This window comes from Camelus bactrianus, chromosome 20 (genome assembly GCF_048773025.1).
Source record: "Camelus bactrianus isolate YW-2024 breed Bactrian camel chromosome 20, ASM4877302v1, whole genome shotgun sequence".
NCBI lineage: Eukaryota > Metazoa > Chordata > Mammalia > Artiodactyla > Camelidae > Camelus > Camelus bactrianus.
Window position 1 is genome coordinate 30,609,515 of NC_133558.1, and position 207,951 is coordinate 30,817,465.

Here is a 207,951-nt window from a genome sequence, read left to right on the forward strand (position 1 = left end):
ATCACTGACACTGTGATAAGCGATTTTGCTCAAGGGAGGTGTGCGACGGGCGAGAATGTGGTGGAGACAAAAGGAAAGACTGAAGACCACCATTTCCCCAAAGTCCTGTGATTCCAGGTGAATGTCAAGTGTCTTTTCCCTATTAATGAATCTAGGATTTAAGACCAAAAGCCTGTCTCTTGGGGTTGATTTTAGAGGTCACAGCACTTTAGAGACCATTTCCCTAGAAATACAGATTTGGATTTCAGGTTCTCTCTCTACACTCTCCCATCACACTCTCACAAATCCCCAAGCTGGACCAGCCCACTTGCCATTTTTCTCTATTTTCACTTTATCCATATTCATCTTCCCTAAGGACAGGACTGACCTTACTCCGAAGGCCAAAAGATCAGTCAACAGTGAGCATTTCTGGTGGAAATTTCTAGTAGAAAATAGCACTTCACAAGTCCAATACTAATGTTTCCAAAGCTGTAAGTCAGAGAGGCGCCCCTGTCCTCCCCCGCCACCAACACGCTCACATACCTTCTTATATCGTGTTCCCAATACCTTACAGGGTATGTAAGTTTAGGTTTAATTTTTTGTGGCCCAAAGAAAACTTTTTTTTCATTTTTTAGTTTTCTTGTGTTTTATTTAAAGGAGGAATTCTACATTTCTTCCTTCTACTTAAAAATATACCACGAAGTCCAAAGGCGAACAACATCTTCCTCAAAAACCAGCTTATCCTCAACTCTTTCCACGACGTGGCAGCTGCGTGGATAGGCAGTAGTTACACGCAGAGGAGGAAATGAACACCTCGCCCTCCAGGAGAGAGAAAACCTTAGGTCAGTGAAGAAAGTGGAACTGTGCACTCAGGAGAGATCTTCAACAAGTGGATAAATAGATAGCAGGCAGGTATATTTCACTTATCAAATTGAGAAGAATTGAAAAATGCTACAACCCAGTACTGTCAACGATGTAAAAATATAAGCATTTATCTTCTTCTGGTGAGAGAGCAAGTTGGAACAATCTGGAGGCAAACTTAGCAACGGTACATATCAGGGGACTTAAAATAAGCCATGCCTTTTAATTTAGCAATTTCACCCCCGGAAATCTCTTCTAAGGGGAAAATAGAGATAACAAAGAATCTAGCCTGTTGCAACTTCATTATAGCATTGATTATAAGAGCAAATTCGTTATACCCTACAGACCAAATAATAGGGAACCGGTTAAATGGATTATGATATATAAGAACGATGTTATAGATGAAAAGGGGCTTGGGAAAGTGTTCATGATATACGAGTGAAAAAACAAACACATTTAAAAAAAAAGCTGCATGTAGAGTGTTAGCTGGCAATTACCACAACCCAAAACAAAGCTAAACTAAACTTAAAAAAAAAAAAAACTAGAAAAACTTGTTGATCAAGAAAACCTAAGTTTATTAAATTTATTTCAATAAAGAAGACTAAAGAGTCTTAGCAGCATAGCAGAAAGAGGAAGCCGGGGGCGGACATTTATAGGGTTTTAGAGCCAGAGCTGAGTGACTGATTACAAGGTGGGTCCCACCAGGTCGGGAACTGGTGGGGACTGAACTGCTGATGACATAATAGCTTTGAATTGATGGGCACAGTAAGGTAAGGTCTTGAAGCAAACACTGTTGAGCAAGCTGTTGATCTTGATAAGTAAGCAAGTATCTTCTGGAGTAAATAGCAGGGTGCTTTTGCTTAGCCCCAGTATTGTTTGGCACAGAAACAGGAAAACACGTTTTTCCCAGAACTGTTTATCATAGAGACAGGAAAGCGCACTGGTTTCAGTTGTCAGTAACATCTCCCTTTTTGTTAATAATTACTCGTACTTATTTTTTTCAATCTCACTAGAAAAAATCTAGTAAGATAATTACGTAGAAATTAAAGGTGATTATCTCTGGATGGAAGGATCACAGGTGTTCTTTTAGTTTCTTCTTTTTTTTGCTTATCTGCATTTTCTAAATTTTCTCTCATGAGCATATATTCAGAAAAACAGAGGCATTTGTTTGACTCGCATTGAAACAGGGAGTTCCAGGACTGTTATATCTAGAGTTGCCCTCACTTCAAAGCTTCTAATCCATTTCTAAATTGAGGCAGAATTTTGTGGCCAATTTGGGGAACTGGCTAAATCATTACCTAATCACAACCATGCGATTCAGTATGCATTAGACAGCTTTTCATCTTTTCAGACAGACAGATCAATGCCATACAGACAGTTTCAGAAGGAGCCATTCCTCAGATGTATATTGGAAGCACATTTAAGGGACACAGACAACCATTTCTCTCCTGGACTCTCCGTTACTGCTCCATTCTCAGAACGATGATACAGTGAGTGTCAGGGACTCCAGAGTAAGAACCCAAGGTGAACTCAAAAGTTCAGAACACGGTCTCAAGAACTCTCCAGTCAACCACTAAAAAATGTTTTTGAATATCTTTTTTTTTTTTCTTTTGCTGAGCCCTGAACAAAGGGAGGCCTGGCACAGTAATTGGATAACCTACACTCCGTCCATTAAAGGAGCTTAGTTTCTAATTGAGGAAAGGGTGATGAAGAGTGACTGACACACAGGGAACAATTCCAGGTGGATACAAACTGGCATATAACCAAGCCACAGGTGGAACAGGGCTTGATTCTATGCTGGTCTCTATTACGATATTTGCATTATGCATTCTGTGTGGTCTAGACTCCAAATCCTATATACATTCACAGGTTTGAAGGTTTGGGGCACTGAGATAGTCTAGTTAAATAGGGGTTAAATTCAAATTTTAAACATTTCCATACTTTTTACTGGAAACCTTTTCAAACCTTGAGTCTGCTTTACTTTCTACATAAATAACTACAGCTCGATGAACCCAACTGCCTGGCCCCAGGGTCATTTTCTTTGCATCCAGGTGGAGATATTGAATGTGGATGAGAAAGATAAGAGATTGACATGGATGTGAATTGACTCCAAGATATTCTGAAATTTACTTTAAAAGAAATTCTCTCTACACAAATTTCTAGCATTTGTATATTTTCTGGTGATCATCTTCCTTCCATTAAAGACCACAGAGAGATCTTCTGATAGACTGAAGGTCCCAGGTGGCTGAAATGTCATTCTGCTTGAAATAACCCTTTGTTACCCATAAATACTCTTCATCAGGGATTTCATCATTTCATAGGCAAGAGGCCCCCTGGGGGAAACTGAGGCCCAGAAAGGGGCTTGGTCAAGGTCACGTAGTAACTTAGTGATGGACTTGTGATTAGAATTCTGATCTCCTTGTTTTTAATCCTGAACTTCCTGCTTCTCCAGTGTGATACCCCATGCTTTTCCCCACCAAGGCAAAATTACGGGGGACTCTGGGGATCTTAGCTACTAGACATAAAAATAAAAGAGACAGCTCACACCTTTGAGTGTAATGAGATGCTCTCACCTCCAAGTCCACCTTGGAAGCTTCTCTGGAGGGCTCAGCACTCCTCAATGCCAAGCCCAGTGATTGCCACTCGCCTGCCCCTTGGTTTCATCATAGCACAGGCAGGGACACAAGATTCAGAGGAATGAAGACCCCTGTTTCCTTGGCCAGCCTACAGGTCTACAGAGCAGACCCTCTGCATTCAAACAGTGGAAACACGGAACACCTCCCGGGTGAGCCAGCAGATGATCTAACTGGCTATTAACAACAACAACAAAATTGGCTAATATACCACTTAGGACACTTTGGGGCACTTGTAATAATAAACAAACAAACAAACAATAAAACGCCCTCAAATAGCCTACGATGTATTACAGGACAGGAAATGCAGGGTCAGCACCAGTTTTAGGATTTGACAACTCAAAGTCAGCAGCTCGGGGCCCCCTCCAGGACCCAGGCCCTCTCCACTCAGGCTGATTTTGTTGGCCCCTGCCTGGGACTTGCCCCTCATCGTCACGAGAGAGCGCAGCACTTTCAAGCTCACACACACATCCCAAGGCAGTGCCAGAGGCAGTGACTTTGAGTCACTCTTGAAAGAACAAGGAAATCCTTCTTAGAAGCTCCTGAACAGGCCTCCCCTCACAATACTGGGTGAAACTTGGTCAGGAGCCTGCTCTGAAACCAGCCACAGCCAGGAGGGCAGGCTCAGGCCATGCGTGATTCACCCCCGGAAGGGGGCTGGAATCATTCTCACCTGAGTCACAGGAGGGTGGGGAGGCAGTGGGGAAGTGGACTCCTGACCCCATCAGAGCTCCGCCAGAGAAGATGGGGGTGGTCCCGATGGAGAGAGGACCACCAGCGGCATCTGCTCTGAGCTCTGGGCTGCCCCTCCCACAAGGACTCACTCCCTGCGTCAGGAATTTAATGTCTTCCAAGGCGATGAGAAGCTGTCCCGACAGAGCATGGGGGACACACACAGGGCTGCCAAGAGTTCGTACCTTCCAGCAACGTGAACACTCATAAACACACTTTCATCCTCAGGTGCTATGTTGACTTCAGGTAAATCTAACTGAAGGTTCTGGGGACCTTAATCCAGAGTCAATGACATGGCGCCTAAGGGTGGGAGTTTCAGGCCAGGAGTACTGATAGGGCGAGGCCACTGAGGGCCAAGAGAGAGCTCTGGGGTCCAGGAAGAGCAGTATTTTAAGGTATCCTTTAAATCACACCTGCACTGTCACTGGTGCCCTCCCCGCAGGTACAATGCAGACAGGAAACTGAAATGAGACCCATGAAGGAACATCAGTGTGTTTTTTCACCTAGCCCTTGTACAATGGTCCATTTCTAGCCTTGCTAAAATAAAAATCAGGGTTTGGATGTCTGGTCACAAGCTCTCTGCTTTTCCTTCTGTTCTTCTTCCCCTTTTTCTTTTCATTTGCTTTTGATTTTTAAAACGAATGAACATCTTTTCTTTTGTAATGGGAAAATAAAATAGCATTAAAAGAGGTATTTCACATGTGTCATAGAAAGCAGCATAGGGAATCTCCACCTCAAATAAGAAGCTTGATGAATCGCTTTTGTAATATTTGAAAATAAACCAACTTTATTTGAATCAGTTAATACCAATCAAGGTTGGGAAACAAATTTATAACTGGTTCAGATTCATGGGGAAAACACTCAGCAATATCTTCATTAAAAGGCATCTTACATTATTAAGGCTTGAAGGCAAGTCCTGTTACTTGTTCGCCACAGTTGAAGGTCTTGAGAAAATCAAGTTACCATCCTTCGGAGCGTCTTTATAAAATGAAATGCTTGATCTTTTATAAAAGCTAAGGCTTCTTTTGCCAAATTAGGTAGCTCCCCAGTTTATAAAATGGGACAGCCAGGTGGTCAGGAAAGCTAAGACAAATTCAAACATCAGCTGGATATTTTGTATTGTAAATATAGGCATAGTCAGTGTTGCAAAATCTCTAATGATGCATAAAATACCCTAGATGATTGGATCCTTAAAATTTTATTTTGCCAAAAAAAAGACAGCTTTTATAGAGACACTGATTAGCCCAACCCTATAATGAGGCAATTTAAAATTTTGTTTTTGGTTGGGGAGGGGAACATTGGATCCATTTCCTTAAGTAACATTAAGATGATGCACACTTTGGCTCATACCTAATTATGAAATCAAAGTGCCCTGAAACTGAGCTGGGAGGAGAGTATTGACACAGGGAGAGGAATGTGCACTCACGGGAGGGCACGTGTCGTCTAGGTTAAAGGCAAAGACCAGTGGACAGAAGACAGTGGCCCTGGTGTGCCAGAAAGGCCCCACGGCCAATGAAGTGACCGCTTCTGTCCTAAAACCAGAACCAGGATACTTCACACACACACTTCTTTCTCTAATGCTTCTGATTCTTTTTAATGTTATATGTATATTTTAAAAAGTCTCACTGTTGTCTTCTGATGGAAAACTCTCACTCAGTAGGCCTACACCTTCCTGACTCTGCCTCCCTTTTAATTCTATTTGTCTAGGTCTTGCTGATTCCTAGGACTCTCAGATCTTCAGGGTTCATTCCAGACATGATCCATTTTGCAACCAATCTAAGATGCGTGGTATCGTCCTACTGAAGAGGGGCCAGTGGGCACAGGTGCCGTGATAAGCTTCTGTTGTTTCACTTGACCAAATGCTAGAAAGTTCAGCACAGGAGCCCTCACTCTTGGTATGGCCTTTCTCTAACGAAAAAAAAAAATCAAGATCTTCAACGGCCCCACTAGCATGAGAAGTGATCCCTGAAGACAGTGCCATTTCTTGGGAAGCTGAAACTGGTTTGAGATCCTCTGGCCAAATAACCTGATGCAGTGTGTGTTTCACTTTTCAACTCAGCAGCTTGGTGCCAGGGAGCCGTACCCCTTGTTGAAAACAAGATGGCCTGTGATTCTGAATTGTCAGGCAATGAAGGCACGCAACAGGAGGAACTATTTCTGAGGCCTCAATATTCATTCCAGACCAATGACAAGCATGACCTCTTGTCTTCACCCTCTGGGGTGTGGGGTCAAATTGCAGACCTTCAATATTCCCTGAGTTGGTTCTGGGGACACTGAAGGACCTCTCCACACTGTTATCTGGAGATGATCTGCTGTGTACATGACAAGGTTAATGGCCGAAACCCAGGGAGGCTGAAGAATCTGGAGAAAAATCTCTTTTAAAAAATCAGAAGGCAATATTATAATTATTTTTAAGTGCTCTGATATATCTGGTCATAGACATTACAGCTCTAAGTTAACAGTCAGTTGCATCATATGATAGTTTGTTGAAATGAAAAGATATTCCGGTAAGTACCCAGAAGGGCCTTCCATCTGTCTCCTCTCCCTCTTTTAAATGGTTGTAACTAATCATATAACTGCCCCAGCCCCACTCCAGTGTCTTAGTATTGTTATTTATGTAAAGGTATGTCAACCACAGAAGGAATGTGTAGAACCAACAACATTGCTTCGATTTGGCTTGTTTTTAAAGGCTGTGTTAAAGACTCACCAATTGCTGAATTCTGAACATCAAGTCAGCATCATTAGTGTCCAAATGATGGGGGAGCCACTCCACCTGGGCATCCTCCTGTTCTCTCTGCAGTTGGCTGGCTGTGCTTCTCAGATCAGCACCTCCGGGGGATCTCAGGAAATTAAACTGACCCTTAGATCATCATGTCGGTGCTGTTAAGTTCAGGGAAGAATTTCCTGGGACAATGGATTTCCCACTAATTAAAAGGCCTTTGGGATCATTCGAGATTTCGTCTCCCAGGAGGCCAGTTTGGGGCTTTTCCCTACAGTTTAAAAGGTTTGTTTCCTCACCAGTTGCCCTTTTCCAACACTGGCAGGGACAAAGCTTCCAGGGAGCCCATGGAAAGGTCCCCTTAGAGGTGGAAATGAATTGCCTCCGTTTCAAAGGTCTCAGGCTTACAGAATGTCCTACTGACAAATGTCCTCTTTCTCCCTGGGCTGAAGGAGATCTGCTCCCTCCTCTCTGTTCTCATCAGTGGGTCTCTTTCCTCCAGAGATCCCAGGACGGAGGCAAGTCCAGGGATTTCTTGGGTTAGAAACCGATGATGTCTCTATGGAAAAGCTCCGTGCCGTCCTGCCCTCGCTGACCAGTAAGTCAAGTCCTGAGGCTTCTGGGCACTTGAGAGCCTCACCTTCCACCAACAGACAACACAGAAGGAAGGACTGCTGAAGGTGAGGGCCTGTGGCGGTGGGTGCAGGGGTGGATGTCCTCAGGGGGTGTTCACTGCAACAAGGAACTAATGACTAATTCACTTTTCTTCGTTCGTCTGCCCAGGTCCCATGCTCCAGCTGGGTAAGCTTTTAAGGAGGTGAAACTCAAGGAGAATGGCTAAAGAGTGAAAGATTAGCTGAAAAGAAGTGTCCTCTTTTTCATCTGGCAGTTGAGTCAGACGGTAGGAAAACTAACGCAGATGCACATATATTTTTTCCTTCAAGTTCAAACCACATGGTTTCCCAGTCAGAAAGGCCCCGTGGACTTTCTTCCTAAGGTGTCCCATGATCTTGCCACCTCCCAAATGTATTTCTTGCCCGTCAGAGGCTGAATCAGGGTGTACCCAGCTAACAGACTGACATCCAGGAACAACTTGAAGAGCCTGGAAAGTCATTTTTGGCCAATTCTTGAGTTTTTGCTATAAGGTTAGTAGTCACATGACATCACCAGTTCAAGACTTAGACCATGAGAGAGAAGACGTGTCTAAAAGATTCCCAGGGAACACAGAGCCTCGGAAAGAACTTATATAATCCTCACCCATCCCTCCACCTCCCACTCCCGTCTGCTTTCTCACAGACCAAAATTCACTCGTGGATAAACAGGATCAAACGCAGGCATGAAGCCTCCCCTGAAATGACTACCCATAAGCAAGCAAACCCTGTGGCTGGCAGACCCTCGTGGGCCTTTTGGCATCAACACCACTCTCCTCCCCTTCTGAGTCACCCCAGTTTGGAATTACAAGCCAATTTCCTTTCCAGGCAAAGTCAGGACAGATACAAGTGGAGGTCAGCGTCGACCAGGTACGTGATAGCATCTCCCCGTGCCCAGCACTGCAGCCAACTGAGCCTGCGTCTGAAGTGGTTTTCAGTCTGGCCTTCAGTGTGCAAAGTGACAGGAATGTCAGGAAGTAGCAAGTGACTGAAGGAGCGTCTGCCCGACGCCCAGATCCACAGCCTGCCCCCTCCTTCAGGTCCGCCCGCCGCCTGCCCTAACACAGCACTGCACCGCTTTCTCACAAGAACTAAGACGGCGTTTGGCCTTGACCTTGGAGATACTGACGACGAGCAGGGTGGACCAGGACACGGGTGTTGCATGTTTCTAATGCATCGGGGGAGATATTCTGACATTGGCAAAAGGGGCCCGTGACAGTCCCAGAGATGGGTTCTCCCACGCTGACCCCAAAGACACTGAACCCAGCCCAGCTCTGGAGGCTGAGAGCTTGACCGTTTCTGTCATATCCGCTTGCAGATTCCTGCCTGATCAGACGGGGATGGCGCAGACCTTCGTCAAAGACGGCAAGCTGGGGTTCCAATGATGCTAGCAAGATGCGGCCTGATTTAAAAAAAAAAAAAAAAAAAAAGTTTTCCCGAGGCGACGTGGAAGAGGAGTCCGTGCAGCCGGCGTCCTGGGGGAGGCGTGGAGGCCTTCTGCAGCAGTGCCGGGCGAGCGGGCCGCGCTCAGGACCGGCTCAGGCGCTTGGCCACGTCGGCGTAGGCCAGCTCGATCTCGCTGTCGGCCGCGCACGTGTTGGTGAACTCGTCCCGGGCGTAGGCGTTCCTCAGGTACCGCCACAGCCCCGTCATCTCGGCCGGGAAGTCGTAGTTGCGGTACTTCTTGGCCACAATCTACGACAGAGATGGCAGGACGGAGATGGTGTTAACAACGCAAGAAACGAACCTCTGGGAAGGCGCCCGGGCCCGACCCAATGTGTGCACGGCACGAAGGCCCTCGTGCATCACAAGGGGCCCTCAGCAAAACGCGCGGTAACGCCGGGTGGCCGCCGGGTGGCCGTGGAAGCTTTTGCATTGTATTGATCTTACTTTATGTCATTTTATATATGTCATGTTATATGTATTTTTATTTTATTTTCTGAAGCAAATATACTTTGCCCTTTGACACAGTGATTCTGCTTCTAGGGATTCCCAACCCCCCACCCCCGTAGGAAATATCACGGATGCACAGGAAGGTTTAGCTCCACCAGTAGGATGGTGGGACTATTTGGAATAACAGGAAATGGTACACAACACACTTGCCCTGTAACACACGGATGGATAAATACACGATGGCACATAAATACAAAGGCACACTGGAGAGCCATTAAAAATGATGCTGCAGAGGAAATTCCAGTGATCTGGAAAACGCTTCGAGACTGTTAAGTTTGAAGTGCAGTAGAACACATTTGGAGAAATAAGTGTGATGACTAGCAGTAAATGTATCAATCTGTTCAGTGGTCATGTCTGATAGAGTTAGAGACAACTTTTTCTTTCTTTTTTTTCCTATCCATTTTGTTTTAGGTAAGCACCCTTATTTACAAAAGTGAATTTACAAAGTATGAAATGTAAGTTAGATGCTGGAAGGTCTCTGTAGCTTCAGGGTCTGTGGGAGTAAACAAGTAATGATTTCTGTTCTCTCCCTAGTTTGCCACGCTTGGGGCTGTGGGCTTGGGTGTTCCGGGAAAGTGCTGTTGTGTTGAGAGACACAGTAACATAGTGGTTAAAAGCATGGGCTCTGGGTCCCAACTGCCTGGTTCTGAAATCCTGACCCCACTACTTAACAGCTATGTGACCTTGGACTCATTACTTAACCTCTCTGAGCCCCAATTTCTTTATCTCTAAAATGGAGGTAAGAAGAGGACCTACCTTGGAGTGACGAATTAGTTAATAAACATAAAATGATCAGAGGGATGGCTGGCTCCTAAGAAACATCACCTATTGTTATAATTCACTGGGACCCACCTTTTGCCCATTGCATGCATTCCTTCGTAGGTAGGGGCTGGGTGGTCACTTTAATAAGATCTCTCTAGCCAGGGAGGGCTTCAGACATGTGACCTGTGCAGTCACATGGAGCCTCGCACTTAGAAGGGCCCTGCTCTTGGTTTAACGCTCTGCTGTCCACATCTGGAAATTCTGAATACTTCTTTTTTTTTTTTTTTTAATACTTTTGCTATGCGCTGGGGCCTGCACATTGGCTAGTCATGCCTCTAGCTCTTGGGGACTGGGATGGGAAGAGCAAAAAGCAGCCTCTCTCCTACAGGACTGACTTCTGACTCCTCTCCTTACTCTCTTTTTAGAGAGGTCTCCAGACCTCTGACCCAGGGATCCCCCCATGCAGAGAGGACCCCAGACCAGCTGCCTTGGTTTGATTATTTACATCTTCATCTGGGTGCCAGTGATGTGCGGGGTTCCCCGGAAAGCAGTGCTGAGTGAGGGACCAGATGACCTATCGCTCGGTCATCTAGAAAATCTTGGTCTCCTAGACACAACATTGCCAAGGAGGACACGTCCCCCTCTCTGTTCTACATCAGTTCTGAACTTCCCTGACAACTCTGAGCGCTCTTCTGTTCTGAATCACAGTTACCATTTTCGTATCATCTCTCTCTTCCCTAATTTGTATAAGGACAGGAACCACAGCTTTTACCTTTCTGTCCCCTTGATAACCTCAATGATGCTGCTAAGAGTAACAACAGTAGCAAACATTTATTTACTCCGTGCACTGCTCCAGGTGCTGCATTAAGCACTTGGCAAGCTCCTGAAATCCCTAAATCACTCTATAAGGAAGACTGTACTGTATTCCCATTTTACAGATGAGAAAAATGCGACCAAGGGAGGTTAAGTAAGTAGGGATTCAATACACACTTGTATTTAATCTTTACCATCCTCGGTTATCCTAACATTAAACAGTGCAGCTGGCCTCAAATGGATATAACCACTTCATTTTAAAGCCTGAAGAGCCTTAGCAATGAGCAAACCGGTCACAAGAGATTTAGTGGTGTACACAATGTCACACAGGAAAATAATTAATTCAACCAATATCTGTTATCTATTATTATCTATTAATCACTAGTATCTATTACAGTCCCGATTAGTTGCTTCCTAATCTGAGTCTCTCCACTTTGCCTCTCAGCCCTATGATAACAGGATAAATGGTAAAGGAACAGCTCTATTCAGAATCCTTTCTGGGCCAGTTATTCAGCAGCTGTTGCTTTATCTCCAGACCCACTCGTGTGCTGGAGTCTTTGGGGCTGGGGCAGGGGCTGCAGACCACACCTCTGCTTTGTCAGCGACGGCCGGCGAGGTTCTGCCAACAGGGGGCGCTAGAGAGCAACTGCGTGACAGGAGGAGGGAGACCGGACAGGTCCCCGTCCGTGGGATTCCTGTTCCTGTTGGGGTCTCCTCTGCTCCAGGAGCAGCAGCTGAATCCAGTTGGCCCTTTCACAAGCACAGAACCAGTGTGCTCACGCCGGCTCAGAGAGGCTGGCCCACATCAATGACCCCACCCCTGCCGAGCCTGTCCCCGCCCCAGGGGAGCAGCGCCCCACCCCGGAGGTCCACGGTGCAGCGCTGCGGGGCCTCGCACCTAGTTCCTGAGTTTTAATCTTGCCAGCCTCCTCCCTTTGCCCCCCGCCGCAGGGCAGGAGGAACCTCAAAGTACATTTTGCTTCCTAGTTCTTAGGTACTTAGAACTTTTTATATTACATTCTCTCCGTTAAAATAACTGCTTTGGGGCGGTCACTACAGAAGCCATCCAGCAATGTCTGTCCAGCAGACATGTGGCTGGTAACACAGGTGATGGAATTGGAGTCCTTCCACAGAGCCCCCTCTGTTCACTGCAAGATGAAGGGCCCTTGGGTTTGCCTGAAAGTCTTTAGAAGAGGCTGTCTCGGCTAACGAGCAAATCCACAGAGATGTGGAGGCTTCACAGGGGGAAGCAGCTGGAAATTGCCAGAGCGGATAGAAAAGGCCCACAGAATGTAAACTAGTGCAGTCACTGTGGAAAACAGTAGGAGGTGTCTCAAAAAACTAACACTAGACCTACCATATGATCCAGCAATTTCACTCCTGAGTATTTATCCAAAAAAAGGCAAACATTAATTCAAAAAGATACATGCACTTCAATATTCATAGCAGGATTATTTACAATTGCCAAGATAGGGAAGCAACTTAAGTGTCCATCAACAGATTAATGGATAAATATGATGTGGTGAATACACACACACACCATACACACACACACACACACACACACACACACATTCATGGAATACTACTTAGCCATAAAAAAGAACGCAATTTTGCCATCTGCAACAACATGGATGGACTTGGAGGGTATTACATTAAGTGAAATAAGTCAGGCAGAGAAAGACAAATACTGTATGATATCATTTATACGTGGAAACTAAAAAATAAAACAAACATAATAACAAACTATAATATCAAGAATAAAATAAAACAAAAAAGAAGCAGACTCACAGATACAGAGAACAGACTAAGTGGGCACCAGTGGGAAGAGGAAAGGGGGGAGGGGCAAGATAGGGGCAGAGGATTAAGAGGCACAAACTATTATGTATAAAATAAATAAACTACAAGGATGTCTTATTGTACAAACAGAATATAGCTAGTATTTTGTAGTAACTATATGTGGAGTATAACCTTTAAAAACTGTGAATCACTATGTTGTACACCTGTAACTTATGTAACATTGTACATCAACTCTACTTCAATTTTTTAAAAAATGAAAAAAAAAAAAGTAAGCAAAAGGCCCACAATGAGGCCAAGGCACTGATAATATATTTTTCAAAATTACAAATTGATCCACTGGGACAGCCTCAAGTCTCTCAGCACTGGAATTTATTTCCAAGTTTTTAAAGGATATAATTTGAACTGGAAAACAGCAGAGATGCAATTTATGAATACGTATTTGTGTCTATACATGGAGCTCCCTTCCTGTTTGCTTCAAAGGACTGAACAGGTTCCTGTGCCAGGTGAGGGTCCCCGGGGGCCAGGGTCCCACAGGCCATAACAAGAGGCCCCTGTGCCCCACTCCCGGCCTGGATCTGAGGCCCTGAGCTTGACCCGAGCTGGTTCTCTCCTCTCGTGTTGTCGCGTGTGAGAGAACAAGGCAGCCAGACAACGGAAGTTCAAACCAGGCTCTCAGTGAGCGTCCAGCCAGAGCAACTCAGCCTCCAAGGATGCAGACAGACCTGAAGGGGAGCCAGTGAGAGAGACAGAATGTGCACGGGGGAAGCTCTGACGTCTGCAGGAACCTCCGCGCTCATGTTCTGAACCCGCTCTCTCATATGAAAACAGTTAGCCCCCCCAGCCCAGAGTAAGTCCTGGCGTCAGAAGTCAAACTGGAGGCCTGACTTGGCTTCCTCTTTGTGCTTTCTGCACTTGAGAGGCTTGCCAGGGCTCTGGGACCTGATGAGCAGGATCAGCAGAAATCCAAGGAGACAGGAGGCAAGGCCCAGCTCCTGTCCCTTCTCGGGACATCCACCCTCTGGTCCCGGCTTGTCCAAGTGACAGACTTGCTGGACATCATACAAGGACAGGGGCGTCACCTACTGTTTAGGGCTGGAAGGGACTGAAGAAATCAGAGGATGAAACCCGGGGCCTGGGAGATCCCTTTGTTCGCCTCACTGGACACACGATTCTTGATTCATGGTCAGTCCATGCGTGAGTGAGAGAGGAGGAGGGAGGGAAGGGACGGAGAGGCGCGAGAAGGAACGTGATCCACGTGTCTCCTCTTAGGCATAAGGAAAATGATTTCCAAAAAGAGTAAGTGGCTTGCCCCAGCTCCTGCTGCTAGTTGGTGGCAGTCACAGGACTAGAACTTGGATCTCCTGACTTCTAGAACGGAGGTGTTTCCACTACCTCTCCCTGACACAGTGTGACAGAGATAGAATCATATGGTCCCTAATGGTGGCACTTGTTCAGGAAAGAGAATAAAGGATGTTTTAGGGGGTGGGGTGGGGCGTGCAGTAATTAATAATTTCAAAGAAATATAGCTTGGCTGGACCTACAAGTGACCATTGGCTTGGCCCTGAAGGCAAAGTGTCTTCCTCTTCGTAGATTGCATTCACTGCACCCATCAGCCCTGGCAGAAATGAGTCCCTCCAAGCCTCCAGCCCTGCCGAGTCCCTGGGAGCCTCCGTGCAGGCACAGCTGACATTTCAACTCAAGCCAGCATGTGCTTTGATGGGAGGAAAGCCTGCCTTTCTAGCTCAGGACATCAGCCAAAAAATGGTAGGCAGATATCCAGCTGATAAATGATGGAATCTGACTCTTGTGTCGGGTAGAAAGAAACTGAGGTGATCGAATAGTCAATCAAGGAGTACTTATTAAAGGGCCACCACGTGCCCACCATCACGCCTGGAGAAGACCTGTCCTCACAGAGCTTTGTGTCAGACTGAGACAGTAAGATAGTAACACGTATAAAAGTAGAGAACAGTCGGGCTATGCGACCCCACTGTGTCCTTCTCTGGGCTGGGGCGGGTCAGGAAAGGGTGTGAGGAGTGTTGGTTTTGAGAAATGTGGGGGACACCACTGCTGCCTTCAAACGATGAAACAGGGCAGCCCATTCCCACATTGCTCTGAGAACAGAGTGAGCAGGGAGGCCTGACTGGGCTCCACGTCAGGGGGGGATGTTTTAATCACCAGAGCCATCCAAAAAGGTAGGGCTGGCTCCATAGTCAGGGGGCTCTTGGTCGTCAGAAATGCGCAGTCCCAGCCGCACAGAAGCCCGTCACAGACACACGGTAAGTGGTCCACTTTGGGGTGGGAGACTGGGGAGGACCTCAGAATTCCCTTCTTTCCGACTCTCAGAGGCTAAGGCTGGCAGAGAAGAGGATTCAGGATCAGTAAGTGCAACGCGAGTGAGAAAATGACGTCACTTCTCACAGCCTCCAGCTCTTGGGCTGTCGGGGAGGAAGGGGATGCCCGCCAGCCCAACGGAGTTGCTACAGGGAGTCCGAGGGTGGGTCTGTGCACAAAGGAAACATGCAAATGAGCGCACACGAAGCAGAGATGGGGGGGGTGGGGGAGGCCAGGGAAAAACTATGAGGAAGAGTTAAGGAAGAAGCCTTTAGAGTGACAGGACTACATAGAACTACAAGCAATAGGACAATTACAGCAACTATTAGGTAGCGAGCCCTTACTATACGGCAGGCACTTTCGGGGTGCATGTACATCCCAACGACCCTAGTGAAGCAGCATATGTCTATGTGACAGGTGCAAACAGAAGCTCGGGGAGGCTAGACAGGCGGCACGCAGTGGGGGCTGGCTCTGGGTCCCGGTTCCTGTGGCTTCAGAGCTCCGAATCTCCATCAGCAGGTGGTACTTCCTATCCTTGCCTCAGCTCCACGGGTGACCTGGGCCTTGATGGAGGTGCATCTGGGGAGCCACTGCGGGGAAAGCGCTCTTACCTTGACCACGTGGAGCTTGGGCAGCAGGTTGCAGTCGGCCAGGGTCAGCTCGTCTCCGTCCAGGAACTTGCGCCGGGAGCCCTTGTCATCGTCCCCGCGGGTGTCGGCGTCAATCTCCTCTGGCAGAGGCGTGTTCAGGTAGTCATCCAGTTTTTTCAGCGCCTTGGTGAGGCCTCTCTCAAGGGCTGGCATGAAACAGCAAAAGAAGTGTCTTTAGTCAACCTTCTTGCCAACGGATATAGCCACGGGGTCTTCAGAGGAAAGTAGCTTATCCGGAATCCTGCCCCTTCATCACACCAGCTCCCCACACACCACAGAGTCCCTCGCAGCCGTGAACACGATGCTGCAGAAGAGTATTAAATAGCCTGAAAAAACAGACTTTAACCCAACGATAAACATAAGCTAATCCAATCCTTTTTTCGAAAAGATTATATAAATATAGAAATACAACCATCAGGGTATTTATCCAAGTTTCCACGGAGCTCATCTCCAGCAGATGCCATAGTAATAGTCAACTTTCGTTTCCTTATTTTGCTTACCTAAATTTTGCCAGCATTGCACAATTAACCTGTCTAATAAATTTGTAGAAAGAAAGGGATATTAAATAAGTAAATAACAACTGAATGGACATCCTGGGAGAGAGATTTTGCACCAGATTTGGAGGAAGCATTCATTATGGCTAACTCAAGCTGAGAAGGAGAGGAGACAAGGCTTCCAGGAAAACATGACACAGGAAAAGTGGGTGCCCATGTTTGGGGTTGCCCCCCCAGACAACCAATGGGTATCAGGGAGGCATCCTTGACTTTAATCTACAAAGGTTGTCCTAAAACTCAGAGCTGTCCAAAATGGACGGGCCAATGCACCATGCAGTGGGTTGCACCAGAAACGTGCACATTACAGCTGCATGGAAACCTGTCATGGATACAGCTCAGCGTGAACATCCAAGCGAAGATAACGTGGCAGAAGACCTCCCCAGTCCTGATGGTTGTGTACGAAGTAGTTCATTTAGATGCAGAACAAAATACGCAAAAGAGCAGCTGTAGGAACCCGTGATGACTCAAGAGTCATTCCAACCAGAGTCTCGCAGACCATTCTAGTCACAGAACCCTCGCACAGAAACCATCCACCTGAGCTCCAAGGACAGAGGAGGAGATGTCTGGCCGAGTCACCGGCCACTCCACCTGCGTCGTCAGCCCCTCCCCCAGTGGCTGTCTTTTCCAGACTCTGCTTTAGAGCGTGACACTGAGATGCCGGGAATTGGTCCTGGTGTTAATTCCAGCAGAGAAAAGCGGAGAGTTGCCCCTGGAGGAAGAGCCCAGAGGACCGTGCTCTTATTCCCATTTTCCCAAACGTGCCTTCTGCCAGCCCCTCCTCACAGAACCCGTGACTGTCTTTTCATAGAAAGCCTTTGTTTGAGACAATGAAATGACACTTGTCCAAGATAAATCAATGGAAACGCTCACTGGAACGCTTGGAAACAGGCTGGAGGTCGGACGTGGTTTCTCAACACTTCCTTCTCCCTGGTGTGGCATTTGAACTTGCACGTAACCATGTGCTTTGTGTTTCCAGTTTGGGAGAATTGAGAGCGCAGGGCTGGGGGAAAACAAAGCTTGTATCCCCCTTATTAATTGTCTAGACTGGGACGGGATGGCCATCCTATTCAAAAGCCACAGCAGAGGGAGGGTACCACACAACACACAATGCTTCTTACGTGCCCCGCCCTACCTCACCCTCCACCGGAGCATTGCGATTTATATTGGGCTTGTTTGCTTCCACAAATCCCACTGCCTCTTTCCCTTACAGAGATGATTCTAATGGAGAAAGGAAAAATCAAACAGAATGCCTGTTGAAATTTGATGACCGAATATCATCTGAGGGAAAGAGACAGATGATGGGACATGAGTCACTGCAGGTACTTTAACTCCAAATGCTCCCTGGACCCCTGAGCAAGTCACTGCCCGAGTCCGTGCCCAAGGACCTAGTCTGGGAACCATCATGAGACTTGGTAAGAGAGGCGAGGACAGCAACTGAAGCTCCTTGGGAGGATGGTCCTGGAGACCTCTCAACTCTCTCCAGTGATGTCTCGAGGTGGAAGGTAATGTTTGGCAATGGGAAGGATTGTTGTCTTATGTCCCAACCATGACACGCCAATAACATACCAGGTCCTCCGCATGGCAGTCGCATCCCTTGTGTCTATGTGTTTTTGATCAGAATGTGAAGGCCAGCATTGGCAATAATCATGGTAGAGAGGAGACCAGGCAGCAGGGATGGGGCCAAGGGACAGAGCTAACGCTGTGTTTAAATGTCGACCCCGCCCGGGGTGAATTTACTGCGTTGCCACTGAGGCTTCAGCTCCAAGGCCTTGAACTTGATTTTTCAAATTCCTTTTTCAGATTGATTGTATTGGCTTCCCACCCCACACATCATGGAAACGTCCCTGATCCTGGAACTTTTGAAGTGTGACCTCAGGCAAGTTCCTCAACCTCTCTGAGCTTTGCTTCCCTCATCTCAACAGCAGTTCTGAAGGTCCTTAACTCTCCTCAGGCCTGTGTGAGCCTGAGCTCAGTCAGCGCAGGGAGCGGGCGTCACGCGGTGCCTGGCTTGGGGTAGGACATCATGTAATGAGAGCTGCTGCTGTTGCATTACCGAATGTGGCAGGCATCCTGCTCTCTGCCCCTCACCCCGCACTCTTGGTCAGGATATTCCTCAAAAATCCAAGGCACCGCAGAGAAGGAGAGATGCTGGGCTCCAGCTCTGAAGCCCAGTCCCTAGAGGAGGAAAATAAAGGCCTGCAACTTGGCTTCTCTTACTGACTGAACGTCCTGCCGTGGCCCTGGCCCTGGCTCCCTCTCGGATCCGTCTCGGTGACCAGCCGTGTGGAGACGCAGGGCCGGAGGGAGACCGTCTCCACGTGCCTGTGTGCTCACACACACACAGCTGCATTATCGAACGACAAAGGCCAGCCCCGTTCGTTCTCTGCCAGTGCTTTTCCTTCAGTCCTCGGACCCAGGCTCAAAACCTGGCACCCGTAGAATTTAACGATCTCTTTTGGCTGACGGCAGCGCAGGTTGTGAACCTGTTCGTGTTGAACTTTCTGCTCTGGTGATGGGGAGGGGGTTGTGAAAGAAACCAGAGCGACAAGAAGATGGTAATTCCTTCCGTGTTGGCATTTGAGACCCTCCCTCCGAAAGACTTCCTCTGAGTAGCGGGACGGGGGAAACCTCAGACCACAGCAAGCCAACCTGAGGCCAGGGGACCCCGAGGCCCGAGACCTCCAGGAACTTGAAGGACCCCCAGTCCTTGGCCTGCTTTCTTCCCCTCTCAGCCCCGCCCTGCCCGTAAAGCCTGATTCTGTACCACACACAAGCGCGCCCAGTAAAATATGGGAGGAGGAAACGAGGGGAGTAGTTCATAAACATTCTCGGCCATAAGCGAACAATCTCAAATTTATTTTTCTCCTTTTTAAGGGGGGTGGAAAAAAAGCCACCCATTCCCTGATCACTTCCAGATTCATTGAGGTTGATATTACATAAGACCCAATATTGTTTTCTTGTCGTAGAGAAATAATGACTTGGAAACGGCAATTTGAGCTAAGAAAATAATACGCTCTTACCCGGGCATGGAGGCTGAGCGGGGACCAGGGAGCCAGGGCTCCTGCTCAGCCTCCACAAGCCCTTGCAAGCACGTGCAGCCTCGGTTTGCTGGTGCGCTTTGTGCAGTGGGGGCACCGAGGGGCAAAGGGCCACACGGACCCCCCAGGGCTCAAAAGTCACTCGGAGCCGAGGAGATGTCCCAGGTGGTCTTTGAAAGGACAGGAGCAGCTCTGCGAACCCAGGGGGCTGTGCTCTCAGTTTCTCATGCGTGGTTTTTCTCTGGCACTTGAACTTGCAGACAGGTAAGAACCAGGGGTCCACCTCTGACCATTGTCCGCAGCCTGGATGGGGGTCTGTTCAACTCTCCCGTGGAGACGGAGATCATGGTCACTGGGAGGTGGACCCAGGCAGACCACAGGTGCTTGAATCCTGCTCCCCAGCACCGGCCAGGAATGCCCTTACAGAAGTTCTGAAGTGGCCCGGGGGTGTTTATGCCACCTGTCATTTAAATACACAGTGAATCTGTTGAGATGTGAGCTGTGATGCATCAGCACGTCACAGAGAAAGAAACTGAGTCTCAGTCTCATCCGAGGCACACGGGCACGTGCGAGCAGGCTGTTCAAACGACTCCTGGGATGTACTGTGGAAAATGGACCCTGTTTTGTTTTTAACCTCTTTGGTCTTCCTGACAAGCTCCCGATCCCTAGGGAATCCCTGGGTGATGGGGAAATGACGACTTTAATTTAGTCCATTCTGGATTACAAGCTAGTTGATGTAATAATCTAAACAGTCCCTCTAGACAATTCTGTCTCTTTTGCATAAAGAATGCTCAGTTTGTCAGAGAGCGTCCCTCTCCCCTGCTCTTCTCTCCGAGTAAAGGGGTGGGGTGGGGGAGGAGGCTCCTGGGAGCTCCAGGGAGATGGGAGTCCCAGGGAATGCCTGGTGGGAGGCCTGGGGAAGCTTCTGCAGGTGCTGTGTCTCGTCTCAGTGCTGCCGACCCTCTACTTCCTTCCAGGGTAACCATGGGGATGTGACCCTAGGGTGGTGGTTAGAGGCAGGCCACTTGCCTTCCTCCGAAACTTTCCTCGGGAAGGACACCCAAGCAGAGCGTCATGGGGGGCTCCCCAGACATCTCCCTGCCTGTCTCTCCTCCTCCATCCCCAAAGCCCCTGTCTCAGTTTCCTATGTCAAATATCCCATCAACCACGGAGCAGCAAGACTTCCTGTGAGCTGAGGCCTCCGGGCATGGTTCTTGGTGTGCTAAAATTGGGAGATAAAAGAATTCAGAACTTTTTAAGACAACAGCTTGGTTTGTAAGGCTACTGTCTGGTTGAAAATGCTATTTTGAGTGTCAGAAGCTAAGTATTGGATTCCTTTTTCTTCCTCAGAATTCCTTCTATAGAAACCCTCATCTCTCCTGGGGCAGATGGATGCCTAGGGCAGATCAGAATCATGGACTCAGGAAAGCACAGAGAAAAACATTTTCAAAATAGTCATCTTATTATACAAGTTAGGAGCAAAACTAGAATTTAACCTCTGGGCTGTTGGATTCCAAAACTTACATTTCTTCTACTCTGCAAGGCCATCTTTGGGTGCCGAGGACTGGCCCACTGCTCCTTGCGGGCGCACCCGGCTTGCCATCTTCCTTCCGTGCTGCAGAACTCTCTCACCTACCCTTATCCCCCGACCAGGGTGTGGCTGTCAGAATACCACTCCTCGAGTCTGTTCTTCCAGCTAGTTTGATAACACATCTGTGCTCTGCTATTAATGGCTTGATTTTAGCTACAATCCTGGGTGCTCTCAGTGACCATGACTGGCTCCAGATGGTGTCATCTCTGAAGAGAGACCTACCAGGACCCCTCACATCATCTCTCAGTAACAAGTACCAACTCTGCCTGTACTCAGGGCCAGTGCTGTCCCATTGCCCAAGAGACAGCAAACAATCTGGGTGAAAAGAGAAATCCACTTGGGTTTTGCCTCCAAAAGAACTATCTAGATACTGAGAAACCTTGGAGGACTGAGTGAAGTTCTTACTTTTCATCATCTCACTGGAGACCATGTCGATATAAAGGACCCCCCCCCCAAAAAAAAGAGAAAAAGAAAAAATGCAGCTGTGGTTTGAGGGAGACCACAGCAGAGATTTTTCTGGCCATCACATATTCTTGGAGAGAAAAATACAAAGATGGCTACACCTTGTTGATATTCAATAGCTTTAAGCGTGAATGAAAATGTGATGGCAACAAAAAATCTAGAATAGTCAGATTTTACTATCACTTCTCCCTCACCTTTTGGAGGGAGAAGTCTTTCTTTAGAAACCGAGAGAGGTCAAATTGCATTGTGTGGGTGCCCAGGGCCAAAGATCCAGGAGAGAGGAGGGGGCTGGAGCAGCAGAGAGGCCCAGGAGAGGTACAAGGCGGAGGTGAGGGTTGGGGGACAGGGGGTGCAGGCCAGGCGGGCAGAGACATAGATGCTGGCGTAGGGTCTAGTTGTGAGGAGAGACAAAGATGTCCTAAGGGGGTATTTAGGACTTTCACCTTTGCGATGGGCAATCTCATTTCCTCCCACTAAAAAGTCTTCTGTCAAGATCCACATTCATCTTCCAGGTTTTGGGATTAGAATCATGTCACTTTTCTCTGTCACAAAAGTCCTTAGAGAGTAAGGTGGGCCAGTTACAGCTGGGTTACCTGGGCATGGATGACCCCATCGAGGTAAAATTATAAAGCAGGTAGGAACAGGGGGCCACACCCTCTGAGTCACAGGGACCTTCCAGAATATGCAGCAGGTAAGGGGTGGCTGACCCCCACAGTCCCTCGTCTCCTAAAGTGGCATCTCTGCCTGGTCCTCGGGCCACACCGAGGCGGAAATGGCAGCAGGGCTGCAGAAGATGAGCGGCTTTCTTCCGGGTTCGGTGAGCCCTTCTCTGCTGCGGTTGGGGCCCCTGGCTACGTTGGCGTGTCACTGGTCCCATCAGGGACAGGACAGAGAGAGCCTGGGTCATGGTCAGTGGGGTGAGGGAACCCCAGAACAGGCTCCCCTGCCAGGGCTTGTGATAACAGACCCTGGAGCAGAGCAGCCCCATCGCTCTGGCATTCAGGAGACGGGGGTTTGAATCCTGCCACTGGTCATGGTGGTTCACAGGTTGCTGGGAAAGCATCTTCTACAGAGTCCATTGCACAGCAGGACTTAATGAAAGCTCATTATTACTACAATCATTATCATTATTATGGCCGTAGAACATAAGTTTATGAAAGGATGGGAGCAAGGAGAGACTGAGGGAAAGACTGGGAGCAAGAGATCAACCTGAGGCGGAAACCAGTGTCAGAGTGAAGCTTATCGGATCACCCCAGAGCTTCCCAGGTCCAAGGAGAAATGTGCAAGAGCTCAGAGGGTGAAGTGCGTGCCCACATTCACTCAACACACTCGGGCGCCCAAGTGGTCTGGAATCATCTCTTTGGGTTCACCCTGGTTCTCTCCAGGCTACTTGGGTGTGTGAAATTTTCTCAGTCTGACAGTTTGCAGAATTCCTGTCCACTTCGGCATCATACCAGGAATGGTGGACTTGGCCTCACAGAGAGGAGGATGTCATCAAATTGGCTGTGGCTGTGACGGGCTTATATGTGGGAAGCAATTCCTGGGCCCCCGTTTCTAGGCACTGGGGGAAACAGGAAAGGTGCTTTATGAGAAAGCAAGATGCAATGGCAACTCCAGCAGACCCCTGCTGTTCCCTCGTGTGCGGTCAGCTGGCCTTGAGAAGAGTCTGCAGTTCATGCTGCCATGAGGATTATTTCTCGGTTCTAGAAGGGATTTTGGCCTTGAATGGGAGGGCAAATTAAATGGCCACCTCCTATGGTTCTTCCAATAAGAGGCCAGTAAATAATTCTCTACTTCCAAGGCAGGATTCAAGTCTTACAACTGCAGTGGGTTGGGATTTGGACACTGTTGGGTGCCCTCTGACTCCTTTTCATGGAGAGAATCACCCAGTGAACGGGGCACTCTCTGAAATATTTCCAAAGGATTCCAAAGGATTCTCCTTGAGGAAGAGACAGATTCTCTGCATGGCTTCCTCCCCAAGCCCTGTAGGGAATCGTTGTGAATAACCATCCTATTGACGCAGCTCTGCAAATCAGCTTTATATTTGCCCTTTGTTCGGAAGCATTATTCCCAACGAGAACAAATAACAACAAAAATATGTGTTTTAAAGAAAGACGAGTCTTCGGTAATTATTAGGCTGTGTTTAAACCACGAGCTTGGTAAAGAATTGAGGACCATCCAGCATGACTTTCATAAGACATCATTTGAAAGTTGAAAGTATGAAGGGAGGTATGGATAACACAGGCGGTTCCAGATTCAAATAGTTTTCTAAATCTCCTAAGAGCCACAGTAAATTTGAAGAGAAAGATTATCACTGAGTTCTTCACAGGTAGATTTCCTGTTGTGCACACAGTCTGTCCCATGTAAGGGCTCCAAATGCTTATTTATCAACAGGAGGAGAAAGAGAGACGGAGAAACCCTGATTCTGAGTGGAGCCAGGCCAAGAGGAAACTGCAGAAACTCACCAGGGAGGGTGAAAAGGAGCTGGAGCCGCCAGGAGAGAATGTGTTCCCCATTAGGGAGCCCGGCCCGGCTTCTAGCCACGGGGAGGTGGCGCCCCCTTCTGGCCTCAGCAAAGAACACGCTTCTGCAACTTCCACAGCGAACAAGGATGTGTGTTTTCTATTAGGCTCCCCAGAAACTCATAAATGGTTGTAAAACCCATCGTGCTAATAGGAAGACCAGCATAAATACTGACTGGAGCTATTAATGCTGGTTGTAGTTTATGCAGCGGACTGAATCAGGCTGAAAACTGGGAGTTTTTTTTTTCAATGGTTATGTTACAACAGGTTATTTTTAAGTATCAGGCCATAGATTAGGCTGAGTGCTGATGTTCAGACATTTGGAATGAGCTGGTCAAGGGAGAGTCTCAGTTCCTCAGTCATCTGTGCCCGTGTTGAGACCTGGAGACTGTCTTTAGCCACGCTCAGCCCCGCCCAACAGGCTGAGATGATTTAACCACATTCTGTCTTCATCCTCAAATGCCCACACCTTTTTATGCCAGAGCACTAACAAATTTTAAAATGGCCACCCTGCCATCACAAGTCTATATTTAAATGATTACCGGTTTTAGTCGTTTTGGGACTGTCTATGAATTCTTTTCCAGTCTTTGATTGGTGAAACAGGTATATCTGGAGCGCCCTCTGTGGGCCAGGTTTGGAACTCCTCATCCCCCGTGGACTGCTGAGCTAGGACTCCATTGGTGAAGCTAGGATTGTTGTGTACACGTAGCAAAACATACATGGGAGCTTTTCCATCAGTATTTCTTGTTTTATGAGCTAATTTGATCACAGTTTCCCAAATGACCTTCTTTTACTGTTGTTCAAAGACTGAGCACCACATGCATGTTAAATAATGGACTGTATTAAATGTGTAACGTGCACATGTCAATTGTACAGACCGCAGGGCAAGCTGCTTGGGTTGGGATCCTGGCTCTGCAACCTACTAGCTTAACCTCTTGTGTCTCAGTTTCCTCGTCTGTAAAATAAGGGCTCCTAGCCCAGCACACCTGATAGTACTGCCGTGGGTAAAACCCGCAGGGGGCTCAGAATGGTGCCTGGCATGCAGTAAGTGGTCGTTAGGTGCAGTGTGTGATTGTGTGATGACGCTGATGCATAAGGATCAAAGCTACAAAACAGCTAATAAATTCTTAGAGTTGCAAGGAAAAAGACTGCTTAACAAATACTCTGCTGGACTCGTCCTCTGCCCCAAGGAAGTCACCCCAGATGAATTACAGTCTTTTTTTTTTTTTTTTTTTTTTTGCGTATTCAGCTGGTCCTTTCACTCTGACTCTGCCTCAGTAACCGCAGTCCCACCAGAGCGAGCCTTCTTGCTAATAGTCATGCAATGAGGCAAACTTAGAGGTTAAGTAGAGCAGGGGTTGGGGGTAACCAATACTTTTGCAGAATTTCCCAGATATGCCACAATTGGACCTGCCCCCTCTCTTGCTCAGAGCAGATCTCTGGGCGCCTGCTCTTGCTTCCACGTGGATTACAGTTTGCAGGGAGAAACTGTATCCACTGGGTGTTTTTGTTTTTACTACACAGCTCTTACTACATGAGTCTTGTGTCTTCTAAAGTTTGGAGAAAGAGTGTCACAGATTAAGTGTGCAATTTTATACTTCTGTTTCCTAAAATTTAGGTGGGGCAATGATTCAGACCTGGTCAACCCCAAGGGAGAATCTGAGATAGTATTTCTTTTTTTGGCATGGCCAGATCAGATATTTTCACTGCGGTAAAAAAAAAAAAATCATCTTAAGTTGAAAGTGAATTATATGCAAGAATTCACTCTTACCTTCTTTGCTACCAAGAGAATCCAGATTTTTTTTTTTTTCAGAGTAGCAAAACATGCTGGGTCACAAATACCTATTTTCCCAGACTCCCAGACTGCAGGAGGCCAAATGATCAAGTTCTTGCCAACAGTATGTAAGTGTAAATTGATGGCTATGCTTCTGGGAAAGAAAAGACAAGACACAACTGGTACTGCCTGGAACTCAGATGTAATGTCTGGAAGTGGAGAAACTATTTTGTGACATGAGGATAAGAGTCACATACTAAGAATCAGGTGCTCCAAGGATATGGATCCGTGATTCTTTAAGCAGCTACAACAGCCTGAAACTCTCTACTCTCCAGACTTCTTGTGATGTGAGAAAAGCAAACTCCTGCTCAGAAGTAAACATTTACAAAGAGCGCTTAGAGCAGGGCACGGCACATGGTAAAATGCCATATAGGTTTTTGCTAAGGAAAATGTAATAAATATTTGCTTTAGCCTCTGTGATTAGGTTTCTGTTATATGCAGCCAAACACAATCTTTGCCAACACACACAGATATTGCCAATATTTCATTATTACATTATTCTAGCATGTTGGGCAGTGCCTGGTATTGAATACGTGTTTGCTGAAAGAATGAGCTTTTCAGTGGGGCCTGAGGAAAGGCAAGAGACCCTAAAATGTGACCTTGTATGTCTCCCTGTGCTCCTGTAACTGGTTTCCTCTCCTCAGAGGACCTCCGATGGTGCTTTTCTTTGTGGGATGAGATGTAGTTCCTTGGGGGCAGATGCAGGGTTTCTATCTGTTTGGCCTGGCGTGCCCTCCTGCAGGGTCATCAGAGCCAAACAAGGAGGGAATGCCACTGCCGATCTGGTGTTGTCACAAGACCCCCAGGGGATTCAAACATCCATTCAAATTGGAAAATGGTCTAGATAACAAGGCAAACAAAATAAAGTGTTCCCTGACACTTAAGTCCTAAACATAGGACCCTCTTTATCTGATGAGGCTTCTCAGGCTAAACTCATGAATAGGCTTGAGGTGGGCTGGGGTGCCTTCTGGAAAGACCCCTCGAGAGCAGGGTTTTAAAGAAGGCTAGAGGTTTTAAGGTCAAGGTTCTGTGTAGCAATTTTATTTTTCAATGAAGTGTCCTCTCTAAAGCTGCTGATAAATACCAGATTGGATTTAACCCCTGGTTTCAATTCTTATGTTTAGTGTTACTGGTTTGCAGCAGGAGAGTTTAAAAGCTGAGAAATGCCTGGTTCGTCCCGCACCCATCACGGGCTCCCCAGTGTGTCTTTATCCAAGCTTCAGCTTTTCCTCTGTGAGATGGAGAGAATGTTGCCCATCCTGCCTGGACAAGACGGCCACACAGTTGACAAGGAGAGTTCCTAACCGGGGCGTCTGAAGTTCCTGCTAGAAGGTTCCACACTCCACCTGGGGTTCATATCTTGTCACTTTCAGCCCCGGCTCTACCACAAATGAAGACGCTCTTCTGAAAGCTGATTTCCCCAGAGCCATTCTCCACCGAGAGTCAACAGATCAGAGGCAGAATTTTCCCTCAAAGCTATGTTCTGATGACAGTGGAGGAACTGAGTGCAGTCATGTATAAACCAACTGCAACACTCCTGACTGGCAGGCACACGGCGAAACACGGCCGGGAGACATGCAGACGCACGCGCACACTCTCACACTTCTGCGGCTACACGCCATCAGGCTTGACCGTAAAGCCGAGAGACCCGATCGTGTCCTGTCTCTAATGCAGCTTCACGTGCAAAGGCATTTTTTTTCCAGATTAATTGACCTATGACCCTGTTTATTTAAGGAGATGTGTAATGGCCTCTGCTGGTGCACAGAAATACCGGAACACATGCACGCTGTGTATGTGTGTATGTGGAGGGAGGGAGAGGGAGAGAGATGCTGGGCGCCCACGTGCAGACTGCACAGGAGGGATCAGAGGCACGGGATAAAGTAATGGTAGCCAGAGGTGAAAGCGCATTTAACTCGTGTTCAAATTAGTCATTTAATGTTCCTTTATTCCCCAGGGCTTGATCCGAGGCCAGGCCAGGCCAGGCGAGCCCCGTTCTGGTCAGACGGCGGGAAATTCTGCCACATGGAATGGTGTTGGTGGTCTCGGCTCCGCTGCCGGGAGCCCACACAGCTCACAGGGCTCCCTCCACTAATGAATGTGCCCACCCACGCAGGACCCTCCCTCCCCTCCCCCCTGCCTCCCCCACTGCCCTCCCCGGGCCTGCCCCCTTCAGCAGCCACCACGCCACCAACTGCCTTCTTTACGACTGCCCAAGGATTCATTTCAGGAGCAAAATCTGTTAAATTATACACTGCCAGCCTCTGCCTCGATAATGAACCAAATCAAAGACCCTCTGAGGGCTCCCCTGGGCAACCGCTCGTAGGTTCCAGAAGGAACTGTTCGCCCCTTCCCCTCCCTCCTGCCTGGGACAGCATCTCTGCAGGGCTCACCCCACCTTGGTGGTGGGTCCCACCAAGCCTAGGTTGTTTTTCTGGGTAAGAATGTGAATCAAAGCAAAAAAAATGTTAACCCAACAAACAAACAAACACCCTGAGCTGGTGATGTGCGCGCAGGGGTGGCCAAGAAAGGCAGCCTGAAGGCTTCCTTTATGACCAGAGGCGTTTTGAAAACGAGACAGCGGTGGTGGCTGCTTTATGAGGAAGTGGGAAGACAGTTACCTCGTTATCCTCAGCGCGGGGGTGGTCCTGGGACCACCCCAGAGCCTCCCTCATGATAACGGTCTGGGCTCAGGCCTCCTTCCAAGGAACCCGCTGTCCCGAGTGGAACCTAGCTACCTTCCTCCAAAAGAACAGGTCAGGGTTTCCTACAGAAGAGACCTGGGGCCCCACCTCAGTGACCTCTGTCTGGGAGCAGGGTGATTACAACTCACTTCCCGACCACTTTTTACATACAGCCTTAGCTTTCGCCTCTGAGCCCCAGGCTGAATGCGGGGCGTGGGGGGCCCAGCCCCTCCTCAGAAAGGCCTTGCCTCTTGGCCCACCGGGGGGCTGGGGGGAGGGGGGAGGTAGAGAAGGAGGAAGGGAGGAAGGAAGGAAGGAAGGCAGGCAGGCAGGCCTGTGATGGAAAAGGCTTGAAATAATAAAGGCACACACTCCCTCCTCCTGAATGTGGCTCCCCACATCCTGGGGAATCTGGAAAAAACCTCCGCTTCACCTCCCACCACCTCCTCGCGCCCCCTGCCCCCACCCCCCAGGGCAGTGGGCTTTCACGAGGCTTTGGGAGAAAGCAAGGCGGTTTGATAGTAAGGAGCTTGTTAGTTCTGGGCTAACAGCCCTCCCAGGCTGCTCTGACTGTTTTCAAACACTTTCCTATTTTAGGTCAAGGAAGTTCATAAAGGCAGCAAAAACTGGGGGTGGCGGAAGGGGGAGGAGGAAGGGAGAGAGAAGCAGCTGACGGAGCACAGCTTATCACCAGGCAGTCGGCAACCCCTGGAGTGTCCATCCGGCCTGATGCACACGCCCCGTCCTGGGCGCAGAGGACAGGTAAAGGAAGGTGGCTTCGACCTCTGCCCCTTCCCCAAAGGAGACCTTCTGGAACCCCCAGCTAAAGCTTAGGCACAGCTGAGTTCCTGCCGGCGGAAGATGAGTTCAAGTCCGCAAGCCTCCCTACCCTTAAAATCGGCGCTGTCCCTAGCACCGATTCATCCACCTGCCAGAAGAGGGCAGCACACACTTCTGCATTGTAGGGAGAGCCGAGCTGCCCAGTCCAAAGGGTGGGCACCAGAGAATTTGGGGGAGGATCCGTGACAGTAACAGGGCAGCAGTTAACAGTCATCACACATTGGTGCCTACTGTACGCTGGGAACTGTCCCAAGCACTTTAATGCATTCATCACTTGATTAACATGACCGTGCAAGAAATGGCACGATTATAATCTCCATTTTAGAGAAGAGGAAATGAAGAAGGAAATCTTGCATTAATATAAGGTAAGATGGTCTTGTTTAATATAAGTAACTCAAGGGGGTCTGACAGATCTTGTTAAAAAGGAGTGAGGGGCGTGTGCTGGGGAGAAGGCATCTTGATGCTAGGGATAGAGGGGAGCGGAGCCAGATGGAGGAGGAGTCTGTGTGCTGGTCTGATTGAGCCAGGCAGGCTGCGAGGTGGACGGGCAGGGGTGAGCTCGTGCGAGCACGAGCCCCTGGGAGCACAGCAGGGAAAGAAGGACCACTGGTGCTACACACAGAGTCTTTCTCCAGCATCAGCCAGGAGCATGGCCCCTGCTGGGGGCACCTCTTAGAAGAGAAGACAGGAGGGGTTTGAAGATTTGGGCCTGAATTCAGGAAGAAGGAAGGACGAAGGAATGTGGCAGCGGCTTCGCTAAAGATGCCTTTCCCTAGGGTTCCGGGAGATGATGAGGGGGAACGAGAGGCTGGACCAGGGTAACTGGCATTGTGATGACAACCACAATGTGGTCCTTCAGTCACATTTCCATCCTGCAGGAATAGCAGCCCAGTGCAGGGATGAGCTCACCGAGGGTTTTACATGCCCTGAGAGTCTTCTCCAGGGTATGTGCCTGTGACAATCCACTTTCTCAGGGGCAACCCAGGGAGCCCGCAGCCCACTTCCAGGTCCCGGGAAGTGAAGCTGCTGACACCTGTCTCAGGAAGGAGGAAACCTTGGCTCCTGTTTGGAAACAGAACCATGACTCCCCAGAGAAGGTCATGGCTAATGAGGACTCATTTGCTCTGGCCAAGGACCTGGGGCCAGGAGGTGGCCAGAACCGTGATGCACTTGCCTTACCCCCACAGTGGCAGCCAGGTGTGGATGTGGACTGGGGACAGTACCGATTTCTTATAGTTCGATTGTTTTCAATGAAGGCAGGTTGTTAGACGTCTGATTCTTCAGTTTGGAAAGTACGGCCACTACACTTACAACGAACGAAGGCCAGAAGCTGGGGAGACGACTCAACCGCATCGTGGGACTCCAAACACAAGCACTGGGTCCCACAAAGGGGTTCTAGGACTTTATTTAGGAAGTTGGAAGTATCTTATTAGGGCAGATGTTTTAGCAGGAGGATGTTAGGATGTCACAGGCCCTTCCACAGTGGAAAGGAGTACATCTTTGTAAACACAGCACAGGGGCCCATCAGTCTTGATAAAAACAGACAGGCCTGATCCAGCAGCCCCACTCCTGCAAACTTATCCCAAGGAAACAAAAACACTAACTCAAAAAGACATCTGTGCCCCGCCCCCAGTGTTCACTGAAGCAGGATGTACAATAGCCAAGACATGGACACAGCCTGGGTCCAGCCCATCGATGGATGATCATATATATATGTGTGTGTGTGTATACATACACACAATGGAATGTTATTCAGCCATAGAAAGAAGGACATCTTGTCATTTGCAACAACACGGATGGATGGACCTGGAGGGTATTATGCTAAGTCACATAAGTCAGACAGAGAAAGACAGGTATGATCTCACCTGTCTGTGGAATCTAAAAACAAAACCAACAAACACAAACCAGAGCTCTTAGACACAGAGGACAGATGCGCGGTGGCCTCAGGCGGAGCGGGTAGGGAGGGTGAGCAAAATGGATGAAGGGGGTCAAAAGCTACAATCTTTCGGTTATAAAATAAATTAAGTCCTGGGGATGTCATGGAGCACAGGACTACTATAGTGAATAATACTGTATTGCATATTTGAAAGCCACCAAAAGAGTAAATCTTAAAAGTTCTCATGACAAGAAAAAAAAAAATTTGTAACCGTGTACAGTGATGGATGCTAATGACAGTGGTGATCATTTTGCAATGTACACAAATATTGAATGATTAGGTTGTGCACCTGAAACTGACATAACCTTATTTGTCAATTATGCCTCAAATTAATACATAAATACATTCATTAATAAATAAAATGCCTGTTGGGTTTTGTATGACGTGCGTCACTGGTGACATTTACAAAGGTTGGTCCAGGCAATGCTTGATGGAGTTGCGTGGAAACTAAGTATAGACTCAGAGTGTAGATAATTATTTTAAGAGTTAGTCTATGAAGGGGGTTAACAAAAGAGAGACCGGCGTGGGCAGCCTGCTCTCGAGAAGATGACGAGGATGTCAGGTGTGTGGAGGGCAGGGTGCAGCCCAAACGGCGGGCAGGGTAAAGACAGACAAGTCACACTGGGATGCAGTCAGTGGGCCCGGACGCTACAGAGAGCAGGAGGGGAAGTCATAGAAGGGAAAGGACAAAAAAATGACAACAATGGCTCTTCTGTGATGATGGCTCAAGCCCCAAACTAGGACTATGTCCTTCTTCTGCAAGGTTGCTTTGCTTTTTGTCTTCTGGGAGAACCAGACCCAGACTGTGGCCGCCCAGGGGTCCGAGCCCCGTTCGGGGTCAGCATCAGGGCTCTGGGAGCTGCCTTTCCTGTTTTGCTCGCCCTGAGCACGTTTTATGCCCTCCTTGTTTCTCACCTCCTTCTGGTGTACGCTGCTTTGCTGTGATTCACGTGTCCCTGTGAGTGGCTATAAAGTCCTTCTGGTACAAGTGGAGTGCACGTTTTAAAATAGAAAGCCCCCAACGCAGACACATACTGAGGCAGAAATAACAGAGAAAGCAAGGCGGAGTGAGGCGAGGGAATTCCAAGGAAGCCTTGAAAAACTAAAATCATCCAGTTTAGGGGAAACACCATTCAGCACAGAAATATGCGGTACAGGCAGCCTGTGTTCCATGCGTTAAAAAGGAATATGCCAATGTGGGTAGGAAGAGCTGCGAGGTTGCATGTGACATACAGCTAAGATACAAACAGGTTGAGTTTGGGACTTTTTAGACTTCTTAGCCAGAGGACGAGAGTCCCGTGGAAGTGGGTTTACACACAAGGAAGGAAGATATAAATGTGAACAGAACAGGAGAAACACTGATTCTTGTCATCAGTCCACATGTGTCCACTTTCTCTCCAACCAAAAAGGAAACAGGGAAAAGTACAGCAGAACGTGACATGTGCCAAACAGGAGACGGTCAGCCGGGCAGAGATACTAAGATAGGGCTGGAGGAATGAAAAGGGGACTTTAAAAATAGGGAATAAGAAGAGAGAACTTAAAATGCACCTCAGATCCATTTGTTAGTTGCCTGGAACAGGCAATATGCACAGAAAGTGAAATGAACCGGTAGAGCAGATAGGACGCGGGCAGCAGGAAAAAGAGAAATTGGGAAAAATAAAATAAAATCTAGTATTTATGCCTGGATTAGAAGAAGTAGCCAAAATGAATTTCTTGAAAGCCAAGGGGTTTGGCAGCGGTTTTTAGAATCTATTCAAACAGCAGTTGGAGGGTAGGCGCTGCAGAATGCAAGACGGATATTCAGAGAGAGAAGCCTAGATCGTCTTACGAGACAAATTAAAGGTGTAAAAGAAATCCCTCGAAGGAAGGGGTATGCTCGAGGAGCCAAACTGGTGTCAAACCGGTGTCCCAGTGGCAGAGAGCAGAGCAAGTCTGGGAGCGAGGGGACCCATCGCTGCTGAGTTTGGGGCCTGCTGCCCGATCTTGGGTCGCCTGGGGTCTGTGTACCATGGTGGCATCTCAGAGGAAGGGGAACGGAGAAGTGCCAGGAGGTGAGGGGTGCTTGTGGAGAGAGATGGAGGACATCAGAGACGGAGGCCACCAGCATGGCTGAGAGTGAGCCCTGCCAGGCGGATGTGGGATCCGGGGTGGGGACAGAGCTGACTGCAGCCAACTCCAGGCTTGTTACCGGACATGCCAAAGGTGGGATGGATGACGCCTGCCCCCTCCCCAGAACACTTCTGCTTCAAAACTCAATAAACCTTCAAGACAAATGACATAGCTTTTCCCTGCAAGATTGAAAAACTAGTGTGTGGGGCCCAGAGCTGGGACTCCCAGAGCCAAATCAAAACACAGGCTGCTCTCTCCCATGTCAAAGACATGCTTCCTCAGGCCATGTGAGTTCTTGGTCCCATTCCCTACAGCCTCCCTCTGCACCCCCGCGTCCCCAGGGAGGAGGGACCGCTCTCCCTGGTCAGCCTGACTCTCCTGTTGTGCAGGATCTGAGTACAGGGCTGACGCAGGTGAGAGAAACAGTCAGAGAAGGATGCCTGTGGACACTTCCAGAAAGCTGAACACAGCAGGCAACTCTCCCACGACCTCCTGTGCGGTGTTTTATACCACAGGTCAGCCTTTCCCGGCAAGCCTTCCTTCCTCATCGTCATGATCCCCCCTCCTCACTGGTGAGTCCTTAATCTTCCTCCCTGGTTCCCTCCTCTCCCTCTGACCCCAGACACGTGGGTGATCCTTGGGTGCTGTCTGCAGAGCTCTCCTCTTCTCACGCACGGACTCCCTTGGATACCAAAGAACCCACGGATGCTCAAGTCCCTTCCATAAAGTGGCATCAGACAATGGGCCCTCGGAACTGAAGGCTCCACGTGTGTGGATAAGGGGAGGGACTGCGTACCTTGGAGAGGAGGGAAGCGCACCGAGAAAGTGGGCAACAAACAAGCAGAAAATAGACTAAATGGGTGGGAGGTTTGGAAGTGCTGGTTAGGGGTCAAAAAGTAAGAGCTGAAGCAGCCGTTTCTGACGCCAACATCCGTATTCGTCTCATTTTTGTTCTAGTGATAATAATCAAAGTTAGCGTTTAAAGAGCATTTACGACACGCCAGGCACTGCACTGAAGGATTCACAAGCATGGACTTACAAATAAGTGAATCTGTGTTACAAACTTTGGAATATACTCTTAACTGCCCTGTTTGGCCGATGAGGCAGTTGGAAGTATTATTAAGAATATTTTACAGAGGTGGGCACAGAGGCTCAGAGGGAAGTCTCTCAGGCAAAGCTGGGCAGCTGGAAGTGGCAGATCTGGGACTCAGACCCAGGCCACTAACTGCGTGCTCCTGGGTTTCACGGTCCCCTGTAGAAGGTTAGTTCATCCAGGGGAATGACTGTGTCTCTTCTGTCTTGGCAACTCCAGTACCTAGCCCGGTGCCCAGCACACAAGAATCGCCCTTTAAACATCAGCTTAGACTTGGATCTACTCCATGAAATGTGTTTGTTGATTGAATAAGGGAGTGACCTAAGGAACAAACTAACATACAATGTTCTTGCAGGCTCGCTCCTCCAGGTTGGGGTCAGGGTTCCAGTGGCTGCGGGGTCTTTTGAGGATTTGTGAACAACCAGGAAATTCTGAATGGTGGTTTCTGTCTTCACCACGGGAGTGGAGAATTGACACACCACGTAGAACCAGGTCACAGTGTGGGGTTTTTTCACGCTTTGATGCTGAGAGAGCAGGGAAGAACCAAGAACCCAGCCAGTGGCGGGGGGTGGGGAGGGGCGGTGATTGGACACTAATGTGGAGGGAGGGCTCTGCTCAAGAAAAAAATTGAAAACACAACACAGACAATCTGAAGACAGGACACTGGGGAAACACATGCAGAGCTGAAGATGCGCACGGTCTGGCAAAGGGAGCCTGGGGCTGAGGCTGATGGGGCTTGCAGTGGGAGTACAGAGCTCAGACAAAGCAGAGACACAGTGCAGACCGTCTCACCAGCGAGCAGCTGTGAGGGGTGGGGCCCTGGTGCTGGCTCTGGAAGCCCAGCACAGGAGGGATGGTCCTCTCCGCACAAGGATGCCCCGGCAGGGGCCCCGGCCGCTGGTATACTGAGCCCAAGAGCTTGAGGACCCCGTTGACCATAACTGGGAGGTATGGGTGGGGAAGGAAAAATGAAGGGAACAGGAGGGGAGTAGACAAGCTACAGTCCCCATGAAGGAAGAACGTGGTATCTTGTTAAAAGGCAGGAGGGAACAGCACAGAGGATGTGACCTAGGGGACAGGCAATTAGGGACAACAGAAATGCCAGAGCTTTGACATGTGCTCATGAGCTGGGGGAGAGGGGGTCGCAGGGGGAAAACCCGTCCCAGAGGGAAACAGGGTGAGGCAGAAGAAGTGGAAACAATGAAAACTGGAGAGTGTGGCGTTTGTAAGACGCTGGTACACGCTGCTCGGTGGAAAGGGCTGCCTTGGCTTTGGCGACAGGAGAACGGTGAACGCGGGTCATGTGTGAATACCACTCACACCCTGAAGAACCTGCGGAGAAGATAACCTGCAGCTGAGAGGAGAGGATGCCGGGTGTGGAATCTGAAAGACTGTAACTGAGCACCAGCTCAGCCCCTGGGGGCGAGGACCAGCCACTGTCCTCTCACTGCATCGGGGTCCTCACCGGGCAAGCGTGGTGACGGCCCGTTCCCACGATGGCCGTGAGCGCTGCATTAGGTCCCAGGGCGGCCACAACAAAGTACCACTAACTGGGGGGCTTAAAACAACAGAAATCGATCCTCACAGTTCTGGAGCCCAGAAATCCAAAATCAAGGTGTCACAGAGCCGCACTCCCTCCCAAGGCTCCTCTGTGCCCCCTTCAGCCTCTGGAGGCCCCAACTGGTCCTTGGTTTGTTCACGGCTGAAGCACTGCAATCCCCGCCCCGCCTTCATGTGTCCCCCCACCCCGTCTCTGTGCGTCCTCTCTTCTTCTTGTAAGGACACCAGTCATTGGATTTAGGGACCACTCTAAACCAGGATGCTCCCATCTCGAGACCCTTAACCAATTACATCTGCAAAGAACCTATTTCCAAATAAGGCCACATCCTGAGGTCCGTGGCGGCGGAGGAAGAGACTGTGGGGATAACGCTCAACCCGTCACAGGGGCCAAACAGCAGTGAAGCAAGATCACCAAGTAAATTCAAAGTATTTCCCATGCGCCTCTCCGTCTCCTCGTCCCTAAAAGGCCACTCTCCCAACAGGGCCTCTTCATGCACCTCTAGTGACTGCCTTGCCCACAGATAAAACCCAGCCCTCAGCCGGCACTGCAGGCTCCGGACGCTCTTCCCGGTCTCCGTGGCTGGAGTTTCCTCCCCCCTCCGCACGCCCCCCGTCCTGTGTTCCCAGCCAACCGACTCCCCTGAATCTTTACCACCCAGTTGAAACCCCTTCAGGGAACACTCTCAGATGACTCGAAGGTGGAGGGAGCCACTCACCAGCGTTGCTCTGCTGCTTTGTGTTTTTGATGTAGGCGGAGAACTTGGAGAAGATGTCGATGCCCGCTGTGTTGGACTCCCGGTGCTTCGCGGCCAGTCTGGGGTACCTGGAATGGAAGACCAGTGTTCTAGGGTCAGCGAGAACCTGGAGGTCCTTTAAGGGAGAGCCTGTTTCCATCCCAGCAAGCTACACTCCTGCTTCTAGCTGCATCTACAAATCTTTGGGGGTTTTTTCCAACCCATTCTATGGGGAGGGTGGGCACTCGCAGCCCAAGTTCAATAACAGAGGAAAACAGAGTCCAGTGAGGTGAGACCTGCCTGGGGGACACAGTCTATGAGCAGAGAATCAGAACACCACTCGGAGGGCCCAGGGTGTGTCCTCTTCCTGGGACCCCCGACAACGATGCAGCCGTGCACAGACCTCAGTCAAAATTCTGAGTGAGTTTGCTCTGTACCAGGTGGGGTCCCTGATGTTTCCCCAACCCACGCTGAAATAACTCTCCCCTGCCACGCCTGCGATTGTCATCCTAGCTGCGTGGAGCTAATTCTGTGAGCAAGGAGGTGCTAGGCACCTTGTCACTGAGACCTCAAAACCATTTCTCTGAAGGAAGAGTACCCACAGTCCTCTTTTGAAATATTCTTATTTGTGTGCAGGAGTAAAATGTGGAAGCTACCAGGCTCCATCGGCAGGATGAGTGTTTTCAATGGTTTTATTTCCAGGCATGGAGATAGATTTGCCATGACCCAGCCCCTCCCTCTCACACATTCTTCCATTTTGAAGCCAGAAGAATATAACAAGCAAACAGGGGTTAAGACTGTTTCCTACTGGCCTTGAGACTGAACCAGGTACCCTGGCTTGTGTGAGAATCTTTGTTTTTGGTCCCACTGGCACCATCAAAACGAGCCATTCTAATTTAAAAAAAAATTATTTCGTAAGCATTTTATGTAGATGACCAGGCAAGGGAGGGAGGAGATGAGGGACAATTGTTTGGTTGTATTATCATCAAGTACGTGGACCTTTGTGGTCCTTGGGTGAAGAGCTGTGGACTGCAAGTCATTTGGCTGCTTTATGTTTACATAGTTTAAAAAAAATTTTTTTTGCTTTAATGTTTTAAATAACTTGACCCAAAAAGCCTTTAACAATTATTTGTTGCTCTTTTTTTTTTTTTTTTTTTTTTTTTTTGCTCCCCCACTGACCCATTAGCTAGGACTGCCCACTTTTGGGCCATGTGAGCTTTCATTCATTCTGTTTAATTTCAGATATTGCCTCGGACGAGTCCTCAGAAGGTCACTAGGCCCAGCCCTCTGCCCTCAGAGGCATTATCATCCTCATTTTGCAAGGAAGCGATTGGACACCAGAGAGGTTAAATGACTATCTGAGGCCCCATATAATGAACAGTGGAAGGACCTGGAGAACCCGGTTTCTGGGTGCTGGAGCAGTGGTCTTCCCACACCATCACTTCTCCCGTATCAGCAAAAGCTAACTTGTACTGAGTCCCTATTCTGTGCCAGACACTTGCTCTGACCCCTTTACGTGGATTCATCGTTTATTCCTCACAATTCCACTGGTGCTGTCATTAGTCTTATTTCCCACCAGAGACAAAAGAGGCACAGAGAATTTAAGCATTTTGTCTCTGCTCAAGCAGCCACGTGGCAGAGCCTGAAGTCCAACCCAGGCAGTTTTCACTCTGGAAGCCTAGCTCTTAAGTTCCATGTCCTGTGGCCTCCCGTGGACTCCACAGTTCCCTCAAAGCCCCCACACACTCCCCAGGGCGGTGCTGAGCACCATGGAGGAACGATCTCCGTCCACCAGGAGGGGGCGCTCTGCACAGGTCTGCACACATCTTTTTCCTGAATATACTGGGGATCCAATCACCAATTCATCTGCTCTGACTGTGGACACAAAGCAAGGGTTCCTGTAAGACGCCTGGTAGTCTTCCAAGACACGAGATTTTAGGATCATCCTTCCCTATTTTGGCCTTCTCCCACAGAATCTGACATGCTCTCAGGGTTGAATGCCTAAAATTATTATTAACATATACCCAGTACTCCTTGTTTTTGCTCAATAAGGTAATAATGTAAAGAGAGAGGGCCCTAGAAAGTGCATTTTTCATTTGGGTTTGTTGGGATTTTTCTTTTTTAATTTATGCCATCATTTGATCAGACTTGCAGTTAATCTGACCATTTCTTCATGATCTGCGTGGGTCAAACACGAGCAGGCGGTTATCAAATCCAAGAAGGGCGACAAAGGGCCATGTATTCAGGGGAACCATGGTAGTACCATCCTGTTTTCTAAGCACTATGAGTCATTGAGACTTGACTTTAGCATAACATCCCATTTGAAGGTTGTCCTTGTGGAACATGCGTCTTCAAATATCAGTTTCAGGGATCCTGGTACCTAGACTTGGGGCAGGTACTGTATAGGATGCTAATAAGTGCACTCATTTTAGCTCCATATGTACACTATATTTTTAAACATGCAAATAAGTGGGCTCCAGGGTACATTTTGTTTCTCTAAAAGGTTAGCAAATAATGTTCCATTTATAGAAACATCTTTGAAATAATATTGCGATGTGACCTGGTGACAAATCAAAGAGATGGGGAATTTCTCTAACTCAGGGGTGAGCAAGCTATGGCCTGGGGGCTAAATCCAGCCCATTGGTTTATATACGTCATGTGAGCCACCAATAGTTTTTCCACTTTTAAATGATTGAAAAGATCTAAAAAGGATGTTATCTTGTGACATGTGAAAATGATATGAAATTTGAATTTCTGTATTCACAAATAAAATTTTATTGCAACACAGCCACATCCACCTACTTACGGATTGTCTATGTCTGCTTTGACTCTACAAGAACGGAGTTGTGACTGAGGCTCTACCACCCACGATGTCAAAAATGCTATGTGGCTCTTTCCAGAAAAGTGTGCCAACCCCTGTTCTAATGAAAAAATTTCTCCACTCTGTTTTAAGATATCATATTTCAAATGCATTCATCCTAGATATGGACTTAAGCTTCATTCTGGGAAGTAAAACAGTTGGTTTCTCATCAAAATATTTTTTTATTTTTTTGTAAATAGTATAGCAAAAGAAGTAAGGTATGGTTGCAGATGGAAGTGCTCTGACTGGCTCAAAGTCCCAACCGACGTCTCACTGACTAGCCACAGGCCACCATGCCACCCAACAAAAGGACCCCATGCAATTAAACTACCGTGCAGTAAGCACCTAAGAGGGGCCAAGACCTGTCCCCTGCATTGCGGACACATCAGAGAAAAAGAGAGATGGTCCTCCCATCCCCACGGAGTGACCTCTGCTGATTCCAGGGGCTCTCCTATCAGCTTGAGTGTTGACCCTCTGTTTTCTAATGATCTGAAAAGTGGAAGGACATCGTCCCCTCTGTCCCTTCTCCATTATTCCTGCTTCCTCCCCTCATAAACCCTCCCTGGAGAAGCAGAGTAATGCTTCTGACTCTTCTGATCCTGTGTGCTTGCCTCGTCTTGCCCCTGCTACGTAAACACATGATCCTTGGAGGTGGGTGAGGGCTGGCTTATTCATTAAAAAGACACCCACTGGGATCTGTGGATTTAAGGCCTAAGATCACCAACTGGCCTTATGATTGCACTTGGGAGACAGTCACAAAAGAGGCATTGACCTGTCCTAACTCTCCAAGCTGCTATTTAAGGAGCTCTGACTCTGTCATGCACTAAGGTAAGTCGTATTATCTTCGACAATGTCCCTCAAGATCAACATGATGGTCATCATTTTATAGATGTGGGAATTAAAGTTCAGAGAGGTTTTGAGTAATTTACCTGCAGCAGAGACCACTCATGCTCATTAAATATCCAGGTGCTTCCCTGTATTTCCCAGCCCCTCCCTCTCAGTTAGATCAGGGTCATGTGACTGGGTTCTGGCCAATAGGATGGGAGTGAAGTGATGTAACCACCCAGAGCCTTGGGCCCTAAAAACATTTTGTATCATCTCTCTCCTTCTTTCCCTGATGAATGAGTCTTGGAGGAAATGTATTTCAAAAGCTACAAGATGGAAGAGGGCCACACTACCCACTCAGACTTGCCCGAGTGAGAAATAAATTCGTATTCTGTTAAAATACTGCGATTTTTGCGGCCAGTTTGTTACTACAGTGTAGCGCCACCTAGTGGTACAGATTAGAACCAAAACATTCTGACTCCAAAGCCCAGACTGTCAGCTACCATGTCTTCCTGTCACTGATGCCAAGGCTGCTTCTCCACCTCCCACATGGTTAGAAGAACCTTCATGCCTTCTACTATTGTGACATATCTATAGACATTTTTTTAAATAATGAGTTCAAAGTGGCTTCCAATCTGGCAGAGTTCAGAACCCTGTTAACACTTGCTTAATAGCTGGCTGACTAAATGACATGCCATGTAATTAGACTTTCTCAGTTCACCTCCCCTCTCCCTCCGAAATTTTTGTAACTGTTTATTTTATTTTATTTTTAAATTAGAGGCTATTTTTTAATCAGAAATGCTCACCAACCAGCTCTGAGGAAAGCAGTTTTAAAAACTCATGGAGTCACTGAACTTCTGCAGAAAGGCATCTTAGAGACCATGTGGTTGCAGAGATGAGGACATGGGGAGGGTCTGAGGGGGAGAGAGGCTTGGCCAACGTCACCCAACAAGCGCTGGGTAGAAAGGTGACCAGACTTCGGCTTCATGACTCTCAGTTCTGAATTCGACTAACTCTGGCCAGTCCACGAGGAAGAAAGGGAAAGGCCGGCGTGTGGATGAAAATTCTGACGCTTCCCTGTGGAGCATTAGCTGGGCCAGTCGGAGGAGAGGAAGTTAGTCTCATTTAGAAACTCCGTGAGACTTTCTGGATTCCTCGTTTTGACACCAAATGCTTTGTGCGACCAAAAGTGATCTTTAAAAAAAAAATTGTCGGAGCATTTGTATGTGTTTTTTCTTTTTCCTTTGAAAAATAAAGCTAAGGGGAAAAAGGCTCCCACAATTTCTTGGCTGTCTGGCAGCTTTTACAAACAGCGGCGTGATGAGAAACATATGCAGACCAGCGTCCGGTGAACAGTTACGGGGGTTTTGCTGCCCCCTAGAGAACCCGAAGGCCAGCCTGCACTCCTCCGGGGGCCTGGGGACACGGGCCACCCCACCGACCTCCCAGCTAGAGTCAGTGGGAAGCCAGCCGAGGCTGGTGGCTTGCTGTAGGCAGAACAGCAGGTGTCCCTTTGTGGGGCTGAGACACTGGCTTGCTGACCTTTCCTGGGAGGTAACTGTGGTAGCTGCCCCAGTCTGACCCACACTGAAGCATCTAAGGGACACTCCCGGGGGCTCCACAATGGTCGTGGTCCACCACCAGGGCCCCACCTCGGTAGCCCTCTGGAGTTGTGCATTTTCACAGTTTTGAGGTTCTGCTACCCGGGCATGGCAGATCCTAGGGTCACTGGCTCGGCAGGAGTGCACTTAATAAAACGTCCTACACACAACTGCAGTCCAGAGGGAGCTGGGCCAGACCAAGCAGAGCTCGGACAGGCGATGTGGGTGGAGAGGGCGAGAGGAGGCGGTGTCTCTGCTCAGCCCGATTTGGGTCATGGCAAGTTTCCAGAATCTGATGAAACGGTGATGAATCTGATGACGGCCCTCCTCCGGAAAAATCTACCTGTGCACGTGGATATACGTATACAGTTCCGGGGTCTCACGGACCCCCTTGGTCCTGCTGTGGGTGTAGATTGGAGAGCCTTGAGTTAAAGAAACAGCCCCCAAAGAGCACAGCTGGGTGGGGGTGGAGGGAGCCCGGCTAAGATGGGCGTGAAGGGTCAGCCTCTCACGGGGGAGGGAAGTGAGGCCAAGACCAGAGAAGGAGCTGGTTCAAAGCAGCACAGAGCATCGCTGGCAGAGCCCGGAGTGGACCCCAGGCCTCCATCCACTGGACTGGCTCTGCACTGTTTCAGTCCCCCATTTCCTGTGGCCTCGACGGAGGCAGGCACTCCTGAGGGGAGATATCACTTCTAGAAGGGAAAATGTTAACTTCACTGTGGACTTGCCCTTCGGGGTCTCCCAGGCAAAGTCGAAACTCTATTTAGTTCTTGAAAACAGCATTCATTTTCTGCTGTGGGATTTCAAACTTAGAGTCAGCAATGAGGTTGTGTATTAGCAGGTACCAACTCTTGGAGTTGGACTTGGTGGAGCAGCCTTGAGACTGGCAGCCCTTTGGGGGTGGGGAGGGGGCTCTGAGACTCTCTCTTCAGAAAGAGGGTCCTGTGCTCTGGATGGATAAGGCTCCTTTGGAAACCTGCCCCCCTGAACACAAATGCTGGGCTTTTGCAGACCCGACACAGACCCCTCCCTGACATTAGCCCCGGAAACAAGCAGCTCCTTACTTTTTGGGAGTCAAAGTCTCCTCCAGGAACTCCTCGATCTTATTGACGTCTGTCTTCACATCCCCGTTGAAGGTCAGGAAGGGCGGATGGGTGCCCGGGGCGAGGTTGTGCAGGTCAGCTGGTTTTCTGTGGAGAGAGCAAGGTTCAGGGGGTGGCTGACGCCGGGGTACTTCGCGGTCAGGCAGACCTGGGATGGGCGGTCCTTTAGGCTCCCTGTGCTGCCCTACAAGCCTGTCAGCAAGAGCAGACCCAGTGCGAGGTGCGGGGCAGGGGAGGCTGGAGAAGGTTCTGGAAGGATGTGGTGTGACACAGGAAATCCATCCAGTGGAAGTCAGTGAGAAGAGCAAGCCAAGACGACAGAGTTGAGTGAGACTGAAAAGGCAGATAGTGATCACAGGTGACCATCTAAACCAGTGCCAAGCTTCCCTCCGAGATACCCAGGGCAGAGGTTGGGGTTTGCTTTCAAAGTTCCCTTCACCAATTAGCTTAACAAAAACGCACCAGGCAGCACCCCAAACTTTAAATGTTAATGAATCCAGTCACACTCTTCCATTAAGAACTAGCTTCTGTGGTCGTGCAACTGAAGGAAAGTGACCTTGTATTTGACGTGGGACCCTGTCCACGTCCAAGGGTGGGCTGATGTGCTTATCAGCAGGTGAGAAGTCAGGGGCAAGGAAGGGGCAGAGGGAGGGAAGACGGGTGGGGGCGGGAGGGCGGGGGTCAGGGGGAGGGCCGCCCTGAGGAGAGGGAGGAGGAGGAGTGATGGAGACTCCCGAGGCTGGGCTGGAACATCAGAGTCACCTTAAACGCTCTCTCTGAGAATGCAACACGCCTTGTGGGAGGCAGGCATGGAGAACATGGGATGGAGGAACCGAAAAAGTGTAAACAACGGGGAGGGGAAGAGGAGTCTGTAATGCAACAAATTCCTGGCATAATCGGCTTGGGAGGGGAAGAGAGGAATTTCAATGAAGGTGCCACTCCCACGCTCCCACGTCCTTGCCCAAACACACGCACTCTCCAGCTGTCTTCTGCAGCACTTGGAACTCCTCAGACCATCGACTCCGAAAGCATTTCTGAAATCTCATTTCCTTAGTCCCTGTGTTTACTCTGTGTGTGTCTCTCCTTTCAGGCAATGAGAGGACATTCTTCACCTTCTTCTGGTTTTCAGAGCTGACACGAGGCAGCAACACTTGGCTTCTCAGCGGGGAGGGAAAATCTGTACTGATTTTGTTTTTCAGCAATTAGCTCTCTGTGGCTTAAAGATCCAGAAGTGATGATTTCTTTCTATGATTCGACGGAACCGTGGCCTCCGGAGCCTGGCATCCATGGGAAGGATGCGTCTGGTCGCCGAAGCCCAGCTGGTGTGGCTGATGGAACTGGTCAGGGGTGGCCCTCTCTCTCTCTGTTGACCCTCATCAGCATTTACGACGTTATACAACGAGAGCTTAATTCCATCTTGCCAGGTCTACCGTACAGATCATGTCATGCGTATCAGTCCCCTTTCCCTGGCTGCACGGTCCCTGGCTGCACGGCCAGCTCCGTCAGGGCACCAGGATGCTGAGAAGAGCTCTAGCGAGGCGTCTGCAAGTGCGGCCCCTGCCCGCCTCCCCGGGTCCCCACACTAACTCTATAAACACGGCACCAAGCCCATCTCCACACTCCAGATGAGGAAACCGGTTCAGCAAAGAGAAGTACCTTGTTTGAGGCCCCTCAGCCAGTCAACGGAGGTGCCAGGGTAAGAAATCAGTTTTCCTAGGAACTGCTAAACTTCACGGTCGTACATTTTTAAAAATTCCTTAAATATATATACATCTGTATATAATTTTTCTTTCAGGAAGAACGTCTCCTTATGCATAAAAGTGGAGTCGTGATGCTTGCCTAGTCTACCTGGACGGGTGCTGGCAGGCTCGGCCGTGATGACGGACAGGAAAGGGAATCGTAAGCATCTGGGGGCTGCTGGGGTGGCTCCCTCTCCCAGTCTGATCTCCAGCCAAACACGGGAGCACACCTGCACCCACACTCCTCCAAAACCCACCCTTCTCCACGGAAAAAGGCCAGTCTGTCCAACCGTGTGAAAGTCTGCTTGCCGTGCGGGTCACAGACAATGACTGTGTGTTCATTCATTTGACGGAGATTAGCTGGGCCCCCCGAGTGAATGAACGAGCTGCTAGGGAGGAGACAAAGAAACTTAAAACCCAATCTTACCACACGCCCATGAGGGATTCAAGGTCTCACCTGTACGACAAAATAAACTTCATCACTGATGTGTCTTGAAGGGCATGGCATTTGAACCGAGGAGACCAACCGGGTTTTTTTTGCGGCAGCCTCTCCCTAAGTGGGCACCTTGAACAAGTCATTTAAATGTGTCCATCTCGGTTTCCTTGTATAGAACGAAGAAATAAGAGCTCCTTCACAGGGTGATATGCTCTGTGATCTTTTATGGGAAAGCGCTCACCAGTTGTAAAGCACTCGGCTTGTAGATCCCGTAACTTGATGAGATGTGAAGTGGTGAAGCCGGGCAGCGTGGACCACAGGGGCCGGGTGAGTGTGGAGGGCAGGTGGAGTGATGGATGCACCTGAGAGTGGTGGGGTGGGAAGGGGGGCTTCACTGGGGAGAGGGCTGGAGCAGCAGCTGGGGGCTGGGCACCCTCTCTCCATTTAGGAAAGACCAAGAGCCTCCCTGAAGCAGAAGCAGCCTCCCAGGGAACAGGAGACCAGAGGCACCAGAGCAGCAGAGAGAAGTCCAACCTGACAGAGGCGGGTGAGTCCTGGTGAGAAGTGTCAGGACATAATGTTGGGAAGAAGCAAGCAAAAGACAAGGAGGGCTGCTGGTGCACTCTGCCCTGAGTGATGAGAAGTGTCAGAAGGTTTTCTGAGCAGGGGAAGTCACATGATTAAAGGATTATTTTAGGAAAAATACCCTTATGATAATATAAAGGATGGATGTGAGAGAGACAGACAGACAGACAGACAGACAGACATAGAGAAAGAGAGAGGACCTGGAAGGCTGAACAGTAGTAACTCTCTACCCTGGCCTCGAATCCAGAGCTCTCACACTAAAGTTCTAAAGATGGGAACAGCCTGGATCCCAACTCCCTGGAAACTTGGACTTTCACACCTGAAGTCCCCCTGGGGTCGCCCAGGATGGGGGCACAAGTATGACCAGGACAGCTCACTCCTGGATCTTCAGGTGTCCGTCCCAGACACTCTCAGCTGCAACATCCACTGCCCGTTGCCTCCTCTTCCCTTGCGAATCGGGACTTGCTCCTCGGGACAGTGAAATGCTCTGTCCCAAGTGTGATCCTCGCTTTCGAAGCCCCCCTTGTAACTGGGGGTCTGGCCAGCGAGGGGTGTGTGAGCGGGTAGCTGCTGGGAGCCACGGAAAGGTTGTCGCCCTCCCTCATGGAAGATCCTCTGTTCCTGCAGCAGCACGTATCCCTCAAGAACGCAGCACCCTTTACCTTTTCAGATCCACGGTGGTGACGTTGAACACAACTCCTTTCAGCCAGAGGATCATGAAGAGGCGCTGAGAGAAGGGGCAGTTGCCGATGCTCTCTCCATCGACGCCAGCCTAGAAAGAAAAGCGGCAGAGTCCCGGGTCGGCTTGGGCACGTCAGCAGGAAGGAATGCAGGATTACTAACACCCAGACCCCGATCCGACAAGAACAGACTAAATCCATGCCCCAGCCTTACCTGAAAGGGCAGTGGCCCTCTGTGATTTGTCGTTGTCCTCCTAATGTTCGTGCAGGGCGATGCCTGGCACAGGGTAAGGGCTCAGTAAATAGGTGCTGAACTGAACGTGAACCTCCAGCATGGTGATTATGGGGAATCTGAAACCATGGAACCCCAGCATCCCAAGGTGGAAAGAAACCTTTGACATCACATCGTCTAACACAAATGATGTCAGACCACCAACTTCTATACCCCCAAGGGATCGTCTAGTCTATGCTTAAATAGCCCCACTCACCAGCAATTTAAAGCCCTCAAACAGTCCATTCTGAGGACAATTCTAACCATGAGAAATGCTTTTCTTTGGCTATACCTTGCCAAAGTACATTCCTCTGGAGTTTACCTTCTTCTACACTTTGCTCTTTGCTCCATGAGGATGTCATGAGTACAGATCCTCAGACTTTAATCCTACCACTTTATATCTAGACCCTTCATCAGGCTCAAGATGTCAATCAATACCCCACTTCATTCTGACTACTACTTCACCTTCAGTGTCAATAAACTAGTCATTTGTAAAAGTATCCTTTTACACAACAAATATATATTGACCATCAATTCATTGTGTGCAAGGCACTGGAGTTAATTACACAGGGGATTAAAAAAAATGCATTTACTCAGGAGCTTGCAGTCTTCTGCAGGGGTGATAAGCAGGAACACAGGTGACCATGACAGACAGCATTACTGAGGGGCTGCATCCTGCTACCCCCACTGCCTTCCCCTTTTCAGCACCCTCCTCAAAGAGCGTGTGTGTGTGTGTGTGTGTGTGTGTGTGTGTGTGTGTGTGTGTGTGTGTCTGAAAGGCAAGCCTCTCTTTACCTCGGAGTGGGCTAGAGACCTGCATTTTATAAAGAATACATTTTCAGCAAACACATGAATGAACAAAATGATTAGAGAACTGATCTCTGTATAATTTACTCCCACTGAGTGGTATCCTGGCCCTGAAATGGGATTTGGAGGGAGAAACCACCCACTCGCTCTCGTTTGCTGTTGGCTCCCCTGGAAACCAAGGCCCCATCAGGACGGGCTCCACTGCCAGGGAGGGGACGGGAAGGGAAGACACCCCCAGTCTTGCTCGCGAAGCTGCTAACAATGCAGCCAACATCCTGGAATGGGGGCTTACTAAGATTTCTCTCTTTCGCTTTTTTCTCTTTTATTGAAAGAGAAGGAGAAAAATACTACACTCCAAGCTGCACAAAGTGTTTTTCCCCTTGGGGTTTGTGTGCCGAGGGGTTCGGGTGGGGAGGCAGTGATGCCTTCTTTCTGTCATACACGAGCGCCTCATGGTGTGCTCATTTCTGCCTTGCCACGCGCTCCCCGCAGTGGCTCAGGTTTATAGTGGAGAACTGGCGCCTTTGGCGGCATCGCTTGTGGGTGATTGCTGTGAAATTACAGTTATTTTACCTCTCTCTTAACTACACGGAAAGCGCCATCCCTATTCAGTTCTCCCTTTTCCTCAGGGCTGGAAACAGACGCAGCCTGAGTGCCTGAGACACCACGGGCTCCGTTACGTAAAATCAGAAAGGTGGAGGGCACGGTGCGGCCACACCTGCCCACAGAGCTAAGGTTACGGATAAAGCCACACTCGGACAGGTGACTATTAATTTAATAACAGCTTGGTGCTAACTTGAGTGGATGCCGTCAGTTCCCTAAGACTTTCTTTTCCAAGCACCACTCACTTCACAGGCAGCTGGTTCTTGGTTCTTCAAGACATCCGGACAAAGGGACTTTTCCCCAGGGCCGGTAGTGAGTGGGGTTGGGGGTGGGTCATAGGGAACTGAAGGAGGAATTCATAAAATATTGAAATTCTTACTAGTTGGACAAAATATTCATATAATAATAATGTTAATAAAAAACCAATGAATGTCAGGCATTGTTCTAAGTGCTTCCCATAAGTGCGTTTATTCCTCATGTGAACCTGTGTAGAGAGATAATGTTAACCTTTTACAGAGGTGGCCACTGGGGAGAAATTACAGGCAGGGGAATAACTGGCCTGAGGGTCCCAGGATGGACCCAGAGCCAGATGGAGAGCTTTTTTTTTTTTTTTTTAACTTAACAGAGGTACAGGGGATTGAACCCAGGACCTCACGCATGCTATGCTAAGCATGTGCTCTACCACTGAGCTATTTCCCCTCCCCGCCAGATCGAAAGCTCTTAACTGCTTGGCTGGAGACCATGATCTAGACCCACCTCTGACTCTGATTCACCATGTGACCTTGAGTAAGTCACCTCCCTCTCTTGGCTTCAAGCACTTATAACTTCCTGCCATTTTGTGGATTCAAGTAGCTAACGGAAATCTATTTAAGACAGCAGTTCTCAAACTTTTTGGTCCTCAACGCCTTTCAAGATTGCTGAGGGCTCCCAGAGAGCTTCTGTTGATGTGAATTAGAGCTATCAATATGTACTGTATTACAATTAGAGCTAAAACTATTTCACACATTTACTTACATATTCATTAAAATATAATAATGATAAACATATTCCATGTTAACCTAAATAACACATTTTAATATAAAGAAACCATGTATTTAAAAAAAATAATTTAGTAAGTAGAGTTGTTTTACTTTTTTACAAAATCTTTGATATCTGACTTAATGAAAGTCAGCTCTACATTCCATCCTTTGCTCTTTGTTTGCAGTATAGGAAGAAATCCTGGCCTTAGCCAGATACCTCGCTGGAAAAGGCAGGAGTAATTTAACAGCCTTTTCAGATTCTTGTGGGTATTTCTCTTCTCCACCATATCGAAACTCAGCAAGTGGTAGCTTCTTCAACGTGAGTTGATGGGTGGAATCTGAAGCCCTATCAGTGAAGTCCTTCTGTTCCACTCAAACCCATTCATCTCGCTCGCACTTTGAATGGATCTCTTTACCCATGAATGATTTTGTAACATCACAAATTTGTCATTTGGAAAACAGCATTTCACTGACTTAAATAGATCTTCCAAAGGGTGATACATTCCTTATTTACTTTTTAAAAAATGTTTAAATTTCTTTTTATTGAAGTATAGCGGATTTACAATGTATTAGTTTCTGGTGTCCAGCAAAGTGATTCAATTATATATATACACGTATATATATAATTATATATATATATATAATACACACACGTATATTTATAAATATATATATATATATATATACAGATTCTTTTTCATATTCTTTTGAACTTGACTGCTTCTCTTTGCTTGAACTTTTCTAATGAGCTTGGTGGTGATACTACTGCATGTGATATGTACTCAAGGGCTGAGATTTAATTACATTAGACCATTTCACTGCTTCATCAAGATCATTCATAAATGAAACTGGCTCCTTTTTTTTCTCTCTGGGCATGACTCCTCCATTCCACCACTGCCTCAATTTGTGCTCAAACACCAGCAGATTTTGCCCACAGAACAGCAATCCCAGGGAGAAGTGATGACCTCCCAGAACTCCCAGTAGGGTATCAGGAACCCACGAACATTTGAGAACTGTTGGTATAAGATATCCTGTGAATAGACCCGGTACCTAGTGCTTCTCCTCCAGACAATAATGTGAAGCTGATAACTGCCCCCAAAGTCATTCCTGGGCACCAAGATCCAGAAAAGAGAAGAAATCAGCCTGCCTCAGCCCCAGCCCATCTGGCACCCGGCAGCCTCATGCTGGTGATAACCTTTCTGCAGCCCTCTGGCCACAGAAGTCAAAGCCCCCACATAGCTTGCATACAGCCTGACCACGGCCAGAGTGCCCACACGGATCTCCCACTTACTCTGCAAGCCCTTTGTGGCCAAGGCCTCCTGTCCCACTGGCCCTGGATCCCCCTGTACCCCTACACCCCCACTGCTGATCATCTGGCCCCCTCCTGACCTCTGGAGGTTGGCCTACTGCCTGCCTGTCATCTCCAAACCAGCTCTGGCCTCGCCAGACCAGTGAACTTCTGTGCTTTCTGCTGGGCTGACCACACCTTCTCCGGTGAGATTTGAACCCCTTCCAAGTCTGTCATCCTTGGTTATTCCTCTTCAGGTCTAGAGTACCCCAAAGACTATCCTCATATGTAATAGTTACTCCTTTATCATAGTTAATACTTCTTTACATTAAACTTCTGCTAAAACCACTGTGTGGTTTCTCTCTCCTGATTGCACCCAGACTATGACAGATGCTCAAATGTCTGGCATTGCAAAATAGATTTTTAGGCTATTTCTCTGGTTCCCTTAAAAATCTCACAAGGTTAAGGCCTAAGTGAGGTACTGGAAGAAGGAAACCTGAATTTTCTCCAGAAAGCTAATTAAATCACCATTTATACCACATTTCAACTTTTCATTGCTTCGGCCCCTAAAAACTGTCCCTGCGGACTTAAGTGATTAAACATTTTTTTCAAGTTACACTTAAAGAATTCTGCAACCGTGGGGCTGGAGCTGACCTCAGGGATGCTGCAATCCAGCTCTTTCCTTTTACTAGTGAGGAAGCAGGTCCAGAAAGGTTAGACGTCTTGCCCATGGTTTCACAGGTCCCACGGCAGAATCAGGGATTCTGGGTCCTGAGCCCCAGCCTTCCCCTGTGCTAGGCTGGCTGTCATCGTACAGGAAAGAGTGCTGAAGAGACAAAGACCACAGGAAGAGGACTTTCTCTGGCTTTACGATGACTCATCTCTATCGCACTAAACTGATTTCTATCAAGGTGGAAGAGGAAGGATTTTCCTTTATCATAACAATATCTGGGTCTGCCCACTTTCTCTCATGTGTATAAGCCAGATAGTGTTCCTTATTATGACAGTTCTTTTAAAATATCAAAGGACAATTCCCCTAATTTGGTTGGTCAGCCTCCCATGAACAGAGAATGGACTTGGGGTTTGTGGTCCACTTGACGATGGGGAGTTCCACCCTTGAAGAAACAACATGCTTTTTCTCAGCGGCCACAAAAAAAAACCAGTTGCACTCTCTGGGGTCACTCAGGCACTTTCCGTTCAATAAATAGTCAGGTGCCAAGTATACATTTGAGGCCTCAGAGATTCCCAGCATTTATCTAAGGTTGATGATAAAGGCTGAACTGGCTCTATGCAGATGGCAAATGGCTGCCTGTACAGTGTGATGTGAAGAATTCTAGGTGTCTTTGTCAGGGTTCTCCAGAGAAATAGAACCAGCAGGATTTGTGTGTCTGTCTAGATGGAGACAGAGACAGAGACAGGAACTTGGCTCCACCAGACTGCGGATGCTCGGTAAGCCTAAAACCTCATGGGATATGTCATCAAGTTGGAGATTCGGGAAAGAGTCGCAGTTCAAGTCCAAAGGAGGTCTTCCCTCTTCCTCAGAAGCTGTCAGTTATTTCTCTATTAAGGCCTTCAACTGATTGGGCGAGGCTCACACACAGGATAGAGGGTCATCTGCTTTATTCAAAGTCCGCTGATTTAAATGTGAATCTCACCCCAAAACACCTGCTGGATACATTCAGCATAATGTTTGACCAACTATCTGAGCACCACAGTCTAGCCAAGTTGACACCTAAAAATTAAGTTGACACCTAAAAATTAAACATCACACCAGGTGATTCAAAAATATCACCTGAGATGGCTAAACCCATCAATTCCGTATCTGTCATCAACACTTCAGCTCACCAGATGGTTTTATAAACAACTGAATATACCCCTTCCCAAAGGAACTTGTAGGCTCCAAACCTAGAAAGCTATTTGCTTTAAGTGTCTGACTCAGAGAGCAGTGTCCAGTGGTACCCTGACCCCAAGTAACCGGCCTGGTCTGAGAGTGGCCTTGGGCCCAAGGCTGCCTACGACTTGATGTGTAGCATAATACTACTGGGCTTGAGGCCTCTTGGGAGTGACCTTCAGCCTGCCTTGAGATTTATGGCAACCTGCACTGAGTTTGTACTCACCCTCCTGTTTGTCCACACACCCTCCGAGAAAAACTGCCCTTTCCAGCCCAACACCACACCAGTGACCCTTCTTCCAGCCCCTTCTCTCCACTCCTACATGTCCCCCTACCCATTCCTTCATGTCCAAACTATTTGAATAAGTGACTGGATCTCTCTTAAAATTCTTGCCAATCCTGCTTCTACTTAACACCCTCTTCTGAAATAATTCTCTTTTAATCACTTTCTGGGAGTAAGCAATTTCTCTTTTCTCTTTTCTTTTCTCTTTTCTTTTCTTTTCTTCCTTCCTTCCTTCCTTCCCTCCCTCTTTCTTCCTTCCTTCCCTTTCTTTCCTTCTTTCTCTCTCTCTCTTCCTTCCTTCCTGACCTACCCCTACCTGACCTTTCTCTTGCAGCTAGAACTTTGGATTATCTTTTCCTCTTAACACTCAGCCCTCTGCAGTCTGCCTTGTCACCTGGTGCCTCTCGTGTGGCCGGGCCGGCTTCACAGACACGCCATCTGTGCAGATACATAAATCTCAGAGCTCAGAAGGGCCCCACAACTTGGCTTAACATGCGACTGTCGTGGTCTCGAAATTCTTCATTGTTTCTCAATGAAGGACCCCTCATTTTCACTTGGCAGTGGGCCCCAGAAGTTAGGCAGCGGTCCTGCAAGTGACTGTCCTGGTCCTCTGCTGACATCCTCCTCTTCCCGACCTTTGCCCTCTCAGCTCACTGCTCTCCCTCCTCCATGCTCGGTGCCCTTTGGAGAACTCATCTACTCCCGAGAACACGCTTCTCCTTCCCAAGTCAGAAATCACTCTGGCTTTTAGACCTATAAAGATGCTGTCTACCCTGAGCTTGAAAAAAAAAAAAAAAAAGGAAAAGGAAAGAAAAGAAAATAAGAAAAGGAAAAAAAATGCTGAAATGCTGCAGGGCTTGCTTGGTTTAAGTCTTCCTTGTTAGTTCTGTCTCCTGTCTCACTCCAGTGGTATATATTTTTCTAGAATTTGCCTCCTTTCAATTAAACAGTTTTCCAGTTATTAGATAGATACCTGAGGTTTTCTTATTAGTAAGCCAGACAATATTCCTTGTCATTATTATTATTTAATACCAAGGACCTGTCCATCCAACATGCCTTCTGTTAGCATGCATATGATTTGGTGACTTATTTTATTTTGGTGTTTTATTTTATGAAACCCAGGAAAGGCTCAAGAAATGCAAGATTGGTTTCCCTGGCACATCTATCAAGTGACTCCACCCTGCTCCGGAAGGCAGAATGGCTCTCATTCATATCATAAGCCTGCACCAAGCCCTCCGAGGTCCCAAAGTCCAAGGCCTCTGCTTCTAAGTCTGGCTCTTTCTGCTGCACTAGCCCAGGTGTAAGATTTAACCACTCAGTTCTGCTGCACTAGGAGCAGGCTTGTGCCCCTGACGTCACAGAGTTCTGGGGTACAGGGTAACGGGCATGGGGGTACCTGCAGCCCTGGGTTCAAGCTCCAGCCCTGGTATCCCCCAGCTGTACGTGGCCGACTTGGTTTTCCCAGAGAGGCTACCGCACTATTTTCAGTTCCATACGCTCTCCAGTGGTGAAGTCTATATTTTCCTTCCTCTTAAAACTGGGTGGGCGTTTGCGGCTGCCTTCGTGAATAAAGGAACGTCACAGTGTGTGACTTCTGAGACCAGGACATAAAAAATGATGCAGATTCTGCCCAGCTCTCTCTCTCTCCTTTGTGATGCTCACCCTCGGAACCCGCCATGTTGTGAGGAAGCCCAGAGCCCAAGAAGAGGGCACTGGGTAGTGTTCCAGCTGACACCCCCAGCTACGTTCTCAGCTGACACCCCCAGCTACGTTCTCAGCTGACAGTTGGCGTCGACCACCAGACACGTGAATGAGTGAGACTTCAGACGATTCTAGCCTCCCAGCCAAATGACACCTAGTGAAGTAAAATGAGTCATCGCCACTAAGCTCTGGCCAAACTGCAGGTTCACGAGCAAAATAAATGTTGTCACTGTTGAAAGCCACTAAGTCTGGGGTTGGCTTATTATCCATCAGATAACTCACACTTAGCCTCAGGTTTCTTATCTGCAAATTAGAGGCAAGAAATATCCACCTTGCAGGGTTGTCCTATGACTAGATGCTAATACATGTAAAACATACAGTGTTCGCTTTATAAATTTAGAGCTGTTGTCATTATGACCACGGAAGACAAACATTTAGGAAGAGCTAATTAAACAGCCCTGTTTGTGAAATGCTATGCCTTAGTAAAGAGTCAGTAGATCTCTCTTTGATGACACAAAAATTCAACAACACACCTGTGTTTGCTTTCTCCATTGAATGGATGGCTCCACACACAAAACCCATGAACACGGAGGTACTGTCCACTGGCTGGAGACGAGTGTTCCTAAACTAGACAGTCTCACGTGGACGGAGAAGGGAGAAAGGAAGAGTGACTCACATTTGGTTAGCTGTTGCTACAATGATGCATGCATGGACGTCTGTCCTCTCCAAGGCCATTGAGTTTCTGTGCGGAGCAATATTTCCCAACCAAACAACGTCTTCAAGTAGTTCAAGAACCAAAGACTCAAAGGTCTGGAACTCCAGGAAGATGGGTGGATGGGACTGAGGGATGCGGCTTGTGACAGTTTCCTGGTGGCTTTCTATCCAAGCCCCGTGGAAGCCTTTGTGTTCTCTGAATGTCTGGGAACCTCTGTCACAAATATTTACGGGGCCGTCATGCTATTCTTTAGGCCTGATTGTGGCTGTCAGTGCTTGGATCAGAAGAACTGAAAGCTGGAATTCTTCCACTTCAGAAACGCACCAAAGCACAGGAAACCAAAGAGCGATAAAAATCTTACAGCCCCAAATAAACAGAACGCCTTCCCACATGGGTTTAACTGAAAGGAGACGTCTTCTCATTAAGCCTCCCCCGGAGAATACCAGTCCTAATGGAGGAAACACGCCTTCCACTTAATTAGGCCACTGTCAAAAGTTTTGTTTTCCTCCCTTCACATTTTTTTCATTATTCAAGATGCTACAGAAATTAGTTCCAGCTTTTGATCATGAATCCATCCCCCTCCATTCAGGGAATGAGCCTTCAATCCCTTGAATTTTTCTCGAGGAAATTCCTCAAATACTAAAACAAGGGTATCTTGACATCAGCTCTGACAAAGGTTGATGTCTGGGGCCCTGTGATAGGGGAGATTCCTCAACTGTTATTCATCCTGCCCTTTGCCCCGGTGGTCTGAATGTGGAGTTTTTTAATTCAGCATTTTAACAAAACAAGCTGGTCTGGGAAGACTTTAGAGAAATCACAGAATCGGTCACCCAGCCCCTCAGTTGGGTTCAGGAAGCTCTCATTTAAACAAACCTCCCAAATATGACAGATTAAAAGCTTGTGGCACTAAAATCAAATCTGATATAGGAGAGTTACTAAATAGGGTCATGTGACTCCAGGACCCTCTGGAACACTCTGCAAAATTAGTGTTTTATCATATGTCAGTGAAGTTTGGTTTATAGAGCTTGAAAAGTCCAGGCTCACACTGCCGTTCCTGAGCCCCCACGGGGAGGACAGAAGGGCAGCTGGGCAACCTCCTCTCCACACTCCTCCCCTAGAGCTGATGGGGAAGATAAGGAGACAATGGAAGTAAAATGGGAGCTCAGGGCCTGGTGCAGAGTGCGTACTCAATATATTGGCTGTCCTCACGGTCACTGCCTTCTGGACCACCCCTCCTTCCTCCCTCTCACACCCCCAACCAGTTCACTAAACGTCTGGTGGGGGGGGGGGTCTCCTCTGCCACCATGCAATGGAAAAATGTTCTACCAACCAAATGCCCTCTGTCCCATGAGCCCACCCTGCTCAGGTCTTTCAAGCTCCTGCAGCGTTTCCTGGGAAGACTGTGGGTCTAGATCTTTCTGTTCTCTGCTTCAAAGGGGCCTTCTTATAAACAGCCTCCCAGCTGCAGACGAAGCAACGGAGCCAGGTTTTGTGTCAAGGAGACCTCACTCTCATTTTCTCTCCCTTGAAGACTCAGGCTGAGTTCATCCATTCAAGCTCAAGCCAGTCTATAATTGGACAGAAGTCTGCCTTTTGTAATCCCCTAGGCCCAAAGGGGAAATGAAAAGCCTTTCCAAATGGCAGACGAAGGCAGGAAATGTTCTATTTATTGTACTCCTATTTAAAAAAAATAAAATAAACTGACCCCAGTAATTATACCACACACACAACAGTCCGGGTCATCACCCTGGAAGCCACAACCTGAGATGGAGCCTGTGTTTCTCTTCAAAAAGGGAATTCTCCCAAGACCTGCCATATTTCTTTTTATAAGGACTACAACAGTGCCAAGTGACAGACTGCCCCCTTCACATTCTGCCTGGTCAGTGGGGGTCAGAGAGCTTCGGGCTGGCCCCAGATTTTCTGCAAGATAAATGTGCCTTTGAGCCAATCAGACTGTGGCCTTCTGCATTCTCACCTGTAAAAGGAAGGAATGACCGGACAATGTCTGGCTTTGACTTCTCTGCTTCTCTCCATGCTCACTTTTTCAGCATTGTTAACTGGCCACCAAGAAGTTAGAAATGACCCTTGATTGTGCAGAGCTGTAATGCAAATTCCTCACTTCATGCCTAGGAGAGAACACTGGAAGTGCCCATTATAAAGATACCAAACGGCCCCCAAATAACTCCAGAGTAAATGAGGTGCACAAGTGTTTCTTCTCCTCTACTGGATCTTGTCTGTACATCTCAGAACTTGGTGTGATGCTTCTGGGGGTAAGCTCGAGTTCACAAGCACCAAAAAGACCTTGTTTTGGCTTCCGCATTCTAATACTGGGATCCACAGAGGGGAGCCTTCCCGTCGGCCACTTGGAGCAGATGTAAAGACGTGTTTCCCACTCCAGCAGAAACTGCTCCATCCATGGAAGTATATGCCACTGTAGACAGTCACCAAAGCGTGTCATTTGTATTTCCATTTAGTTTGAAGGCGCCAAATAGCATAATGTTTAGGATCAACCCCTTCAAATTATCTTTTGATGAAGGCTCAGGAATGACAAAGACTTTTCAACTTTGCACCATATGATCCAACAATCCCATTCCTGGGTATATATCTGGAGAAAACTCTAATTCAAAAAGACACATGCAGCCCAATGTTCAGAGCAGCAGATGTGGAAGCAACCTAATGTCCATCGACAGATGACTGAATAAAGAAGATGTGGTTATGGAATGAAATGTTACTCAGCCATAAAAAAAAGAATGAAATAATGCCACTTGCAGCAGCATGGATGGACCCAGAGATTATTACCACGCTAAGTAAAGTCAGAGAAAGACAAATATCACATGATATCACTTATACACAGAATCTAAAAAATGACATAAATGAACTTATTTACAAAACAGAAACAGACTCACAGATGTAGAAAACAAACTTACGGTCACCAAAGAAGAAAAAGGGGGAAGGATAAATTAGGAGTTTGGAATTATCAGGTAAAAACTACTATATATGAAGTAGATAAACAACAAGGTCCCACTGTATAGCACAGGGAACTATATTCAATATCTCATAATAGCCTATAATGAAAAAGAATATGAAAAAATATGTATAACTGAATCTCTATGCTGTACACCAGAAACTAACACAACACTGGAAATCAACTATACTATACTTCAGTTTAAAAAAAAAAAGTACTTTTCAACTTTGCTTCATCTCCCAACTATTGGAGGAGGCTGCTGGAAGCCTGATGCAGAAAATTCGGAGGTCTCAGCTAGGATCCATGGGCAAGAATGTCAGTAATTCATCTGGTGATTATGTATTTTATGCATAATGCTAACCTTAGATGGAATTCTGCAGACACTTCCACATGGAAAGCAGAGACTTGCTGAAGAGAAGAAGACATGGGGCAAAGCTAAAATGAGAAGCATAATTTCCCTCTGTGTTCTCCCCAATTGGCTCTTATCACCTCTTTCTTTAACAGGGTTTCTTTCTACTAAGTCCTAAAACAGACCCTGTTTGATTTTTCTCTTCTCAGTCTTGTGGGTCAGATACAACATCCCAGTTGTTCAAAATATAGCCTGGATGCAAAGATCACAGCCTCAGAGACATACCGTGGGACTGAAGAGAGACAAGACCTTGGAAACAAACGTAACGTAAGTAGTGACTGTGACCCTCCAGGACTTTTACTCTATAGTATCTGCAGCTATCAAACTAGCTTTGAGCACCGCATCACTCTCTCAATCTTTTCACCCAAGGGGGAATTAAAGACGGCTTGAACTGGCCTTGAAGCTCTCTCCTTCATCTGTAGCTGGGGGTAATAACACCCTGCCCATCTGCTTCAAGTTGTCTGTGAAGTTCAAATGAGATGAGGGACATGTAAGTGATCTAAAAGGACAGGGCACAATAATAACACTACAGACCCAGTCTGTACCTAGGAATCTGGCCCTCCTGGGTTCTAACACTGAGTGAATCTCAGCCAAATTTCCATACACTGTGCGGGGGGGGGGGGGGGGTGCGCTGCCTGCAAATAACAGGGGCAGCCTGGTGCTGAAAGTGAACACGGCTGCTGAAACCGGAGCCAGGGTTACATTATTTATTGAAATTCCATGATGTGGCCTGTCCGTCAGGAGCCGGCAGAGCCTAGAGTCACGGCTGAACACATGCATCCCTGACGGGCCGATCCCCCTGACGTCCCCTGCCTCTTTGCCTGTGGGACCAGCCAGATGCTGGACCCTCTCCTAAGAGGTGACGCTATGGAAACCTGTCAGGGCGTGGTTAGTGACTTGGGCTTTCTGAAGGTGCCACATCGGTGCCCATCTCTGTGCAGTGCAGGCTACCCACCTGTCTGCATCCCCCGGGGTATAGAAAGTCTGTGGAGAGAGTTGCAGAAAAAACAAGGAAGCCAATACACTGCAGCCAACCCCTAAAAAAAATTCTCTGCTCAGGGTTTCTACCTGTATCATGGAGAGAAAAGGTTTCTTGGCTGACCAACATGCCAATGCGTAGAGAATGAATTAAATTCTGTGGATAAGTTGTCCTTTCATAATCACAGATCCTCAAAAGCATAGTACTGTTGACAGCAGAATGGTTGACTATAGGACAATACGGCCGTACTGAATGCAAGAGCATCCAGCTAGTAAGGACACTGGTTTGGATTCTTCTGTCTTATCCTGGAGGGAAGGTCATGATGGGGGAAAAAAGAATACAAGTCACAAAGTAATGTGAATCGTATGTTCCCTTCTTATTTAGAAACAAAACCCTGTGTTATACATGAACACACATACAGGGCTTTGTTTTCAAATTAAAAACGTGTGTGTGTGTGCGCGCGCGCGCACGCACGCGACCATGGCGAGCAGGGAGTAGAGGGCGGTGCTTAACACCGGTAACTTCAGCTTCTCCAGTAGGAGGTACTGGAAGGCTGTGTGAAGGGAGAATTTTCATATTTTCTTTATGTGGTTTCAGGCAAGGAAGCATCCCAACCCTCAGGGCCGGATATGTTTCAAAATTTAAAATACGTGGGCATGTAGAAAGGTGGCAAGATCCGTGTAAGCCCACCCCAGCCTCGCAGGCTCTGGCCACCACCCTGGAATCTGGGTGGTGACATGGCTGCAGCACTGTACGGGACAGGCAGCGGCCACGTTCAGCCCCCCACATCCAGGTCAGCGTTGCCTCCACATGAGTCAGCCACACATTTACAAAAGAACATTCAGGTTTCAGAGCTTTTCTGAATTTCAGGGTTCTGGATAAAGGATTCTGGGTCTCTACACCTCTTTAAGGTCTGACTTGTCACACTGATGATATATTTGTAATTTAAAACGGAGTAAAACGAAAGGGGAAGGAAAAAAGGAAGGGGAATCCACTCTGATGCACCCTTGGATCTTGCACGTGTGCCTCCAAAGACTGACTTAGAACTTGAGAGTGACTGTGGACGCAGCTTTGCGACACCTGAGACATTAGCAAATTCAAGTCCACTGCTGTGAACTGGAGCAGATACAGGAGAACACAAAATAAGATGAAAGAAACCATTTTAACAAACCAGGAAGTAACTTAGGTGCCAGGGAGTAACCAGCTCCTAAGATGTGGTTCCTGTTAATTCAACGTGCAACTTGAAACCAAAGCATTTGTGTCAAAGCTAAAATGCATATTGTGTGAGGGCAACAGGGAATGGCCAACTTACATATCCAGCGCAGCCCCAGTGTGCCTCCAGCTTGTTCAGTGATGGTCTCAGAGTCTCACTGGGACAGGTAAGCTTTAGCTTTTGGTTGAGTTTCTATCAATCTAGACATTTCTTTTCTTTTTTTAAACTTTTAACTGCAAGATTCTTACTTTTTTTGGTAAACTGGTTCAATGTGAGCTTTTTTTTTAACTTTTTTTTATTGAGTTATAGTCATTTTACAATGTTGTGTCAAATTCCAGTGTAGAGCACAATTTTTCAGTTACACATGAACATACATATATTCATTGTCACATTTTTTTTCACTGTGAGCTACCACAAGATCTTGTATACATTTCCCCGTGCTATACAGTATAATTAGACATTTCTTTAAAAAATATATATATATAGTTATGCTGTCTTCAGAGGTGCCAACGGTGCAAGGACGCCCAATCACAAAGAACAAGACACTGTGTAACCGCCAGTCTCCAAGCTGTAAGTGCTGTGTAACCTGAGCGCCGGCCGTTGGAGCCTTCATTTCATGTACCATGAAAGGGGGGCCAGTGCCACTCACTACTCTCACCTGGAAGGTAATCAATAAAACTAAAAAGTGCCTAGAAGCCTTGGGATTAATCCGTGTTGTAAGTTATAAATGACCTCTTTCGCTATGCTTTGTAGGTGAAGGATCTGGGCCTGAATGTCACCAACAGAATGTAAATGATTTGTGGTGGAGGAAACCCCTGGACTGGGAATCAGAAACCCTAGGTTCCGGTCCAGATGCTCCCCTGAAAGTGAGGGGTGCTGTCATACCTGGGCGTCTGACACCTGCCCTGCCCATCTTTAAGTGTGACAGCGGGGGTCAAATGAGACTATGTGCGTGGGAAGGGCTCTGACCACTGCAGGTGGGCCCAGCTTTCAGTTACCTATGACAAGAATGAAAAGACGAGTGTAATTAGCATAGTACCACGACTACTACTAATATATGTAAGGCAGGACGGAATAAATGTTAAATACACGTTCTACGCGTCCGGGGAGCAGTGTTCACTTCGGGGTGGGACATTAGGGAAGTGCCCTTTCAGTTTCCCAGTCTCCTATCTGGGTTTATTTTTTGTCTGCTTGTTCGCGTGTAGGGTTACCGGCCATCCCAGCTGGCCCAGGGCTGAGGGGATTCCAGAACTTTCAGGGCTTAAAACTGGGAAGGTCCCTGGCAAACTGGGGTGAGTTGGTAACACTAGATACACACATTTCTACTTTCAAAATAGGATTTAAAGGGACATTTGAACCTAGCTGCTTCCATCTGATAAACTCATTCACACAACACCTCGGTGTGGACGGCGTTCATTCACTTCAAAGCGGCTCGGGAATTTCAAATAACCCCTTCTTCATACTTTTGGCTCATCGCCCTACAGTCTTATCCTTCCTTGGATCAGATCTAGTGATTCTCAGTATTAATAATCACTTCAGACTCTGTTTCAATGGGTGGTGGACATGGCAGCGGCTCAGACCTATGAGGTTCCCTAAAATAACCAGAAGAGATGAACGGCAGCTAGTCAGGAAAACAGCAATAATTGTTGATTCTCTCTGGGGTGGATTTTACAAGTACACCATGTGAGTGTGACGGGTTATATTCACTTGACTTTTTTTATTCTTATTTTTTATGAAGGTGTAGTCAATTTACAATGTTAGTTTCACGTGTACAGCAAAGTGATTCAGCTATACATATCCAGACATATATATTTTTTCCAGATTCCTTTCCATTACAGCTCATTACAAGAAATTGAAGTATAGTTCCCTCTGCTGCACGGTAGGCCCTTGTTTATCTGTTTTATATAGAGTAGTGTGTGTCATTTGACTTTTGACTACTAAGTGGACAGTGTCGTTCAGATAGATCTGCCCACACATCAAAAGAGGAAATTACTTCCTTTCAGAGCTTTGTCTTTTGCAAGGAAACTGTGTTTGAGCTACATGAAGACTGATAGTAAATATGTGTAATAAATATTTATTTTAAATAAATAGATTAGGGGGGTGGTATAGCTCAAGCGGTAGAGCGCGTGCTTAGCATGCAGGAAGTCTTAGGTTCAATTCCTGGTACCTCCTCTAAAAAGAAAGAAAGAAAGAACCCTAATTACCTCCCCCCACCAAAAAAAATTGTTAAATAAATAGATTGGGTGATTGCTTTTATTCTACCCTTGAATAACAGGGACTGTTGCAACTTCTCCATCCCTCATTTTTGGCCCCTTGGCCTTTTGGATTTTGCATCCCTCTTTCCTATGACAGCCTTCAGTCTTCTCCGGTGAACTGTAATCATTTTTATCCACCACCACCACCACCACCACCACCACAAGCTTTACAGACAGGCATATTGTGACTGGTATCTCTGCATGCAAATTGTGATCAATCAAAATGGCTCTGCAACTTTTGGGGAAAGACTATTTTCTGGCTGCCATGCCAGTGAACTGCCCCAGATCTGTAGCCCAGTTGACTTTCCTCTGTCATCTGTAAAATTAAAAAAAATGGACAGATCTAGTGGAATGCCCTAAGTTGCTTCCTTGGCTCTTTGGAACCCGCACTCAAGCCTCCGATGGCCTAGACCTTTCACTGATAACAGGATAAAAATCTAGCTCTGTGGACTGCCTCTCTGTGGTCCCAATCTCTCTTCCCAGTTTTATCAGTATTGCTATTCAGGACCTCTTCCCTTCCCTCCCCACTCCTCCAGGCAAACCGCTGGCCTGCCTCATCTTTGTATGATAAAATACTCCACTCTCCGACTGGGGATTGGTTAATAGGGGGTGATTCTTCAAAAGTCATTTCCAAATAAAAATATAAATAGGAGTTCTTAAATATCTTAAACATGTTCATGAAAGTCTGTGAGAATTCTTAAAAAGTATTCATTCAACAAAATTTATCGAGAACTCCTCGAACAGAAGTTCTCAAACCTTAGCATCCCTCAGAGCCACCTGGAAGGCTTGTTAAAACACAGTACATTTGGGGCAAAGCTCAAGAATTTGCATTTCTAACAAATTCCCAGGAGGTGCTTCTGGTCTAAGATCCACACTTTGAGAGGGCAGTGAGTCAGCCTTCCCAAAAAAGCCAACAGCCAAGGTCTGAGGAAAACACACCGCAGCATGGGACAAACCCTGGACTTGGACAACTCAAATCCTAGCCTGGTTCCATCCTTCACTGAAGTATGACCGTGGACAAATCATTTACCTCCTCTGAGCCTTGGGCTCCTTATTCAAGGATTAGAATGTTCCCTTGATACCTCATGGTGCTGTCAGGACCCAGGACAAATGTAAAGCATTATATATACTGATTGGAGGTCAACTTAAGAGTCAGGGGAAACACAAATAACAAATGTTGGTGAGGATGTGGAGAAAAAGGAACCCTTGTACACTAAGGGTGGGAATGTAAACTCGTGTGACCACTATAGAAAACAACATGGAAGTTTCTCAAAAAACTTAAGCTAGAACTACCATATGATTCAGCAATTCCATTCCTGGATATATATCCAAGAAATACAAAAACACTAATTCAAAAAGATATATGCACCCCAATGTTCATAACAGTATTATTTACAATAGCCAAGACATGGAAGTTACCTAAATGTCCATCAACAGATGACTGAATAAAGAAGATGTAGTGTGTGTGTGTGCGTGTGCGTGTGCGTGTGTGTATATATATATATATATGTATTTTCAATGGAATACTACTCAGCCATAAAAAAGAATGAAATTTTGCCATTTGCAGCAACATGGATGAACTTGGAGGGCATTATGCTAAGTGAAATAAGTCAGACAGAAAAAGACAAATGCTGTATGATCTCACTCATATGTGGAATCTAAAAAATACAGCAAACTAGTGAATATAACAAAAAAGAAGCAGACTTACAGATACAAGAACAAATCAGTGGTTACCAGTAGGGAGGGCAGTATACAGGTGGAGGAGTGGGAGGTATCAACTACTGGGTGTAGGACAGGCTACAAAGACGTACTGAACAACATGGGGAATATAGCCAACATTTTGTAATCACCATAAATGGAGTGTAACCTTTAAAAAGTGTACAAAAAATGAAAAAAAAATTAAAATCAGAAAAGGGGGGAGGGGCCATATCCTCCCCCTTTCCCAGGCCAAAGTGACCTCTTGAATGGAAGAGATACCCTCTAAGCAAGTCACATCCTTTCCCAGTTCACTGAAGTATTGTTTCGTATCTTAAAGACCCAACTACCTGAATAGATTCCCTGGTAACTCAAAACCTAAAAGTAGCTTTGAGTTTACAGCCCCCTGGAAAGTGACATTTAGGGAAGGTGCACTCAGGGCTCCATGCACTCCGTCTGCCCTTCCGGACTTCTGCCTTCTCTGGAATCACCCTGAGCTGCCAACAGTTAATTAAATACTTCTACTGCGTAAGAGTAGCACCTGTGAAAAATCACCCTCCCTGAATTACATTTTAACGTCCTGACCTCAGTGTTTGCCAGCTGTCACTACAAGAAATCATCACACAAAGTCTTCTACTGCATTAACTATTTTTAAAAAGTTGATGACATTATTCTATTCTTCAGCATCCCCCACCATACACCACATAAAACGTCATTTGAGAAATGGACTTAGGACCCAGTGCCACATATAAAAGGAGATACTTAATGGTCAGGGGAGATGCAAGTGATGTAATGCTGTGAATACAGCACACCGATACAGGCCATATACCTAATAAAACTGAAAACTGAAAAACAAAACCCAAAAAACCATAGGCCGTATGATCCCAATATTTTTTTTTAAGACTGAAAGAAAGAAAGAAATCAAAATGTTATCAGAAATTATCTTTGGGTAGTGGATTATGGGTGACCTCCTATATTTTTATCCATTTCAAATTTTCTACAAAGAGAATGAATTACTTTTACAAGAAAAAAAAATAACATTATTTTTCAAAGCAATTTAGTGGTGGGGAATTTTATTTCCTCCAAGAAATTAAATGGCTTCTTCCACTCTCAAAAAGAGAATTCCATAACTTAGTTTTCCTTTTTCCCCCTGCCTTCCAAGAAACTCAAAATCTAATCGAAACCCAGTCTCAATAGCTTTGTTGACCTTGATCACAGGTTCTTACACCCCTTATTTTCACTTTCTATTTTATTGCAATTTCCTACTAGAAGCTTTTACTTGTTAGACAAGAGGAGGCTTCTTGTCTTAGATAATTTCTGAAATTTCTGAACACTCTGGGCTTTTAAAGAAACTCAGTAGGGAGCCACAAGCAAGTGACAATTTTAATTTAACAAATTAAATAAGGTAGCTTCTAAACACCTGCAAAAGCAGTGTCGTTTCTTAAAGGCTTATGTTTACCACCAGGGAGAAGTTTAAGCCATGGGCAAATCTGAGTTGATGTTTTTGTTTGTCAAAGACCACACAGCGCGTAACATTCCTCTTCTGTCTGCAGTTGATACTCAGATGCGGTGCAATGAATGAACGAGGCTCCTCTGACCCTGGACTCTGTGGGGGTCAGGTCTAGATGGGAGGAAAACTCTGCACCTCCCTGTGGCTTTTCAACTTTGATGGGCCTCAGCCAAGGGGACCAGCCTGAAGGAAGACTCGGTGCCTGATGGAACACAGGGAGCGGTCAAGGATGACACTGAGGCTTTGCTCTAGGACCCTGGAAGATGGCGAAGCCAATGTGAGAAATGGGACATACAGAGGGTCCTGGCTTTGCGGAAAGTTTTGATGTGTGATGAGTTGGCCACAACCAGCAGCTTGGAACAGTGAAAGAATGTCAGACCACAAACAGTACGAGGGTCTTGTTCTCGTCCCAGCCCCACTGTAGGCATTTGGGTGACTTGGGGGAAGCCCCTCTTGCCCCTGCCCAGGGCTCAGTTTCCTTCTGAGTTGAACAGGTTCACCTCTAAGGCTTCTCTAAGTCTTTTGGTGGATGAGTCTGTGACGTTACATACGTATAAGCTTGTGCAAGATTTCACACGCGGAGCTAAAGACTTGGGTCAATGCTATCTCAGATTGCCTGGCTGCCTAGATGAGTGCCTTTACTAAGGGACAGTTGAGAAGTCAATGATTAGCTTTTCATGCTGACGGACACTTTTATCTCTTGCCTGGGAGTCAGTCTAAGTGACATGTGACTGGAGTTGGTAAGAACTGAAAGGAATAATGATAAACCCAGAGGCAGAATAAGTCTTGGGAAAAGGTGAGAAGTAATTTGAGTATAAGGTGAATTACTGAGGCTGGATGCCTAGTTTTAGGGGCTGTACCAGGAAAAGCCTGCACGTTCTGGGACCTGGAGAAACAGAATATCAATAAAACAGAGGAGCTCAGTGTCCTGATGCCATATATTCAGCAAGGGCCCAGAATTCTCAACAAATCTGTTACATCCTCAAACCTCTACCCAGGGACCCCCGCACAGCCTGATTCCCCCGAAATAAAGTTCCTGCAGCAGCGCAGGGAGGGAGGGGCATGGGGGATCACTGGGTGGGGCTTTACTGGCATTCTGCCTAGGAAGCCATAAAAATCCATGCCTTCTGGGAAAGGGTGTGGGCGTTCATGCACAGAGCCACCAAAATGTCACTGAAAGAGTAATGCCCCTCCTGCACTGCTGAGTGGGGGTTGGGGTTTGGGTTGGGTACGTGACATCGAGACAGGAATCATTCTTGCACAGCACGTAGGACAGTCATGGGGAGCTGTCATCACAGCCTGCGGGCAGGGTGACAGTGGCACTCCACAGAGCCAGCTGGACCCACACTGCTCCCCTACTCAGCTCACAGCAGGGAGTTACGGGCGTCAGGGGAGGAGGTGGGGGAAGACCCACAAGGAAGAGTTAGGTATGAACCCACTGGTACTGAGGGGCAACAGGTAGGTCAAGGGAGGTTGAGGGGCAGTCTGATTTAAAAGAGAATACAAATGGCCATCCATTCATTCATTCATTGTAATTTATGCACACAATCATTCATCCACCAATTGTTTCCTCAGCACCTAATAGCAGTGAAGCCCTGCGTTAGGGGCTCAAATACAGTGCCTTTCCCGGATGGCTCCTTTATCCCTTTCCCCCTCTAGATCAGCCCCGTTTATTTCCTTCATAGCATTTTATATTTTTTTTATTTTAATTGAAGTATAGTTGATGTATAATATCACACACATTACAGATGTACAACAGAGTGATTTGCAGTTTGTAGAGGTTATTCTCTATATATAGGAGGAAGAGGGGAGGAGGAATACAGGGGTGGGGGACGGAGAGGTACAAACTATTAGGTATAAAATAAGCTACAAGGATATATTGCACAACACAAGGAACATAGGAAAAAATTTGTAACTATAAATGGAGTATAACTTTTTATATATTTCTTCATGTCTTGTCTCATCCGCTAGAATACAAGCCTCGTGAAGGCAGGACGCTGTCTGCTCTGTTCACAGCTGGACCCTAGCACATAGTAGACTCTCAAAAAACTGTTCTTTGAATGAATAACTCACAGACATGAACAGAACCTGGTCCTCTGAGAAGAGATCCTAAGAGTGGGGACAAGCACCTCGTGGGGCAGTCAAGGAAAGGGAAGACTGGCCCCAAAAGGGAACTGCACCCCCCCAAGTTTAAGCAGGGACTTGGCATCAAGCAACCAATAAAACATCAAAGGGATCTTCGGTGTGTTGGCTCCTTGTGTTCAAGATGAGAGGGTTGAGCAGAAGTAAGTCTGCAGTGCTTTCCAGGCCTCTTGGTCTGTGACTCCACCGTCTTCAGCTCGATGATGCCAACAGACTTTCACGGGGCCCAGGCTGTCCCTAGACTCACCGTTCTCAAGGGGAAGGGATGCTGGGCAGAAATCGGGGGCCCCACCCCACAGCCACCTGTGACTGGCTGTGTGACTTCAGGCGAGACACGTGACTTTGGAGTTTTGTTCTACCAGTAAAATGGGGATAATGGCATTTGGACTAACTGTCCCCACCTCCACAGGTTTGTCCTGAGAGACAAATTAGGTAATGCAGCACGTGTGCCCCATAAACCGTGACACCACGTGTAGCCAATCACAATTCCACTGCCACTGGATGCCTCCTCCTGGGACTTACCACAGGGGGAGAACTTCAGGGGCTTCTTGCCTTCACTGAGGCTGGTTATGCACAAAATGTGATTCTAAGAGTCAACTTTTAAGGAAAAAATAAATCAGGAGGTGACTGCCTTGGTTTACAGCCATCACTCAAAACCACTCATGAAGCATTCATTGAGTTTCCCACGATACTTTGTTTTCAAGGATGAGAAGACTGGGGCACAGGAAGTCCTTTCCCTCCACAGACATTCACTGAGCAGCTCTGCATCGGGCACTGTCCTAACACAATGGCGGTAAGGTCAGTGATCACCATCCTTGACCCCACGACTCCCTTGGGGGCAGACACAAAGCTCAGCGTGCTCTTAGAAGGTGATGGGGTGGACCAGTGGCAGAGCCACACTCAGGGTATTGGAGGAAAACCCAAGGGAGATCTACTCTGGCTTGGCTGGGTGGGAAGGAGGGGCTGAAAAGATTTCTAAGAGCTAAGTCCAGGCAAAAGGGGGAGGAACTTCTGAGGTAGGGGAGACGCCCACGCAGTGTCTGGGAGGGACAAGAACCCGGCCCTGGGATGCTTGTTCAGTGGGATTGTCACTGGACAGTGGGGTAGGGATGGTGAGGGATGGGTCCACAGGGACAGACAGGGGTCAGATCATGATGCAAAAACTGGGGATGCTGACAGTGGGGACAGTATGAAGGGGCCCCTGTCCCACGGCTGCTAAGGACACGGTAGACCAATGATACACCAGAGGAAGATGGGTGTTAAGGAGCGTGAAGTCGGGGTACTTACTGTGCAGGCTCCATGTCTATTGGGGTACTGTGGGTTGGTGCATTCCTCCACTGAAAGCCACAACCTTCCAGCAACTCTCTGGGTTTGGGTAAATGTCCAGGCTTGGCGGGGATAAAGGTCCTTGCTGTTTTTCCCAGATGTATTTCTCTACAATCTCCTGATGGAGCCTCTAAACCCTGCTTAGATCTTTGCAAGTAACCCCTTTACTAAACTCTCTTCCAAGTGCCCAAGTTAGGGTGCAGTAGCTTCCAGTGAGCTCCTGACTGACACACCACCATTGTCTTCCCAGTGCCACTGGGTCCTTTGGTGTAACGGAAATGCGGGGTTGTCAGAATCCTTAGTGCCATTGGACAGAGCCACCCAGAGGATGGAGAGCACTGGCTGAGTCAGGAACCCCACGCTCCAGTCCCATCTTGGCCCATGAGTAGCTGTGTGACCTCTGGCGAGCACAAATCCTGCTCGGCATCCATTCGGATGAAAGGACTCTGTTGCCTTGGAGGGCAGTGGTACCTACAGCTGGAAAGGGCAGGCATGAATGGAGGGTTTGGGACCACGACCCCTGAGGTTCTAGTATTCTGTGGGGGTACCTCAGGGCCCCTTGGGGTCAGGGGGAGGCTGAGTCGGAGCCCACTGTTCTATCTTTTTTATATAGTGAGGTCCCACATAGGATTTAGTGGAATCCAAAAAAGGATTCCTTGCCACCAAGAAATACTTGAAAAATACATGAAGCTGCGAGTGCCTTTTTAGAGCTATTTCCCCTCTGCTCATTCATTGGGGAGAAACCCTGGTGAGGATGCAATGTCCTCTGCAATCCACAGGTACGGGGCCAATAGCTCAAGCCCGTGTAGAATCACTCAACTGCTTAGATTAAAAAGAGACAGGAATTGTGACCTTGCCCATCACAAGGAGGCTTGGGCAAGGACAGACAACCTGGAGCCATATTGCTTGCATACACTTCCAGAACAGCATCACCCTGAGTCATTTTCCATGAACTACTCCCTATGTATCAATGGCGGCTGTGTCTCACTTGAAAGTCACTGCGGCTCCAGTGATGCCATGAAACTGGAGACCTGATACTCTTCCACTGGCAGCCAGTGGAAGACGCTGAGAATAGCAACATGAGTGGTACTGTGGACTTCACCCAAGCACCTGACCCCATTAACTTAGCTGGTATGTGGGAAGCTCTGCAAAAAGCTTGCTTCCTAAAGACGTTTATTAACACATCACTTCTTATTCTGCAAAACCTGTCTTGATAACACCCTGGCCAGACAGAAGTCATTGTTCTTCAACATGTAGCGCTATCGTCTGCTGTCCTTTGGAGTTAGATACCTGTTGGTGTGTGTATCCATACTTACCTCTTTGGCTGAACTGTAGTCTCCATTGGAGAAAGAAACATCTTGTACATATCTCTATATTTTCTGTAATGTTTATTGATTTGTTAGCTGATGGTAAAAGCTGGCCAGAGAGGGACGTATAGAATGCTTTTTCAGGGGGCAATACAATATTAAGGTTTTAAAGGGATGTCTTGGTCTGTTTGAGCTGCTACACAAAGTACCATAGACTTTGTGGCTTAAACAAAAGAAACTTCTTTCTCATAGTTCTGGAGGTTAAGAAGCCCAGGAGTAAGATGCTAGCTGACTCGGTTCCTGGTGAGGGCTCTTTTCCTGGCTTGGAGACAGCTGCCTTCTGACCGTGTTCTTTTAGTGTAGAGAGCTCTCTCTCTTTTTCATTTTGTAAGGCCACCAATCCTGTTGGACTTGGGACCCACCTTTATGACCTCACTTCACCTCACTTGTTTCCTGACAGCCCTATCTCCAAATACAGTCACTTTGGGGGTTAGGGCTTCAACATATGAATCTGAGCAGGGCACAATTCAGTCCACAGCATTCCGCCCCTGCCCCCCGCCCTCTGCCCCACAAACTCATGTCTTTCTCACACCCAAAATGCATTCATTCCACCCCAGTAGCTCCAAAGTCTTCACTCATTGCAACATCAACTCTGAAGTCTAAAGTCCAAAGTCTCATCTAAGTATCATCTAAATCAGATGTGGGTGAGACTCCAGGTATGATTCACCCTAAAGCAAAATTCTCCCGCTGTGAATCTGTGAAGCCAGACAAGTTACGTGCTCCCAAAATACGACAGGGGGACAGGCGTGGGATGCACGCTCCTTTTCTCCAAAAGGGAGAAATACAAAAGAAGAAAGGATGATGGGTCCCAAGCCAGTCCCAAGCCCAGCAAAGCAAATTCAGTTAGATCCAAAATCTCTAGAGTAATCCTCTAGCTCCATGTCCTGCTTCCAAACCTACTGGGGCAGCAGTCTTGCCCCCCACCGCTCTGGGAAGCCTCCCTCCCAGGCTCTGCAGGGCGATTCCCCCCCTCAGCTCTTGGTCGGAGGCTGTCTGGCCTGTTGAAACCAAGGCAATGGCTCCACTCTTTAAAACTAAGGAAGCAGCCCTGGTGATCTCTGAATTGGCTTCAGCATCATGTTCCCTTTTTGAAGAATAATGCGTGGTAGCTCAGTGAGCTCTTCCTAATACGCACTGGGTGACCTTGGCCAAGACACAGAGACTCTCTCTGAAACTTTCCCTCATCTGTAAAGTAGCGACAAGCAAACAGGGTAGTTAGGACAATTCGATCATATAATTATGCAAATATTATTTATAGGCTGCGGTCTGTTTTACAACAAAAGTTTATTTTTAAGATCAAGCAAAGCCAGGTAGATTCTCTGCACTCCTCCAAAAACCTCACCCTCTGTGTCACCGCAGGCGGCACCAGTGTTGGGCTATTATTTTTTAAAGTGGTTTCCATTCATGTTTAAGTTACTGGTTTCCATTCATGTTTAAGTTACTAGTTTCCATTCCAGCAAATGGGTCAGCGAGTTAAAGAGATGGCTAAAAATAAAACTGTCTAAAGCAAACAAAAAGAAATCTTCATCCTAGCTTTTATTTTTGTTTCCTTCTTGTTTTAGAAAACCCACAAGCATCCAACAAAGTGCGATGCAAAGATGGTTGTCACATTTCCATCCCAACAGCTACGAGTAGTGTCACATGACCTCCCTGAGCATGCGGGGAGTTTCCTCCTAGGGAAAATTTGGATAATAGCATTCACACTGCAGAATGGCTACAAGAGAACTTATGCGGAAAAAGAAATCCTGTTACATAGTAAGGGTCTCCTTCCTCTCTCAGGAAATATACTCAGGCCAAGTTCAAGGTAATAGATGTGACCTAATCTAAGCTTGGGAAGAAACATAAATAAAGTTGGTGTGCATGTAGGCAGGTCAGAGTAAAGCCTTAGTTTCCAGTGAGCAGTGTCCTCTGGGTCCTTAAGACCATCAACTCCCTTAAGTGACACATAGGTTTTAGGGGTGATTGGTTTGATGGCTGACAAACCTGAATTCAAGCCCACGTTCCACCCCTTTGAGCCGTGTGGCCTAGAGAAAGGGACTGGATCTCTAAACCTCAGTCTCCTTTCCTGTGAAATGGGCCTTTATCAATTCCTTCCTTGTGCAGTCATGGTGATAAGAGAAGATGGTGTATATGAGGTGCCGGCTAATGTAATTATATGTGGAGGAAAGTTAGCGCGACCTACCTGCGACAAACAGACCCTAAAGTGACCGCCCCGTGACCCCTGTCTTCTGGCATTTATGCTCTTGTAGAGCCCCCTCCCTGAGTGTGGATGGGAGCTAGGACTTGTTTCTAGCCCACAGAATCTAGTAAAGGTGAAGGAATTTTGCAAAAGTAATCAAGGCCCAAATCAGTTGAATTTAAGTCAATCAAAAGAGATTCCAGTGGGTAGGGCATAGCTCAGAGCGAAGTAGAAAGAATAGCGTAAATTTTCCAGGAGATTTTTTTTTTTAAGTCTTGCATTCCACATTATTGATTTTACATATTCCACCAGCTCCCCCTAAAAAGTTTTAAGGGCACTCAAAATCAAAACAAGCTATGATCATAACAAAAATAATTAATGACAATAGCAAGTCCAAACTCCTCTCCCTTAGAATCAAGAAGCATCATGACTTGGTCACAGACTGAGCGGATGTTCAGGCCATGTTCCAGGACTGAAGTATCCGCACTGGCCGGTCAGCAGCTGTTCCAGAGCATCTCCCCACCACCCCGGCCACCCGCCTCGGGACCCTCTGGATTCGCCAGCATCCAGCAGGAAAGGACTAACAGCAGACACGGCGTGGGACAATCCAGACCTTGCCCCGGCGCTTAAACTGATGCTAGACGTTAGATCACCCGAGTATTACCCAGACAACCAACTTTTCTAAGTGTAGATCTTACCCATCCCCTGGGCATAACCTCACTGGACACCCCTACCCCGACCCCATGCCCTGCACTCTCATGCTCTGTCGCATTTCCCACTGCTCCCTCTGCCTGGAATGTCTTCTCCAACCTACCCCTCCCCTCACTGCTCCTCATAGACCATATAGGAATATAGCTCTGAGATACTGAGAGTCGGTGACCACCTCTCTAAGCCTCAGTGTCCCCATCTGTAAAGTGGGAATTCGAAGAGGACCTACAGTGCAGGTGATGATAAAGTGATAGAGTGTGGCCTGTTTGTATCACCAGCCCTGCTCTTCTCAAGGCTTCTCCTCAAACACAGGCATCTGTGAAGCCTTCCCCACCCCGTCAGCTTGAAGTGGCAGCTCCCCCTCTGAACCCCTGCTGTCCTTTCCATCAGCCTTCCTCCTGGCTCCGGCTCCCTGCATCTCCCCACACCAGGCAGGTGTGGAGGTGGTCTCCCCCGTCCAGTCCGATCGAGGGCAGACACCCTGATTCATTGTGGTCATGTCTGTGCCCAGCCTGGGGGCCACCTGGGCAGCTGAAAGCGTGCTGTGAACCTTTGTTGACACAAGATGAAATGCTGAGATAAGGGTTTGGTGAAGGAGTAAAAGCCAGAAGCTTTAAATAAGAAATGCTGCAGAGCCCTGTAGACAAGGGAGGGGCACGGGGTCGCCGACAAAGCCAAACACTAACGGTGGTGGAGCTCTCTTGAGAACTTACCACGTGCCAGGCACCGTTTGAAGCACTCTGCATACTTTGACTCATGTAATCTTCCCAACAGCCCTGTGAGGGAGGCACTGAAATTGTGCATCGTTTGTGTGGACACCTCACAGGGCACAAGCTCACTGTGGGCAGGGACCGTGTCCTTCATCTCCTATCCTGCCCTGACACAGGGCTGCAGCTCACCAACCAAACACAGGCGCATCCGTTTCACCTTTCTGGGCGCCTGCCTCACCCCGCCTCAGGGATCCTGTCTCCTTAGGCACCTCCCCCATCCCCTGCCCCACATCTGACTTCAGATGCTTCACTCACACTAAAGCACAATGGCCATTTAAGTCTTGTAGGGGCAGCAGCACCATTTGAAAAAATGCGGCGTTTTTCTCTATGTCCTGCCAGAAATCACACCGATTTTAATCACCTATAAAGCTAGTGCTGCAAATCCATATCCTATTAACTGAGAAAGCAGATACAAGAGCCAGTGGGATGCAGGGGAATCTGTGTGTCAATCAGAAGGGGGTTTCTTTAAAACAACAAAATCCTGGGTTCTAAGAAGGCAAAGGGGAAAGGAGAGGGAGAAACGCATTTCAAGCAAGAAAAGGGCATATGGAGGTTGGTGGGGACGAGCCTGCAATGGGAAAGTCTGGCATTCAGGCAACAGTAAATACAGATCTGCTCCCACACCAGAAGTCCTGGGTGGAGCCTAGGGGCTCGTATTTCTTAGACACTCTGATGTGCAGTCATTTGGGGACCCCAGGGATTAAACCAGGGATGCTCAATTCTGGCTGAACTTGGAGTCAGCAGGGGAGCTTGTAGGAAATGCAGAAGCCGGAGCCCCACCCGCAGAGATTCTGGTTTAAAGGGTCCAGACTAGGCGCTGGCATTTGCGGAGGCCGCCCAAGTGCTTTCTAAGGAGGGTTGGGGATAGCAGCATGACGGCAACAGGAGGGATGAGCGCCAGCAGAGGGTCAGGATCATAGCAAAGGAGGTTAATGAGATGGAGTGTGAGGAATTCGACCCTGACACTGGACAGCCTAGTCAAATGTAGGTATTAACTGAAGCTGTGTGAATTTCTAATAATACGTCTTAAATGGCATTACCCAGTGAGTGGCATGTCTGACATTAAACTGGCGCCTTCTTACACAGCACCATGGCTAGTGGGAGGTGAAAGAGCAGATGAATTTGGGCAAGGAAAAGGGGGAAACCGTGGGGGTGCCCTGGGGACCGCCCATCCCCCCACCTCCCTGGGGGCGCTGCTGAGCCCCCGAACGCTTGGTCACAACTGCGTCTGCTCTGGGCTTCACCCGTCCGCTCCTGCACTCAGCAGGTAACTGCAGAGCACTCCTATATGTATAAATACCAACCACTCTCCTTTCTTACTGTTTTTGTTTGAGCTTGGGGTATGTATAGTGAACAGGTTCTGGGAGTCTATTATCAACATTCAAGCCTACCACAGCATGCAGGGAGGGCCATGGGAAGAGGTATTAAGAAAGCCCAAAGTGGAGGAGGGTATGGCTCAGTGGTAGAGGGCGTGCTTAGCATGTACGAGGTCCCGGGTTCAATCCCCAGTACTGCCATTAATTTTTTTTAATTAAAAAAAAAATTAAGAAAGGCCAAAGGTGGTCAGGGAAGGCTGTCCCTTCACCCCCAAATGACACACAGACTGTGCTGGCCCCTTAGGGCACTCCTTCAGGGAGGTGGTAGGTGAGAAACACTTACAAGCTCTGTGACCTTGGACAAGCCACCTCACCATTGGTGCCTCAGTCTCCTGTTCCGTGCAATGGGGATACTAATAATCACATTTAGTACAGAGTTGTTGCAGGGATTAAATGACAAACACATACAAAGCAGTGAGAAAGTGCACAGTGAGCACATGATAAATGTTGGTTATCATTCCCGTTATTCCTCACTCTTGGAGGAGGCTCTCGAGAATCACTGTAACTGTGTCCGCTCAGCGAAAAGGATTCGCTCTGGTGGTACGAAAGGGGAGGAGAAGGGCGAAGACACTCACAGTGTGATCTGCCTGACCCGTCTCCCCCAGGGAGTCAGATGATTCCACGTTCATCACAAGAACTACTTAGGAGCCTGGATCCACTTTTTGTCCGTCTCCATGAAAATCACCCCAAAGAATTTACTGAAGTTATAAAGTAAATATTTGGCGTTAAAAATCCTAGGAGGACATACTAACCCCTTGAACTCGGTATTATAATTAATGGCATCAATAAGGCTTAAAAGAAGATTCTGAGATACAAATTTTTTCTAAGGAAATCCCAATAAGGGCCCTGTGTAGCCACCACACCACTCACGCCGGCTACCTTCAGCACAAAAAGAAATGGATTTGAAAGCCAATTCCTGGCTTCTGCCTTGAAGAAGCAGGGCCCATGAGAAGTGTGCTTAAATGAGGCTGGGGCACAGCAGGACAGACGTCCCCTAAGTGTGTCAATGTTGAAATCAGTTGAAAATACACTTCAAAATAGAAATGTATAAATTGTGAGCAAAAGCACCCTTTATTATTACTTTGCTAGCCTTTGAAAGAATGAATTTCCTGCCAGATCATGGTATCTGAGGCAGTTGAAAAAGACCCTGAATGTAAGGAAATTAGCCCTAAACACACACACACACACACATTGAAACTGTCTAATGTGAAAGTTAATCAAAATAAGTCAACAGTAGCCAGAGACCATAAGTGGATTCCATGAATTTACCCAGTTTGAATTGAGGCCAGGATCCAACAGGCCCAGGAATGTGGTTCTATCTATTTCATGATTGAAAAATTCCCCAGAGAGGCCAAGTGTCTTGGTCAAGGGCCCAGGGGGTCAAGGGCATAAACCTCTCCACGTGTTTGCCAATGGGAACGTTCTCCTTGTAAGACAGCATTCTCCTGTCTCAGGACCTACCTCCTGGGGCCTTCCTATGAGGACTCATGGATGGACTTGCCTGTTTGAACCGCTTACCTGTCTCCCTTGGTGTGCAAAATTGGTTTGGAAGTGCGGTCATGACTGTATTTTTACCCGGTGACGTTCCCGGGCAGACCCGGTAGCACCTCCTCACTGCCAGGTGGCCGTGTCCCAGCACACAGACGTCAGGGCACTGCCCAGGGAAGCAGCATGTGTCAGCAGCGCGTGGCGCGGTGGAAAGCCAGCCAGGCAGTGACTGTCAAGGGAAATTTGACAGAACAACCCCCCAAGCGCAGGGCATGAGAGAAAAAGCACGTTGGTGGAAGAGGGGAATGACTTCTGTTCACATGCAACTTCCCCGGGACCGCAGAAACATTTTCCTGGGTCTGGCGATAAAGCCTCAGCTTCTGTGACCATTCCATCACACGCAGAACAGGAAGGTTACTAATCTGGATTCACACGGGAACATTCTCCAAGAAATTCAGAATGCTTCACCTTACAACCCAATCCTGGGATTACTAGATCCCAATGCTTGGTGGAAGGACAGAGACAGGTGAGTATGGCCACCTCTACCGGAGGCGACCCCCAACCTCAGCACACGACCACGAAGGGCAAGCCCCGAGCTCTGGGCATCACCCAGAAGTCAGCTCAGTTCCTTGACAAGCGGGCACCTAGGTCGGGGGTCAATGCACCACCTGCTTTTGTAAGTAAAGCTTTCTTAGAACACAGGCATGCCCGTCATTTACATATTGTCTCTGCCTGCTTTCTTGCTATGATGACAGAGTTGGGGTAGCTGTGATGGACACTGCTCAGACTTCAGGGCCAAAAATATTTACTCTGTGACCCTTTACAGAACAAGTTTGCTGACCTCAATCTAGGTAATGGGAGCTCGAAGACCCTCCCCAAGTAGGTAGTAAACTGCCTGAGAGGGTCCTTTTAGAATCTCCCACAGTGCTCGGTACACAGTAGAATCCACCCAGGAACCAACTTTTGAGCTGAAAGTGTCAGATAGCGTTTTCTCCAGTTCTCTTATTTTAGATAAAGACACCCAAATGACCAGTCCAGAGTCATATAATGGCAGGGAGCAGAGCAAAATTCAAATTTCCTGAATTCCATTGTATTGCTCTGTTACTCAGTAAAATATTCAGTAAATATGGAATAAATGCAAAGATACATCTGGATCTACATAGCAATCTCATTAGTTGAGCATATGGTATATGCCAAACACCATATGGATACAGGCATTTCAGTCTGGGACCTCAAACCTCATGAGAAAAGTGTATATATAAAACATCTATATGCATATTACATATGATGGATAATCCATGTATATATTAAGAAAATCTATGTGTGTGTGTGTGTGTGTGTGTGTGTGTGTGTGTGTGTGTATGTGTATAAACCAGTAATAAAATGATGGGGCCCACGCTCCCTTGCAGGAAGCAGCACATGAGGACAGACTCCACCTGATCTGGGACTTCAAGGTAACCATGTCAGTTAGATACTGTCCTACTTGCTGGAACCTACCTGAAGGAAACCAGCCCAGCCCAGGGGGCAGAACCACAGCATGGGTGACAGTTGTCTTCCATCCCTGGCCTCTTGTCCCAGCTCCTGGTAGAGCATCCTCCCCCACGTCACAAGCCCTTCGTCCACGAGGAGCATCTGATCACCGCTTCTCTGCCCTCCCCCACTGATGTCTGACCACATGCTGGGAAGTGCTCCTTCACCCCAAAGTGTTAACCAGCCAGGCGTTCCCACCGAGGACCCTTTATCTCCCGCTCTGGAATGAAAGGTGCCTCACCCTTGATAAAGTAGTTCTTGGCACACAAGTTGAAACGTGTTTTCTGAAGAGCATTAGGCCTAGATAAGCTTGAATCGCCCTTTATGGTGACCTAAAGTGGGAGAGGGGCCAGAAGGGAGAGGCCTTGGTCTTTCTGTAGTGGTTTCCTTGCTCTCTTGGTCAAGAAAAGCTCTCGGAGTCCTGATGGGGTGGAGAACAAGGGGCCACCTATCACCACGTCCTCCAGAATCTGCCCTGGCAACAGGTCTGTTGCAGGGAGAGGTGGCTGGCTTCCTCCCCCTTCTCTGCCTCAGCTTAGCTGAGACTCTCCCCTCATGTCCTGTCCCTGAAATGAACCCCAAGTCCTTACTGGCCACTGCCTATGCTGCAAAACTCAGCTCAGTGCCTTCCTAATACCAGGTCCCCTTGCTTCGAGCTCCCATCGTCTTATACTCGCCCTTGGGTCCCAGTCCTTCTGCACGTCCAGTGGCTGCCCCCACCCGCCCATGCCTCCAGCCCAGACTTCAAGCTCTGCCAGGGCCGGACTGTGTCTGCCTTGTGCACCTTGTTCCTGTCCAGACCCAGGGCCGGCCACCTGGTCGACCTCAATCTACAGCTGCCAGATGGAAAAGTGTATTGTAAGCACATTCGGCTTTAATTTTGCTATTTTTAATTATGAACACACATCACAAGATGTGGTTTTGTAGGCAGTCAGACATGGGTTTGAATCCCAACTCCACCACTTCCCACGGGTTCCCGAGTTAAGCTTTAACTTTTCCAAGCCCTAGATTTCCCCTCTGTAAAGCAGTCACAATCCACCTACCCCGTGGCATTGTTGCATCTCAGGTACTGCATTACCCAGAGTGGCTAGCACAATGTTTAGTGCATCGTAGATGCTCAAAAACTTGTTTTCATTACAAAGCCTCCAACCGTCTCACCACCTTTGACCACGTCACGTGTCTTGGAGTGATTCAGAAAGGGCTTAGCATTGGTGAGGCTGGGCCCCCATGGAATGAACTGCCACCAGTGGTTCTATTCTCCACCCCTGACTTCAGTCTGCTATGTGGTAATACGACAGCCTCCCCTCTCTGGGGATGAACGGCTATGCAAAAAAAAAAAAAAAAGGCCGTGACTGTTTCTATAATTCCAGAGGCCATGGAGCAGCTTCTAAAGTCAAGGGTCAATATTTAAGATGACCAGAATGTTACGTACATTGGGGTGACCTGGGAGCAGCTGGAAGGCCCTCTGCCCCTCAAATTTCCCCGGTGCTTGCATGTCACAGTACTTCACATTCCCACCATTAGACTCTGGGTCCAGGGTATCCACATGGGCCCTGTTAGGTTCCGGGCAGTGTTTCCATAATGGACTGTGCACCAGTATCACTGGGGCACTAGTTAATTACAGGAGCCTGGGACCTCCCTCCCTGAAGACTCTGATTCACGAGGGTGTGCTGGAATTTGGAAAGTGTCCCAGGTGGACGGTGCGATCGTGCAAGACTGGGAAACCATGTTCTGGTAGAGACTGACCAGGTCTGGGGTCAGGACCTCCGGGTTTCTCCCTCAGTTTGTGCGGGAGAACACAGGGTACAGGTCCCAGAAAGTCACCTTGTCTGTGATGAGGATTGTATCTCTTCCTTCTTCAAATGGACTGTGTGGGGATAAAATCAGAGAAGAGACTCAAAAATGCTTCCGAAACTATGCAGACACAGAAGGGACATTTTAAGGGAGTGTGGGAAACCACTTTGGGAAAGGGAGTGCAGGCTTGGCTGGAGGGTCGTCAGCGTCAGGTGGAAGAGGCTGACCTTGATCCAGCAGGTAGAGGCGTGGCGGGGTGGAGTATTCCAGGAAGGTTAAGCTAGTGGTGTCAAGCATGGTGCACAGGAAGAGGGAGAGGCTGTCGGCAGGATGCCGTCTTAGGGGGTGAAGAGATAATGCAGATGATATAATGGTAGGAAATAAATCATTTCTATGGCAGAGACTGCCCTGTGGTTTATCAAACCTGCCTCCCCTTTCCCTGAAAATACGGCCGGATGACACTTGAGTTCTGGGCCGTGGAAAGTGGTGCAAGTGATTTGGCCACTTCCAGGCAGGGACCCATGCAAACTCTCCCTGTGGCCCTCCATCCCTCCCACTGCATGGTCGAATGCAGAGTCCAACAGAGGAGCTGGCAGCCCTAGGGGGTGGCAGGACCACAGAGTATAAGGATCCTAAGCAGGGAAGACCATTCACCAAAGCCCACATTAAGCTATTGTATGAACAGGTGATGGGCACACATTGACCAGTACAATGCCTTACATTTAAACAATGAAAACTCTAGTTCACAAAAGGAGTTTATGATTCTTATTTTTTTTTTACCCTTATAATAATGGGTCAGATCATATCTCTGTTGTACTCCTACAGTACTCCAATGAGGAGAGGTCATGTGACCTTCCCCACGAGGCATCCCTCTCTCCCCAGAGTCCTGTGATCAAACCCTGCCCAGAACCCTCTAACCCTAGAGGACAAATCTGAGGCCTTCGTGATAAAGGACCACAGACATCTGGTTCCTTTGATTTCCAAGGCAAAAAACAGACACAGTGGATGCTAGATTTTATGATGCGACTATAAAATGCCCCAGAACTCAAACATGAAAATGGATGAAAGACAGGTGAAGTCGCGCCTCCCGGCAACCACCTACCTGCTCTGTTTACTGGGCCTCTGCTCACTGCCAGCCTTGGGAAGCGAGGATGGGCAGTGAGTGGAGGGAGCCTTGGGCTGAGGCAAGCCATCTCTACCTGTTGCCATGCCGACCTCCCAGATTGAGTTTTTAAGAGATAGCAACCCGGACAAGGTTTTTACTTTCTCTTCATCCTAGGTAATGAGTTCCCAGTTAGACTCCATTCATTACACATGCCCTCCCCTCCTTCACCTTTTGTGTTATCTCTGCCATCTGGAGCTCCATTCTCTTCTCGCCTCCCCCACAACCCGTACTGTAGAATAATGATCAACAGAAGTGGAAAACATTACCTTAAGCTCCGCAGAGGTTGAGACAGGGCGCAGGGTAACCAGCACCAAACTTGTGCACACCACAGCCTGGGGCTGACTCAGGACACACTGTGATGAACCCCCACTTCAACGTACCTCTTCTCAGATGCACTGGGGCCAGGCATGCCATCTTCAGATAATTAAGCGCTTCCCTCTCTTTTAAAATATCATTGCCCCACACGCAGGAGGTAACACATGCCGTCTTCTGCATTATAAATAAAAGCCCCAGTCGCCCAGTTGGCTATCGGAGGTGCCTCATGATCCGACCCAATCTTATACTCCTGTCCACCTTCCCCACATCTCTTCACGCTCTTAGCCATAGCCCAGCAGAACGCTTAATTCTTCCAGACACTTCCTGACACTTCTTGCCTCTGCGTGAGCCATTGTTCACGTAGCTTCCTTCCTCTTGGATGGGATGCTTGCTACCTACCTCTCTGCTTCTTCCTCACTTCTGCTAGGTCCTCCAGTGCCCTCATGCCTCGCTCTCAAATGGACATTTCTTAAAGCACGGTCCTCATCCCCTCACCCCTTCTCCACGCTCCCTCCTCCAGGGAACCCATCCCTTCAACGGCAGGAAAGAGGCACAAATTCAAATCCACCCCCTAGCCCGGCCTTTACCTCACTCTTAGCTCTGTTTTCCAGCACTCCGATAGACACCTGCCCTTGATTGGCTGGCTGTCACCTCAAACAGAACAGCCCTAAAACCAGAAGCTCATTCTCATGACCAACAAATCCCATCCCCTCAGCTCCATTTCTGCCACCGATCCACAGGGTTTCTGGCTTAAAAGGACCCACGAAGCTCAAGCTCAGTTATTTTATCTGCACTCAATCCACTTACAACAACTTGGACAATCATGGTTGAGCCCATCAGTGGTACCATCATTCCAGACATGGAAACCCGTCTCTCCTGAGATGAACGGACCAGGAAACAACTGAATCCAAAGCTTGGGCCCCAACTCCTATGTTTGCACAGTCTTCTCCCAAGGCATGTCCAGTGTGAACCCACGCCACTCCCCCACAGCACGCCCATCCTTGCAACCCTAGCTCCAGCTCAAGTCACCTCCTGGCTTGACCACTTGAGAAGCCCCAGGCCCTCATATTCATAATCGCTGTGAGCATAGTCAGAAGAGCAAAGGCAAAACCAGCCACAGCTCACGTCATCTCACCGCTCCTCCTTAAATCCATGTAGCGCGTGTCCCACAATGTTGGCTATGACTTTATCTGACGAGACGGGGTCAGGCCAGATGACTTCTAAGAGGTCTTTCCTGATCAGAAATTCTATGATTTTATGATTGCTGATCCCATGTTATAGAAAAGGAAGGCTGGCCTTCAAGAAAGTCACACAACCAATGTGTGGCAGAGCCAGACCTGGAATCCAGGGCTTTCTCCTTTGAGTGCCTTTATCTTCCCACCACGTGGGGCAACATGGCACAGGAACCATTCCAATGAAGCAGGGACCAAATCAAGCTCCTCCCCTGGGTAGAACCCTCTGGTGACCCCCGTGACTTACAAGGGGGTGAAAACCACTTACTTGTCATTCAAAATTCCTTCCCACTATTGTTTATGTATCTTATTCCCAATGGTGCCCCTCCATATACCAGTCTCTTCAGCCAACCTTGCATAGCCCCTGGGCCCTGAGCATCCCCACCTCCACACTGCTGTGGACCTGACATGCATGCCCACTCCTAGCCACTCAGCGAATCCTGGTCACACTTCACAGCACAACTGAGGTCCCACCTGCCCCTAGGCTCATTCAAGCCATACCACTCCCTTTACTGGTGCCCCTTACTTCACTTCCTGCCACTCCCGAGGCATGATGCTGGCATTTTTACTGCTCAGCTGCAAGCCCATGGACTGCTGGGACCCCATCTTCTCTGACCTCCCCTCCCCTCTTTGAGCTCTCACAGAGCCCAGCACAGAGTAGGTGGCGTCTCATAAACATGCTTGTTAATTGGCTCATTGATTGATGGATGGTTTCCAAGCTCTTAACTCCCTACATTCTTTATCTTACTAATATTTCCTTCATGCCCAGATTTGAAAATTACTTGTCACTCTTACATCATTTAAAAAAAAATTACAAAGGAAGAAAAGGAAGTTTAAAAGAAAGGTCAAAAGCATTCCCTTCCCCTCCCTTTTCTGGTGTATTTGGGGTCAGTCTGGGGTGAATCATGCTAATAAGCATATTTGCCTCGCCCTCCTCCATCCTCTGAGAGAGATCCTTCCAGTGGGGACTTGACTTCAACCTGCCCTTTGGATTCTCCATCAATCCTATTTACCCATGGCCTGGGCCAGGGGTTCTCAGTCTCCAATGAATCCCAGAATCAGATGCCTGGGACTCACTCCAACCTCCCAAATCTGAATCTCTGGGGACAGGGCTGGGCCAATCCTTGTGAAAAGGCTTTGCCATGACTTTTCCATGTCCCCAAGGTTGAGCACCCCTGGCCTCGCCATTGTTCACCATGAGCGCTGCAATGAACATAACTCAAAGACACTTCCCGTGCTAGCAGAACTAAAGACGACTTCTTTCTAGAGGTTAACAACTCGATTTCTTTTTTACCGGAAAGAATTCATTTTCTTTCTGACAGCAAATTATCTATCTTATTTATCCCTAAAGAATTTCACATCTCAGAACTAAGACACTCCTTGAATAAATACATGAGTTTCCAAAGTAGTTTCTCACTCAGGGAGCTGGCAGAGAAACCCCCCCGGGAGGTGGAGCTGACCCCTCTGAACGCAAGCAGGGTCAGATCTAAGATGCCTGGGTGGAGACTCACGCCTTCAGGAAACCCGCACGTAGCCACTTTGCATCTTCACTGTTTCTGGTCTTCCAGGCTTGATGAAAAGGACAACCAAGGATGCCTCCTGGGTAACAGTTTTTAAAAGGTCCCAGGTATCAAGTCTATGATGTTTTTCCTATAGTCCTGCTAGATAATACACTTAAACGTGTGTGTGTGTGTGTGTGTGTGTGTGTGTGTGTGTGTGTTTCCATGAGAGTAACCATGGCTAGGCAGAGCAAGAAGGTTGCAAGAGAGCAGGAAAATCTGCATAGAGATCCCCGGAATCCTGTTGAAACTAAAGGATCTAGACTCCAGAGCCTCCTTTCTCATTGAAGAGCACCTTCAGGTGAGCCTGGGAGGCCCCGCCAAGAACCCAATGATAGGAAAGGGATGAAGCCCCTGAAATAGCATCCCTATGGAGCTGAAAGGGGAGGGGCCAGCGCAGCACCCCAGTGGTTTGATGCATCCTGATCCAGCACCCCCCTCCCCGAGCTATGCAGGAGCTCCCTTGGAAGAGGAAGCAGTTACAAGAGGAACTCCCTTGAGCTGGAAGAATCCAACCGCTGGTCCGAGATCTACACTCTCCCTGTGGCTACACTACTACAGACAGTGGCCTCTGGGGGCCTCCAACCCCTGGAGCACCAGCCCCATGGAGGCGATCAGATAGTCTGTGTCCTGGCTCCAACGACGAGACAGGAGCAGATAAAATTGCATCTCTGACTTCTTGAATATATCATGGGAGGAGAGTACAAGGGCTTGGCTTCTCACTTTTGAGGCTAGACTGGGCCTGAAGAGGAGCCTTTACTTAGACCCCAATTCATACACAGAATAATCAGTGCTCGCACCAACCCCAGGAAATACATATTGGCATTATCAGCATTGCACTGGTAAGAAAACTGTGGCCCAGAGAGACCAAGTAACCTGTCCTAGCTCACACAGCAGGCGACCCAGAGCCTGACTCCTAAAGCCACACTCTTCTACTGCACTGCTTGTTACCCACTGACATGGGCCCAGCATCTGGAATCACAAAGGAATCAGGAATGAAAAGCTCTAGACTTGACCGTCTACACTGATGGACGCGTTGACCTGGATGGAGAGAACCACCAAACACCCAGAGAAACAGCACAAGTCGGCAGGGAGGCAGGACCTGACACCACTAGCAGTGGCCTTCAGCATTTGTAGACCCCAGTCCTCACTCCCACCACCTGCCAGGGCACCTGAGATGGGTCTTAGTCGACCTTTGACACCAGCACTCCCACGGATGTGCTGCCAGGTATGGACGCTCTTACTGGCACAGCAGGGCAGATGAATTTGTGTATCGAGTTACTGACCGCAGATCAAAACCAGGAGGTAGTGGGAACGAAAAATAGTGGCTTAATGTGATAAAAGGAATGTCGACATCTGCTAAGCCCGTGCTTAGGCCAGCGAGCTGCCCGAGGTGATCACGCAGCCAGTGGGCAGCTGGGGTCTGAGAGGGAACATCACCAGATTTGATCTTGTCTGTTCTGGAAGTCAGGTGACCACACCACGGGTCACTATGACTTGACTTCCGCCCTGCTCCACAGTCAGACCCTTCCAGATCACTCAGTAAATGAAATGACTAGTCATTTCCATCAGACAATCAGCAGGGCTCCATTCTGTTTCCCTCGGGCTGCATTGATGATTATTTACTAGACCGACCCCATGCACTGATTGTTCTGGAGTCCTGCAGATGGGGCTTTATTGTCCGTCAGCATCTGATAACTGCATACCGGTTGGCTGCAAGCTCTCTATCAACAAATGGATCACGGTGCCCTGAGGCTCTGAGAAGTTCTAGACACTTATCTGCATAAGCAAGGCCACCTTGTTCAGCTGTGGACAAAGCTGCCTGCCCGGGGACCCGCCTCTGACGATGACTCAGTGGCTCTCCACCAGAGCCACCCTCTACAGTCACTTAGGTGTGGGGGTAAAAATGCCACTTCTGGGTCCCACCCATAGAAACTTTGATGTAATTGGCCTGGGAGGAAGCCTGCTATCAGTTTTTAAATTTCCCCAAACAATTTGAATATGTAGCCAAAGTTGAGAACCACCAGTTTCTGTTGAAACCCACGCCCTTGGTCCCAAGAGACATCTGTTGCAAAATTGGCCCACAGTCATCACCTTGCTTTGGTGGATTTCTGTATCTAGGGTCCAGGGGTGGGACTGGGGGTGGCAGAGCCCACGGAGGTGGGAGGTATGTCTTGATCTAACTATGCAGCACATCCTGCGTTTGTCTTCCCAAATCACTTTCTGTTTTGCTTTCACTTCCTTGCTCTTTTTTTTTTTCTTTCAATAAACCATACTCACGGCCCCTCTCAATTCTCTAACCTGTTGTCCTCCCTTTGTGATCAAAGTCTCAGCTGCTTATGATCTCATTTACTCTCAAAATAGCCCTGAGAGTGAGGAAGCAGCCAGGCTGTTGTTAGACTAAGGCAAATCAGGGACCCGCAGATCCTAGTAGAATGCTTCTACCTGCCCTGGAATTTACAGCATTACCAAAGCCAGTGCGTTCACAGCAATTTTCAATTTACAAAGTGCTTTCATCTGTTTGTTCCTGTGGCCTCCTCACAGCCAGTCTGTGGGGACAGTATTTTCATAACTAGGGTGGTTACATGTCCTGAACAACCCCAGGTAACCCCTGTTGTCCCAGGCTCTTTGTTGGTAACACCTCCTTTCACTCTCAGAAGTGTCTTGGTTTGGACACTAAATGATACGGTCACGTTATTTATAACTACCCTCTTGTCTTAAGAGGCGGGTCTTGAGACTCATAGAAGTTACGGAACTTGTTCCAAGTCACCCTACTAACTAGAGGCAGAGACCAGACTCGAACCCAGCTCCTCTCTCTCCTCTGCCCCATCCACATTTGTTACGGGGAATTAGAATCAGAGCTGCCTACTCAAACCTTTCTAATTACAGATGAAGAAATGAAAAACTTGGGGTAAATGATCTCTTAAACGTCCCTACTAGAGCGTTCCCTGGAAGGGAGAGGCGTGGAGTGCAGGGCAGGGATGGGCAGGCATCTGGACAGTGTTGCATGACCACATTAGGATGGGTTAGTAAGTTGCTAATAAATGTCATCTTGGAAGCACTCAAGAACCTAACTTGGAAAAAGAAGGTACAAGACCTTATGAAAAGATGCTCAAACATCGCTAATTATTACAGAAATGCAAATCAAAACTACAGTGAGGTACCACCTCATACCAGTCATAACAGCCATCCTTAAAAAGTCTACAAATAACAAATGCTAGAGAGGGTGTGGGAAAAAGGGAACTCTCCTACACCATTGGTGAGAATGTAATTTGGTACAGCCACTATGGAAGACAGTATGGAGTTTCCTCAAAAAAACTAAAAATAGAGTTGTCATATGATCCAGCAATCCCTGGGCATATATCCAGAAAAAAAAAAATACCTATACTTTGAAAAGATACATGCACCCCGATGTTCAGAGCAGCACTATTTAAAACAGCCAAGACATGGAAGCAACCTAAATGTCCATCAACAGACATCTTTATAGAAGATATGGTATATATATGATGGAATATTACTCAGTCATAAAAAAGAATGAAATAATGCCATCTGTGACAACATGGGTGGACCTAGAGATGATCATACTAAGTGAAGTAAGTCAGAGAAAGACAAATACCATGTGAAATCACTTATATGTGGGATCTAAAAATGATACAAATGAACTTATTTATAAAACAGAAACAGACTCACAGACATATAAAACAAACTTACCAAAAGGTCACCAAACGGGAAAGGGTGGGGAGAGGTAAATTAGGAGTTTGGGATTAGCAGATACAAACTACAATATATAAAACAGATAAACTACAAGGTCCTACTGTGTAACACAGGAAACTATATTCAATATCCTGTATTAAACCACAATGGAAAAGGGGGAGGAAAAAGGTGCAAGACCTGACATATAGGTGTTTGGAAAAGAGTGAGAAATTTAGAGTCTGAGCTGCTAGTTGAGGACCAGCTCACAATGTTATTCACTGTCAACTTTGGGGCATTTCATGTACACTCTCTGAGCACACATGTGTTGCTCAGCCATAAAACGAGACAAGTCATCATCCTTAGCCCCCGAGGTTGTTAGAGGGAGAGCAAACTGCAGCTGGCCAAGTGCTCTGACAGCATGATGTCTCACGAGGTCCCTGGGAGCTACCTTTATTTGTTTTCATCACTTTTTGTGAGTGAATCAAGGCTCATGAACAAGGATGCTGGGGACTCAATGAGATAAGGTATTTAAATGTGCTTCGTAAGTCCTAAAATGCCACCATTTTAAAAATTATTATTATTATTATTATCAGCAGCAGCGGTAGTAACAGACACTGATTATTAATTGATGTGGCACAGAATCATACATCCTTGAAACTCGCTGGATGATGGAGGGTTTGAATGACACATCCAGAGGACAGGCTGGGTTGGCAGTCCTTTCATGGGAGTGTCGAAGATGACCACATCACAACTCTTCCTGGGTGAGGCCGGCCTGCCTAGGAGGCTTCCTGGAAACCTCCCTGCTGGGCCCTGCAGAAAGCACCTCTGATACCTGACACTTTCAACAAGAAGGCCCTTCTTTTCATGAGAATCGTGCAGCAAAGAGAAACGTCAAACTGCGGGAATGCCCGATTCTGTAAATCAGTACACTGCTTCTTTAAAATGAAACCGTTCAAAGCCTGGGGAGCATCTTTATTTCGCAATTATGTTCAGCCTTCACCTGTAAATGACAGCTACTAACCAGAAGCTCAAAAGGGAGGGGGGGAATCAAAAGAACTTTCCTATCTGATTTTTTTTGTTGTTCCCCCCTCTATCTGGTTTGTGCACCGACCGAGAAGCCTGCTTGCCTTTCAGGGGTTGCATTCCTTTAGGGAAAAGACAAATGACAACACGGGTACTTTAGAATTCTTGGAGGCACTGGGGGCTGCAAAGTGAGCTTTTAATATAAATGGAGAAAAGCTCCAAGCTGCCAGCATGAAATTCAGAAGGCGCAGGTAGAATGGCCTTCTCACCTAAGAGCAGGGCAAAGGGCTCCTTTGGCTCTAAAAGAGTCAATTTGTGTTTCAGATACCTTTCAGGAACTCGACACCGTGAAACTACCTGCTCCCAGGGAATCTGAGAAAGTCCTAGAATAGCTTTCTTCAAGAAGAGCAGCAAGTCTCCCTGCTTTGTAAAAGCTCTCCCTATTCGCTCCGCAGACCACAGGCCTGGACGCTGGGGGCCAGGGCAGCCCTGTCCGGCCCTGGGTCCAACACTGCCCAGCCTCTGAGAAGACATGACCTCTTCCATCCCGGCTCTGCCAGAGCGCCTGGAAGTCCTGCCCAGAGGGGTCCCAGAAACCAAATGACACAGAAGCCACAAAAGCCACATTTGGGGGGAGAGAAACAGGTTGGGGAAAGTTAAGTCTCACTAAAAGACAAATGCAATGTCTATGGACAATTCTGAAAAAATTACTCTAAAGAATGTAAAACCCAGTTGGAAAAAGTTAACAAACCTTCATGAAAGGCTGGGTCAACAGAGACAGACCATTGCCCAGATGTAAAATAAATCACAGCTGATTTATTAGTTTTTAGGCATTAAAAGGTAACAAAGACCAAAAAGCTATTATCAAGGTTCATACAGATCTTATACTTTCTGCCAAAATCTGTTTAATTAGCTTGTCAATAAGGATCCATTGGCCAAAACACATTTAAAAGGCATATATATTCACCATATTCCCCATTCCTGGGATATATATATATATATATATATATATATATATATATATATATATATATATATATATTATATTTTATTATATATATATTTATTTCCCCCCATTCCACCGAATATATATACCTTCTAAATTGAGCCAGGAGGCCCCTGACAGACACCACGTTCTCTTTCCTTCTCAGTTACCTGCATATTTCTAGAGAAACAGCATTCTAAGGTTTTTGCCCTTTGTGAAAGATCTCAGCGCTCAGGCAGCCTGCCGCCTCCCCCTCCCCCAGGTCCTGGCGGCTGTCTCTGCACTGCCCTGGAGGCAACTCTCCTATGGCTTCAGGTTTCCCCGTTTCTGTGGTGTGGGCACCAAGGACCTATCAAATGTTTATTACATTCGCGGGCGGGGAAACTGCCTCAGCGGCATCCTTCCTCCTACAGGTTGCAAAGGAAGTGTAGCAGCTTTTGACGTTAGACTGTTTCTGTCCAGGGAGCAAGGCGACTGAATTTAATTTTTTCACTGTGCTCCTTCCTCCCAGTCTGCCCCAGGTTACCCTGGGCATTTCCTGACACTATCCTGCAGAAGCGCGATTTTGACAATAACAATATTGTGGGCAAGTGGAGCGTTGGTTTTCTGATTTGCAGGTCACAGAGCAAGAAAACATCTTTGTTCCTTTTGCTTTCATTTAATAGCTCTGAGTGAAAGAGGAAAGGGGGATTTTAAGAAACGTTACTTGCTTTGCCAAAGATAATTATATCCCTACTGTTTTCTTTTCTCTCTCTTCCTTCCCCTCACCCTCAGTTTTAGAAGGAAGGTTCAGGGCTCCAGGCAGGATCTCCCTGATCCTGGAGATGCCCTTCAGGACAAGCCAAAATTACACCGGAGCAGGGCAACCGCAGGTCCCGCGGTGGGTTTGACAAACTGCTGGGGCCGACTCTCCAGGAAAACAGCCACCTGTCAGATTGCACCTGACTCCCTCCCTCCCGGGACCCCCGAAACGAGGCTCGGGCTCGAAGAAAGGCCACCCAGGGGACCGCCAGGGCTGGGCTGCGCTCCCTGGGGAGGGTCCGGTGTCCCAGCGCGTTAGGCGCACGGCCACGTGAGCCGCGAGTCGGGCTGGAGGAGCCGCAGGTGCGGCGGCGCGGGGACGCCGACCTACCTTCACGAAGAGCTCGATCTCGGGGTCCCTGTCGTCCCCGTTAGCCGTCGCCGCGTCCGTCATGCCGTCGGCGCCCGGGGCCAGTGTCCCGGGCCGGGGAGGCGCCACCTCTACGGCGCCTGGGTCAGCGCTCCTGCTCCTGCTGCTGCTGACAGCGGGGCCCCCTGCGGAGCGGCGTTTATTTATCGATTTTTAATGTACGTCTCAAGCCGGTGACAGCAGTGCCTGAGAGATCTGGGGCCCCCGGCGATCACCCGGAAAGGAGACAAGCCAGGAGGGGACAGGGGACCTGAGGGAAAGGTGGGCTCAGGGATGGGCAGCAGGTCCTGGGAGCAACAAGTGCCGCGCACTGGGAGGTGTCACAGGATCCGCGGCCGGCAGCGATCCAGCGGTCGCAGCCAGCGCCCAAAATAGCCGGCGCCGCGGGGCGGGGTCAGCCTGGGCGGGCGGGAGGGGCTCCCCGCGAATGCGGCCCCCGCCCCGCACCCCACACCCCGCACCCGGCGGACCCGCAGCAGCCAGGCGGGCGGAGGATGTCCTGGCAGAGGTGAAGCCGGGAGGGAGTGGAGGGGAGAGGAGGAGAGCGGAGAGAAGAGAGATGGGTTTAAGCCTTACGTTTCATTAATGAAGCATCAGCTCTTCCAAGTTACTCTTCTACCGGCGTTACCCACTTGGAAAGCCCCTTCCTGCCTTAGCGATGCTCAGAGTGGGATGGGGCTGTGGAGAGCGGGGAAGGGAACGCAAGGACCCTGAAAAATGTGCGTTTGCCCGCCTCGTGCTCGTGCTCGTGCTCCACCAACAGAGTAGGGTTAGCGGGGAGAGGGACGCAGGGACGGGCTGCGGGTGGTGGGGTGTAAGATAGAGAGGTGAGCCAACCCGGTCAGGTGCAGCCCGAGCCCAGATCCATGTTCTTTAACCGTCTGGGCTGTTGCTCTTCCCTTTTCTTTTCTTTTGCTTACTCTTTTCTTTCTTTTCTGTTCTTATTTATTTCTGTCCTCTTTTTAAACGTTTTTTAGTAAAGTATAATATGCATTGGAAAATGCATATATGGTTAAGTGCACAGTTCAATAAATTTTCACAACTGAACCTTTCCGTGAAACCAGCACCAGATGAAGAAGTAAAACGTTAGCTACACCCCCAGAAGCTCCTCCTGGTCTCTCCTCTCTAGCTGCTCTACACTGCTCACATCCACCTGGAGTAACTATTATCTGGACTTGTAACAGCACAGGTTAGTGTGGCCTGGAATTTTACAATAAACACAGTATAAACTCCTTGGCGTCTGGCTTCCTTGGCTTGCCTTTAAATTGGTGAGGTTCACCCATTCTGCTGTGTGTAGTTGGAAATCATCCATTTTTATTGCCACAATTTATTTATCCATTCTTCCATTGATGGACATTTGCATAGTTTCCAGTTAATGATTACCAGGGGGCTGCTATCAACATTCTAGCAAACATCCTTTCACACAACTGTTGGCTATATACACTCAGGAGTGGAATTGCTTGGTTCTAGAATTTAAGAATGTTCTTCTCAAGTAAACACTGCCAGACAGTTTTCCAAAGTGGTTGTACCACTTTATATTCCCACCCTCTATTTCTTTTAAAAACAGGTGCTAAGTCTTTTGCATCTGGAATCTAGTCAACTTCTGTTTGTGTTCTTTGCCTTCTCTTTAGTCAGTCCTTTTTGTGCTCTATCTTGCTTTACTTACAAATACATATTTGTTCCACAGCTTTCTAAGAAAAAAATTAATCACTTAATAGTAAGTAACAGTACTTATTAGTTTCCAGGCAAAAAATACTAAGCTCTCTACATGTCTTAACTTATTTAATCTTTATGGATAGGGCTATTATCCCAATTTTACAAGTGGGGAAACTGAGGCATAGAGTCTTTAAGTAACTTGCCCCTAGTCATTTGGTTAGGAATCAGCAGAATCAGGATTTGAACCCAGACAGACTGAGCCTATGCTCTTAACGACTCTACTAACTGCCTCTCTCAAACTTAGTGCACACTGGGTAAGTCACTCTAGGCGAAAAAAAAAAGACACTGCCCTGGTCTTAATGGAGATTAAAATCTATTTCAGGATAACAGTCACATAAAAGGAAAACTAAGGCTGCCACATGAATTGGGCAGATGGAGGGGCTACATAAGTCAGCACATAGACAGATTATTCACCACGGATAGAGTGGCCAGAGAGAAAGGCCTCAGAGAGCAGAAGGCACTACAGCTGAACCTTCCAGAATGGTCAGGCACCTGACTGGCAGAGAAGATGACCACCCTTTACGACAGGCTGTTTCCCCATAAAATCCAAGTGCAATGTCTCCTCACCGTACACTGTACACGATAGCTTTGTCAAGGTGAGGTTTGACTGCTCTCCTCCTCCTTGGTTTCGGGCTTACATCACCAAAGGCCTTTAGAGAAACAGTCACCTTCCCAGCTGTACATTCCCAGCCAGTGACTGCATACTCTGGGAAGGACAAGGTTACAGAGGGAGACAGCCACCTTCGCTGCGCTGCATGCACTACAGACTCATCACTTTCCCGCATGGGGCCACGGACAATATTTGCAATAGCAGTGTGGAAGAGGTATAACATTATATGCTAAAATGTCTTTGAGGGTTTTTTTTTTTTCTGAGAGAGAAAGATGCCTTACCCATGTGATTATTTTCTTGGCTATGAGCTAAACAATATGTGACATGACCTCCACTTTCCTTAATCCCACACCTGGCAGAGTTGGCTTTTACTTCATTTTCTCCAAATATCTCCCACTTACCGAAAAATGAAGCAGTTCCCTTTTAATTTCCAGATAATACCTCCCATCTGAACATCTTTGCAGGTAACTGCTTATTTTAATATTATAAACTTTTATTTTGAAAAATATTCTGCTTTGGTCATAAAATATTTCTGTGCATATTTCTAGTTTTTAATTTCATATTCTGCTTTATAAGTTCCAGATTTAAAAGGCTTCATTTTATGCCCTTTAATGTCAAAGCAAAATTGGTTAGTCAGTTCCAGCTTTCTTCAGAGAAAAACACCTCCTTGATCATAGACTGTATTTCTGATAATCATAGTTTCATAAACTTGGTGCAAGTTTTGATTAAATCCTTATCAGGAAAGCACTTCAAAAACATATTAAATGCTCACTTTGGCAGCACTTACACTAAAACTGGAATAATATAGAGCAGATTAGCATGGCCCCAAGGGAAGGATAACATGCAAATCTGTGTAACACCCATATTTTTGTATGATTGTTGAAATCAAAAATTATAACATATCTGATGGGGTTTTCAATATATTCAGATTCAATTATATGACATAAAGGGTGAAGGTAAAGGACCTTATTTGTTGTAATGTTTCTCTACTTCACTTCAAGTGGTAAGCTATGGACTCTAAGCAGATTGAGAAAAGTTATGCAAAGAGATATAGTAAAAAACCCAATAGAAAAATTTAAATGTAATGGCAAGAAATATTCAAATCATCTAAAAGGCGGGGAAAGGGAAAACAGAAAACTAGTAATAAAATGGCACACATAAATCCAACAATTTCAATACTTACACTAAATATAAATAGTCTAAACACATCAATTAAAAGCTGGAGATTGTTGGACTGGATTAAAAAAAAACAATCCAAAATCCAACTCTATGCTGTTACAGAGTCTCACTTCAAACATAATGATATAGATAAATTAAAGTAAAAATATGAAGAAAGATACCATGCAAACATTAATCAAGAGAAAGTTAGTCACCGTATTAATACCAAACAAAACAGACTCCAGAACAAGGAGATCATCATGGATAAAGAGGGAGATTATGTAATGATAAAAGAGTCAGCTCATCAGGAAGACACAACAACCCTAAATGTGTATGTCCTTAATAACTGAGCTTCAAAATATATAAGGCAAAAGTGATAGAACTGAAAGGAGGAAAAGAAAAATATGCAGCTAATGCAGTACCTAGAAAGAAATGTATAGGTATAATACATACAAGTATTATTTATAAATATATTACATATATGTGTATAACACACATAAGTATAAGTATAACATATATAAATTTTATATGTGAAATATTCTCTTTAGAAAAGAAGAAAGGTCTCAAATCAAGAGTCTAAGCTTCCACCTTAAAAAATTAGAAAAAGAATAGCCAACGAAACACAAAGCAAGAAGAAGAAGTAAATAATAAATATAAGAACAGAAATTAATAGAACTTTAAAAAGATAAAACAGTGGAGAAAATTAATGAGACCAGAAGCTGGTTCTTGGAAAAGACCAATAGAATTAATAAACTTCTAGCTATATTTACAAGAGAAAAAGAATGTGTATATATGATGATGATGATGAAGAAACCATGATGATCCTTAAAAGATTTTCCCAAAACGTTCACCTTACCCAGCACCAGAGTGTAAGCATATCATTTACGACAAGCTCCTACTCTTGTGTACTTAACGATATTTAGTCGAACCCACTCATTCTGCCCAGGGTAGCAGCTATTTCTATAGCAGTAGGTCATTCCACCCTTACATTCTCTACAGAGGATCTCTTGGACAATCCCAAGGGTTTCAGCTTCCAGCTGAGGGGACTGACTGATTTTGATGACACCGGTGGAAGCACCGGTCATATCATGTCTCTGTGGGAGGACCTAGTGGGTGTAGACAAAGGAAGATGGGTTCTTCCACCTGCATGAGGTCACAGGTTGGGCTGTGAGGCAGATTGGGCTGGGTCGCTGGTTCTGTTCCTTTATAAACTAACGTGCTCTCGGGTGTGTCCAACATTGCCAGTGATCTTTGTCCTCACAGCAATCTGCCTGCTTGTGCTCAGCACAGGGAGAGGCCAGGGAGTAGGCTGGACTGAAGCCCAGAGTCCATGTCAACAACTGTCACTCATCCCGCTGATTCACTTATTACTTATTCCTTTCCCTTGTGTTTTGGGGGTGACATGCTCTTTCTAGAACCCTCTGAGAACACGCTGTGTACAGATCCCCTCCTGAAACTGAGCAGTCTTACCTCCTATTATTATTCCTTCCTGGAATTCCTTCATGGGTCAAGTCATGTCTTTTTCATAAGAGTGGAAGGTCCTTGAGGACAGGAATCCAGTTTGGTGTCCCTTCAGCATAACCCACAGAATGCAATTGCCCCTTTCTATCAGCTTGCAAGCAAGCTGATAATACTCCCAGGACAGTGTACATGCTCGTTAAATAATGGCTGATGGAATCAGTTAATGAATAACTGGCACCTCTTTTATTCACAGCCTCCTCCTCCACTTGGAATTCTGTGCTTATATCACTCCAAGGCTGATGTTAGTGAAATAGACTTTACAGTGCGGAGTTTTTATAAATATTCTAATTTTGAACTGAAACATAGGAGAGGGTTATACAACAATAATGATAGTTAACATTTCCAAAAGTCCACTGTGTGTGGGAACTCTGAAACCCTTATTAGCTCACTTCATCTTCATAATAACCCAACGAGACAGGTGCTATTAGTCTCATTTCACAAACGAGGAAGCAAAGACTCAAAGAGGTTAAGTAACTTGTCCAAGGCCACACAGATAATTATAATCATTTATCTGGCACTCTGGCCCAGGTCTCCCCATCTTCTTAACCACCAGTGCTTTACTGTGTATGTGAAATAGGATGTGGTTGGATGAGATTTGGGTGCTGACAGACATTTAGAAATTGCTTATTGAATTGGTGGGATCAGTGAATGGCCAGTCTTAGAAAAGAAATGACTAGACTTGAGGATTCTGGAACCCTCCTTTGCTCTGCTAAACTTAAGAGACACCCAGAGATGAGCTGAAAAAAAGAAACAGGGACTAAGAAGTGGCACACACAAAATAAAAAAATGCCCAGCCCCTAGAGAAAGCAAAACCATGGGAGACAAAAGGCAGGATAAAAGTGATCCCAGGTCATGTTCTGTTGCATCACTGTGCATTTTTGGTAGGGTTTACTGCTTCAGTGATGGTCCTCCCTTAATGGCAAAATTCATACGTTAGTCACAGCAAGATCACATAAAAATACTAATCCATGTTTTAAAAACTTGGATAGCATCCAAGATAAATATATGTAACAAAATTCCAAAACAATTGTTGACCCATATTGCTCTTACCCACACATCTGATTCTATTTCGACCAACAGGTTCACTTTGCCAATTGAGCAGAGACAGCCTTTAATAACTCAAAAAAAGGCATGCTGTTAAAGAGGACCAGGGTGGAGGAGAAGCGAGGTGAGGGGCAGTGGGGATGGAAAGTCAGCATCTATACAAGTGGGAGCAGAATGCAGAATGTTTTGAGGAAAGTGGGCAGATGCCCATGACCCAACAGAATAAAGTTCTGAAAGGAAAAGGGAAAGGTTGTTATGATGTTTGACAGCTAGAATCCATTCACCTTTTTGTTAGAGGGGACCCCTATTTTCCTTAAGATTCTACATCCTCTCCATTCACAGCCCGTCAGGCTCAAGTGGAGTTTCAGGGGTGGGCAGATGACTCTTGTTGGCCAATGGGAGCACCGAATTCCTCTGAGCACAGTGATTGGTTCAAAATGGACACATGACCAACTTGGATCCAATGAGATTCAATTCTGAGACTTTGGTCAGAAATGTGTTTAAGAGAAAATTCTTCCTTTCTTTACAGAGAAACTAGGATATGATCCTGGAGCTGCCTACACTATCTTGCCACTGCTGAGACAAGAGTCTGACTGAGAGCAAAGCCAACAGAGAGGGAAAGAAAAGGGCCAAGAGATGGAGAAAGGAAGACTGTGCTCTGGTGCATTGTTTGAGTGACTGGACCTCTGCGTGCCTAGAATTTCCTATCCTGATGGTCAGTAAAAATCCCTTTTTGGCTCAGACCATCCTGAGTTGGGTTTTCTGATGTTTGCAACTAGAGATTTATATCCACAACAGTTAGAACCTGCACAGAATAAAGAAAGAGGGCTATGGGCAAGAGCTGTTCCATATGATAGAAAAAAGGTCTCAACAACACGGTGATGCACTTTAGAAAGGTGACTGCATCCTGAGATGAATACAAAGTATATTTTTTAGGTTCTAGTCCTCATAAAAACACGATATAGTCTTTTCAGGCTCATGAGCTAAGATACAAGGTGAAAATAAAAATATGTTCAGGAATTGACAAAGTTACAGAGAAAGGTCCTGTGTGTAGATGTAAGGTGATCACATAGAGCTACAGAATAAAATGATAAAATCATAAAACAATGTCTCCAGGAATTGATTGTTGTTTTTTTTTTTTAGCAGAGAAAAAAATTCCGGGAACATATGTGTATTTGAGTCTTTTCTTTCTTTCCATATATTTCCTTGTATCTTTCTCCTTTTCTCTCTACTTTAGGAACTCAGAGAAATAGAATAAAACATTTCTGTGCATTATTACCTGGTCAGAGCTAAGCCAACACAGAAGAAATTTATTTCTGCAGCACAGTAATAAGGGATTCCCTTTAACCTATACTCAGGGAGGAAGGTTTGATTCTATTTTTGTCATATATTTCCCCAACTGTGCAATCTTTTATGATCTGCCAGGAAGATTAACCCTACACCCACAAAGCTTGGACAGAAAAATCACAGAGTATTACCTTGAATTGTTTCAATTTCCTTCTTCCAGGGAGAAGGCAGAAAGCACTTCAAATATCTCATTTTGGTTAAATGCAGCAAGCACACCTTGGTTGGCTGTTCTGTACCAGGCACTGTGCTCAATGCTGGGGATAAATTTATGGTAAGTCCCAGCCCCCTTCCCAAGGAGCTCACAGTGCCTAAAACACGCATGGGGTGCTCCCAGTCCTCAGCCCTTCTAGCTGAGGAGATATAATGTGTTTTAGGAAAACACAGAATTGACATAGACCTGACATTGAAAAAGATGCTCATTGCCCACATTTTTATGACCATATAGCACTTTGATCTACACCAGTTGCCTCACAAATGAGTCCTCCTCCACTGAGACATTCATGGCCAGAGTTACTTCATCATTTTCACATTCATTGCTCTATTGACTACCTATTTTACACCAAATACACCTGGGAACACTGGGTCTACCTCGGGGAATAAACCAGGTGCATAACCCCTGCCTGGTGGGTCTCGCAGTTCATTGTGGGAGACGGAACAAACAAGCAAACAAAGAAATGGATGTATAATTATAAAATGGGAAAAATATTATCTGGGAATCTGGGTTGCAATGCTAAAGAATCGCGGAGGAGAATGCGGGAACCTCCTTTGTGCAGTGTCCATGGGGAAGGCCTCTCTGAGGAGGGGAGGGTTAAGCCCAGACCTGAATGATAAAAAGGAGCCTGTCATGTAAAGACCGAAGGGAAGAGAGAAAGGAACAGCATGTGTGAGGGCCCTGAGGTAGACAGAACAAAGCATTTTATGATGAGGAACTGAGGGTCTAGGGTCTACATCGTGGAATCATACTTTCACCTTTTCCTATGTGATTACATTTTGCCGCCTTTGTGACGTCAATACACTGTTGGAGAAAATCTGCCCAGAGGCTTTCATTCAGTGAAAGAGTTCTAGCACGAAGAAATAAAGACGGCTCCACTGAAGGTATATTGAGTTTGCAGCCAGTCACTCTCTGTACTTCTCTGTAACGATGCATAATTTCCTCAGTTAAATACACTTTGGAAAGGTTCTCATTGCACCCCTGTACAAAAGACACACATTAGTCTAAGACTCCTTTGCAAGTAAAGTTTTTCATCTCAAGGTCCCTCCCACTTGGTTTTTCTCACTGGCTGCGTCTCCACCAGGCTAGGGCATGTGGGGAGCAGCAAGCCCGCTTCCAAAGGCTGATATTTTATCCAAGTGATTTTATGTTTTTAAAAAATGCCTTGAAGTTCATTCAATTGCAGTAAAACGAATTCTTTTTTACCTTGCTCTTTTGGAATCTCATAGAGCCAACCATTGTCACTTTTTCCTCTCATAAAATTAAGTCCCCGGATGAATAGAACTGAATGTGGAACAGTCACTAATGCCCCATCCACACAGCACAGGGTAATTGCATCAGTAAACACCAGACTTAATGCCCTTAATGGAGCCTCTCAATCTTAAGGCCCAGAGGGACAACTGTTGACCTAAGCTGTGCCTTCCTCACCGCACCCGGCTCCCCACGGGACGTCATCAAATTAAAAGGCAGAGGGATGCAAAACAGCCACGCCAAAGTGGTCTGGCCAAGTTCACTAGTCAAGGCCAACTCCTCTGCTCCCTCCCCCTCATCGTAAGGATGCTGTGCACCCAGCAATGTGGATGCTGGCTGCACAGCATACCTCGTCCCTGTCCTGGGAGGTTACGGGCAGTCAAGAGCCACTCACTGCGGGGTGACCATTTACCCTGCAGTAAATAAGGCTGAAGGGGGTCCTGTCTGAACAATAAACAGTACTGACCCTCTGCATGTGCTTGTCACAAATGAAGACAAAATATCAGGACAATAAAAAGGGAAGGAGCCTGCTCATCCTGGACGCAAGCATAACGACACCTCCCACTGATGGATGTTTGAAGGTCTGCTTGTGTTCCTCTCTTCTCCAGTAAGCTGTAGTGACCTAGAAGGCATACACAATCCATTCTCTCTCTCTCTCTCTCTCTCTCTCTCTCTCTCTCTCTCTCTCTCCTTATTTTTTAAATAGACTTTCTAAAAATGGTTTTAGATTCACTAAAAAATCGAGCAGTCAGGACAGAGTTACGTGTACCCCCTACCCCGCATCATGCACAGCCTCCCTCCCCACCAGCATCCTTCACCAGAGCCCACATGGGCTACAGTCGTGAAGCTGCACTGACCGTCCTCATCACCCAGAGCCCAAGGTTGACACTGGGTGCGCTCTTGGTCTTGTACATTCCATTGGTTTTGACAAGTGTCTAACGGCGTGTCCCCACCACTGTAGTGTCACACCGAGCAGTCGCACCGCCCTGAACACCCTCTGTGCTCCACCTCCTCATCGCCCCCTCCTCCCTAGCCTCTGGGAACCACTCCGGGGTCTTTAACTGTCTCCACAGTTGTGTCGTTTCCAGAATGTCATCCAGCTGGAGTCATATGATATGTAGCCTTTTCAGACGGGCTTCCTTCACTGAGCATTATGCGTTTAACAGTCCACATGTCTTTTCATGACGTCCGTGGTCCTCTCATTACCAGCAATGAGCCTCACACAGAGCAGGCGCTTGATGGGCATTTGCTGAGGAAATGGGTTGAATAACCAAGCAAATGAGTGAGTGTATTTCAGGTAGTTCATATGATGACTGTTGACCTACTAAGCGTAGGCTCTCTGCCAGGCATCTTTGAACAATGACAGCATTTGCATGGGACCTCCAAAAAGACTTCTTATTTTATCATGCCAGCAGCCGTGAAAAGCAGAACAGGTATATTTCTTGTTATTTCCATGTTAACAAGATCAGAAAAGTTGGATTCGGGGAGGTAAAATAACTTGCCCAGATTCCCTGGGCCTGGGAGTGGCAGAGCCAGCACTGGCCTCTGGAACTCTCTGATGTACTTTGATGTCTTGACCCTGTACCACATCTCCCTGAAAGTCAGGCTCTGGGTCATTCAAACTAACAAATATTAAACGAGAAACTGATGCATGCTGATACAGTGACAGATGAGGGCTAAAGCCACCTGCTCCCAACCTTGTGGCTCAGGGGAGAACATCTCCCCTGAGAACAAAGGACCTTCAAGGATCTAGGCCCAAATTCATTTCAGATCTGCAGTGTGATGGGCCGTCAGAGGGACAATGAACTTCTGGGAGTGATGCCTGGTTACGAGTGAGTTATGGGTGAGGTTCATGAGGTCCCTGTCTGGAAATCAGTGCCATCCGGAGATCACTCATTCATTCCCAGATCTTAACTCTCAACCTTTGTCTCTCCCCCAAGAGCCTCATGCTAATATGAAACTACGTGCTGATTAAATACCTTGGGCGTCCCAGTTTCCTCAAAGTCAACATTCCCAAATGATCGCACAAATAATCTTCTTCCCCAAATTATCTCCTTATCCTGTGTTTTCTTTCCCAGTCAGTGACACCGTCATCTTTCCCGTCACCCAAACCAGAAACCAAACCCATATTTTGGTTTAATTCCTCCGTCATCCCTAATCCAATTAGTCACCAAGTCCCTACTCTCAAATCTCTTTGCTTTTTACCCCTGTTGCCGCAGCTGCATTGCCTCCTGCCTGAATGGTCATTCCTAACTGCACTCTGTCTGGGCCCCTCACCTTGCCCCTCAAATCCATTCTCTGCCCAGTGGCCAGAGCGAGCTATCCACAATACCCATTGGGTCACACCAGCCCTTGCTCAAAAGCCTTCAGTGGCTCAGTGTGGACCATAATGTGATGGCTTGTGACCTGTCTGCCCATCTGAACTCATCTGGCCTCAGGCCATAAAGATTCTGGGAAGCTTAAGATGATTGATTTCCTACACACACACACCCTGCTGTTTCCTGCCTCCATGTCTCTGCTCCCATTACTTGAAACACTTTCACACCTTTCCTCAGCCAGCAAACTCTTTCTCATCCTTTAAAACTCATGCCTCCATTACACATTATGCAAATCTCTATTCTTGTTCTATTACATTGAAGTTATTTGTTTCTGTGTCTGTTGCCCTCTAGAGCTAAGATCTTCAAGTACAGGAGGAACTGACTCATCCCTCAATTAAGCGCTTCCTGTATCATAATCATCACTTTACATGCCCACGGCCCCAACAAACTTTTAGAAAGCAGCGTGGTGTTTCTTATCTTTGTTTCCTCCTGCCCAAGCTCATGGTAGACGTCTGGATCTACCTGTCCACATTCACTCATTTGTTCAACAAATCCGTATTAAGACCCTATTTTCTTCCAACACGGTGCTTTGCAGAGTATGTTTCTCCAGTTCTTAAAGGTCTGATGCACTAAAAAATAAAAGCAGTGCTTTTTAATGCTAAGTTGCTGGTTCTGATATCTTGATTAAGTGGGAAATGGCTCTCCTGCCCCTCACCCTCTCCACGACATTTACTCTTTTCAATGTATGACTGTCACTCTTTGCCAACAGATGCCACAGTAAAAATGAGAAAATAAGATGTGCGAAAACACAAAGGTAAGCCTTGACTCTGGGCAAAAGATATGAACGGTTCACGAAAACAGGAACACAGAAACTAATAAATATATAAAAAGTCATACCACTTGGCTAAGACACTGAAATTGTACCAATGAGAGATTTTCTCATTGAGTTAGTAGAAATCTTTAGAGATTCATGATAAAAATGGTGGGTATACATGCAGTATGGGTGCAGAGTGTAAATCGGTACCGTCTTTTGGATGGGGCTGTTACCCATCAAATTTGAAGACAAAGTTTGGTCGTATGAAGACCCAACAGGTCCACTGACAGGAAACTCTTAAGTGAGCAAAGAACGTATGTTCAAAGATGTTCATGGCATCCTTGTTTGAAATACGAAAAAATTAGAAGCAAATTAAATGTCTACCAGTAGGAGACTGGGTACATTTTGTGCATCCACATAAAGAAGGATGTCACAGAAAGGACACTGATGGAGTGACGAGAAAAGATGTCCAGGACATATTGTTAATGGAAAAAGAATAAATTGTGGAAGAATGCATGCATTTCTTTCATTTTTGTCAAATATATGTCATTTTCTATTATACATATTGCCTGGAAGGCTACACACTAAACTATAAACAGTGGTTATTTCAGAATGGTGGGATGAGGTAGAGAGAAAATTTTCACTTTCACTTTTTACAACTTTTGATTTGTACCTTGCTTGAAATTTGTTTCTTCAGGCGTGACAGCTAGACTGTGCCCATCCCTGTCAGAGCCTCCTCGGGCTACGTGGACCCCCATTCTTGCGAAGTCAATCACGTTTGTCTTTGGGAAGCCAATTCTCTCTTCTTCTACAGACTTGCCCTGGATTCAGGACCCTCGTGCCCCGCATACACGCTCACACTAGCAGGTCCTACTTTCCTCTGGTCACTCCACAAGCACATATGGAGGAACCCACCCCCACCCCCCAACCGCCCTCCACTGCCCCTGTTGGCACATCGGCCCGCAGCACAGAGGAGCCAGGTGAGCTCTCAGTCCTGGTACATCTGCATTTTCATAAATAGCACAGAGGCCAGCCTTCCAAGAAGGGCGTGGGACCAGCAGAGTTTCCTAGGACAGTCTGTTTCAGAAGCACTCAGGAAGCATCTCAAAAACGGGTTCCTCTGAGCCCCTCCCACAAACACCGAAGGGGAGGGTGGAACCTGGCAATCTGCCTTTTATAAGCTCCGCCCCCTTCCCCGTGGTTCTCTTGCCCGAGTCCCGGCAGCAGAGCGCGAGCAGCGGGGAGGAGAGCGCGGGCGCTGGACCCTTCCCTGCGTCTCTCCACAGACTTCCTATCCGTCTTCTGCACACGCAGGAAGACCCATCCGGTTTCCTGATGATATCAGCCCAGGAAGCTTTTAAGGCTTGATTCTGAAAGCTGCACAGACCCTGTCTGGAGAAGAGCAAACAAATGCCAAAGGAGCAGCACTTGGTAACATGACATCTCTATCCACAGATGACTTTAATCTGTAGGTTTATCCGTATCTGGGGAGCATCTTTCCCTTATCATCCTTCCTGTGCTGACTTCCTTCATTATAACCAGAGGACTGATCACCACCAATATACTTCTCTATTTAATAAGAAGTTTAAAAAAAAATCTACACTTGATCATTCAATGGTATCTTAAGAACAAGCCAAGCAGATGGCCATAAAATGCTACATTAACAAAAAAGGTAATTGGGTGGGTCTAGCTCAGTAGTAGAGCACATGCTTAGCATGCAGGAGGTTCCATCCTCAGTACCTCCATTAAAAATAAAAAAAGAAAAGGGGTTATTAGTTTCTGAAGGCAACAATGGCTTCTTAGAGCAAGACGACCAAGGGTAGAGACCTGGGACTCCTGGTCACCACTTGCTAATTTAACAGAAATAAAACAAACAACAAACAAAGGTACCCACCCAGATGGTGCCAGAGTAGTTTCTCCCTGTTACTGAAGAGTCTGGATCTTAAAATACAGGATGCTCAGATTTGCCCTTGGGGAGATGCTCTCTTTGTTCTTTAGGTCAGTGCTTCTGAAACTTGACTGCTTTGGGGGCTATCGGAGTATTTACTCCCATCTCCATCATCAGAGATTCTGATGTACTTGGCCTGGGCACTGGGCTTATTTTTAAAGCTCCCCAGCTGTTGTCCTGTGCAGCCAAAGTTGAGGCAACTGCTTGTTAAGAGTCTTTTTAGTTCCACACAAGGAAGGTGAGAGGTACTCTCCAGGTAGCCCACACAGGAGCTTCAGGCGGAGAAGGTGAACACATTGGGGAAGGCTAAAAAGGTCTTGGCAGTGGGCACCCCACGTCACGTCCCAGCAAGCACCCCTGTTTTCTGTCGTAGCTTCATTGGACAATTTGGTGTAAACTCGACCAGGTAGACAGGACGACATCCCTCTGCCTCAGACCTCGGAGTCAACAGAGCCCCCCGCCAATGGAGGACAGAGCAGGCAGGCAGGGCTCGGGCTCAGACTATGTCCTTTGGGCATTAAATGGAAGAGTTGTAACCGAGTAGGACCCCTACGGGGGCTTCCGGGGACAGACCCCTCTGTCAGATCCTCTGCTGTAGCTCCTCTCTGAAGTACCCAGATAATAGAATCTCATGCATATTTCCTGACTTTTTCAGATGCTAAAAACCACCACCAAATGGAAGAAATTAGCTACTTGATGATTATGAGCCCCTAGACCTCCTGGTGCCTAAGGATTGTGATGGTGACCGCCCTGTTACCTTGATGTCACAGAATTGTGCACAGCTGATCACATACCGGCCCCCATTCCTCACTTGGCCTTTAAAAATGCTTTGCTGAAATCCTTTGCGGGGTTTGGAGGTTTGAGGGGCATAAGCCTGCTCAACCCTGCAGTAAACCTTTCTCTGCTCCAAACTCCAACGTTAGGTATCACTTGGCCTCACTCTGCATCAGGCCTTCGGTAACAGAATTTGGAGAACTGGGGTTGCAATAGCTGTGTGGCTTTGAGCAAGTCCTTTTGTAACCTCTCCAAGTCATCTGTAGTTTCTTTATGGATGAATGTGGACTATTGTCGTCAGCATTAAATGACATAAAGAATTTGGAAAAAAAAATACGAAAATACTTGATTAAAAGTAGGTGCTCAACACATTAAAAAAAATGTTTCTTACTTCATATGCAAATAACTCTGTAAGATAATGAAGGCAGTCAATGTTGCCATCCTCTTGTGGTGGTGGGAGAAGCAGATCTAGAAAGTTTAAGTGACAGGTCTCAAATTGCAAAGGGTATCAATGGCAAAACCAGGTCAGGAACTCAGATCTCTTGGCTTCTACCAGTCAATTCCTTTTTCCTATTTTATATTGTGCCTTGATCTTTTCCTCAAAAGGCAACAGAAAATTTCAAGTCATTGACTAATATTGGAAGAAGAAGAAAAAAAGCTAATGGAGCAGAAAACATTTCCCTTCAAGGTAAAGGCACTTTGACTGAGTGACACATACAGTCATTTGTTCTAGAATACATTGTTAAACAAATGGGCTGTTTAGGGACACCCGGCCATCCCTGGATGCTTCCATTCCTTTTAAATGACAAAACTCAAACCCCCTCCCACCCCAGTCAGTGCCTCCACGTCTACCATTCTCTGGGTCTGTTTGCCTCTGGACATTGAATTGCTCAGAATTGTGTTTGCAAACTAGTAATTGACTCACATCAAGCCTGTGAGCTGTCTGCATCTATCCTGGGCTCTCCCTTTGGTCGTTTGGGCTGAAGTAACTGGTCAGTTTGCACAATTAGTCAGGTCGCTCTAATGGCCACTTGTCTGACAGAGGAGGGGCTCACCAGCATACCTGGTGTCTGTGTCACAGCCAGGGTGGGCTCTTAATCAACCCTCTCCACTCAATAGCCTGGCCGATGTCCTCCCTGTATTCAGATGCTCAAGTCCCACTTTGCCAGGATGCTCCTCTGACCCCCTCCGCCTACAGCAGTTTATGCCTCTGGAAACTCAGGGTCACTTCCATTGTTTCCTTTGGCATTGCTTTATCATTTGGTGATTTATTTATCTTTACCCTGGTTGTTGAATCCTAAACTGTGTTCTGTTGTTAGTTTTCCTTCCACTCTGTAAATCGTGTCTCCCCCACGAGATAACTGAGCTTGGGGACTGGGCGATGTCTTTCTTACACTTCTGTTTCTCCACGGAGCACCTACAGTGCTAGAATCATGCTCAGAAAGTACTTGTTGAATAAATGAATGCATGTGGGTGAAATTCAGCGGCATTCCAGAACATCAAGTATTTTATTAGTGGATTCCCAAGAGTTCAAGATTGATAAGCCTTATGTGTTTTGCAATATAAGTGTTATGATAGCTTGTTTTGAAAAATCATACAGGAGGTTTTATTCTTGGGAATCCCTGAGCTCCAGATTTTCTGTCCACCCTTACTTCCAAATTAAAAATAAGACAACAATGAAAGTCTCCATAGTATATTCCATAAAAGCTGAAAAACTGATTTTAAGATTCTCCTGCAGAAGAACAAGAGGAGGAAAAAATGCCCCCCAAAAAGTCTTTTTCCATCCTTAGTTTAGCAACTCTTATTTAACTAACCTCAGGTCTTAACATCAGAAGTTACTGAGATAGAACCGACACGCAACACTACATTGTATTAACTTCAGGAGCACAACATCAGGGTTCAGTATTTGTTTATCCTGAGAAGGTCTTAATATTTTTTGCAGGTGTTATATTTTACCTCCTTTGCCTCCCTCATGAATAGTCAAGCACCTCCTGCATAAAAAGAACACCCCTGTCACTCTGGTTGGTGACTGACTATCGATTATTTCCCCTTTTACTCACAGCAGCGCCAAGAAGCCCTTTTGCAAATGGACTTCCAAACCTCAGTTTGGTTCAAAAATCAAAACTACAAGCTTTTGATCACAATTTATCGACTGAATGGCATGCTTGGCCAGTTTCAAAGGACAAATTACTTCAGTTGTGACACCGAGCAGAAAGGCCCAACAGTGTGGACGGCTGGGCTGTGCTCACAAAGAAATCAGTGAAAGCGCGAGGAACGGACCAGCTACAGAATTGTCAGAGGCCTCCACTGGTTCACTGTGGAGGTCTTGCCCATCTTAGGTGTATCCTGGGGATGCGGTCATCGCTGGGCGGCTGACAGCACAGGGGGCATATAACTGGAGAATCACAGGAAGCACTGGTATTTGGTTCCAGACAGGGATTCACCAAAACACAGACTGCTGAGTGAGTGGAAGGTGCTGAAATTGTACTGACGAGATTAAGCCATGACAATGAACCTCAGAGCGTTGGTCTAACTATTTAAGATCAATATTCAGCTTTCCTTCAAAATGAGGTCACAGGGAATAAATGGAGGGTTTGCACACAAGGAAATGCAGACAATAAACCGCCACATGGAAAAATGTTCAGTCTCAATAGCAACCAAAGAAATGCAAACAAAAGAACTTTGAAACACGACAGTCCGTTGACTAAAGGAAGTGCAGGTACTGGCTGCACTTTGGGCTTTGGAGTTAGACAGAGACCCGGATCCTGGTCTTGCCACTTTTTAATCTGTGTCTTTGATCAAGGGTCTTAAATGCCCAACATCAGTTTTCTATTCAATAACATGAGGCTATTATATACACACAGGAGTTACTATGAGGACAAAATCACTAATGTAAATAAACATTAAGTACAGTATTTGGCACATATTGAATGATTCCATTAATAGCACATAGTAGTGATGGAATATAATGATGGAGACATTGGTGCTGGCGCTAGTGGTGGTGAAGGGGATGGTAACAGTGGTGGATGAGGACTGGTGATGTTAATGGTGGTAGTAATGGCAGTAGATCATGGTGATGGCAGTGGTGGTGGTGAAAGTAATGGAGGTGGTGGTGCTGGCGGTGTTGGTGGATTTGATGCTGGTGATAGTAATGAATGATGATGGTTTTGTTGGTGAAGGCGATTGTGATGATGGTGCTATTGGTGGTGTGGTGGTTGCTGTGAAGATGATGGTAATGGTGGTGGTGAATGATGATGTTGGTGGTGGTACTGATGGTGATGGTAGCTGATGCATGGTAATGGTTCTGTTTTTGGTTGTGTTGGTGAAGGTGACGATGACGGTAGTGGTCGTGATGGTGGTGTGGTTAAAAAAAAGAGTTAAAATGACACCTATCATTCTCGGTGGATAAACCAGGAAAATGAAGTGTCAAAAATTCAATGCTATTGGCCTTGTAATTTATTTTTCAGTCTTTCTGGAAAGCAATCAAGCGATATGCAGTAGAAAATATAATACATCGGACACTCTGACACAGAAATTAAACTCTTGGGACTATACATCAGAAAAATATTTCCAAAATTAAAATTGGTCTGGAAATGGTATAGCAGTGCTATTTATAACTGGGAACAATCCAAAGCCTCAACAATAGGGAAATGACTAAGCAAATCAGAATAATCAGGGTGATGGAATAATATCATGCAATTATTCAAAATGAAACACGAGGAAATACACATATGAAAAAAACGGTGTTAGGCCAACACAAAACCATGTGTTTAGGCATTGTGGGTATTGTTTTTTTTTAACCAAAGAACAAAAGAAAATATAAACGCATGTGCATAGAGCTTAAAAAAGGTTTAATATGAATTCAGTTTTTCCTTTTATTTATACTTGCTCAACAGATTCAATATATGAAGGGTCACAACTGAGCTCAAGTTACACCTCACTCCAAATAACTGGTCCCTAACAGGCTGATTCTGGGGTGAGCCACCTCCCAACCTCTCCCTGGAGATCATTTACTGTCTATCTTTTAGTCCCCATCCCAATTCTCTGTGCCTCACGATGGTTAGAAAGAGCTTTCAAAACCAAATAAATTTTGTTGTTGTTGTTTCAAAACAAAACAAAAGAGGTCATTAAAAAAAAAAAAACCTAGTGGTATCCATCTAAATATGTCTCTATTGATTTGAATGTGAGTTAGGTTTGCAGTTGACTAGAGAAAGCCCACAAGTATTGCTAAGTTGTGAAACTGGGGGTAGTCACTTGCTTTCTCTGCACCTCCATTTCTCCAGTCGGAAAACGGGAATAACAAGAGTAACAAATTCATGGATCTGTTGCAAATATTACATGAGGTGCTCCCTGTAAACCACGGCAGAGTGCCAGGCACAGAGTAAGTTAACGTTTATTACTATTTGTGTTGAGTACAATCATTGCTGTTTCAATTATACGCACTTTTCCAGAAAGTACCGAGAGCTTTAGATCAGAAACAAAAGCACTGGGTTACCAGCTTCTCTTTACAATGGGAGGGTTAGTCCAGGTGATTTGTGACGTTCTATGACTCTGTTGTTTAGGAGAGAATAATGTTTGCTTTTATTTCTTTTTGCCTCATCTCAGGAAAAATAATAAACTCAAAAAATATAAACTAAAATTGTCTTCCAAAAAAACCCCTTATTTTCAAAAAATTAAAATATTACATTAATAAAATATTGAAGTTTACATTGCTTAAATATTCTGAACATTTTCTTAACTATCTCAATGGAAACACTAAAGACTTCATCAAATGTTACTTATCTTTGAAAGAAATAATGGCTGCTTTCTCCAGGTTGGACTTAATTTTTTTTCAATAGCTTCCTGCTTAACTTGGGTTTCTGTACCTCCAAGTTTTCCCTAGGGTTCTTGTTTTTGGTTTTGGTGGAATCCTTTAATTTTTCAAAGCAAATTTAATCACAGTTCCCATCAAGAAAGAAACAAGGATGCAAGGCCCACTTAAGAAGCAGGCAGGTAACGTGGGCCTTAGGAAGTCCAGCGCCCCCAGGTGCTCACCCAGGGGTTTCTCATACCCTCGCATCCTCAATACAGACATGCCTCTGAAAAACTCTAGAGGGCGCTGTTTTCCTGCTTGTTATCACCTCTGCCTTTTTTCTTTTCTTTTTTTTCTTTGTTTTCCCCCCTCAATTGGTAAATGGAAAGACAAAAAGAATGAAATAGATACATCACAAACAAAACACAGAGGGTGAGGATATAGCTCAGGGGTAAAGCACCTGCTTAGCGTGTGTAAGGTCCTGGGCTCAATCCCCATTAGGGGAAAAAAAAAATCACAGAGGCTGTCCCCCAAGAGGAACGAAAGTATGGAGTCTAAATTTCTATTTGCCAGGTGAGGGTGCAGAAGCCCAGAAAGGTGAGTGCTTGGCCAAGGTCTCTCTGCTCCTCATTAGAGGCAGAGACAAAGCCAGAATCCAGACCTCAGACCCAGACCTTCTCTGCTCCACCACCCACCTCTTCCAGTGGGTAAAACACAATGTCCACCAAGCTGGAAGGGCTGGGGCTGAGCCCACACTTCTGGATACACATTCTCCCTTGCTTAATAGGTTTTTCGTTTTTTGTTTTCCCAAGGAGCACGGTTGCTGACTGACAGGCAGGAATATATTTTAAAGTGTATAATTCACAGGAATTTTCTACCTTGTGACTCTGCCAAGCCCACCCACGAATCACACCCATGATTTTGCCTCAGCAGCACTAACCAAGTTGGCTGTGATGGTGATGAGGATGAGGATGATGGCTTCTGTGGGCCACGTACTGTGCGAGGGGCTTTATACGCCTCTCTAGAAATTTACATACATCTGGAAATTTCATACTGTGATTCTGAATCCTTTCGCTTTGATTATTGTCATGAACCTTCAGGGCACATGTAAAATGTAAATGAAGACTTGCTGCACACCTGGAGAGCAGACCGATTTGTCAGAGCTGGGAATTGAGACTCCTTCAGGTGAGCCTGAATGAGGATGTTCTCGGGAACTGGAGTCTCCTGTTAAAATAGTCACCTATTTCTCTCCCAGGGTTTGTCTTTTGGGGGCCTTAGAGTTACTGAAGGTGTAAAAATGCATATCCAGTCATTCCTAGGATTACAACACCATGAACAAAAGCTACAATCTAAATTTTATCTTACTGAAGCCAAAGAAAGTGAGCAATCCACAGCTTAGATTCAAAATGGATCTGGAAATATCATCGAACAATGAAAATCAAATTCAGAACTCTCCCCTAAATCATCAAGGCTGGGGGAGAGTCATCTGGTCTGTTTGAAGACTTCATTCTTGGACACTCAGCTTCCCCAGAACCCCGCTGGCCCCTAGCACACTTTCCATAAATAAATAATTCTGAGTTTGCTGACCTGGAGCAGGAAGGAGGCAGCCACCCCCTCTCCATCCCCGCCCTCCCCTGAGAGTTAAAATGCCCTCTTACATTTTTTATGCCACTCCCAAGACTCTGTGTCAAGTTTCCACAAAGTTGGCCAGAGTAATTAGCTGCCTCTTTTTAATAGGCAGCTCCAAGAGGTCAGAAAATAAATGCATTTGACAACACTTTTTTAAATATTAAAAAAATCTTGATTCAACACACTCCATTTTACATTTTCAGAAAGACTGGCTTCTATCATTTTGCCACCTGGCTGGACACTGTGAAACTTACTTTATTGAATACAATAACCACCAAGTTATGATTATTTTTCTTGCTTCCGTCCCTTCCTTCCGCTCACAGATGTGGGAGGGATGACTCACCCTGGACTGACTCAGAGCAAGTGTGACCTCATGAAACCCTCACAGAGTCGGGGTCTCTGTGGGGGCGGCTGAGGGGGGCATTCTCCATGACGCTGGGCTCCAAGAAACCATCGGCCTCTGGGCGACAAGACAGTCTACCTCTCAATTTTAGGAACTTTTTTGTAAACTGACTTAACGCCATTGAGTCCATGGGGTCCCTGTTTATCAGACAAGATGAGACCCAAGTCAAAATCACTAAGCCAGATAAAATGTACTCCATTGTTATTCCCATTCAAAGTAATTTTATTTTCCTTTTTAAAAAATATGTCTATTTTAAAAATTTAGTAAGTGATCTATACATTGGAAGTAATCTAAAAATTATAGAGAGATACAAAAAAGAAAAAAATGGCAGGACCTTGGAAGGTGACCATGCACACAGAACCCCTGTTAACAGTTTTCCTCCTTCTCTGTGTTCTACACAAGGTTTTTTATTTTTTATATATTGTGAAATTGAGATCATCTGTATTACCAGTCAGTATATATCAAGTTCCCACTAACTTCCACATCTTCTTATTTCCAATTAAACAGTATAAAAGTATCCATAATTTTTTTTTTTACCATTCCCTAGTCATTGGAAGCCCTAAATAACTGTGCAATGACTATAAATATCTGGTACTATTACCTTTCAAATGCAAGTTTCAACCATCACCTTAACTGTGAACAGACAGGTGTAGACAGTTTGGGGTCGGTAGGCAGGAAGGGTTGGGGAGACAGGGCTGTGGAGAGGATGCCAGCATGACCCCTCGGCTTCCTGAGTTAGCTTCTCTACAAAGACTTTGCGTGAACATCAGTTTGCACAGAAGGTAAAGAAACAAAGTGGACTTGACTGCCAGAGAGGACTCCTGCCTCACTTACCAGTGAGTACCCATTTCCTTAACTCTGACCCATCATTTTGCCTGCTGGGACTTCCCCCCACTGAGCCATGAAGATGGTCTTGAAGGCTCCTTTCTCCTCCGATAGCCATGGATGCTATCTTGTCTGCCTCACTTAGAGACCCTCTTAGTTAATGTAAAAGTATCAGCAAGACAGGCTCATAAATTCTACCTCAATGGAAACAAAAGAAACAAGATGAAGGATTAACACAGTTTCCCCCAAACCACCTGTGAGCCTTGCCTGTGTTCTATATTCATCATTCAGATCTGCTTGGGCTCCTTGAGTGCACACACTTCAGGTCCCACGACACCAGGATCTGCCCTCGCGCTTAACCTAACCCTTGGGCTGGGAATATTTTCAAGCTCAGCTATTCCTCCATCCTCCCAATTTCAAATGCTCATTCTGCCTGCTCCTTGGCCTCCTGTCCACCTTACATCGCTCTCGTCCCAGCCTCTCTGCCTCCGTACTCCAATTCTGACTTCTCCTGCCTGCATCACGCCGCCCAGCAGGGACTCCCGGCCCACGCTCCTGCCTGCATCACGCCGCCCAGCAGGGACTCCCGGCTCCCCAGCTCTGCGGTTCCAGTCCAGTTCCTGGAAACCACACCCTGGTCAGAGCCCAGGACTTCCTCCTTGCCTGGGAGAGGAGCTCAGGCTGGCAGTGAGGACAGTTCAGGTGCGTTTAGCCAATGAGAATCTGACAACTTGATCCAGTGCACCTGTCTCCAAGGGGATGAAAGGACAGAAAGCCTGACCATCAGCGTGGTCATCATGCCGTGGTGGCTTAGCCATCAGAATCTGGGGTCAGACCGTGGCAACAGCAGGGAAAATGGACTCTTGTTGGTTGGCAAGTGATGCTCAAGTTTATACAACATTTAATTTGAGAATTCAAATTTGAGAATTTAAAACTAGGGTGGGTAGGAGCGAGGGAAACAGAGGAGCTTATTGTTCAAAAGCACTTTCCTAAAGGCCTCGGGTAGTGTCAGCTTGGGGAAGATAAGAGGCTGATCACGTTCATGCTGTCTGGCTCTGCAAATGAAGGCTGAGAAGAATGGCTTAGGCGCTGCTCTACAGGACAGTCCGTCGGGAGGCGCCCTCGCCCATCTCACTCACAACCATCCTTGCCATCCTCTCCCGTTCCTGAGAAGACAGGCGTTTTCCTTCCTTTAAATAATGATGCTTTTAACCTGTGTCCAAGCATATGATCTCCCCGGGAGTTATGAGAGCCACTAGAGAGGGTGATAAAGAAACAAATGTTCCGAGCGCTCAGAAGTATTCCTGTGGCAAGGTCCAACCTGCGCTTCTACAAGAACCCCACCCTCCCTTCATCCATCCTTCTTTCCTCCCTCCCCCACCTCCTCCCTCTCTTCCTCTCTCTTCTTTCGTTTCATTTCTAGCAGGGAAGTGGGATAATACAGGAGAAATCAAAGTGCCCAACCGTTACATGGCCTTCAGAGAGAAGGGGTTTACACATGCTCACGTATCAAGTAGAACGACACAGAGTTAAAAAATATGGGCTTTGGAAGCAGACCCACGTGTGAGACCCAATTTCCACTGAGCCTTCAGATCCACACAAGAGCCATCACACTGGCTGTAGGAAGAGGAAGAGGAAGTTCAACAAGTGACAAAACACTGGGTTGGCTAAATCATCTCAAATAGGCTAAATTCTCTCTTTTTTTGTCATCAATTCATTTTTTTTTCATATTCTTTTTAAAGTTTTTGTTGTTGTTGGGGGGAGGTAATTAGGTTTATTTATTATATTTACTTGCTTCTTAGTGGAGGCACTGGGGATTGAACCCAGGACCTTGATGCATGCTAAGCAGGCACTCTACCACTGAGCTATTCCCTTCCCCCATCAATTTGTTTTTGATGTGCTGTATACATAGCTTTAATCAAAAAGATTAGGATGTATCAATTCCACTGTATGGGATGTTATCATTACTATTTCCAGAATGTGGGGAAGTGCTGGGTTAAACAAGGTTCAAGTTTTCTTGACTGGTTATTCTGCTCCTTTTATCAGCTAGTGTCTACACAGTGAATTTGCACAAGGAGGAAGTAGGAGGTCAAGTTTCTTAAATTTCTTTAGCCGTAAGATCCATTTTTTGGTGGAGTATGTCAAGGACATGCGTTCTGTGAGATGTACCTTCAGAAATCATCACCAGTCTTAGCAGATCGCGTTATGACTACTGCCCAAACGTATCCTCAATAGGAAACCATTGTTGAGCCATAAAGATGTCAGTGGGCTGTTTATTGAGTGGCTCATTGATCCTTCTCTATGCTTCTCTGGATCCCTATGGGTCCCTGTACCACACCCCAAGGCAGAGTCCCAAAAGCCAATTTGCTCAGTCTCCTGTCCTTGCCTGGTGCACAGAATACTGCAGGCTGGTACACCCAGCCTTCTCACTGCTGAACACCCTGCTCTGGTTCTGGCTCTTGGGTTGAATTGAATTTTCCAACATACATAAAAAAGGAGAGGCATTTTAAAAAGATTTTTAAAGAAATGCAAACCAAGACAATATGCCATTTATCCAAACACAAAATAAACCTGGCATCCTGAGATGCTCAATCACATAATTTCATCACACCTCCATATGGGAGAGCGTGCCCCCTGACGGCCAAGACTGAATCGTCCTGTCTTAGGGCAGAGTTACCAGCAGATGCCAAACCAACGTGCTGCTCTGTAAACGTTAGAAATTAAAGCACTAACACAGGCATTGGCCTTCCTCACACATGGGTCATATTTCAACACGAAGTAAACACTGTTGCCAGGGACATGGGTGTTTTCTACTTCTTTGCCACAAAGGGCACATGGGTTCCGAGTCACTTTGGCTCAAGTGGAAACAAATATATTTCAGGCAGAATGGGCTCCATCAGCAGGTCCCTTTCTCTCTTAGAGTTTTTAAGGTCAAGAAACTGCCTTTGATGTTTACCACAGATCCTCCAACTTGCATCTGTATACACCTCAAGTCATTCTAAAGAGAACCAAGAAAGAAGAACTGAGAGTAACAACCTCCCCAGATCATATATATTATATATAAGTATATAAAATTTAAAAGCATATGTACATTTTATATGCATGTAAAATAAAAAATATACATGTATGTGTATATGTTATCTATATAGACATATATAATAAATAATACATAGTCTTATTAAGAAATCTTTAAGGTAAGGGGTAGAATTTCCACAAGTGGAAAATACCAATTACAAAAAGCTTTCTATCTCAGCCATCAACAACGGCCCTTTCTCCAAACTCCTGGACCACTTAACTGAAGAGCCCGGTCTTGAATGATCAGCTCTGCTCCAGTATTTGCTGTTATTCTCTCCTCTGAGCACCTGTGAGCTCCTTCAGGGTGGAAACCACGCTCCTGCTGGTGTCCCCCAAGCCTGCGCTAGAGGCTTGGCAAACGTTTGTGAATGTTTGTCAGGTTAAGTTGTGTTGAACTTGGAGACCTGCTTCCTAGCACTGCCATTGGAGGCAAGTCGTTCACCTTCTCGGGGCCAGAGTTTCTATGCATGTAAAACAAGCAAGTTGGATCAGATGACATCCGTGAGCATCTCTAGATCTAAAAATCCCTGAATCTGTTTCTCAGCCTCAAGGTCTTCCCTACCAGAGGGGGGATGAAGTCTTGATTCAGCTCTGGGTGCAGACATATCAGTGGTTTTCTCTCCTCTCTCCCTCAGTGCTCCTCCCTGCGACGTGTGACTCGGGCCAGGTAAACGGCCATGTGATATGTTCAGAGAATGTTCAGATGTTCTTTCATGTTCTAACCCCTGAGACATGGTAACTGAATTTCACAACAATAATAATAATTCCTTGTATTTGTTTAGTATCGTATACTCTATAAAACACTGTCTCGTTTAGTTTATCTGTTGATACTCACAACTGCCTGGCACAGTAGGAAGAGTACATATTATTTATCACAGATATGGAAATCGGGGCTCAGAGAAGTTAATTTGCCTAAAGGCACCCAGTAGTTCTGCTAGTCTGAACTCAGCCTGAGGGTTCTTTCCACTGTACTTACCCTCTGAGCTTAGGCATCGCAGCCAGGAAGTAAATCTATTAACGGTGGCGGGGTGGGGTACCACCCCTCAACCTCTTTTTGCACAGGCATCAGCAAATGTTGTTAGTGTCTTATGTATTTCAGTCCCAGGGCCAGTATAATGCCAGTAAATTAATCCAGTATTTCCCACAGTGTATTTCATGAAGCCTGGCAAGAGCTCCCTGAAAAACCAGAAAACCTTAGTCAAATAACTGGGAAATACTCCGCGCAGACCCTCTCTTCGAGCTTGGCAGTACATATTTGCAAATGAAAGGGCTGAGAAGTTCTGCAGTAAAGAGCCCTATCTAAACACTAGTCAATTTAAGAATTCAAAAACTATGCTTGGAACCCTTGTGCATGAAATATTATTGACAGGTTTGAGTGCCCAGAGCCATCTGAGATCCAGCTGAAACAACAGCAGAGAGGCGTGAAAAGGAATAATTTCACATGAATAAAGAAAATGAGACAGGGTCACCGATGCATGAGGGATTGAGACAAACTTCTGGAGGAGAGAAGGCAGCTTGGAGCACATTGAGTCATGAAAGAGGACAGAGATAATTATAGCGCAGAGTAAACCCCAGGGGGGCTGCACTGGAAGTGGGGGCCATGTTTCCTGCCGGGACCCCAGAGAAGCTGTGAGCCTGAACTTGGCCAAATCTGCAATGGGTCACGTGGGGCTCAAGGGGAGTGACTCCCCGGAAGTCTCGCTCAGAGCAGCTGTCCCAGCTGGAAGTGGCATTTACCTCCAAGCTCTAAATGGAAGGTTCTTCTCCACAGGAAGTGCCCTGAGGAGCTGGGGAGAGCGCATGCTCCCTTCCTGGCATTTGGAGATCCACTCCCTTCCTGCTCACCCTGAAGTAAGGACGGTTGATTTGGCCTCCTCTGTCTCTCTTCCCTGGTAGGGCAGCAGGAAGCTTTGAAAAGGGAACAAGTGGAGAACAAAACCTGGGTTATTAGGAATTAAGAATGCTGCTATCAAAAGTGATAAGAATAATGGAAGAGCTGGAAAACAAAGAAAATCTTTCAAATATAGAAAAAAAAACAAGAGAAAGAGAGAAGATGAGAGAAGTAACAAGAAGCAGAGGAAAACCTAGAAGAACAACACCCAACTAATACAAGTCACAGAGAAAACAGGGGGCAGGGCCCCGCCCGACACCCCATACACTCAGCACGACCATTGTGAGTCAGACCCCAAACAGGCAAAGTCCTCGCCTAGGGAGCTGGGCAACACCCTAGCAGGGCAGGGAGACTACAGCAGAGACCTGCAAGGCAGGGGTATAAAGCCAACAGGGGATGTGGGAAGAGCAGAAGGGCTCGGCCTGGGTGGTGAGGAGGGGATATTTGAGCAGAGATGCTGAATGAAGGGAGGGATCGAGCCTCAGTCAGTCAATATCTGCTGAATGAAGGAAAAGAATGAAAGTATGTGGCTGGCGTGTGCTAGGGCACTGGGGAAGGCAGGCCTCACTGTTCTCATGTATAAGAGCAGTTCCACTAGCTAATCTCCTCAGAGGCCTGGCATCACTAGAAAGCAGCCTTCAACCTCACCCAGGAGACCCACTTTAATTGTTGAGGTCGGCACCAGTGACTTCAGGGAACACATCACGTCTGTTGCTGTCTTAGGAAAAACGAGGCAATGCTTTATCACAGTCTGGGCTGCTTCTCTCAGCAAATTATTTCCCCAGCGGTCCTGGGAGCTGAGGTTTTTATACTGGGGCTATTTTTAGTTGCCCGCAGTGCCTGATGGGACTATTGCCTCAGGAGGGGCTGATGAGGACTTCACCCGGGGCAGAGGCATTCCATTCTGGAATCTTGCCCTGAAGAGCTATCTAATGAGAGCTGAGGATTTACAGCCTCCCATAACTGGATACCTTCATGAAATGCAAGATCAGGTAGATGTTCTGTGTACCCAGCAGTCAGCAAGAAACCATGCAAAGTTATTTTGGTCAGTGAATCTACAGTTCCCATTCAAAACCCTTTGCTGAGATCAAGGGCACTGTTTCACTTTGGGATTGATTGATGCTTGGAAAGTCTCAGTTGAGGGCAGGTCCAGGGAAGATGCCTCCTCTTCCACATTAATTTTCCCAAGGGCATCTCAGGTTCTGTGTCCCAAACCATGTGTTCTTACTTACTGGTCAAACAAGGCATGGACTGGCATTCAGGAAAGCATCTTGGAAGGTCTGTTGGGTGATTCTGAACCAGGTATTTGATCTGCCTCCTTCTCTGCCCCCAAAACTGAATAAGGGCAAGACTGGCTGTAAAACCCACCACTGCCAAAATCATCTTCCCAAAGCATAATTCTGACCTTGCAACTTGCTAATTTAAAATCCTCAGATACTCCCTGCTGCAGATGAAATGCCCTCTAAAAGTCTTATCTGTCAATCCATGCATTCTGTAATCCAGGGCAAACCCAAGGTGTAATTGTGTTTCTCCCATGCCTCCACCTTCAGCTTCCTTATGCTCCATCCAAACAGTATCATGGAATCCTCCCTATAAAGGTATTTTCAACCTCCATGTCTGTTATGACTGAATGTATCCTCCCAAAATTCATATGTTGAAGTCCTAAGTCCCATTGTAGCTGTATTTAGAGATGAGGCCACTAAGGAAGTAATTAAGGTTAAATGAAGTCATAAAGGTGGGGTCCTGATCTGATAGGATTAGTGTCCTTATATGAAGAGACACCAGAGAGCTCTCTCTCCTCCCTGTGATGGCACAGTGAGAAGGTTGCCAACCCAAGAAGAGAGCTATTGCCAGATCTACCATGCTTGCACCTTGATCTTAGATTTCTAGCCCCAAGAATGGTGAGAACATAAATGTCTGTTGTTAAGCCTCCCAGTCTGTGGTGTTCTGTTACACAGCCTGAGCTGACTGATACAATATCCATGCACATGCACTACTTCTTCACAGAGTGTCCCTTTTGCTATTTCCGTTGGACTAAATCCTTCTAAGAAATGTTTTCTTTTCTGTGAAGTTGTCACTGATCTTCTTATCCAGTAATAATATCTTCCTTGTCTAAATTCCCAAATAATATTGTCAGTACTTTTCTTTCGAAAATGTTCACTTTTTGACTTAGGAATAGTTACTTGTAAATATGAAATCTTTCCTAGTGAGCTGAAGGTCCTTGAAGGCAGGGACTGTGTCTCATTCATCTTTGTGGCTCCTACAGTACCTAACACAGCATCTTTGACGTGTTAAAATTGATAGCTGTCCTTTATTGAGTGCCTGCTCTGTGCATGTGTGAAATGCTTTCCATGTCTAGTTGGAATCCTCACAATCAGCTTACAAGGAAGATACTGTTATCCTCATTTTAAAAGTGGTGAAACTTACTGTATAATTCTGCTATATGAAGTATCTAACTCATACAGGGGGGTTAAAATTCATAGGAAATATAAATGCCATGATGAGGTCACAATAAGAAGCAAACAGGAGCCAGATTAGAAGGCGAGGCTTGGAAATTCTATTCCTCCCTCATGTCATACTGCAAAACCCCTGAGACCTTGGGCAAACCAGAGTCACCCCATCATCACATCCTAGTCCACATGCCCTCCAGCATCTTTAAAGGGCACAGCTCAGCCACTCCTGGGAATGGGAACATGTCAGGCCAATCATAATCCAGGTTGAATTCAATGTTGACTTTCCTTGCCAGAGGTGCTGTGTCCTGAGTTGTAAGGACAGTGAAATGCTCCCCAAGTTTCCTCTGCATTTCCCAGAGTAACTCTCCCTTAGGAGAAGCAAGGAGATGATAGACTGTTCTCATTAAATCCACGATGGGAGGGACTGTGCCTGACTTGTTCACAGCTGGATCCCAGCATCTGGCACGAAGCCAGGCACAGAGGGGACATTCATTAAATGTGTTGAAATGAATGGAATTGAATTATGTCACCCTGTAGGAGCCAGTGGGAGTTAAGCATCACTGGCCTGTTTTACAAAAAGAAGTCAGTTTAATTCAGGTGCCATGGACCAACTAGGAGACGGCATGCACCATTCAAGATGCGGGCTGGGCATCCAAGGATAAACAAGGCCCAGTTTTTGTCCTCACGGAGTTTGGAGTCTGGTAGGGAAGAACACTGACACTGACACAGTCTTCCTAAACCAAATAGTTTCTCGTATATTTTAGGTATGACCCTGGGAAACACATTCAGACCCAACCTCAAATTTGGTGATTAGGTGGCTCCAACCCAGGGCTCTGATGACATGAGTTTTTTGATAAGAAAAACTGAGGCATTCACCAGGACAATTCTGTGGGTTGGTTTTACCTAAATAAGGTATATTTATTTATTACAAAAATTAAAACTCAGGGAAACCAAATGGACTGAATGATGAAAGTATCAAGTAAATACAAATTATTGAGGCTGCTATTAAAAGAAGAGATGTTCAATGTACTTATGAGTGAAAACACATAAGCCCTGAGAAAAAGAGACTGGAGTGGGGGTGGGCGCGCTAACGGTTACAGGACGCTCCTTTCATACGTAAGACTTGTAGCTGTACGGACTTGTTTCATCCTCATCATAATCCAGTGAAAGTTTAAATAAATTGCCCAAGACTGCACAGCTAATAAGAGACAGGACCAGGATGAGACTCACATAGTCTCTAGCACCAGGCTGTCTACTGTAAGCCACGATGCTGAAGCCATGCGACAGAGCGCGGAGAAGGATGACATGATTGCTGAGCCTTGGCGTCTCGTCCTTGGTCCCATCTGCCACTCCTGTGCCTACATTTTCTTCAGAGTTTAAGGTCTGCTTCTTCCATGAAGCCCTCTCTGATAAGTCCAGTCCTCTTCCAACTCCGAACACCTTCAGTACTTATTTGATACCGTGCTTCCTGTGTCCTGGCAACTGATTCTTCCTCAACTCTTGTATTAACGTCTCAATGCTTCACGGTGGGTGTTAATCCTTCCTCCTGAAGGAATCCAGCCGGTCAGAGCCTCACAGAAAAGGCCCCCATCTTACACTGCTTTTCTCTCTCTCCCAGTGTCTGCACACCAAGTGCAGTGCACAGGCTCAATAAAAACTCATCAGCCTGTTTATTGGAGATGGATTAAAGGGACACACTCGAAGGAGCAGGCAATCGACCTGAGCTCATTCTTCTAGCAATAAAATGTTTATTGTGGAATAAGAAATCCCCACACTCACCAGGGAATTGCTCAATCTTCACCCCCATACTTTCTGAATAAGCAGTTCCCTCCCTCCACCCCAGATAACCCTCCCGGCTTTAACACGGCAAGTTGTTTTGACTGAGGAGAAGGACCCTGCTCTCTGTATCTGGGTTCCAGGCTTGATGCTCCATTCGGCCCAAGTGACTGGTGGGGCAGCATCTTCAATCCTCACGGTCACTGCAGCTTTATACACAGACAGACCCTCAACGGACCTGAGCGTGGCCAATGGGTATTGACAGCTTTCCTGAGATTCCCAAGGGCTGGTTTTGAGTTGCAGAGCTTTGCCTAAACAGTTAGCACTTTAAACTGATTGATTATTATGAACTTGTAGCACAGATACTATGTTTTGATCTGAATCATGTTCACTGGTGATTTCTTTATTTTGTGGGCATGACCGATCTTCCACATCAGTAAGCCCAATCACTCAACCTCTTATTTTCAGACAAGAGACTAAAGACCCAGAGAGGGGCCTCTGACCACATAGCTGGCTGGTCTTCATGCCACGGCTGAGGCCAGGTCACCCTACAGGAGCACAGTCCTGTAGAACCTTCTATGATGCTAGAAATGTTCTGAAGCTGCACTTTCCAATACAATAACCAGCAGCCACATATGACTGTTGGGCACTTGAAATGCGGATAGCATGAATAAGAAACTGAATTTTCAATATTTTTTTCACTTAATTTAAATTTAAATAGCCACATGGGGCTAATACCTAGAGTTTGGGGTTTTTAAAATATAACTTTAGAGCTTTTTATAGACTGGACTATTAAATTTTTAATGAATTCTTCTCTTATTTATTTTTTCATTTTAGTGCTATTTATTTATTTATTTATTGAAATACAGTCAGTTTACAATCTTGTGTTGATTTCTGGTGTACAGCACAGTGATTCAGTTACATATATATGTATATATTCCTCTTCATATTCTTTTAATGCCTAGTGTTTTGAAAAGCACAGTTCTAGAAGAACCAAGCCAGTTTATAGAGGGTTGCTATTGTAAATATAAAAAGACTATCCACCAATTTCTTTCCTTCCTTGCCACTGCAGGAGAACAGAACAAAAATATTTATGTAGAGGGGGAAAAGAATTCAGTTGTGTTCCAACTAACAGAAGGCCTTCATGTCAGTTACTCATTACCACCCTACATATTTATTGTGCAATTGTTATCACTGAAACCTCAGAACACTAGTGGTTTCCCAAACAATGCAGTCTCTTGTTTGTTTCGGCTGTTGCCATGTTACTGTTGTGCACCAAGCCCTGGCAATGATGGACGGCTGACAGCTCCTGATAGGCCTGGCACTCTTGCAAACCCACAGGCTCAGGAAAGGATGCGGAAGGCTCTGCTTATAAAGCATAAAAATGGGGTATGGCTTAAAGCCCAGGTTTCTAATCTTTGTCCTCACAAGATCACACAAAACACTTGATTTCAGAGCTGAAATTCATCTCATATTTTTAAGGGCGTGTCATCTGGGAAGCAGAGCTGCCAGTCACTGCATTTTCCTATGTAGACAATACACTTTATACACAAATCCATTCTGGACACTTTGGGCCTGGGTATTGGAAGGTAGCTTAAAAATAGGATTCCCTTTTTCATAGCAGTAAGGTCCACTTTTCCAAGGGAACTCATGGAACCGCTAGATGCTTGAACGGTAAGAGGTCGAAAGATGAGACAATACCATTGCATTTTGACTTATGTTGGTGAATGATTAGCCGGGACATCTGTTTTCCTGTTGCCTCATTACTCAGAACTTAGGGTACAAAATAAAGACTTTGCAAAAGACAACATAGTCTTCAAAGAAAATGGAAAGGAGGCAGGTCAGCAAGCAACCTTTGCCTGAAGGTCAAAACATTAGGGATGGCGTCTCCCACAATATCACTTCAATGTAATCATCACTGGACTTCAGTCCAGTATAGCTTTATGACTGTATTCCAAACTGCAACTCAGACTCGACTTCAAAGGGCCACCATTTGGGGGAAAAAAAGAGAAGCAACTCAAGAGAAATGGGGATCTTAGAGTTAATTCTGAAAACCTCTACTTCTGGTCAGGATGGAGTCTTTAGGCAGCTAGAATTCACAGATCTAAATACCAGAAAGGATGGAGCTATAGAAGGATACAATCCATATTTTGCACCCTGTGGAAAATTAACCCAAAATGGATCATAGAACTAAATATAAAACCTAAAGCTGAAAAAGTTCTGGAAGAAAATATAGGAGAAATCTATGTGACCTTGGGTTAAACATTTCTTAGATAAAAACACAAAAAACACGAATCCTAGAAGAAAAAAATTGGCAAATGGACTTCACCAAAATCAAAACCTTTGGTTTTCAAAAGACACACGTAAAGTCAAGCCACTTTGTAAACTATCTGCAGAATACTTGTCTGATAAGGAAATTGTATCTTGACTATGTAAGGAACTCTTAAAATTCAGTAATACAGCAATGCTAAAATAATAATGAGCAAAATATTTGAATAGATACTTCATCAAAGAAGAGCTAATGATGGCTAGTAAGTACATGAAAAGACGCTTAACATCCTTAGTGGTTAGAAAAATGTAAATTAAAGCTGCAGTGAAAAACTGTACATTTATCAATACACCAAAAACTTAAAAGATTGACAATACCAAGTGCAGGAGAAGAAGCAACTAGAAATCTCATTTAAATTCTGACAGCCACTTTGAAAATAATTTGAAATTTTTTAAAATAAGGTTAAACATTCACTTACCACGTGACCCAATAATTCCACCCCCAGGTATTCGCCCAAGAGAAATAAAAACGTAATCAACACAAAAGCTTACATGTGAATGTTTATAGCCACTTTATTAATAACAGCCCAAAACTGGGAAAGAGCCCAAGTGTCCATCAACCGCTGAATGCACGACCAAATTGCGGTAGTTTCACACAATGGAATACGACTCAGTAGTAAAAAGAAACCTCCTGCTGATGTACGTACCCGCATGGATGAATTCAAATGCTTTATGCTAAGTGAAAGAAACCACACACCAGAGGTTACACAGAGCTTACTTCTATTTATATGATACTTCTGAAAAGGCAAAACTACAGTGATAGAAAGAAGTGTGGTTTCCGGGATTCGGAGGTGGGTGGGAGGTGAAGGGCCAAGAGGGAACTTTCTGAGGTGACAGAAATGTTCCGTATCACAATTGTGATGGCTGTTACACAACTGTACACGTTTGTTCAAAACTCACTGACGTGTACAATTAAAATTGCTGAGTTTAGTGTATGGAAATGATGCCCCAACAAAACTGACTTCCAAAAAAAGGAGCTACAGGATATGCTGTGTAGTAGAATACCACCTGTATTAAATAAAAGGGAAAAAAAGGTCATCTCAAGTACACAGACATACAAACACATGTATATTTGCACAAACATACTTGTATTTGTAACATGTCTCAGGAAGCAAATACGTGACATTTTTAGAATCAATCACCATTAGAAAATGGTGACGAATTCCTTGAAAAAATGGAAACGGGACATCTGATGGGGCTCGGCAGGGGAGACACTATCTTTTGCACCTTTCAAATTTTGAACCGTGCAAATGGTAAACCTATTCAAAAAGGGACCAGAGTCAACCGGGCTTCGAAACCTGCTGCTATTCAACATGACCTGAGTCAAAATCTTGTTTCTGAGTGAAAACCTCTTTTTCTTTATGACTCACTATCTCCATTTCCCCTCATTTACCAAGTCACAGGGCTGCAATATACAGTTCAGAGAGCCTGTGATAATATACATTTAAGCTGAGAGAAAGGCGGTCCCCTGGGAGGAAGATGATTTTTTACCACAGGGGACAGTGAAGCTTCCGCACTCGAAAGGTTAGAACCAACAGGGGCTCTTGGGCGCCACTCCTACAACTGTTTACTTTAAAGTTAAGACATTTAAGGCTCAGAGAAGGCAAATGACTTCCCCAACATGGCATGATTAGTCGGTGTCAGAATCCAGATGGGGACCTACCTCTGAAGTCCTATTACAGACAGAATTTCAGTAAAGCAGGTGACTTTAACACAGAATGAGATTTAAAGAAAACATTCAGTATATATGACTGTCCCCTTCTCTTTTTCCCCCAAATCAGCTGACTTCTCACCATGACTGGCCGTCCACCCATCCCTACCTCAAAGTCAAATATCAGGGGTGCAGGGACACGTGAGCTCTTTGCTTGAATGCTGACCTCATTTCCCAGAATACACTTAATAAGCATTTCCTTCAAAAAAGAACTTCACGATTCTTCCCATAACCAGCTCAGTTTAATTCAACTTGACAAGTACTTGTGAGCCTCGACTATGGGCCAACCTCCACACGAATGGCGGGAGTACAAACGTAATAGGGAAAAACAAATCTGACTCCATATTGGATCTGTCCCTTTGGCTCTAACCCTGTGCTGTTTCCAGGGCTTCTTCGTGCTGGTTCTGCCCTTTCTGTAAAACAATGTTGCCTAGACCCTGCAATATACAGGACAGCCCATTCTCAAGGTTCTGTCCCTCAAGGATGTAACAGTTTTCCATTCATATAGAGATAAAAAGTTGCAGAACAGAGAATAACACTTGTCTTGTTGGAGGTTTGCAGGAACATTGTCACCTGACCTACGTGGACAGCTGCAAAGACAAACAGTTCCGACACCACGATGTTTGCAACAACCAACCACACCGTCTCCCCTTTTTAGTATAAAAGGAACCTTAACTCTGACTTGAGGAAAATGGTTCTCTAGGGTGTTAGTCCCCCGTCTTCTCAATCTGCTGGCTTTCCAAATAAAATGGTTATTCCTCGCCCTAAACCTCGTCTCCTGATCTATTGGCCTGTCGTGTGGCAAGCAGAATGAGTTTAGACTCTCTAACACAAACAGAGGTGAGTAAGACGGGGCTAGAGAACACACTCCCTCTGGGCGTTCAGTCTAGTGAGGACTAGGGGTTTGTAATACTAGGTGACAAGTGCTAAGACGGAGGTACGCACTGAGGGAGTATCACCCAGGACCACCTGGAGGTTCAGAGATGGCATCCCAGAAAATATGAGGCCAGAGAGGTGAGGAGCTGCTCAGAAAACAGAGGGGAGATGTTATAGGCGAGGAATTAGTGTGGGCAAGGCCAGATGAGACAGAACAGCATCTGACTTCCGGGGAGCCCAGCACTCCTGGGGCGTAGTGAGTGAGCAGGGTGTGGTGGGAGACAGGACCAGAGAGGCTGTTAGGTGATCAGTCTCAGGACAGAGGCCAGGTATGAGATGTGCAACGGTGGACTTGATCGTGTCGGCAATGGGCAAGGCTCAAAGCAGAGGCACTAAGTATCTGATTTGCAATTTTGTTCCAAGGTCAGTCTTCCCTCCATCAGGTAGGTGAAGGCTACCTGAGGGCTCAACATTCATGGAGCCTGGGACCACGAGCCCAGCACCCCACAGGACACCGCGTCGCGGAGCTCAGCAAGACATCATCCCTGCCCTCGAGGGGCTGGCAGTCTGCTGGTTATCCTTCAAAACATGGGAGTCAGGATTCTGATTGGCAGCCTCATCCCAGTCAATTGATGTTCTGTCTCCCCGTGTTGACACTACTCACCTTCTCCTGGTCACTGTGTTTGCTTTGGTTTCTATGTCTATTGACAGAACAGTGTTTGGTCAATTATGTTCGATGCAGAAACACAAAGGCAGGCCCAGGAACGGGGACACGTTGACTTAGCTCTGGCGACTCTGTTTCCACAGGCTGTTCCTTCCACTGCTCTACACCAGCTGCCCTGAGAATCCTTAAGTCCTTTGGCTCGAACATCCCTTCTGACCGCAGTAAATGAAATTAGTTCGGACAGTTGGTGATACTGTCACCAAGTGGGTGGGATGAGTTGTGGGTAAATCGTCATTAAGTTTGCAGTCCCTTAGGGGGAAAAACGTTCGAAATGTCCCTTGGAAAACAGGTGACTCTAATTTGGGGTGTTTATTTCAGAATATCGCACCGCCTTCCTTTTCAGAGCTGACATAATCCCCCCATGATGAATCAGGTCAAGCATCCTTATTACTGTTTGGGGAGGGTCTCTTCCCATGGTTTCTCGAGATGCTAAAAGGCACAGAGCAAGCGGCTGACTCCACGGAAAGGAAGGGAGAAGCTGAGCGGCTCTGAGTCCCTCTCCCTGCTCCCATACAGAGACATAAGGGGTGAGAACCCAGGAAAAGCAGCAGGATGCATCACAGAGACAGACAGCACTGAAGGATCCTCCTGAGATCATCTTCCACCCAAAAAGATTTGCAAAGAGTTTTAGAATGAGTCTCCTATAGCATGTTCACGAACGTCCAGCTCCCCAGGCCAGGAATGCCAATATGGAGAAAAGTGTCCTGGATGGGGTGGCAGGGTTGGGGCTTGGTCAAAGCCCTGGCTTTGCTACTAATTTGCAGTCACCCTTGGGCAAGTTTCTTAACTATCTAGTTTCCAATCTTTCTGTCGTAGCACTGGGCTTCGACATCTTTGAATGATGACATTGATTCACAGAGCAAACTAGTTCACATGGGCACCTAGAAATGGATTTTGAATAAAATTGGGACTTGACTGTGTTCCCAGCACCCTAATTAAGTAGACATTATAACAAGAACAGAAATCTTTGTTCAAACCTGCCCATTGTTCCGCTGTAATATGCTTCATTGGTTCCATGAAAGGACAGACAATTGGGTATATGCAACAGGCTCTGACTCGCACTTTGTTACAAACGTTTCCAGGGATTTATTTGACATGTCCTTATTACTGACATCGGGACATCCTAGGGGTCGTGAACAGGAAGCCCCTTGCAGGGCTCCAGCTATTTCTAGACATCTAAATGTAGAACTTTTGTGTAGTCCATCCAGGCTAAGCAGACCACACAAATACTTTTTTTTTAAATTGTGAACTATACTAAAACAACATCAATCAAAAAACGTTGTGCTAAACCCACATTATCCTTCCTCCCCACCAAATACAAAGTAACTAGGTACACATATAGATAATAATGTACGCATCAAGGTCACACTGGCTAGCTTCTTCCAGAAATTTGTCTGTATGAAGTCAAGGATCTAAATACTCAGACATATCCAGACAGTCAGTTGAATGAATAAATAAGTGAAAAAAAGATAGTCATTATACAAAATGTATTTACATTTTGGATAAAAATTAGGTTAAATTAATAGAAATAATGCTTAATATTTTTTATTCTAATTACAGTATTCTAGCACCCCATGGATTATGTTGGATACTCTATTTTGGAGACCATGACCCCTAGAACAGCATTAGGTTTCTGTGATACAGCAATAATAACAATTTCTACTAACAATTCTGTGACTTTCCATTATACTGAACCAAATTATAGGGAGTTACTCTTTTAGAAAAAAGTACTCCAGGCTATGAGTCTAAAAAGATCCACCAGGGCTCTTTTGTTGCCTGACTTCAGAAGGACACCATTTACATTTTCTGTGAATGGTGCCCCCTAATTTTACTCAGTGCACAACCTGTGCAACTCTGCATGGAGACCCTGTGAGCCCCGTATCGGAGGCAGACTCTGAGGATGCTTTTCAATGAACATGTCTCACGTGAGCTGAGGGTGAAAAGGAATGTTGGTCTCCTGTTGGCCCTTCCAATCACACCCAAATCTGGAGATCCTAATCACTATCAAGCAGTCACCTGGAGTGGATACTAGATGGTGCCAGACTCATAACACTGAGAAAGAGCTGGAGCCACGTACCCTGGTCAAAGCCTGTAAGAGCTGGAAGGGACTGCATTTCAGACAGGAGGAAACTGGGATCCAGGCACATTTCATAGTAAATTATTGACCAAGCTGTGTCAGACATTCCTGACCAGCGGTCCTTCCACAATGTTACACCGTCACGTTAAGATCAGCTAACGGAACATCTGTAATGTCTACTAACTCTAAGGCACAGTGCTTAAAATAAAAGTGATTACTTTATGGATGGTTCAAATTCATCACAATAAATAATAATAATTTAGGCTCCTACATATTGGGCATTTACTATATGTCAGGTGCCCTATTAAGCAATTCACATGGAGTCTCTTATTTAATCTTTGTAACCACACCGGGAGGAACGTATCATTATGACATCTGTTGTACCAATGAGGAAACTGCTAAACAGTTTAACAGGAATTAAGTTGTTAAGCCAGGCTTCAAACCACACAACCTGACTTCAAAACCTGCTCTACAACCTATGGATATATACTGCCTTCCATAATGAGGGATGTCAACAATGTGCAGGACAGAGGGTGTTCATCTGTGCCATTTCTCTTTGCAGCAGTCATCATCAGAATACTTTCTTTCCTCTGCATTAAATAAAACACCAGAATGCTTTCCTCTCCCATTTCCACTTCTGTCTCTTCTTTTCTCCATCAGCCTCTCTGTCCCCCTCCCCTCTCTCTCGTACACACACACAAACACAACTAGGAAAATGTCTACAGGTCCTTCAATTTTAGCAGAAAGCAGCAAGACAGTTCTCATAATCCTATCAGCAACTTCTGAACCGACAACCCCTCTTGGTTGCCTTGTAGTGTGGATTGCAGCTCTTACGAGAGACCTTTCCTTCACTGGATCTCAGGCAATGCTCCAGAAGCAAGGATTTCATTCCTCTTATCATCTTCAAGAATTGTGTTTATCTGTCTTCCCCACAGGACCGTTGGACTTAAGCTGTTTGTATCTTATATCTAGTACCTGGCATTGGTACATTGTAAAAGTAGGAAGGAAGAAGGAAGGATGGAAGGAGGAAGGAGGGAGGGAGGGAGGGAGGAAGAGAGGGGTCTGTGAATGACCGTATGAGCACATTTTCTCGATCGTATGTTCCCAGGGAAGAGGTCCACAGGGGAAATGGAAAGAACATGTCCATTCACCCAGCAGCACCCCTTTCTCTGTACTACACACCAGACCCACCGGCAAAACCTCTGGGCTCCCTCTTCCCAACAATCCCAACCCCACTTCGCACCACCACTGCTGTCAGCATCGTCCAATCCACCATCCTCCCTTGCCTCGTTTTTCAGTTGCCTCCCACCTGTTCTGCTGGCCTCGACCCTTTCTCTGCTACAGTCTTGTTACCCAAAAGGCAGCCAGAATGTTCCTTCCAAAGCCCCAGATGACTCCCCCCATCACTCAGAGTTCAAGTGGAAGCTCTTTCCAAGGCTCATCAGGCCGAGCCCAGAGCTGCGCCCACCTCACTCTCTCTACCACCCCTCAGTCGGCATAATTACACCAGCAAGGATGTAAACTTAAAGAGCGAAATAGATTCCATATTTGTTTTAGGGAACCACGGGTCTTAAGTGACTCAGGGACCACACGTGACGGTCAGGTAGCTGTTCCTGCGGCTGGCACCAGCTGGAGACGCCAACCCTTCTATTTCCTCCTGCTCCGGTTTGGTTCAATACCAGCGGCAGCTGAATTTCTTACAAAAGCAACACTTTGCCAAATACACACGTAATGGTTTGATGTGCCCACAATGCTGATGATGAATCTTGTCTGCTGCAGGAAGTTGCAGGGACACCTCTGCTCTGGGGAAAAGATATACCTAGTCCTCACTTTAAAAAGCGGCGGGGGGGGGGGGGCTTGGGGGGTTGTGGTTTGAGGTTTGAGAAACTAACACAATGGCCATATGGATACAAAGGCTGGAAGGCTGCTTGAATGCACTTGTCTGAACATCAGCTCCTCCATGCCGCCTCTCCTGCTCCTTCGTGCCCGCTTGGGCACTCCAGAACCCCCACAGCACTCCGCTCGCTCCTCCATTTCACCAAAGTTCACAACTTGCAAGTCTGTCTCCTGCACCACATTGTTTATTGAGAGCAAGGGCCCTGCCTTACACACCCAGCTCCCTTCAGATGCTCAACACAATCCCAGGCAAGGCTTGCCTGGTACCCAATTATGAACCAAACACTCTGCTGGGTGCCCTTGAGAAGGACCTTGTAGTAGAATAAAGGAGACGCAAAACAACCAGGGAAAAACACAAAGTAGAAAATAATTATGTATTAAATTAGCAACTAAAGTGCATTTCATTCATTAGAGGAGTTAACTGGAAACCAGAAAGGGAAGAAATGAGTGTGGACAGGGGTTTTTATAGGTTCCTAGAGTAATCATATTTATTAGCAAGAAGCGTCAGTATTTACTAAAATGTTGTCTTCACAGTAAAAAAAAAAAATGTAAATATGAATTTCAGGGGTTGTTGGGGAAAATGCTCTGCCATCTTGATTCATAAAGATGATTCGTTTAGCCCAGAAATGCTTTTTATGTTTTTTGGGGTGGGGGGGAGGTAATTAGATTTATTTCTTTATCTACAGAGGTACTGGGGATTAAACTCAGGACTTTGTGCATGCTAAGCATGCACTTTACCACTGAGCTATACCCTCCCCCTGCTTTTTATGTTTCGATAGTATTTACGACCATAATCTTCATTAGAATACCAATCTAATATAAAGATCACCGAAGTTCTTTGTCTAAATAATCATATGTGTTAAACATTAACACTGTCAATAAGTGTCTTACTACTAGTGAAATCATGTTACCTTATCAGATATGTTAGTTATATTGGTGCCAAAGGACAAGCTGAGTGACAGAAGTAGCATTTATTGACCAGATATACGGAGGACTCTCTGTGAACTTAGAGATGCTCAGAAGGAAACTCTGGTGCCAAACTGCCGATCTGACCCTCTCTCACAACCCTTGGTTTCATTTTTCAAAATCATGTTGACGAAGGAAATTTAACCAGACAGGAAAACGTACTTAACGACTGACTGTCACCAAGGAGAGGATGTGAGCACCCATTTCTGCACACTCATAAGTGAACTCTTACAAAACGCTTTGCCCGTGGTGTGTAAACGCCAACGCCGAGACTCGCACTTCAAATGCACTCTCCACTGCCTGTCATTCTGAGCCGTCCCGGGGGAACCGTGGGGCGACTCGTCCCACCAGCCCTACTCCTGAATGTGTACTGAGACCCAACAAGGTCCATGGTACCATGCATCTGAGTGAATCCATTCACTCAGAGCAAAATAAAACCCCAGTCTCACCCTCTGCGTGTGCGGCTGTGCCTGTCAGAGGTAGCCCTTACCTTCACGAAGAGGTTAATCTTGGGGCTCGTGGAAGCTGATTTGTTTTCTTCCGCATCAGCAGCAGAAGAGCTGGTCAGGGAATCCCCGCTGGTGGAGAAGGCTCTGCTCCGCTGGATGGTGTAGCTTGAGGGAGAAGGCAGGTCTTCCTCCATCCTACCTCCGTTCTCCTGGGGCTCCTCTGGGTCAGACTCCTGCTCCTGGATTGGTGAGTATAACTCTTCCACTGAGATGCCCCTGTCCTCCTGGGGCTCACCTGGTTCAAGATCCTGGACCTCAGGACGGACATCATCAGGCAGAAGGTATTCTCCTGTTTCTGGTTGCAAAGAGGCCAAGCTATCCTTCTCCTCCACAACTGCAAGAGCTGACACCAAGTCATATTCATGGGTTTCCAGCTCATTGACATATAAATTGTCTTCTGACCTCAAATCTTCAAGGACGTCATCATATAGGGCGCCTCCATGCTCTGCTGGCTGCTCTGAATCCTCATACACCCCATCCTTCTGGACGGTGTCATAGATGGTGCTGTAGTCTTCGTCATTCATGTTGATGGACCCGACAGATCCTTTGGCAGGCAGACCTCGGCAGACTGAGATGGGTACAGGGACAGGGAATGTGGCACCGCCTCGCCGAGGAGTCAGCGGGCTTGTGGAACGCGGCAGCTAGCCACAGCTATCAATGACAGGTCTCTAACAATCATTGACCGGAGTCTTTAATCAGCAAACCACAAGTCCACTGGACATAAGATAAAGCTTACACAGTCAGTTAACCCCTTCAGTCCCAAGGATATTTTCAAGCAGACTCTGTGGTTTTCCTCCTTGGCAGTAACTCCAAGATTCTTTGGATCAACGAGAGGTTGGACTGAATTATCTTCCCAGCATACGTAGAAATTCTGAACAATGAGCCATTTGTCGCTAAATCGAGCTCCTCCCTTCAGTTGCCTCCAAATGCTGACAACATTCAAGGAGTCCCTGCAATTCAGTGGAGAACAGTTCTTCCCAGCTGTAATTCATCTGTTAATGGCTGAATTCTTCACACAGAACAAAATGTCTGCGTATCGATACCCCATGATAAATGAGCTAGACATGCTCTAGGTCGGTGATGAACGTCGTTTACACTTCTTATCTGGGGCCACCACTCGGTGATGAAATGGCAGAAGGAAAAGAAGATAAATGCTCTGGTCTATGGTTACATCCATACCGATCGCCCGACCTGAGAGACTCAAAGATTTATGGCTTTGAGGTTTTGGTTTTGGTTTTTGTTTTTGTTTTGCTCTTAACCCTGTGTGATCATCACCGTCCAGTCATCTTCACTAAGACTCTCTCATGTACAGGATACTGAATTGAGCACTCAGCGCTTGAGTTAGAAGACACATTCCCTGTCCTCCACGGGCTTCTACAGCAAAGAACCCTACGCACAAGTTGCCTCCTTGATGTCACCTGCAGATGCCGTGACTACGCGGGCTCTTTGTGTGTTAACCGGGTACTCTGTCCTCATAATTCCTGCTTCCCTCACCACACCACGCACATCGTTCTCTCTGAAGTGACACCGCAGGTGGACTGTTAAAGGACTCTAATGTCTAGAAATCATGTGAAAATTGGGAAGCAATGCAACTCTGGTTGACAGGTCTCACAGCGTTTGAGGAGCGTCTTACTCACAGAAGCTCCTAGGTACTCCTGCCTCCAGTGTTGCATCCAGGACTTCTGGAGCAAGGCAGAGCAGTATTTCTAGAATTCTAGCTTTGGGGATCACTTAAAGAATAGACGAAAGGAGAGGCCAGGGACAGGCTTTAAAGGCTACTGATGCTAACCCTTTATTTTACTGAAAAGTGAGGCATGTATTAGGCATTGAATTTAAGCATTCTTATGTAAGACCAGTAAAGTCTTTCTCAGAGAGTAAACTTAAATACTAGCTGGTGTGATTTGTCAGTTTAGAAGAGTCAAAGCAATTTTTCTTTATTCTCGAGCCAAATGACATTTTAAAAGGCAAAGGATTTTGTCGCAATAAGTAATTGGCCCAACTAACCGGACAATCAAATGGGAAACTCTCTTATTGTTCTCGCCTCTGTGTGCTTCCCAGGTTGTGACACCGTGACTCCGCTGTTAACACAGGGTGAGCTGCCAGGGCAGGGTTCACGGAATACTTTGCAAGGGATCTCAAGATTGCCTCTGTCTTTCCTTTAAATTTCCCTATCTGCAGATAACGTACTCCATTTATCTACACACATTTAAATTTTGTTTTGATTTTGATTTCCACTTGGGTGCAGAGTGGGCAGATGTGAGGAGCAGAGAAGAGAAGTTATGAAATTGTGGGGGGAAAAAAAACCTTGAGATTTGTTGAAGCATTTCTTGTTTACAAAGTCTATGAAGATGAAGGAGGGATGTTTCAGCCACATGGTGGTGGGGGGAACTCTGGTGCCAAACAGACCTGGGTGCAAATGCTGACTCTGCCACTTACCTTTTCTGAGGCTTAGTTTCCTTACTTGTAAAAATGGAAGTAACATCTTCCTCCAAGTGTTGGTGGAAAGGTTAAATGACAAAAATATGTGTGAAACCTCAGAGTCCGGCAGATGAGAGCAGCTTGTTCAGCGTTAGTTTCCAATCCTCCTACCCCTAAGCTGCACTGGTTTGAGAGCTCAGAATGAAGAGATTCTGGAGGGAAGAAATAAGTGTTAAGTAATGTAAGTAATAACGGCATGTTAGTATGTTAATGGAGCTTAGCTCCACTGTGGATGGCATTTATCATTATGCATTTTTGAAGCTGCTTTCTTTCCCAATACCTACTGTAAGTCATGACCATTACATTTTGCATTGTGCCATCATTGCAACCTTCAAACACATGTACAGACGTTTTGCATGCTTTGCCCAAGAATGCAGTAAGCCATGTATCATGAACTCCGTTTTACAGATGTGAAAGCCATGGCTCAGGCTGCTTTCCTGGTGAGTAGTTATAACACTAAGATTAGGGCTCAGTTTCCCTAACAGCTGACACTGCTGTGATCATTAAAAGAAAAAGTTTAAAATGTATGCTCTGCAAAAGCAGCTCTGTAGAGTCAGGGAAAATATCAGACGTCTAGAACTGAACCGGAATGATAGACCAGGCAATACAAATAAACATGTTTTTACCAAAGGCAAACAGTGTGCAAGAAGAATCAGGTACAAAAACACCCTGAGGATGTGAAGGAGTGTTTTCTTTCATGCAAAGTCCACCAGGGGGCACTGTTACTCACACTCAGCTCCAATCCCACCCCACCTTTTGAGCTGTTTCTTCTTCCAGGCTAAAACGCTATGTAACTGTTGCAGTTTACAGATTCCCCAGCCTGATGGCTTTTCCCCATTTCCCAATTATTTTGCCGTAAGAATAAGGTGCCTCAAATTCCAAACATACTTTTAAAATGTTTTATCTAGATGTGTCACGTTAGAGCTCAATCCCCCAACCCCTTTTTAAAATTCCTTACAGTTCACTTAACGAGTATTAAATTTTAAAATAAAGGAGAAAGGAGCTCGTGAGGAACACTTGATCCTCACAACAGCTCTATAGGGCAGTTCGTTTTTCTGTTTTACACCTGAGGAGACAACTTCAGAGAAAGTAATTTGTCCAAGATCAGGCAGACAGAGTAAACAGAGAAGCCAAATCCAAATTCTTTTCACTATCCCTTAGTAACTAACAGTAACTAAACTTCCTAGGGGAGAGAGTAAATTCAAATGATGTCTTCCTAGACTTGGCAGGCAAACGAAGACAAGTGGGATCGCATCTTTAGAGAACACCAATCACAAAAGTCCTTTGCGGCCCTTTTAAAGTATTTCTCTCTTAAACGATTCCTGTCCTAGAGTCAATCTACAAATTCATTTTGGATGTGTTTTGCTCCGACCCTGGTTCATTTTATTACATAAAACTCTACCGCAAGTCTTAGCTTGTAACGTTCAAACCAAACAGAAAATAAGCAGTCATATCTATCTAAATTCTGTATTCTCTCCCCCCTCCCCAAATCCAAACGGTTCCATTTTGTGTATGTGTATACACATGGGTCTACATATACATAAAATTAGATTTGTACTCAATTTCCATACCAACATTGTGGGGCACTTTTGGTGTCCTGGGTCTTGAGGTTTGCGGTTTCTTTATTATCACTCAAGAAACTCCACTGTCACTGCTAATAATCATGGCACATAGTGTCTGTCCCATTAGTTCTAAGTCCTGAAGTCTCAAACTGAAGGCTAAGACGTCCCCTTGAATGAATGAGCATATCTGTGTATGTGTACACACACACACACACTGTTGTATGCATACAGTGTACAAGATTGGGGATCATGAGGTCACTGTGGTTTTCATCTTTCTTATTTATTTAGATGGTCACTCTAGTCCAAAAACTGCTCTCTCTCTCTCTCCCTCTTTCTCTCTCTCTCTCCTACCACCACCTCTCAATCAAACTCCTGCTTTTTACCAGGTTAAGCATCCTACAACGCGGCTGAGAATACATGTCTTCCTCCCCTTTCCTATCTATTGCCCGTGACCTGGACACTGACTTCTATCACTGATGAGCCAAAGGAGAGACCAGCTATGGTCCCGCCTGACTCCAAGCTGCTGCCAGACCTGTCTTGAAGATTTCTTGGTCAATGTTGGGCCAAAGTCTAATGAAAAGGCACGGAGAACTGATATACACAACAACATGGGTGAATCTCGAATGTGTCATGTTGAGTGAAACAACCAGATATGAAACAGTACTTACTATATGGTCTTATTCCTTTTTTTTTTAACATTTTTTATTGACTTATAATCATTTTACAATGTTGTGTCAAATTCCAGGATAGAGCACAATTTTTCAGTTATACATGAACATATATATATAGTCACATTTTTTTCTCTGTGAGCTACCATAAGATCTTGTGTATATTTCCCTGTGCTATACAGTATAATCTTGTTTATCTATTCTACAATTTTGAAATCCCATCTATCCCTTCCCACCCCCCGCCCCCTTGGCAAACACAAGTTTGTATTCTATGTCTATGAGTCTATTTCTGTTTTGTATTTATGCTTTGTTTTTTGTTTTTGTTTTTGTTTTTTTGTTTTTAGATTCCACATATGAGCAATCTCATATGGTATTTTTCTTTCTCTTTCTGGCTTACTTCACTTAGAATGACATTCTCCAGGAGCATCCATGTTGCTGCAAATGGCGTTATGTTGTTGATTTTTATGGAAAAATATGGAACGCTTCACAAATTTGTGTGTCATCCTTGCGCAGGGGCCATGCTGATCTTCTCTGTATCGTTCCAATTTTAGTATATGTGCTGCCGAAGCAAGAACGGTCTTACTCCTTTTATATGATGTGACAGAAGGCAAAACAAATCTGGAACTTTTTTAAAGGTCAGAACAGTGATTGCCTGGAGACGGGGCAGGCAGGAAGGGTTCTAAGGGAACTTTCTTGGGGGATGAAACGTTGTCTATTTTGACAGAACTTTGAATTACACAGGTGTGTGCACTTGTCAAAATTCAGAAGAGTAAGCTTAAGATTTGTACATTTCAGTCTTTTGTAAATTTTATTCAAAAAGAAAAAGAACTAAATAAATTCAGAACTACCACCATTGATATGCTGCTGAAATGTTTCTAGGTAAAGCATACCGATGTCTGCAACTGACGTTGAAATTCATCAAAATATAAGATGAACTGATGGGTGGACAGATGACTAGATATATGCGTAAAACAGACACGGAAACATGACAGCTGACTCTTGAACAGTGCCGGGGTTGGGCTCAATCAACACAGGAGGGCAGATAGGATGGAGGTCTGGACATCTGTACTTTTTAAATGCTCTCCTGGTGAGTTTCGTATTTGTCACATAAGTAGACCTTAAACTTTTAAAGTTAAAGAAATCTTCAAAAAGACTGCAAAGAAAATATAATTTGTCTTTAAAGAATGCTGTTTAGGGTAAAGCTTCTTAGGGTTTGTGGGTATCTTTTCCTTCCAGCTCTTAGAACTAGATACCAAAGTGTGATACGTCAATGAGTTCACATCAAAATAGAACAAACTCCAGTTTTAGATTCCCAGAATTAATAAGATCTCATTAACAGAAATTATTTTTAATACTACAGAAACTGACATCCGTGGGAACGCTATTAGTTTTGTAACAGGGAAGAACAAGTCCGACTCCACAGTGGGTCTGTTTAACTTTTGTGTTCTATTGCTTTTGCTGCAAGTCAATCACTCAAGAGATGTTGCCTGTAAGCTTAAATTATACATAGTGGCCCATCTCTAGGAACCTTGCCTCCCAGGTAATGAGCATTAAGCTAAAACACCTTGGTTTTGCTCGCAGGAAACACCCCGACCAAGCCCACCTGGGAATGGCTGCAGAAGGAAGGTGTTAACACCTCCCCTCCGGAGTCTGACCGGAACCAGGAAATGTTTGATGTTACTCCCTCCCCTTTCAGTGTAAAGGAAGCCTGAATTCTGACTCAGGCAAGGTGGTTCTTTGGGACAGTAGTGCATCATCTTCCCAGTCTGCTGGCTTTCTGAATAAAGTCGTCATTCCTCACCCCAACAACTAGTCCCTCGATTTACCGGCCTGTCGTGCAGCGAGCAGTATGAGCTTAAACTTGGTAAGTTTCCCAAATTCCAACATCTGTATACCTGGTCAGCATAGCTGGATTACCTTATAGGTGGGCTAAGCATGTGTTTAGAGCAGAAAACAAAATATAAGTTTGGAAAAAAATCTTATCTTTGCTTTTTCAAAAGCAGCATAGCAGGAATCATTATGGTAGAAAAGGAAAAATTAGACTGTATTGGCATGTGTGACATGATTCTTTCTGTGGGAAGCAGGGAGGAACCGTGGCCCTTGCCAGGACTATGGACATGCAAGCTGCCACCAGCCTGGCCAAGGGAGTGGAAGGGGCTTCTGCACTGAAGACAGAACCTTGCTCCCCGTTCTCTGTCCACCATCTCTCCCCAGCCAGGAGTCAACACCAATTAGAAAGTCAAAGCAGCCGAGGAGAGGGGAGCGGAGCAAGCTTGTGCCTGGCCCAGGTTTTACACTGTGAACTTGATGGGGAACAACATACTAATTGTTCTTTGCCTGCTGAGCAGGGCCTGGTGCCAGTGCAGAGCTGGCCCAGAGAAGCTTCCAGAGCCTGGTGACCTGGTGTGGGGACCGGACCGAGCACTGGCTGCTGGCCACCCTGCTGCTTGCCCGTCGGGGTCAGGGTTGGGGTGGGCAGGCACAGCAGGTGCACCATAGACGGATTAGGAACTTACAGGTTTCAGAGTTGCTCTTTTCAGGGAAAGGGACAGGAAATGGCTCAAACATCAGGCCAGTAACAATCAAATCAGAACACTAAACTCCAGGAAGAAGGGGAGGGTTCATCCCTCTGGACTAAATGTGCAGACACTCCCCCATGTAGGGGTCTTATCCTCCGCAAATGTCAAAACACTCCTTGGCCTCCAGGATGTTTGTCCTGCAGCGTGTTGGAGGGACAGAAAAGTGACCTGACCGAGTTCTCCCTCCAGGACCCTGTGAAATAGTCCTTTCAATTGCAGGGCAGCCCCCTGGGTTGTGAATAAGACGGAGTGAATAAAGCAACCTCCCTTGGAAGCAGGACTTTCTGGAAAGGAGAGCACAAGGCTTTTCTCCGTTATCTCCACACACTGAACAGGTGAAAACTGTATAGTTATCATCTTGCTATCGGTCTTCCTGATGTATTGACACAGGAAAAAATTTAAATGTATGCAAAAGAAAATGTATTTTTGAAAAATACACACACATAAAACTGTCAAAAGCAGTTATCCCTGGGTGGTGGGATTGTAGAAGAATTGCTCTCTCTTTTATCCACATTTCTAGACTGCCTTACTTTATGTGTATATATATGTATATGTATATGTGTGTTTATTTATTTATACAAAGACCATGCACATCTAAAACTCAGGAAAATACGAAGGTAGTTCTATAGGAAAATCAGTTTAAAAATTGCAGATGTATTTACAATAGCCAAGACATGGAAGCAACCTAAGTGTCCATCCACAGATGAATAAAGATATGGTGTATACATACACATGTATACACAATGGAATATTACTCAGCCATAAAAAAGAATGAAATAACACCATTTGCAGCAACATGGATGGACCTAGAGATGATCATACTAAGTGAAGTTAAGTCAACAGAGAAAGACAAATGATATATCACTGATAATGTGGAATCTAAAAAAAAAAATGAACATATTTACAAAACAGAAACAGACACACAGACATAGAAAGCAGACTTATGGTTACCAAAGGGGAAAGGGGACGGGAAGGGATAAGTTAGGAGTTTGGGATTAACAGGTACAAACTACTATATATAAAGTAGGTAAACAACAAGGTCCTGCTGTACAGCACGGGGAAATATATTCAATACTCTGTAATAACCTATAATGGAAAAGAACCTAAAAAAGAATCACACAGATATACATCATGTTGCTGTACACCTAAAACTAACACAATATTGTAAATCGACTATACTTCAATTAAAAAAAAAACTGCAGGTGTCGGCTCTTGGCCGCACATTTAACGATGGGTGCACGAGTGGACACGCTGGCCTTTGGGCCGGCACTCTCCGGGCCTCTCTCTGCGAGGAGAGGGAAGGGGAGGTTTCCTCAACGCACATTCCCTCACTGCGGGGACAGGCAGAGCAGTGATCGTGCTGACAGGGCTTTGTTTATGGAGTTTTCTCGAAGGACAGTGGAGCAGATTTCTATCTCAGGAACGTCTCCAGGGCTTTCCTGGGGTTATTTCAAACGCCTAAGACCATAAAATACAGGGCTGAGACCTCCCTTCCGCCACTCTGACAAAATGCCACTGGCTTCCTTTTCTTGGAAATGATTCTATTTTAGGTCCTGCTCTCAGCTCTCCAGAGACGCCAGGCAGAAGCAGGTCACGGCGACCTGTCTTAACTCGTCCCAACTTAGCTCCAGCCATTTTGTCAGCCTTTGACCCTTCACCTGTCACACCTGTCGCTACGTCACAGCTATAAGGCACAGAAATATCAAGTCGCTAGGAAAGAGCAAAACTAAAGGGAAAAGACAAAACCCCAATCCTGTGTGTTAGCTGGGACAGATATCACTGCCCCTACACCCATTTTAGAGATGAGGAAACTGAGGTGCAGGAAGGGTCACCCTGGGGTTTGCCCTGAGCTATAACGTATAGCTCCCTGGCTGTGCTCTAGTGCTGCCTGCACCATGGTGGTGCCAACGCCTGGCCAAGGTGCCATCTGCGTGGGCACAGGCTGCAGAGGCATACCACCCTCGCCTGACCTGCCCGTCCTTGGTACTGCGGCTCCACACGGCTAGGACCACTGTGGCAGCCATGAACGGGGACCCAGGCAGACTGGCACCATTCATGAACTCCATCCTATTCTAGTTTTTTAAATTTTTACTTTATTTTATTTTAAATGTTAAAAAGTTATTTTAAATGGAGGTACCTGGGGATTGAACCCAGGACCTCATGTATGCCAAGCATGCATACTACCACTGAGCTACACCCATGCCCCCTAATTTTTATAAGACATTTTACACACTTTTTATTTAAATAATGAAAATAGACAACGTAAGGAATTCACAGGGTATCAAAGAATAAAAAATAAAATGTGAAAATTCTACTTAACCATCTCCTACACCTCCTGCCTCAAGACACACATTCGAAGTCCCCCCACCTCCCCGGAGGCAACCACACGATCGCTGGTGCACGTCGTCCTGCAAAACAACAGTCAGAGTGCTTGCTGTGGACCAGTGATTGCTATGTGCTTCCTGTTCTTCTAGTTCTTTCTGGTTTCAGGTTCCCTAAGCATGAGACCTTGGCTAGGAGAGTTTGTAAGGATGACAGTCTGAGGTCCGGGAGCAGCAATGCGGGTTCTGACCAAGAGCAGCTGCGGTGAAAACAGCCCAGAGAGCTCAGGTGTGGGCGGACTTTCCTCAAGCCCGTACGTCTGGGATCACCTCGTGATCCCATCCCTTCTTTGAACACAGATGGGCCCTGGAACACCTCCCTTCTCATTCTCTAGACCCAAGCTGGCTGAAGAAGGGGGGCTCTTTCCCAGCACTCTAAAACTCAGTGGCAACTTTGCTCTGGATCTGGGTCTAACCGTCTCCTTGGTTTTCAGGCTGTGTCTCCAGGGCCCCATCCTGAGTATGCATCCCACATCTGATCGATGGCTCCATGATATGTCACTGTGTTGGTAACACGCCCAGCCCATGAGGTCCGCTTCGTCTGATGACCTCTTGCAGGTCCCCTGCCCTTAAATCCTGCCGCAGGGCAGAGCCTGCTAGCCTGCAGTGGACCCCCCCACCAACCCCCTGCCAATACAGGGCTCTGTGTGCTAGAAAGAACTTCCTCCTGGCATCTGTGACCTGCCTCATCTCCTTAGCACCTGCCTCCCTGTTGTGGACGGCTCCGGGTAACTAGTCATGTCCTAAGGTGTGGCAGGTCACAAAAGCAGGGGAAAGATAGGTGGCAAAGGTGTGTGCTTCCGGGTACCTCGGCTACCTCAACTGACATCATAGGCAGGGATGGCCGGGAAGAACTGTCCAGAACACTTGTTTGAAAGCTGAGGAAGGAGCATAAGTCACTGGCAACCTCTGAGTTTTTCTGTGCACAAGCCGTGGAGCCATTGGGCACCAGCACAGAGGCAGCTGACTTCGCTGTTGCTGGTGGCGACTTTCTTCTCCATGTGCCTGAATCCACCTGTGGTCCAGGCACAGTGCTGCGGGACAAGCAGAGCATGGTATGCTAGGACCAGGGTGAGCTCTGAGCTGGGGAGCAACTTCAGAGTGCTTCCATCCTAAATTCTGCCGTAAGCTGAAGACTACCACCCAGAACATGAATAAAATAAGCCACGTGCCCTCTGCTCTCCTGTGATGCCTGAACGTTGGTGAGACGCCCCCACACGACTGCTCTCTGGACCTCGACGTTGGCTGCATCAGCATCATTGCCTCAGAGCACTCATCTACTGCTGAAAGGCAGAGCTGGTCCTGATGAAGTGAAGAGAGAAGAGGGCTCGGGATAATGCAGTGGGAATCCAGGTGGAGGTTGAGTCAGATGGTAATGAGCTGTGATCTTGAACATGCCACCTTCTGTGGGTCTCAGCCTCCTCACCTGGACAGCAAGCAAGATGGACCCATGTATCTTCTGAGGTACTTACCAGCTTTCACATTTGATGAATCTGGGTTTTCCTCCATTACTGATACAGGAGAAGCCACTTAGTTTCATCCTCATCCAGACCACCCAGCCATGTTATTAAGACCAGGAAACAGCCGTTTACACGTTTAATCAAGACAGTGCACCTGACCACCACCCAGGCATTTGCTTGGTGATGTTCTCATTAGATTGATGGATCACTAGATTACAAAGTCCCTGGAGAAGCAAACTTGACTGCGTTCTTACCTGGGTTTCACAGAGCCATAGCAGACCCCAATAATGAATTGAATGAAAAGAGTTGAATTGAGACATCCTATGTTTCCCATCTAATACACCATAAAACAAAAATGCCTGTGGAGGCGGTGAGGGTTGGAAATGCATCTTATAAAGGAGAAACATCTCTGTGCTCAACTAACTGACCTGGGGTCATCATGCACCCTATGCCAATCTGCTAAATGAACAGACCCAGACACGTGAATCTGCCCAAATGCGGGATACTTGGGTGACAAGACCACTCCAAGGCTCAGAGAGTTTCTGAAGTGCCCAAGAAGCAGGTACAAGCATGCCTCAGAAGGCTGTTTCAAGGAGCCCAATATAATCTGACAGCTTTATAATGTCCTCAGGGAAGGCATGTGTGTTTCAAATTTGCTATTTCAAACTAAGTAGGTAATTAAATCTTCTTACGTGTAAGACGCAGGCTTGAATCCAATCCTCTCTGAGGTCCTTTTCTGACTTTCACTTTCTGTCGTCATTCATAAACTTAAATACCCCAGAAATAATCACTGCATACATTACATACGATGCTGCAGGAAGAAATATTTTTAGGTTCATTCCAGGTGTGTTCTGGACCTATTGAGGCAACAAAAAGAAAATAAAGTGTATGAAGTGAGCGTGAAGAATAAGGTAGCAAAAGGATAAAACTCACAACCTAGGTGATTTCCGTGTTTCTGCTTCCTGATTTGCAAAATGACCCCAGCCATATTCAAATTATTAAAGTTGAAAATAGAGGCTGATAAAACACCGATCACAGAGCTCAAAGTAGAGCTGAATTTTCAAATTAATTTTTTAAAGCATGATTCATGAATACAGAGGATGAGTTGCTGTTTTAAAAACGTCTTTATATGTAACTTCACCTTGTTCCAGAAAGGACTTAAGATGGTATACAATAAATGAAAAGTGAAAGTCAGAGAAAAGAAAAACAAGGTTGGGACAAACTCCAACAAACCTGCCATATAAAGGATTGGTGATAATATTCTTCATCACTTCCTTAGTTACTACCCAGAGGAGTCACAAGTTTTATCTGCTGTCTCTAACTCGCTCAGTACCCGAAGTATCTTCTCAGTTGAGCTTGCCCCGTGCGTCTGTCAATCACAGCTTCCTGATGCTGGCGAACAGAAGTGTTTCCATTTGACAAAGGACTTGGAGAGATGAACTGACTGGCCTGTAGTCACATAGCTAGTTTTGGCAGAACATGTAATTAAGAACTTAAAGAAGAGAACGGGCTTCTGAAAAATTGTATAGAATCTCCCTTTGTGTGAGAAATGAGACAAATAACTGTCTACCTAGGTAGGGTGCCTTAAATGTAGTTCTTCCTGAAAAAATCATTAATTGTATAGGTTTCACCCCTGTAATTTCAAGTTTTTACAAAATTTCAGTTTTCAAAACATTTGAATGATGAACAATTGTATAAGCTCTGTTTAAAAGAATCTGTATTTAGGCAGAAGTGTCATACGTATGGGGAGTGAGACACGCAAAGCTTGAGTGGAGGGTGATTCGGGAGGGCAGTGGAAATGAGGAGAAAGTTCCAAGGTGGGAACGAGATTTGTGTCTTTGGGAAGGAGCAAGGTCAGCAGATTAGGAATGATGTGCATGAAGCAGTGAGTTGCAGGGAACCAAGGTCCAAGAAATAGTCAGGGGTCTGGTGATGGGGGCATTGCCAGCAAGTGTGAGAAGCCTGGATCCATTCTGGGTATGATGAAGGACCATGGTGGGGTCTGAGCAGGGAGCCACAGGAACTGATTCTCTGCCCAAAGCTCCACCTGGCTGCTGCGGGAAGACTACACACGGGGGAGGAAGGGAAGCAGGCAGCTCAGGAGCAGGTGGAACCTGACCAGCAGGTGAGGCACATCTGCGAGCAGGTAAGTCATACTGGCAAGGGGACCAGCCACCTCTTTGAGTAGGTTGTGTTCTGGGCTGAGTGGTGCCCCTCGCAAGTTCAGAGGCTGAAGTCCTACCCCCCAGTGCCTCAGAATGTGACTGTATTTGGAGACCTTTAAAGGGGTAATTAAGGTCAAATGAGGTCCTATGGGTGGGTCCAAATCCAAATGTGACTGGTGTTCTTCCAAGAAGAGATTAGGACACAGACACACACAGGAGACCATGTGAGGACACAGAGAGAAGACAGCCATCTACAAGTCAAAGACAGAGGCCCTCAGAGGAAACCAGCCCTGCTGACACCTTGATCTGGGACTTCCAGCCTTCAGAAGCGTGAGAAAATAACTTTTTGTTGTTTAAGCCGCCCAGCGTGTGGTACTTTGTAATGGCAGCCCCAGTAAACTAATACAGGTAAAGAGCTTCCCTGCATCTCTGGGGGTCCTGCATGGTCTGAGTCCCACACAGAAGATATGGAAGAGTAATAAGATGTTCACCAGCTGCTGGGGGGGATTCGAAAAATCATCGGGTGACCCTGGCAAACCTCCAAGATGACAGTAAAACAGCTCACTGGCACAAGAACATCTGAGTGCTGCAGATGAGTGACATGGAGAGGAAAATGAGAAGACAGGGGATTTGGTGAGCAGCTGGGTGGCTCCAGGGAAACCCTGGAGGCTGGACCATAGAAGGTTATCCTTGAAGGTGAACCATCACAGCCTGTGGTTGAGACTCTGGTGCAGGCGGTTGGAAGCCACGATGCTGAGTGTCTTGAGTCTTGTGGGGAGCTGGGCCTGCGTGTCCTGGGTGGGAGTTGGTCACGACATCATTATCATATGAAGCAGTAATGGTGAGGAGTCAGGACTGCACTGGCTTCTGGAAAAGGGGCCAGAAGTTCACCTACTTCTTCTCTGAGGTGGTATGTTGGAACGGAGGGCAGAATTTGACTTTCTCTTTTTAGCAAGTATTTGGCTTTAGCACATTCCTTGCTCCCTCACTTGTTTCTGCGTTAGCAGGATCTGTTCAGATCCAACCTTCAAAATTTTTTATTGAAGTACAGTCAATTTACAATGTTGTGTTAGTTTCTGATGTACAGCATAGTGATTCAGATATATATATATATATATATATATATATATATATATATATATATATATATATACATATACATATATATATATTCCTTTTCATATTCTTTTTTGTTATAGGCTACTATAAGTTATTGAATATTGTTCTCTGTGCTACACAGTAAGACCTTGTTTATATATTTTATATATAGTAGCCTGTATCTGCTAATCCCAAACTCCCAACTGAACTGCATGATTTATCCTCTCTCTTTTGGGCTTCTCTTATAGCATTTAGCTTACTTGATAGTATAATGTAAGCCGGTGATTGCTTTTCTGATACCCTTTTCTTATTTTTTTATTATTTTGTTGTTGTTGTTATTACTGGAGGTACTGGGGACTGAACCCAGGACCTTGTGCATGCTGAGCACAAGCTCTACAACTGAGCTATACTCCCTGGCCCCTCTATCCCCTTTTTAGATGTAAGTAATTGGCTTCATTCCCAGGTAGACTTTCCCTGTATAGGGCCAGCAGCTCCAGGCTTACACAGAGATATTCCAGGTGCAGCTGCAGAAAACTGCAATACAGCGAATATTGCAATAACCCCAGCCACATGAATATTTTGGTTTCTCAATGCATATAAAAGTCATATTTACACTACACTGTAGTTTATTTATAGTGTACAATAGCATTATGTCTGAAAAAAAATGTACACTCCTAAATTAAAAATACTTTATTGCTAAAAAAAAAAAGTTAACCATCATCTGAACCTTCAGAGGGTCCTACTCTTTTGTTAGTGGAGAGTCCTGCCTAGATGTGGAAGGCTGCTGACTGATCAGGGTGGTGGTTGCTGATGGTTGAGGTGGCTGGGGAAATTTCTTAAAATAAGACAATGAAGTTGGTCACATAGTCCTCCTTTCATGAACAACTCCTCTGTAGCAAGCAGTGCTGCTGGATAGCGTTTTACCCACAGTAGAACTTCTTTCAAAATTAGAGTCAATCCTCTCAAACCCTCCTGCTGCTTTTTCAATTTAGTTTATGTCACATTCTAAATCCTTTGTTGTCATTTCAACTATCTTCACAGCATCTTCAAAGGAGTGGACTCCCACTCACCTTTTTTGCTCATCCATTAGAAACAATGCTTCATCCATTAGAGCTTTATCATGAGACGGCAGCAATTCAGTCACACCTTTAGGCTCCACTCCTCATTCTAGTTCTCTGGCTATTTCCACAACATCTGCAGTGACTTCCTCCACTGAAGACTTGAACCCCTCAAAGTCACCCAGGAGGGTTGGAATCAACTTCTTTCAAACTCCTGCTGATGTGATATTGTGACCTCTTCCCATTTTCCCAATCACAAATATCCTTAATGGCATCTAGAATGGTGAATCCTTTCCTGAAAGCTTTCAATTTACTTTGCCCAGATCCACCAGATTAATCACTATCTATGGTAGCTATAGTCTTACAAGATATATTTCTTAAATAATAAGACTTGAAAGTCAAAAATTACTCTTTGATCCATAGACTGCAGAATGGATGTTGTATTAGCAAACATGAAAACAACATTAACCTCAATATGTATCTCCAGCAGACCCTTTGGGGGCAAAGTGCCTGTGGATGAGCAGTCACATTTTGAAAGAAATTGTTTTGGGGGGGCAACGGGTCTCAACAGTGGGCTTAAAATATTCAGTAAACCATATTTTAAACAGATGTGCAATCATCTGTTTCACTGTTCCATGTATACAGCACAGGCAGAGCAGATTTAGCGTAATTCTTAAGGGTCCTAGGATTTCCAGAATGGTAAATGAGCCCTGGCTTGAACTTAGAGTCACTGGTTGCATTAGCCCCTAACAAGAGAGTCAGCCTGTCCTTTGAAGCTTTGAAGCCAGGCATTGACTTCTCCTCTCTAGCTATGAAAAGTCCTACATGGCCTCTTCTTCCAAGAGAAGGCTGTTCCATCTACATTGAAAACCTGTTATTTACCATACCTAGCTTTATCAATTATCAGAGCTAGATCTTCTGGGTAACTTGCTGCAGCTCCTCCATCAGCACTGCCTGCCTCACCTTGCACTTTGACGTTATGGAGACGGCTTCTTTCCTTAAGCCTCATGGACCAACCTCTGCTGGCTTCGCACTTTTCTTCTGCAGCTTCCTCACCTCTCTCAGCCTTCCTGGAACTGAAGAAAGTTAGGTCTTGCTCTGGACTAGGCTTAGGCTTGAGGGAATGTTGTAGCTGGTTTAATCTTCCATCCAGAACACTCAGACTTTCTCCATAGCAGCAATAAGGCTGTTTCGCTTTCTTATCATCCATATGTTCACTGGACCAGCACACAGGATTTCCTTCAAGAACTTTTCCTTTGCACTCACAACTTGGCTTACTGGCGCTAAAGGCCTAGCTTCCAGCCTGTCTTGGCTTATGATACGCCTTCCTCACTAGGCTTAGTCACTTCTAGCTTTCAATTTAAAGTGAGAGACATGGGGCTATTCCTTTCACTTGAACACTGAGAGGCCATTGTAGGGTTATTAATTAGCCTAATTACAATATTGTTGTGTCTTGGGGAATAGGGAGGCCTGAGGAGAGGGAGAGAGATGGAGGAAGCGCTGGTCGGTGGAGCAGACAGAACACACACAACTTTTACTGATTGAATCTGCTGCCTTCTATGGGAGCAGTTTGCAGGTCCCCCAAAACAATGACAATAGTAACACCAAAGATCACTGCTTACAGATCACCATAACAGATACAATAATAATGAAAACATTTAAAATATTGTAAGAATTATCAAAATGTGACAGAGAGATAAAATGGGCAAATGCTGTTGGAAAATTGATGCCCATAAACTGACAACACAGGGTGGCCACAGACTTCCAATTTGTAAAAAATGCAGTCTCCGTGAAGGGGGATGAAAGGAGACATGCCTGTATTCTGCTTATTCAGCTGCTCCTGCTGAAAAATAGACTCTTTCTCAATGTTTAAACAAATGTTTCAGGATTGAATCTTCTTGGTCTGGCCTGAAGTATGTCCCCATCACCCACCATGGAACTAATTCCAGAACTGGCTCTAATAAGCCAGGCTCACGTCACAGTAGATGGGACCAGCTTATCCCAATTTGCCTGTGACTTTTCTGGTTTCAGCACTGAAGTCCTGTGCTCCAGGAAACCCCCCAGTTTTGGGCAAACTGAGATAGCTGGTCACCTGAGGAGTCCACTGGCGAGGAGGCGGGTTGTGGTCAGCCCCATAAGATTCCTGCAACTAAGTGTGAAAGTAGGATGGTTTCCTGGTGGAAGCATTGGAAGAAGGGGAAATGAATTCTGGCAAAAGTAACAAAGTAATATCCTCTCCATGTGCCTTCCTGGATGAGATGCATCTTGAGGACAAGGACTGAATCTTACTTATTATTCTTGTATCTTTTGTAAAATTTAGCACATTGGCTTCCACATAAGAAGGCCTCAAAAGAATTTATACTCTTTCTTGAACAACTTTATTAAATACTTTAAAAAATTCCTTTAGAGGGAAGAATGCTTAACAAAAAGTAGTTCATGATGGATAAAAGAGAATCACTTTTGATAGTATTTAAACAGTCAGCAATCTTATTTAATTGAGGTTATCAAATAAAATCATGCTGGGAATGGAGTGGATGCAGAGTTTCTGTTAAATGAACTTCCAGAATTATTAGTGTTATGGCTCCTAAGGTTCTTTCCTCATCATATATTTAAGATAAAACTTGTATTATGTCTTCTCTACATTAACACTTAATATATATTAAAAAGCAAAACATAAAATACCTTCCTAGTGACTTGAAATTTGATTCACTAGTTTCAGTTTTGTTGTTAAGTCAGACTTAACAGTGGACAGGATTGTTTTCCTTTGGGGAGGGTGTGGCTTCTGTTCTGAAACTTTTTTCCTGTAACCACTAACTTCTGACCCATTCCTGCCAGCAGTGAGTGATGCATTACAAAATAGGAATTTAAAAGAGAAATAACTGCATGAAGCGCTATGTCATTGATCTCAAAAACAGAATAAACATTTAACATATTTTACACTAAAGAATGAATGATACATCTTGTTAGTTAATGGAGTAGGGAGGGGAAGACACTGCCTCTAACAGGCTGCTTCCAAACCCCACACTGGCCGTGGAGGCAAAGACTCTAAATGAGTTTTTGTGAATTTAGCCAACTCAGTTCCCTCTGGGGCACAAGATGCATTTGTAAATGGGTTTAGACTATAGTTCCTAGTTCATTTCAAACTCCAACACAAAATGGGTTTCAACTTTATTCATATTTCTAAGAATTATATATGTATCTCTTTTTCAAAAGCTGAGCTGAAAGAACATTATAAATAAATGCTATTATTTTGCCTACCTAAATAAAACAGTATGTCAAAAAATCACATTGGAGATGAAGAATTTGTTACTGTTATGTTTTCTTTTATCATCATTAAATGCCTCCAGTGACCCTTCAGTGGACTTTCCAGTGGACTTCCCAGCACCCACTCCACCTCATTCCCACGGAGAGAAGACATGCACTCTGGGGAAGAGAACTCAGCTCAAAGTGTAGACTGAATTGGCCTGCTGGTAAATTCATGTTCCTTGCGGACTTAAATTTGGGCATATGACACAATTCTAATCAAGGTGATGGAAAGACTTGGTTGCTGGAGCCAAAATCAAAACCAAAAAACCCTAGAAGTCATTTCTATTGACCAAACAGAAGTGAAAAAATGAATCATGACTCCTGAAACCACGAGGGGAACCAGAAGCCAATTCTGTTAACAGCCAGGTGAAGAGTGAGAAAGAACCCAGGATGTGGTGACACTGTTGAGCGGCTAGGTCAACCAGTTCTGAAGCCTGCTCTATCTCTGGACTTCCTGTTTCATGAGATTCTAAATATTCTTATTATTTAAGTATATTTAAATAGGTTTTTATGTGTGGTTGAAACAATAATTATTTGTAGGATAACAGACACTTGGTACCAAAAGATCCTTACGAATAATTCTGTCCCTCTGTTCTTGACCACACTGTCTTGCAGAGATCAGACTGCATAGGACTCCCTGATCTGACCCAGTCACACGGGCAGGGGTAGGGGCAGTAAATGAAGGGAGCCCTTCTCACCTGATGCCCATCCAACTCCTGTTTCCATCACAGTCTGACTTACCGGGCAGTCAGTTCTATCTACTCTTCAAGCAGTTGTGCACCCAGTGAATGAACAATCAGGATATGCATAATCGTATGCCCCAAATGCCAGAAAATTAAAATTCAACTAAGTTGGACATTACATAAATTCCCCCAGAACTCAGCCTTCCCCTGACCATTTGGGTTGGGGAACATTCTTCTGGTCATAGCAATAACAATCACTAACACTTACCAGGTGTGCTGAGGACTTAATTTGCTTTATCTCATTTATTTGGCAATAACCCTAAGAGGTCAGTACTGTAAGAAGGCCCGTTTGGCAGATGAGGAAATGGAGGCTGAGACAGGTTGAAACATTGGCCCAAGATTGCTCAGCTACTGAGTATTCAAACTCAGGTCTGGCAGATTGTAGGGACTGAACAACTTGGCATCTGCCATTTCTTCCACCTCTGAGAGCCCAGGGACCTAGGATGCCCCAATGCACCAATGCACAAACCAGCATTGAAGTTTGAAACTGGAGTTAACTTTTGAAAGTACACAGATTATATCCAGCCCCAAATTGTCTCGGCAGCTGCTTCCAGACTCCAGGGTCTTGGTAATGGCTACACTCTAAAGCTCTGGCCAATGAGACCAACTTCCGACTTTGACTTCTAAGGTCTACTGCCACAGGTTATTAATCCAGGTACTGGGTTTACAGGTATTAAATCCTTAATACCTGAGACTATTACACATATGTCTGCGAGCCAGGCGAGAGCTACAGCAGAGACCAGGAAAGGGAATATTCTCTCGGAGCTTGAGTCTTTAACGGGGGGGTGGGGGGGGGGGGCAATGAATCCGGACCACCTTAAAACATCCCATTAAATCCAGTCATCATTTAGTGATTACTTTTTCTATGCCAGGTTCTGTGTTTGTCACTGCAGACACAAACAGAAAAAAGATACTATCCTCTGTTTGCGAAGTAAGCCTGGGTAAACCAAGTGTTAATAAATAAATCTACTTCCGTTTGGACATTTCTTTTTCTGCTAGTAAATTTAAGGCTACATTCGACCGTTTGATCAAGCTTCCAATTAAGAGGAAGGCGCGTAATCCCACGCGCACCTGTGAAAAATAAATGCCCATTTCTCAGCTGGTAGCCGTTACTAGTTCCCTCCTGCAAGGCCCGTGTTTCTGTGTTTCTTGCGACCTTAATCATACTCAGTTCGCATGTAGAGGGGCTCGCTTCTCCAGTAAGACAGATACTTCAGTGGAACCACATTGTATTTGTCCCAACTCACCGGAGCTGGCTGGAACTGCTCTAGACTTGTGCTGGGCCTTGCAGTCGCTTTTCCTGCAGACATCCAGGCCGCCAGGTGCGTATTAACTAGGGGCGAGCTGGGAGTGGCAGTAAGCCTGGGGTTGGCAATAGCCAGGGGCCTTTCTGGCACTCGCTCGGTTTCAAGGGCATTCAGTCCTGGGACATTAGGAAAAGTGCGTAGCAGCAGAGAGAGAGGAACGAACTTCACCTGGATCCAATTCTACCCCATCAAGGCCGCCGTCCCCAGGTGGTACCAGAATCCAACCAATCGGAAAGGGAGTTACATCGACTGCGGCTGCGGCGTCCAATCCGGGGACGGGTCTTAGAAACCGCTAGGCGCCCGCGGGCTGGAAGCTTGTTCCGCAGTCGCGCGCCGGTCCGCCCCGCACCCTCGGAGGGCAGCGGGCCGCGCAGGTCTCGGGGAGGAAGGGCTGTTAACCGCGGGCGACGCCGGCTGCTGCGCAGGCGCCTCAGGAGGAGCTCGGCCCTGCCCGGCCCCGGCCCTTTCAGGGCTCCGGCGCCCCCGGTGCCCACGAGTGCCGGGTTCCGCGCGCAGCAGAGGAGCGGAGGCAGCGGGTGAGTGTGAGCCTGGCGCGACCGGCGTTCTCCCCGGCCGGTGGGGGGCTTTGAAAATGGAGGTGGTGAGGTCCCTTCCCCGCAGCGCACCCGCACATCCCCGGGGGGCCGTCCGCGGGGAACCCGGAGCGGCCAGGAGGTACCTGGCCAGGGGGCGGCGGGGGGCGGAGAGGGAAGAGGAAAGGAAACTGGGCGGCGGGGTGTGGACTGGCGGGCGCTGGTGTGCAGCTGGGGCCAGCGGGGTTGGCGGCGCCGCGGAGAGGCCGCGGGGGCAGGTGGGGAACGCGGGGTGGGCGCGACGGGCGCTTGGCTGGACAGGAGCGCCGTCGCAGGCAGCGCTACACCTGCGTCTGCCGGAATGTTCGACTAGAGTTGATGGTGATTACAGAACCAAGTTGAAAAACGGCTTTCCTAGACAGCCTACCAAGAAAGATAGCACTCGCGTGCTTTTTATCGGCCGGACACTGGGTTAAGCACTTTACAAACAACGCTTTCTTTTTCTGGGCACTGCGTCCCTGTGAGGTCATAGCGCCCCATTACACAGATGAGGAGAGCCCTGCTCAGAGTTCAGCACAGTTAGTGACCGCAGGCCGACTCAGGTTTACACCGGCCCTGGCTCCGCAGCGGTGTTTTTGCTTAACCTCCAGCCCACCTGGCGGCCCCAAGCCGGAAACCCTGCCAGTACTATAGGAAGTCAACTGCTGCTTTTAATATTCCAGCTTTTTCTTTTTTTCCCAGAAGTTGTTCCCAGCTATTTTAAGGAAATTAATTGAAAAGTAAGGAGGAGATATTTTATAAGTAAAATATATAAAATATAAATATCTCAATTCTTGCTTTTAACTTAGCTACAAAATATAATTTGGGAGAGATTCTGATGAAGACACGGGTTATTTTATGATGTAGAAAGTAAGGTAAGTGCAGCTGTTTTGAGGATACTTGGTTGACTGAAATAAAATCACACAACGTGAGAGTTGTGAGGTACGTTTTATTTGGGGCAAAATGAGGGCTATAGCCAGGGAGACAGCATTTTAGATAGCTCTGAGCAATTGCTCTGCAGAGGCAAGGGGAATCTCTGTTCTGTACGATTTTAGTGAAGCTGGGTTACAAGTGGTCAAGCACACACTTAGGCAGAAGCTTGCTGCTAGTCACGAGGAGCAGAAATCATGATTAATTTTAGTGCTTTTGTATTGAAGAGATGCAAGAATTTGGGCTTATAAAATCTTCTCTTGAAAATATCTATCTGAAGGCCTGTTCTGCCAGTTTCCCCAGAGCACAGGGTGCCTGCCTCATTCCTGATCTCCACCTGGAACTCCTTTCAGGGAGGATTGGAGGTCAGTGGCCGCAGTGGCTCATGATACAGTCCAACCAGAGGTAGGTGGCAAGTGCCAGTGTGATTCAGTCCTTGCAGAGGCAGATGGCAAGTGCCAATTTTCAGTTGGCACTTGCTAGATATTTTTGCGTACTCTGGAAAATTGGGGAATAATTTAGAATCCTAGAATTTTTTAAGAACAAAGTCTTTTAGAAAGTAGTTATAGTTTTCTTTAGACTATCAAGAAAACAGCTAATAATAGTCTAGAGAAAACCACCAAAATTATCTATGTGCATATTTTATTTTATAGTGGTGTAAGAGTTTCATTATAAGTAGTATTTGCGAAGTGTTTAAAACTGGGCTTTTGTATTACGGGAGCAGATGGCGTGCTAATAGTGGCAAATGTCTTTCACCATATCCTGTAACTGTCGTACCCCCAGCTTCACTCGGGCTAGAATTGGCTGAGGTGCACTGGATTCTAGTAAGAAAGTTATCCCAGAGAGGTAGTGTGTTTTGTCCCCTGAACTGAAGAAAATTGCATACATCTGTTGCTGTTGGATGTTTGGATGTAGTTAAGATGACTCTGCTATTTTTTCCTTTCCATTTGACTTTTTTTTTTGGTGTGAAAACTTACAGAATTTCTCCCAATGCTTTGTAACATAGCAATTAGTTATTTTTATTCCTTGAACTTGAGAACTTCTCACTGGTGTTTTGTTTATTGCTTAATACGTCCTGTTGGAGTGAAACAGAATGCAGCAGACATAGATACAGGCACTTGCTAATGAAAGATGTTCTGGCCAGAAAAGTTCTGTTAATAGTTTGGAGATTAATACTAGACTTTTTAACTTGCTTTTACTAGACTTGTTAACTTGTTTAGGACATGAAATTAGTGAGAGCTCAGACTGTAAAGCTACTGATTGCTTTCTGAGTTTGCCAGTCACTGGACTTCAGCTTCATCATATGTAAAAAGAAGACTAAATTGTTTCTAATTACTTTATTGTTTCACAGTAATATTCTGCCTGTCATAGTACAGACGTTTTTCCCAACACAACAGCTTTGTAACTGTTACCAAGTCCAAATTCATTCGGCTTGCCTCACGACAGGCCAATAAATCAGGAGAGGGGGTGTTGGGACAAGGATGATGACTTTATTCGGAAAGCCGGCAGACAGAGAAGATGACAGACTAATGTCCTGGGGAACCATCTTCCCCAAGTCAGAATTCAGGCTCCTTTTATTCTAAAAAGGGGAGAGGGGTATGCTTGGTTGTTGCAAACTTCTTGGTGCAGGAATTCTTTATTCTCGGACTCCTTTGTTCTTGTAGCTGTGCATGTGGGTCAGATCATGGTGTCCCTGAAACCCTCCAACAAAACAAACGTTATTTTCTACTCTGCAACTTGTTATCTTTCTATGAATGGAAAGGTGTTCAATATCCTTACAGGTTAGAGCCTTGAGACTAGGCTCTCCTGTATATTTTAGGCTCTAGGCAACATCCTTTTACAAAAGGTGCAGAACCAGCAAGACTAAGCCTAGGAAACAGAGCACAGGGTTTAAGCAAAGGAACAGATCTAACTCAGAGCAGATTTGTTCTTTCCTATTACACAACTAGGATGGATAAAAGGAAACTCTGCATTCTCATTTCTCAGACAACAGAAACTGAAACTGGAAGAAGTTGGACATGCCCACAGTCACCCATCTGCTAAAAATGAGCTCAAGTTCTAGGATCCTTCTGATTTCAGAGCCTGTAATCTTTGCACTGTGTCCATGCTTGTAAGCCTGGGCGCAAGGACCCAGCAGTGTGCTGAGGGATTAATGAACCTGGGGAGAAACAGGACATGTATCTAGGGCATCCTCTTCACTAAAGGTTTGGGGAAGAAAGATTTTGATTTGTATGTATTTTGTGAGAGAGGGACAGACACAGGTTTTCTTGTTTTGCACGTGGGAAGTAGACTAATACATTTTCACGTTAAAACATCCAAGTCTATTATAGAGTACAGATTTCATGTATAGAAACAACAAGATGTTGCCTGTTTTGTGGCAGGGCATTTCAGATGCTTTTAAGGTTGCAATTTCACTTCTCTCTACTCTGTGTTTTTTTTTTTTTATAGAATAGTTTTATTGAGATATAATTCACATACAATCCAGTCCACGCTTCTAAAGTGTGAATTTTACCAAGTCGTTGTGTTTTTTTTTTATAGAATAGTTTTATTGAGATAAAATTCACATACAATCCAGTCCACTCTTCTAAAGTGTGAATTTTACCGAGTCATGCAACCATGACCATGCAACCGTGACTTTGTAATACATTTCAGACAGATTGTGACAGTGATAATGTGTGGCGAAAGGGAATTAAGGTTGGCAATGATTCTGTAACTGTTTCATGGTAATTTGCGTGTTGGTTGGGTCCACATGCAAATTACTGTGGAGTGACTTGAATGCCAGGCGAAAGTGTTTGGACTTTTTGTGTCGACAGGGAAACTGAATACTTTTATTAGGGAAGTGTCGGGAACAGAGCAATTCCCAGGCAAATTAAGTTGGGAGCAGATGTTGGATGAGGAAGGAGAAGGTGATCCAGGTGGGAAGGTCAGTCAAAAGACAGAGGGCTCCGGACAGGAGCTGTTGAGGACTTTAAGAAGCAGGGAAGCAGTGGAGACAGACAAGAATTTGTAGCTGTTAAAAAGGCTTGTTAAACATGCAGGTTCCTGGCCTCTACTCTAGACCAGCTGGACTGACTGAACCATAATTTCCTGGGTGTAGAGACTGGACAGCTGCAGTTTAACAAGCTTCCCTCCGTGATCCTTCTGTCTCCTCTGCTGCTGTGGATGAGATGAAGGTGGAATTGACTAGCCTGGCAGCTGATGGTTGTCAGGACATCCCTGCCGGAGAGAACGGTGAAGCTGTTTCAAAGGATCAGGGAACTAAGGAAAGAGATGATTCAGAGGTGCAGGGGATGCATTCAGTTTGACACCTACCAGACTGGACTTGCCAGCAGAATAGTTTGTGCAGTGGGATTGGTTAGGAATGTAGACTGGGTTACTCAGGGTAGGAGCCAAGGCAATAAATAATGTTTCATTTTATTTTTTAAAAATAGATTTCTAAGTATCTTTATGATACTCTGCCACGTATTTGCTGTTTTAGTCTACTCTGTTATTGGAAACAAATATTTAGTTACGGGAAAGCAGCCAGACACAGAGAGGAACCAGGGAATCCACTCAGTCCCAGCTTTCATGGAGACCTGCGTGCCCTGCACACCTGTTTTCAGGTGGCTGGACCCAGGGCAGGAGCCTGCATCGTTTTGTCATCTGACCCAACCCGGTCACGACTGTCTGAGGGAGGGGATGAGTTGTGTGTAAACACTAGGTCAGGGGCACCAAGTACTGAATGAGAAACAAGTACTGCTCTTCTGGAGAGCTGAAACTGCTGAGCTGTGACCAGAAGCTGTGTCTGTGCAAAGTATGTCTCTTGGACTAAGAATTCTTACTCTGTTCTTCAAGGAGGCAGTTTGATTCTGTTACTCTATACTGTTTGGGTTTCTTGGATGGCACCAGCAGATGTTCCTTGTACCACACTCAGAAGGCAGCCCGTCTCAGATTAAAGTGGTAGAGATGTTCCAGACCCCAAGATCCTCCCAAAAAATATCCTGTGCCTTTAGTCTTGAATTTTAAGTCCCTGGTTTCCAGTGGGTCCCAGCTTCCATCAGTAAGTGTTGGAATGACTGCACACACGCAGATCATCTAGGTGGTATGTCTGAAAGAAACAAAGTCTCTTCCTGCAAGTAATTGCAGTGGATGACTCGTGATCGTACCCGTCATAACTGTCTCCCCATCTTAACGTTGGTGCTGGTTAGCTCCCCGCTGCTCTGCCCAGGACCTCTGGAGACATACACTCGGCCATAGCCTGGGTTTGCTTACTCTGAATAATGAATTCACTCACCTCTCTCTGGCCAGAACCCCGCATCCTTATGACTTTTGCTGAAAGTTACTTTTTAAACAGACTTTTTTTTTTTTTAAAAACTTCATCAGAACCTCTAGTCCAAAAACCTCCCTACTTCTCACATCTCTATCAGTTTCATCTTAGCTGCTGCATATCAAATGTCAGCCCCTCTTTAGTTGGCATCTTCAGCTTCCTTCATCACACTTTCTGCAGAATCTCAAGCTCAGGGAGGATCAGCTGCCTGTTTCGTTCATGCCTGTGCCAGGGCCACTGGCTTGCTAGAGAAAGCCAGTCATCAGGGTCACTCCCAAAATTCACGGCACCTGGTGTCAACACTGACCACCAGTCCTGCTATTTCCTTGTACTCTCCTGTTCCCCACGTTGGTCCTCCCAGTCACTCTTTCTTAAACCTCCGAACCTGTGACCAGCCATCATCTTGCAGTAACTGATCCTACCTCTTACAGCACAGAGGAGGCAGCTCCCTTCACCTCCAGCCCACTGACCTGTTAGCTGACTCCCTTGCTCCTCCCCTCCTGTTACGGAGGAGGTTTCCTGCCCACGTAGAGGGACGCACTCGACCTAAACCACCTATCTCCTATTTCCTTAGGGACCAAAGAAGACAGAGATTTATTAGGGGCAAGCTGCTTTTGTAATTATAGGTCATTAAAAAAGAATGAAAAATCATGGGGAGCTCTGAGCCTGGGGAATTACATACAAGAGTTACAGTTGTCCCTCAGTATCCACAGGAGATTGGTGCCAGGAGCCCCTGCAAATACCGAAATCCGCCGATGCTCTAGTCTCTTCAATAGAATGGTGTAGGACAGTGAATACAGTTGGTGCCTCTGGGTTTTCCATCCACGGTTGGTTGAATCCATGGATGTGAAACCCGTGGATACGGGGAACCAACTATATGTCTTTGACAAGAAGAAGGAAGTTTAAAAGTAATGTGGTGATGAAGTTCATTTCAACAGCTGTTGGATTTCTTCAGAAGTTACCGTGGCATCCAGGTCCCTCTAGGTTTTGCCTTTTGGTCAGCCTCGTGTGAATATTAGGCAGGTACAGATAGAAGTGGGACCTTTTTCTCAAATAACATTTATTTCTTACTCCCCTTTTTTTAATGCCAATTATTTTTCAGGTGGAACTGGTGATGAGCCAGTATGGTTGAATTTCCATCTCCTGTTTCTGTGGGTTAAAAGGAACTATAGTGTACCGACCATTAAACTAGAAAAATATTCTCCTTCTCTGGAGTCCCTGGAAGCCTAGCGTTATTTCTATTTTGTGCAAAAGAATTGTTTTTGTTTCTTCATTTGTTCTTTTTTATTAAATTGAAGTGTAGTCAGTTACAATTTGTCACTTTCTGGTGTACAGCATTATGTCCCAGTCATGCATATACATATATTTGTTTTCATATTCTTTTTCATAAAAGATTATTACAAGATACTGAATATAGTTCCCTGTGCTATACAGAAGAAATTTGGGGTTTTTAAAATTTATTTTTATATATAGTGGCTGACATTTACAAATCTCAAATTCCAGATTTAGCCCTTCCTACTGCCTTTCCCCTGGTAACCAGAAAATTGTTTACTATGTCTGTGAGTCTGTTTGTTTTGTAGATGAGTTCATTAGTGTCGTCTTTTTTCTTTTTTTTAGATTCCACATATGAGTGATACCATATGGTATTTTTCTTTCTCTTTCTGGCTTACTTCACTTAGAATGGCATTCTCCAGGTCCATCCATGTTGCTGCAAATGGCATTATTTTATTCTTTTTTATGGCTGAGTAGTATTTCATTTTATAAACATACCACAACTTCTTTATCTGTTCATCTGTCGATGGATATTTAGTTTGTTTCCATGTCTTGGCTATTGTATATAGTGCTGCTGTGAACATTGGGGTGCATGTATCTTTTTGAATTAGAGTTCCCTCCGGATATATGCCCAGGAGTGGGATTGCTGGATCATATGGTAAGTTTGTTTTTTGTCTTTTGAGGAATCTCCATACTGTTTTCCATAATGGCTGCACCAAACTACATTCCCACCAGCAGTAGGAAGGTTCCCTTTTTTCCACATCCTCTCCAGCATTTATCATTCGTGGACTTTTGAATGATGGCCATTCTGACTGGTGTGAGGTGATACCTCATTGTAGTTTTGAGTTGCATTTCTCTGATAATTAGCAATGCTGAGCATTTTTTCATGTGTCTGTTGGCCATTTGTATGTCTTCATTGGAAAATTGCTTATTTGGGTCTTCTGCCCATTTTTGGATTGGGTTGGTTGGGTTTTTTTGTTATTAAGTTGTATGAGCTGTTTATATATTCTGGAAATTAAATCATTCTCAGTCGCATCATTTGTAGATATTTTCTCCCATTTAATAGGTTGTCATTTTGTTTTAATTAGTTTCCTTTGCTGTGCAAAAGCTTATAAGTTTGATTAGGTCCCATTTGTTTATTTTTGCTTTTATTTCTCTTGCCTGGGTAGAGTGCCCTAGAGAATGTTGCTAAGATTTTTGTCAGAGAATGTTTTGCCTGTATTTTCTTCTAGGAGGTTTATCATATCTTGTCTTATATTTAAGCCTTTAAGCCATTTTGAGTTTATTTTTGTGTATGGTGTGAGGGAGTGTTCTAACTTCATTGATTTACATGCTGCTGTCCAGTTTTCCCAATACCACTTGCTGAAGAGACTGTCTTTTCTGCATTGTGTATTCTTGCCTCCTTTGTCAAAGATTAATTAACCATAGGTCTGTGGGTTTATTTCTGGGCTGTCTATTCTGTTCCATTGATCCATGTCTGTTTTTATGCTGTTTTGATTACTGTAGTTCTATAGTATTGTCTGACTTTTGGGAGGGTTACTCCTCCAGCTTCATTTTTTCTCTTCTGTATTGCTTCGACGGTTCTGGGTCTTTTGTGATTCCATATAAGTTATAGGATTATTTGTTCTAGTTCTGTGAAAAATGTCCTGGGTAATTTGATAGAGATCACATTAAATCTGTAGATTGCCTTGGGCAGTGTGGTCATCTTAACAATATTGATTCTCCCAGTCCAAGAGCATGGAGTCTTTCCTTTTCTTTAGGTCATCTTTAATTTCCTTAATCAGTGTTTTGTAGTTGTCTGTGTATAAGTCTTTCACCTCCTTGGTCAGATTTATTCTTAGATATTTTATTGTTTTGGATGCAGTTTTAAAAGGGATTGTTTCTTTACTTTCTTTTCCTGCTATTTTCATTGTTAGTGTAAAGAAATGCAACTGATTGCTGTATGTTCATCTTGCATCCTGCGACCTTGCCAAATTCTTTTATTAGCTCTGGTAGTTTTTGTGTGGAGCTTTTAGGGTTTTCTGTATATAGTATCATGTCATCTGCATATAGTGATGATTTTACCTCTTCTCTTCCAATTTGGATCCCTTTTCTTTTTCTTGCCTGATTGCTGTGGCTAGGACTTCCAAGACTATGTTGAATAGAAATGGTGAGAGTGGGCATCCTTGTCTTGTTCCAGATTTTAGTGGGAAGACTTTCAGTTTTTCACCATTGGGTATTATCCTGGCTGTAGGTTTGTCATAAATAGCTTTTATTATCTTGAAATATGTTCCCTCTATACCCACTTTGTTGGTTTACCATAAATGGGTGTTGTTTTATCAAATGCTTTTTCTGCATCTATTGAGGTGATCATGTGTTTTTTGCCCTTTCCTTTGTTGATGTGGTGTATCACATTGATTGATTTGTTTATGTTAAACCATCCTTGTGTCCCTCGGTTGAATCCAACTTGATAATGTTGTTTGATCCTTTTTATGTGCTGTTGGATTCTGTTTACTAATGTTTTGTATTTTTGTGTCTATGTTCATCAGTGATGTTGGCCTGTAATTTTCTTTTTTAGTAGTGTCCTTGTCTGGTTTTGGTATCAGGGTAATGATGGCTTCATAGCATGAGTTTGGGAGTACTCCCTTCTTTTCAATCTTTTGGAAGAGTTTGAGAAGGACTGGGGTGAGTTCTCTGTATGTTTGGTAGACTTCCCCAGAGAAGCCGTCTGGTCTTGGACTTTTATCTATAGGGGAGATTTTTTTAATTGCTGATTCTATTTCATTTCTAGTAATCAGTCTGTTAAAGTGGTCAATTTCTTCTTGATTTAATCTCGGTGGACTGTGTGTTTCCAGATACTTGTCCATTTTTTCTATGTTGTCCAGTTTGTTTCCATATAGTTGTTTATAGTATTTTTTTTTTTACATTTCTGTGATACTGGTTGTAATTTCTCCATTTTCCTTTCTTATTTTGTTTTGTGTGTGTGTGTGTTCTCTTTTCTTCTTGGTGAGCCTGGCCAGAGATTTGTCAATTTTGTTTACTCTTTCAAAAAACTAGCTCTTGGTTTGATGGATTTTTTCCTCTATTTTTTAAATCTCCATTTTATTTACTTCCACCCTGATATTTATAATTTCCTTTCTTCTGCTGACTTTAGGTTTTGTTTGCTCTTCTTTTTCTAATTCCTTTAGGTGATAGGTTAGGATGTTTACTTGAGATTGTTCTTGTTTTTGAGGAAGGCCTGTATCATTATGAACTTCCCTCTTAGGACTGCTTTTGCTGCATCCCATGGATTTTGTGTGGTTGTGTTTTGTCATTTGTCTTAAAGTATTTTTAATTTCTTCTTTGATTTCATTGTTGACCCATTGTTTTTCAGTAGCATGTTGTTTAATCTCAATGCTCTTTTTTTCTCCTTTGTTTTTCTGTGGTTGATTTCTAGTTTCATAACATTGTGGTCAGAAAAGATGCTTGAAATAATTTCTATCCTCTTAAATTTGTTGAGGCTTCTTTTGTGTCCGAGTAAATTTTCTAGCCTAGAGAATGTTCCATCACACTTGAAAAGAATGTACATTCTGGTTTTTTGGAGATGTAATGTCCTACAAGGATCAACTGAGTCCAACTGTTCTGTCGTGTCATTTAGTATCTCCCATTGCCTTATTGATTTTCTGTTTAAAAGATCTGTCCAGTGATATTAATGGGGTGTTAAAATCTCCTACTATGATTGTGTTCCCATCAATTTCTCCCTTTATGTCTGTTAGTATTTATGTCTTTATGTATTTAGGTGCTCCTATATTGGGTGCATGTATGTTAAGAAGTGTAGTATCTTCATCTTGTATTGCTCCTTATATAGTAATTATATAGTATCACCATTACATAGTAATCAATATATACGTATTTTTCTATGGCCTTTGTTTTAAAGTCTGTTTTGTCTGATACCTATTTCTACTTCCACTTTCTTGTTGTTTCCATTTGCATAAAATCTTTTCCATCATCTCACTTTCAATCTACGTATGTTTTTCACCCTAAAGTAGGTCTTTGGTAGACAACATATTTTAGGCTCTTGTTTTTATTATTCAGTCTGCCACTCTGTCTTTTGATTGGAGCATTTTTTTCCATTGACACTTATGGTAATTATTGATTGATGTGTGTTTATTGCCATTTTGAACTTAATTTTCCAGTTGACTTGGTATTTCCTCTTTGTTCCTTTTTCTTCTTGTGGTTTGATTATTTTCTTTTGTATTATCTTGATTTCTTTTTGGTTTTTGTGATTCTATTGTGTGCTTTTGACTTGTGGTTACCCTCAGAGCTATCAGTGCAGATCCACCGACATCTGGGTCCGTTGTAAAGATCACGCAGTCATACACCTGGATCCATGGCATGCCACCTAGTCAGCGCTGTCCCCAGTGCCTCGTCCACGTACTGTAGGCAGGTCTGCTGACAACGTTGTCCTGCACGCACCCCCGCTGTGTGCCAGAACTCCACTCCTTGTTTGTCTTAGAGGCACGGGTCCACAAAGGCACCTGGGGAGCAAATCAGCCCCCTTTGCCTGGGACTGTAAACAAATCTCAATCCCACCTATGAAGTTGCAGAGCCCCTGGGTGTGGATTCAGGTTTCAGCCCCACCTCCACCTGGGAGCCCTGCACCAGCGAATATGGTGGCTATGGCTGTGCCCCACCTCTTCCCCCCTGATTACACACCTGCAATGGTGCCACAGGCCAGCAGAGGCAGTGGCTCTGGCCCATTCTGGGTTAATGGGGACCCAGGCTATTCCTTTATGTATACACTCCCAGCCACGGCCCACAGCACACTCCAGCCCCATGAGGCTGCCTCTGCGCAGTCAGCCTCAGCCCTCCGCCTGGCTTGGGCAGCCAGCCCCAGCCCACCCCCACCAGCTCGCATCTAGGGCTGGGGATCATAGGGACCTTTTGTGCTGGTTTCTCTCAGTTCTGTTGGCGAGGCAGCTGCTGTGCACTCCTCCAAGCCTCGGAGGATCCCCCCTGCCCCATCCCACTGCCCTCTCCATTGGAGGGGGGGCGTCCCAGCATAAGAGCGCTATTCCTCCTTTGCTGCTCCCTCCCTACAGGACAGGTCCCACACGAATTGCCTTTTTCTTCTCTTTTTTTCCTCCTACTAGATTTTGTGAGGAATTTTGTCATTTGAAGTAGGCAACATTCTGTCAAAGATCAGCAGATGTTCTGAGTGAATGGGTGGGTCTGTGGATGTCTTGGTGTATTCTTGGGAGAGGGTGAGCTAAATTATTCTGAAGGCTTAAATAAGAACATAGGATAAGAATCTAGAACAACTTTTTGCTGCTGCAGACAAGCAAGGTAGCCAAATAGGACTATTTGTGTCTCCACAAATATAAGAATCGCCCACATCCCTTTCAGAGCATGAAAAATGGGGCAGGACACATGATTGGACAAGGAGAGGCAATTTTTATTTTTTCCAACTTTAGCTTTATTCAGTTATCTTTCAGTGACACTGTTTACTTTCTCAGCTGATATAGGTAAAGCTGGTATAAAAAGGTTTACAAATGTTGGTTTTCATCTCCTCGTGGCTAAACTTCAGAAACCTAACCCAAATCAAATAACATTACTTGTGAATGGTGTGTTTATATTTTAGGAACCCTGATTGCCCTCCTTCAACGCGTCCATTATGCACTTATTTCTGATACTTCTGTTTTCTGGACTCATAACTGGTGGCAGAGGGAACTCTTCCTATACGTTGCCACCCAAGCTACTACTTGTATCCTTTGATGGCTTCAGAGCTGACTATCTCCGGAACTTTGAATTTCCTCATCTCCAGAATTTTATCAAAGAAGGCATCTTAGTAGAGCAGGTTAAAAATGTTTTTATCACAAAAACATTTCCAAACCACTACAGTATCGTGACAGGCCTGTATGAAGAAAGCCATGGCATTGTGGCTAACTCCATGTATGATGTCGTCACCAAGAAACACTTCTCTGACTTCAATGACAAGGATCCTTTCTGGTGGAATGAGGCAGTGCCTATTTGGGTGACCAACCAGCTTCAGGAAAACAGGTCCAGCGCTGCTGCTATGTGGCCTGGGACCGACGTCCCCATTCGCAATGCCACGCCTTCCTATTTCATGAACTACAGCTCCTCGGTGTCATTTGGGGAGAGGCTCAGTAACATCACCACGTGGCTGAGCAGTTCCAACCCACCAGTCACCTTTGCGACACTCTATTGGGAAGAGCCAGATGCAAGCGGCCACAGGTACGGCCCTGAAGATAAAGACAACATGCGCAGAGTGTTGAAGGAGATAGATGACCATATTGGTGAGCTAGTCCACAAGCTCAAGGCGTTAGGGCTGTGGGAAAATCTTAACGTGATCATCACAAGTGATCATGGGATGACGCAGTGTTCTTCGGGGAGGCTGATAAACTTGGATGCGTGCATCAACCGTTCAGACTACGCTCTTATAGACTTGACCCCAGTTGCTGCAATACTTCCCAAAATCAGTAAGTAAACTTTCAGCAAGGAATATTTGAATGGGGCAGTTGATTAAGGGAGGGTTTTGTAAAAGAATGAAGCTTGGGCTTTTTGTAGTTCACGACCACCTACTCTTAGAGTGGGATTATATTTTGCCCCTAATGCATAAGTTTTTAAGCAATCAGTTAGCTTAAAGTTTAGGTTCAAGATGATTATTTCTTTGCTTTCTGATATATTTCTTAATTATTCACACTAATGAAAAAAGTAAATTTTGATCCTTAAAAAACATCTTGGACTTTTGTGTGAGATCTACCTTTCATTTACTGATCTTAGAATTAGTAATGAGTAATAATATGTAAGGAGTTTATATTTACTTAGGAAGCCAGGTGTGAAATTTGTCCTCTTTGTGTAAAAGTCCACCAGGGATAATCACAACATGAGAGAGACAGAGAAGTGAACACTTGAAAAGGTGTGTGTCTGTCTGTCTCCAACACTGTTACATAATTATTATTGCTCTGTTTTTTAAATGATTAAAAGTGATGTAATGGATAACATTGTTCAGGACTTACTTCCAGTTATTCTAGTTAGAAATATTTTTTCCTTATCAGTCAACCATGACTTTTTTTCCTTGCTACTTCCTTTCCTTCCAGACATAACAGAGGCTTATAACAAACTGAAAATCTGTAACTCGCACATGAATGTTTATCTCAAAGAAGACATTCCTGCCAGATTTCATTACCAACATAATGATCGAATTCAGCCCATTATTCTGGTTGCTGATGAAGGCTGGACAATTGTGCTAAATAAATCATCACCACCAAAATGTAAGTATTGATTTAGGATCTTCCTTTTGGATCCCAGGGATAAATCACATGTTGTGACATTGTCCCGTTAACAGGGTACTTTGATTTAGAGATGTTGACACAGTATAATTAGTTTAATTTTCAACTAGATTATTATCAGGTTTTCATTTGGAAGCAATTTATAGAAACTGCTGTTTCACCCTCAGATTAGAAGATTGGGTGATCTTAAGGGTCAAGGAGTCATTTTACTTTATTTCCCAAACTGCACTACTGTCAGTAACCTTCAAGTAACCTTCTCTTGACCTGTAAAAATAAAGGAATAGTAAAGGAACAGAGAAGACTAAAAAGTAAAGAAAGTAAAAGGGGAGAGATTAGCTAGTTCAAATTCCTTTTTATTTTTGTTTAAAAATACATATTTGTCTAGGTAATCCTAGGTCTTTTCCCAATGATGAAATCCTTTACCTGAGTGCTACAGCCATTTAGAACACCGGGCAAGAACCAGAAAGTGTGCAAGCAAAAATCTACCAAGTAGATTAAATAGATGGACCCAAATCTCTCCTAAAACTGAGGAAACGTATGGGGGAGAATTCCAGATCTTCCCTGAACTGAAGCTTACTTACCCATATGTAAATACATCTTGAATACATTTTTTTAAAATCTGATTTTTGTAGACTACAGCAGGAGTTAGAAAATTTTTCTGTGGAAGGGCAGATGGTAAATATCTTAGGCTTTGTGGGCCAGCCGGTCTCTGTCTCAGCTCCTCAGTTCTGCCTGTGTGGTGGGGAAGCAGCCATGGCCAGTATGTGAACAGACTGACACGGGGTGTTCTGCTGACACTTCCTTTACAGGGACAGGCGGGGGGCTGCACGTGGCCGGGGGCTGCCGTCTGCAGGTCCCTGATCCAGAGCAGCTCAGACACACCAGGCGAGGATAAGACTGAAGGCCTTTGGACTTTATGTATTACTTATGTTTATGTACTCATTATTGAAGACTTAGAAAATAAAGAAAACATTTAGAAAAGGGAACAAAAACTGTCCGTAATCCCTCCATACAGAAGTGTAGACAAGTGTTCATTGCGGGAGTTTTCCCCTTCTAATCTTTTTCTCTGTTACATACACATGCATGTTTTTATTGTGGTCATATTATTTATATTATTCATATTATAATCATTCATTTACAGTATTGAAATCATAGTATCTATAGCGTTACATTCTGCTTTGCATTGTATTGGTCACGTGCGTTATTTTTGTTATGAAATGTTTTACACATGCTGTTAAAGAATGAGGTAACAGACACGTTACACTCATCACTCAGCCACCTGCACTTCATAAGGGAGAGGGAGCTTATTAAATGTAATTGGCGTATATTAAAAGGCACTATTGAGACTGGTATTGGAGTGATACCGGAGACCATCAGATTTTTCTGAGTTAGACTTTCACTGGACTGACAAGTTGGAAGTCAGCTTAGCTTAGCCTTCACCTGCAATGCAAGAAGATCCTTTGGTAACATTGTCAGTCACCTGGCCCTGCAGACGTTGAGGTGTTGGTTAGCTGTCATGAAGCCAGGGGTAGGTAATACAGTCCTGTTTCTTGTCCCAGAGCAGCTGACAGGGGAGGCTGCAGATCCCCCGCCTCCCCACGCACTGGTCTCACTGACTCCTCTTCCTACCCACTCTGTCTCCGGTGCTGTTTGCAGTGTGCTTTTGCAAACAGTGCTGGACCCGGACAGGTGATATAAATGGGGCTCAGACTGAGAGATGAGTACATCAGGTTGAGACATAGTTTTAAAGCCTGAGGCCATGAGTGATTGGGACAAAGGGGGTGTGTGTGAAATACGGGATGTGGCCGAGTCGAAGGAAACAGGAAATTTTACCCAATTCATCAGAATTCTAATGGGTGAGAATGCACTGGTAAGAACCTAGTGTCTTGACAATAAAAGTGAGTTATTTTGTGATAGAAACGATCTTGTTTATTAACGTCCTGTTGTTCTTTTTCAGTAGGTGACCATGGTTATGATAATTCTTTGCCGAGTATGAATCCGTTCCTAGCTGCCCATGGGCCTGCATTTCACAAAGGCTACAAACATAGCACCATTAACATTGTGGACATTTACCCAATGATGTGCCACATCCTGGGATTAAAGCCACGTCTCAATAATGGAACCTTCAGTCATACCAAGTGCTTGCTGGTCGACCAGTGGTGCATCAATCTCCCAGAAGCCATCGGAATTGTTATTGGTGCGCTCTTGGTCTTAACCACTCTCACCTGCCTCATCATAGTCATGCAGAACAGACTCTCGGGGCCCCGGCCATTCTCCCGACTTCAGCTGCAAGATGACGACGACGATCCTTTAATTGGGTAACGAGTGTGCAGGGGTTTGTATAAAGCGGCTTTGATTAGGACATACCCCAGGAGTGGTGTTCTCACTATGAAAAAGTCTACTTTGAAAGACAGAGCGCTTGGACCAAGCATGCCAAAATGATTGTGTTCTGTTTTTCCTTGTGTTTTGCTTTGCAGCATTAGCTAGTACAGAAGACCCTGACCATAGGAAAAACTGCTAGAAAATCATTCGTTAACACCGTTTGTCCAACCGGAAACTTTTTTTTAAGAAAAATACTGCCTTTGCCTTTTTTTTTTCTCTTTGCAATGAAGATTTGACACATCTTCAGGTGAAACTATACCAAAATTTCATGGGTCTGCTTTTCAAATAAGTTTTTATATTTGTAAATTAAACAACAAAAATCTTAATAAAATTTGTGGATTTTGTGTATCAGGGAGGAAAAGGTTCCTATATTTTTATATTTACCTTTAATAAGAGTGTGTATCCCAAGTAAACCGTTGAGGTAGGAAATTCTCTGTGATGGTTAATAAAATGGATCAACCAGGTAGAGCAGATCTAATGAAGAAATGATTTTAAGAAAAGCTGTTACAGAAAAAAAAGACTGATACAAAGCCTGAGTCTTCCCCCCTTGTGTCTTTGTTAAGACCCTTAAGGTAGTGAAGCCTCAAAAGATATCTTTTGAAGGTTATTGCTAATAGGAAATTCAGAAAATAAGGAAAAGTGCTTTTCTCTCTGTGCTTAATGCCTTTGTGTGAGTTATGTAGTTGTGTGTGTGTGTGTGTTTGTGTGTGTGGATGTACAGACCGTGTGACTTACAGGAGGTGGTGAGAGGACACTAGACTAGAGGCAGGCTTCCACATCCCCTTAGAACACAGCTCTCAGGAAAGGTTATGTTTGTATTTGACATTTATTTACTTTCTTATAACGCACTTATTTAAAATCACAATTTTTAAAAGCTCATTAATTTTTGTTACCATTTTTAACTTTCTCATGTTGTTTTTTGCAACCAGAGATGGATCCAAGTCCTGCAGAAAAGTTATGACCTGAATACCAGTCTGGTTTTGATTGGGTCACACTGAGAAAGAGATTTTTATACTTACCTTTGGGAATTTTATGCCTTACTTTTTAAGCAGTAGAGCTGAATTTAAAATGGAACTTAGGGTCTTTGATCTTTTACAGTAATCGTATGTTAAATGACTGAATGATCTCCCAGCGCTCTGTTAACCTTCAGGAGAGTGAGTGCTGCTTCTGCTTTTTCCTCCAATGTTTGGTTCATAGAAATAACCACTCTGCTCCTATTATTTTTTTCTTAACATACTTGTTCAGAGCCCAGGGTTTGTTGTGAATTAACTGTCATCTTACCTTTGCTAAGTGGTACCTTCTAATAATCAGAATTAATATGAAGAACCTGAGTTGGGGCAGACTAGCTTGTATCTATTAGAGGAAAAACTGGGTTTGAGAACTGTTCATCAGGACCTGAGGCAAGGAATTAACATTACTCGTGTGATCTTCAAAGTTTTGACAATGTGAAATAAACAAGGTAACTGTTTTGCAGCTGCAGAAATAACCTGCAATAAATATGCCACCCAGCTAAGTGCTGATGATCTGTGATGGTAAAGAACAGTGGTGCCAGGTACCGGGCAGATCCACCATCCTTGTCACTGCGGACGCCCTGATCCTGGCATTTGGTGCCTGTTGTTCTTTGGTTCTCGAGCAGCATTTGCACACCCTGTGTGAATAGTCTGTGCACACAGTCAGAAGGTAACTGTATTAAGAACAGCATAATAAATAAATAAAACCAACAGGACTAGTTTGCCTTTTGACAAATTTCATTTCAGATGAAATTGCATAAAAGTTATCTTAAAGGTTAATAGTTGATCTGAACAGAATGATAGAAAAATTTCTTTCTACTTCAATTTCCATTAAAAAAAGAGAGGGAGAGAACAGTCACATTTAGAGCCATGAGCATTTTTGGAAATGTCTAAAATAGTAGCAGGCAATTATACTAATAGAGCAGAGCTTGGCGCTTGCAGTAGTGTGAGCTTTAATGGTTCTATTGGCTTGACTGGTGGTTGTGAGTTTCAGAAATCTGTACATAGCATCCAGCCTGTGAGTGGATTTCATACAGGACGGACTAGGAAGGGGATGCCCTGGCAGTGTCTCAGCCCTTTGAACAAAATACATTTACCTATTTGTCTTTTTCCTTCATTCCATTCTCAAAATATTAACTTGAATTATAAATGTTTTATATATATATATAGATAGAGGTGGACAAGAACAGTATTTATTTAATCAGAGACATATATTATTATATTGAACTTTACATTAATTCATTTGTATCTTTAAAAACTTATCACTCAGAGCCGATGACTCCTCTAGTACACTGAGAAAAATCTTTTAGTAAAGCCAGCCCTTTTCACTAATGTGTTGGTGTGTATTTTGTTAAATATTTGACTGATATGCTGCTGTGTTTTCTGGGTAGTAGGAAGTATTTGGCTCCAGGAAACATTTACTGTTTGTGACAACAATGTGCAAAGGTAATAGGAAAACGTTTCACTAAGTTTTTTGTGAGTTCAGTGAATGAATTTAGAATAAGTACATTTACTGATAACATAGGGACAGTCTGCTGCTGCTGTTAATGTGTAAGTGTTTCTGGTAAACAGCAATAGAATAAGAATCATTTCACTGCTCTGTACTATAGGTTTTGTGTTACTGTTCCATTAAGCTTGGCATGAGCTTAAAGATAAATTCTTGGAAAATTGATGGATTAAAGATGCCTTTGCATTGTTCTTAGGTGTTTCCTTCTCTCACCTGTATCTGGTAAACTTTAAGGATGATTGCATTTAATTCCATTTATTTGGAAGGCTTTACTTCATTGTGAATATATATATAAAGCTACAAAGGAAGGACAAAGTGAGATGGAAAGTGTTTATTTATTATGAATTCTTAAAATAGTGTGTAAATAAATGACATGAGTGTGCTCTAAAGAAATCTGTATTTAGTGCCTTAAGTTAAAGTAAAATATATTTTCACTGTATTGTTTGGAGTTCCTGGTTATGACTTTGCTTATGATTAAAAAATTTTATGTGAATAAAATCTACCAAAACATTTTTACTGTAATTATTAAGTATACAATGCGATGGCACTGATGATTTGTCACCCTCTTGCCAGGCAGACGCGTTGTGATAGATGTTGACAGATTTGTTATACTTCAAGAATCCACTTACTTAAACCAGGATTAAGTGTGTACCATTTAACCAAATTTTTAAAGCCGTGTATAAATATACAGTCCAACATGAGGACATCATAGGAGAAAGCCAAGATAAATTTTGCAGAGTTTCTAGAACTATAATTTATTAGCTTACAGTAGAAGGGAAGAGGTTTGAAAAAGCTGATTACAAAACACTAGGGGATGAAGCCGGGATTACAGCATTTAAACTTTTTTTGTACATAGCTGTGAGTACTTAATCTTTTCCAATACAGTACAGATGCAAACAAGTTTCCTCCAAGAGCACAGTGATTAATTTCCTATTTTGACCTTCACTGAACACTGCTAGGAACTGTGGGAAAACGAGAAAAAGCTACTTTCTTTACTTTGGAAGAGAGGTCTGTAGCATTTCAAGAGTGGTAAAACTTTATACCGACAAATTACTTCCGTCTACTTGTGGTTTAACTCTTGTGCTGAGACATCCTGGGGTCCAGAACCGGTTCCCAGGCCCTGTGCTTCCTGAAGGCCAGATTCACCTCTTTCCCTCTCCCGCAGACTCCTTGGTGCGTGTGCTTGGGTTTCATTACAGGCCTCCCCTTGACGTGTGTGTGCGCACGCAGGTAGTGGTCAGTGTTGAAAGCACTAGGTCCTGTGACTGATGTCTCGTAGCCAGAATTACCTGTCTGAGGCAAAGACTTACCCACTGAGCAAGCCAAGCTGCTGTGCAGGCCTTCTGTCTTTCCACAAATCTTCTGCCTCTTGGACCTCTGAAACCTGATTTCCACTGTCAGTAAACTGAATCTAGTGACCTCCTCCACTGGCTGCTCCGTAATTGATGGTTTACAGACACATGTCTCCAGCTCAGACCTCCTTCCTGTGTACAGATCTGACTTGTTAGTGACCCTAACCAGCGTTCTTTACATAGCTACCATTTTTAACCTTACCTTCATAGACAGGGGTGGTGGAAAGGAGAAACAGAAATTTACCTCAAGGGGGCGGGTATAGCGCAGTGATAGAGTGCAGTGCTTAGCACGCCTGAGGTCCTGGGTTCAATCCCCAGTATCTCCTTTAAAAATCAATCAAATTACCATTCCCCTCACCAAAAAAAAAACAAAAACCAAAAACCAATCTGCCTCAAAACAATTCTAGACAACTCCACTATACAAAACATTTTATAAAAGGGTTCCTATAGGTCAGGTCCAGCACTGTTGAGATACACATTGAATTGTCCACTGAGGAGAGTGAATGTTTCTTACACACAATTTCTGTGAAGTTTTTTTTTTTTTTTAAGAGTAAATGGACATGTAGGAGGACTTCTGTTTCCAGTACGATGGTAGAGTATGTAATTCAAACCAGCCCTCTTGCTGAGGACTAGGAAATCTGGACAAAACATACAAGATCTATGCAAAGGCACTGAGGAATTACCAAGTGAAGAATCAAGAGGTCAAGCTTCAGAAGAAGGAAGAAACCTCTCAAAGTGAGGCCCCTCACGGCATCTGTGAACTCTGGAAAAGGCAGCTGAGAAGCTGAAAAGCTAACCTACTCAAAAGGTGGTGGTAAAGGAAGGAGAGAATGCAGATATAAACAAAGAAACAAGTGCTTAAAAATCATAAGAGCCTATTTTATTTGGCTCAAATAAGTTTGAAAATGTCGATGAAATGGGTAATGTCCTAGGGAAAATACTGAATACAATTGACTGCAGCAGAGAAAGAAAACTAAAACCAATTTCTTTTTTAAAGATTGGGAAAGTTATAAACTATCATACAAAAAAGTTTCAGGCCCAAGAGATAATAATCTTTTTTAGTGCCTCTCTGTCAGGTTTGATTATCAGTGTTACGTTTGCTTCATGAAACTAGTGTTTTAGGAAAAAAAAAAAAAAAACCTGAGTTTTTAAGATGAATGTAACATTGATATCAAACCTGATAAAAATTAAAATAGCATAAAAAAAACTATAGGCCAATTTCAAATGAAGGGAAAAGATATAAAATACAACCACATCAATAACAACGTGTAAATACACTGAACATCCCAGTTAAATGCAGAGATTTGTCAGACTGGGTGCAAACCCAAGACCCAGCTATATGTTGTCAACAGGAGACACACTTTAGATACAAAGGCAAATTGAAAGAGAAAGGATAGAAAATGATATACTATGGAAAGGTGGAGTACATGTATTAATATCAGATAAAATAGTCTTCAAGACAAGAATTCCAGAGATTGAGAGGGACATTTCACAAAATAAAAGGACCAATATATATCAGGTAGGTATAGAGGGAACATACCCCAGTGTAATAAAAGCTATTTATGACAGACCCAAAGCCAGAATAATACTCAATGGTGAAAAACTAAAAGCCTTCCCACTAAAATCTGGAACAAGACAAGGATGCCCACTCAACATTTCTATTCAACATAGTCTTGGAAGTCCTAGCCACAGCAGTTAGGTAACAAAGAGAAAGGGGATCCAAACTGGAAGAGAACAGGTAAAATTGTCACTATATGTGGATGACATGATAGTATATATAGAAAACCCTAAAAGCTCCATACAAAAACTACTAGAGCTGATAAAAGAATTTAGCAAGGTTGCAGGATACAAGATTAACATACAGAAATCAGTTGCATTTCTTTATACTAACAATGAAACAGCAGGAAAAATAAACAAACCCTTTTAAAATTGCATCCAAAACAATAAAATACTTAGAAATAAATCTGACCAAGGAGGTGAAAGTCTTTTATACATGGAGAACTACAAAACATTGATTAAAGAAATTAAAGATGACCTAAAGAAATGGAAAGATAGGCCATGCTCTTGGATTGGCAGAATCAATATTGTTAAAATGGCCATACTGCCCAAACCAATCTACAGATTTAATGTGATCCCTATCAAATTGCCCAGAACATTTTTCACAGAACCAGAACAAACAATCCTAAAATTTATATGGAATCACAAAAGACCCAGAACTGCCGAAGCAATACAGAAGAAAAAGAATGAAGCTGGAGGAATAACCCTCTCAGACTTCAGGCAGAACTACAGAGCTACAGTAATCAAAACAGCATGTTATTGGCATAAAAACAGACATGGATCAATGGAACAGAATAGAACTCAGAAATAAACCCACAGACCTATGGTTAATTAATCTTTAACAAAAGAAGCAAGAATATACAATGGAGAAAAGACAGTCTCTTCAGCAAATGGTGTTGGAAAAACTGGACAGCAGCATGTAAATCAATGAAGTTAGAACACTCCCTCACACCATACACAAAAATAAACTCAAAATGGCTTAAAGACTTAAATATAAGACAAGAAACGATAAACCTCCTAGAAGAAAACAGACAAAATATTCTCTGACATAAATCTTAGCAATGTTCTCCTAGGCCAGTCTACCCAGGAAATAGAAATAGAAGCAAAAATAAACAAATGGGACCTAATGAAACTTACAAGCTTTTCACAGCAAAGGAAATTGTAAGTAAAACAAAACGACAACCTATGGAATGGGAGAAAATATCTGCAAATGATGCGACTGACAAAGGTTTAATTTCCAGAATATATAAACAGCTCATACAACTTAACAAAAAAAAAAAAAAAAAAAAAAAAAAAAACCTCAATCCAAAAACGGGCAGAAGACCTAAACAAGCAATTCTCCAGTGAAGACATACAAATGGCCAACAGGCACATGAAAAAATGCTCAGCATCGCTAATTGTCAGAGAAATGCAAATCAAAATACAATGAGGTTATCACCTCACACCAGTCAGAATGGCCATCATTCAACAGTCCATGAACAATAAATTCTGGAGAGGCTGTAGAGAAAGGGGAACCCTCCTACACCGCTGGTGGGAATGTAGTTTGGTGTAGTCATTATGGAAAACAGTATGGAAATTCCTCAAAAAACTAAAAATAGACTTACCATATGATCCAGCAATCCCACTCCTGGGCATATCTCTGGAGGGAACTCTAATTCAAAAAGATACATGCACCCCAATGTTCACAGCAGCACCATATACAACATCCAAGACATGGAAACAAACATCCATCCACAGATGACTGGATAAAGGAGGTGTGGTACATTTATACAATGGAATACTACTCAGTGATTAAAAAAAAAAAGTAAAATGGATAATGCCATTTGCAGCAACATGGATGGACCTGGAGAATGCCATTCTAAGTGAAGTAAGCCAGAAAGAGAAAAATACCATATGGTATCACCCATATGTGAATCTGGAGAAAAGAAAAAAGAGGACACCAATGAACTCCTACAAAACAGAAACAGACTGACAGACATTGTAAACAATTTTCTGGTTACTGGGAGAAGGGCAGTGGGAAGGGATACATTTGGGAGTTTGAGATTTGCATATGTTAGCCACTATATATAAAAATAAACAAATGTCTGTATAGCATAGGGAACTATATTCAATATCTTGTAATAACCTTTTAAAGGAAAAATATGAAAACGAATATATGTATGTATATGCATGGCTGGGACATGATGCTGTACGCCAGAAATTAACACATTATAACTGACTATACCTCAATTAAAAAAAAATTAGAGGAATTTTTGCTTTAAGTTAAAAAAAGAAAAATAATAAAACTGTCATCCACAGATGACGTGATTGCATATATAGAAAATCCAAAGGAATCAGATAGATGAGAGCTTAACAAAGTTGCTGGATGGGGTCAATATATAAAAAGGTCAAGTGTATTTCCTATGTATCAGCAGAAAACAAAATGAAAATTTAAAACTTATTTACATTGGTATCAAGCAGCATGAAATATGTAGGAATAAGTATACATGCCTCTACAGAACACATGCAGAATTTTTGCACGGGAAATCATAACATCGAGAGGAATTAAGGAAGACCAAAATAACGGACGTCTATATCATATTTATAGGTTGGAAGATTCAGTATTATAAAGATGGAAATTCTCAAAACTGATTATGGCATCCAAGCAGTGCCAGCAGGGTTTTATTTTTTAAGGAACTGTATCAGCTCACTCAAATGTACATAGAAAAGCAGAGGGCCAAGGTAATGTTGAAGAGAAATAAATTGTAGGACTTTTCTATCAGATGCCAAGAACTGTCATATAGTAATGAAGACACTATGGTGTTGACCCAGGATAGACAAGTGGACGAGCAGAACTGATGACCTTTGTTAAAATGCCGACTCCATATACGTGTGGCTGTACTGGACATCGCCTGCTTACCAAACCTCCAGTCCACTCAGCCCACGCCTTAACTCCAGTTTCATCCTGGCTTAAACCAGTTTCCCACAGATGCAACCTGACAAGGCTTAGCCTCTTTCTTCCTGGCGCAGATCCCAGGGCCAGGAAGACTGGGTGCCTGTGAGAACACACACCTAGCACTGTGCACGCCCTCCCCAGACGTACGTGGAGTTAATCGCCACGTGGCCACCCTTAACCACTGGGGTTTTGGGAGCTGATGGACACAGGTTCTACCTACAAGCCTTTGTCTCAGACTCTACTTTTGGGAAAACCTAGGCTAAATAGCAGATTTATATAATAGATCCAACAAAAATGTATGCTTCGATGCACCAAAAGTTCACAGCAGCATTACTTACCAAACTGGAAATGATCCAAATATCCAAAAAGAGAATAAACAAATTACAGTACATTCAGAAGATGTTAATTCCATGAAGCAATGAAAATAAACCATGGCTACATACAAAAATATGGATGAATCTCACATAATCTTGAGTGAAAAAGAGCCAAACATAATATATATTGTATGATTTCATTCAGATAAAATTTGGAAATAGGGGACACTATTCTATTGTGTTCCTCCTCAGGACAGTGTTACCTTAGGCAGGAGGGAAGAGGTAATAATTGGAAAGAGTCTTAAGAGGATCTTCCTGGAGTGCTGGTGATGCTCTATCTTCTATTTCTTTTCTACAGTGATAGTTACATGGATTTGTTCACTTACTGATAATTGGCCACATTTACTATTTGTGCATTTTTGAGTGTGTTCCACTCCATTAAAAAGTTAAGTAACAGTACGTTATTACAAAGAACTAGAAATAAATTTGGAAAATTAAAAATAAGACTTTAAATGTGTGTTAAAAAAAAAGCAGAGGGGGTGGCTAAGGTTTGGAAGATGAAGTGTCTTGAATGATGTAACAAAAGGAAGAACTGGAAAATATTGGGAGAAACAAACAGTTAACCAGTTCATAAGGTTCAGCATCCCAGGAATGTGAGTGCCAAGAAATGGTAAAGAGAAAAGGGATGAAAGAAATGAGAAATGCTGAAGATTGGCTAGAATGCACAAGAGAAATGAGCCTTTAAAATGAAAGAGGCCCCTGAGCGACAAGTGGAGTATCTTCGATAATAACTAAAATTTCAGAGAACGGGTTACAGAAGGGAGGGAAGGAAGAGAGACAATACATTGGCGTAAGACTTCTCAACAGCACCCTGAAGGAAGAAGACGAGGCAGTATCATCACGCTGGAGCTGTGAATGCATTTTCTTGTACAGCAGCGATGTTCTCTTAGGGCAGTCTGCCCAAGCATCTTGTACAGCTTCCCATTTTTCCAGGAGCTTTTATTGTCGTCCCCCACCCCATGTCCTGCCTGCTACTGAGTCCCCTCAAATTTCATTACATTCATGTCCTAACCCGCCACTGGATCAGGACACCTGGGTCCTCCTTCCCACTGGCACTAAGATGCCATGCAAGCCACTTCACAGCTTTCAAGGGCCCTTGTTAAATCCGGGGGTTCAATGGCCCCTCAGATCCCTCCTGGCTCTCTGACTCTCTGTTGCCTTAGCTAATGAATAGCTGGGAAAAAAAAAGAAAGAAAAAAAAAAAAAAACAGAACTAGGAGAGTTAGGGTCTTCCTCAGATTTTCTAGAAATAGATTCTTTCTTATAAGAAACTGAAACTAATAATAGGACCCCAGTTTTACCTTAAGAGGTCAGAATCCCTTTTGAAAAACAACTTTATACATGGTAGGTGGCAGAGAGAAGAAACTGCAAGACATACACTGAAAAAGAGCCACATCAATTAATAAACTCATATCAATTAATAAACTACAAAATAGCTGATGGAGGATGTTCAGCAACAATGTAAGTGTTTTGGGAGGGGGTGTGGAGCTCCATTCCTCTGACCTTTTCCAAATTCTCACAGGTAGGAAGACTAGCGAGTCTACATTTTATTTCTGTGTGCTGATTTGTGTTCACTACGTACAAAGTTTGACCACAGAGACATGCAGGTAAAAACCAAAGCCAACAAAGCGATCCCACGATGATTGAGGGACTAGATTTTCCCAGCAACATTTAAAATTTTATTTTCTTTCAGGTAAACTGTCCTGCTGATATTTTACAAGAAAGTATCTATAAATGAAAGAAGCCATTCGATCATCAAATCTTCATGTCCAAGTTTTAATGATTTCATCAACATCACAGAATTTACTTTCTTCTTACCACTATGGTAATAGCACCCTCTAAACTGAATTTACTGCAACAATTACTTGAAATGTACAGTTAGCACTTGAACAGTAATGCTTTTAGACCAATTTCATCTTTCAGTCTTCAGATCGGCACCTCAATAATGCAGGTAGGTTCACACTACCAAGCAAGCCAGCACATAGTTTAAAACGTCTAATCCAGAGTGCAAACCTCTTGAGGAATTTGCTCTCTACTGTTGAACTTCGCAGCTTTTTAATCTACGGTCCATTCTTAGTGATTCCATTCTGTCCCATTAAGATGCTGTGTAATGAAATGAGACTTAGGTGCTAACATTTTTTTATTGGTATTATCATTTAAATATCATTCATTCACCCAATTTTAGGAAGCACTTAAATTCAATTATATTTTTAACTATGCCACTTCTGTTCTTCACATCAAGTTTATCCTTTCTTTCTGGAAGGCATCGAACATTTTCCCTACTTATTAGCCAGTGGGTACATAAATACACGTAAGATCACAGTATTATCTATGAGCCAAGTGTCTATAAACTGGTTTCTAATTTCTCCAAGGAAAACTGTTCTTTCCAGGGCCTCCTTTTTCATTTAAGAAACTATAGGTAAAACCGCCCTCTCCCCACCCTGACTACTCAAGGGATCTAAAGCACAGCTTTACGTGGGGGATAAATGACAAATCCCACCCAGGAGGCAGAAGTCTTATTTGTGAACTTGGATTCACCTTTGTTTCCACCAAGCACTTGGTGAATGGATATTCAAATACTTGAGAAAACAAGACTATAAACCTCAACTCCTCTTGTTTCAATATTGTTACCTCTAAGAGTTGTTTCATTCCTCTGTGCCATCAGGGTGCCTTCAGCACTATTCTGGGAACGTTGTGAACACTAGTGGTTCTGCCTAATTTTTTTTTCCCCCAAGCTCCACACAGCTCTTTTCAGATGGCATGGCCTGCATTTTCCCTAGCAGAGTTTGTGCTCTCTGCAATTCAGGGAATTTCCAATGCTCAAATCTAAAAGATGCTTGTGCTGTTACTATAGGTTACCAGAAAGAAAACATTGGTCTTATCTAATTTGATTTTAATGTGATTACTAGTGATTTCATTTTTAAGGAAGCAAATAATCAAGAGAAAACATTGCTGAGACGGTGCCTGGCCCCTTTTAATCAGGCCAGTGCTGGCCTCCACGGGAAAGAAATGTATGTTCATAGTGTCTGATGATCAAAATCAGAGAAAAAGGACTAATCAGTAAATAGCAATAATGAATTTCATGACAGAAACAATATGGCTAGAATGAATCTGTCAGTATTTGAATCTCTTGAACCTTTTTTGGTGGGGGGTATAAAATGAAAACCCATGTCCTTTGGAAAGAAATATGACAAGGAGATCCCGCAGGTGCTCCCTGCCGTTGGGAATACATCTCTCCAAACGTCACTGTGCAGAGCTCATCATGTGGAATTTTCAACAGTTTTCACTTTCTTCATATTCTCCCAATTTAAGGAGATAGGCTTGTACAGTATTCAGGAATTCTCAGAAAATTCACTCTGAGCAAAGAATAACAAGTATCCTGGGACCTGGGTGCAAAAGGTCTTTTTTTCAACTGAGTGAGAAGACAAAATTGCTGATACAGTGCATTTCACATACAAGTACCCATTCCGAGAGTAAAGTGCAATATGAAATGTACTTCAAATAGTGCAAAATTGCTAATGCCAAGTCCAAATAAAGCAGGCGCTTAGCCAGAGCCTGAAGCCAGAGCGAATGACGGAAACGTACTTCCACGTCATTAATCCTTTGCAGGTGTGTGTATTTTGGTCCATGTGCGTGTAAGCATGAGAGTGAGAGTGTGACTGTGTGTGTGTGTGACTGCGCCTCTATATGTACACATCTGCTGAATGGTCTGTGCAAATATCTGAAGCTGGTTTCCTAGGATTTGAAACCTTTAAACACTGACATAACTATGCAATCTCCACATCAAAGTAGCATTAGGCTTGTAATAATGGTTGAGATATTTCAGCCTGAAAATCTGGTAGGACAGGTATCTGGCTGTGAATTAAATGTTTAATGAAAATTATGAAAAACACAATAACTATAATGCTACCAAGAGAGACCCCTAGGAAGTAAGCGTATGACGCCTCCTGCTCATTTTCCCCTGGTGGGACACGACCCTGGAGGAGTGGAGGGCTCTGCGTGTAAGGACCGTAAGGACCGGCTCTTGGGGCTGCTGCACTGAGCAGATCCTGGACGTTCCTGAGGGATCCGTTGTGGGGCATGGCCGTAACATTGAGGAGGTGGCAGAGCAGTGGGTACAGATCTGTGGAGTTCACGGCTTCTTTGGTGAAATTCTCTCGGAAGGCAGGGCCGTGGGCTAGAAATATGGGATGCATTTCTGCTAATTCATTATCATAGCCGTGGTTGCCCACTGTGGAGATAAAATGCATGAATGGGTCAGCCAACCCGATGGTCTTAAAACGGAAATAACTGTTGTATCGTCAAATTCTGAACTTAAATGCAAACTCTATCTAATGCAACTTTCAAAACAGAAGAATCTTTTACAAGCAATTTCTGCTGCTGTCAGCATCACGGTTTCATTTCAGGAAGTGAAAAGTCAGATGACCAGGAATCTTTCTCACAGGCCGACACAACCTTAAGCAACAGAGTTTAAAGACGTATAAAGAGCAAAGCGGAGCCACATCAGGGGAACTCGAAAGTGTTTGTTTTTCTGTTTGTTTGTTTGGTAGCAAGTAAACTAATATTCAGCAAATACTTAGATACCTACTATGTTCCAGTTACTGTTCTAAAGATAAACATGCTCTTAGTCATGAAGGCAGTAAATCCATAGCTATCAATAAAAGGGGAAAAATAATAAAGAAAACCAAAAGACACCACAAAAATCAAACCTCCAGTTACAGTTCCAATCCACTATTGAAAAATAAAAGTCAGGACTTGAGGGTAATGTCTTGCCTTTGGTGGTTCAGATCCAACCTAGCATTGTGTGCTTTAGTATGGCTACAAAAAAAAGGGTGAAAACTTTAGGAGTCTTCTGATTTATCAAGTCAGAAAAAGATACAAAATTGAAGGATGAAAACTCCTGCACAATAGAAGCTGCATTTTAAAGGCGTATGCGTCTAGCATACTGTCAGGGGACAGACAAAGCGAGGGAGCTACTGCTAAGATGACAACCAAAGAAACATGAAAGGCTTTATTTTGAAGGTGGTGAGAATGACCAGCAGATCAGTCCCTACTGTTTACACTTGCTATGGCAATACGCAGTGGGAACACAGCATTGCAAAAAAAGAAAATTCTAAATCAACTCCTCTGAAAGTCATCTCCTCAAAGGAATTCCAAATCTACTTTGCAAAATCCATCTAAAGAAGTCGTTCTAAATGCCAGGCTTCTTTTTGAGTTTATTCAAGTGGAAATAATGCTGGATTTATGAATTGCTGGGAGTCATCTGCCAGGGGACTGCTCTTCTAGTTCATTAATCAGTAGTAACATTGGTAAATGTGCCATTATGTGATCTGTAATTGATGGGATGATTGCTGGGCTCATTTCTATGAGAAGCCGGATCCAGACTTTCAGCCACAAAGGCAAAGATGACTCTTGCACATCACACTTCTTACTAGAAAATCAGATTTGAGATGAACTCATTATGACTTATGAAACCTCTCCCACGAACAGGGTTTTTTTTTTTGCAGTGGTAGCCCCTACCATAAAGGCTTAACCCAGCAGACAGTATTTAATAACGAATGCTTAGGGCAGTGGTCCTCCAACTTCAGTGTGTATGAGGCTCTGGGGATGTAGATACAGGCGAGAACATAGATTGCTGGGCTCTGCCCTCAGAGTTCCTAGTTCAGTAGGTCTAGGTTGGGCCCAAGAATCTGCATTTCTAACAAGCGCCCAGGAGATTTGGTTACTACTGGTCCCGGGAACACATTTGAGAACTCCTGCTTTTGGACATTAGGACTTGAATCCTCTTGTAGAACTCAGGCTGTGAAGGGCTGTAGTGGCCAGTACTTAATTATTTGTAAAATAAGACGACTGGATAAAGAAGATATGGTGTGTGTGTATACACACACACGTGCGCACGCGCGCGCACGCGCGCACACACACACACACACACACACACACACACACACACACACAATGGAATACTACTCAGCCATAAAAAAGAATAAAAGGATGCCATTTGCAGCAACATGGATGGACCTGGAGATCGTCATTCTAAGTGAAGTGGGCCGGAAAGAGAAAGAAAAATGCCATATGATATCACTTACATGTGGAATTTTTTTTTAAAAAAAAGGACACAAATGAACTACTTATTAGTTATAACTGAGATGGCTGATTTCTTGAATATGTGTAAGCACATTTGACTGTCCTTTATGATTGGATTACCACATTCTGTTGATTCTTGTTTTGTAGTTGGCTTTACTCCATTAAGTAACTATGTAAGTTTAAAAAGCTAAAGCTCTAAACTGTTCTTAGAAACAATGATCAGTACATATATGCAAACTAAAAAAAAATGTGCAGTATATTGTGCATATGTATTTACATGGAACATACTGTATATGTGCAGTCAAATTTTAACAATTCTACCTAATAAAACTGAAAAATGAAAAAAAGTAATTATTTTATAGATTTTTTTGTTGAATAAGTAATTACGTTGAACATAATGTTAACATCAAGCATTATTAACATTTTCTATCAAAAGTTGGTGTGACCAATCTATTATATAATTCACCAGACCAAAATTTCAAGAGAGCCCCTTAAATTTATGTCAACTTTAAAGTATAAATCTCCTCCGAGACAGCAATTCTTTTTTGAACAACCCTTCTAATAAAATAGCTATTTGCATAATACATGAAAATCTGAACATAAAAAGGTAGCAATTATTCTCATAGCCAAAGGAATTAATTTTAAAAGCCTTCTGAAAACAGTTCTCCTACCCTGATTAAATACTGGTTCAGATTACTATCTACATGTAGAACCTGTTTTAAGGACCGGAACCAGGTATTTGTACACATCTGCCGGTATGACTCACACATACTCTACAAACCTCACTGCCAGGCAATGGCTTTTCTCTTCACCAATCAGCATGATAGGAAGCCAGTTCTACCTAAGGGGATATTTTTGTAGATATCTGATACATATCAAGGATCAATGCCTAAAAGAGCATTTCTAGATGGTGTTGACACAATGTGGTTCCTTCAACACTCAAGGAACAGAAGGGAAGCAACTCTCAGTGACCTGGACTGGTGGTGCAAGCTAATACCGGTATCAGCCAGGAAAGCAGAATCCACGCCAGGCAGTACAAGAGAGGGGACTTTGTAAGTCCTTTAATAAGGAGCTCTTCATAAAACTGCTGAAGCTGAGAGGCAACCATGGGATGGCGAGGTTACCCAGCCAGTAGAACAGTGGGAACCTCAGGCCCCCAAGGCTGGAGGGACAGAAGGAAGAGGTGGTGTCCCCGGAGACCCAAAGCCAGTAGGAGCTGAAGCCAGAGAGAGAGTTGTCCAGAAGGAGCTGGGATCACAGAGGACACGAAGCTACTGTTAGAGAAACAGCCTGGGGCAGAGAGATTGGGGGACAAATACGCTGGCTTCTCCCAAACCCCCGCCTTCCACATTCCTGCCAGGGTCCAATATTGGCCAAATCTAACCGGCAACCCGTCTACAAAGTAGCCTAGGAAATTCAGTCTGTAGGGATCCATCACTGGTGATACAAAAAGCAGAACAGGAGCTTGAGAGTAAATATGCAAATAAACTTGAGTGAAATCCTGCGATAACTTTTCCATTTGACTAAGTTGTTAAAAGCTATGTAAGAAGGTAAATTTACACATTAATGATGGCAAGAAGCTACTTTGCATGCTTGAATTTGAAATGGGATTTCCAAGATATTTTCTAAATTTAGTCAGGGGAAATATTTCCCAAATTACATCGCTAGGTATTAATTACGAAAATATATGTCTGGATATATTTTTTATCCATGCCATCTGCACTTTTTTTTTAGAAATGTTTCCAACATGACAAGCAAAGCTGGCCTATATTTGGTAGAACCAGAAGGGCAAAAGAAACTAGAAAAATAAAGGCAGCAAAGAAAACTAGAGATTAAATTTTTATGAAATCAGAATATAAAGCAGGTGCAGAAAAATGATTCAATTTCTAAATTTCAGTTATTTTTTCTCAGGAGCACGATGGTTAAAATTAGCAGTAATAGGTCACTGTGCATGTCTTTGGTCTGATGGCTTCAAGAGAAGTAAATGTTTCACTTTTAAGAGGTGACCTCATTTTAAAGCCCCAATAAATCTTTGTTTATTGGATCTTTATTTAACTATTGATGTATCGCACTCCCTAGTTATGTAATCAGTAAATAAACTGCTGAATAGAGCAGAAACAACTCCCATCTGGCCTCCACTTTAGCAAACAATGACAGGATGGAGAGAAACACTGTAATATACTCACACATAAAGTCATCTGACTTATTCCGTAAAATATACCACCCTTCGTCGGCCACTGCAATAATCGGCTGAATTCGACTGTTGTCCCTGTAATGCCATCTTTCCGGGATCTCTTCTCTTTTGTACACAGTAAGGTTAGGATGAGCGTGAGCTAGTGCTTCGTAGACTTCATCAAATTTACCTAAAAGGGAAGGAGGCAGAGAGGCACTCAGGACAGGACACTCACTGCGACCGTCAAAGAAACAGCCATGGCATCAGAGGTCCATCAACGCAGACATCTGAGCGAGCTCACCTTCACAAAACTTAGCCAGATGTTTTAGAAGCCCCACCCCCTTGCAGGAAATAATCTTGTAGGGGAAACTGAGAAATAATCTCCTCTTAAAGTAAATTCACCTGAAGAGAGGACATTTTATAGAACCGGACATCTCTAACCTCTAAAGACTTTAACACATGCGCGCGCGCGCGCACACACACACACACACACACACACACACTCATTGGTGGCACTAAGTAAAATGTCTGGGCACTGCACACCCAAACAAAAGCAAAGGGCTAAGTTCTGGTAGTTCTGGTAGTTCTGAGGACAGAGATAGAGAATCTCTAGACAAGAACAATAAGTGAAGGGTGAGGGTTGGAAAAGGACAGACCAGACCAGCAAAGCAGCTTTAAAATGGAAACGTTCTTTAACGTTTCCTGGAGGTGTTGCCAAAGGACTCCTCGTGACTTCAAACGCAGTAAACCTGGACACTATCTTGAGTCCGTTTCTTGTTTTTCAAATTCCTTTGTTGCATGGGCATATTTTTAACATTCCCTGTGTCCTATGATCTCTTCATTCCCCTGCGAGGGATGTAAGTCTCATTGGTGAGTTATTCCACTTTTCAAAATCTGTTTTCTCATTTGGTACTGACTCTGACCCCAGGAGGTGATAAAACAGAAGTCAGAAGAGCAGGTCTGAGTCTTGTTCTGCACTGACTCTGTGACCTGGGGATTTTAAAACTTCTGAGCTCGTTCACCGATATTTAAAACAGAAATAATGAGGCTTCGAGGAGAGGTTTGTAACAAGTTCCAGGTATTGTTATTCCTTCCCCGACTTACAGGGTAAGAAAACTAAATCTCAGGACCAGCAAAGCTCTCTCCTCTGATACCCCACCACTTCCCTATTGAGCAGGTTCTAACTAAGAATCCATCGAAGGCTTCAAGGCTTCTATAAAATCACTGTGGGAGGGTGGGGTATATAGCTCAGTGGCAGAGCGCGTGTTTAACATGCACGAGGTCCTGTGTTGAATTCCCAGTACCTCCCTTAAAAAGTAAATAAATGGAAATTAGTTTTTTTTGATAGAATAAAATCCCTGTAATTGCATGCATTTTGTATGTATCCTCCCAACTTAATTTTTCTGACAACAGAGGCTGTAGCTAGCGTTCATCATATCCGATGACTCCAAAATGGTTAAGTGGGACAATCATAGACAGAGAGCATCCGTTTCAATATTCTAGGAAAAAGTGAAAAATCAGACCCTGAGAAAAGAGAGCTTGTCTTCTCAAAGTCAAAGGATTAAATCCTGAATATTACCACAACGAAGGCAAGCACACTTGAAAGACACAGAAACAAAAATCCCAATTTAGTCGCACTGGGCACGCGCAGACCCAGCCCACCACAAAGTTCAGACTCACCTTCTTTGGGCAAGATGGCTGCTACTGGCGACTGGTCGACCAGGACATAGTAGTCTCTGTCCAGATACTGGTCAAGCTCTATGATCCGCTCCTCAGAACACTGCGTCATTCCATGATCACTTGTGATGATTAGGTTCAAAACGTCCCACAACTTTGCCTTTTTCAGCATTTGTATGAGATACCCTAACTTGCGGTCGACATCTGAAATGACAGGTCCCATGAGCGGACTGTCTGGTCCCAAATCGTGGGCGGTGTCATCAGGTTCTTCCCAATAGAGAAGACCAAGACTGATGGGCTCTTTCGATGTAAACCATTCGATAATTTTGGCAACTCTCTCTTCAAATGAAACGGACTCGTTGTAAGGCATGTAGTGAGTGGGAAAGCTGTTGTGTATTTTTACATCTGTTCCGGGCCACATGGCCGCACCACTAGTATGTCCTGCCCTCTGATTTGTGATCCATATTGGTGTCGCTTCTTCCCAAAACTCAGAATCATAAATATCCATGTGACCCAAGGAGAAAGATTTGTTCAGAATAGGATCAAACATGTCATTGGCAACAATACCATGATTCTCGGCAAAGAGGCCAGTTACCAAAGTATAATGGTTAGGGTAGGTCTTTGTTAGAAAAATATTAGTAACTTGCTTCACATGAACACCGTATTTCATCACATGGTGAAAATGGGGTGTTGGAACTCTATATAAGTAATCCCATCGGAATCCATCAAATGAAACTAGTAGAACCTTTTGCTGGTCTGGTTGGAGAGAAAATGTAATTGAAAGTGTGACTGCAGCAAGTACGAAGGACACCCAGAGACGTTTTGAAGTCATTTTCAAAGTTCTTGATCGGTTCAGTGTAAGAGAATCTGTATAAAAGGAAATAGAGAAATTAATAGCAATAATTTTGCTTTGTATACTTTACCCAAAATGGAGAGTGATGGTGCTTAGCAATCCCAGTTACAGCATAAATCACAGCCTGGAAGGATTACACTGCAGAACTTCACCTTAAACAAGAGACCTGGGGCTCCCTGTATAATAAAGCTAAGAAGTTTAGTTGCATTTAAAAACTGTTTTCGTTTCTAAGAATTTATCAAAACATTCCTCAAAGAAATTAAGTCAGCTCCTCAAATATCATTTTAAAATACGATATAATTTACATACAACTTTTCAGACATTTTCGAGTTGACTCAGACTTCTGACTCCTGGTCAGAAACTTTTGTATCACATCAAATACCTATGGACATATTTATTATTTTGGTTAGACGGACTATAGGAACCTATCAACAAAGAATTACCACTAGCAAGTCCAAAAACAATGCTTTTAAAAAGTATGTATGTACACCTCCATTTTTCAAAGCCAAGGCCTTATGTTTGGTTCATCATGGTGAGATATGTCACAAGAGAGAGAAAATAGATGAACTTGGTTCCCGAAGTCACATAAAATTTGTGACATTCAAATATATTCCTGAAATGTAACCTACACTCATTTATTAATAATCAAAGCCCAGCCTTCTTTAAACAATTAGCTTCTGAACTAAGTATAAATGGAAACGTAATTCTGAAATTTAGCCTTGACCTTCCTAATGTTAAAATTCATCAACATTTAATCTTATCAGCGATATGTGTAGGAAAGGGACTTCCTGGGATTAAAGAATCTCTTTGGATCAAGGTTGTTGTCCACCTGCCTCTCTTTCTAAAAAACTTATTCTATTCAAGAAAGCTATTAAGAGGCAATATGGATAAACAATCCAGATGTAAATTTTGTCAGTTCCTACAGAGTTTGCAAACAAACAAGAATCTTTTGTCCTCTCCTGCTGACTGTTCTTGTATGAAGGTATTTATAAGCCCACCAAAACCTGGATCTAAGGTTTTGTGCCAAGAAATTTCTTGAATTTGGCTTTTGACATCTTCCTAATTTGAACAATCTGAATATGCTGAAGACATTTTAAAACCTCAAGAAATGGGCCCTGTCTTAAGAGCCTCACTATATCATAGGTGCTGGTAAATAAAAACTGCTTGGCATGCTTTGCTTTCAGGTGCAATAATTCTGTTTTATTTGCTTTTTAACCACGATTTCACCATCCCTAGAACATTACTTGAACTGAAATTGTTTTAAGTATTGGTCTCCAGACAATGGTTCAAAAATTAAAAATTATTTCTCAAATAGCAATAAAGTTTCCAATTCTGGAAGAAACATTAAAAATCAGTTCCAATAAGAGACTGCAAATATATTTACTAACATTTCTGGCTGAGGATAGTGATTCCTGCCTCCCTCTTTCTCTCTTCTTCACCTTCCTAACACAAGCAAGGATACTTTGAACCAAATATGATTTAAGGCTAAAAAAAAGAATCAATTACAAGAAACACCTGATTCTCCTCTCATTTAGTAAATTAATTCAGCAGCTGTAGTAAGCAGGAAAGACAGCTTTCCCGAGACGAAGGAAGATAAACGAAGCCGAAGTGTTGCCTCAAGGTTAGGAATGTTTGATAAGAATCAACATTATCACATCGATGACATAAAGCAATAAACAGAGAGCTGGGGGGTGAAAGAAATCTGTTTTCTTTCTTTTCCGTGCACAAAACGCTGCACGGTGCAGTGGAATCCCCAGTTCTGGGTCCGGATTTCACTGGGCTGCTTTCCAGGTCCTCCTCCCCTCCCCCACATACATCCCTGTTAATCTGGAGGGAAGGGGCACCGAGAAACGTGACGAGGGAAAGTGAAGGACGCGTTGGTGTGTGTAGAGGGATGAGACGTCCAGAGGAGGGTGATGCATCGCCCCATCTTCCCCACCGGGATACTATCCTAGCTCTGGGGAGGGTCTCGGCGCAGGGTACATTCCCAATTCGCAGAACTCCCGCCTATCAAGGCCGGCAGAGGCCCTAAGGGCGCTGTGCATGTGTGCAGTGGAAACTGGGGGTGGGGAGGTAGTTTGGGGGCCCACCGGAGGCATGTGGGTCCCCGAGAGGCCAGCTGCCCAGTCCCCCGGACTCCTACCTTCATCCGCTCCATCCGCATCGGCTTGGGGCAGTGGGAGGAAGGGTCCGGAGGGTCTCCCTCCCGCAGACCGGGGGCAATAGCTGGGAGGCGGTAGGAGCAAGAGGAGTCCCCGTAAGCCGCGGCCAGTAACCTGCACGCCGCTTCGACGGAGAGCACCTGACCAGCACCGCCTCCCCCCAGCAGGCCCCGCCTCTTGGCTCCCATTGGGTACGGTGGGATAGTTACCGCCGGGGTTGCAGAGCGAAAGCCGGGCTCCCGGGAGTCGCTGCCCCGCCTGTCAATCAGCGGGAGCGGGGCGGGCGCTGCCGAGTTCCGAGGCGGGATGAGGCGGAAGCCCTGGGAGCAAAGGGGGTTGCAGACCGGGCCTGGAGGCCCGAGGGGCGGCGAGGCGAAGACGCCGGGCGCTCGCTGAGGTCCTGTCTGCCAAGTCACCAACCTCTGCTCTGTGCCGTAACTTTGACGGACAGTTGTGCTGTAGTGAGTGATGCAGAGAGATCATAGCGCGCTGCCCCAGTGGTTAGTGAGCTTCAGCACCCAGGTGTTTTTGTTAAAAGTTTCTTTTATTCTCTTATCTGATCTCTCAGGTTTTATTTTTTTATCACAAATAGGTAGCACCATACCCTGGATTTGGCTCCAAGGAACACCTGAAACATCCTAGCATGTCCACGGGACGATGCAAAATCTAATTTAAAAGGATTTAATTTAGTCGGCTCTGCAGCACCAGTGTTAATTGTCCAGGTGTTTGCAATATCAGGTCTTTGAGGGATCTGCAATAGTGTGGCACCTGAGAATGCACATATTAAACAAGCCAGGCTCAGAATCAGGTTAATTTGCACAGGGCAAGAGGCTGAACGGCTATTCTAATGGTTGCATCCAGGAGCCAGGCTCTGCAGCCAGCCTTGTTTCCAAACATGCAATAAAGCTATGAACTTCAGATCTGATTTCTCTTTTGGAAAGTCTTCTTTGGCCCTGTTTCTTCTGTTCCTTTCCTCCAGTGGATTCATTTTCAAGTTTTGGGGCAGTTTTTTGGTAATTGATGGTATTTTTAGGCCATAGGAAGTGCCGGCTTGTGCGGAGTTTGCCAATTTGATACCAACTATATCACAAATTGTAGCAGTGACTTTGAGCTCCCCTGAAAGAATCCGTCCATCCACACAATTCCCAGGCCTAATTCTGACCACCCTGCAATGGGCAATAATATCTGTTTGGTTGTCACACTTGAGTTTCAACATCTAATTAGCCGTTAAAATGGAGAGCAAAACCAGTAGCTTTGGCTCCTGCCCGAAGCTCACCTTCCCTATCGGGTGTAATGAACAGACATTCCTGCTGGCGTTGAATTAAATGAGGCAAACATTTGGGTCATTGTGTTTTCTTTCTCTCAACTTCTTGTAGAGGGACAGTCCCTACCCCAATGGCTCCCTCCTAATTGTGTCATACCATCCCCAAGGACATCTGGTCATTCTCCCCTGGCCTTTGATTTGTAATAAATTGAGTTTACGGTTTTCCACAAGTGGGACGGAGATTAAGAGGGAGGCTGGTTTCTGTGTTTAGCCAGACTTCATGACAGTGAAGCTGTACATGTTGTTCCAAGTTCCCAAAGCCCTGTCCTTTGAAATTGCCCCAACTTGGAATGGGGTGGTCCAATATTGTCAGCCTTTGTCCCCCCAAAATAGGCCAACACTGTGTTTCCCTCAAACGCTCAAAGAACAGCATATGCTCATTAGAGAGAAGAAGTAGGGAAACAGGCCTGTCTTTTCCATGGATCACTGAACATTGCTGGACTCCGTTCAGATGGCACAGCTCTCTGTAAACTCTTGATGGAAGACACGACCAAATTCACGAGCTACCCCTGTGAAATTGGCACTGCGCGGCTGTTAACCACAGTGCACAGCGCGGAAAATGACTCACGGAGGGCTCAGGGAGTGCCAAAGACACTTCCCAGACCTCCAGAGCATGACATCCAAGCATGGTAGGCTTGCTATTTAACTCATGTTGCTAATGTGGAAAAAGTCTGGCTTAATGAGTAGAGATAGAGGAATGACTGTGAAAACATGGAATTCCTGACACCACAACTATACTGGGCCTTCTGCCCTGCCTGTGGCCTTGATTTCTGTCCAACTGTAGTAACTACTCAGCAAATTATGGTCATATAAGCCACAACCTGTTGACTATAGCTATTCCTTAGTTTTCTATTATTGTATTAATTTATGTAATCATCATCACACTGGTAATATTTTTCTGACTAATGGGGTAACAGAAGAATCAACTTCTTTCATGGGTTTTTGGGTGGAGATGGGGGTCCCTCTGCCTGAAAGAAGTCTGATAGGAGTTTGATAGCCGAATTGTTGTCTTCCTCGGGAGCTGGAAGAGGTTTGTGCTAAAACTGAAATAGGATCTGTTCCTTATGAAATAGCCAAGACTGGCTCTGCTATAGAAGTTTTGTTTTCAGAACTAGTCTGTACCCTGTGGCAGGGAAAAGGAGCAAATTATTTTACAATTTTAATCATCTTTAAGGTTGTAGTGTATTCTATCACAATGCCCAGACTAAAACAAAGTCTATCTCTTAATCCTTTATAGAACATTCTGCAAAATATGAGTCTCACAAGTCTCACATATTGAATGGCCACAGATTAGGACTCTGGGTCTGGACTGAGCTCACTTCTCGATAAACAGTACGTCTTCACTAATTCGGACTTATTGGCAGAAGTCCAGCCCAATGAGTGAAAAGTTGAATTATATTCGAAGACTTAGTCCAAGTATTTTTATGCCTAATAATAATTTAGGCTGCTAATGATGTATCTGCCCTAATTAGAACTATATTTTCACACAAACGATTATTATGCTTTTATCCTCAGGAAGCTTTAAGTAAATCAAATCTAACCTCCTAAACCACTTCGTATTACTGTATTTTGCATATTGTATTCATAGTGTGTTATTTTCCTGTGGTTGCCATAACAGACTACTACAAACTGGGTGTCTGAGGACGGCAGAAATGTGTTCTCTCACAGTTCTGGAGGCTTGAAATCTGAAATCAAGATGTTGGCAGGGCCACCCTCCCCCCACCCCCAGGCTCTAAGGAAGAATCTCACCTTGTCTCTTTCAGTTTCGGGTGGTTCTGGGGTTCCTGGGCCAGTTGCAGCATAACTCCAGTCACTTTCTCCATCATCACGTGGTGTTCGTCTCTGCATGTCTCGTGTCTTCACGTGGCCTTCCTGTGAGGACACCAGTCATTGGAATGAAGGCCCACTTTAACCCAGTAAGACCTCATCTAAATTTAATTAGTTCCAGCTGCGAAGATCCTAGTTCCAAATAAGGTAATATTCTGAGGTTCCAGGGGAATGTGAATTTGGGGGGAACACTATCCAATCCAGTAGCTGGCAGGATGTTTAATTCCACAGCTCAGCCTAGATCAGAAGTCCATGAATTATTACGAAAATGGCTCAAATCAAGGAAATTGACAACATCTATTGCTGACAAAGATGCAGAGCAGCGGCAACTATGATACACTGCAGGTGGGACTGGTACAGCCGCTTTGGAAAACAGTTTGGAAGCCTCTTATAAAGTTAAATGTGCATTTATCCTATAACCCAGGAACCCCATTCCTAGGTATTTAGCGGAAAAAAAGAAGATATCCACTCCAAAAGTTATAAGCATATTGTAACAGCTTTATTCATCCTCAAAAGCTAGAAAAAAAACCCAAAGATCCCTCAGTGGTGCCTAGATAAACAAGTTCTGGCAAATCCATAAGTGCGACACTATTCAGCAACAAGAAGAATGAAGTCCTGATACACGCAACAACCTGGATGAGTTCTCGAAGCATTTCACTAAGTGAAGGAAGCCAGATACAAATGACTATTTCCTGTATGGTTCCATTTCTATGACTTTCTATGAAAGGCAAAAACGACAGGGACGGAAATCAGATTGGTGGTTCTCAGGGGCTGAGAGTGAAGGGAGAGGACTGGTTGTAAAGGGGCACAGGAGAACGTCTGGATGTGAGGGAATTCTGATTGTGATGGTGGTTACACAACTGTCTAAGTTTGTCAAAATCCAGAGAACTATATATCTGAAAATATTTAATTTTACCAGAATGGTTATCATTAAAAATTCCACAAACAGTAAATGCTGGAGAGGGTGTGGAGAAAAGGGAACCCTCCTACGCTGCTGGTGGGAATATAATTTGGTGCAGCCACAATGGAAAACAGTACAGAGGTTCCTCAAAAAACTGAAAATAGACTTACCATTTGATCCAGCAATCCCACTCCTGGGCATATATCCAGAGAGAACTTAATTCAAAAAGACACCTGCACCCTAATGTTCATAGCAGCACTATTTACAATAGCCAAGACATGGAAACAACCTAAGTGATCATCAACAGATGACTGGACAAGGAAAATGTGATGTATATATACAATGGAATACTACTCAGCCATAAAGTGAGTGAAATAATGCCATTTGCAGCAACATGGATGAAACTAGAGATTATCATCTAAGTGAGATACGTCAGACAGAGCAAGACAAATTTCATCTGATATCACATACATGTGGAATCTTAAAAAATGATATAAATGAACTTATTTAAAAATGGAAAGAGACTCACAGGCATAGAAAACAAACTTATGGTTACCAAAGGGGAAGTGGGAAGGGATAAATTAGGAGTTTAGGATTAGCAGATACACACTACTGTATATAAAATAGATAAACAACAAGGTCCTACTGTACAGCACAGAGAACTACATTCAGTAACTTGTAATAACCTATAATGAAAAAGAATATATATATATATATATATATATATATATATATATATATATATATATATATATATATATATAAAACTGAATCGCTAGGCTGGACACCAGAAACTAACACAACACTGTAAATCAACTATACTTCAATAAAAAAGAGCTTCCCATTTATGATAGGTACATGCAATATATTTTGAATCAATAAATAACTAATGTGAACCTCTCCCCCCAAATAGCAGAGGAGATATGTCTTAAACAGCAAGGCGAAATTGAAAGAAAACATAAAATAATAAAAGCAGAAGTTGCAGAAGAGATGCTAGTAAGGGTCCTCCCTAGCTCTGCCTCCTCCCCGCCCCATCTGCCCTTCCTCCAGCGGCATCTCAGATTGGTCCTTGCTTCCATGTTGCACATCTTATACATGAATTTTAGATAATGCTGGACTAATGGAACCAAATAAACTAGGCTGAAACTTGGCTAAAGATACAGAGGCCAAAGGAAAGAATCACTAGAACTCCGTGGAACTGAGAGTGATCATCCTAGATGCTACATAGGGCATAGAAAGCGCGGGTTTCAGTAGGTCATTACTCCTACTTGTAGGGGAGTAACGACCCCTTTGGTCATTTTGGGGGACTTGGGGGAAACGATCCTTTAGGACTTAGACACTAGAATTTACGTAAGTGTAAATGTAGTATTTACTATCTTCCAGGTATTTATCAATAACTCAGTAAGTTTTCTGAATTTCTTCATTGACAAATGAGGTAAGTGAGGCACAGAAAGTTTCAGTAACTTGCCCAGAGTCACACAGTAAGTGTGTGGCTAGTGAGTGACACAGCCAGGATTGAAACTGCTGGGTCCCACTTGGAACCTCTGAGTTGGTATAAAGATTACTTTAAGCAGAAGACATGTGAAATTCAAAGGATGCAGAAAGTAGCCTTCTCAGAGCTTCCCTTATCTGACCAAACACAGAGACGGCTGAGAAATGAGGGCTGTCATAAATCCTCTCTGGGGGGCCACTTCTACTCCCGGCAGTAAACCTACCCTAGATCCCGTCTCTGGGGGAGTTTTGTGGTCCTGAAGAAGACAGAAGGACCACTCATGCCTGGGTAGACAAACATCATCACAAACTTTATCTCCTATCCTTCCAACAACACATTTGTCTTCCTAAAGACGCCTATTTGCTCTTCCCCCATAAGCCTTTCTCCCCTTCCCTTCCCTGTACTAAGTTAGATGCACGTCTAACCACTTAATGTAACCACTTAATGCACCAGCTACTTCTTTCAGAGGCCCTCATGTGCAATGCGGATTCCCCCTTTCCTGCTGTTGATCTGTCTTTTGTCAGTTTAATTGGCAGTCTCCAGTTATCAAACCCTAGAGAGTTGAGAAATAAGATTTCCTGCCCCGATAAAAACCCAGGCATTTTGGCTACAGAATCCACCTCTAAACCAGAGTTTCTCAACCTCAGCATGACTGACATTCAGGCTGGACAGCTGTTTGTTGGGGGCGAGTTGTTCTGTGCCTTATAGGATGTCAGTAGTGTTAGTGCTGATCGCCCCACAGGGCATGACAATAAAAAAATGTCTCCAGACATTGCTAAATGTCCCATGGGGGAGCAAAACCCCAGCCCCCTGGTTGAGAAACACTGCTAATTCTGCTGCCTCTCCTTGCTCTGGTGTCCTGTTTTCTGGGAAGCCTTTCCTGACTCTCCTCCGTCAAGGCTGACGTGTATTGAGATCTGACTATGTTCTGGGTGACGCCTAGATCTTTACATGAACTTGCTTGTTTAATCCTCACAAGTAACCCGTGGGGGTAGGTCTAAATGCTACTTGCTTCTATAAACGAGAAAATGAACTTAGCCCTGTTGAGATCTTGCCGAAAGTCACGGGACCAGAAGCCCTGAAGCTGGGATCCATCCGTGGGTCTTTCCAGCGTGTGTGTGTGTGCTCTGAACCACCCACTGCCTCGTATGGTCAGGCTCTGTTAATATCTTGGCCGCCTCCGCCTGTCTGTTCTTTGAGAGCAGAGACCAGTGTGTCCCCAACACCCACCACGCAGCACTCAGCTCAGTGTTTCTTAAGTGAGTAAATAAGGAACAGTAGATTAAAACCTTCCCAGCTCCAAAGGGGAAGATGGTGACCACCACACACAACTTTCCCACACAAGAGAGGGCTGCCATTCCATCTGCACAAAACAGTGTCCAGGAAGGACCTCACTGGACTCAGAATCAGAATATTCTGCATTAGAAAACCTTCAGCAGGAGTATGTGATCGACATCTGAATGTTTCTCTGTTTTAAGTCATTTCTTTAAAATTAATTCATATGACCCGAGAGAGGGGACGCAAACAGACTGCACATTCTTTCCCAAAATTAAAAAAGATGACAGGCCTTTAGGATTAAATCTTCATCCTCAAATTGTCGAGTACATTGCTTCATTCCAAATAAAGTTTTACAGGTAAATGGTGTTTAATTAAATGCAACAGGGAGTCAATATAATTTCCTCTTTCCCGGAAATGAAATATTTTCTAGCATCTCAGCATCTCAGCCCTGGAAGGGATGCTGAAATGGCAAAAACAGGCTTTGAGGGCAGGCTTGTCACCCAACACTTTGTCACATACTTCACCTCATTACTCTCCCCCAAGACTCCATCTGCTCCTCTGCCCCTGACAAGCCCAAGGGAGGAACATTAGCCTTGGAGTTATAACTGGCTTGAGTCTTGGTTCTGCCACTTACGAGATGAGGAACCTTAAGTAAATCTCTGCTTCTCTGGTTGGTTTCTTTATCTGTACAGTGGGGATGTTTCCATGATCTTTTCCTCCCAGGGCTGTCATAAGTTTAAGGAATAAAGGGACCTCTTAGTCATGTTTTTAAAAATGATTTCCCTACTTTAGCGGGTTTCTTGCAAGTGGCTGCTGGACAGTGTGCTCCAGGCAGCTCTCCAAGAGCCTTTGTGAGGCCCCGTGTGCCTTTTGGGGCCGTTCTGTTTTTGGGTGCATCAACCCTCCTCCCAGATGCTATCAGCTCTGCTGGGGAAGGCACAGACCCACTCTTGGGGGCGTTAATCCAAGGAAAGTCACTCTGAGTTCTCTCCTGTCCCCAGCCAGCACCCAGCAGTCCCCAGGCTAAGGAAACATGATATGCGGCCTTGAGGGAAGAAAGGAACCCACTGTGAAGTGCGTGACAGAAGGGTCGGTGGGGGAAGCAGGGAGGGGCAGTCTGACCTCACTTGCTGAGAAGGTTTGGACCATGGAGTGGTTTCCGAGCCAACTGTGTGCACAGCACCTTCAGGTTTTTTTGTTTTGTTTTTTGTTTTTGTTTTGTCCTGTTTTTGGCCATGATCTCTCGGTAACTTCTCCACTTGATTCTAGACCTAAATGCTCTTGCTTGGGGCAAAGTCGGTTTTGCTATCCTTAGGAAGACTGGCAAACTCTATTCCTCTCATCCTGTCTCTACTTTCTGGCTTGCATCATTCAGCATGAACTAAGAATCTATTTGATATTTTAAAAATGAGATTCTACAACCTCTGTGAATGTCTGACTCTAAACGTGACATTCTGTTTGAGTGGGAGGAGTCAGAGCAGGTTAGGCAATGGGCCGTTGGGGTCTTCGTTTCCGAAGAGATGGGAAAGGAGCTGTGTACACAGTTGGAATTATGAAAATTATTTTCCTGATTTTACCTATATTGCTGTTTTTCTCAACAGAAGTTAAAGGACATGTTTACAATATTGCTCCTCTCTCATGGTTAGGACTTTTAGAATCTTGAAAAAACTGTCTAAATTGTAGTTTCTGGGGAAATATGGGGGTCTTTCTTCTCTGGACAATCATAACAAAAGGTGCTTACACTCCCACACGTGCATAGTCCCAGGCAAATCTGTCACACAAGGTCTAGTCAGGCCTGGGGACAGAGTCACTTCTCCCCAGGCAAAGACTCTTTCATTGGATAAAGAAGATGTGGTCTCTATATACAATGGAATATTACTAGGCCATAAAAAAGAATGAAATAATGCCATTTGCAGCAACATGGTTGGACCTAGAGATGATCATACTAAGTGAAATAAGCTAGAAAGAGAAAGACAAATATGGTATCACTTATATGTGGAATCTAAAAAGTGATACAAGTGAACTTATTTACAAAACAGAAATAGACTCACAGACATAGAAAACAAATTTAGGGTTCCCCAAAGGGGAAAGGAGGAGGGATAAATTAGGGGTCTTGGAGTAGTGGGTACAAACTACTATATACAAAATAAATAAACAACAAAGGCCTACTGTACAGCACAGGGAACTATGTTCAGTACCTTGTAATAACCTATAATGGAAAAGAATCAAAAAAATGACATATATATGTACATACACACACATATAGATGTGTATAACTGAATCACTTTGCTCCACCTGAAACTAGTACAACATTGTAAATCAATTATACTTCAATAAAAAAAGAAAAAAGAAGGAAAAAAGACTCCTTTTTCCCAGTAGAACATTCACCAGTACTGTCCTCACCTGGGAATGCAGAGAACCATTTCTCCTCTGGTTACCAGGAGTCTTCGAACACATTTTCTTCTTATTTGTACATCCTGGGTTCTAGAATCACCATCCATGGGAGAAAGGAAAGAAGGGAACACTGTGAACAATTGTGTCACAAGGATTAAGTGGCTGTGTGTCGGGGGAGGTTTACTGGCTCCTGTTTCTCCCAACCCTATCTGGGAATTGGAAACCAAGGAAATCTAGGAATGAACCTGGGTTTTTTATTTTCATTCTGTGGGTGTGACTCATTAGCGAGCCCTGAAATCAGTTCAGCCCGACTCACTTTGGCCTCATGACCTCTCTGGACTGAGCTTGCAGGGTCAAAGCTGAGATTCCGATCGCCGAGCCTGGACCAAGATGCTGGCTGCCGTGCGGTTAGATGCCCCAATTTCTGTAATAGGTTTACCTCTGAGAGTGTTTTCCAGCCTGGGGCTTGGGGTTCATTGCTGGTCAAATTCATTCAGGGATTGGCGGCTACATTTAAAAAAGAATGAAATAGAATACAATGGATCAGAACAGAAGTATCAGAGTGCCCCACGTGTAATACAGTTAGTCGTTAACTTACAGCCTGGTAGAGGAGTTGACCGTTGACTCCCCAGAAGATCACTGGAACATCTACGGATCGAGCAAAGCCGAGTTTGCTGGACCCGCTGCAGTGAAAGGGAACTCCGCTTTGACAGTCTTATCATGGCCCAGAGGGGAGGTCACCAGAGGTGATTTGTAGGAGTTTGTTGCTGGGGGTTAAAGGGTTAAAGGCGGGTCTTTCAAGGCACAGAACCACTTGTGAATTGGACAGAGTTTACAGCATCATGTACTTTGGGCCGGTAGGTGCAACAAGCATGGGTCTTGATGTGAATCTAGAAAACTAAGCTGCCATGTGGCCAGCGAGGGGTTTGCCCAGCTGAGCCCTCTGCTGTCTCAGGAGAAGAACTGCTTCTCCATTTCAGCAAACTGCCTGGACAAGCGTACGGGCAGGAATTTCCTTACACAAGCAATCACATTATTTATCGGTTAAGAGTCTCATTTTCCTGGACAAGAATTTTCTGAGACAAATAGTGAAGCCATGCTGACTCATAATTGAAAGGGTTTACATACCTTGGCTATTGAGAAGTTGCTGAAACAGGATTTCCAGACATAAATAATTTATGAACTGTTTATAGTTAATTTACATCCTGTCCAGTGTTTTTGGAAAGAATCAGAGTCAATGATAAATTATTAGATACCACTATTGTGTTTAAAAACTGTGTTGGGGAAAATGTGAAAGGAAAAAAAATGCTTGGAATTGGTGTTAGGTAGTTGAATTTTACTGGAATTTGTTAAGTTTTGAAAATTCCAAGGTAGAATAAGGAAAGTCAAGATAAGAATATTCTAGATGATTCTGTTTGTTTTTTTAAAATGGTATTTATATTGTACCTATTATTCTGCATATTGCTTTTTATCAGTTAATAATATGTCTTTGGAGATATATAAACATACACACAACTATATATAGTTACTTATCTATCAGTACATAAATATATATACTGCATATGTATATATACATAGTATATATATAACTATATATACTTACATATATGCAATCTATGTGTTTTGAATGGGCAGGACTTTATCCTTATTTCCTGCCATCCCTCTAAACTTTATCACTGGGGATAATCCTCACTATTACTGGATGACTGTCCTGCTTGCTCTTAGACAATGACATTTCTCTGGTGACCTGAAGGGAAAAATCCATCCTTAATTTTGAAATGTTGGTGACTGTCAGTTATAAACACATTATTGTAGATGGAAACTGGTGATTTCCACTCACGTACATGGCCACAGTCCCCATCATCGTCATGATAAAGGGGGCAGGTCTCCAAAGGGTCTCAGTCCTTCTTCCAATTTTTTTCTTGCTTTCTGATTTCTTCTGTCCTTCCCACAGTGTCTTCCCCACCTTTCTTCTTAATCTAGACTTTAAGTGAGGGGTAAAGCAATCAATCCAACTGGTATTTTAGTTATTTTTATTTTCTTTTTGTTCAATCCGCTTTCCCCCAACCTTTCTGAGATAAATCTTGCATCACTTTATAGAAACAGACAAGCATGGTGGGCGGCAGCATGAGTAAGAGTTAGTTCATTAACATACCTGGAATCAGATGGATGTGATATGAATCTAAGCTTCGCTTCTTACTAGCTTTGTGATCCTGGGTAAGTTATTTAGCTAGTATATGCTTTCAGGTTCTTCATTTGTAAGCTGGAGATAATCATATTTTAGAGGAATAGTATGAGAATTAAATGAGAAACGTGTGTGTGTGTGAGAGAGAGAGAGAGACAGAGTCAGAGACAGAGACAGAGATAAAGAGAGAATCAGAAATGCTATTTGCCTGGCACTCCATATAAGCACTCAAGAAATTAAAGGTAACTATTTTCTGTATATAAAATATAAACACAATGTAGCTATTAATTCTTATAGGAAACTATATTATTTGTATGGGAAGCCACAGATAATCAAAATATAATCAATTTTAATGAAGGATTTTAATACTCAAACTGATCCAGTAGCTGGAAATTTAATGAGGACTCCCTGTGCCCACAGGGAAGAGTCAGACGATTCAGCACCCCATTCTCATCAAGCTCTCTCTTTAATCATCTCTTTAATAGTATGCAGATAAACAATTAGATTATAGAACATTACAAAAGGAAATCTAATCAAAAGGTAAATTATGTGAATCAGAAAAATTTTTAATATGAATAATGGCAAAAGTGACCCATTCACATCTAGTGTATCATCTTTATCCATGCCACCTTCTTAGGTAAAAAAAAAAAAAAAATCAGTAGTTGTATCCATTAGGAAGTATTAAGCTGCAAGTAACACTAAACTCAACTCCAGGTACCTTAAACAATGGGATTTGTTATCTCACTTAAATGCAAGCCCAGGTAAATGATTCCAGGTTTGGTTATGTCAGCAGCATAACCATGTCAAGAACCCAGCTCCATTCTCTTCTTTCTGCTCTGGCATCCTCAGACTTGTACCTGTATGCTCACCTTGGCTGCCACAACTCCAAACATTTCAGCCTTCCTCCACTTCCGTAGGGAGTGTGGTAGGCTGAATAATGGTCCTCCAAAGGAGATCCACAACCTAATCCCTGGAACCTGTGAATATTATTTTACATGGCAAAAAAATAAGAAAGAAAAAAGACTTTAAGAGATGATTAAATTAAGGGTCTTGCAATGGAGAGGTTATCCTTGGTTATTCAAGCGGTCCCTAAATGCCATCAGAAGGGTCCTTATAAGAGGGAGGCAGAAGAAGATTTGACACAAATGCAGAAGAGGAGACGGCAATGTGAACATAGATAGAGGCAGAAACTGGAGTAATGTGGCTGCACACCAAGGAATGCCAACAGCCCCCAAAGCTGAAGGAGGCGAGAAACAGATGCTCCCCTGAGCTTCTGGAGGGAGGCTGGCTGTGCCAACACCTTGCTTTGGACCCAGTGACATGATTTTGGACTTCATCCTCCTTACCTGTGAGACAATAAATTTCTCTTGTTTTAAGCCCCCAAGTTGGTGGTCATTTGTCGTCGCAGCCATTGGAAACTAACGCAGGGAAGGAAAGGGGCATTCCTTCTCATAGGTTTCCTTTCACAGGCGAAGGAGCCTTTTTCAGAAAGCTCGTAGTACACTTCCCCAAAGGTCCTGTGAACTAAGTTCTAGCTTCAAGGATGTTGGAAGACAAGCAGTTGGCATTTTTAGCCTTTATAAACCTCTGCCAGCAAGGACAAAAGAGGATGTAATCGTTTGGGGAAAAGCATCTGTCATGGCAGTAGAGGGACCACGTCACAGACAGGAGAAGGCAGACGGAACCACAGCACCGGTACTGGCCGAATCCCAGAGCCGAGCACTGGTACCTGGAGAACTCAGCCGCTGACGGCACTCTTGAAGCGAATGGTTTCACCAGCATCAGGGTATCGCTGTCTTTCTTACTACGCCAGTCAAGGGACTCCCACTTTCTTCCTTGGCAGTGTCCGGCCACCCTCCCCAGGGTGAGTTCTCATGCAGCCATGGCTTGGCTGACCTTCCCGAGTAGCTCCCAGACAGGGACATCCTTCTTGAGGTGGGTGGGTTTCCTTAGTGACGTTCAGCCAGAGCATTCCGTCTTGTAACTCTTGGCTCTGTTTTCCTGGAGGCTGTTCCCAGGCAAGGGAGGTATGCTCTGAGCCTTATATACCTCTGTGGATGGCTTCCCTACAATTCCAGGTTTCTTATTCATCCACGGTAGTCATCAATGTGACCTCCACCAGCGGACTTTTCATTGGGGTGGGGCGCAACCTTTCTTCTCGCGTTCAGAATTTAGTGCTTGTGTGGCTATTTGCCCTCCTTTCACACTAACTGAGCTGGGCTGAAGACTCGAAGGCCTTGGAAGAGCTCGACTTCTATCACAAAGACAGGGAAAGCCCTTGCCAGGAGTCCTCTGTACTTAGGGCCTTCACTGGAGCTTAAACATCCTTCAAATCTGACTCGTAGCTCCAACTCCAAGTAAATGTATTTTCTTTTTGCTTCATTAATTTTAAAAATGTGGAAGGTTTTGAGTTTGGCTCAGAGAACGTTATAAAACACAAAGTCCTGTCATCTGGAAAATGCCTTTTTTGATACTCTCAAGTAGGACTCAATTGAAAAGGAACCCACACAGAGACCACCAGGTAATGTAATGGCTCTTTGCCCAGAAAACATTTGGAGGCAAACGCTTCTGCTGACCCACAACTTGGGACTA

The 207,951-nt window shown here is 44.9% G+C and overlaps 3 protein-coding genes, 2 long non-coding RNA genes and 2 other non-coding genes across 11 annotated transcripts; 4 read left to right on the plus strand and 3 right to left on the minus strand.

The window, feature by feature from the left end:
- Positions 1–1,391: 1,391 nt before the first annotated feature.
- CLIC5 (chloride intracellular channel 5) lies at positions 1,392–155,710 on the minus strand. Of its 3 annotated transcripts, none has more exons than XM_010973833.3 (8): positions 155,482–155,710; positions 146,557–146,721; positions 134,718–137,366; positions 46,649–46,758; positions 43,188–43,313; positions 36,820–36,926; positions 15,845–16,029; positions 1,392–9,269 (listed from the first exon to the last, which is right to left on the minus strand). In XM_010973833.3, the coding sequence occupies exons 3-8, from the start codon at positions 135,258–135,260 to the stop codon at positions 9,102–9,104; spliced, it is 1,239 nt and encodes a 412-aa protein (XP_010972135.1). In that variant the 5' UTR covers positions 135,261–137,366; positions 146,557–146,721; positions 155,482–155,710; the 3' UTR covers positions 1,392–9,101. The 3 variants fall into 3 exon arrangements, with proteins under 3 accessions (XP_010972135.1, XP_010972136.1, XP_045365300.1); XM_045509344.2 differs by lacking the exon at positions 1,392–9,269 and adding an exon at positions 12,791–13,624; XM_010973834.3 differs by lacking the exons at positions 134,718–137,366; positions 146,557–146,721; positions 155,482–155,710 and adding an exon at positions 92,055–92,448.
- Positions 43,631–46,642, plus strand: LOC141574244 (uncharacterized). The gene is made up of 3 exons (XR_012501154.1): positions 43,631–44,922; positions 45,022–45,728; positions 45,850–46,642. It is a non-coding gene; the product is annotated as an uncharacterized LOC141574244 (long non-coding RNA).
- LOC141574243 (uncharacterized) lies at positions 77,679–79,425 on the plus strand. The gene is made up of 2 exons (XR_012501153.1): positions 77,679–78,152; positions 79,036–79,425. It is a non-coding gene; the product is annotated as an uncharacterized LOC141574243 (long non-coding RNA).
- Positions 95,184–95,289, plus strand: LOC123613955 (U6 spliceosomal RNA). The gene has a single exon (XR_006721395.1). It is a non-coding gene; the product is annotated as a U6 spliceosomal RNA (small nuclear RNA).
- LOC123613961 (U6 spliceosomal RNA) lies at positions 139,913–140,019 on the minus strand. The gene has a single exon (XR_006721399.1). It is a non-coding gene; the product is annotated as a U6 spliceosomal RNA (small nuclear RNA).
- Positions 155,711–155,865: 155 nt separating the features above from the next.
- Positions 155,866–175,301, plus strand: ENPP4 (ectonucleotide pyrophosphatase/phosphodiesterase 4). 2 transcript variants are annotated; one of them, XM_010973835.3, is made up of 4 exons: positions 155,866–156,077; positions 168,221–169,079; positions 169,701–169,874; positions 171,850–175,301. In XM_010973835.3, exons 2-4 carry the CDS (start codon positions 168,254–168,256, stop codon positions 172,212–172,214), a joined length of 1,365 nt encoding a protein of 454 aa, XP_010972137.1. In that variant the 5' UTR covers positions 155,866–156,077; positions 168,221–168,253; the 3' UTR covers positions 172,215–175,301. The 2 variants fall into 2 exon arrangements, with proteins under 2 accessions (XP_010972137.1, XP_045365299.1); XM_045509343.2 differs by having other exon boundaries at positions 171,853–175,301.
- Positions 175,302–182,764: 7,463 nt separating this feature from the next.
- On the minus strand, positions 182,765–203,837 carry ENPP5 (ectonucleotide pyrophosphatase/phosphodiesterase family member 5). Of its 2 annotated transcripts, XM_074348848.1 has the most exons (6): positions 203,614–203,837; positions 203,184–203,264; positions 197,032–197,154; positions 190,947–191,810; positions 189,280–189,456; positions 182,765–185,240 (listed from the first exon to the last, which is right to left on the minus strand). In XM_074348848.1, exons 4-6 carry the CDS (start codon positions 191,773–191,775, stop codon positions 184,804–184,806), a joined length of 1,443 nt encoding a protein of 480 aa, XP_074204949.1. In that variant the 5' UTR covers positions 191,776–191,810; positions 197,032–197,154; positions 203,184–203,264; positions 203,614–203,837; the 3' UTR covers positions 182,765–184,803. The 2 variants fall into 2 exon arrangements, with proteins under 2 accessions (XP_074204949.1, XP_010972139.1); XM_010973837.3 differs by lacking the exons at positions 197,032–197,154; positions 203,184–203,264; positions 203,614–203,837 and adding an exon at positions 193,940–194,135.
- Positions 203,838–207,951: the final 4,114 nt, after the last annotated feature.

Excerpts from the sequence above, each read along its gene's own strand:
- ENPP4 (XM_010973835.3), top strand. The coding sequence starts at position 168,254 with ATGCACTTATTTCTGATACTTCTGTTTTCTGGACTCATAACTGGTGGC. Across the intron at positions 169,080-169,700 it reads TGCAATACTTCCCAAAATCA|ACATAACAGAGGCTTATAAC; the intron begins GTAAGTAAACTT and ends CTTTCCTTCCAG. Across the intron at positions 169,875-171,849 it reads TAAATCATCACCACCAAAAT|TAGGTGACCATGGTTATGAT; the intron begins GTAAGTATTGAT and ends GTTCTTTTTCAG.
- CLIC5 (XM_010973833.3), bottom strand. The coding sequence starts at position 135,260 with ATGAATGACGAAGACTACAGCACCATCTATGACACCGTCCAGAAGGAT. Across the intron at positions 43,314-46,648 it reads ACCACCGTGGATCTGAAAAG|AAAACCAGCTGACCTGCACA; the intron begins GTAAAGGGTGCT and ends CTCTCTCCACAG. Across the intron at positions 9,270-15,844 it reads CCAAGCTCCACGTGGTCAAG|ATTGTGGCCAAGAAGTACCG; the intron begins GTAAGAGCGCTT and ends TCTCTGTCGTAG.
- ENPP5 (XM_074348848.1), bottom strand. The coding sequence starts at position 191,775 with ATGACTTCAAAACGTCTCTGGGTGTCCTTCGTACTTGCTGCAGTCACA. Across the intron at positions 189,457-190,946 it reads AGCCATCTTGCCCAAAGAAG|GTAAATTTGATGAAGTCTAC; the intron begins GTGAGTCTGAAC and ends CTTCCCTTTTAG. Across the intron at positions 185,241-189,279 it reads TAAGTCAGATGACTTTATGT|TGGGCAACCACGGCTATGAT; the intron begins GTGAGTATATTA and ends TTATCTCCACAG.